The sequence below is a fragment of the Ascidiella aspersa genome, chromosome 9 (assembly GCF_963924565.1).
Source record: "Ascidiella aspersa chromosome 9, kaAscAspe10.2, whole genome shotgun sequence".
In the NCBI taxonomy this organism is placed as follows: Eukaryota; Metazoa; Chordata; class Ascidiacea; order Phlebobranchia; family Ascidiidae; genus Ascidiella; species Ascidiella aspersa.
Window position 1 is genome coordinate 24,473,965 of NC_139455.1, and position 274,212 is coordinate 24,748,176.

At 36.1% G+C, this 274,212-nt stretch overlaps 14 protein-coding genes, 7 non-coding genes and 1 pseudogene across 24 annotated transcripts; 15 read left to right on the forward strand and 7 right to left on the reverse strand.

Annotated features, from left to right (window-relative positions):
- Positions 1-2,366: 2,366 nt before the first annotated feature.
- LOC146134562 (uncharacterized) lies at positions 2,367-24,025 on the forward strand. The gene is made up of 16 exons (XM_083396798.1): positions 2,367-2,642; positions 3,164-3,365; positions 5,155-5,327; positions 6,511-6,661; positions 7,740-7,903; positions 8,398-8,500; positions 10,366-10,446; positions 11,809-11,905; positions 14,302-14,415; positions 15,419-15,714; positions 16,121-16,255; positions 18,497-18,649; positions 19,288-19,392; positions 20,178-20,357; positions 20,960-21,145; positions 23,331-24,025. The coding sequence occupies exons 1-16, from the start codon at positions 2,419-2,421 to the stop codon at positions 23,658-23,660; spliced, it is 2,694 nt and encodes an 897-aa protein (XP_083252924.1). The 5' UTR covers positions 2,367-2,418; the 3' UTR covers positions 23,661-24,025.
- Positions 24,026-27,019: 2,994 nt separating this feature from the next.
- LOC146134563 (zinc finger and BTB domain-containing protein 41-like) lies at positions 27,020-43,141 on the reverse strand. Its single transcript, XM_083397841.1, has 18 exons — positions 42,996-43,141; positions 42,451-42,609; positions 41,626-41,781; positions 40,838-40,915; positions 40,584-40,632; positions 40,479-40,509; positions 39,934-39,980; positions 39,831-39,867; positions 38,878-38,960; positions 37,609-37,734; positions 36,776-36,887; positions 35,523-35,628; positions 34,992-35,051; positions 34,263-34,353; positions 33,425-33,564; positions 31,629-31,849; positions 29,904-29,933; positions 27,020-29,232 (listed from the first exon to the last, which is right to left on the reverse strand). Exons 1-18 carry the CDS (start codon positions 43,032-43,034, stop codon positions 28,851-28,853), a joined length of 1,947 nt encoding a protein of 648 aa, XP_083253967.1. The 5' UTR covers positions 43,035-43,141; the 3' UTR covers positions 27,020-28,850.
- A 1,741-nt stretch (positions 43,142-44,882) lies between these two features.
- Trnas-aga (transfer RNA serine (anticodon AGA)) lies at positions 44,883-44,964 on the forward strand. The gene has a single exon. It is a non-coding gene; the product is annotated as a tRNA-Ser (tRNA).
- An 88-nt stretch (positions 44,965-45,052) lies between these two features.
- LOC146134565 (inositol hexakisphosphate kinase 1-like) lies at positions 45,053-52,771 on the forward strand. The gene is made up of 6 exons (XM_083396890.1): positions 45,053-45,497; positions 46,707-46,875; positions 47,942-48,185; positions 49,122-49,319; positions 49,802-49,926; positions 50,913-52,771. Exons 1-6 carry the CDS (start codon positions 45,257-45,259, stop codon positions 51,580-51,582), a joined length of 1,647 nt encoding a protein of 548 aa, XP_083253016.1. The 5' UTR covers positions 45,053-45,256; the 3' UTR covers positions 51,583-52,771.
- An 814-nt stretch (positions 52,772-53,585) lies between these two features.
- Positions 53,586-75,433, forward strand: LOC146134566 (far upstream element-binding protein 3-like). Of its 4 annotated transcripts, none has more exons than XM_083396550.1 (20): positions 53,586-53,744; positions 54,230-54,311; positions 57,076-57,123; positions 57,337-57,370; positions 57,637-57,686; positions 58,228-58,357; positions 58,834-59,020; positions 59,488-59,592; positions 59,831-59,911; positions 60,414-60,552; positions 61,307-61,417; positions 61,852-62,055; positions 63,125-63,232; positions 64,101-64,249; positions 65,255-65,432; positions 65,965-66,054; positions 66,271-66,342; positions 68,134-68,231; positions 68,827-68,972; positions 71,579-75,433. In XM_083396550.1, the coding sequence occupies exons 1-19, from the start codon at positions 53,664-53,666 to the stop codon at positions 68,935-68,937; spliced, it is 2,058 nt and encodes a 685-aa protein (XP_083252676.1). In that variant the 5' UTR covers positions 53,586-53,663; the 3' UTR covers positions 68,938-68,972; positions 71,579-75,433. The 4 variants fall into 4 exon arrangements, with proteins under 4 accessions (XP_083252676.1, XP_083252677.1, XP_083252678.1 ...); XM_083396551.1 differs by having other exon boundaries at positions 73,451-75,433; XM_083396552.1 differs by having other exon boundaries at positions 61,885-62,055.
- Positions 59,341-59,418, forward strand: LOC146134567 (small nucleolar RNA SNORD83). Its single transcript, XR_014501721.1, has one exon. It is a non-coding gene; the product is annotated as a small nucleolar RNA SNORD83 (small nucleolar RNA).
- Positions 59,677-59,751, forward strand: LOC146134568 (small nucleolar RNA SNORD83). Its single transcript, XR_014501719.1, has one exon. It is a non-coding gene; the product is annotated as a small nucleolar RNA SNORD83 (small nucleolar RNA).
- LOC146134569 (small nucleolar RNA snR61/Z1/Z11) lies at positions 60,883-60,961 on the forward strand. The gene has a single exon (XR_014501725.1). It is a non-coding gene; the product is annotated as a small nucleolar RNA snR61/Z1/Z11 (small nucleolar RNA).
- Positions 61,683-61,760, forward strand: LOC146134570 (small nucleolar RNA snR61/Z1/Z11). Its single transcript, XR_014501724.1, has one exon. It is a non-coding gene; the product is annotated as a small nucleolar RNA snR61/Z1/Z11 (small nucleolar RNA).
- Positions 62,742-62,820, forward strand: LOC146134571 (small nucleolar RNA snR61/Z1/Z11). The gene has a single exon (XR_014501726.1). It is a non-coding gene; the product is annotated as a small nucleolar RNA snR61/Z1/Z11 (small nucleolar RNA).
- Positions 68,476-68,553, forward strand: LOC146134572 (small nucleolar RNA SNORD83). The gene has a single exon (XR_014501720.1). It is a non-coding gene; the product is annotated as a small nucleolar RNA SNORD83 (small nucleolar RNA).
- A 5,425-nt stretch (positions 75,434-80,858) lies between the features above and the next one.
- On the reverse strand, positions 80,859-87,679 carry LOC146134573 (XK-related protein 4-like). The gene is made up of 8 exons (XM_083397842.1): positions 87,534-87,679; positions 84,958-85,099; positions 83,938-84,010; positions 83,387-83,532; positions 82,490-82,614; positions 81,381-81,450; positions 81,207-81,254; positions 80,859-80,987 (listed from the first exon to the last, which is right to left on the reverse strand). Exons 1-8 carry the CDS (start codon positions 87,677-87,679, stop codon positions 80,859-80,861), a joined length of 879 nt encoding a protein of 292 aa, XP_083253968.1.
- A 295-nt stretch (positions 87,680-87,974) lies between these two features.
- On the reverse strand, positions 87,975-93,326 carry LOC146134574 (XK-related protein 6-like). The gene is made up of 7 exons (XM_083397464.1): positions 93,193-93,326; positions 92,465-92,589; positions 92,055-92,124; positions 91,332-91,455; positions 90,292-90,443; positions 89,678-89,868; positions 87,975-88,825 (listed from the first exon to the last, which is right to left on the reverse strand). The coding sequence occupies exons 1-7, from the start codon at positions 93,247-93,249 to the stop codon at positions 88,321-88,323; spliced, it is 1,224 nt and encodes a 407-aa protein (XP_083253590.1). The 5' UTR covers positions 93,250-93,326; the 3' UTR covers positions 87,975-88,320.
- On the reverse strand, positions 93,302-95,677 carry LOC146134575 (uncharacterized). The gene is made up of 4 exons (XM_083397843.1): positions 95,446-95,677; positions 94,432-94,600; positions 93,453-93,525; positions 93,302-93,360 (listed from the first exon to the last, which is right to left on the reverse strand). The coding sequence occupies exons 1-4, from the start codon at positions 95,589-95,591 to the stop codon at positions 93,302-93,304; spliced, it is 447 nt and encodes a 148-aa protein (XP_083253969.1). The 5' UTR covers positions 95,592-95,677.
- A 1,546-nt stretch (positions 95,678-97,223) lies between these two features.
- LOC146134576 (kynurenine formamidase-like) lies at positions 97,224-103,873 on the reverse strand. The gene is made up of 8 exons (XM_083397844.1): positions 103,784-103,873; positions 102,223-102,415; positions 101,353-101,401; positions 100,577-100,662; positions 99,656-99,914; positions 99,158-99,299; positions 97,419-97,523; positions 97,224-97,235 (listed from the first exon to the last, which is right to left on the reverse strand). Exons 1-8 carry the CDS (start codon positions 103,805-103,807, stop codon positions 97,224-97,226), a joined length of 870 nt encoding a protein of 289 aa, XP_083253970.1. The 5' UTR covers positions 103,808-103,873.
- Positions 103,874-106,178: 2,305 nt separating this feature from the next.
- On the forward strand, positions 106,179-120,349 carry LOC146134577 (beclin-1-like). Its single transcript, XM_083396496.1, has 9 exons — positions 106,179-106,397; positions 106,748-106,972; positions 107,759-107,895; positions 108,344-108,451; positions 108,792-108,884; positions 109,355-109,501; positions 113,450-113,660; positions 117,998-118,137; positions 118,819-120,349. The coding sequence occupies exons 1-9, from the start codon at positions 106,218-106,220 to the stop codon at positions 118,979-118,981; spliced, it is 1,404 nt and encodes a 467-aa protein (XP_083252622.1). The 5' UTR covers positions 106,179-106,217; the 3' UTR covers positions 118,982-120,349.
- Positions 120,350-120,753: 404 nt separating this feature from the next.
- On the reverse strand, positions 120,754-127,787 carry LOC146134578 (uncharacterized). The gene is made up of 6 exons (XM_083397845.1): positions 126,641-127,787; positions 126,246-126,589; positions 124,553-124,764; positions 123,660-123,792; positions 122,646-122,993; positions 120,754-122,190 (listed from the first exon to the last, which is right to left on the reverse strand). Exons 1-6 carry the CDS (start codon positions 127,593-127,595, stop codon positions 121,870-121,872), a joined length of 2,313 nt encoding a protein of 770 aa, XP_083253971.1. The 5' UTR covers positions 127,596-127,787; the 3' UTR covers positions 120,754-121,869.
- Positions 127,788-163,211: 35,424 nt separating this feature from the next.
- On the forward strand, positions 163,212-172,539 carry LOC146134579 (uncharacterized). The gene is made up of 5 exons (XM_083396981.1): positions 163,212-163,888; positions 165,774-166,485; positions 169,193-169,611; positions 170,163-170,342; positions 170,836-172,539. Exons 1-5 carry the CDS (start codon positions 163,212-163,214, stop codon positions 171,347-171,349), a joined length of 2,502 nt encoding a protein of 833 aa, XP_083253107.1. The 3' UTR covers positions 171,350-172,539.
- An 11,081-nt stretch (positions 172,540-183,620) lies between these two features.
- LOC146134580 (guanine nucleotide-binding protein-like 1) lies at positions 183,621-196,662 on the forward strand. The gene is made up of 15 exons (XM_083397846.1): positions 183,621-183,860; positions 184,635-184,754; positions 185,486-185,641; positions 186,671-186,822; positions 187,274-187,345; positions 187,869-187,999; positions 188,500-188,573; positions 189,457-189,555; positions 189,915-190,013; positions 191,099-191,233; positions 192,203-192,381; positions 192,660-192,813; positions 193,191-193,331; positions 194,096-194,268; positions 195,638-196,662. Exons 1-15 carry the CDS (start codon positions 183,791-183,793, stop codon positions 195,794-195,796), a joined length of 1,914 nt encoding a protein of 637 aa, XP_083253972.1. The 5' UTR covers positions 183,621-183,790; the 3' UTR covers positions 195,797-196,662.
- A 22,919-nt stretch (positions 196,663-219,581) lies between these two features.
- Positions 219,582-219,714, forward strand: LOC146134581 (U4 spliceosomal RNA; annotated as a pseudogene).
- Positions 219,715-224,993: 5,279 nt separating this feature from the next.
- Positions 224,994-253,629, reverse strand: LOC146134582 (uncharacterized). The gene is made up of 20 exons (XM_083397847.1): positions 253,388-253,629; positions 252,606-252,833; positions 252,029-252,222; positions 251,031-251,136; positions 247,562-247,714; positions 245,704-245,853; positions 244,847-245,042; positions 243,310-243,540; positions 238,426-238,745; positions 237,258-237,603; positions 235,881-235,982; positions 235,058-235,603; positions 233,751-233,951; positions 232,827-233,083; positions 230,647-231,630; positions 229,777-229,976; positions 228,520-228,656; positions 227,928-228,127; positions 227,079-227,217; positions 224,994-226,069 (listed from the first exon to the last, which is right to left on the reverse strand). The coding sequence occupies exons 1-20, from the start codon at positions 253,499-253,501 to the stop codon at positions 225,885-225,887; spliced, it is 4,989 nt and encodes a 1,662-aa protein (XP_083253973.1). The 5' UTR covers positions 253,502-253,629; the 3' UTR covers positions 224,994-225,884.
- Positions 253,630-258,233: 4,604 nt separating this feature from the next.
- On the forward strand, positions 258,234-273,335 carry LOC146134583 (DBH-like monooxygenase protein 2 homolog). The gene is made up of 15 exons (XM_083397848.1): positions 258,234-258,383; positions 259,478-259,588; positions 260,108-260,257; positions 261,160-261,250; positions 261,677-261,849; positions 262,912-262,989; positions 263,285-263,389; positions 264,122-264,224; positions 265,354-265,523; positions 266,414-266,508; positions 266,951-267,107; positions 267,921-268,057; positions 269,807-269,891; positions 270,773-270,871; positions 272,137-273,335. The coding sequence occupies exons 1-15, from the start codon at positions 258,234-258,236 to the stop codon at positions 272,377-272,379; spliced, it is 1,947 nt and encodes a 648-aa protein (XP_083253974.1). The 3' UTR covers positions 272,380-273,335.
- Positions 273,336-274,212: the final 877 nt, after the last annotated feature.

Below are 274,212 nucleotides of genomic sequence, written 5' to 3' on the forward strand. Positions count from 1 at the left end.
CTAACAAAAAATAAATTTGCATGTTTTCAACTTAAAATATGTTTGACGTGCTTAGCCGTTGGGTATTTAGGGCTTCCAGCGGTTTTAATAGTAACCATTTTTCCGTTTTAAGCGAGATTTTACTTACGTTCGAAGAAGTATGGTACCAGGATTACGTAAAAAGACGCTTACACAGACAACGCACAGCAACGCTAACCGAGTATAAACTACGCAACATTTGGACTGAGTTTGCAAAAAAATGTCGTCTATTGCAGCGATTTGAACACAAATATACTTTTTTTAAAGTAAATCAAGTTTCAATTTAGTGACACGCAGTGCAAACGTTTAGGCATAAGTAAAAATGTTATGCCGTTCAAAAAAATATGTTTGCATTATGTATGCCTCTTACGAAGATCTCACGCTATCCGGAACATTACTTTTGGGGTATATGCTGATTACCACATTATCTTCCATGATCATGGGCTATAACATGAGGCTAGCAGTTTAACATGTAACAGCGTAGTGTGCACTGTGCATGAGTGACCAAGAGCCCATAGTATGGTGGATTGTTTCATTTTGTTAAACCAGACAAAACCCAGGTAGACTTGGCACATTATCGTGGTTATTATAGGTGAAATTAAATTTTAACCAGTTAGAATAACTGGTAAATATTCTACTTAACTTGGGCAACGCCGGGTATTTCGTCTAGTAACTAATAAAAACGCAGAAAAACAAATATCCCTTTATTTTAGGGGTGAGGTCTAGAATCTTTTCACAAATACCGTAAAAGTTCATGTAACATGATGTCAAAAGTTTAGTAATTATTTTTCGGCAAAATGGCAGAATATATTATCAAGTCAAATTCCGTTGATAAACATTTATAAGTATTTTATGAGCCTTGCAACAAATGTCGCGTTTGTTACCATGGCAGCTTTCGGGAATTCCCCATTGATGTTATTGTGATTGCTTTCTTTACAAACTTGATGCAAGATAAAATTTAGTTCTAAATGGCGATTTATTAATCAAGTTTTATGTTGTTTTTGTTGTTGCGCTTTAAATTTCAAGAACAATTCAGCTATTGGCGCTGGTTTATCATCCTACCACAACGCAAATTATTTGGGTTAGGGTGCGGGTTAGCGTTTAGGTTAGGGTGGGTCAAGTATTATTATTAATTAGTGAATATAATAAAACTTGACCGACCCACAACCAAACGCTAACTCGCACCGTAACCTAAATATTGTGCGTTGATCTAATAACTGTTGTAGGATTCTAGACCAGCGCTCAGATATTTACTAAAGCACGAAAAAAAATATGTATGAAATAATTTACAAAATTCAGTTCTGTTTTTTTATCTATTTTAGTCAATTTTATTTTTTTAAATATTTATTTAACCAATGTTCACAAGTAGATTGCTAGAATAGTTCAAAATTTTGACTTTTTTGTAGTCAGAGCAAAGTCACTTTATGCACCAGAAATTATAGTACAGATAGAATGTGACAGTTTATATGTATATATTATGTGTTATGAGGCTGACATGTTACGAAGGTGAAGTTTCAGAGTGCTACAACTAGAAAATAAGCAATGGACACTCCTCCTCAGTCAGACTCGCCTTCAATGAACAAAAGGAAAGTCACTGAATTCAAAATATCAGCTGGAAGGTAAAAGATTAAGTATATATTGAGTTGTGCAAAATAAAGTTCAGGAAGAGAAAGTAAAGTGTTTAATGTTATTTATGACTCAGTAAATAAGAAACCTTAATAAGTAATTTACCTAATAAAGCTTCAGTTAAAAAAAGCCAAGCCCCAGTCTGAAAAGTATAGCAGATCTAGATGAGATCTCGCAGGTGCACGGCCAAAAAAATCTGGGTTACCCTATGCAACAAAGGTAAAAAAGTGCACCTCGGGGACACTTTCAAAATTCCGGGTGCACTTTATGGTTTTCCTATGCACTCTGTATTGCATACATTGCACTGTTAAAGTATGCTGATGCGATAAATAAGGGTGCACAAACGTTTTACATATTTGGGGTGCAGTTTAGATTATTTTCGGGGTGCACTTTTAAAAGTTTGAAAAACCTTGCAGGTTCACTTGCTATACTTCTGCACAGTGGTTTAATAGGAATTTAAAACTTCAAAAAAGGAAAAAATATCCATACACATGCAAGATTTCCTTAAGATCTTCCATACTTTTCAGGAAGAGCATTTATACCCTAAAATATTGCTTGATTAATTTGCAAGACAGTTAAAAATATCAGGATTTAGTGTAAGTTAAGTCAAGTTAGGTATTTGGGCAGAATACATTACCTTGCAAGAAATGTAATCACATGTTTAGTGTTATGTTTTGTCATTATGAATTTTGATTAACTTTTCTTATAATTAATTAGCCAACCTTGCTATGATTGTTAAGTAAGAAAAAAAACACTTTGGTACTTTTGTTTAAAATGGAAGGACTCCAAGCAGCCATTGACATAACGGCTCTTACAAGTTCCCTAGATGACCTTCGCCTGACCCCGGCCACTAAAGGTCAATCAAATTTGCCTTCCAGGAAATACAGAAACCTTAACCTTGGGTCGAAGTTCGACAAGAGGTTGTCTGTTGCTGCAGTAAGACAAGCATCTGAGGGAGGTTACTTGGTGTCACCTACAAGAGCTTTTTTGCTTGAAAGGTAAAATACCACTGTTGTGTTAAGTCAATGACTTGGCATCACTTAATCTGAATAAAAAAATCTTAATAAAGATTTATTTGCTAGTTGTTGAATAATGGGAGGTAAAACACCAATTTGCAGTATTGTATAAATGTTTTATCAGCATATCTTATATTCTATTTGGCCTTGATTATCATTGCAATGCTGTAGTATTTTTATTTCTTGTACTAAATTGGCTGGTTAAAATTTATCCAATTTCATCATACCTGTAGTATTTATTTGAAAAATTCCCATATTTTTAGGTTGTTTAAAAATTTTATTTAAGTTTTTTTTTATTGTTTGTATATATATATTTTTTGGCCCATTGTTGCAATAATATTACCCTAATAAAGATCACCTGAATGGTGGTCAAAACGATGGTAAAATTTTCCAGAAGAACCATTTTACAATTGAAACAGTGCCTGGTAGCAACAGTATATTCATATATGTATAACTTGTGAACCATTGCCTTTTTTAACTTAGAAACTGTTTTTTTTTTTTAGATGCAAAACCTCAAACAAGCCGACTCGATCTTTACGGGAGATAGAATACATCCACTTGTCGTACTTCCACATTCGAAACCTCGGTCATATCCAGTCGTGTCGGCTTCTCAGGGTCTGCATTCTACACAACAATTACCTGACAAGGTTCAGGGCCCTCGAAAACTGCCCCCATCTTATTAGACTTGACCTACACAGTAACCAGGTACTAGTTAATATCTTGGTGGACAACCGTATTTGTCTGCCAACTAAAAACAAGTGGCAATGTATGACTGGAGGTCAGGAGTTTACCCCTCACTACAAGCTAGTTGTTTTAGCTTGACCTTGATTGCACTGGGTGCTGTTATCGTTGGCCAGTACGACTCCAGAAGGGCTTAATCACAGAATTTACATGGTGTATACGCAGGGTTTTTTTAAGGTTTGGTTTGGGTGACCGCTAGTAGTTTTAAGAGACCGCAAGTGTTTCATTTAAATAACAAAAAATATGCACTTCTTTTGTGAATAACTCTTTGATTCAGCTGTTAGCTGTACCTCCACTTATTCTTTTTTCCGGACGTGAACTATTGATCGTAGGCTATATTCGTATTATCGACAAGCAATAGCGAGAAACAACCATTACTTTTCTACTGTAGTTGCAACTCCAAATTTTGGGAAACAGCTGGAGAAATTTGGGGGACCTTTTCGGTCCCAAAAACACCTTAAAAAAACACTGTGTATACGTATGTTTTAGTTGTGAGTGGCACTGTTAGCAAAGTGGAATTTTTTAGTGTGCATATTTTTTAGACAAAACAGTTGACAAATTGTTGAAATGGGTTGTGCGAAAAACTCGGCTACAGTAAATTACTAATTGTCAACAGTGCCACCTTTTTCAGGTGCAAGTTAACAACTGTTGCTTTGAATATTTGTATTTGTTTAGACCAGTGTTTCTTAACTTTTTAATCTCTGTACACCACTAAAAATGGGGTGGCTCACATTTTTTTCCCGGTATGTCTCTTGCATTGCCTTTAGGTTTTTTTTTTTACATAGGTCTTATAGCTATAATATATCTTTAAAGAACTGTATGCTTATATAAATCAGCCAAGCAAGAATGAAAATATGTAAGCAATAGCCGTCAATATGATAATAATTTCAAATTAACAAAAACAACTACAACCATTGAATGAAAAAATATTGGAATTTGACAAAATGACATATATACTATTTAATACAATGAAACATATGTACACACATATATGTGTGCTTACAACTGAGATCTAGCCCTTCTGAAGCTGCTTTTTGACCAACGATAACGGCTTACGTATTATTAGTACACCGAAAAGCCATTGCAGACTCACCGAATCTGTCGATCAATGATGCAAGCAGAGCAGACCAGAAAAACAACTGGCCTGCAGTGAGGTTCGAACTCACGACCTCCGGTCAAGCCGGGACCGTCGCTCTACCAACTGAGCTATGCAGGCTCAGAAGGGAACGAGTCGAGAAACAACCATACGCCATGTTTCATTGTATTATGATATGATACTGGCGATCCCCTTCGTTATGAAGCTGCTTGTACTAACAGATTGAGCAAGCATTGGCGTATGGTTGTTTCTCGACTCGTTCCCTTCTGAGCCTGCATAGCTCAGTTGGTAGAGCGACGGTCCCGGCTTGACCGGAGGTCGTGAGTTCGAACCTCACTGCAGGCCAGTTGTTTTTCTGGTCTGCTCTGCTTGCATCATTGATCGACAGATTCGGTGAGTCTGCAATGGCTTTTCGATATACTATTTAATTACCGTAACTAGTCAGCAATTATGAACCGATTATAAACTGAAAAAAAATATAATAAAGCCGTTGAAATTGTAATAATTTCAATTTAAGAAAACCAAACAAAAGACTAAAAAATCCTAAACCCTGTAATAAACTGACCAACTGAAGAATAACAAACCAGATAGGAATTTTTTTTTTAATTTTTTTTTCATATTGTTTCAGGTGTAGTAACTGTTAAAAATATTTGTTAGATAACCAAGTTACCAGATGAGTTTTTTTGGAAAGAAATGAAAAGCTTGAAGATCCTGAATCTGCATGACAATGGTTTGGGTAAACTGGAAAGTATACAAGCACTGGCTGGATGTTCCAGCTTGATAGCACTGACATTGTACGACACCCCACTCAGTCTTAAGCACAACTACAGGTAACAAAAACCAAGTGTTGGCTAATAAACTGTAGATTTAGATTATTGTAATTTAAATCAAATTAGCCTAATATCGTTTTTAGTTTATTTCATCATCACATCTGACTGCAATTTTTAATTTAGAACATCAGTTAAAATTTATGTTTAGTTAATGCTTTGAAGCTAGTAGAACTTTTATTCTCTAAACCTAACTTTTAGTATTTGGGAAAATAAGCTAATTTTTGTTACAAATATGTTTGCAAGCAACATGTGAGACTTTAATGCATAGTGTTTATTGGAAAATTATGGCATTTACCTATTTGTTGCTATGTATTAGGGGTGAATGTCAGACTGTTAAACTGTTGTTTTGTAAAAAGTGTTTTGCAAATATTTTTTGACTTGTTTCTACTGTGTAAAAACGTTTGTCAACAAACAATTTTGCATTCCAAAAGATACTTTAATCCACCAGTTAACTAAACATTTGTTAAATGATTTTATCTAATTGGCAAAAGACTATTTAAAAGCAGCAACTTAACTCCTGTGTCATTAGATTCATAAATTTAATTGCTGAAACAAACATATGTTTCTATAGCAAGTGTGTTTTAAATTATTATTTTATCTTCGAAATAGCAGTGTTATACAACATACTGTTACCTGTTACTGATCGATAAAAGGTGTTTAGTAACCTGTAGCACAGTGGTCGGAAAACTTTTTTGGTCGAAGCCCAAAGTATTCTTTTCAGAGCTATTGAAGGCCCACTACGAAAACAGTGGTAGATTCAGGATATTTGATTTTAAGGTCAAATATAACACGCCGCCTTGGTGCCCAAAACACTGCCCTATCATAACGTAAAACATACTGTCAAAAAAAATATATATACGCGTATATAATAATTTTAAAATAAAATTTATCAATTACGTACATGTTAAGTTGGCAAAAAATATAGTTTGACAGGCTCTCAGAACCATATTTGGCACGTATGCTTTTCCAAGCTGGGCCAATTTAAAAATTCTATGGCACACCAACTTTTAAAATATAGTGCCATAAATGTGCGGCTATCACGCGGCCCACAACTACATAATAACACTAAGCTATTCAAAACTAACTCGCGGCCCACTAAAAATGGCTCTGCGGCCACATTTGGCCCACAGTTTGCCGACCACTGCCGTAACACATACAAACATTCTTCTTTTGTATTTTCTAGACACCACACTGTGAACACGATATGGTCGTTGAAAGCAATTGATCGACATGTTATTGGTGATGATGAAATCATAGAAGATGCCTCGTTTTCAAAACGCTTTACTGCCCTGAATCCGTGTCTGATGGTGGATCTTTGTCCAAAAGAAATTGAGGTAGTGCTTAGTGCATTATGTGTTCTCTGCAATAATGTTGACTATTTCTTTTTAGATAAGAGCACTCATTTATTCTCTGAGTTGAGTTTAATGTTAGATAAACTTTTTGGTATTAATTCAATTAATCAAAAGTTTTACAAGAAATTAGTCCACAAATAAGATTAAAAAGTCAGTTTAGATTTTTGTAGTTTAATGTTTGTTTATTGTACCCAATTAATGCTTCTTTGGGTTTTGTAGAATCTTTTTTTAAAGTAAACATATATAATAAATAACTTGTCCTGAAGTCACATGTATTTGTGTATCTTTTGTTTAAAACTTGTTTTTTGAAATATTTTAGCAACAGTAGCTGCTTTATATGGCTGTTTTTTCTTGGTTTACTAACTAATGATTAGGCCTTCTGATTCCAGTAAGCCTTTGTAAACCATTCGGTGTACTATAATGTGTTTGATATGGTTGATCAGTAAGGCTTCTGAAGGACTTGACCACAGAATATACACATTGTTTATATAAATGTTTTAATTACTAACTACAACAACACTTAACTTGATATCACTCTCTAGTGTTTAAACAAGTCTTTTCAAAATGACTTAAGCCCCGTCAAATCATATTTAGAGCAAATCAATTTCAGGTCAAGTCCTTGTCGTAAAAATTAAGCTTAAACTATTAAAATTACTCAATTCGGCCGATTTATGGGCAAGAACTCAAAAAAACATAAAACACAACGTATAGCTAGCAAATAGTTTTATATGTAAAACTTACCCAATAAAGTTTTGTAGATACCCAATTTTATAAATTATGCTCAATGAAATCACTTCATTTCAATCGAAGTTATTAGTCCAAAAGAATTAAGTCGAGTCATTTTGATCAAAAGACTTTAGCCAAGTCAATCAAGTCAATTAAAAATAGTGACTTTAGTGCACTTAAGTCCAGTCATTGACAAGCCATTACAACACTCTCACTCTCAATTTCTTTAGGGCAAAGTAGATCAAGTTTGGATTCTAACAGATAAACCTAAAAAGTGATAAAATATGTCATTGAGATTACTGCATTTTGCCAATTATTATTTTTTTTGTTTTAGCCATCACAGACTCGCACCCTTGAGCTTGAGGAAGAAGTCGTGAAGAAGATTTTGACCGACATCAACAAGATCTTGATTCACGGCTCTCCGGTCGTTGTCATTCAGAGATGGGTCAGAGGTCACATCAGCAGGAAAAAGCAAAACATTAGCTACTACGAAGTTATGTCAGTAAAAATTAACTTTTTAAATTAAAAACAGCTATTGCATATACTGAAAAAAGTAAAATATTTTCTATTTTTCAATGCTAACGTTTTTTAATTGCTCTATTATCCCTCTTTTTCAATTTATATTTAGGTTAATACCTCAATTAAGTTCGAGACAGCAATTTATGTCAAAATTTAAATAAACAAAATAAATGTGTTTAAACTAATTGCTGTTTACAGCTATTTGTTTAACACGGTTAATATTTTTTATATTTGTTTAAAATCTAAAATTCGTTTTTAGTCAATTTTAATTATCCATCAATTTAGATTATTACTTGCCATTTGACTGTATATTAGAAAAATAAACAGTTTTAGAGGTTTCTCCCAAATTGACTTAAGTTAAGTGATTAAGTTTATGTTCCGTATTCAAGACCCACAATTTTGTAAGCCATACCTTTAAAACGTGTCTTTTTGTTTTTGGGCTTTTGTTGTTGAATATTATGCTCTCTGTTCAGGCAAAAGATGCGGAAACTGAATCCGATGATGCGCACACACACGACACCTGGTGGCAGCCAAGCTGGCGAATCACTCGGACTCGATTATGACACTTATTTAAAGGTGGGCTTGTTACACTTATTTAAAGGTGGGCTTGTTACACTTATTTAAAGGTGGGCTTGTTACACTTATTTAAAGGTGGGCTTGTTACACTTATTTAAAGGTGGGCTTGTTACACTTATTTAAAGGTGGGCTTGTTACACTTATTTAAAGGTGGGCTTGTTACACTTATTTAAAGGTGGGCTTGTTACACTTATTTAAAGGTTGGTTTGTTACACTTATTTAAAGGTGGGCTTGTTACACTTATTTAAAGGTGGGTTTGTTACACTTATTTAAAGGTGGGCTTTTTACACTTATTTAAAGGTGGGCTTGTTACACTTATTTAAAGGTGGGCTTGTTACACTTATTTAAAGGTGGGCTTGTTACACTTATTTAAAGGTGGGCTTGATACACTTATTTAAAGGTGGGCTTGTTACACTTATTTAAAGGTAGGCTTGTTACACTTATTTAAAGGTGGGTTTGTTACACTTATTTAAAGGTGGGCTTGATACACTTATTTAAAGGTGGGCTTGTTACACTTATTTAAAGGTGGGCTTGTTACACTTATTTAAAGGTGGGTTTGTTACACTTATTTAAAGGTGGGCTTGTTACACTTATTTAAAGGTGGGTTTGTTACACTTATTTAAAGGTGGGCTTGTTACACTTATTTAAAGGTGGGCTTGTTACACTTATTTAAAGGTGGGCTTGATACACTTATTTAAAGGTGGGCTTGATACACTTATTTAAAGGTGGGTTTGTTACACTTATTTAAAGGTGGGCTTGTTACACTTATTTAAAGGTGGGCTTGATACACTTATTTAAAGGTGGGCTTGTTACACTTATTTAAAGGTGGGCTTGTTACACTTATTTAAAGGTGGGTTTGTTACACTTATTTAAAGGTGGGCTTGTTACACTTATTTAAAGGTGGGTTTGTTACACTTATTTAAAGGTGGGCTTGATACACTTATTTAAAGGTGGGTTTGTTACACTTATTTAAAGGTGGGCTTGTTACACTTATTTAAAGGTGGGCTTGTTACACTTATTTAAAGGTGGGCTTGTTACACTTATTTAAAGGTGGGCTTGTTACACTTATTTAAAGGTGGGCTTGTTACACTTATTTAAAGGTGGGCTTGTTACACTTATTTAAAGGTTGGTTTGTTACACTTATTTAAAGGTGGGCTTGTTACACTTATTTAAAGGTGGGCTTGATACACTTATTTAAAGGTGGGCTTGTTACACTTATTTAAAGGTGGGCTTGTTACACTTATTTAAAGGTGGGCTTGTTACACTTATTTAAAGGTTGGTTTGTTACACTTATTTAAAGGTGGGCTTGATACACTTATTTAAAGGTGGGCTTGTTACACTTATTTAAAGGTGGGCTTGTTACACTTATTTAAAGGTGGGCTTGTTACACTTATTTAAAGGTGGGCTTGTTACACTTATTTAAAGGTGGGTTTGTTACACTTATTTAAAGGTGGGCTTAGTATTTTGGTTTTAATGTAGCTGGTAAATTTACTCCAGCAGAATAACCAATACACAGCTCTTTAAGTTTGACGTTACGGTATAGACACGTCAATAAAAAGTTCATTAAAATATATTTGTAGAGTATCTGTCAGGGTTGAAAGTAGAATCATTTTCATGAAAGATTTTCACAAAGTTATGTCATCTAAAACAAGTAACCTATTGAAAACCTGAGATTACCGTTTAAAGTAGTGCATAAATATGCGAACGAAATTACTGTTTAAATGCATTCAGTTGGTTGTATGGCCTGGTAAAAACAACATTATTTACATATTTTATTATTACCTTTCACATACCCCACTGTTCACGGATAGTAATCGTCCTATTCAACATGGCTTTAAGCTTTAATGGTGTTCCGTTTATCACAGAACCGGCGACCTGGATCGAAAACCCCGAGCTCAGTTTTGAGGAGAGAAGAGCCAGCGAAGATTCCGGTCCAGGAACCACAGGTTGGTGGCTTTTACTGATAAATAATCTCGCGAAAACTCCCAGTAAATGTTTATTTTGCGAATTTTGAAGTCCGATTAAACACCTAAAAATTGAGAATTCGTAGGAATCGAGCATATGAATTACTTTGATACTTATATTTTTTTATTTTTTTTTTTATGTATATTTTTTACTTTTTTTTATTTTAAACGATTTAAACACAAAAACTAAAAGTTTAAAAATATGCCCAAGTTCTATGGTAGGACGTGTAAATTAACTTATTAGGTGAAAATTAAAAATTTATTATAACTTTCAATGAACTTGCTGTACTAGTGGTCTCCGTTAGTTTTTGCAATAAAAACAAACTAACATTAACACAAAGAATTACTTAAAAGTTTGAAAAACACAACTGACAAAAGAAAATTGTTTGACAGCTGCAAAAAATCTTATTTATTTAAATAAAAATAGTTTTTTTTTCAGCAGTGTTGTTAAACAGGCGGAACAGCAATCTGTTCATTTATATTTCAATTTTTGGAAAATTATTTTGACAAACTGAAGTGTTTAAGCCAGGGGTTCTTAAACTTTTTTTTACCGCGGACCCCTAACATTTTTTTTGGGCCTTGCGTGGACCACGGTAGGAAAAAAATTCAAAAATGACGTCATAAACTGACGTCCCTTTACAAATTAGCTTAATAAACCTGCTGATTTCGGTCCAAAAATATAAAAGTGAAATAGAATCTAAATACATACAGTGCAAATCCGTTTTATTTTTAATTAAACTGTTTTCTTTGAAAAAACGGAAACTTCTTAAGTATACACTAATATTTAAATAAGGCCTTCATGGACCCCTAAAACGAGTTCACGGACCCCCAAGGGGTCCATGGACCCCAATTTGAGAACCCCTGGTTTAAGCTAACATATCGATGTTATAATTAATCCTAGCCACGTACAAAGCTCACTATCCCTCGTTATAATAATAAAAGTTTAAAACTAAACAGTTTGTCAGAAGAAAACTGTGGCGTTCTGAAAGGTGATCTAATGGAAAGCAGAACGCCATAGTTTTCTTCTGACAACCTGTTTTGTTTTTAAACTTTTACCGTACTGCTTTTATATGTTTTTGACTTTTTAATTTTAATATTACTTTGCTATGTGTATATATTTTACTTTACTTATAGGAAGTAACGATGCCAGTATAGGCGAAATATATATTCCTTTAAAAATGTCTAATCCTGGTTTTACTCAGAGTTTTAAACTATGAGTTTTATTGTCGCGTCAGCGGAACAGTGATCGACAAGCAGAAACCTGCTTCCAATGGTTTTCGATTACGCCCTTTTATATCCCTCGAATTATTTTGACCTGATAAAAACTCACTACTTTGGTTTAAGTTTAAGGAAAAGGAAGACGAAAAGGCTTCAAAGAGCTTTCCATCAGCTTTAAGAATCAACCTGGCTCAGCTCGAGCAAAACGCTCTGCGGTCTTTTGGTAAGTTGCTTGTGAACCACCAATACATCAGCAAAAGTTTCGTTACCAAGTTGAGTTAATGCTGTAAAGACGGTCACTCGTTTCCCATCTATGAATAGTTTCCAGTAATACAGTGCTTCTTAACCCAGTAAACTGTATTAGTTTTGTTCACCCCTAGCATCTATCTCCAGATTTCATTCACCCTTGTCTCATGATATGATAAAACTATCTCGTTTATATATAACAACACAAAATTACTTCGATTTACTGCAGAGCTATCATCCATTTCTGACAGTTCACCCTTATTCACCCCTTTTGGTTGGTTCACCTCTGCATAAATTTTATTCACCCTGGGCTTAACCATTCACCTGATTAAGAAACACTGTCTTAACCTATGGGCCGCGACTCACAATTGGGTGACGTTTGATTTGAATTGGGTCGCCAACTGCTGTAGTTCACATAGGTAGATTTGTTTAGATTGCTCCAGTTTGCAGCTTCTTTAACAAAATTTGTGGATAAAATACAAAAACATGCCCCATGTTAATTAAATATTAAACTAATTATTGCTATTGGTTTACTGCTATCTACTTCTGTATGGGCTTATAGAAACCCATATAGAAGTTAGCATTTGGTGAACGATTTGAATAGATCCTAAGATAATAGCTGGATATTGTAGATAGAACATATTGTAAACGTTCAGAAAATGCTATACCTATATGGTGCGGTGACTTTGATGACCTAACGGTCTTTCGCTGCTCCCTGGGAATCTTCTTCCCAAAAAATAAACATATCTATTTATATCAGTGGTTTTCAACCTTTTTTCTTTCGTGGCCATATTTAGGTTGCAAATAAATTCTGCGGCCCAATAGTTAAAATGTAAAATAGGTTTAGAACAAAACACAGCAGAACGTATTTCAAAACAGATTATTTATTTAACCAACCGTGCATTAGTGAGATACTTGCAGCTGAACAATAAATTTACATTCCTTTTTAATTCCTTTTCAAGATATTTTCCCTGTAAAATTAAATATAGCGTAACAAATGAAACTAAATCTAGGTTTTTTAAATCTGTCTGTGGCCCACGTCAAATGTTCTTATGGCCCACCAGTGAGCCATGGCCCACTGGTTGAGAACCGCTGATTTATATACTTCTGTATGGGTTTTGATCGTTATTTTTTGAACTATTCGAATAAATCAAGATAATGGCTGAAGGTTAAAAGTGAGAGACAGATGTAAAATGGACATGAAAGCCCACTTCGGCGTCACTTATGCCTCGGAGCAGACATTACTTTCACAAGCTTTCGCTTTCTACACCAACGAACAACAAACAACAACAATAACAACAAAACAAGTCACTGTTGTGCCACGCTTGCGTCTGACAAAGCTGTTTAAAGGTCGACCTTTTCGTCCCCGCCTCTATTATGTACCGCGAACAACTTCCAGGTCACACACTGAACGCTCTTGTCTCGTTGTTTGTTCCAAGTATCAACTTTCACCCCTCTCGAAAGAAGCGGCGTGTGAATTGAGATAGGAACGTGACTCGACTAGGAATGGCCGATATTTGATATTATATTCCTAAACCGATACCCGATACAAAATGACGTCATTTTAATTAGGGATGTCCGATACCCGATATTTTGGACAAAAAGTATCGCGATTCAATCCGATACCAAATGACGTCATCATAATTAGTGGAGCGAACATAGCTCACTCCTGGAACTTAGCAAGTGTGGTTGTTATGCCGCTAGGTTAAAGTTCCAACACGGGGATTTTAAACTTTTTAAACGCAGACCCCAGAATATGTTTTGGTTCGCTTGGACGAAGGTCGGCATGAAGTTTTCCAGCGATGACGTCATTAATAACTCAATTTGGAAGCTGTTATTTAATCCAAACCTTAACAAAAAATCACCATTAATAATATGAAGTGATAAGTCGTCAACGTAATTAAAAATAAATTTTAAGCAAGATTTTCTTTAAAATTGCAGGAAATTTGGAAGTAATAGGAAGACCAAACTATACTTAAATACTACGCCAATACAAGCAAAATAGATAAAATCCAAGCATTTTATTTTTTTCAACCTTGAAACCTTAGATTATTATAGTTGTGCACTTTTTATTTCATTTGCTATAAAAGTTAATGTCGGGGTCCTTATAGTTATTTTAAGGAAGATAAAGAAGCTGGCCAGGTTAAATGTTTGAAAATATTTGATACTGGGATGTTATTATTGAATACAAAAAACAATACCTACTATTTACACACGCATGAAAAAAGCACGCATGCATGAAAAAAATGTCAAAATTTAAACGATTTTTTTGAAAAAAAATGTATATCAATCTTTTGCAAATAGTTCACATGCCATTTTCGACCGCCAAAATGCACTTATCCTTAACAACACGGATTGTGTATTATGTTGCAGACAACTCACCTGATGAGGGCATTACGATCCACGTCCACCACGACACCGGGCTCCCAGTCAAGTCGCTCTTCTCCAAACCTCTCCAAGTCACCTTCCTACAGGAACAAACAAGAGGTCAGTAAACCCGGAGCTGTTTTGTTACTACTGTGTACTCTTTGCGATGATTCGATCTATGGCAGTGGTTCCCAACCTTTTTCTTTCGTGGCCCATTTTCGTTGCACAAAAATTCTGTGGCCCAATAAACTGTTATGGAATAACAAACTATAAAATAGGTTTAGAACAAAAACAAGCGGAGCATATATTAATAAATTTACGTTTCATTTACATTCCTTCTTAGTTCCTCCTCAATTCATTATTCCTGTAAAATTAGGTATAGTGACAAAAATGAAACTAAATTCTTCAATAAATCTAGCTTTTTTAAATTGGTCTGTGGCCCATCTAAAAAGTTTCCATGGCCCACTGGTTGAGAACCGCTGATCTATGGTTTAATCGTTAACAGTGGAACCGTTAAAACAGCGGTTCCCAAAACAGTCTCAGAGGGTCCGTAAGGAGAAATACTCTTTACGTTTTTCAACATTAGGCTTTAGCGGGTGTTTTTAAACATTATCTGTTACCATTATTTTCTTTAGTTATGCTTTATTATTCGATCATATGTCGTATTTTATGATATCTCTTGTAACATTACAAAGCATCTATTACGCTGTACTACCTGCTATCAACGAATCGCTCGCTTTAGTTAGAAATATGTTACATTAGAAAGAATCGTGACTGCACTAGTGTACTACAAGAAATTGACCCTTGAATTTTTATAGGGTGGCGATATATCAAAATAATTGCAACGGGTCCAGCAGGCAAATTTTTTAGAAAAGTTTGGGAATCGCTGCATTTGAAGGTTGTCGCTGAAAACGTATTTACACACGCGAGTACAGACTCTCATAGACACATATAAACACACATTTTTTAATCTTTAAGGTTTACCCACCAAACCGTGCGCCTAGAGTGAAAGCACCTTAAAACGTTTATCATTTAGTTCCTGAACTTTGCTAAGATTACTCTAACCTGTTATGCAACTTTCATATTAATTTCTGTTGCATTGTAACCACCCCATTACACCTAGGTTCACCCACAAAACCGTGCGCACCCGTTTCAACCCCAGCCACGGCCCCAATCAAGGGGCGGCGTCGGGACCCGGTCACCGTCCAGCAGATGTTGGGGCCCACCGAGGCCCTGGTGCGCCCGGCGCCGGTCCAACACGCCCACCCGGTGCTGGGAACCCTGGTTGAGAGGTCAAGGGCCGAGAAACGTGAGATTGGGGTGCAGTGTGAGGGGGCAGACGGGGAAATCCCCAACCACGAGTGGCGGGTGCACGCGCGAAAGTTCGAGATGGCCGGAGGAAAGCCTGCCTTTGCTGAGGTGAGTGGACTTTTGAAACAAAATATATAATATAAACTGCAACTATACCAGATGCTGACACGATTTTATTGGTCCCTAAATAATAGAAAAGTGTATAAATTTTTAATTTTTATTTCAAAATCTTAGAAGTTAAGAAAAATGCCTTTGCTGAGGTGAGTGGATTTTTGACACAAAATATATGAACTGTAATTATACTAGGTATAGATGTACGACACGAAATTTGATTTCATTGTATACCAAAGTTTGATTCGACTTCTCACTAATAACAGTTGTAATTGTCAGGTCGATTTCCAGATTTTATCGAAATGGAAAGACTTACCAAGGCAAACTAATACATTTTAAGGGGCGTGGCCTCGTTCCCCTCTCTGAATCCGCCCACTGAATTAAGACCTACAATCTTTTTTAGATCGAGCCTACCCAGGAGCACCTTCTAATGAACAGAGAGGCTGGTAGAGATGTTAGGGAGGCGGTCGAGTATTGGCACGACCAAGAGTTCTCCAAACCCAAGCCCCAGCTCAAGAAAAGTACCCCTCCACCCAGGGTAAGTGGAACTGGACGTGTTGTTGTTGTAGCTGGCCATGTTCAGAGGCGCCCGCAGAAAATTTTCCAGGTGGAGGGCAATATGATGAATCTATCTACATAATTTACCTTCAGTACTTATGATATTATTATGTACATACGATTTTATATCACCAGAAATTTACACACAAATCAATATTGTTCCATTAGTCAAACTGAGTTACTTAATATGAAGTAATATACGTAATAAGAATATCAAAGCCCATACAGAAGATATAATGCATTATATATACACTTACCATCTGTGACTTCTCTCTATGTTGAAAATGCATAAAGAGTTATTCGAAACGTTCAAAATGCTGCCTACTTCTGTATGGGCTTTGATATTCTTATTACGTCTTACTACAACCTCCAACCATTATGCTCTGAAGTAATATAGTTATAAACAATAATAATGATCGCATTTAGAAATTCCAGAGGAGGGAAAGTCCCCCCCCCCCTTTAAACCCCGGTGGGGGCCCATGGCCATGTTGTTGATATCGTTGTCGGCAATGTTAACGGTTCGATGTTGTGATTGCTTTCGCTTTCGCTTCTTTGTCTTTATTTTTTAAACACTATGCTTTAAACCGCATTGACAAGAATATCTTTCTAGAGCAGGGTTCTTGAACTTTTTTAACACCAACCAATGATAAATATTTATAGTTAACGTGGACCGGGTTGAGCATTAGTTTTTTTAAAGATGCCTTCATATATTGATGTTTTAAAACAAGTAGACCAGGGGTGCATAACCTTTTCGCTGTTAACGGTCGCATTGACAGTGTCTATTTTTCTCACGGCCGCCAGTGCTTTTTTTTGAAATGACGTGAGAAAGTTAAGCCATAACGTGACGTCATAAAACAGTTATTCCTAAAAAGGAATGTTGTTCTCAAACAATCTCGTGCAAAAACGTGCAATTGAAATCCAGTCTTAATTGCGTATGGCAGACCATTGTCATTTCGGCGAAATAATTTTTTTTCATGGTTAGTATAATAAATTATCAGCTATTCTTACCTAACGAGTTGTTTAGATTTTGCCTTACATTTCAATTCATAGCATATTTATTATGTGGCAAACAGCAAAAAATTATTAAAAAAAAAAATTACAAAAAATTATTTCGCCGAAATGACAATGGTTATGGCAGTATCTTGCTCATAAACATTAATAGTCTTTACACGGATTTAGCTTACAAAGCTACGTCGTGGGAAAAAATTATAGTTCACCACAGTTTATGCGTTTCTGTTGCCAACCTTCAGTTGCAATTTGTTACACGCTGATTGCCATCAGCTATGCGCTGCTGCTTCTTCCGCCGCACGTGCTGATTACTTAATTGAGCCAACACCTGTCGCTATTCAAGCAGTCCTGTTGTGCCATTCTTAGCAACTTCTTTTGTGGGTTTGGTAACTACAGTGTTGCAGTACTTGCTTTTGGTTAAGTTCTGCATAGTTCAAAAGGTGAAATGTACTTAAACTAAACAGCAATGCATCTGCAGCGAAAAAAAGAGTGATGACTTTGTAAGTATTTGTGTTATGCGTTTTTAAGTATTGCCCAACAATATCAAGTATTTGTTTTGCTGCTAAGTTTAAAGTATGCCGCAGCCGATAAAGCGTTGTTTAATGTCGGTAAGACATTTATGAGTGTAAAATATAGAATTTGGGCGATATAACCAGACTTTGACAACCAGATAATTGTAGCTTGATAATGAATTGCCAAGTCAAAAATGTCGAGTAGATCATCTTTGATTAAGACGTTTCGACCCGAACTTATATTACACTCACCTAATGTGATACTGTGTAACTGTATTTTATTAATTTAAAGAATAAAAGCAAAATGGAACTTATTCTAATTCTAACTAATCTGTTAGTTCATAGTGTGCTCTAATTCTACTTGCATTTTAATTTGGGTTTCACCAAAGTTGCCTATTTAGTCCAACGGCATTTTTGGTCTGTCTTTTTTTATATACACGTAGGTGAATTTTATAGGCTATGCTAAAAAAGATTTGTTATTCACATTCCTATGTAAGTAAATTGCGATTTACCTAATTTCTTGTGAATTAATTAACTTTAGTAATTAGAGTTTAAATTATATCTTGTTGACATTAAATCACTAAGTAGCGTAAAGGCACTTCCTGGGGATATTTACCCGGCTAGCAAAGTGGGAATATTTACCTGGCTATTAAATAGCCACTTCCTTTTTTGTTGCCGCCTTCACTCTGTTTTTCTTTCAGCTTCGTGACAACGTGAGCTTAGCGACCTTGATGGCAGTGTCCAAAGCTTACAGGGACAGGGACAGAAGTGACCTCGTGGGGTTAAAGGTCGACAGGGTCATGAGGATTCAGCAGGAAAGAGCTCAAGCAAAGCAGATCGTGTCCGCCTACAAGGTAACCTATGTAGTTAACCTACTTAACGGCTATTTGGAAAATACCTAGATCCTAGATTAAAAAAGCTTAAGGCAAGTTAATCGTATCTACCTACAAAGTAACCTATGTAGTTAATCTATCAGATGGAAACTTAACGGTTAATTGGAAAAACCTAAATCCTCAAGCCACGTTAATCGTATCTGCTTACAATGTAAACTGGGTCAATTATGTAGTTGATTTATTCAAATTGGGAAATTTTACCGGCTATGTAAAAAAATCAGTCTTAAATCTCTGTGGTTCCCAAATATTGGTACACTGGTCGTAAAAGGAAAAAAAATGGGTCGCGCAGGTATTATTCAAAGCTGCGTATATTTGGAATGTTGTAGAGAAAATATAGCTTCTATGTGAAAAATTCAAATCCTAGATTGAAAAAACTGTAAGACAGTACAAGGTTGTGTGGCAAACTTTTTAAAACTACAATGCTTGAAAGACGTTCCAGGTCTATTTTAAACAATACTAGTTATTTTATAGATAACCAAAGGGGCGTACGTGCTAGTAATCGCACGAGGTGTGTGGGTCACAAACTCAACATTAAGAAACATTGCAACGCCATTTAACGTTTTTCAACAAATTTTCCTTTTTCAACCATTTTTTTATAGGAAGAGAAACGAACCCAGGCTCTGAACCAACGCCAGGAAGATCAGATGAAGCTGGCCGAAGCTCTCCAACAACACGAGATTACGAAGAACGCTTACGTCGAATTTGTGAGTGGTTGTAACTTAAACTCAAGTCAAGTCAATTCATTTGAGATTCAAGTTAAAGTCTAGTCAAATCATTGTTCCAAATAACTTAAAAGTCAAGCCATTTGTCCAAAAGACTTAAAAGTCAAGTCAAGTCATTTGAAAACAGTGACTTAGTGATTGACTGACCCAAGTAATTACAACACTGCCAAAATATTAAGGATAAGCAATATAACGAATCTAATCTACTGGTCCTAGCAATAATAAATAAATCAACTGTCGTAAGCCTCTAGTATGGACCCACGTGTTCTTAAACTGGGGTCCGTTCATTCCTTGGGGCCGTGAACAACTTTTAGGGGGTCCGTGAAGGTCTACTTAAAATGTAGTGTATATTTAAGAATTAGTTAATTTTCCAAAGAAAATAGCTTAATTGAAAACAAAACGGTTTTGCGCTGAATGTATTTAGACTCCATTTCACTTCCACATTATTTTGGCCGAAATCACTGGATTTCTGAAGTCTATTTGTATTGTGATTGTTAATTTATGACGTCATCTCTGAAGTTTTCTTGCCTACAGTGGTGCACAAAAATAAATTCCGGGTCCGCCGTAAAGAAAGATTAAGAACCTCTGTAACAACCTGCATCACATGGCATTTGTCCAAAAGACTAAAGGTAGTTGAAGTCAATTCATTTTCCCCAAAGACTAAGTCAAGTCAAGTAATTTGAAAATAGTGACTTTTGTACACTTAAGTCTAATTTGTTGATTAACTCAAGTCATTACAACACTGCAACTAATAACTTACATCACAGGCCCAGGAACGCAAGGAGCGAGCTATTCAACGTCATAGGGCTCGCTATTCCGAACTTATGTTCGCTTCGGACTTCGGCAACCAGCAAACTTCAGTATCCAACGCACTAATACGTCACGATCGACAGGCAGCCAAGGATGACGTCAAAGCTGACAAGGAGGAAATCGTCAGTGGCATAAAGGTAAGGACCGAAGTTACAATAAAGCGAATATTAAACAACAAATGTTATGTTCACAAATCTGACGTAGAACGAATATGTACAAGTACAGAAGTTCGAAGCATTTTGTTGACGTTTCCAATATTTCTTAAGATAATGGATGGAGGTTGTAGTTAGACGTAGAATGAATAACGAAGTCCATACAGAAGTATAGGTAGCCTTTTGTGAAGTTTCAAATATTCATTCATTCGACGACTATCTTATTAAAATGAATAAATAAATCAATAATTATACCAAAATGATACATACTTGGGCTTAGATATTTATTCTACGTGTAACTACAAACTCTCGCCTTTGTGCTTTACAAATCTCTAACTTCGAAGTTGTAAAACCTTTACCATCCTTGTTAACTTCGGGCTGTAGGTGGTAATGGTGAAATAGTTTTTTAAGTGCTCGTTTAAAACACTAGCCTTTATTGCAGTGTTTCTTAACATTTTTCGTGGCGACCCAATTTCTATAAGCGTAAGTATAACACCGAAGTATTGGCGGTCAAGTCATTTTGCTCAAATTACTTAAGTCAAGTCATTTCTCCCGTGATCGTGATAAACCTTTCATCTCACGCGCAGGTGCAACTCACGGAGCAGGCGGACCTCGTGAGACGGTACATGGAGCACAAGCAGATCACGAGACAAATGAGAAGTGCACAGGAGAAGTCCAACTTGGACGGAAGAGTCCTCCAAGAAGCGAATGATCGGATCCTTGCGGCTCGACAGAGAGTGGCCGGGATTAAAGCGCGGAAGGCAGCTGTTCAGGTGAGAGCTTTTTGCAACATTTTTGTGCAGCGAAAACCAAGAGTACCTATGGGCAAGGGTACTATGGTTGTTTTTCGACTTGTTCCCCTCTGAGCCTGCAGCTGTTCAGGTGAGAGCTTTTTCCGCATCACGCCAATATTGATTATCATTTAAAGCCGGGTTCACCAAACTTTTTCATAAAGGGCCGGGTAAATGTAAAGGAATTTACATTTTTTTTTTATCCGAACTTAATTATTGTTAAATGAAGTAAATATAAATAACTATTGTACGAAAACTGTAGTCAGATTTAATAAGTTGTCTTACTGTTTAAAATTTCATCAAAATTTAAAGCGCCTGCGTGTGTTCCACCGAAAATTGAACGTTGTTTGAAATGCATTTTCACCCATTTAAAGTCAAAAAAGTTATTTAGTGTTCAGTAGGTAAAAAGTCAGTGACTTAAACTGCTAAAAACTGCGAAGCGGCACAGAATAAGACACAAAAATGATTTAGTAATTCTTTTATATTAGCAACTGAAACAAAAAAAAAAAGATCGAGCCAATAAACATTAATACTGACGTTTCGTTACGCACTTGTGTTATCATCAGTAAATGTGTGTCGCGTTTTGGCTTCGAGATTCATTGTCAAGCTACATTACAGACCCGTGCATAGTGTAGCTTTAACTGAACGTTTTAAGTTGTATGTACGAAGTAAGTTCAAAATCCACCGCAGGCTAGTTTTACGCACAGAGGTCACATGTATGAAGCTATTCCTGCCAGGCATAATATATAACGGAGTGTTGCTCTTCCAGCAGAATATATAATAGATCGACGTTTCGACGTACTATACAGAACGTCTTCATCCGGATACTGACGTATCATGTAAAACAGATTCCTTATAAATCAAAAAGTAACAATTCGTGCGATTGCAAACTCGCACCAACGCTCATTGGTGTAAGAGGTCACATGTATGAATGTTCGATATTATCGGATCGGAGCCGATACCCGATACCCGATACCAGGTGGTCATACGATAGTAGGGTAGTATCGGTGCCCTACCGATACCAAATAAATATATTTTTGTCATGATTTACGGTTAATCGCAGCAAATCAACCTTGAAAGAAAAATTTATCAAAAAAGTAGGTTAACATCTGGATGTAACTAAACTTCTTCACACTGAAGAAATTTGATCCTGAAAACCTGAAAAAATACTTTTTTTGTTTTGCTGTTTTCTATTTGCTTGTTTTTGCATTGTAAGGATTTCATTGGATCGAATCGCATTTTTTTTGTCAATTTTTCTGGCAACGGTATCAGATTAAAATATCTTGTGTCGGACATCCCTGGTCTCCTGTAATGAAAGACAAACTGAGTTACACAAACATTTTTGCAAATACTCTATTCAACACAGTGGTCGGTTATTTTAAAATCCTTAACAGATGGACTGTTCAATGGCATTACTCTCAAGATTTAGAACGGATAATTAGGATTCCAAAATAATTCTTTTCCAAAAAAGTCATCCGACTTCTCCAGTTAGTTTTCCGCAGTGTTGCAAGCAAGTAAAAAATGCAAGTCCCAGTCGTCAGATTTAAATAAAGTGCAATTTGTGTTCAACTTCAAGTCCAGTGATTGACATAAAAATATAACGTTAAACTATTAAAACTGGTTAACTTATCTAAATCTAAGCAATAACTGAACTAAAAATTTAACAAAACTCAACGCTTATTAGCTGTTTTACGTGTAAAAACTATTAAGTAGCCGAGTTTTATAAAATAACATTACCAGATTATCTGTGGCAGGGGTGTCCAACTCAAACATGCCGACGTGCCAATTTTTATCTTTTAACTTCTTCCCATGCCAAAGTTTAGAAACTATTTTTTTTTTTCTAATATTAAAAGCGCTTTTATACAAAAAATAAAAACAGTATGGTGTTATAGTATTAGAAGTAATTGTTTATTGTCGTAATTGCTGGGATTGTTTTGTATTGTGAATAAACAATGACAATTGGCTGTATAACAAATTTAGCTTTTTTGACTATTATTGGCTGAATTTTTGGGGGGGTTGCAGGCCACATTTGGCACGCGTGCCTCATGTTGGACACCCCTGGTCTATGGTAATGAAAACTCAAACAATCGTCAATTACAAACAGTAAAAAACTACCAACTGCATTAGCAAACCTCGCTAAAACTTGCGTTTTCCAATTTGCTCGCAGGCTTACCAGCACAGCCTACCCGTGACCGCTAACGCCTCCTCGTGGCCACTCAACGTGTCGCGCAACCAACCGCATGGTGATGCTGTGGAGCACAGCGGCTATTCCCAACAACAACAACAACAACATCAGGCCAAAGTTAAAACCGCACCAAATGCCCCGGTGCTCCGGATTCACGAAGCCGACCACTCGACCTTGCGCGCTCAAGGTCACCAGCCGGGGGCGCTAGAGCTGCTGCCGGTCCCGCCCTTTCCCTCAGCCAATCAGGAGCTGGCAGCTTCTGCGTCACAGTATTTGCCCAACACTCCATCCAGCCTGGCCATGCAAGGTTGATTTTTATCGCCAGGGATGTCCGATAGTTTTGTGTTTATTCTTTACCCGATATTTTTTTTGGCAAAAAGTTTTTGATTCGATATCGATTACGTCATTGTCGGATCAAAAAAGCAAAAAAAGTATAAAACCAAATTCTACTAACATCATTAACAGTATATAAACTATTGGGACCTGACAAAATATAAATCAAAAAATGCTTTTTCGATATTTATGTTTCTTATCTACACTTCAGAGGATCTGTTTTACGATTACCATGTTTGCAAGTTTTTTAAGACAACTTGCTTTAGCCCAAGGATGTCCAACCTGTGACCCGCAGGAAATGTGTGTGCGGCCCACTAGTCATTTTCACTCCAAGCAGTATTTCAAACTTTTGAAATCTTACGTCAGCTTTTAGGAGGCAGTACTAAACTATGAAGGCCCGCTTACGCTACTAACCAATTTTTGTGAAACATATTTTAATATGTTATGCGGCCCATAAAATATTTCAAGTTGCAATGCACCCTTTGCAAAAAAGGTTGGACATCCCTGCTTTAGCCTCCAGTTTTAGCTTTTACCAGCCTATTTCTGACGATTTTACCATCCAATGTAAAAAAACCCTGGTTTGGATCATAAACCATGACTAAAACTTTTACAACTACCTATCGTACTAAGTATCGGGTATCGGTTTTGACACGATAACATCGGACATTCTGAACTTTCAGCCATTTCTGTTTTCGCCTTTTACACTCGGAAGAGTCGTGTCTTGCTTCTTTGTAATAAAAGTGTTATTACGATACGACGGTAGTGGCCAGAACTTTTAGTGCGGTCTAGTTGGATACGGTTACTCCCTATTGTTGGGATCGTGTTTTTGACTAGAACTTGACATAAACTTGTTTTTACTTTTGTATTGATAACTGTCTCACTTGCGAGTTCTAAATGCAAATATTACTATTGATTATTGAATCGTCGTCACAAACAAAAAGCGGACAAATAAACCTCTTTCTGTAATGTGCAGGTTTAAATTTACCTCCTATCTGCACCTGCACTAAAATATAAAATATTTGATAACGGGCTGGCTTAAAAGCATGAATACTAAAACCGTCAAAAAAAAAAAGTTGAAAAGCGTCTCCGTATAATATAAAATCTAAGAAAAAAGATTCTTGCTTCCAATCAGTTGATGTTTTAGTAAAAGCAGGTATGAAACATTAAAATCGTCGAAATTGAAACATATATGATGTCTATTTTAAGCGACCTAGTACATAAAATCGTTCCAAGTTTTTGTCTCACAATTAACTTGTTTTGGTACTCAGTAGGTTAATATTCCAAAACGAGATTAATCTGTCGAAAATGTAAAAAAAACGCCCTTACGACCCCAACAGAAGGCTGTTTACAAAACGGTCGACCTAAATGCAACAAAACACTCCTCCTTCCGTTCGCAGAACTAAATCAAAACTCTTGGTTAACCTTTTTCGTTTCCAATATACTGCTTTAAATTACAAGACAAAAAACTTCTGAAGGGTCACTATGTAGCGTCTTGATTTAGCAGTGTTTCTTAACCTTCTTAGTGCTCGTACCCTTTGAGCTCCTGAAATTTTCTCGTACCCCTGTCTACAATGGTCGACCGAAGTAAATAAATTTGTAACAATACGAAGCGCAGAGAACTAACAACTTACGTGTTGAATGCATGCATGAAAAACAGTCTTCTAAATTCAACAATATTTACAACACAAACAATCAGTCAATTTAATAATGGCTTTTTTGTTTTAGCTTTTCGTAAATCACGCATTCTTCACAATATGCCTAAATAGCGCTTTCGCACTGCATGTCATACCCCTGCTTTGGTGCTTCGTACCACCAAGGGGTACACGGACCCCTGGTTAAGAACCCATTGTCTAAGTTTTTTTACTACTGGCCTTTCGACCTCTAGGATGGGGGATACAGAGAAGTATTAGGGGCAACGAGACGATATTATTGAATTGAGTCAGTAAAACAGCAATTTGACGCTTTCAATCTGAATTCCGTGTACTTCCTTCGATGATACATTTTTTTCAAAACGTGAACAGGGGGTCACCACTTTTTAAATCCCTAGATCCTAACTTGTTGAGTTATGGGAAACCGGTTTATTTAATAGTCTAATTTAAAAAAATGTTGTTTATTATTATTTTTTTTATTTTTTTTTTCACTGAAGTTGGCATAAGCCAGTGCTTTTCAACCTTTAAAATTTTCATCCGCCCTCTTTTTATTTCGGAAAATTTCCATCCGCACGAAACAAGCACAGTAGCCTAAGTTTGAATCCTTTAGTTTTATTTGTGAAATAACAATGAACGGTTTTGTAAATTAAAGCCGTATGCCTAAGTCTTGACCGATATAAAATAAATAGCTTAAATGTAGGCTACCTGTAATGAATAAGTGGGCGCACCATCTTATTTGATTACTGTATTACACATAATGACAGAAAATATTATGCACCATTTTCGTCCGCACATTCATCCGCACGTACTTTGTCATCCGCACTACAATCTTTTTTTGAGCCGAGTTTTATTGTCAAAACAGCAATGCAAATTATATATTACAAACTCGCATGGTCTAACCCAGAGGCTTTCAACCGCCGGTCCGCGTCAACTTTCCTGCCGGTCCGCCAAATATATTACAATTTTATCTCAATTGCAAAAATGCAAGATGTTGAAGGCGGCTTGTCCATCAAATTTACTTAAGCCAGTTCCGTAGTTTGCAGAATTGTGACATAACGTAGAGTTTTGGTCTACTTTGGACTTTATCAAACGTCACAATGCTGCAAGTGTTGTGCCCAAGTGTTTAAAAGTGAGCTACAGCTCGTTTAAGTTTTAAAATTTAAGACCAGTTGTATGTAAAAGCTAAGAAGGCTTTTAATTGAATAGTTTTGCCGTAATTACATTTTGGTTAGATTTTTTTGATGGTCCACCGGTCCGCAAAATTTGTTTTGAAATTTTACCGGTCCGTAAGATAGAAAAAGTTGAGAACCACTGGTCAACCCGAAAAATGTAAACCTAACCGAACAATTTAAACATGCTCCTCGTAATTACTTAATTAATTTTGTCAAACCTCGAACGTTACGCTTTGCAATAATTTAACAATGAACGCTGGCAACAAACATTGATGTCTTGAGCAAAATGTGACCCGCGGGCCAGGGCTCGGACCACCATGCTTAAAATATGCCAACCACTGGTCTAATAGGTGTTCTAAAAACTATAAACGCAATAACTGGATGCCACTTTTATTTTTTTGCTGATGCCGCCAAGTAACGACCACACACCACAAACGTTAGCCACGCTAAAACGCGATCGCATAACAACTTTTACCTAACAAGGAACATTCAACAACACATACATCTGATTCGCGTTTCTCAGAATGAACAATTTATCTACAAGACATTGTGACATCGGGCTTACACTTTGGCAACGGTAATCGTTAAATAGGTCTCTTATATATGGTTTAAATCAAGGTGTTCTTAAACTTTTGTTACGCGAACCCCTAAAAAATAATGGTTTGTGTGGACCAGTCGGCATAAAATGTTTAGAGATGTCGTCATAAATAGACGTCAATCACGTCATACACATGCATTGACGTCACAAAACCAGTAGACTTCGAAATCGAATACTTTAGGTTCAACAAATGTGAAATTGAAATCAGCTTTAACTACATTCAAGGCGAAACGCGCTAAAGCGTTTTTTTAAACTCAATTATTTTTTTATCGTTTTCTTCAGTTTTCAAATATAAACTAAGATTTTAATTATACACCTCAGGCGACCCTCTACACTGTCCCATGTACTCCGGTTCGATAACCCTTGGTGTAAATGTAACTTTAAGATGACGTGTTTAGTATGTCGCATGTAAAACAGCTAGTAACCACTGTAGGCAATGCTAAGATAATGTCCGCTGTTATATGCTGTCCAATCGTTGGCTTATTAAAGCAGCGTTTACACCAAAAATATGCGATTTTTGTTACATGTTTAACGCTGTTGCGATTTCTTTGTCCATTCTATGAAACGACTGGTGACATTTTCACGAAAAGGCGTGTTTTTGTACAAGGGTAAATATCGTGCGAAGGCAGTCGGTAAAGCTAGCGCTCAGCGAATATACTCAAACAATCGACGGCAATATATCTTAACAAGGAACATGAAAAACGCATTAAAACAGTGAAAAGCAAACGGCGCTAAAAACAACGTCGTCTATGCCAAATTTCCGATAAAATTGGGTACACTATGCACGGATCTGTAATGTGGCTTGATAATGAATTGCAAAGCCAAAAAGGTCGAGTAGATTTGGCTTTGCAATGCCATAAAATCAACTTACATTTTCCGTGTTGAAGCAGTTTAAAAAAAAACAAAACAAAAACTAGAACAGAACTGAACAACATCAACACAACGGTCAAGATACGAACACGAAATACAAAAAAAATAGGAATTGGCATTGCGAGAACCTACAGCCGTTTGCGTTTACAAATGTCGCGACAATTTTTGTCGGAACGCTTCGATTTTTTCTGGTGTGATCCTATTTCAGGCACATTGTGCAAAAAATCCATTATCGCCACAAAAACGACAAGTTTGGTCGATAAACTTGAACTTGGCAGATGACAAAACAAGAACCAAAACACAGAGACGGGCTCGGCGTCGATAACACGAACTCAAGGTCAAAGAACTTTTCTTAAAACGTCGGCACGAATTGGCCTGTCAGTATAAAATAGGGGAAAGAGTTCATTAAATGCTTTCTAGTAGGTGTTCTAATTCTGAACGCTCAACAAGAAGGTCAGATTTAGGTTTGGAAGTTTGGAACACAAAACATGGATTTTCATAGTAATTTCACCGAAAAAATACAAATAATATTCCATAATATTGACATTTCCTTGTTTGCAAACGTTTTGGAAAAAGTCTCATTCCATTATCAGTGTACACTATCGAAAGCTATGGCTCGGAAATTTTCATTAGGATTATAAAAAAATCGCGACAAAATAGAAAAATAGTTTGGTGTCCAGAGCGGTTAAAAAAGCCTTGAACATCGAAACAGAACAGCTGTATATTTTTTTTAATTGCAACTAGCGATTAACAGGCACAAGAGTACACAGACGTACCCTTCATTACACAGTTTGAACTTCATTTTTTCACGACTGGAACTCTGGGCTCCCAAAATCCAACGGACAATAAAAATGACGTCATCAACAAAATGGTGACGTCGTTACTCCATACTGGGCGGCGCCATCCCCATAACCTGTGGCGGCGGCGGGGGAAGCGAAAGCGGCTGCTGCGTTGTTACCATGGCATCCATGACGGGTGGGGGCGGCGGATGGGGGTGTGACGTCATCATTTCCATGCCCGGTGACGTCATGAGTTCGGCGTTGGGCTGCGGCGGCAGTTCCATCCCGGGCAGGCCGGTTTCTTCGTTCTTGCCGCCGTGGACCCAGAGGTGGCCGTTGAGGGATTCCTTTTGTGCGAAGCGGCGCCCGCAGACCGGGCAATCGTACCGGGAAACCCCCTCGTTCTGGCTCTGGTGCGACTCCAAGTGGCCGCGCAGGTTGCGGTTCCGCTTGAAGCCGCGCCCGCAGATCGAGCACCAAAACCTAAACAAAAGCGTGTTTTTATGTGGGGAAATTATTTGGATACACTTTTATTATTATTTTTATTTCGAAATACTTTTGGCGGCCGAAAATCGTTTGGATTTCACAATCAGAATTAGTTAACGCTTTTCAAACCAGCAACTTTTTTCAATAGAAAAATACCTTCAACCATTTCGTTTTTATACTAATCCAAATAAGGGAAATGACCTAATGGTGTTTTCGCAAATATTGGTCACATAAGCAACAGACACATTTATAAATAGGAATTATCAAACTTTTTGTTTAATTTCTGCAAGCGATTTAAAATCATTATTAAACCTGATAGCCTAAACGAGAAAAATGCCTGAATTAAAATACTTTAAAATTGGTAAAGCAAACTGTTAAAATTGTTTTAAACGGAGCCTGACAATTTAGAATTGGTCTTCTATACTGGCAACTAGTAAAAAGGCAAAAAAGCACGACTGAAATAGGGATTAAAGTACTTAGCGCCACACCTTGCAACACAGCATGTTTGCAAGCAGCAAAGGGCGGTGTTGTGTGTTTTTGAACTTAAAAAAAAGAAAAACTTCCAAGAAGACTTCCTTTTTAGAAGGCGGATACGGTAGATTTTTATTGTTATTGCACGAAACAGTCACAAATGTCGATCACAAAAAAATACAACTTTCGGATCTTACTTGAAGTCTTCTTGACTTGGCTCGAATTTCCTGAAAAACAGGAAGAAAGCAATTAGTAAGCGGCCTGAAGTACCAGGCATAGAACTTCAATGCAATGTTTAAGCTTAATCTAGAGTTATTTTTGAATTATGCCGAACCGTAAATATTTCTCAATGACTTTGTCTAATTCTTTGTTGTGGAAGACTTAAAAAAAGTAGGTTTTTGTTAAATTAATTGTTGTTAGCAAGTGTTTTTTTTTCACAAATTTCTAAGAAAAAAAATGTCACTATTAAATGTGTCCGTTTTAATACAACATTTATAGATAGATAAACAAAAGTGCTGCTCAGCTTGATAGATGGAGAACTTTGAACGGAAAAATTTCAGAAAAAACCCTACTAGGGTACACTATGCACAGAAAAAAGGCGAGTAAATTGTCATCATCTTGAATAAGACGTTTCGATACGAACTTGTATCATCTTGAGTTAATGTAACTGAAACTTTTATGAGTGAGGTTGGATATATTTCAGTTAACGGATGATGATACAAGCAGGTTTCTTAATCAAAATAACGTCAATCTACTCGACCTTTTAGGCTTTAAAACTCATTACCAAAACCGGGTAACACTAATTTACGGAATGATGAATGGTCGAAATGGCCGGAACGCTCACAGTATTATTATTAAATATAATAACACTTGACCCACCTTCACCCAAACGCTAACCCCCACCCTAACCAAAATATTGTGCGTTGGTTTAATAATTGTTTTAACGGGGTAACACTTAAATTAGTGAGCGTTCCGACCATTTCGACCATTCATCATTCCGTAAATTAGTATTACCCCCAAAACCTCACTACATGCGTTCTGTTAGTTAGTTTGAAAAAATATTGTTTCCGTCATATGTAAAAAAAAAAACGTTTCACTATTGAGATAAAGTAAAGAATCTTTCGGCGAATAACAATAGGCATGATAACACGCGCAAAAATCCCCGGAATTTGCGCGCGGTCGGCATTGTTGACAACAATCGGGCTCCCCTAGTCGAACAATTTGCTTGAAACTAAAGCGCAACCAAAACAGTGATGTTGAAACAAAAACAAAATCGCGCAAGTCAATCTGCTGGAGACTATTTTGCTACTCATAGCAAAAAAAACGGTAAATATGTAACCTTAAAACGATAAATAAATTTATCACCTAAGCTAAACGATCCTTACGTGAATTGACCACACAAGATTAAAATGCGGACAAAAAAAACATAAAAAAGCGCTAAAATGGGCTGAGAATATTTAGGGAAAAAAACATGATGTTTAACTAATCCAAAAAAAATACAGCAATCACCTTGCTAAGCTAAACGGCCTTTAAGACGATTCACCCAATTGAACCATAAAAATGCGCGAAGTTGGGTTGGGACTATTTAACGTAAAGAGCATACAACGCTAAAAAAACAAGATGCAACCAAAACAAGATAAAAAGCGATCATCTAAACTAAAAAGCCCTGAAGTCAATTGACCACAACATAAGATTATGCCGATAATACAAAAACCATAAAAATAGAGTTAACTTGGTCTGGGACTATTAAGCGTACTCAAGAGCAAACATTTACAACAATAAAAAAAAAACAAGATGCAACCAAAAAAAAGATAAAGCAAAAAAAAACAAACAGCGAAAACAAATAAACTAAACGGCCCTGAATTCTATTAACTACAAAACATCAAAACACAGATAAAATTAAACCATAAAAAAGCGCTAACTTGGGCTGCTGGGCTCTTGGTTTCCGCTGTTGAGCTCCGGCGTATTCCTGTCGATTTCCGGGGTCGCTAGCTTCAGCCAGGTCGCTTGCATTCATCCCATGCATCGATGACGCGTGTCTTCTCAAGTTGTGCAAGTTCCGGAACGGCTTGCCGCACTCCGGGCAGGTAAATCCCCCTTCCAGATACCGGTAGTCACCCACGCTTGAAGGGCCTTTCTTTTGCTGTGAGAAAATTGGGCTAAAGTTATTCCTTTCTTTTTCCGCGAAAAAAATCAGGATTGGATAGGTCATTGAACATATGAAAAAAGCTGACTTTTGGGTATAATGGTTGGAGGTAGTAGTAAGAATATCAAAGCCCATACAGAAGTAGGTAGCATTTTGTGAACGTTTCGAAAATCTATTAATTCATATTAACACAGGATGTTAAAAAACGACTTGCGTTGGGCATTTGTAAGGCAATATATATTATTAAACGTGACTATATAGTTCAAATTCTGGCTGAATCGGGCTATGGTTAATCCTTATATTCAACGTAGGGGAAAAATGACTTATTTGTATTTTAAACGCAATAAGAATATCAGAAATCAAAAATCAAAAATCAAAGTAGGTATTTTTTGGAACGTTTCGAAAAGTCTCTATGGGCTTTGGTAAAAGCATAATGGTTGGAGGTCGTAGTGAGACGTAATACGAATATCAAAGCCCATACATAATAGGTACCACTTTGAACGTTTCGAATAACTCTTTATTCAATTTCAACATCTGTGTTTTAAAGTTTATCGATTTTTTTTTTTTTTTTTTTAAATTTCGTGACACATTTGGTCCTGAGAGCCTGTCGAACTATGTTTTTGTTAACTTTAACTATATGTAAACACAAAAATTTTCGCGCTTCGCGTGTACCGTATTGTTTTCGTTTTATTGTATGTTTTACATTATGACATGATAGCGTTTTGCCCATCAAGTCGCCATGTAATATTTCAACTTTAAATCAAATATCCTGTATGTATCCGCCACTGTTTTCGTAGTAGTTTTACGTAGTGGGCTTTCAATAGCCCTGAAAGGATTACTTTGGGTCGCGACAATAAAAGTTTGCCGCTAGCCAGAAGTTTCGGTACATGTACCCCTTGGTGGTACGAAGCACCAAATCAGGGGGTACGACATGCAGTGTGAAATTATGCGCTATTTAGGCATATTTTTTAAGAATGCGTAATTTACGAAAAACAGCAACAAAAAGTCATTAGTAAACTGACTGATTGTTTGTGTATTGTAAATATTGTTCACAAAACTCACAAGACTGTTTTTAATGCATGCATTCAACACGTATGTTATAAATACATTGATTTTAATTCCTATTGTTACAATTTTGTACACTTCCGACGGCCATTGTAGGCAGGGGGTGCGAGAAAATTTTATGAAAACTCAACGGGTACGAGCGCTAATACGGGGAGGGAAGCACTGCTCTAAGCGAAACGTCGATAAACAAATAAATGCCAGTCCTACCAGAAGAACTTATTTCCAGTACAAACATTGTAGTTGATTAGAAGCTCCAAACTAATGTTTCTTTATTTTTTATACCGTATCTATTTAACTTCTACTTACGGCTGCAGTATGGGCAAATGTTCCGACCACTTTCTAATAAAAGACCATAAAGCTTAAATTAATTTATAAAGTTGTTCATGGAATTGTTTTTGCACCCCTTCTCCAATTACCCAGCGCCTAGATACCTAAATTAGGGTCGCGACCCCCTTTTTGCGGACCCCCTTTTTGCGGACCCCTACGGTCTATATATCTCCTACTTACGGCTGCAGTATGGATGAGCACGTGGCACTTCAGGTTCCACCTTCGGTCGAATCCCCGCTCACACAGAGGACATTGGTACTTGCCATTCTCCCCACGCATAATGTCGTTCACCACAACTGGACTGATCAGCGCCTCGCAAGCTGAACACGATAAACAGGGGCTATGGTTAATTTGGAAACACACATTAAAACCTGGGCAAACTAATCAGTAATATAGCTTGATAATGAACTGCAAAGCCAAAAAGGTCGAGTAGATCGACATCATCTTGATAAAGACTTTGCGATACGTTTATTTAACCATTACCGATGCTGTATGTCGGTCTAAAATAACTTATTTTGTGCCAAACTATATGCTGATCTGAGAAATTAATAGTTAATCATATGCAATTAGAAAATTCGTAATCTAAATTCAGGTTTTCCGGTAATTTTTTTTTAACTTTTAGTAACAAAGCAAAATGTAGAGAAGACTCAATCGCAAACCACCGACCAGATTTTGACAACTCGATTTATTTTAGTTTTTTTTAATAAGATTAGAATTAAATTAAAATTAAAATCACAGCATTTCAGATTTTCCAATAGTGATAAGAATTAGAATCGTCTTAATTAAGATGATGTTGATCTACTCGACCTTTTAGGCTTTGCAATTCATTATCAAGCTACAACAAAAACCTGTAAAGCTGCAATCAACTTATTTCCATCACCTAACTTGCTCTGCCGAAAGTTTTTATTTTCGATAAACTTAACTTTAAGTCATCTAAAAAAAATTCTAGTTCATGACTTTTTAAACAAATTGTGGCCAGATGATTTACGAAGACACGAGAAAAACGATTTGTCCTTACCCGAAGTTTTATTCCGTTCCATCGACGGGGTAATGCCGCTTTTTTTCCTTGCATAGCGATTTCCCTTCAAATTGGCGGCATCTGTCGCATACTACAACAAATACAACAAAAGCATAACATACGGAGACATTGGAAACGTCATTCAATACGCAAATGATTTGCAATCACGACCAGACGCCACAAATAATTTGGCGGAGTTTTGCATTTATGCTTTGAAAGAAAAGCGACTGACAAAAATTTCTTTCGCAAAACCACAACATAAAGCAGAGTTGGATTAACACTTAAAAGTTATATCAAAGAACACATTTAATGTTATTTTTTTGGGGGGCATGAAATTTTTCAGAGATGATGTAATAAGCCACGTCATACCGTAACCGCATAAAATAATTAATCTGATAAAAAACGCTGTTTTCGAGCAAACTCAACACAATCTGCAAGTGAACTAGAGGTAATTGCGCAAAGGCCGATAAAAATGCTTTTAATATGTTGGAAACAGCAAAACTTTGAATGCAAAAGAATACGTTGCGCGTTGGGCACCAAAAAAAGTTTGCATATATTTAGATATGGCGCTAATAAAGTAATTTGGGAGAAATTGCCCTTCGTAGAGTTTACCCACACGTCGTTTACACGGCGTAACTTGCCATGATATACACGGCGCTTTTGCGGTGAGAAGATCCGTAAAAAGTTAGAATCTCCTAAAAATATAGAACTTGGACTTAATTAACTCACCTGTGGGCCCAACAGTTCTGGGTGAACTTCTTGTATGTGGTTTTGCAGCGCTTTGGGAACCTGTAAATCACAAACACGACCAATTCAAAATTTAAACTTGAAAATCTCAGGCGGTCATTTTGTCAATTGTGTGCTGGGAGATTTCGACAAAAAAAATTCACAAAAAGGCACAAATTCGCATGTAACCTTTATTCGCCTTTTAAGTTATGTGTTGGAATTAAAAACATTCTTAGTATAAACACTTTTTTGGCAATCGTAAACTTATTTTTTAAAGAGCACTAAACCAATTGCATAGAGTGCAATTAAAAACTATTTGGTCATATAACACCTCTATGGGTGGATTTCTGTATTTCCACCCTATTTCGGTTACGGAATGGGTGAAGTACAGGGTCGTGGGGTCGAAGCCGGACACGGGACTAGACCTGGTCAGTTAGTTTGGCTGGAGTCGAATTCGAGTTAATTTACTAAACCGGAGTCGGACTGGTGGTTTTAAAACGACTGCGCATCCCTGATTAAAACTACGTCGTCTACCTTTAAATCTTCACCGCACACAGCGCAAGTTGTTTCCGTTTTGTGGGTCTCCTTGTGTTTCCACAAGTTGGCTTGGAACTTGAAGTGTAAACCGCAAATCTCACACCTAAAAACAGAAACATATGTATTTAAATCAATTTTTCCCAACCTTTTTGCGGCAACCCAAACGCTCAGCGTTAATAAAACAACGAATCTTCAGAGACCAATCTCTTCATTAAACGGTTGAACCTATTGTAAAGAAACAAACGTATGACATTGCAAAAATCGTATTTAATTAACACGAGTCATGGCTACTTTAGACTTCGGCAATTTTCTCAAATTATGGTTACATCTTGCTCAGAGCCAATCTCAGTAAAATCCAATCATATAAGATAAGAAGAAAGCATAAAAAAATCAGAAATCTTTCAATTTGAGACAAAGCTGCGTATTTCTCCAACAGTTTTCTTAAATTTAGAAGAAATGTTGCCCAGAACAAATCGCAATAACTCTAACAACGAGAACTTTTTTGTTCGGCGCCCAAGTTTTCGACCGCGATGGGAAACACTGTCTAACCTTGGAGCATGATGGTTGGAGGTTGTAGTAAGGCGTATTAAGAATGCCAAAGCCCATACAGAAGTAAGTAGCATTTTAAAATTTTTGAAACGTTCAAAATGCTTCCTACTTGTGTATGATGTCCAATTGTTCATTCTATGTCAAACTACAATCTCCAGCCATTATCTTAAGATTTCTTCGAAACTTTCAAAATACTAACTGAATGGGCTTTGCTATTCTTACTACTGTCTGTCTAACCCAGCCGTGTCCAACTCAAACATGCCGGCGTGCCAATTTTTATCCTATAACATCTTCCCGTGCCAAAGTTTAGTAATATATTTCTTTCTAATAATAAAAGCGTTTTTTTTTTTACAAATAATAAAAACGTGTAGTTAGCAGTGCGCATTACCGCATCTAGGTGTCCGTCGGTGAGCTGACTTTTGCTTTTTGTTTCTTCACACCAAACTTAATAGTTATGTGAATGCTAGCCTCCATTACAATATAATGTTATAGTACTAAAAGTAATTGCTAGTTGTCGTGGTTGCAGCGATTGTTTTATATTGTTAATAAACAATGGCAATTTACTGTATAAAAAATTAAGTATTTTTTACAATTGGCTGAATAGCAAATTAGGTAATTTAGGGGGGCTTGCGTGCCATTTTTTATTTGGTCGCGTGACACATTTGGCACGCGTGCCGCTTGTTGGACACCCCTGGTCTAACCTGAACAACTTGTCTCCAACATGAGTGTGCATGTGAGTCTTCAGGTCTGCAGTGTTTAGGAATGAAGCGGTGCACACTCGGCATGTTAGTGATGTCTCCGAGTCATAGTCGTCTGAAATTACAAAAATATAATTTGATAATAATCTAATCACATGTATCTAAAAATTAATATCATTCCTTAAGACTAAAAACTATATATTTTTTTTTCAAGAAAAAAAAATTGGGGTTTTCAAAGAATTTTCAATACGCAAATCAATTCAAAAACTTTTCTAGATTCAAAGAATTTCTGGCAAGCCAGTAGATATAGACAAGAATTGCTTTTAATATACCCGTCGCTTATAAGAACTGCACTACTCTAGTATGCCATATAAAAAAAAAACATTTAAAATCCGTGCTTAAAGCCAGACATTGTGAAACTCACACCAACAAATTATTTTTAGCCCATCTTCATTTCTATCCAGATGCAATTGCCATAAAATCAATAAAAGCAGGGTCTTACTCTTAGTAAAGTTTAACATTATTTTTAGACAACTTTGGAGCATAATGGTTGGAGGTTATAGTAAGACGTAATAGTCTTTTTTCCTACGTTGAATATAATGATTAACCTTAGCCCGAATTAGAGAATTTAAACTAGAATTTGAACTATATAATGACGTTTAACAATATATATTGCCTTACAAATGCCCAACGCAAGTCGTTTTTTAACATCCTGTGTTAATTTGAATTAATAGATTTTCGAAACGTTCACAAAATGCTACCTACTTCTGTATGGGCTTTGATATTCTTTCTTATTATGTTTTTTGACAACTTTACCAACAACTGCTGTTCAATACCTTCTTCATCCTCCTCATATTCTTCTGGATTTACATTTCCTCCCCCGTATTGAGAACTTTGCACAAAGTTTTCCGTTGCAGGATTTCCCGACGTATCTTTCTTTAGATGATCGCTTTGCATTTGAGCTTTATAGAAACAAGTTTGGTGTCAAATTAGAGAGTATCAACAAATGATAAGTGTAGGGCTTTTAAGTGAAGGTTGCTGCACAATTTTATTCTTTTTAAGTTATTTCAAGTCTAAAAAATGACCTAAAATTGCATCGCTCAACAAATCACAATAATTGTCAAGTTCAACTCAATTAAAAAAATTTTAATTGTTTTTTAAAAGCACTTTCAGATACATAACAGATTATTTTTTTTTAGAAGGTCAACACAATTTAAAAAAATGTTAACTGTTTTTTGACAGCACTTTCTAAAACATAGCTGGATATCAAATCAATTCAAAGATTATTCAAAGGCTTTTTAATATGTAAATCAATTCTAAGACATTCAAAGGTTTTGCGGCAATTAGAGAGTAACAACAAATCATAAGTGTAGGGCTTTCAAGCCAGGGTTGCTGCATAATTTCATGCTTTTTCACAACAAAAAAATTCAACATTTTAAAGACCAAGTAAATTTGTAGATTTTTAAAGACCTAAAATTGCATCGCCCGATAAAACATTAAACAAGTCATAATCAACACAGTTTGACTATTTTTTATTGTTTTTTAACAACACTTCGGAAAAAAAGATGACTTAAGCTGGGCATAGAATTAATTCCAAAAATTATTCAAAGACATTCAAAGGTTTCACGGCAATTCTGTAAGTTAAAAGATTCATTCTTTTATTAGCAAACGTTTCGGCAATTTATTTTGCCATTACTGCAATTCTGTAAGTTTGTGATAAATAAATATGTGGCCGAAATATTAGAATTGAATGAGTTGGCCCAAGTTAATCCATTTATTGTTATCAAGCTAGCTATACAACGGACAACGGTATTATTAACAGTTGACATTTTTAACGCAATTTTGCAAAAAAAATTGTGTGTTTTAAATATTAGGACATTTAGTAACAGCCCAAAAAAAAATTATTTTCACTTTTTGTTTAAAATAAAACAAAAAATCCGAAATAAAATAAAATGTTTCAAATTACTTTTTTAAAATAAAAACTAACGGCTACTTAGTTGAATAAAACTGTTTTACTTGCTTTAAAAAAAACATTTTCTTCTGAATATAAGCTCACACACAAATGTGAATGCTAGATGAGGACAATATTAGTCACAAAATCTCACCTTCAGTTTGCTGTGCGTGGAAACTTCCCACCTCAACTTCTGCGGCTACCGGTGCTTCCCCGTATTCTTGCTCCATGCCAGGCCTAGAATGTTGACAAAAGTCAGTTTGGGTATAGTTTAGGGTTGCCGTAGGACAAACAAGAATTATTTGGGGGGCACAAAAAAGTCGGAAACGTCAAACATTTCTGAATTGAAAAAAAAACGTGCTGTTCTTACGCGAAGCGGTGCACAAATAAGTAAATTAAGTTGAGTGTTATCTGTGCTACTTCTCATAATATCTAACACTAACTAAAGACATAAATTTTGCCATATTTCAACATTCAAAAACAAAGGAAACAATTTAATGGTGAAAATAACGGCCCAAATAGACGTAAAAAGCAACATGCTTTATTTGTCAATAAAGTATGTCGCTTTTTACGTCTATTTGGGCCGTTATTTTCACTATTAAACTTAACAGAACCATAAATAGTGTTCAAAAGGAAACAATATTACGAAATTATTTTTTTGTCGATAAATTTAAAATCCTGGACTTGCAAGGACATTTTACCGGTTCTCTCTGGTGCGGATTTCAACCATAATTTCGTGAAAAAACTGACCTAAGGCAACCCTAGTATAGTTTACAAAGATCTGCTTACTTGATTATATGGACGAACCTTGGTGAAACTAATTTAGCATAACATTTATGCTTTCTGTGCAAACAATGAGCTAGCATTTTTGAGTTAGGAGAAATACTTATGTTTTATAGGAGTAACATGATTTTTGGGGGGGTAAAAATTACAAGAAATTTTTTGTGTTTGAAGATTGACAACTGAAAAAAATAAGGATGATTTAACTTTGTTTTCTTAAATTTTGATTTGCTACAAGTTGTTAGTTTTGTAGCTCATCAAATAGTGGGCAATATCAGAGTTAGCATAATTTAATACTAGAAAAAGAATAAAATACGACTGATTTACCTCATTGTGGAATGAACATCACCAACACTTCCATGATCTGATTATGTAAAAGTTTTAATTAAATAATCATCAGCTAGATAAAACAAAAAGCAGTGTTTCATACCTCGTTGATGGGAATGAGGGTCCTGAAACTCTGTTTTAATTGGAATGCTGAAAAATAAATAAGTGAAACTTTAAACATTGCAGCGGATTTGGCAAATTTTTTCTTGTGATGCTTAAAAATAATTAGACAAAAAAAATAGAAGTTTTTATTTTTATTGGTTCCTCACATTATTAGATGCATTTGCTGAGCCAAAAAACTCTTACTTTCTAGTAGTTTAGGTAATAGATATGAATGTTTACAATTTTATAATAAAGACGGTTGTTTGTTTAAACAAAACGGACTGGGTCACTAAGGCCATTCCTAAAATGCAAGAAGAATTCTTTTGTGCATGTAGCAAGCAATGAATGTGAGCAATACCAAGAGACTTCCTTCGCAAATAAATTCATCTGTTTAGTGCGCATTCAGTGACGTCATGTTTAGCGGGAAAAAAACTTAAAGCACCCCTGTGAAAAAACAAAGTCAGCACCTATGGTGTTGCGGAATGCTTGGAAAAATAGTTTAAACTTTAACCAAACAGTTGCATAGGAGCAAGTAAAAATACTTACCCAGATTGTTTCTCTGCAGAAGTATCAGCAACTGAAAAGTAAACGTTTTTTATCAATTTTTGGAAATTTAGATATAAATTCACATTTTTTAACACAAAAACTTACTTTCACTTTGGCTGCCATTAGGGGTCTGCCCCGTGCTTTGCTGCGAAACCTAAATTATTAATGTAATTATGCATTGAGTACTCCTATGCAGAATAAATATAGTGATAAGCGATGGTATGCAACAATGTATAAAATTCAGTGTATTATTTGTGCAAAAAAATTTAATAAGTTAAAAACCCAGTTAAAAATAGTTTGTTGCTTTTAAGTCACTTAAACTAACATATATATAATAATATTTAATCTAAGATTATTACTTCATTATTAGCAGCAGCACTTCTCTGAAGAAGAATTGTCATTAGGTCACCGCGCTCACGGGTGCAATATTCCATGACCTGACAAAATATAAAAATGTAGATAATTTTTGCTTTTGTAAATTTTGTTTTTTTGTTAAGCATAGGCCGGAATCATAATAAATTTTTAAACAAAATTTCGTAAAAAATGTTTTTTCATTGAATGCAATAAATTTTCACTGAAATTTAACTGCGTAAAAGTTATGTAGGCATAAATTTAATTGACAGCTCAAGGTTAATGCTGAACTAAATATGCACTCGCCAGTCATGTGGATTTCTACCAATTCGCACTTGCCAAGGCGAAATTCAACTTGCAAAAGAGTGTTGGCTTGGCATGTCACCGTCTGTGAATTTCTGTCTGACCTAATTGTCTTTCACATGATTTACCCTGCCTTTCTCATTCTGTGTAATTAAATAGTTCTCGTTCAGCCAGATTGTTCACCAGTTCATACACACAACATTTCAGGATGGCATTTTTTTTTAGTCAATTCACCAATCACCAGCATGTGTTTTTAGTGATTTATGCATTATTTGGCCCTAAAGGGTAGGCAGTTAGAATAAATTGTCCTAAGTTGACAATTTGATTCTACGACTAATTTTTGCTGAGGGCATGATCACCAATCAACCGAGTGGGTGAAAACAGGCACTCATACCAAGCACATTGCACTTGTATTGGTGAGCAGGCGGGTGCAAAACCTCAACAATGAAGCTATATTTAAAAAAATAACCAAAGTTATTTTGCAAGCACTTACAGTTTCAGCATTGAGGGCATCGGCCGCACTAACGATCTGTTGAAACTTGGCATCACTGAGTGAAGCGATGTCACGTAGTTTACCCGAATACAAAACCTCCAGCAAACATTCAAAACCATAGTAGGTGACACCGACAAGCTGTATAGTGTCCAAACCCTGCAACAATAGTTAAATTAGGTGCCAACTATCTTCATTATAGAAGACATACATAAATAGGTATATAATAAAAATTATGTACAATATTTTTAATGAAGATTATGTACACTTTCTTTTAACAATGATTATGTAGGCCTCCGTTTTCTACAGAATATGCAATATTACATTTTGTTTTTTAAAGTGTAAATTTAATAAAAACAAGGCAACAAGAGTTGTTTAAAAGTAAAACACTTTTATTTTGAATATGTGGTACTGATATTAAAAAATTAAATTAGCATTTGGTTAAACAATATAATTTTTAGATAATTCTTACAAAATGAAAATGTATATCGCAACATAACCCCTTAAAATATGCAAGTTTCCAACGTTTACGATAACTAACACTCTTTTAGTAGCTCTACAAATAGGGTTGTGCTTGATAGCAAAGGAATTATTCGTAAACACAATAAAACAAATTTTTAGGCATGGATTTTCAAACTTTGACCACCTTCAGGGACCAAAATTCATATTGAAAATAAAATTATATGATGTAAAAAATTTATATAGGAAAGTTTTAAATTTCAAGAATTTTCTAAAAATCTACCAGTTTAATAAATTGCATTATTATTTTATGGTGTTTTAACAAATGTCTAAACATAAAAATTAGAGCAGTAATGTTTTTTTACTAACATTTATCTGTGAATCCAGCTGGGCAGATGCAGCCGCTAAAATGCATCTGTGCACAAAATACTGTTTTTCGCCAACCAGAACTTTCAAGTCGCAGTACTTGCCCAACTTCTGCTGCTGGTAAAGGGTGCTGACAATGTAGGCCGAGTGAATGAGATCAATCTAAAAAAAATGTAATAATTAAAAGTATAAACGTTTAGAACAACCTTGTGGGATCTGCATTTCATGGCACTCCATAGCGAAATCTCAAGTGCTAAATTTTGTGCAAGGGTGTAATCAAAGTTTTATGCACACCTGAGATTAGCAAATCTAGCACAGCTTAACCTTTTTCTGGAATTTAGGTGTGCAAAACTGCTTTAAAATAAATATTGGGTGTACACCTGTCACAGAATGCAGACCGGTATGTTTATACAGGAGTCCTTGATTAAATTTGACATAATACAACTGATAAAGTTGATTGTGGATACATTCTAACATGCGCAAAAATGTCAAAGATGAATTAAAATCATGGGAACCTTAAATGTCACTAACTATTGTTTGAAGATTACCTTTCTTTGGCCAAATATTTCTTCAAGCCTTTGCCTCATGCTTTTTGTCTCTGATTTATTGATATACTAAATTTTATAAATTTATTGATTTAAAGTTAAACAATTCCAGTAATTTTACCACCCATTAATTAAAATGGAGTTAACAATTTGTAAACCCTAAATTCATGCCAAATTTAAAAAAAGAAAAAAGTTAAAAATATGGACTGGCTGAAAATAATTTAAATATATATTTTCTGACTTTCAGTAGCACCAACATTTTTTGTTGTTCAACATAAATGCACGTCCTTAAAATAATAGGTTTTTAATATGTTATTTTGCCATAAACATGAAAAAATGTACAATAATAATAAAAAAATAAAAAAAAACAGTTAAAAATGGACGAACCAGACTGCCGACTGCCTGAAACATGGATTCTCGATACGAGGGTTACTAGCCATGTGTTACCACAGTAAATGTTAAGTTTGTAGTTACAAAAGGTAAAGTGACTGACAACTGCAATCAATCTCGGCCAAATCGTTCAAAACTGTACGGAAATTTACTAGTTTTGTACGGTTCTACCAGTCGCGGCGACAATCAGCAACCAGCAGGGCCGCCCAGTTAAGTCGAAAAGTGCTGGCAGAAGTGCTTTTTTCCCTCGCTTGACTTGCTGTTTGCGTCAGCCTACTGCTGGCTGCTGAATGGCTGATTCGATCGCTCAGCGAACTACGTTGTTACGACAGATCGCGTTGTTGGAAAAGGGCGTAACGTTGCCAACCATTTCTTCTTACTTTTTTTAGGTTTCGCCCCAAATAAAATGGCGTTATTATTACCACTCAAAGTTTTAAGGATGAATTATTAGACAAAAAATAAAATAAGTCATCACAAGTTGTTTCTAGAATAAAACACCATCCATATTTAATTCGTATTGCGATCGCAAAATTAAGCGTTCGATGAATATTATTATGCGAAACAATATAAAACGAATATTTACCTGTACTTATTTTCACCATACTTTTCATGGCCTACGATTCAAGCAGTCAATTCCAGTGGAAAATAGAGCCCTTCGTGAGTAAAATAACGTCCTTCGAAAGCTTTTTCCGGTCCCTTAGAGTTCTTTTAAATGGCTTCCATGCAAAGTTGTATTCGGCTTTCAGCAACGCACGCTCTGAGGTGTGTTATGTTCTTTTCGAAGTCTCGTTTTGCAACCGCTAGTGTGGCCTGTGCACATGAACTGCCGATGCTAAGCCATACTAAGCGTCGACGACCGAAGAAAAAAGCGCCCAGCCAGTGGTGCATTTCAGCACTTAGTAGCTTGCTTTCAAAGCAAAAGAACGAAGGCGCAAGGTAGCAAATCGATATGATGATTAATGGCCTACAATGTTTGTAGCGGTGGTTTGTTATTGCCAAAGGGCTCCTCTAACTTATGCGGCGAAGTTTGCTTTGAAAAGGCTGTCAGATTGCGCTCATTTTTCTGCTGAATAGTCTGTTTGTTGTTATCGCGGCAGTTTGTACAACGGAAGTTTAAAAGAAGCATATGTTCGCTTTTCACGTGGTTTTATAGTTTGTTCGTAGATAATAGAACATGTTTTTTAGGCCAGCTACCAGAGCGAATATAAAGGTACAACAAGTTACCTATTTATGTTCATACTGATACAGTTTTATTAGAGTCAATGTTATTACAGTGTGGTTAATATAAACATAACGATATAACATATTACAGACTTTTTATCATAACATTTACTGTGTATAAGTTGGGTAACTTCGTTAAAATAACGGAATAAACGCTTGTTGCCATAGCGGTATAGTGTTACAAAAATAGTAGCAGGCCCACTGTAGAGCTGAGAATGAAAACAACTGTCGCTGATTGATTTTGGAATATATCGAGTGATTCGCAGACGTTGTAGTGTGGTCGTCGTGGCCGAGTGGTTAAGGCGACAGACTAGAAATCTGTTGGGCTCTGCCCGCGTAGGTTCGAATCCTGCCGACGACGCTCTTTTTACATTTTTCAAGGAAACTTGGACAGTTTTATGGACGTATTTTATAGTATTTCACAACACTATCATTTATTTTGCAGATAAATTAGCTTGGTGTTACTTTTCTTTGATACTCTAGTAGTGCTGGAAGCCTGATCTATGACGAGCTAAAATTAAGATGGATGTTTTTAATTTTGAACACCGTCTATTTGGATTAGACCCCAAAACGAAGCAACAGACAAGAAAAGTGCCCAAATGGACTATGTCAAATTTTAGTTGACTGTTTGGAAAAAAAATCGTTCAAAGGAAATGCAGTCTTCAAACAAAATCATCAGGCGCTCTGTTGAAATTTCGCCCGAAAAATCGCCAAGTTCTTGTAGTAAAACTGAAAAAGTAATCCTTTTAAAACCGTTCGGAAACCAAGTTAGTGGACGTGCCAATATTCTTACTTACAATTCGACGACAATATGCAAACCCTACGTGTCAAGAGAGCTGTTTTTTTACTACTATTTACCACCGGCTTTCAGAAAGTTCGTGCCAGGATTTAAAGGTATGCCAAATCGCATTTGTTCCACTGTAAAGTTTCATTTCTAAAGCCTCACGTTTAGACACCTTCCTTTACAAATGCTTCAGTGCAATAATACTTTTATTTTTTCTCGAATCTGTTGTGTAAGTGGTCAAATATTTTTGCCATATTTGGGTTATTAATTAAGTATCCGCTAGGAGTCGCTGTAGAACAGGGGCGGATAAAAAGAGGGGACTTCAGAATTTTATTTATAGTCTGCCAGTCTGCCAAAGGCTCTAAGCCCCATTTTTTAAATCGTGTTAGCCCAAGGCGTTTTATTACAACCTCAAAATATAAGTTTTTGCAACATTAGCAATATTGAGGCGTTTATGTAGCTTTTATATTTAAAGAAACACCTCTCCATCCTGAAAACTTGAAAAAAAAACTGTGTGACGTTCTTAAGGTTACTTTCTTATGACGCCGCGTTTAGATGTATTAATACCTTTGTGACGTAATGTTTTGACGTAACTTCGTGACGTCATCTTTGAAAGGTTTTCACCCGCCCAAAAACGACTTTTCAACGGTTGAGGCACAATGTCGTAAAGTTATTTATTTTAAATCACTTTTAAATATAGCCAAGAGTAATTTACCCTTATAACATGTTTGACATTTATAGGCACACCCTAAACCCAAATAATATGCTATAAACGTATTGAATCTTAACTCTAAAGAGTGTAAAAACCTTCTCTCAGTAGACTATGAGAAAAAAAAAGTGCTTAGATCATTTTTAGATCATTTCCCACTCGTTTGTGCAAAAAAATGACTTAGGAACTTTTTCTATGAATGAGGATTGCAACAAGGAGTGACTTAGGCAAAAACTCTGAAAATCATAAAAAAATGACTTAGGCAATTTGGTTATAAGCGTGACGATATATACGATTATAACTTCACAATTTAGATTTGACTTGATTAGATTTCAATGAAAGGGTGAAGTTTGAACAAATTTTTTACCGGAACGATAAAAAAAACGTCACAAAGGTACGTCATAGCGAGACGAAAACCTGAAGTTATCGTTAGACGCCGTGCACAAATATGCTACTTGAAACCTAGTTTAAGGGCATTCAAAGGATTTGGCGAAATAGCCTGGGGGAAAAGAACATTTTTACCGGCACGGCGTATCGGAAATACTGATTTTACTGTAACATCGTTTCTAACCGTTCCGGCTTACTTTTACCACAGTTGCAATGTGTTCAGGGCTAATCGGCGTTTCTTACTTGGACTCTGGGTCGGACGACGCAGTTGTCGCCTTCACGAACCCAAAGTCTCTTTTAAAGAAGAATTCGCAAGCGATCCGAAGCTTGGTGGAAGTACCACGACCCCATTCAAAGCGATGTGTGCAAGATTACGGCAAGACCCACGTTATGTGAGTATGGGGGATGTTCGTAGTAACATATCGGATCCTTTCGTATCCAACTTTGCCGTTAATGTCGAGTAATTGGAACCGATATAGTTTATATGCTTTTAACAGTGCTTTTTAAACTTTTTTAGTTTTGTTCACCCCTAGCATATATCTCCAGATTTCATTCACCCTTGTCTCATGATAAAACTATCTCGTCTTTGTCTATGATAAAACTATCTCGTCTATATATAACAGCACAAAATAAACACCCGGAATATCCTCCCTACTCACAAGCTATCATCCATTTCTGACGGTTCACCCTTATTCACCCATTTTGGTTGGTTCACCCCTGCAAAAATTTTATTCACCCGTGGGTAACCCATTCACCTGATTAAGAAACACTGTTTTATAAAACCGCGCCTAATATACATATACCGGTACGCGAGGGACACGTTTAGGTAAACGCCTGCGCTTCGGCGATACATTTATAGTGCTTGCTTTCAACAACAGTTTGAAAAACAGGAGTTTTTGTCGTTTCGAGGAGAGGCTATATAATTCTTTCTTAGTAAAATATCAAAAAACATCGATCAAAATTCACCAAATAACAGAATACGCTCACAAGGGAACAATTATTATTTTCTTTAGCGGGCCTTCCAGCCCAGTATTAGCCCAATACCTGGTAACAAAATAATACAAAACAAATAAAAACTGCGACTTCCACTGTTAAATTCACACAAAAAATAACGGTAAAACTCAAAGTTAATAAAACGAGTAAAACCAGGATAACATTTTTCTACGGTTTTTTTAACTTGTAATTTTGTTAATACATGCGTCAGCGGAACAGTGATCAACAAGCAGAAATCTGCTGCCAATGGTTTTGGATCCATAAAGTTAAATTATAAAAACGAGTGTTTAAAACGCCAGTGAAATTTCTTTTTGAATATGAGTTTTCGAAGCTTGTGGCTATTTTGTGTTTGTAGCACCATCGAACCTTCGGGAAACGCGTCATATTTAGTTGAATGCATCCAAAACAAATTGATACTTTTTCTAGTGCGGTGTAGGCTCACAAGTGACCGTATTCTCTCTTTAGCGGACCGTCCAGCCCAGTAATAGCCGGACTCCGACCGAAACCAGGTTCAGGAGTTGAGTTTTCAAGCGCCCCAGACAGCGAGGTTGACCGTTTGAGCCAGGGCTTCGACGCCAGCGTTTCAATCCAGACTTTTGACGGACGTGAATGCCGTGTAGAGTGGAGATCTGTGAAAAGCGAAGATCCGCGAAGTCAGGCCAACCCCTGGAACACGAAAATCATGGCGGACGTGTGGACCAAAATCAAGGTAAAAACATTGAGGTTTTTTATCAGTGCTGTAAGATAGCTTTTTTAAATACTAATAGTGAGAAATTGGGGCTGTTCGGTACTTGGCATTTTATTCTATGATAGCTACCAGTGTTTGTAAACAAGTCATTTGGAAATACTGTAAGCAGTGACGTAGCCAGCTGAAAATTGTGGGGGAGGGGCAAAAAGTTTGAACTTTTTTGTTTAGCTTTTGTCATTTTATTAACTGCCGTAACGAACACAAATAACAATGTTAGCAAACCGTACTCAAAAACCATTCAAAGAGCACAAACTGTCTAAAGGTAGATAAATTACATTATTGTATGTATAGCAAACGTAATGTTAACTATATCGTTTGTGACGTAACAGTGCATGACAATTGAAGGTGTGACATGCCTATGATCGAATGTTGTGGCACTGCTTATAAATGCAAAAAAAAAATTAAAAAAAATGTATTCATAAAATTTGAGGGGCCTGGCTCCTCAATTGTTTTATGAATTTTGTTTTATGTGAAAACATAGATCAATGAAATACAATATTAAAATAAATAACACCTTTTTATATAAAAAAAAACTTGCTTAATTAGAACAACTTATTTTCAGCCCAAGCCATTTGTCCGAAATACTTTACGCTAGTCCTTTCGCCCATAAGATTTAAGCCAAGTCAAGTCTTTGAAAACAATAACTTAAGGGCCCTAAAGTCAAGTCATTCATTACAACACTGGTGACTACAAAAAATGTAGCACTTATTTCATCTAAGTTTGTAAAAAACAAACATACCCATAGTCACAGCCAGTAATAAACTTATATCCTAAATAACCGTTGGAGAAATTTCCACGTTGTTTCTATCCCTCGACTTTGAATAACACTAATTGTGCGAATCGCTGTCTCCGGTTCATAATTGTTAAAAAAAAACACTAAAGAATTCGTTTCTTTAGAACGTTCAGAAAGAAAACGGTGGTTTTGCCTCAAAAACCAAGCGTTTCATGTTGCTCGAGAACGTGAGCGCCTCCTACCGACGACCTTGCATCCTCGACCTCAAGGTCGGCACACGTGTCAGGGAAACCGCCTCATTGGCCAAGCTCGCGCGTCACGTGACCGCAATCGATGTCGGAGTTCGGATGAGCGGAATGCAGGTATACGGAACTTTGGTTTTATTTTTGTTTTTAAACATGTTTAGACAAATTTAATTACAAAATTTTAATAAAAACAGCAAAGTCAGGATATTCGATAAAATCGTTATGACGGCATGTGGTGTTGCCGAACCGTTTTTAAACAGAGAAATATGTCGATTTTATCGAATATTATGGCTTTGTTATTTTTATTGTAAGAAAAAACGTGTGTTGCGTTCAAATGTTAACATACCGACTTTTCATATATTTGTTTATCACGTAAAATTTTCAAGATTTATCAATATTTTAAGATAACAAATCGGGGCCAGTCTACGCTTTATTTAAAAGAAAAGCCATACTTAATCCAGGCTGATGCACCCTTTGCGCTAAACCATAAGATAAGCTATGATTGGTGCTACAAAAGCAATGAAGTGTTGCGCCTTGTCTTATGTTGTTTTTTTGGCATTTATGTTGTTATATTTTACTACTAAAAAACGTGAAAACAGATCTACAACGCCGATCGCAAGGAGTTCGTGTATGTGAACAAGTACTACGGCCACAACCTTTCTGTTGAAGGACTTGTCTCAAACTTGGTCGACTTCTTTTCGAGAGGACGTTCGTCGTTAGTAAGGTATCACAGCTCTTTTCATCGGAGAATAGCTACTCTGGTAATACCAGTGTTGTAAACAAGTCAAGTCCCAGCCAAGTTTTTTTTCTAAAATAACTTTAGTCCAAGTCAAGTCTTCCTAAACAAATAACAAGACAAATCCCAGTCCAAGTCATCAGTTTCCCACTGCCCAGGTCAAATCTCAGCAGTCAAGTTCTAATTAGAGCAAGTCAACTTCAAGTCAAGTCTTTGTCATGAAATAAACGTTCAACTATTAAACTGATAAACTCGTTCCATTTATTTATAAGCAATAACTCACTTAAAAATAACGAAAACACGACATATAGCAAGTACATTGGTTTATATTTCCACATAACCCGATAAGAGCTTTTATCCGTTCCTCCTTGATGCTGAAGATGATACCGGTTCGTATCGGAACTTCTCGATCAAGATGATGTCGATTTACGCGACCTTTTTGGCTTTGAGACTCATTATCAAACAAGCATTGATTTCATAAAGTTGCTTGTACTAACAAAATGTGCAAGTATTGGCGCATGCAAGTATTTGGCGCAGAGCGACGGTCCCGGCTTGACCGGAGGTCGTGAGTTCGAACCTCACTGCAGGCCAATTGCTTTTCTAGCCTGCTCTGCTTGCATCATAGATCGACAGATTCGGCGAGTCTGCGATGGCTTTTCGGTGTACTATTGATACGGAAGCCGTAATCGTTGGTCATAAAGCAACTTCCGAGGGGCTAGATCACAGATGTTATTAAACACATATGTTTGTGTGTGCCTTTCATTGATTTCATAAAGTTATAGATTTCATTCATAGTGGACCAGTGGTCTTTAACCTTTTATTAACCGACCCCAATTAAAATAATACTAAACCTTTTTAACTTTGCAATTTATTATCAAGCTACATTACAGATCCGTGCATAGTGTACCAAATTTTTTTATATGCCGTCTAATGCTCGTCAAGATTGTTTGTAAATCCGATGATTTTTCACACAGGTTGGCGGGGGGCGTTCCCGCGGGCGGCGAAGGCGAGGGCGGCGTCAAACCGGCCCTCACCTCGACACTTGGTCACTTAGACCTGGGTCTTCTCGACTCAGCAGTCGTCCAACTGAAGGCGTTGCGTCGTGCTGTAAGCGGACTGACTTCCTACCGCTTCTACTCTGGCTCTTTGCTGCTCATTTACGAAGGCGAGAATTTGGTTGCTCTAAAAGCGAAAACCATCGATCAAGGCAAAGCTGCGGAAGGCGTCGCTAACGCAAAGAAGTGTGAAAATCGCGCGCGCAGCGGCGAGCGGAAACAGACAGCGCCGCGTCCCAGCAGTTGTCCGTCCGCTCCAGGTTTAAGCACTTGCGACGCGCCGCTTACCACATCGGTGTTTCCGCAACGGCCGCATACCACCGTCAGTGTTTCTCAAAAGAAACCGAACATCGTAGCCAGCGAGACGCCTGGACGCCGCCGGCAGCGGACCAAGTCATGCGGAAGCTTCTCGAATTCCCACGAACCCGGAAGTGTAGCGCCACCGTGCGAGAGTTCGATAGACGTTCGATTGATCGATTTTGCTCATTTTTGCTACAACGACTCGGCCATCCACCCCGGGCCGGACGGGGGATTTTTGTTTGGAATCGACAATCTAGTTGATATTTTGGAGAAAATGGTCGCCAAGTGAGTTTGATGCTTTCACCCTACACACCGTTGCTTTGTTATTTTAAGAGATTTTTGTATTATGCTTGATTGATCATAAGTCTTTGTTTTTTCTATTTTCGTTTTAATTTCACGTGACATTGCATGATGATTTTACACAATATCCGCCCATTTCTTACTGCGCAAGAAGCAAATTTTACCAGCAGTGTATTGCATAGGCCAAATGCAGGTTGTGTTGATTGAGCAATTTTGTGGGAACAACTTATGTTTGTATACAATTACGTCCAAAAATGTGATAAGTTTCGTTACCATGTTCTGTTTACGTAGAATATCAAAGCCCATACAGAAGTAGGTATCATTTTGAATGTTTCCAATAACTCTTTATTCCATTTCAACGTTCCAAATGCTCCCATCTTCTGTATGGGCTTTGACATCCTTGCTATGTCTTGCTATACAATCTCAAACCATTATGCTCCAATGTTCTGTTGGCTTTAAAGGTATTCTTTCCGTTCCATTTTATCGTTTTTATTGTTTCTATGTTTTACTGATTATTATTCTAGAGAGCACAAGGTATCAAATGTTAAATAATGTGTTTAAATATTCATATAGCACAGTGCCTATATGATACGTTTAAAGAAGTATTGCTTGTACAATCCTAGTGGAGTTTCTTGTTTCATACACAGTGTTATATGTCCATAACGCTCTGGTGTGGTACACCGCGTATACATAAATAAAGCAGTACAAATTGTTTATTGTGACAATTTTTATATATGTTTGCCAAAAAACATGCGGTATGATGTTTTGTTTTTCTTTTTTTCCCGCTGTTTGTGCAACGTTTTCAAACTTGACAGTTTCCAACACTACTTACTTTTTTGTATCTTATTCGGAATTACATGCTTTTAAGCAATAATTCACAACTGTACATGATCTAAGGCTTTTTGTGTACATGTATTCCTATTTACAAATTACTTTTTTTTTGTTTACTGTTACTTTTTTCTCTTTTTGTACGGTAACTTGATCTTTATTCGCCAAACCCTTTCCTTTTGGACATTATGCACCTTTTTAAGAAGCACTCTTTAATCATGTTAAGCTATGGCTTTTTTTATTTGCCAATAGCATTCTCTTTTGTTCCACTTGTATAAGTTGGCGATAAATTAAAAATCCCCTGTTTAGCCAAACGTCGTATATTCCACAGAATACAATTATTTGATCTATGTATTGTGTGTAGTGTGTCATACCACATTTCGATCACATGTTTTCCCTGATTTTAGCTCCATAGGTTATAAAAAGAAAACTTAATATAAAATATTGCATTTTATGCCTATTGCATTCTTAATGTTAGCTTTCTTTAAAATGAGAAGTGTTCTCTCTAAAGACTAGTGCCCCTTCTTTATGGTATTAAACTAGTCTCGTTATGTTCCGAAGAATATCCACTGCATTTTAAAATCATTTTATGTGGATGTAGCGGTTTGGGGTTCTGTTTTATTTTAGAAAACGTGTAATAGACACTTTTGATAAAAATAATTCCAGCCAACTGTTTGAGTGTTAAAATGAAGTCTATATTTGTTTCTAAGGGTCATTTCGAACATATCAGTTTCACATTTAGTGCAAACAAGTTAAACAATTCGCGCTCAGTACGACATAAGATTAATTTTCATTTTAAAACTTTAGAATTATTAATGGGTTACGAAAAAATAGGTGGTTATTTTCTCACTATACGATTTTTATGCATGTCATTGCTAGGCTATGTGGCTTTTATTTACTACTACACGTAAACAACTACAAAAAAAACTTAAATCGATATCAAGTTTCACATTCGGTATTATTCGCCACATTTTTTAGTTATCACCTGCTTTTCTTAACTCCCTAACATTTCAAACAAAATTAAATGCAAATCCCCACACCCCAGTTGCAATAAGTGCTGTTCAGCGAAGCGGAGCGAAACAGTTAGCCGGCCCACAATGCACCGCTTCGCACGTGGTCACGCGACGCCATTTTTTCTCGCTCGTGTTCTTTTGTGAACTTCCTGAAACCGCGTTGCAGCCCCGCTGGTATTTTCGCTCGCAAAAAAAAGTAATTCACTCAGCGCGTCCGCTTTTTTGGTAAATGGCCGACGGGATTGCGAATGCAGTTGGAGAACCGCAAGTTGGAATTAGCGCTGCCGGCAACACCCACCTAGAACCTGAGGTAAGTGCTGCAAATTTATCGCGACCTGTTGGTCGGCACTTTCGTTTGAAAGTTACTTTCATTTTGGGCATTCTGTCACATTTTCTTCCGGGGATTTAAATTGCTAACTTTTGGTAAGGGTGCAAGTTTGGGTGGATAAAGTAATAGTATTGCATTTATTCTTGAATATATTTATTTGTTACTTGCAATTTCGATTTTGACACCTCGTTTCGTTGCTGAGAAAAAAGTAGGACGATTCGAAACCAGCGCCCATTCCTAATTAATAAAAGAAATTAAAATTGATTTATAGTCATTGTTATTGCCTTTTAGCAAATATGCGTTTTACTAACTTGTGAATTTCCTATATTGGTTAAAAAATATTTAAAAATGCAAAGTAGATTTTAAAACTTTAGCCCTAACATGCCCTGAAGTTCTCCTTTATGTTCCATTGTTATTCTAAGTGGTCAATAACTGTCTTTAGTTAAAACATTGTTGGTTTATTTTAGAATTTGCTAGTACAGCAATCCATTCTGCAAGCCCCTGGGCCTATGGGAGACGCTCCACAAAAAAGATCTTTAGAAGATGCTGGTAAGAAACAGTTTAATGTTAATCCTATTACTTTTGTTAATTGGATTTCCTTATAAAAACGTTATTTAGAAGAAGCTTGTAAGAAGCATATAAATATTTTATAATTTTAATTGATTTTCTCAGAAAAAAAGATTATTGAAAGATTCTTGTATAATGCATCTTGATGTTCTTACTTCCTTCAGCCTGTTGTACATTTAAAAAGTCATGTTTTGTAACTGTATAATTTATATAATCAGGCCTGAAAAATCAACTAAGGTCTAAAGTGCACCCAGCTATTATATCATGTATATATTGGAAAACCGTGTACTTATTCATTTTCTAGGGGTGCAGGTCTAGTCTGTGTAAAAAAATGTGCACTTATTAGTTTAATAATTAATAAAGGTATATATCTAAAACATTATTAGGATTTAATTTTCGATTAATTCAAATTTTGAACATTTGTTAGGTATATAAAAAAATCGGTAGCGGTTTAAAAAAATGATATCGGCCGATCCCTATTTAGGACCATTGTAGGCTTGAAAAGTTCTGATTTGACCCTATAATTTTTCTAATTGGCACCCAGGTAATGTATATTATTTTAAATTTACTTTTCACAACCCCCACAGCAGTTTAGTTTATTTACAACCCTGCTGATTTTTATTCTTTGTAGTTTTAGTTCATTCCTGCGCAATTTTTGGACATACAAACTCACTTTAGGGATGCTTGAAGCATCGTGACCTAAATTATACCCCTAAAAGTTTTCCAAGTTTGATCAGAATACAGTTCCTGTTATTTACAGTGGATCTAAATATGTGGCTTAGCAAACTCAATAATTTATAACAATAAAATTTTTCATTTTTTATCTGAAAGTGTAACCCCTGTTTGTTGAATGCTTACTTGTATTTGTCTTCCTAGATTTAAAACCATTTAACCTACCCACTTTTCTTTGAACAGATTTTTTGGCATAGTGTACCCAAAAAAAACTGTCCTCCGCTGCAAAGATATACTAAAATCCATTAGTTATTTAAAAAAATTCACCTAAACAATTAATAGTCAAAAATTCTGTTTTAGGGTATGCAATTGGAACCTGTTTTGAGTCTATCTTTTACATTAATTCTGATTGAAAAAATGCCCTTAATTGTGGCCTTGTAGCCCCGATACCATTCCTTAATTTATGGCCACTACAAATTTACTCAAAATTTATTTAATAAATGATATGTAGTTGATACTCCAAAAGTGGGGCTAATTTTAAATTGTAAATTCACTGGGTCTGCAATAGTTTATGCACTGGCCTGTTTTTGGACAAGCATTTAGTTGTAAAACTGGCATAGAGAACAACTCTAGTAGAAAGCTTTTTTTATGAAATTTTTTCTAATGCTGAACAATTAGGACACCTTGTATCTTTTAAGTGTTCAAATAGTAAACTAAAACCCTGCTTAATTAATACTTTTTTTGTTTAATTATATAGACAACTGGTTCTCACCCATTTGCCACAGAAGGAATAATAAAATGAAAAAACATTTAATACAAGATTAAATTCTGCACAAATACCTAAAATAAAACCACTTTGGAAACCTTAGTGAAAACAAAATTTTATAAATTATGCAATGCTGATTAGTGATTACTATTGGTTTGGTTTCCCAATTTGGTCTTTCCAAATTTTGTGATATTGGTGACTATAAATGTCTAAAGGTCAAAAGGATGATTGAATACATGTTAGGATTGTATTGAAAAGGTAATTTACCACCTAACCGTAATAATATATAGTTTTCAATATTTGTTAAGATAATGACAAAGCAAATGTGCTTTCAACTATTAGCGAAGTCATCTGGTTAATAATATATTTTTAAATAAAATGGTAATGTGCCAACTATTACAATGGTTATTTATTGTTTTTCGTTACACTACCTCGCACCCCCTTTAGAAGAATAACTAATTGCACAACCCACCCAATGTTGTAATTTGGTTATTGCTTTTTAAGTGACTCATGTGCTTTTGCATGAACACATAGCATACTTAAAAACTTTCCCTAAATTTTGTAGCAGAAATAGTGTTCTGTAATCTTCATAAACACATTGTATAGTTACAATGAACTCATCAATATAAAATTTAAAACTATTTAAACTGTCAGTATCAATTAGGTTTTACTGAAAAGTTTAAACAGCATTAATTTCTAGCACAATTTTTTCCGTTTGTTTGTTGACTGTTGTTTAAAAACTAAATTCCACATAACACCACTTCAAGCTTTTTTAGGAAGTTCCAGCCATATGTCGTTTGTTAGTGCTGGCGTGTATGTGCTTAATAAACGGTGGCTACAATATAATGAAACTATGTGCTAAAGCAAGCTTTGGCGTTCTATAGTAGATCCTATTACAGGATGTGGGCCGTTCAGGCAGGAAGTACCGTATCTCTTATGGGCCTACATAGTTCCATCCATTATTTGCCAGTGCTTTGTAGTTGCAGCCTGCTCACTTAGTCAAGTCCTTCTGTTGCTTGCTTGTTTCTGCTTTGTGGCTTAAAGTGATAAATTGTCACCTCAAATAAAAAGGTAATCTTGTGGCCACTGTTGGCTTTTCACACATTGGTGTGTCTTTCCTGTATAGCAGTTTGGTCCACTTCTATGTATTTTTAGTTTGTTAAATCAGTCGCAGGAAGAGGATACAATAGAAACTGATTTGCTCTTAATGGTTTAAAAATAGCGATTTATGATGATGTTTGTTGTAGTTTAGTTGTATAGATACTTTTTTTATATTATTGGTAAAATGTGATTATTTTTTGTTCACAGAAGAGCCTGGCCCAAAGAAACTAGCTTCTCTACCACTTGGCACTAATTGTAAGTTTGTGTTTTATGTTTATGTTGTATGTAAAAAGCTTAAAACAATTTTTACCTAAATATAATTTTACTCCAAAAGTTTTACTTTTAAGTAGGAAGCAGCAGAAACCTTAAAAATTGTACGCTAACTTTTGTTAAATGTACATGCTTCCTTTGGGTTAGGGCAATCTCATAAGGAAGTTAAAGGTTTTAATTAATGTATATTTTTCTCAGCCTTTGATCTTGCTTCTGGAATGCAACAAGAACCGTAAGTGTTTTTATATTAAAACTGTGTTTATTTTGTAAATTCTCTTTTTTATATTACAAAACTTAGATATTATTAATTTGTCATTTCTGTTTCATTTCCTATGCAAGTTTTTCTACAATATCTATCAAAAGCGGACATGTACTTAAAACTAACATTTGTAATGTTTTGAAAGCTTGTTTTTCAAGATTCATATCACTTCTAAAAATGTTAGTTTTCAAGTAGAATTTGTAAACAAGCATGAATGTAATTTAAACTTTATATTTCAGCGGAGTCATGTCAGAAACGATCAGTCTGCCAGATGACCTTGTCGGTTTAAGTAAGTATAATATTCTGTCTAGATTGTCCGCCAAAAAATTTAGCTGTTATATTATTTACAAAATTTGATCAAAAATTTGTTTGCTTGTCTCGTGTCTATTGAAAAATAGCTTTTCAAAAAACGGACAGCCAAAAATATGTCATATGTACTGTATTGTCTGTTGCAAGAATTAGTGGTTATATTGTTTACAAAAAAACATCAAAAATTTGTGTGCAGTACTGCAGTCCCTGTGTCTATAGAAAAAATATTAAATAAAAAAGGAGCAAAAAGTAGGTTATATGTACTGTATCGTCTTGTTGCAAGAAATAGCGGTTAATTGTATCAAAAACTTGTTTGCAGTCCCTGTGTCTATAGAAAAAATATTAAATAAAGGAGCAAAAAGTAGGTTATAATGATGAACTTGTAACTTGCCAGTCTTGCTTCTGACTCAGATGAAGCTAAAGGTTACACACAATTCTGAATACCTTACATTTAAATGAACTTTATTTAGTTTCTTTGTTAATATTGTTTCACCTAACATTCAACTTTTAAAACTTCACAGTCATTGGCCGAGGCGGCGAAAACATTATGAGGATGCAAAGAGAAACTGGATGCAGAATCCAAATTACACAGAGCATGCCTGGAACTAAAGAAAGACCGTGTACTTTGTCTGGAACTGTTGAACAAATTGAGTAAGGCACTTTCGGTTTTAAAGTAGAGAAAGATAAATCTAACAGTTTACTGATAATATTGCCCTATATTCCGCTTCTAACCATAGGCGCTGAACTTTAAAAATAGTGGGGTGTGGTTTTAAGCCACTGCAAAAATGCTTACTAATTGTATAAATCACCAACAGCTTTGGCGCTGTCGCACATTTACAAACAAATTATTTTGTCTTTTGTAATTTTTTAACAGCGCTTTTAGGCTGGAAATACTTCTTACAAATTGGCATAACACTAAACAAGTTTTGCCGAAGGGTAATTGAAGTACTGCCTTGCTAGCCAGTGTAACCAGCGCTACTTCTTACCAACTCCAATACCACGTGTAAGAGGTCCTTGGGTCAGGATCTTACCCTTTAGATTTAATGTCTTACAGTTATGTAACGCTACAGCTCTACATATTGACATGGACAGTTGATTAAACCTCTTTATTTCTTCACTTCACACAGAGTATGCAGAAACATGCTAAATGAGATTGTGTCACGCTCGCAAGCTGGAACACTAGGAAGCAACTTCAACCTTGGCTCTGGAGCCTTGGGTGGAATGGGAGATGGTTTGGAGAAATCTGTCACCATCGACATTCCTCCAGACAAGTGTGGCCTTATCATTGGAAAAGGAGGCGAAACAATTAAAATGGTATGAGTTTACAAGCTTTCGTGAACACTTGCTGTTTAATCTTTTGTTATTTTTATCTACTAAAATATTTGGAGTATGCATATTGCATAATTTCCTGAAACTTTTGTTTAAAAAGCCACTGTTATCTGATATTTTTAAGAAGTTTGTTATTACTTTAGTTTTGAAAATTATATACTTAACTTGCTATCATACGGTTTAAAATAAGTACAAGACCTAAAAAAAAAAGAACATTTTGTTTGGATTTTATGTGATAAATATACAAATCCGTATCTACACGCATTTTAATATAATGGTATTTTTTTGCGTTTTCGAAAACTGCTGCCACATGATGCTTTTAGCGTTAACAAAGTGCATGTCACTGTGATGACCAAAAGTCTATCACCCATTGACTGATGGCGGCTTATAAAAACCTTTCTACTGTTGATTTAATGCTAGACTAGGAAATTACGCACTTTTTTATCTTCCAGCTTCAACAGACGCTAGGAGTTAAGATGCTGCTTATTCAGGAAAGCACAGAAAACCTTGGAATGGCAAAGCCTTTGAAGATAACAGGGCCACAGATCAACATTGATGTAAGAATTTAATCTCATCATAATACATAAAACAGGAGTAGAGTTAATCGCTACTTGCAACTATTGGGGAAAAAGTTAGTTCATGCCACGTGATGTGTTTTGGTTCAAAGTAACTTTTACAATGATGACTTACTACCTATCACCCATTAACTGATGGCATAACACACTTATAAGATATAGAATCGAAGCTCACTTGACTTTAATTAGGTTTTACACCACTTTTTTGTTTTTATTGCAGAATGCTGTGAATACAATTCACCAAATGATGGCCACTAGAGATGCACAGATTGCTCAACAGAAAATGGATGGAAATATTGATGTGAGTGATGTTTTAAATCTTGATTATATTTTATGTGTACTGAGATCAAAACGTCTTACAGCTATGATGTTAAACCTGTGGTTAAGACGGCCTCAAAGCCAATGAAGAAAATCTTTTTCTGACATTTTACTGAGCTGTAAAGATGATTTATGTCAGTGTTTCTCAACCTTTTGTAGCGGTGACCTGATAGCAGAAATATAACAGTGCAGCCTTGGCAACCTGTTTATCAACACAGAACATTTTATAAGAAAAATAGCCTATTAAATTTTTAATTACTTTAAGCAATTCTTTTGTATATCTCCCACAGTTTTCTGTAACTTTGAAGAAATCAAATCTTGCTGTGGACCGATCTAAATAAATCTAGCCATGTAAACTACTGCAGTCGGCAGCCCAAACAAAATAAATGGTTTTGCGTCACCACCCATATGTTGAGAAACGCTGATCTATGTAAACTTGTGTGCTTCCAATTTCTACATCTAACATTTCTCCAAAAACTCTACAGCCGTCTATGTATGGAGATGATGCAAACAGGTCTTACATCCCAGTTCCAAAAGCAGCTGTTGGTGTTGTGATTGGCAAAGCAGGTGATATGATCAACCAGATACAGGATGAAACCGGCACAAGAATACAGTTTAAGCCAGGTAATTGTTAAAACTTTATTTATTAGTGTGGATTTATTCACTCAACCTACTGTTAGGTTAAACATTGCCACCAGATTTCTTGTATTTAGTACGACTCTCTAAATGTTCTTTGTGGTTTTTGAAGAGAACATTACATTTCCTCTTGATTTTTAAGAACATATATAATTATGTATGTATTGTAAGATCACCTATATTTCAGTCAATATTTTTTAAATCAAAACAAAATAGTTACATAACTGCACTGGAGTCTTTTAACTCTTAAAACAAGAATTGTCATACATACAGAACCCTCACTTTATAAAAATCTTTCAGAAGTTTTATTTTATTGATGTGAAATGATGATCTTGTAACTTACCAGTTCTGCTTCTGATTTTTCATGAAGCTAAACAGTTACACAAATATCTGATACACATTGATAAACTTCTGTCTTTGCAACGAAAACTGCTACATAAATAAATTAAAAAAGTATAGAAGAAGCGTACAACATTACCAAACATTTCTGATAGTTTACGCTGCAAATAAAGTTTGTCAAAAATATTTCCAAAAAACTCATCGAAAAAAATGACACTGTAATTTCTGAAAACGTTTTAATGGATTGTTCTGTTTTTTACATCTTTAAAGCCCCAAATCATATTTCTTATAATGGAAAACACCATAAACGACCGGTCAGTAAAATTGAGGTGCACACAGAACGACTCAATACATAATAAAGTAGTTGTGTGTTCTAGTTTAACGAAGTTTTTTTTTTATACAGAGGATCCAACTTTACCCGAGCGAATGTGCAGCGTAACCGGTCGCAAAGACGGAGTAGACGCAGCTATCAAGAAGATACATCAGATAATACAGAATGTTCAGGAGAGAGATGGTAATTTATTTATTTTGTAACCACAAGTAGTTAATAAGTCTAATAAATCAACATCATCTTATTGAAGACAATTTGATATCAACTTATTATTTTTTTACTTATTTATTACTTTGTATGCAAATATACTATTTTTACCTTCAGCAGTAAGTTATATAAAAACCTATTAGTTAGTTAACAATGTTAAGTGCTTGTCCATATTCTTAAGTGACATAATAATTTAAAAAATATATTCAGTAGTTACGTAGTTGCTTTTTATTTGTTTAATATTGAATGATGATTTGTAACTTGCCAGTTCTGCTTCTGAATTTATCTGAAGAGAAAACGTTACAAAAAAATCTGACAAAAAAATCTTCAAAAACTTTTTCTCAAGCAACACTTTTAATGTGAAATGTATTTTGTTGCTGTCGTCCAAAAATCTCACCCTTAACTTTCAGCCAACGGCAACCCTGGTCATATTTATCCTGCAGGACAGCGCATGGGCGGCGGTGGAATGGGGGGAGCATTTGGCGGCGGAGGGGGTGGTCCGGGCTTCGGCCAGTGGGAGGGTACTAACTCCCGAGGTGGGCGTAATATGGGCGGCCAGACCACTGAGGAACATTTGGTTCCGGCCAACAGAACCGGATTGGTAATTGGCAAAGGTAGGTTAATCTTTCGTGTGTGTTTAACTTGAATTTATTTTTATTTTTTTAGGGCTTTATTGACCTGTTAAATTTTTTAATTCAAGTTACTTTTATTTTATGGCTTTTTATTGACATGTTAGATGCACCATTTCATGAATTTCTGTGACTATTTTCAATGCCTATAAAAAAAAAAAAGTTAAACCTTATAAATGAGAATGTATAATATATTTTGTTTATCAAATAGTTGCATTTGAATGTGCCACGCATACTGTTTGATTATAGCGTAATGGTTTCAGGTTTTAGTAGACGTGTTAGGAATTTCAAAGCCCATATAAAAGTAGGTATCATTTTGACTGTTTCGAATATCTCATTTTCAACATCAAAATGATACCTACTTCTCTATGGCACTTGATATATTCCTATTTTTGGAGTTATTTTAAACCAAGAGCTTTTAAACTTATGGTGTACTTTTTTTGATTCCCTAAGTGTTCTTGTGATTTTAAAGAGAACATTGTATTATTGTATTTTTAATTTTTTTTCAATGTACATATGTTCATATTGTTAAATCACATTTTCGGTGAATATTGTCAAAATAAAACAAAATAATTAATAACTACCCTTGAATATCTCTTAAAACGAAGAATTTGTCCTACAAACAGAACCCTCACTTTATAAAAATATTTCGCGAGTTGTATTTTATTGATGTGAAATGATGATCTTGTAACTTGCCAGTTCTGCTTCTGATTTTTCATGAAGCTAAACAGTTACACAAATATCTGATACACATTGATAAACTCCTGTCTTTGCAAAGATAAGGCTACTTAAAACAATTAAAAAAAATATAGCGAAAATGTACAACATTAAAAAATATGAGAAATTTTACGCTACCAGTATATCAAAAATATTTTCCAAAAACTTGTCATCAAAAAATAAAACCTTAATTTTCAAAAACATTTTAGGTGATTTTTTCTGGTTTTTAAATCTTTTTACTTATGTTTGTGATTAAAGTTTTTTGACAGTTTTTAAAACACTTAGCTTTATGTAATATTGAAAGTCAAGTGTTTTACACCAAGTATTCTTCCAACAGGTGGGGAAACCATCAAGCAGATTAACATGCAATCTGGCGCCCACGCTGAGATCCAGCGCAATCCACCACCTGGCTCCGACCTCAACTACAAGACTTTCCTCATTAAAGGTACCAGAAGAAGTGTTTTTATTTGTTTGTAGAGATTGTGTTAAGGTGGTTGCAACCATAATTGCGTACCAATTGGATGAAAATGTGATCTTTCCGATATATTATCAAAGAAACAAAACTATTTCCTATTTTAAAAGTTTCTTATTGGCAAAACAGAACATTAAATTGAAAAAAAAAAATTGTATTTACTTTTTTCAGGAAAGTTTTATACACTTTTGGTGAACCAAACTTGTGTTACAGGAATTAATTATGCACTTTTATTGGTCAGTTTGTCAATTTCCAGCCCTATCAGAAATTCAGGCTGTCCAAAACTGCTCTACACACCAAAGTTTGGCACCTATTGTTGCAACTGTTAGTTTTTTTATACACTTTGTAGAACAGCAATGATGTTAAACCTGTGGTTAAGATGGTTTTCAGCCAATGAAGAAAACATATTTCTGACAAAACAACTGAGCTGTTTAATAATAATAATATATAATGTTTTTTTTACACTGATGATGGCATGAATATTGCCGAAACATTTGTAAACAGCGAAAGGCGATTTTATTGAATATATATAATGGCTTAAGTATTTTTTGTCAATATAACATTAATTGAAAGAACAACAACATACTTTTAGCTAAATGCAATACAAAATAATTAAACTCGGAAAACTGTTTTTTACATTAAAAAAAAACATTTCTTCTAAAAAAATTGTGTTTTTATAGTAATAACAAAAAAATAAAAACTAATTTTGAGAAAGCAATAGAATGCAAATACTTTCAGGTGGGTGAAAAAAAAATACTTTTCTTGAAAAATCTCCTATTTCTTTTCTCAAGGTACACCAGGAAAAAAATCTTTTTTTAAGTTACTTAATTTTTTTTCCAAGGTACACCAGAGCAGATCAAGATTGCTCGGCAACTGATTCAAGAAAAGGTTGACGCTGGCCCCGGTGGACCCCAGACAACCCCCCAATATGGCCGGCCGATGGGGGCACCACCAGGCCAACCCCCTCCATTTAGTCACCCCCCACCACAGGTAAATTTCATTGCCATTGCCAATATGTTGGCTCGCCATAATTTTACAATAGCAATGAATGATATTTGTAAAACATGTTGGCTGGCTATAAATTTTCAAGCCTATAAAAATTGTAGGGTCTTGACTACTTAAGATTTTGATATATTTTCACATTTATTAGTTTATGTATAGTTTTAAACTAAAATTGAAGCATTTTAGTTATGAATGTTTAAACGTTACTTCAAACAAAACGGATTGCACTTTTATGTGGCATTCCTTAAAATATGAGTCTTTATCTTTTTCGCATTTATCAAAGAAACACGCATGACAGAGTAAAGGCCAATTGTTACTTAAATCACAAATGATCCACACTTTCTTAACTTCAGGATTTAACAAGCGTATCGCATGTTGTAAAATGTTTTATGCATTTTAATAGCCTGTTGAGCAATTAAAGTCGGCCATACAAGAAATATGTTAACTTTAAATATGAAGCACTGAAATAAAAGGACAGGGTAAATTATTTGAAAACAATTTGGTAGCACGAAAATTCACAGATGGCGTGCCAACATTTTCGTCAGTGTAATTTCGTTTGGGCGAGTAAGGACTGGATTTTTTATCCCTGTTGTTGTAAGAAAAATATACTGCTAGTAATTTGTCAGAACAGAAAATACTACACAATGAGTTAATTCATTACCAACCGTTGTCATTTACATACACAGCAGTTTGGTTTTACTTTTTTAAGTTGTCTTCAAAGCTTTGTAAAATCAACAAAAGTGAACTCTACAAACTTGTTTATGCAGATTTTAACCAAGCTTGTATCTTTTAATTAGCTACAATTGTCATATAGCATCTGTCAAAAAAAAAAAAAAAAAACAGAAGTAAGTAGCATTTTGAACGTTTTGAATAACTTTTTATCATTTTCGACCTGAAAAAACTTTTGTATGGGCTTTGATATTTTTATCATGTCTTACTACAACTTCCAACCATTATTCTCCAATCATTAAAAAATGTTTATTTTATTCACAGCAACAGCAATTCGGTGCTCTCCCATCTGTGAGTTACCCCACTCAGAGCCCCCTACAGGTTCAACCCCAGGCACAGCCTGCACCCCAGTCGTTCCCACCCCAAGCGTGGGGTGGAAACCAGTTCCAACAGTGGAATCCACCCGCAGCTACGACTCCACAACAGAATGGTACTGATCTAAGTAAGTAAAATTAAAGGGATGCAGTAAACTAATTGTATCTGATTTCTCATGAGAAACAATTCTGATATCAATGTTTTCGGTCAAATAATTTTGCAAAATACAAACTAGTGCTTATTATGGTAATGTCCACTTGTGTAAGTTTAAACTATGAGTAATTGCTAGAAATTTGTGGTTATTTGCTGAAATGATGAAGCCTAATATACTGATATTGACAATGTTGGCGTTTTATGTCATTTAGTATGGTTTGTATATAAATATATGATCTATGTGTAAATTTGAAGATATTCTGTCAAAATTAACTGGGTTATAATTTGAATTTAATGCTTGTGATAAATGGTATTTATTAAAATTAGCGAAACGCTTTATTTATTGCAAAATAATCTGTGGGGCTGCATGCTACAGAAAAAACAACCCTATGTTCTTAAAACAGAGCAATTTTTCTTTTATCACTGCATTGCAGTAGCGTCTAGTTTTAGGGCAAAAAAACTTCATTAAATCACTGGCACAATCGATTTTGTTTTGCCTTTAACAGCTAAATCAGTGGGCGACACCAATGCAGCAGCCTGGCAGTCTTACCTGCAATTGTATGGTGGTCAGGCACAAGCCATTCAACAGCCCACAGGTGTGTAATAGCAATGCTCTGGGTACATTCTCCCCTATTTTCCACAACATAGTTTCCATTTACGTGGCTAGCGATGGTGTAGGTCCAAATTAATGCAAAATTTTTGTTCTTTTTTGCAATTAGTTTTTTATTTTTATATTGTCATGGCTGTGTTGTTGGTCTGTTGGCATGCTTTATTAATAGAAATCCTTGTGCAAAGAGTTACGTTTTGTTTAGTTTCTGCAGCTGCAGCAGTGGCAAGTCAACCTGATTACACCAAACAGTGGGATGAATACCTGAAGCAAACTGGTAAGTCTGTCTGTAAACTACCTAAAACAAAATTAACTCGGACATATTAGACCAGGGGTGTCCAACATGAGGTTGGCCCCCGACCTAATAAAAGATGGCATGCAAATCCTAAAAAAATACAGCCAATTATCAAAAAAGCTTATTTTTTGTTTATTCACAATACAAAATAATCCCAGCAATTACGACAACAAACAATTACTTCTGATATTATAACACTTTACTGTTTATTTTTTGCATAAAAGCGCTTTTAATATGAGAAAAAAAATATTTGCTAAACTTTGGCACGGGAAGAAGTTTTAAGATAAAAATTTGCACACAGGCATGTTGGAGTTGCACATCCCTGTATTAGACTATTGCTCATACATAATACCTGGTATCAATAAAATTGTAGTATCGATAGGCTAGTTATTATTAATGCCACTGAGTTAAACAGTCTAACACCGTTTTTATAAAACATGATTTTCTGTTTAATTAAGTTTACAATTGACAATTTGCTTAATATCAAGCATTTTCGATAAACAAAACTACTCGTATTCATATAGCATTTACATGTCTCAATTCTGTAAATAAAGTTTATTTTTAATAGGATCATAAGATGCTACTTGTCCAAAATATAGTATCTCTGTTAATTTGATTTGATCTGCAACACTAAAGGCCCGTTTACACTACAGCTGCACTGAGCTGAGCAAAGCGTAATTTGCATTTAAATTCTATTGTGGCGAGCGTTTCAAGCTTTGCTAAACTCAAGCCCAGTGCAGCAGCTAGCTTAAAGTTACGCTTTGCTAAACTCAAGCCCCGTGCAGCAGCTGCAGCTAGCTTAAAAATACGCTTTGGAGCGATTTTCACGCTTTGCTAAACTCCTCAAGCCCAGTGCAGCTATAGAAACACGTTACGTTTGGAGCAATTTTTACGCCCAGCGCAGCTCACTGCAGCTGTAGTGTAAACTGGCCTTACATGATCTGGCTTTACATGATCAGTAACTTGTAAAACTAGGACCCTTTCAAATCTCATACTAGCCCAGCGGTTCCAAAACTGGGGACCGCGGACCAACTGGGTCCGTATAACAGTTTCAGAGGGTCCGCAAAGAGAATTAGTCTTTAAAGTTTTTCAACATTAGGCTTTAGAGAATATTTGTAAACATGTTTTAAACTTTATCTGTCATCATTCTTAGTCTTTAGTTATGCTTTATTGTTCAATCACATGAGCGTGTTTTATGATGTCTCTTGTGACATCATCAAGCTTCTATTATGCTGTACTACCTGCTATAAGCGAATCGTTCGCTTTCGTTAGAAAGTTGTTACATTATAAATAATTATGGTTGCACTAGTGTACTACAATAAACATGGGCCAACTGAACCTTGAATTTATATAGGGCAGCGAAATATCAAAATAATTGCAACGGGTCCACCAGGCAAAAGTTTTAGAAAAGCTTGGGAACTACCGAACTAGCCCCTTTGTATCAGCAATACTTTGACACATGTTAATAGACATTAACTCACAACTGACAATAATTTCAATGCTTTAAGTCCAAATTATTTGCAGATAAATAAGGTTCTTTTGCACCATATACTGTCTTGAATATTTAAAGTACTGGGATAAGATTGGTACTTTTTGTCCGAACTGCTAAAAGCCAAACTACTCAAAATGATGATCTTGTAACTTGCCAGTTCTGCTTCTGACTCTAATGAAGCTAAACGTTACAATTTATCTGATCCTAGAAAAAAAAACCTGTCAGTTTTGATTTAAAAAAATTTAAAGAGCTTTTTTGTTAAACGAAGCTTTGTCTTTCAGGTGCTGCGGCTGCGGCAGCAGCTGCTGTTGCAGCTCCAAATGCACAAGCCATTCAACAGTCAGTTGCTGCTTCACCAGCTGCCACTGCCACTAGTCAGGTAGGCACAAGCATATCTACTTAAATTTCTATCAGTTAAAAAAACAATTTTCCTAAGTTGGTTAAAATAAATTCTGTTAACTTTTAGAATCTGTCTAATGCTACTTCTATTTAAATTAAAATACTTTGATAAAAATGTGAAGATAAGATTCAAAAACGTTTTGCCAACTTTAAAATGCAAACAATTTAAATGCCTTTGATTTAATATTTTCTAAAAAGAACCTATTTATGAGCAACAGACTGCTGCCACATGATGCTTTTAGCGTTAACAAAGTGCATGTCACTGTGATGACCAAAAGTCTATCACCCATTGACTGATGGCAGTTTCCAACTCTTGTCACAATTTCTCTATAAATAATGTTTTTTGTAGCTTGATAATGAATTGCTTGATTAAGACATTTCGATAAGAACTTCTATTATCTCCAGTTAATGTTATATTGATACTTCAGTTGATGTGATTCAAGTTCGCATCGAAATGTTGATCTACTCGACTTATTAGGCTTTGACATTCATTATTATCAAGCAACAGACCCATGCATAGTGTACAGTATTTTGTTTGTGGTAGAAGCAATTATGAAAACTTCACTTTTGTTCAGGCACCCACCGATTATTCTGCAGCATGGGCTGAATACTACAGACAATATTATGCGATGCAAGGCCAACAATATGCCCACGCAGCTGCCGGTCAGGCCCCTGCTCAAACTTAAACTGAATCGATTCCCCCCTTGTAAATATCTCCCCGGTAAGTTGTTAAGTTTTTCTATCGGCTATGTCTACTTAGATTGGATTAATACATTTGTGCGACAGTATTTAACCAACTAATTGTTCTTGCAACAAAATTATAGTGGTAATTTAAATTATATGAAATATAGATATTTTAAAAATTGATTAGCTAGAAAGTATTTGCGACGAATAAACAGGGTTTCAACCACAATTGCAAACTCGATATACTAGAAAGGTGGATTTTAATACCTAATTTTACTCCAAATCATGCCAAGCTCTCCCGGGGTTTACCCATTCATATTTGTTTCCATTTTGAGTAGGCCTTTTTAAAACTTTGCGGTAAGCCTAGAAATATTTCGTAATCCCTTTCGCAAAGCATTTTCCATATTTGGTGCTTAGCTGTCATTAATAGTTTTGTTATTGTTTTTTCTGGTTAAGTGTATTGAATGTAATTAAAATGCCAGTGACTAAACACTAACATGCCTATTAAAGATCGGTACTATGTTTCATTGTTTTTTAAACTGTCTTGCCTGTGGTTTAGTTACAATATATTTGCAAAATTATTGATCTGAACTATTCTGAACATTGCAAATACCGGTTTTGCTTTCGTTTGAAAACTTCTTGTGACATTATTGCTTCCAAAGTCTTTGGTGATGTCAATTTACTACAAATGTCTTAATTGTCAATACTTTTGTTTGTGTCTTTGTGGTTCATCTCCTACAATTTGTTTGTGATACATGCAAACTCAAGTTTCTCGTGATTCTGTGATACTGATGCATTTTATGTCACACTATTTTGTGCTCCTGCTACAAAATGTTATTTAAAGGACTAGACTGGACTAAACAAAACAAATAACAGAATACATGTTAACTTTCACTCACAATTCATTAATGCAGGAATTGGGAAGCTTTTTTGAAAGGAATTTTCAGGGCTCTTAGCCCGTGCCTGTTTAAAGAAATTTAGATTTATCATCCCTGTTTGCGCCATGAAACTGAGTAATCAAAATTTTTCAAACTTAGCTTATCAAAAATTATTTGGGTCTTAAAGTAAAACCAAAAATATTCGGCGTTGAATCGTTTATAAGTTTCCAACTCTTGCATTAATTAATCACTCATGAAATATACAACACTGCTTCTATCTGTATATCTAGGTTTATTCAAATATGGATTTTTAGACAGCAATTTTTATGATCATTCTTTTTGTAGGTTAGCAATACTATTGTTATACTGAAAACAAACAAAAAATCCTTACATTCAACTTATTACTGTACAGTAAACAGTTGCAAAATAATCACACACTTTACACAGCTACTGTTACCCATGTCTATGTAGACGGACACACTAATAATACAATTTTATCACTCACACTTTTACACACATTTTTGTTTTGTCAATACTGTAATACAATTCAATCATTCCATGTTCAATAAGTGTGTTTTAAATACTGAACACTTTATTTGTTTGTCGTGAATTTCAAGACAAAACTAAATTATAGTTTTGCAGTTACTTATATATGTATTTTCATTTGTCTTTGTTTAAACCAAATGTGGTATTCCAAAATATGGCAGTTTTGTCACTTGACTCTAAAATAATTCAACACTCACCCTATTTGAAGAACACCGGCATTTAAAAACCTTTTGAATACAGGGATTAAACTCATAGAATGATGCATTATGACATTTTATGTAACATATCTGTGTGCAATTTATTCCATTAATGCAAAAGTGTGCAGTTGTTTTAAGCATGTCACTTTAACGTTTAATCTTATTAATGAATATGCTGTTGCTGCCAGGCATTGCTTCAATCCTACAAATGTTCTTCCGACAAAAAAATTTTAAAATGCCAACGTTTTTGACCACCTATTTCGGGCAATCTTTTATATACTAGACAAACAATAAAATTGAAAGTAAAAAACAAAATTAAAAATAAATAAAATTTTGTTGTTTATCTGATATATATGTTTTCGACTTTAGTTGCAATTATATTGCCTTAAAGAAGATTGCCCGAATAGGTGGTCAAAAACGTTGGCACTTTATTAAAATTTTGCCGGAAGAACGTTTGTGCAATTGTTTAATCTTATTGTGACTGTACAATAAAATCAATATTTCAAATGAACCTAAGGTTATTTAACTGTTTCAAGAGTTTTGTTAGGAAGACTTTTTACCAGTGATACTTTTTTATTTATGTGTATTTCTAATTTATACCAATTTGACCCGGTTTGTTCTATTTAAATTAATGTTAAAAGGGCCATTAATTATGCCAATTTCTGGCATTTTCTGATTGCCTTGTTAAAGACTGAAATGATGTTTAAAAACCCCCCCGAAAAAACTGCAAAAATACACATGTTGTACAATCTGTTATCACATTTTAATGCAACTGAAATGCAATTTTGTGTTTAACTGTTCAACTTTTGCAATCTGACGATCAACGATGCTTTTCCATGAAGAATTTATTGTAAATTTCTTGTCTTTTGCTGTGCTTTAATGGATTTTGTAAATGTCTATTTGCCTGTCCGCTCTGTTTTGACGATGCCAATTTCTGCTGTTTCGGTGCATTTCGAGATATTTTTGGTTGTGGTGGTTTAAAAAAACTGGTGTTTTACGTAATCTTGTCTGTTTGTGTCCAGATCCTCTTGAACTAGCGGACTCGGATGTACATAGCCTCTCTCTTTTGTACATACTCAACTTCCATAAAATGCTGGCGTGGAACCAGCACAAGCTCAATAGCAGCTGCGACGGCAGATGGCGATGATTCAAAATCCAACTGGGCTCGAAACGATTTTTGTGCCAAACCAACTTCTTTATGTCGTCTTCAAACCGCACTCAACTCCAATCTTGACCTCAAAAATGCGTAGATTTTGCTCCAGCTAGCGCCTTGCCAGTTAATCACGACGACAGCCCTCACGCCTCAAGTCTATGCGCTTACTTGTGCATAGTGAGTGTCCCTTTACATGCCCAGCAACCTGGCTCTTTACCATATGGTGGCCAAAGACGATTAAAGAACGCTCATTAAGTGGCTTGCTTTGCTCGCCTTTTTGGTTTGAGTTGGCGATGAGGTTCGATGTATTTTGTGGCTACGAACACTCGCGTGTCTAGTTTGTATCTTGCGTCGTTACCTTGTCCGCTGTTGCATTAAAAGTGTGACCTTTCGCTCCAATATTGTAGCGATGGCGGCAAATTTGGTGTGTAGCGTTGGTAAGCTGTTGTGAACAAAGCGCGATAATCTATTGCCTTGCTCGCCCAAACAAAATTCCTAAGGCTGTCTTTTGACCGTGTCTATCAAACTTATTTATACCGATGGTGGAATTCTTGTTTTATAATTGCCCAAACGCGATTCAATTGCTTTGCGGCGCTCAAAATGCACGTCAAGACTTTCGTTCAGCTTTTCACCGTTTATTTATTAACCGAAGTTTTTACCATTTTTTCCGAGCCCGGTTATAAAGTGCCTGCATAGATGTTCGAAAACTTCGATGATATCCCACCTGTTTCGTCGCGCGTGTTCGTGTTTTGCACCCTGGTGCGTTGAAGAACCTCGCAATCATGTGTCGCATACGTATCGCTTGAAACTAACGAAATCCACTGTCCGAACCTTTTGAATAATGGTGTTGCTCACCACTTGACAAAACTATACTTTGTGTGCTTTGAATAAGACCAGCAAAGCTATATGTGCGTCCTAGTCCTGTTGTGTCAATGATGAATGTCGTAGTTTACTGTTGTTGCCCCTTTTCGAATGAGTTGGCTTATCCCGCGGCGGCGTTTTTAGTAAGATATCGTAGCACTTCCCCGGATTATTACCATTTTGCTTTTTCGTTACCGAAGCGCTCGTTTTCAATCTTCGCCCAAAAGGTGTGCTAACATTTTAGTTCGTATAAGCTGACTTACCTTAACTTTAATCGACTTATTTTTTTCGACGATTCGCTTCAGTTCAGTTCGCTGCTTCACATTTTTTTCTCACTTTGGTGTCTTTTCGCTCCAGTTTCGCGTTTCGGTTTAGTGACTATTTTTTATCCTGGCATTTTTTTATTACCTTAATTTCTCGCGCCGTTCTTGACCGCAAATTGGAAAAGTGATTGTGAACTTTTTTGTGTCTCGCGACAGTGATTTGCAATCCCATGAATTGCCCCGTTTTAATCCACGATCGAGTTTTTGTGTCGCGCGCAAAGTAATAATCGATGAGAGCAATGTATCGTTGTTGTAGATCACCTCGCTGTGCGATAGATACGAAGTTGTCGAAATGAATGTCTCCGTGGTATACTGTGGTGTTTTTTGTGCGTAGAATTAAGCCTCCATCCAAAAGTATCTATATTTTTTCATCAGGGCACCTCTAACATTTTTATTCAAGCAGCGAACTACATTTTTGTTAAATTACCCGTCAGTGGTAGTTTCAGACGGTTGTTATGTGATGCTGAAACCTGTAGCTTACCTGCTCGATGCATATCCCTTTCATTCTTGGCGTGCTGCCTTTTTATTTCCACGTTGTATATTGTGTTTAAACCCAGATGCTCCAAAACAGTCAGCGACCGCGACTCAGAGGCCAATGTGCCAGATGGTGTAGTTATCACACAAGGCTTCACCCCGCATATGGTTTGTATATAAAATCACCTCTGGTGCTAGCCTGAAACGGCTCCACTTGTATATAGGACCTCCAAGCCAGCATTGTATACCCAAGAGAACTATGTATTCGTCCCCCATATAAAAAGTGTGCCTGTGTTTGTTGTGCTTTTGAACGAACGACGAAGAGGTAGCGTGTAAAAATCGTCTTTCAATTCTCTTAACCAAGTTATGTTACGCGTGTGCTTGTTATTTTGCCAGCTTTTAATTTTTCGCTCGCATCTAAACCGTTTATCCTTCCACCACACATTACATTATTACCCCGCGATAGATTTACCATTTCCCTGAACGCCAATTTTCTACTTGCGACCTTTTCTTCTGGCGAATATCGACGATTGTCTGAGCGGCGGTTTGCCTTACAAAAGGTCTCTTCAAATAGTGAACCGTCAAAACATCTTCTTCCGGGCTAAACCTTGTGTGCGACGCTGAAAATCTGTTCCAACTTAGTTTACGGATTTCTTTTTAAGCTATTTGTTAAACAAAACTTTTCCGTTTGTGGCGCGTGTAACTGTTGCGAAACGTCGAGGTGCGTTTAACTTTGCTGCTGCTGCGTTAGTGACTGTAAGTGATGCGATAAATCGTCTACCGAGCGCCCTCTTTTAACGCCTGAACGCGAACGCCCGTATTCTATCTATTTTTTCCCAGTGTTCCGCCAGTCTCTTCTATTATTTTTACTCTTAACGATGATGTTACGTTCTTAGCACAAACCGCGAATTGTCACCTTTCTTTCAATCATCGCGTAACGAACTGTGTTCGAGAAAAATCGCCGTCGACGTAATAACGCCCCTTTTTCGTGAAAACCGCGTCATATGCAAGGAAATAACAATCGCGCAACTTTTACATCGCGTCTTATTCGCGCTGTAGTTTTTGTGTCGCCCCAGTTTTTTTCTTTACCCCGTTTCTAGCGATCTTGCACGAAGCTCTATTAAATGAACCGCGCGCCACCACTAATACCTTTTACGCCTCCCTATTATTTATTGTCTTAACATCGCTTTATCTCGTCCCAGTTGCAAAGCCTATATTTTACAGTTGAAAACCCCAACTTATATTTTTTCGCGATTTTTCTTCCCTAAAAAACCGTTTCGCGTCGCCGCCTTCAATGCGCCTCTTATCGTTCCGCGATCCTAAACCAAACAATTGTCGCCGATCGTGGCTTTGAGTGACTATTAGCGTGCCACTGTGAAACGCCCGCAACCCTTTTTTCCACAAAAATATAATTTAACGAATGATTTTGCGTCGTCGCCAGTTCGTTTTTCTCCGATCTTTCGTAGTTACTTTTTATTAACGTCGCCGTTTCACCTTTTTTACCGGTAATAATTTGTTTTGCGCTGCGCTCAGTCGATTGCGACACGTATTAATGTGTAGCCGCCAGTTTTTTTTTCGTAAAGCCGCCAATCCGAGCTTTTAAGTTAAGACGCGCCTCGACTTTCGCATTTCGTTTCGCTCCACGCGGATACAAAATGTCGCCCAACTGTTTCGAAGCCATAACCGCCCGGTTGAACAATGAAGGCAAACCGTCGCTCTGACAAACCCGAGTTTTCTTGCGTTAAATTTTTAACCTTTCTTTCGCATCGCATTGGTTTTTGAACGTTTTGTCGAATGTTACTCGCTTTGAGCGAAATTCACATAAGATTTCCATTATTGTTTCGTCATATTACGTCACTAGTGGACTGCCAACCTGTAAAACTAACCGTTTACCCCCCTCTAAGTGTCGCACATTATCAATAAAGCCAACTTGGGTAACTGTCCACACCTGCTACTCATTCTGTATCGATTTGAAAATTCCCGCGCATTTTTTAAAGTAACGACGTCGAGCTGTTGATCAGGTGAATCCCCCCGTTAATGAAAGTGTACAAATAAAAAAGCTGTGCTTATAATGACGCTTGATTTGTTAAAGGTGCCAAGGTTTAGAGCAGAGATCCTGCTATTTTTTTGTGATGATCAAAACAATACATTGATAAAGTACTGGACAAGGGGTTGTCAAACTTTTTTAGAAAAATTGCTCAACGGTCCCTTAAAAAATATACACAAAATAACATTTGTTTTTAATGATATCAATTGGATGGGTGCACTTGCTTCTTTGCTATCAGCTCGGCTATGTTAACCTCTAACGAATCACTTTTTTGTGTGAAGCAATCACGAACAGTTTTTAAAACCATGACCGTACAGCTCACGTGTAACTCTCATTAGCACAATGCAATACTGTGACGTCACAATGGACAATTCAACTCCAAGTGTACAATAAGTGAATGTGCAACTAATCGTCTTGCTTTGGAAAAGTAAGTTTCCTGAATTTTTTTTGCACAAGAGGTTTTCTTCAAGATGGTCGTTTTGATTTTTTGTTAGGTGCTTCGCGGTCCCAGAAAATTGTCTCGCGGACTCCAGTTTGAGAACCACTGGGATAAGCGATTTGGCCTCGTTTACTGACGACGGTAGTTCACAATTCGGTTGCTTTTCGGGATCATGCAGCACCCCTAAATTCTTAGTTGATATTTTTTGCATAACAGAAAGACAAACCACTTTAAAGCCAAAGAAAACCAGAATATTTTAGAAAATTGTTTAGCAAACCGTTTGGTCGAAATAAAAGGTAAAGATAGTTGCAAAAAACCAAGCATATTTATCGAAATACGTAATCATTACAAACTACCACCGAAAAAAGACCTGAAATACTGTTCAAAACGTCGAAATCAGAGATCTACTAATGTGACAAACCAGCCATGCAAGGTTAATTTTGTCGGCTCCCGCATAACGTGTATTACTCTACGATTATCTTCACTGACTTTTTAAAGGTTCAAGTGAAGAAAACACAAATAAGATAAACTTAAATAATGTCAAATTTAAATACGACCCATGTCTTAGTATTGCTTCCGATTTTTCGAAGATGTTTGACAAATCTTGGTCGGGACCAATCTCAATGAATCGAACCATGTGAACTGCTGCAGTCGGAGACGCACATTCAATTTTCCGATATTCTACGAAACTCTGATTAAAGCGGAATTAAATAGAATAGCCTACTGTAGTAGTAACGGCTCAATAAAACCAAAATACAACATTAGACCTTGAACTAAACCTATAGGAATATGTAAATTGCCTTTGACATAGAAAACTGTCGGGGAGTACACCAGTGGTGTGTAGCCTTCTCTGTTCGTCAAAACCAAACTCAGAATAGTCTCTTTAAGCAATTAACTTTAACGCATCCTTTTATGACCACCGTAACGACTGTTAATCAGAGATAAAACTAGAGTATTTGTAATTGAAAATGGGTTTAACTACATCTTACATTCCATGCAAGGACAAGATTTGTGCAAAGCCCAAAACATTTTTGTTTTTACTTTGTTGAAATAGCCAACATAACATGAGGGATGGCCTTGTGCTTAGTTTGTAAAATGAGTCACAGGCCGGATAATTTGCGTTGGCGAGCCGGATCTGGCCTTAGGTGGCCTATCCCTGGTTAAACGATATGATGTCGCCTTTTCAGCATCAACGTTAGGACGCCGCTGTTTTGGCACCAGACTGTTTGTCCTTTTGAGGGGTTATGGGTAGAATTTGGTTGGACTTATTGTTGGGGTTTGGGGTTAGGTAAAAGGTTATTTAGATATTATTCTGACGAGGTAAGGTGTTTTTCGACTACTAAATATAAGTCTTATTTTGGCCTTATTCCTAATTTGTTAATTTCTACCGTTGATGTTATTCTACTTTCGGTCTCATTGCTAGAGTCCTAGCAAGGTAATTAATAGAAAGCGTTTATTGGCGTTACAATTAGCGTTACTTTGATTTTGAACTTTTAGAAAACACAAAGGTGACAAACCTCACTATTAATACTGATACTGTATAATAAATGTCCCAAAACTTGCTGTAGGCTAATCAAAACGTGTTATGACAATTTCTCGTCCACATACCACCCACTAACCTTAGCATTGGTCTGATTGGAGTCGGGACTCGAGTCGATTAATTCTAAAGTCGAACTCGGATTGCTTTGAACAGACTACGCAGCCCTGCTTTAAAGTATAACTATGGGTGGTTGACGTTTGAAAGCTCACGGTCGTACTGGCAACATTTCTCGACTGCCACCATTTCTGCCGCTAGCGCTTTTTCGTTCCTCTTTCGCATAACGTTAAGAACGAAGCCGCAAATTATTCCGAGTATGAAAAAAATCGGCACCATGATCACGATGACGGTCGCAATGTTGCTCGGGACTCCGCATTCAAACGGCAAGTCTGTCGTGTTGTTGCTGAAGGTTGGCATCAGTTGTGTAAAGCCAACGTTTTGACTTTCAGTTGTCGTCCGCTCAAAGGCGGAACTTGATTTGTGGAACTTCGAGAGCATGGAGATGCGGCTCCCGGTCTACCTTTCAACCAAAAAAAGATGGTGACCAAGTTCTCAATAGAATATACAGCTTGTAAGATGACCAAACAGTCCATGACGTTCGATTTGAGAACGCTGAGGTGTCGTTCCAGACCTCGGAGACCGTAAAATGGGAAACTAAACTTCAGAACGGCCCTAAAACAAATGTAGACTTCATTAAAAGATCATTTCGGCTACTTATGCAGGATGCCTTCATCAAAACGACAAAAAAGGAGATAAAAAACAACGAAAAAAATCGAAAAGATTTTTTATACTATGCCAGGTAGCAGCAGAATATTGATAGAAGTATCTTATACGGATGCTAAGACAAATAATATCGCATTAAACTGTGTTAATAAGTTTTAACTTTAGACTACTTAGTTCGCACTACCTTCCCAGTGTTGTAATAACTTATGTCGCCCCATTTTTTTACTCAAGTCTTTTGGAGAAATGACTTGACCTGACCTAAGTCTTTTGAGATAAATGTTTGGGTTAAAATAAAGTGTTTTCATTGAGCAATTTCATCAACCAAGCACTATTTTTGTATAATTCGGTTATTTATTCTAATTTTCGCACAATTAGTTTGCTATTTGTTGTGATTTTGTTAACTTTTATGAGTTATTTCTTATATCTTGACAAGTTGACTAATTTTAATTTTTATGACAAGCACTTGGCGTGGAGTTTCCTTGCTTTAATAACGTCTTAACGTGTGCAACTGTGATTTGTTATTTCTTGAAAATACTTGTCTTAAACTTTAGAAATTCTACAAAAGACTTAACTTGGAACTTTTTGTTATTCTTCAAAGAACTTGACTGGAATTTGTACCATTATGTAATTACGTCATTACAACACTGCACCTACCTGATCATCATGTGGACAAGGGTATTCCTTTCCTTTACCGTTGTTCTTCTCACAACTCCTTGGATATTTCTATCGCCGGTGCAACATGTGCCAGCCAGGCATACGAGGCATACAATGAACGCGTGCAACAGAAAACCAATAAGCCAGGCCGAAAAACCAAGATTAAGCAAAAGGGAGTAGGTCAGCACCTTTAAACAAACAAAATGACATTTTTTCTGACAATATCAACACTTAATCGCTAATAGTGTGCCGACTGCTGATCTATTATTGGGACATATAAACAGAGTTTATGCCGTGAAGTAGGGTTGTAATGACATGAAGTCAATGACTTGCTTGATTGCACTCAAGTCACCGAAATTGACTGACCGAAGTCCTTTAGTCAAATGACTTGACTTAAAATTAAGTCATTTACAAAAACGACTATTCGTGGTATTAGTTTATAAATTTTGTATAAAACTCGTTTTCGTCCCTATAGACCAGGGGTTCTTAAACTAGGGTCAAATGGAGGGGATTAGGTCCGTTAACTAATTTCAGGGGGTCCATAAATCCAAATGAAAATACTAGTGTTTATTTAAAAAGTAATAAAATTAAAAAAAAGAGTTTTAATTAAAAATAAAACGTTTTACCACTGAGTGTTAGACTCCATTTTACTTAAATAATCAGCATATTTCTAAAAGGCTATTTGATTGTGACGTCAATTTATGACGTCATGTTTGAACATTTCTTGCATACCGGGGTTCACGAGAACCACGGAATATGTTTAGGGGTCCGCGGTGAAAAAAGTTTAAGAATAATAGACAAACATAATTTTTTAAATATAGGTCCTATACTACAAAACACAAATACGTGTGATCAAATATATCAGATCATAAAAAGCAGACTAAGTCATATCTACTTCATAGTTCTTTAAACTAAAAAAAAAACTTGACCACCGCTAAACAAAACAAATGTTACTTCAATAGAAAGTTAATTATGTGGCCACTTTAATACCTTACACTGAACCCCAATTAAGAAACACTTTCCTTGGAGATAAATGCACATGAAAAGTTTCTATAGCGTAAAACCCCCCACAGGCACCAAAAAATACTTTTCCATGTTCTTGCTTACGGCATTAACCATCGCAGTCGCACCCTGGATAGTATAGTGAAGGACTGGTAAAGTATGTAGAAGAGAGTTTCAACTTTGGATAGATCCTCAGGTTCTTCTGCCTTCACATCAACAAACACGTCAAAACTGCGAAGCGACATCGACAGTCCGCCCACAGATCCGAAGCAAGCAAGCACTGGAAACACAATTTGTTACCGATTCCAGCAACCGGTGATTGTAACAAGTCATTGTTTATTAACCAAGTCAGGTGTTTTAAAGGATGACAAGTCAAGTCCGAAGTTACCGGAACTTATTATTACAAAATCAAAAAAAAAATTGCCACCCGCCATTTCTGTCAAGAGCCAATTTTAAGTTTTCTTTCTTTACAGTGTTTATTCTTCAGTCTACTGTGTTGTGTTTACCCGTGATAATGTATCTTGTATGCTTGAATATATCGGCCCAATTAAGTCATTTACATCAACAAAAAATGTTAAACTGAGCGATATTTCGAAAAGCCAACATCAAAAAAGCTTTTATTGTAAGCAAATTATACTTTACGTCAGTGTCTCTCAACCTTTTTTCGCTGCGTCCCACAAGCAAATCGTAATTATAACAGAGAGGCGTTGGCCACCCATTTTTCTTCACTTAACTTTATGTAAGCGAACAAAACATAAGACATTACAATTAACAAGTTTCGACATAAATTAAGCCTGTAATAAAGATATTAAACTCGATTTAAAGCATTTTCTTACAACCAAATATTGTTATTTTTAGAAAAAAAAAAATTAAGATTAGCCATCTGTTCGTGTTGCTTTCCCAGTCAAATTTTCTTACATATCTTGTTCAGAAACAACTTCAGTATATTTAAACCGTGATCAACTGCAGCCAAATCAAACAGCGACGCAAACACTGCTTTAAATGAATCACAAATCCGTTACGTTCCAGTTTGAGCCAATAAAAACTGTTAAGCGTGCCATAGGGCAGGTAAATTTATATAAATATCCACTAACCTGTTATGGCTGACGCATGTCCAGTGGTTAGCATGATATATATTTGTAAGGTAAGTTGCGGTATTGCTTCAAAGTAGGTTTCAAATGAACGCATTGCCGTGATTCGCTTTTCTTCGTGTATCCACTGAGTAAAAAAATTACCGGCATAACATAATACGGCTCGCGGCTCATTTTTCACAACAAAGTAGAAATATCCCTCAATTGGATATTAGAATATGTTATTAAATAAATAACACTTGTAACTTGTAGGGCAATTTTATCCTGGCCCACTTTTACCAGCCTGTCTACTTTTACCAGCCTGTCTATTTAAACAATGATAGCCACAATTAATTGCCCGCCTTACCTCGTAAAGTTTAGTAGCACGCTTCAAGTGTATTGTTGTGAAGGTGAACTACAATACAAATTTACGCATAGGCCTAGGTATATTTCGAAATTTGAAAAAATGTGTATTTTACCCACTTTTAACCATAGGAGTTTGGCTTTTGTTAAGACCTAAACATTGATCTAAAAGTCGCACCTTTTTGTGGTAATATTTCTTTTTCTCTCCTTCTTTATCTTTTCTTCCAAAATAAATCATCCGCACAATTCTGTGGAAGAATAAAAGCTAAACGATGAAACAACGAACATGTCAAGGCGCACTAAATATATATTAGTATGTTTCAGAACATAGTTATGATTCGTGAAGACTACTCCATTGATATATGCCAGGCGTGGGCAAACTTTTTGGCTCGAGAGCCGCACCGTAGCACAATTGAGATTATAAGCCAAAACATAAAATCTAAAATAGTAAAAACAAAAGCGTTTTATCAATTTTAAAGTAGGCCTAGCATATATGTCCTCTTTTAGGAGGATTTGTCCTCTTTTCTCAAGAAAACTGAATGGTCCTCCGAGGACGCTCAAAACTGCCCAAACGTCCTTTTTTTAAGAATTTCAAATTAACAAGTTTTACGATCGTTAAAAATGATCATTCCTTGTTGGTAAAAGTTAAGGGAACCGCAAAAATTGATTTGTTGCATTTTTGTCTGTTTTTGTAACTTTCGCTTTGTTTTTGTAAACAAGTTTTTTTTTACTTGCCAAAAATGTCCTCTTTTTCCTGAAAATATGGTAGCCCTATTTTAAAGTGGCCAAAGAAACTGAGTTTTTATATATTGCATAAAAGATATGCAAAACGTAAAATATAGACCATAGAGTCTGCTCGCAAATGTACGTTGATGCAAATATCACAAACAACTTTCTTGCAAAACTTGTGGGTTTTTGGAATATTTGAATTAAGAGTTGCATAAAATTGAATCAGTGATTTGACTTCACTCATTTTCTTCATAGAGTCATAGGCGTGCAATTCTAAACTTGTAATGCGAGAGGCAGAAATCAGAAATTTCCATTGTAACGTAAAAGGCAGTTTAGCAACCTAAACCTGGCGCAGAAATGTGTTGTAGGGCAGCAACTACACTGCCGCGAGAAATTGAAAATTACTTGACCGCGAAGCCGGCAGGGCTGGTATGTAATTCAACTATGTAAATGTATGTATTCAACTATGTAAGCAATTTTATTATTATTTTTTATATTATTGCTTCAGGCTTCCGCGGGCAGTAGTTTGCCCACCTCTGATATATGCAATGCTCTCACCTGTAAATTATGCCAACTTGTAGCACATGAGCCACGATAAAAGCGTGGAAATGTAAGTTGTTCTGGCGAGTGTTGAGCCTTCTGTGTTTCCGCAAGGACTTTGATTCTTTCACTACTGAGTAAATCTACGTAAATCACAACCAAGCGAATTACATTGGATGAGGTCGGTGTCACTGTCATTAAACATTATAGCAAACAAGTAATTTTGAAATAACCTAAGGCCAAGTCGAGTCATTTTTAACAAACACCAAGTGAATTCCTATCCATATCCAGCAAGTGAATTGTAATACACGTAAACACCACAATATGCTCAAAATAGAGCTTATATAGGCCTACAACGTCTAATTTAACCAAAGGCCATTTGCCTAAACAAATTAGGCATGAATCATTTGTAGAGATAGATCGATATATCGGTTTACCGATAATATCGGCCGATATTTGACTTCTACCGATATATCGGTATCGGTAAATGTAGGCCGATACTTTGGCCGATATTTTAGTACGAAAATATGACATAATTTTTCCTGTACAACAAACAACTTTGTCAATTTTACATTTTGATTTTAGCATCCTGCCAAGTTAATATGCAAAATAATAGTTTAATAATTAATAAAGGTAAATAAACTAAAACATTATTTGGATTTTATTTTCTATGAGTTCAAGTTTTGAACATTTCCCAGGTATATAAAAAAATCGTTATCGGTATCGGGTATCGGTTGAAAAAATTGTAAAAAATCGGGTATCGGTCGATCTCTTGTCATTTGCCCAAAAGACTTAAGTCAAGCCATTTTACCAAAACGACCTAAGTCGAATCCAGTATTTAAAAAGAGTTCTGACTTGAATGCATTTAAATCTTGTGGAAGACCAAATTGGAAGCCAATGTTTTCAATTAGTTACCTGCATCATCAGAGACGGTGCCGCAGTAAAAAATAGAGTCAGTCCAAAATAGATCATGTTGTTTTCAAGATTGTTTGGGTTTCTGTAATAAGAGTACGCATTGAGAAGGTCGCTGCCCACGTCGAATATGTACATTCCTATGGAGACTGAAATAAAACACGCGGTTTCAATAAAACATGAAAAACATTGGTTTTTATAAAAGTGAATTATTTTTTAAACTTTTCGAGTTTGTTTAAAAACTCGCAGCGGTAATATTTTAGCAGTATTTGCAATGAGTCTTTTAGTAAAACACATGTACACAAATATGTGTGTTAACAACTGAAATCTAGCCCTTTTGAAGTTGCTTTTTCACCAACGATTGGCTTACATATCATTAGTATACTGAAAGCCATTGCAGACTCACCGAATCTGTCGATCAAGGATGCAAGCAGGGCAGAACACAACCAGCCTACAGTGAGGTTCGAACTCACGACCTCCGGTCAAGCCGGGACCGTCGCTCTACCAAGAGGAGCTAGTCGAGAAACAAGCTTTTACTATTAATAAAAACTTACCCAATGCTAAAAAGAGGTTGAAACTAGAAAACTCTCGTTTCTGCCGCTGAAAAAGCTTTTGATAAAGCCATTTCTAAAAAATAAAAACAAATCGAAGGGACACTTAAGTTTTGTGATTTATCAACGCAAAGTATTGCGTAGCGGCAAATCAAGGAAACTTTAATATTGAAATCCTATTTAAAACCTCTTGCTGTTTTGCAATTAATTATTTATAATCGGAATCCGACATTTTTAGCAGCGGTCTTGTGCCCAGTGTTGTAATGACTTAAGTCATTGACTTGACTTAAGTCACTGTTTTCTAATGCCTTGACTTGACTTAAGTATTTTGGGTAAATAACTTGACTTGGACTGATGTCAGTTTGTCAAATAAATTTTCAAGTTTTGCACATGAAACGCTTTTATAGCTCTATAATGAGTTTGTTTTATTTTTTAGTTGAGTTACTGCTCATACTCAAACGTATTTACCAATTTTAACAATTTAACAGTTTACTTTTATGTCAATGACTTGACTTGAAATTGACTTGCTCCCACAATGACTCGATTTGGGCAACCGGTGACTTGAACCGGCATTTGACTTGCAGACTTGACTTGGACTTAAGTTATGTTTCGATTAAGTGACTGTGCGTTAAGTCATTTTAAAATTACTTGTTTGCAACATTGCTTGTGTCTATCCCTAGCTGCTTTATTAAGTGAAACAAAAGTTAAAAAAACAGTAAATCGCTGTATTTCTTGTTCAAACTGATGAAGGCGAATCGTGGCTAATTATTCAATTAAAAATTGCTTATCTCGTGTTTTACAACAATTTTGTCTTCCTGTTTTACAAATTGCAAAATTACTTTCTGCCTGCGATACATGGCAAACATATGTTCGTTTATTAAACAAACATTTAATTTAGTATTTAACTACACTTTTTTAACTCTTATGTTTTAATGACCAAATTTTAGAATTTATCAAGCTCGATTAGACATTAGCCTATATAACACAAACTGAACTGAATCAAAGTTGTCCTTCGTTACATACCTTTCGACCTTTCTTTGATTTATTTTCTTCAACTTTAATGTTAGTGATCTCCACTGATTCGAGCTGGGGAGCCGGAGTCACCAAATCTGATGTGCATTCACGAACCAGCTCGCAAGATGAATTAGAGGTTAAGGCTGGATTCCTGATCGACGTTGAGTTGTCAATTATGCTACACAATCAAATGCTTTAAATAGTATTTTGAGACAAACCAAATATATCTCAATATTTAATTTTTAAATCCAAAAAGTCGACATCATCTTTATTAAGACGTTTTAATACCTGCTCATATCATCATCAGTTAACGTCTTTATCAAAATAATGTCGATCTACTCGACCTTTATGACTTTAAAACTCATTATTAAGCTACATCACAAATCCGTGCATAGTGTACCCAACACAATTATGTTTTGAAAGAAATTACAAGGCTATGTTAATTAGTAATATTGCAGGCATATTGAGTTGCCCAACGATTCAGTTGTAGCTCAAACGATCAATAGAATATTGTTTGTCATGGTAGTAGCCTAAATGAGAATAAAAATTAGCGATGCCTGGTATTTATCAAATCTTCCGATATTTAAAAGGTAGTATCGGTGCCGATCCGATATGAAATTTATATAAGCATATCAGCCATGGTTTTCCAGCTAACGTAACGCTTTCTACATAGAAAGGTTTGTCAAGAAATACTTTACAAAAACTGAAAGGTTTTAACAATAAAACAAGAAAATGGAAAAAACAACCAATTTTGCTGTAAAACATGTTTGACATTTAAGCGGAATGTTTGTAGTGCTGTAATTTTGTTTTTTGACTTTAGCAATAACTTGTAGTTGGTATCGTTTCAGACGGCGGTTAGTAGATTAAGGAACTGTTTTATAAATTCATTCTTACCTACATAGGCTCCGTTTGGTTTGGTCATTTTTAATTAGCACTGGCCAAATATAACGGAGAAAATCTAGAGCGTCGGCCGTAAATTAACCGATCAGGCCAAAGTAAGGCAAACAGTTTGATGAGAGGATTCATGTGATTGACGGTTACGCAAATAAAACACATTCGTTGCGGTCAAAGTGTGGCACTATAATAAGCGTTACAAATTACACGGTTGCAGGAAAACAAACGCAAGACAGACAAATAAATACTTCAGTCCGATATTGAAGTCTTTTAACTGTACAGTAATGGATTAGTAACGCAAAGTTATACAAGTAGATTCCTATCTTATTCAAACAAAATAAAAAACAACGTTGTTGAAACAGAAATAGCATCAGTTTAAGTTAAAGGCCAAACACTTAAAAAAGAACTTAAAAGGCAAGCTCCTAACGCGACAAGGTAGTAACATTAACTTAAGTAAGGACAACAACAATGTCATCTTGTGCTCAGTGACCTTTGACCGCAAGTAATAGAATGCATACCTGTTTTATCCGCGGCGAGGGTAAATGGTTTGTTTAAAGGTTGTTTCCACTTTATAAGACGCTAACGCGAGGCACAAACGCTAACATCAGCCAATTCCAACACATTCGTCACGCTCAAAGTGTGGCAATAAACTAAGCTTTACAAAGTTACAGTAGCAGAAAAACACATGAAAACCAGTTCGACCGCGACGAGCGTAAGGAACTGACGACCTCGACCAAACCACGAAACACTCTTTACGCACCTAATTAGCAGACTAAAGGTTGTCCACACTAGAAGTAGACCCCAGGCACAAAGTGTTACTAGCATAAGCCAGTGAATAAACAACGCGTCGGCTGCCTTACGACAAATTTCTCACTTCTAACAGTTAACGTTCACGTTAAAATATTTCAACATTCCGATACGGGTTGCTTTTCCGCGACGGAATGAGTGAAAGCGTTATTTACACTTTAGATGCCGACGTTTTCTGTTAACGCATAACGTGTCTATTGTGTACCAACCTATGGTGTAGTAAGTTCTGGCTGACATTGATTTAGGCCTTAGGGCAGGGATGTCCAACCCGCGGCCCGCCTGATGTTTACGTGCGGCCCACCACTTATTCTCAATTTCAGTAGCCTTTATTTAAAACAACTGTTTATACTATTACTAAAATGTGCAAAAAGCGCTATATTTGATGTAGACATAATTTAAGAATTTCTGAGACTATAATCGAGTCTAATGTCGCATTTCAACATCTATCGAACACTTGAGGACGCATCATTGTTAAGCAACATGTTGTGTGTTTTATAAATGGTGTCGTACCATGGCATGGTACGGCATGTTAACTCAATCTTTCGCTTTTCGTGCAATTAGAACTTCACTTTCCCGGGGTTAATTCTTGCGTATTTGCGCAAAAGTTCTATCTGGAAAAGCGGGTGTTTACAAGTAAAGTTGTTTAAGGACGTCACGCAATGACGTAACTTATGACGTCACCCCTTTAATTTTATGGGATTTGCGGCCCATCGAAAATTTTAAAGTGGCAATGCGGCCCATTTTGCTACAAGGTTGGACATCCCTGCCTTAGGGCCTTGTCTTGCTTACACTATCCCTGACAAAGTTTGCCAAATGTGTACTTGAAATTCTGCTAGCCTACCTGAAAACTCTGGGGCGTTTTATTTGTTTGGAAAATCGCTAACCTCAATTCTGAACATGAGATTTTAATTCCATCATTGCTAACTTCAGACGATGTTGGTCCGCATTTTGTTTCCTCCGCTAAAAGCAATCGGGATTCCTTTGCACTTGTTTCAGGTTCTGAGTTGTTTTGATCAACGATTTGCGACATATTTGAAAAGCCGAACCTTGAGAAAGCGCTTAACTTAGCGTTTTACTGGCTATTTAAGCCATTTTTGCAGTCTTGACTGTACACCTAGCTAGCTTAAAACTAGACCCACTGTCTCTATGTACTTAGTTTTTATCTGAACGCTCGCCCACCATATATTGTTGACACAAAATCCACTATGTTGACTGAGTACGGGACTTTTAAGACAGGGCTCGAAATTAAATTTTGTGTCGTTTTTGCAAAGCAAATGGAACGCTTCGTTTGATGTAATTTAACCACGAAAACCTCAATGAAGAAAATAAAACGTTGTTTGCTGTTTAGCAAAAGTATGTATAAGGACATTATTGTTTTGTAGAAAGTGTTAAGTGCGATTTTTTATTTTATATGCCGCAAACTTAAAACTCTAAGAACCACTGCGATATTTGTTCAGCCATGACAAAGTGTTTTCAAAATACATGTAGCGTTCTTGGTGCGACGCTAGAACAAGTACATTTACCAATGAATGACACAATGCTACAAAAATCAATAGTAAACAGTTTCTGTCAAGATGTCAAATAAGTACTGTCAAGTACTATATTTAGCAGTGTTGTAATGACCCGACTTAAGTGGACCTAAGTCACTATTTTTATAAGACTTTACAAGACTTAAGTCTTTTGGGAAAAATAAGTGGACTTGTTTACATTTGAAAGCTCGCAGTCGCACTGGCAACATTTCTCGACTGCCACCATCTTTGCCGCCAGCGCTTTTTCGTTCCTCTTTCGCATAACGTTAAGAACGAAGCCGCAAATTATTCCGAGTATGAAAAAAATCGGCACCATGATCGCGATGACGGTCGCAATGTTGCTCGGGACTCCGCATTCAAACGGCAAGTCTGTCGTGTTGTTGCTGAAGGTTGGCATCAGTTGTGTAAAGCCAACGTTTTGACTTTCAGTTGTCGTGCCGCTCAAAGGCGGAACTTTTGTTGAGTTGCCAGCGCACGAGTTTGCGGCTCCCGGTCTATTTCCAAACCAAATCGTTGCGATGACGCAGTTCTCCAGGAAATAGACAGCTTGTAAGGCGGCCAAGCAGCCCAGGATGTTTTCGTTGAGCTCACGAAGGTCTTCCCGACCTCGAAGTCCGAAAAATGGAAAGCTGAATTTCAGAACGACCCTAAAAAGAAATGGCCCAGGTTAAAATGCTCCTGTACAAATGGTTGGTTATAGTACAATATTCATTCAACTTTTTCTATATATACTTTTTTATATATATATATAATCAATAATCATCTATTTTGTCTAACGCTTTCGTTGTACACATAACTTCATATTTAAGGGGATACGCAGTGCCATATCTTTGATTAAAAGACACAAATGTATTTGGCACCTGTGATCTATAGCCCATTTGATTTCGTTTTTCGGTCAGCGAAATGTTACAGTGTGTTGTACCTCACAAAACTCAGGCAGAATTAAAAAAAGAAAAAATATCGCGTCGCGGCGGTTGAACAGTAACCAATTTCATTTTCGGCTATAACATGCGGCTTCAGCAAACTTAAGGTACAACACATATTAGTGATTTGCAGGTGACAGCTTGATGGCTTGAATTAAAATTAGACCGTTGCGTCTTCCCTGTTTATAATGGCATAAGTTCATGCTGGTCATTTGGTCGATTAAGTTCAGACACAACACACTACATTGCTTTTTAGGTTGTAAATTAATTTTGCATTGTACACTGTTTAAACTTAACCGAACCATTTGTGGGAATTTTAGTTTAAGAATACGTGGACGTTAGTTTGATTTTTCAGAGTCATAAAGACAATTTCGATAATTTGTACAACGTCTGTCGATAAAATGCCGCTTCCACATCCTTTTATAGTTTTACCCTTTTTTGGGAAAGGTATTTAGTGCCCCTATTTAACCTGAGCGACGCCGGATATTTCGTAACATTTAAAATATTTAAGTGACGTATTAGGTTTTTGATCAAACAGCCGTACTTTTGGCCCAAAATATCGGTAAATTGACGAACCCGATCGTCATTTCGGCGATTACTTCTTGCTCCTCTTTCGGCGCATGCATTTCTTTCATTTTTATTCCCTTGTAACTTCTTGGGTCGCCGATGCAACATTTACCGGCCATACTTAGCAACGCGGCGTGCACCAACAAACCCAGGAAGCAGGCCGCAAAACCAAGATCAAGCAGAAGGGAATAAATCAGAACCTTCACACAAACAAAAAGACGGTTTATTTGGTTGAAATAAACGGTTATTCATATAGCTGAAAACCACGCATATCTTTGGACACCAAAAAAGTTTGGGTGACGTGATGTTCTTGAAAAATGTGTCGTTAGTGCAGTGCAGTTCAAAAAAAAAATTTCGTTAAATGTTTGCACGTTGCTCCATGTAATTAAATGGTTAAGAATCATTAAAAAATGCATTTACGTATTTCCAATAGATAAGAACATATAGTTTGTTAAGCATGACTTTATCACCTCCCGAACCGCGGCTCTACTCCCTTTCATGCCCTGCCTCTGCCATAAAGCATTTCACCATAGTAAAGGAGTAGTGAAGTAAAGGTAAGCATGTAGTTTCTATAGCATGCGAACTTTATCCCATGTTCTTGCTTACGGCATTAACCATCGCACCCTGGATAGTATAGTGAAGGACTGGTAAAGCATGTAGAAGAGAGTTTCAGCTTTGGATAGATCTTCAGGTTCTTCTGCCTTCACATCAACAAACACGTCAAAACTGCGAAGTGACATCGACAGCCCGCCCACAGAACCGAAGCAAGCCAGCACTGGAAACACAATTTATAAAGTAATGCCACGAACAGCATAACCAGCATTCTAAACAAATCAATATGAAACAACCTATGTACCAGAACAGTCATTTAAAAAATAACTTAAGTTAAGTCAAGTTGTAAGATAAAAAGTCAAGTTCCAAATCCAAATAATTAGTGGTCCAAGTCAAAGTAATTTACATCAACATAAAATGGGTTAACCCAAGCAATATTTCGATGTGCATATAGTAACAAATTCCTTATCGTGCAAAAAAAAAATTGGCCAAATAACTTTTTATAAAATTATTTATCTTAATTTTTGCACCTTAAACAATTCAATTGATATGGTGCGTTTTTGTTATGTAGGCTATAGTTGAGTTATTGCCCATAATCGGCAGATTTAACAATTTGAAATATATTTTATTTAAAACAGGTTCCTCTGGCAATATATATTATTTTCTACCAACGTTTCGGCTTACTATCCGGCAAGCCTTCGTCAGGGACGGACACACAAAGCCAACAAGACACAAATTGCGCGTTGTCTTATCGCTTTATATTTTGAACGTTGTTTTATTGCTGTGAATTTTGAACGCGTCTCGCACATTTTTATCACCTTTTTTCTTATTGTGATTTTACTTTGTGTCTTGTTGGCTTTGTGTGTCAGTCCCTGACGAAGGCTTGCCGGATAGTAAGCCGAAACGTTGGTAGAAAATAATATATATTGCCAGAGGAACCTGTTTTAAATATACTATGCCTGGTAGCAACAGCATATTTATTGAAATATATTTAATGTTTAATATTTTATGTTGACTTGCTTTAAATTCGACTTGATTCGGACTTGAACTTAAGTCATTTTGAAATTACTTGTTTACAACACTGTTTAATATATTATAAATATCCACTTACCTGTTATGGCTGACGCTTGTCCAGTCGTTAGCATGATATATATTTGTAAGGTAAGTTGCGGTATTGCTTCAAAGTAGGTTTCAAATAAACGCATTGCCGTGATTCGTTTCTCTTCGTTTATCCACTGAGTAAAAAGTAAAACGGCAATAATACACATGGGCAAAATACGGCTTGCTAAGCAATTTAATCCGGCACGCGTAATTTTCTATAACAATACTTTAAGTAAAAATAACCCTTTTCATTTCTTTTCTTTAGGAATGTTTCAAAAATGTTCAATAAGTTACACTTGTTAAGCGCCATCTAATTTTTATTACTCTTACCAGCTTTTCGAAAAATGCTTTTTTTAAAACCACTTACTATATTGCATATTTCAAATCCTATTTTTGACCCGACCCTCCAAGAAGATTGCACAAAGTTGCGTCATACCGTGACGTCATAAAGTTACATCAAAGTTGTGACGTCACAAAGTTGTATCAAAACGAAACGTCATAAAAAGTGGGGTCGATGGGACTAGATGAGAGGCACGACGCCTTTGGGCCCAAACCATTTTACAAAATAGGCTCAAACATACTAGAAACATTATTAAATTCGCGCAATATTTTACATTTAAATAGTTAAATAAAGCTAATGATACACATATATATATATATATAATATATAGCCTGCTAATAAGACATTTTGGTGTTATAAAATAGAAGTAAAATATTGACTCAAAAGTCGCACCTTCTTGTGGTAATATTTCTTTTTCTCTCCTTCTTTATCTTTTCTTCCTAAATAAATCATCCGCACAATTCTGTGGAAGAGTAAAAAACTTCATGATTAGGAAGGCTTATAAAACTCAAGAATTGCAATCTTTTGCATTTCATGGGCTAAGCACTTGTTTTTCACGTTTAGGCTATATGAAGCAAAAGAGGATTTAATGCTTATTTAAAGACACTTTTTGAAATAAAGTCTTTTTTTTTCATAGAATTGCGAAAATATATTTTCCATAGGACTGCATATATTGTTTTCATTAAAATATTTTCCAGTAAGTGACTTATAATTTGCCATTAATATACGGCTAAAAAGCTTAAGATTTTACAGAGATTATGAACTCTCTAATCAATTTACAGGTGGCCTACTGTTTTTCTTACCTGTAAATTATGCCAACTTGTAGCACATGAGCCACGATAAAAGCGTGGAAATGCAAGTTGTTCTTGCGAGTGTTGCGCCTTTTATGTTTCCGCAGAGACTTTGATTCTTTCACTACTGAGTAAATCTACGTAAACACAACCAAATAAGTTACATTGGGTAGGGTTGATAAACCGTTTAGCACGTCTCACGTGGCATACCAGAGGAAAATGTGCTGGCACAGTAGTTAAATCAAAACTTTATTTTGTGCTCAGTTCGGTTAGGCTTGATAACCGCTGAGAAAAAAAAAACGAAACTTTATTTAGAAATAACATAAAAAACTGTTGCTTTTAGAGGCCCGTTTACACTACAGCTGCACTGAGCAGAGCAAAGCGTTATTTGCATTTAAATTCAATTGTGGCGAGCTATTCACGCTTTGCTAAACTCAAGCCCAGTGCAGCTATAGAAAAACGTTACGTTTAGAGCGATTTTTACGCCCAGCGCAGCTCAGTGCAGCTGTAGTGTAAACGGGCCTTAAGAGTCTGTTCAAAAATAATGATGATCGTTCTCATCCTATAAAATACCTTAAAAAATACTTGTTGTCATAGATTGAATGACTAAGATTGATTGCCATTCTTTGTACTACGAAAGTAACTAGCTCGTTTTACCTTAATTTGAGCGAGTGATGAAGTTATATTGCGTTTATGTTCTGTGCCTAAAAAATTGTTTTACGAACGCTTTCAACTAATACCTGCATCATCAGAGACGGTGCCGCAGTAAAAAATAGAGTCAGTCCAAAATAGATCATGTTGTTTTCAAGATTGTTTGAGTTTCGGTAATAAGAGTAAGCATTGAGAAGGTCACTGCCGACGTCGAATATGTACATTCCTATGGAGACTGCAAAACAAGACAACAAAAGCTTTTTAGGTAAACCGTTTGCAGTTTGGGGAAAACTTGCTTGCCATAATTTTGTGATAGTATTCAAAGTTAGCATATTACAAATAAACTTACCCAGTCCTAAAAACAGGTTAAATCCAGAAAACTCTCTTTTCTGTCGTTCAAAAAGTTTTTGATAAAGCCAGTTCTAAAAAATATAAATACATTATGGGTTACTTGAAAAAATGGAATTTTCAACACAAGGCATTCCGTATCAACAAAAGCAAGTATCTTCCTTTTTGGAACCTTAATTAAAGCTTTGTGCAGTCTTCAAGTAAGTCAAGTTCCAGCCCAAGTCATCATTTGCCCAAGTCAACTCCAAATCAAGTCATTAATATAAAAATAAAATGTTAAAATATTAAAATAGGTGAACTCTTTCGATTACGACAACAATTCAACTTAAAAAATAACCAAAACCAATACATAAAAAGGTAATTGGGTCTAAGTGTAAAAAATTGCAAAAATTACCCTATTCCATATAATAAATCGTAATAGAAAACACTTAATTTGAACCTGACTCGAGAGTCCAAGTCGAGTCATCTGCCATAAATATTTAGGTCGAGTAAAGTCATATTCAGGGACTCCGGAGAGGGAGGAGGGGCGCGGGAGGGCAAGCGCCCCTCCTGCCCTTTGCTAAGGGGCGCAAGCGGGGTGGCAAAAGTTCCCTTTTTATGAAAAAAGAGCTACGGAAATATGCAAAGAAATTCGTAAAATGACATGGTTGACATTTGTTAAAACATTTTTGGTACCATTTAAAGCCAACCGCTACGCTCGCCTAAGGTCTATGTTGCCCTTACCCAAAAAGTCGCCCCCCTTGCCCTGAAATCGCTCCGGCGTCCCTGGCCATATTTCCGAGTCAAGTCAATGCATATCTGTTTAATGATGCCTGGCAAAAAATACGTTCTTAAAGTTTAAACAATGATCTAGTATTTTTATTTCAAAACTCAAAGTTTTAACTAAAGATGTTTTGTGATTATGTTATGCTCATTGGACCTTACAAATGCCAAACTAACACGAATTCGGCGAAAAAACAAGGGCATGTCTTTAGAAATACCTTTCGATCTTTCTTTGATTTATTTTCGTCAACTTTAATGTTAGTGATCTCCACTGATTGGAGCTGGGGCGCCGGGGTCACTAAATCCAATGTGCATTCACGAACCAGCTCGCAAGATGAATTAGAGGTTAAAGCTGGATTCCCATTTGACATGGAGTTGTCCACTACACTACACAATCAATGGCTTTAAATAGTTTGTATTACCATGATGGTTGGAAGTTGTAGTTGAACGCAGTAAGAATATCAAAGTCTGTGACATACTTTTATTGTAATCACATCTTTAAGGTTATTCCGTATGCAGTACTATTTTTGATAAACTAATTTCAATCGTTAAATTTCGTGGAATAGATAGGCTAACTGTTTAGAAATATTAGGATTATCTTTTCTACAAAAACTATTAACTACATCCATTAACTGATGTGTCTTTATACCAATAATAAAATATGTATATGTTTTAAAATATCGATAAAAATATATCTTAAAGATAACTGTATGTGATGAGTATATGAAAATTTGCTTAGCGCGCTTAGCAAGTGGCTGCTATACCTCTTACGAGCGTGCTAGACCTAGCAATAAAAACCTAGTGGGTCATTTTAAGTTTTTCAGACAAATGCGCTTGCTCACTTAGGATTAATACGGGTTTATGGTTACGAAAATAAAACACATTAATTACGATCAAGCGTGGCGAAACACACAGTTGCTATTGCAGGAAAAGCAAGGCAAGTTCTGTGATATTTTAGAAACTAACGACCTTGGTGAAAGCTTTACAACTAAGATATTTCATTACTTTGCGATAAATTGCGTTAATGTATGCCTTAGGTGTCGACTATTTCCGTTAACGCATAACGTGTCTATTCTGTACCAACCTATGGTGTAGTAAGTTGTCGCTAACATTGATTTAAAGGCCGTCTGGCTTGCATTTTTCTTGACGAAATTGCCTGAAATTGCGCCCAAATTCGGGTTAGTTCACCAAAAATCTTTTGTTGTATTTTATTTTTTTAGAAAATCACTCACCTGATTTCTAAACAGCATTTCTTATTTCCATCATTGCTAATTTCACACGACGTTGAATCGCACTTTGTTTCCTCATGTAAAAGCATTCGGGATTCGTTTGCACTTGTTTCAGTTCCTGAGTCGTTTTGCTCAAATATTTGCGACATATTTGCAAATAAACCTTGAAATAGCGGATATCTTATCGCTTATTGACGTTCTAAGCCATTTTTGCACTCGCAACTGTACTGGTGACTCTGGTCTAGTGGTTACTGCTCAAAACTAAAAGTTAGCAACTGACTATGTTTGCCTTTTTTCCGTCTCAACGCCCGCCCGACGCGATTGTTGACACACAATCCTTATTGTTGACCGAGTAGCCTATATAAGGGACTTTCCAGACAGTGCTCGAAATAGAATTTAGAATGATTTTTGCACCCTTCCAAAAGCAATTGTATTATTACCTTTCATGCCATATTGTAACCGAGCAAAACTTTAACATGAATGTGCGCGGTGCACAGTATGACCGCAGTTGTGTTGAAATTACTTCTTTTGTCAAGTCTTTGTCAAGTCATTTGAGAAATAACTTAAATCCAAGTCAAATCCAAATAAATAACAAGTCAAATACCAGTCTTTAGTTACCCAACTCAAGTCCCCTACTTCCAATATGAAGAATTTACCAAAAGTACTGCTTTAGCCTTTTCGCTCCAGTGCACACCGATATAAAGCTGGAACGCCATTTATGCGTTATATGTGACTTCCCGAGACCGAAAGTAACTTCAGCTAGTAAGCACTTCTCAGCATCAGTATACGGCACGCAGTTCCTGCCATTGTAAGAATTCCTAGATGACTTGTGGTTCCTCTTTTCAGCACCTTATAGTTTTAACATAGCACGCTCAAAATACCCTTGGCGCGCCGAGATTTTTTATAGGACAATATTTCCTAAAGTTGTGCCGCTAATAAGCTGAAATTTTTATGCACTCCTTGTATTGGCTTTAGCAACCCAGCAAAAGCGAAAAATATTAAAAAAATATTATTATTCATAGGCCTACAAAAAAATGATTATTACCATTTTTCGCCAAATGTGTGATTGCTGGATTGTTAAAGACAATACAAGGAGTGTATCAAACTAAAGTTTTAGTTTCAGTTCATTTTTCATTGATGACGTTGCCAAAGGTAACCAATTTAAAATTAAAAACAACTTTAAAAAGCATAATAATAAAAGGTTTTTTTAATTTACAAGATGAAGGGGAAATTAATATAGGTTGGGACTAGACATGTTTTACTTCGAGGTCCCAAGTAAACTACAAACGAAACGAATTGTTGCAACTCGTTACTTTACTCTTGACTCGGATAGAATTCATTGCTTTTTGTGCATATTTTGTGACTCACACGTTCAACATGTTTTGAACTGAACTGTAACCTTTTTCGCATTCTAGGACCTTTTTCGGTATGGCCCGAGGTCGTGAGTTCGAACCTCACTGCAGACTAGTTGGTTTTCTAGCCTGCCTTGCTTGCATCATTTACCGACCGATTCGGTAAGTCTGCGATGGCTTTCGGTGTTCTTTTCCGCATTTTAACTTTTGCATATACACTTGTGCAGTTTATAAACAATAACAAGGTCGAAGAAATACATTTTGTATCATGCTTCCAGTTACACAAAAGTACGTTTTTCAGCAAAAAATAGCAAAGACGTAAATTAGTCGTCATTCTTGCCCAGCACAAGATGTTGCAAATTGTAGTCCTGTGTTATTTCGGTCTTGTTTATCCACTTTATCGTTGAGTACTTAATGTGCATTTTGATGTCACAGCATCAACTGCAAAACAAGGACACATGACGTTATAGTTACGAAATAAACTAAAACAAAAATTACATTTTACACCAACAAAATATGACTTTTATCACGAAAATAATTATAACCTTTGACATAATTATAAAGGGGAAATAATATTTAAAAAAACTAACCCATTTTTAGGACTTTTAAATAATTGTACCTCACCTTGATTGCTTGAAAATTTGCATCGAATATGTTCAGCATAAGGGTAAAATGGTCTTCTCCAGAAATCTGGGTCCAGGTAAACTTCACCCCGTTTTCCTTTAATTTCTGTAAAGATACAAGGAAATTATCCACTTTAACATTTTAAGCTAGGCAAAAATTGGTACCCCTAAAAAACTAAACCGTACGCAAAATGGAAAAGAGCACTGAAGCTGTTGAGCCGTTAGCTTTATTTGTTATCTATTGAAAGCAATACTGCGACGTTGGAGTCGGATTCGGGACTCGGGACTATACGGAGTTAGTTTACTTTGGGGGTTATTCTGTAGGTAAATAGTTATATTGTTCTTGCAGGCCATTAAGGTCTTTTTCCGGCGGGTTTAGGTGTTATTCTGATTTAGAGGTTTACGACTATTAGGTATTTTGGTATTATTCCCAACTGTGTTTTATTCCGATGTTGATGTTGTTTCAATTTCGGTTTTGTGGCAGGAGCTCCTTTAGTTTGCTCTTAGACGAGTCATGTCAAAAACATCTTTTTAACACAGTCAAGCCTTTACCAAAAACAACTTTTACCAAATAAGAATAGCAAAGCCCAGGTTTTTTTTTAATGTTTGGTTGGGGTGACCGGTAAGTAGTTTTAAGAGACCGCAAGTGTTTCATTTAAATACCAAAAAATAGCCATATTTGCTTAAACGAATTATTTATTAGGCTACTGGCAGTGCACAATCACAGAACAGATTTTTTAGGTTATACTTCATGCAACTGCAAGTCCAAATTTTAGTTGCAAGTCCAAATTTTGGGAAACCGCTTGAGAAATGGACCGTTTCGGTCCCCCAAAACACCTTAAAAAAACACTGGTAAAGCCCATAAAAAATAGGTAGGTGAACCTTTCAAATACTCTTTTCGAAACGTTCAAAATACTTCCTACTTTTGTATGGGCTTTGATATTCTTATTACGTCTCACTACAACCTCCAACCATTATGCTTTAAAGCTTAAACCTTTACTTTTTTAAACAGTCAAGTATTTACTTGGGTACACTATGTACGGATCTGTAAGCTAATGTAGCTTAATAATGAATTGCAAAGCCAAAAAGTTGTCAAATTCCCACCTTTTATAATTGATGCTTGAAAAAACCTTCTCAGTCACACTTACTGAAGATAATACAAGTTTGCACCGAAACGTCTTAATCATAAGATGATGTCTATCTACTCGACATTTTTGGTTCTGTAATTCATTATCAAACCTTTAAGTTTTTGACACAGTCAAACATCTTTTACAGAAGCCCATACAGAATTAGACCATTTTGACCATTTCAAATAACTCTTTTTCGAAACGTTAAAAAGGGAAGGGGGGATGTTGCGTAATTTATTATTTGGTTTTGGCATTCCTTTGTTTGCAAGGCAAACCGTGCGAGAGCACGAGGGCAGTCTGGTTTCAGTTCGGTGTTGGTTGGTTACCTTTTTTGGAGTAGGCGAGCTATAGCGTTCGCGCTAGCCGCCTTGTCTCAAGAAAGAGCCAGCGTTGGCGTTGGCGTTCGCGCCACGCGGTATTTCTATACAGTAATAAATAGGTATGTAATAATTAAGTTGTGTGCGTGGTTAGGCCTTCAAACAGGAACAGTATTTTTGGCGTAACACTTCTCTATGGGGTTTGAAATTCCTATTACGCCTTACTACAACCTCCAACCATATGCTCAGCCATAATGTTATAAACCTTTAAATTTTAACCACAGGTAAACCTTTACCTCTCGGAACGCCTTGTTCCAATCGGTGATGGTCGGTGCGTCATGCTCTGACGTCATAAGGTGTAACATGCAGCCCCACCTAGCGGTGTTATCTCGCAGTGTTGCGACGAGTTCGATTGGGCTGTTGGCAATGGCGTCGTTCCTGGGGAAAACACGATTTAAAGTTTTCTAAGATTTGTTTGTTTGATCAGAGCAGTGGTTCTCAACCTTATTGTCGTCGTCGCGGTCCATGTTTTTTTTATTTTTTTTATTATTCAGTTATACTTATATCAGTTTTTAAACCACACACGTTGCCCAAATTCTTGTCAATTACCCATAAATTTGATTACAATAATTTACAATTTGGCACAAGCGTTCTCATTTTAACACTAAAGATTGTATAAATGCTTCTTTTTTGGTTAATCACAGTTCCCAGAACTAGCTTTATAGGCTAAGGAAACCCTGACCTAGTTTTGTAGCCAGTAAAACATTTTGCGAACTTAGCGGTGACTCGCTTACTTGGTCAGTTGCAGCGGTTCCCCGACATACGTTCCGACCAAGTGTAGCATCTCGAAAACGCCGCACAGTAGAACGACAGACTTGAGCTTGGAGGTCAGATAGCGCTCCATTGCCTCATCCCAGCGGTAAGCGAGCATCATCGCACATTCCTGGCCTCCGCTGGAATGTCCACTCAGCACAAGACGTTTCGTATCCGTGAATTTCTGAGCGATGAATACAAGGGCAGCCCGACACTGCTCGATGATTTCTGTGATGTTTGCTGCCGATTTGAGAACAACGAAATGTAAATATAGATAATTAGAAATATGCAACAATAGTTTTATATATCATAAGAAAATAGTTTGTAAATAGCTTTCGTTGACGCTTCAAAAATTGGCAGCTGGTTTTTGTGGCGACTTTAAACACATGGTTTGGCGTTTGTTGTTAAAATTTCCAAGTCATTTTCAAGAAACCTCAGTCCCGGTTAAGCCATTAATAACGAAGTCAAGGTCAAATATCACAGTTTAGGTTAAAAAAGTTAAAGTCAAACAACGTAAGTCAAGGTCAAATACCGTGAGTAAAGGTCAAATTCCGTAAGTAAAGGTCAAATACCTTAAGTCAAGGTCAACTTTACTGGGGCGTTATATTTATTTTGTTTACAAACTGACTTTTTGAAATATTAAGTCAAGTCAAAGTCCTTGGTGTCACAAAAAAAGTTGGTCATATTACTTAATTCTGGGCATTTTTTGCACAGCAAACACTAAAAACGGTAAATTAAAGTGTGTAAACTTAAAAAGAATAATACAATTTTCCCGAAAAAATAAATTTTATACATATCTTGTCCAGGTTATTTCACTTTGTTTAACCAAACAGAGTGGGGCAAATTAAAAGACAGTTCAAAAGTCGTTACAACACGTATTTTTTTTTAAGTATAACTTTTACCTTTAGGCGAAAGAACCTTTCCAACAATTACGCAAATGTTTCCATTCTTGATTTGCGGACTGGCCACAAAGCTGTACAACGCTGTGCTAAAAAAGCAAAACAGCAGTGTTATGCTGGGTCTAAATAGATCTAAAACAACTGTATTTGATTTGTTTTTTGGTCTTATGGAATTGTATTGCAAACACGATCAAGAATTAGAACGGATATATATCCTAAAATTAAGAATGTGATTTAAAAAAGCATTACATAAATATATACGTTTATACCACTGCATTTGCCGTCAAATTAGAATGTAAAGAAATGGAAATATAAAACTGTCTTATAGTCAGCAGTTAAAGGATTTTACGCACTCATGCGAGGGACACAATTAAATGACAGATCCTCATATATGGTGGCCGGCTCGTTAGTAAGATTACCTCAGTGGGTGCTGGGCGTATGCTTATTTCCGTCATTACATTTATAACGTGCTTAAAAGGTTTAAAACGCACAAGTCAACTGCGAACGCATATACCTTCCGTTGAAGCATAATGGTTGGAGGTATTGTAGTGAGAGTTGTTGGAAACGTTCAAAATGCTTCCTACTTAAGTATGGGCTTTCATATCCATTTTCCGACATCCAACAGTATTGCTTCAAAGCCACAATGAAGAAAATTTATTGAAAATGAATAATGAGATTCATTGTATGTCTTACTAAAACCTCCAGCCATTATCTTAAGATTCATTCGAAAAGTTCAATATGCTACCTATATTCTGTATGGGCTTTGATATTCTTATTACCTTCCGTGGTTCCAATATCCGCCGTGGAAATACACAGCAACGGTCGTTTCTGCACAAATAAAATAGATTGAATTACCTTTATAAGGCTTTTAAGACTCGTGTGTTGACTAGACACAGATTGCTAAATGTCTGAACATGTTTATTGGGGTAACGAGCGTTGTTTTATCCCTAAACAGTGGTTAAAGTAAGTCATGGCGGTCCGGAACTACATGCCGGTAAAAAATGATATGTTCTATTTACATATATAAACTGTTGCTATACCAGATAATAATAATGATAAAAACAGCTCCTTTGGTAATGGTGATTGTTAACCAACGTTTCAGCAACCTATTCATATCGCTTTTTCCAGGGTGAATGACCCAAAACGCTCGTATAGTGTTTCGTGTTATACACGCGCTCGTTGTCATTTCCCCTAAAGAAGGCGATTTGAATAGTTTTCTATTTACGTCTTTAAATCATTTTATTCCCAATTGCTATTCCACGGTCTGCTGGAATATATTTTACACAAGATTTCAGTTGCGTATTCGCGCACGAGATCGAACGATAACTTGGTTTCTTAATGATACTGGTTTTATGATGTTTCGAATTTCTCTAAAAATGTGTTCCGGTAGGAAAGAAAATTTTTATCGTTCAGTCACCAAAATTGTTTTACTCTCGCTTCAGCGGCTCGTAAGCCGTAATAAGAATATTAAACCCCATACAAAAGTAGGTATCATTTTGATTGATTTGAAACGTTCAAACTGCTACTTACTTCTGTGTGGGCTTTGATATTCTTATAACGTCTTATTAAAACTTGAAACCATTGCGGTTTTAACACAGGCAAACCTTCAAGTTTTTAACGCAGGCAATTAAGCAATCTGTCTGCCTTACCGCATGAATATTTCTCCGGGTAAAACACGTCGATATGCTGGCCTTGCTTGTCGCCGTACACCAGTCCCAGCTCTGTTTCGAAACACGACGCGAGAGTTGCTTGTGATTGGCTCTCTGCTGTTGCAACGAAGTCATCCATGACTTCAGCGCTGCTAAGTTCGCGGTGCGAGAAATAAGAAGGCGAGCATTGCCGCTGCAAATAAAGAAGCTAGGTCGTTAATGGAAGGCAAGTTCTCGGAATAATACAATATAGGCTTTTTACGCTCAGCGTGCAATGCTGTACCGACCTTTGTATTTGTCGACCTTTTTGAGTTTTATTTTATCGCTTGGCCTGTGTTGATAAAACCATTTGGCAACTCAGCTAATATCCAACATAGTCGGGTTTGCCCATGGGTTATTGATTTTTGATTTGGACGCTTTGAAAAAAAAATTTTTTTGTAAAAAATGTCATCAGATATAGCATTTCTGTTCATTTAAGTATGACGTCACTAAATGCGTCTTAGCGCGATGTCACCAAAAATGTAACTTAAAAATATTTTTGTTGCCAGTAAAATTCTTGCGTGAGTGTACATTCGAAAACAGGACTAAATATAGTACGGTCGTTACATTAATAAGTCGAATAATTCACGCGAGGACATTGCCTTTATTTTTATTATTATTTTTTCGGCACATCGTTTATACAGACAGCTTGTATCTCTTGATTGATATACATTGCAAAAACGAATAACTTCTCCTCCTAGACTACCAAGGAAACACACAATAAGACGTATAAAGCAACAATATCTACATCGTGATTATCTATCATTTGACATGTAGTATATATAATACTATTTTGAATTCTCATAGCCAGGGACACATACACTTAATACTAGCATACAAACACTAAACTAGTTACTTCGTTATCAGCCACCAGACCATTGCTTTTCAACCTTTTGGCTGAAGTGGAACCCTATGGAAACATTCCACTGGCTCGAGGAACCCCAGTGCAATAATTCCACTGGCTCGAGGAACCCCAGTGTAATAAACACACCTCAATTAGCTAAAGAATTTATAAATTGCGGAACCTCTGGACTGTACAAGGAGCCCTGGTTGAAAACCACTGCACTAGACCAATTACACGCTATAGTGAGCTATATCACCTAACGTAATATCAGTAGAAAATACTTAACTCTTTACTGCCATGCATGCGAGACAGCGTTGCGTTGCGCTGTGAGCTTCATTCATTGAAAGTGAAGCAATGCCTATTTTTTTAAATGTTTATTATATCCTTAAAATAACGATATGCACGTTGAGTTGTCGAGGTAGCTGTTCAGTTCGATTTAATAAATTTTACAGTACGGTGATAATAATACGATCATATTCCTTGCTTTTAGTAAAGTTCTGTAAATTAACTTGTACATATTGCAATCAACGTTCGTAGTAAAATACAATTGCTTAAACAGATTATTACCAGCAGTTGTATTTCGCCAGCACTACAGGTCTACTTATAGCATTGTTTGCACATCGCAACTCGCTCTTTAAGCCGAATCCTGAACAATAAAACACACACTGGGGTACTTACACTCCTTTCCTGTATGTCAGTCATTTTTCAGAAAACTCTGTCAGCTGTAGAACTGGTAGAACTGCAGCAAAAGGCAGTACAGTCAACCAGACAGCTTGCAATAGCTTGCGTTTACAACAGACGAATGGCAAACAGTATTGGGTAGCCACTGCTCAGTAACGTCAACTAAACTAACAAGTTCACACAGCCGTCTGTAAAGTAGAAACGCTAGATTGTATTTTGCTGTTAAAACTGTCATACGGCTGATAGGAAACTGCGTTAATGACAATGGTGTATGGGGATTTTTGGCCTGAGAAACATGCATGTCTTTACAAGTCAAGTCAACCCTAAATTAGGCCCTCTAATGCAAGTCTCGCACGCTAACTGAGTTTTGTGTAGCAACTCCCGCCAGAATGTAACAACATTTTACAACAACATTTTTTTAGTATCACAACTACGCTTTCACGAATGCACTAAAAACACCCGTATAAGAAGGCGGCAGTATACCACTTTTTTCGAATATATAATGTACTTATAAGTTATCCAAATAGATTTAAGTAATACTAATAAAGTTTGCTTTTTTAACTCTGCAAAGTCGCCTTTGTAGGGCCGAGACTTTTTCATTTTCACGGTTGGGTCTGAATGCAAACGGGAAAAGGGAAATTGCCAGAACTATTTTAAACAGACGTTTCAAATGCGCACACAAAACAAACACGTTAAATAACATATACAGATGCTCGCTCTATCTATACAATCTACACGACCAAGCATTACATGAGTTTTTTAAGTTTTGAGTTGTTTGATTTGGCAATAGTGAATTCCAGTCTTACTTCCCAGCAATACAAAAATACAACGAAGTCCTAGACTTATTATGCTATATTAGAGTGTTTCATTCAAACGAATGGTTGGTCTTTCTTTTCTATTGTATTTCATGTTACTATTTGAACGTCGTAGCTCTGATTTTATCAACTGTAAAACATTATCAACAACTTCTGGCTACTTCGGCTAAAATCCTGTTCCTTTTACTCTTTTGGATTGAGATCACATAATATTGCTTATCGTTGCAATGGGTGGTCATGCGTTATAAATTTTAACATTTCCGCTTTAATTATTTCCAACAAACAGGTTTATATTTTTCTTAAACAATTTTTACAAAAAGAGCCAGGAAACGATACGGTTCAATAACTATAGTACTAAATGTGCGGTTAACCGTATCAAACAACTCTAATGTTTAGCGTTTTTGTACTATTAATTTACAAACAAATAACAAATCTTTTTTGTACTTTTACGATAAAGTTTTTTGGTGGTTTTAAAGTAACTTTTTTGTGTAATTATAATTACAAACATTTATCTCCATTATGTTTCTTTACTTTAGTCTTAGTTTGAAGTTTGGCGCCTCACAACTGAGATCTGAGTAAAAAAGTGCCATGAAATGCAGACAGACTATCTGATACTTGACATTTTTGACAAAAAGTAGCGCTATCTGATCCAAAATTACGTCATTACTATAGTTAAACAAGTAAATAGAAGAGGTTAAAAAATTCAAAACTCAAAAGTTTTTTTTTCGTTTTCACGCCAAAGTTGCTACCTAAGAGCGTTAGAGACCAAAGGGAAGTACGCAGCTCGAAATTCTTTGCGTAATATCTCCGGAAGTAAACAAAATATCGGTCAGAGATAAAATATTAATATTAATATTTTAATGTTTTTTTTTCAAGTCTGATTGCTGGCTAACTTAGGTTGCTTTAAGTAATGTGTAAAAATTTCTGATCTATATCTTGTTTACTTCCGGAGATATTACGCAAAAAATGGCGAGCTGCATAACTTCCCTTTGGTGAGAATTAGTTACAACCAGTACTATTTTTTTGATAATCTTACCTTGCAAAGGTAAATTCTAAAATCCTATCACAGCTTTCAAACAATTATTAAAGTAACACACAATATTTAAGTTAGGATGCAGGTTAGGGTTTGGGTGAGGGTGGGTGGGTCCAGTCCAGGTTGGAAAGTAAGGCCTGCGCGGGGGATAAATCCAATTTCCCGCTCAGCCGCGGTCATAGCCACGTATTTCATGTAAAATCAACGTAAAATGCAGTCAGCCATGAAAAATTGCTCAAACGTGCAAAACTTTTGTCGCGCTAACGGTTTTCAGTAAATGTACGCAATTTTTAGCGTGGAAATTTTACAAATAACGTTATTACAGCCGCGCAAGTTTGGGCAAAAATGTTATTACAGGCGCTCAATTTCAAGCTGTAAAATCATCTCCCCCGCGGAAAATCCAAAGTTTTCAATCTGGTGTCCAGTATTATTATATTTATCATTTAGTGAAATTACTTGTTTGAAAAAAATACAACCCTAGTATTATACAAGTGAACACCACTTGGCACAGTATAAAGTAAAAAATATTGGCGTTTCAGCTTTTTATACTGGCAAAGTTTTGATTTTATCCGAATTGATAGCCATGGCTGACGAAAACGTCTGCTTTATGTGCTCAAAGTGCAACCAGCTTATTAAGTTGGACCCCTCCTTTGATTCCGTCGACCAGGGCACTTTGCAAGAGCTAACTAATGCGTCACAAAACCTCAATGCAGTCGAGAGGTTGTCGTCCGTTGCACCAGGAAGTAACGAAGCAGAAATTTCGGTATGAACACATTTAAGTTAAAATATTGTGATTTTTTTGTTCTGCCCAAAAACTTTTTGGTTTTCAAATTTTTAAATGTTATATTATTTAACTGTAACCTAGCACTTTTTATGTGAAAGGAAATACTTATTTACACTTTGTTTTTATTTAAAAATTTGATACTTTGTAAAAATTAATTCAATGCAGTTTCCACTTCGAATTTAAAAAAATTAAACTTTAATATCTATGTGTTATTGTTTATGACATACTAGACAACATAATGGGGTAATTTTAGGCAATAATACTTAATAAAGCTACAATAAGTTTCCATGGACACAAATTGACTAAAACTTTTAATTTATTGTTGATAGGAATCCAGTTCATCAGACGACAAACCTCCACAAGAACATGATGTGATGTCATCCGGAAGCGATAAGACAAATCCCCCGGCTGAGTCCGTTCACTCAATTTACGACCAAAATACTGTTTCTGCTGTCACCGAGAATACTATTACCTTTCAAGAGAGCACCAATAGTTTCACCTTCATCGGGGAAACAAACGGGACAACAGTTGAAACTCTTGGTCACAATATAAAGGTTAATTCTCATAATTTTACACCTAAAGTCTAGAAACAATAAAGAGAGTCATTAAAGTTTATTAAGTGATGACGACATTCACAAGATATAGTTGTTACTAGAGAATAGGATGTCTGATAATATCAGATATGGACCCATTCCCAATGCCAAGCGGCGGTATTAAGCCTCGTCCAATACTAGAGCACAATGCAAATTGATGTAGGAATTTCAGACATGAAGAAGTGGTGGTAGATAAACATAAAAAGGAGCATATTTTGTCAAAATAACAAGGAAAGAAATACCTCATATATATATTAGAGACAGACCGATATATCGGCCGATATTTGGCTTCTACCGATATATTGGTATCATTAAATGTAGGCCGATATTTAGTACAAAAATATAATATAATTTTCCTGTACAACAAATGACTTACCCATTTAAAAAAATTTGGGTTTTAACATCAAGCCAAGTTAATTTGCAAAATAATAGTTAAATAATTAATAAAGGTATATAGACTAAAACGATATTTGGGTTTTATTTTGAATTAATTCAATTTTTGAACATTTCCCAGGTATAAAAAAAATCGGTATCGGTTGATAAAATTGTAAAAAATGGGGTATTAGTATCGGTAAAAAAAAGTGATTGCAGTTGATCTCTAATATATATAGCATGTTTTGTTTTAATCAAGATGATGTCGATCTACTTCACCTTTTTGGTTTGGAAACTTTCATTATCAAGCTGCATTACAGATCCGTGCATAGTGTACCTTTGCCAATTTAAATTAACCCACTTGTGTTTTTGCAGACAATGGTTAGTTTGTTTGACATTGTTTCCGGGAACACACCATTGGAACATCCCCTTTGTGAAGAATGCACCGAAAATTTAATGGATCAGTTAAAACGAGAATCTGATCAATGCACAGAAGAATGCGAACAATACAAGTAAGACAATTGTCTATTCAATCAAAACCAGTTTTTCTTGTTTTACAAAAAATGTAACATTTTGTTAACTAATTTACTGGTTGTTTTACAATTTACCAGCTTTGTTTATCACTAAACATGACAAGGTTGATACATTACTTGGGCGAATACATAATTTAGGTTTAGGAGCGGAACCAAAAAACAAAGAATTTAGGCCAAAAATGATTGTCACCAGAAGGATGGAATGTTTCGGCTTTTTTTTTAAATTTTCTTTCAAAAGTTTTGATGAAAATTGCCTTGACCCTTGCAAAATAAAAATTTGATCTTAACTCCTTAAAGGTAAAACAGAAGAAATATTTTTTTGCACCAATTTTCTTTCGCCTGATATATAAACCGCCAGCATACTGCCCAAGATATTGCCATTGCTTTACCCATCAAAAAAAAAACTTTAACAAAAATTACGTTCCAGGAATTTTCTCAGCTCACTTGAGAGCAACGATCCTAACAACAATTCAATCGATGAACTTACTGAGAAGTTGAAAAGTTTAAAAGCAGAAGAAGAATCATTGCTTAGCCAGTACGTTACAATTAACTGATGAGACTATTTTACTGATAAAGTTTTTGGTGAAAAATGCTGTTACATTGGAGCATAATGATTAAATTTTTTTTTGCACAAAAGCTAGTCCTGTTTTGAACGTTTCAGATTTTTTTTTATTTACATTCTCCTCTTACATCAGTTTTACTCATTATAATTATGACAATGACAAACTAAACGTCTATCAGCAAGATATCTCCTTGTACTTGCAATTAAAGACAACAATGATTTCAAATTCAAGCGAATATTAAACAATGATTTTAATGGTTTGCTTTTATAAATGACACTGCGACATGCAAAGCGTTCTCTTTATTAAATTCAGGCTTGATGAGACGGAAAAAGAAAGGCAAGATGTCCAAACTGAAATATCGGAAATCGAAAAACAAAGACTAAGTCTCAACAAAGAAGAAGAGAGGTTTGTAATTCTAGGGCACCTAAAAAGCCAAAAATATATTGTAAAATGGTTGAATATAATGAAAAAAATATTTGTATGTAAGTTAACATTTTTCACTCTAAATAAAATTTGCCACACCATGCAGCATATCAAAACATAAAAATCAAAGTTCTTCCGTTACAAATTTATTAAAAAAAATAACTACAGTTATGCTTGCTGTTAATTTTCATAATTTGTTTTAAGATAGTTGTTCATTAATTATACGCAACAAAAATAGTGAAATTTTGACCTTTATCATGACCCCGTGTAAAAACAAAAAATTGAAAACCCCGCGTACACGACAAAATGTGAAAATTTTGGACGACGAAAAATAAAAAGTTTATAATAAGTTATTTTTTATAGTAAATTAGTTTGACTGATGCTTGATAGGTATAAAGCTTTGTGAACTGTTTTTTATTTTCTGAACTCATCCGAATCCACTTTTTGTCCAGACATTTGCAGGAATACGCCGAACTTCGTGCCCAGCAACTTGAATTAGAGGAAGAGCAATGCAGCGCCGACAAGCAACTCACTCATGTCGACAACTTGCTCAAAAAACTCACCAAAACCAACGTTTTCAACGCAACATTTCATATTTGGTAATTTTTATTTCAATCTGATATTGAATCTTAAATTTATTTAGCAATCATTTCATATTGTCTCTGCCTAAGGCCCATGTCAAAAGTCCTAAAGTTGAAATGTTTAGCAAATCCTAAGTGGCAGAAGTCTTAAAAAATTATGAATTGACTGTATATTTTAGGTACACTATGTACGGATCTAATGAATCTCAATGCAAAAAAGGGTCGAGTAGATCGACATCATCTTGTTAAAGATGATACGATTTGAACTTGTATCATCATCATTTAATGCAGGCCACAAAGTCTTTGAGTCTTTAAATGTCTTTAAATTGATTTGTGGATTGAAAAACACTTGTTTTTTCAAAAGTCTTTTAAAAGTCTTTACATTTATTTTATATGAAACTTTACCTCAAGACATTTAGGACATGCTTCAGGTGTCAATTTGTTGGAAAAATTTAATTCGGCTTTGGTGCAAATAAAATCAGAGCTTGTCCATTTATCAAAGGATGGTCTCAATGTAAACTGGGCATCTTTCTGACTATTGTCAGAACATAAGGAAATTTCTGATAAGTCGACACTCATTAATAATATTGGTAGTTGCAAGTTGCAACCTTCATATTATGCATGCTGCTTGTGAGACACTGTACGTGATTGGAACATAAAATCATTTTGAAAGCTTTTTACACGGTTCTAAAGGACACCCCAGCAAGAAGAGAGAACTACTTCAGTGTTACGAACAGCACAGTGTTCCCTTAACTATTTTGTGGGACTAGGTGGGTGGAAGACCAATGTGTTGCCGATAGGGCCATTCAAATTTGGACACACATTTGCTCGACAGTAACTTTTGTATGACTTTATCCATCAAGCAGACAGCCAAAGTCTAACCGTTTTCATTTGGTTTTATAAAGCAGTTCAAGACAAGTTAATCTTTGTAAAATTTCATGCATTCAGCTTTATAGCTGGGTTTTTTCAGCCATTTTTGAAAACCTACCAAACAAATTGGCCAATAGTCCCATATATTTATACGGACAACATGCTTTTAATAAAATCTTTTATGAAGTTGGTAGCTGTTGCTGACAAAGTAAGCAGTTGTCACACAACCTCGCAATGCGAAAGCTTTAACTTCATAAAAAAGAAAATCTTCTTAAATCACCCTGAATAAATGTTGGATTCGGTGCAGCCAACTTTAGATTCTCAGATTTAAAAAAAAGGATGAAGTTTTGTTGCAAGAGTCACTCACTTTTACAAACAATATAGAAAAATTGTGTTTCATATAATAGAAAAATTATTAAAAAAATGGTCTCTGGATTGGGGTTTCTTAAGTATACAACAAGCATTAACCCTGACCAGATTAGAGTCTGTACAGCTGAAGCATCGACTGAAAAAGTTTAGGGCACTGCTCTCCAGGATAAGCCGAGCTAGTATACTTTCAACAAGTCAATGTGACTTAGCTGCAACTTAATTTTGCTCATTTCTTTCATTTCTAACAACTGAGAAATTACATGTCTTAAGGCGGTTTGATTTCAAGCAAGCCAGGTTGGTTTTTATTTTTAGGAGTAACATTGCAAAGCCATATCCACATTTGGTCAAGGTATAAAGTTGTGTGTTGAAGTCATGGTTAAGCGGATTTTGAGAGAGGATTTAGTGAAAATAAGTCAATTCTTCCAGATAAGTTGCAGGAACAGTCACTGGTATCTTGAATACTAATTAAGGACCACATTCTTGCATCAAAAAACGAACACCACAATTTTGAAATACCAGCAGACCTTATCAAATCTGTAAGACATGCCAGACAAAAATATTCTACATACCTTGACTCAAAAAAAAGAAAAAAAACTTCACTATCTGCAGAAATTGAAATAAGATCATCAAACTGAAAAGAATATTTTGCGAAGTGTCATAGAAGTATTAAACAAATACTTCATAAGTTATACAAAAAAAGCAGAAATTGAGTCAGATTTATTAAAGGTTAAGTCTCAAACGCAAGCAGAAAAAAATGAAAATGCCCTAATTGAAATCAGTTAAGCCAGCGCTTCTCAACCTTTTTTTGCGGCGACCTAAATATTAAGCGTTTAGTATGACGACTAAGCTTTGGGCGACCCAATTGATTTTTCTTGTAAGCGAAATAAAAACTAGCTTCTTGTAAGCGAACAAAAATTAAGCACAAAAATTTCCAATTTTAATAATTATTATAAGACATTATTTGTATTGCTTCCTTAATTTTCCTAATTGAAAAATCTTGCTCAGAACCAATCTCAATTAGTAAAAACATGTGAACTACTGCGGTCGGCGACCCAACCAAATCAAACAGCGACCCAATTTCAGGTCGCGACCCATACGTTGAGAAGCATTGAGTTAAGCAAATAATCACTTAAATGAAAAAAAGAGAAACTTACAGTGTTTAGTTGTCTAAAATAACACTCAGTTGATGTCCATTATGTATATTAGTGTTTCTATTTCTGGTGTGTCTTTTATGTTTTTAAAAGTCCTTTTACTTGAAAGTTGGATTGCTGCTGGATGTATATTGTGTGACAATAATGTAAAATTGGTAATGGCCGTGTGACAGACTGTAAGTTCATCCTTAGTTGAGTTGTTTCTTAAGTCAAACATTTATCTTTCGATTAAACCTTTCTACTATACGTTTGCAGAGTTTCGGAATACATTCAGTAACACCAATTTAAAGACAAGAAAATAGCTATGCCCAGTCTGAAAAAATTGAAAAAGCATTATATGTCAATACTTGCAAGTTGCAAGGTACAACAATACTTTAGGTGGAAATGTTTTTTTTTTGCTTTACATGGCAATTCCTCCTCAATTTGTTTGAATAGTTATATTTTGCAACCTTTATTTATTCCCCATTTGCTAAATCCATGCTATAAATTTATTGAATTGAAATAGCCAACCATGATAATTGAAAAATTGTGTCACTCAATATATATGTTGCAAATAATTCTTTACCAAAATGGCAGAAAAGTGCCATACTTTTCTAACATAGTATTGCGGAATCTCGTTTTTAATTACTTTTTAAACTCCTTTTTTGTTTTTTTTAGTTGTGATGAATTTAATATAACTGTGACAGTCCATTTTTCTCATTTATTTTTTTCATTATAGTGGATTCTTTCTAATAAGTAAAAATCCAGTCAAACTTAAATTGTGTGCCTAAGACTGCCAGAAAACACTATTTGGTGTTGTATTTCCTCATTTATACTGTTTTGATTTTAAAATCTCCCCCGACTCGTTCCGAGTGTTTCAATTTTCGATCTTTAATTATTTAAAAATATGTCTTTGAATGTCTGAAAAATGTAATTCTTAGAAATATGTGGCAACCCAGTAATGTGACAGAAATTTGTTCCAAAGCTTACTTATAAAAGGTGGAGCGCAATGCTTTGCAATTCAGTATCAAGCTACATTACAGATATGTGCATAGTGTACCTAATATCTTTTTTTTGAGAAACAAGCATCTTAAACAGCCAGGTTTGTGACTATGAGCTTCGCGCGACCTTTTTTGTGGTGAATTTTTTTTACTGTAAAGGAACGGAAGCGTTAACATCCCCTGCTTAAACTTAAACAACATAAAGGTTTTCTCTTAAGCAGCAAAACAACAATTACATAACTTTATGGTATTTGGAATGAAATTTTTTTTTATCTTTTTATTTTCGAAACTTTTGGCATAGATTTGTGCAAATTTTCGATATATATTTATAACAGTTTACCATATGTCCTGACTTACCAAGCCGACAATCACTCTTGAAGAGTGAAGTCACAACTTTATTTATTTATTTTCCTTTCCCAGGCGCTATATGATATTATCAGACATCCCTAGTCCCAACGTTGCCTTATTGTTAAAACTAGCTTAAAACGTGTTTTTTTTTCTGGAAAGATATACAGTTAGAAAAAATATACAGTTTGACAATCTCGCTCAAAGAGTGACGTCACAACTTTATATAATTTACTTATTTCCTCTCCCAGGCACCAGGGCCACTTCGGAACCATCAACGGGTTCCGGCTGGGCCGTCTGCCCGGGACCCACGTGGAGTGGAACGAGATTAACTCGGCCTGGGGCCAAGTGGTCCTACTTTTGGCCTCTCTGGCCAGGAAGATGGGCCTGGATATGAAGCGATATAAGCTGGTACCTTTTGGGAACCATTCCTACCTTGAATCGCTCGAAGATAAGTCAAAGGTTCGTTTGTTTTTTTGTGTATCTTTGCTGTTTGTTTGAAAGGGGTGAGGTTACATGTTAGAACAGATGTAGAAGGCAGTTGTACCATGGTCGTTTCTCGACGTGTAATATAAGCTGGTGTCTTTCGGTGTATCTTTGCTTGGGTTTGAAGGGATGAGGGTGTATGTAATAAATTGTGAAAAATTTGGTTATTTTTTATCGATTTTTGTTTGTTTTTTCATCGATTTTCACCTATTTTTCATCGACCTATTTTTTCATCGAACAGACTTTTGGCTAAATACAAGTCCTCGTACCTTTTTTCAACAACAACTTTTTACCCAAATATGGCGCAAGTACAGCAGCGCAGCTTGGTGATTCAATTCTCGACACTAAACTTTAACCACGTAAAACAGGATGTAGCAGGCAATTGTGCCATGGTTGTTTCTCGACTTGCGCTATAAGCTGGTGCCTTTGGGAAACTATTCATAGCTGTAATCGCTGAAAGATAAGTCAAAAATTTGTTTGTTTCGACAGAGATAAATCAACATTTGCGAAATACTTCTCATAGGTGAAATTAAAAGTAATAACCCCCATCCCCCAATATCTTGTGTGTAATTTTACAACTTATTAGTAGTTTTTAAGCTATGTTTGACATTAAATATCTATTTTTTATAACTTTTGACTGATGATTTTTGTTTTATAAAACCTGGTTTAACACAACAGAATAGGATTACCTTACTAAACATAATGCCTATAAACTGGACTAATGGTCACTAAACTCTTTTCATAAATTGCCAATAAATGTAAGTCTTTGTTTGATTTTAAAAGCGGTAAGGTTCTATGTAAGAAGTAGCAGGCAGCGGTTCTATGATTGTTTCTCGACTTGCTCTCCTCTGAACCTGTGTAGCTCAGTCGTTAGGGCGATGGTCCGTTACCTAATGTAAAAGTTCCCGTATGGCCGGGGTCGTGAGTTCGAATCCCATCAAAGCAAGTTTTACGATCAAGATGTCGGTTAAAAACTACCCAAGTCCAACTCCGGCCAAATGTGGCGATTTCGTCGAGCTATTGTAATAAGTATTCTATGGTTTGGGGGTTATTTTTGTCCCCCATTTTTTAGATTATTTGTTTAAAAGCATATTTTGTGGCTTTATTAATTTTAGGATAGAACCGTAACAAATGTTTAACTGATAATATACAAAAATCTATTATAACGTCTTACATGCCTGACTGTGTGCAAAAAAAGCCCTTCAGCAAAAGTTTCAGATTGGAACTAGAATGTTGTGCTTGGTAAAAAGTTTGCCTTTACGTGTTAAATGTAATTAAAAAACAGAAAAATTAAAAGAATTAAAAGAAAATGAGCGTGTTAAGTTAGAAAAAAAGTCTAAGAAAACTACCCAAATTCCTTGGGTATAGTGTAAACACCATTTTACCCAAACAGTTTTGGGAAAACAACTTTTTGCCCAATATATTTGGGTAAATAGCTTTGGGCATCTTTATTTTGGGTAAAAACCAATGGGCATCAAACCACTTTACTCAAAATACTTGGGTATATTGCCCTTGAACCCAAAATTTCATAGGACGTTTTACCCAAAATGGTTTACAGTGTACGCATGCGCACGTCAGACTCGGGACTCGAGTCCGACTGCGACTTCGCAGCCCTTATGGTGCTGTGGTTGTTTCTCGATTTGCTCCCCTCTGAGCCTGTGTAGTTTGTTAAAGCGACGCTCCCGGTATGACAGAGGTCGTGAGTTCGAACCTCGCCACAGGCTATAGTTGTTTTTCTAGCCTGCCGTTGCTTGTTCGATAAAAGCTATTCCGAAGGTATCCGTTTTTGACATGTCGTGTTTCAATATGTTTTTTTCAGCATAGCTTTATTAAGGTACTACATGCCAATAAAAACAACTTAATGTCCGAATAAAAAATAATTTGAACAACCGAGGCATTGTTTGAGGGTCAATACTTCTCGCGAAAACCTTGCTTAAAATAACAAATCCTACACTTGCCTATATCTTAGTTTTCTATGCAGTAGACTCACTTTAAACCAGTGATTCTTAACCAGGGTTGCTGCTTTAAGGGTTCGACGAGAACGTCCTCTGAAACATAAATGCTGTTATTTCAAGCTAAATTCGAATCTACTTTGTGTTCCAAGGCGTCAACTAACCCTGTTAAATTGAAAGTTTGAGCAATCAAACTATTTGATTAAGTCCAGTTTCAGTATTAGCGCACGGGTTGGCTACAGAACAACAGGTGTTTTAAGACGACATGTTTTATGACGTCATGTTTGAGTCATCCATGACAACTTTCATGTTACCTTGAAACGAAAATCCTGGATCCGCACAATTTGATGACAAACATAGGACGAAAAAAGAAATACTGAACGAAAATTTGGGGTTCAACGAAAGCTTGCAAACTAACATAGGGGTTCGACAGGTTAACAAAGGTTAACAACTGCTCTAAAGTGTAAACAAATGGTGAAAAGTAAGCTGGAATCGTCCGAAACGGGGTTATGGTAAAATATTTACTGCAGGCCGGCCGAACCGGTAAAAAGTCATTTCTAAAACTTTTTCGTACGTTCCAGTGAGAAAGTTTTTCATCGTGTGGGTATAATTTTACTTTTACCCGGCGCCCAAACTCAAGCCCACCCCATAAGTATAAAGGCTAAGGGAAATATTATTACGCTATTTATAATTTGTGATATAAGCTACAGTTTTTTTTAGTGATACATGAATAATAACACAGACGTGTTAAATAATTTGTATAACACAAACAATGAGGTTGGTATGACGGATCGGTTGAACTATATTTAATTTCTGTTTGCTAATTTTTATTTGTTTTCTTGTGTATTGCAACACAAAAAGCATCGGCGAAGATTGATCGAAGTTATTCAGCCAAAAATGATTTACGTGCGAGCTTGTTCACAGTTGCACGGTGAAATTACTGTAGCTTTGAAACCACAGCGATTAATATTAATCTCCTTCGAAATATGCGCACGGTAATTCTCTGTTTTGTCGGTGCTGAATTAATAACTTTCAAAAGTTTTCCCCATAGCTTTTCAAAGTGTTTTTTTTTCGTAATCTTTATGTTTGTGTTGTGTATTCAGGCGAGTGAAGAGTAATTGGTGCTGAATATGCGGCAATAAGCGTAAAGTTTACAAAACACCGTTTTCCTTGAGTGTAATTTCCAACCAGGGATACGCAAAAAAATTGCAGAGGTCTTCCAGTTAAAATTGACCGAATGGTTTTGAAAGTGAGCAAGAGTTCTTAAATGTAATATATTACGTTTAGGTTTTTTTGTAACTTAATTCGACTGCGATATAACCTTTAAAGTACTATAAATAGACTATAGTTTAAAAAAATATTGTGTAAAATCTGAAGTGTTAGGCTTAGTCCTTTTATAACATAATTGTTGGGACTAACTGCAATAGCCAATAACAATCCCCAAGGACTAATCTTAATAACCGAATTTAAAAAAAAAACGGTTAAAAAATTAGGATTAAAAATCGCAAAAAAATAAAAAAATTGTCGGTTTTAAAAAAAATTTACCGTAGTTCAAACGATCGGCTTAAATTTAACGATACCGATATATCGGAAGGAGCGGAATATCGGATATATCATTCTCTCTAGTTTGAACAAATAGCCAAGTTTACACCCTTAATATCGTCATTTATTACTATTTTCGTTTATTTTGTTAAAACTTTAGGTTACGGAGTTTTTGCTTTTCATACAAAAGTTATATATTACAAAAATGGTATCGATTCGCGCAGAGCGAAAAAGCTCCATATTTAGGTTCCAGAAAGTATAACACAGGGGTCGGCAACCTTTTTACACTGCGGACCGGCTTAAAACTGAATTTCTGTCGCGGACCGGCCTTAAAAAACAACAAATGTTCAGTAGAGGAAATTTATAACAACTTTTTTTCAATGTCCTAATTAAAATGCATGTTTTTTTTGAAATTTCCTATCTGAACATCAACATTGTTTATGAAAATTTTGCATGATTCGACTCTATTGCACTTTGGGGTGAGCACGCTTGAACATCAAAAAAACATTATATATGGCCCGTTTTCGATATATTGTACGTACGAGGAGTTAAATTTTACAATAAAAAAATCGGGCTTTGATCAAAATATCATCTGGAAACCCTGCTACGGGCCGGTAATGAACTCCTCGCGGACCGGCGATTGTCGACCACTGGTATAACACACAGCAACATTAGAAAACCGGAATATATCAACTTATAATTTTCTGTTTACTGTGGCTTACTTAGTAACACGTTTAAAGTTTTGAAAAAAAAGTACACACATCCGTACGTTTGAACATACAGCCAAGTTTGCAACCCATGTTGTTATGTTGCTTATAGGAGCTGCCCTTATACGGCTCGGGTGGTCTTCGCTTCCTCTGGGACACAAAGTTCGACCAAGCGATGGTCGCCTTCCTCGACTGTTTGCAGCAATTTAAGGAGGAGGTCGAGGGAAATAGCGGGTTCGCGCTCCCTTACAGGTTCTGTGCTCTTTCTTAGATCCTGTTTATACCAGCTGATGTATAGCTTTAGATTCTTGACTTCATATTCGATAAAAAGTTTTCTTTACACTGATGGTGACATGAGGTATTGCCGAAACGTTTGTAAACAACGAAATAACGGTTTTTATATAAGGGCTTTGGCATTTTTATTGAAGTACCATATTGTTAAAGAAATGTCTGCCTTTTTAAAATATGTAAGCATATTTAAAAATATGAAGGTCACTATAAAAATTCTTTACTGACCTACTAACAACTACTTGCTTTATTAAAAAACGTAAATTTGTTAAAAAATCATAGCTTCACTATAAAATGCCATATATTGCCAAAAATATGAGAACTACTAAAAAAACTGATTTTCTAAAGTATTGTAAGCCATTGACTAAAGTCATTACAACACTAAACCTAATGACTTGACTAAAGTCATTACAGCACTAGAGCTAACCTTGTAACTTCTAGCATAGTATCTACTTCATACAGATTTCAAACTCGCCACTGTTTTTGTTTGCTGCTAAATTGTAACTGTCGAGGTTATGTGTGCACACTGAACCTAATCTTGTAACTTCTAGTAGGGTAGCTACTTTGAACAGATTCCAACCCTTGGAAAATACACTTTTTTTACTTCCTTCTGTGTTGTAACTGTTGAGGTTATGTGCTGCGCAGAATGGAAAAGGGAAAAATCGAAGACACTGGCGGATCTGGCGCATCTTACTCCATCAAGATGCAGTTCAACTCTGAGGAGCAATGGACAAAAGCGCTCAAGTTCATGCTCACCAACCTTAAGTGGGGGTTGGCCTGGGTTTCCACACAATTTGCAGCAAGCTGATGGAATTCGATTCCTCGAACATGATAGTTTTTCGTTTTTAGGCCCCGTTTGCAGCAAGCCGATGAAGTTTGTTTGCTCCAAAGTTTGTTTTTGTTTTTAGGCCCAATTTGCAGCAAGCCGATGAAGTTTGTTTGCTCCAAAGTTTGTTTTTGTTTTTAGGCCCAATTTGCAGCAAACGGATAGAATTCGTTCGCTGGAAAGTTGATTTTTTCTTTTTTTGGCCTAGTTTGTAGCAAGCTGATGACAATTGTTGGCTGGAAAGTTGTTTTTCTTTTTAGGCGCGTCTTTTTTCGATTAGACTTTGTAGAATTGGCGATGATTTGCTCGATTTGGGGTGATTTTACATTCGTGGAATCACCCACATCTGTCTGTCTAACCCCGGAACTTTTTTTACCGCGGACCCCTAAAAAATTTTTTGCTTTGCATGGACCAGCGTTGGCAAGAAATTTTTAGAGATGACGTCATACATTTACGTCATAATACAAACAGACTCAAGAAATTTGCTGTTTCCTGTCCTAAATATGGGAAATGAAATGAAGTCCCCAGGGTCCATGGACCTCAGTTTAATAACCCCTGGTCTAACCAGAAGGCGCGCAATCAAGTAATTTTTAAGTCAGAGAGGCTGAACAACTGGGCATATAACGAACGCTCACAATCAATAACTGTTCAAAATCAATCTCAGGCCAGGGGTCAACGTAAATCATCCAGAACTGGGCTTCAACACGAGGTCTTACAACTAACGAAAAAAGATTGTTTTGGTTTAATAATAATTGACATGAACCATGTGCTTAAGATGCCTACCGAAAGGCCAACCGAATCTGTCGATCAATGATGCAAGGCAGGCTAGAAAAAACAACTAGCCTTTGGTGAGGTTCGAACTTACGACCTCTGGTTATACGGGGACCGGTAAGGTTGTATGTAGTGAAGCGAGTCGAGAAACAACCATAGCTAAATTGCCTGCTGCATCCTGTTTGTAAAACTAGCAAATATGAGGTTCGAACTCACAACCTTATTTATCTTTTTTTCGCATTTTTTATTCAAATTACGGAGAAATCTTCCGATGAACCAATATTAAGAAACCTAACGATAAAAACCTTTAAAGGAGGCGTCCTAATTTTTACGAATACCGTAATAATGTTTCCGATTACCAATTATTGTAACCCAAGACTGTTTTGCGAACATCGCCTGTTTTTAATTCTTTAGTCCATTGGTCAACCATTGCCAGTGGTTCTACTGTAAGTTGATATCGGCTTTTTATTTATAAACTGGCGAATGATCCTTCTTCGAGATTTTACTTTGTAGCTGTTTTGTGTTTTGTTTTCTTGTGTGCAATATATGTTTGAACAATCTATAAAACTAAAACAAAGCACCAATGTTTATCAACTGTTTTTTTTTCGAAGATTTATTTCTTTTTGCGGTAAAACACTTAAAAATGGCGTTTCCAGAAAATTAAAAAAAAAATACAAAGTTTTCGTTACTCATGGGAAAACAAACGATACACGTATGGCTTTCTGCTTGTAAGTAGAAATACTTGGGCATACAGTTATGAATAGGCAATCATTTGGCTAACACGACTGATAAGCTAAACAAATAAAGCTGGCGTTCTTAACCTTTTTCGCGGCTACCCAAAATACTGATAATAATAAATATGCTGTTGCTACAAGGCATAGTATGTTTAAAATAGGTTCCTCTGGCATATATTTCTTTAACCAACGTTTCTCCCCTGACGAAGGCTTGCCGGATAGTAAGCCGAAACGCTGGTTAAAGAAATATATGATAGAAGAACCTATTTTAAATATACTGATAATAAATCTAACAGCGGAGCATTGACGTTCCAAATCTCTTCACTGAACATTTCGAAGCAAAGAAAACAAACGACAATAGCATAACTAATTTTTCTGCGTTAAACCTTTAAAATGTGGGTCAATGAATGTGGAAACCAATCTTTGAATTTTAAGTCATTTAATCTAAGTTACGTGACGTATTAGAAAAAAACAGCAACTCATTATTGAAATATCTAAAAAATAAAAATATCAACGTTGTTTTAATCAATATGTATAATTTTTGTCATAAAATTTCGAACATGTCCTAACTTAAATCTGTAAAAAGAGGTTGTGACGCCATGCTGGAGCGAACCGCTTTTATTTACAGGTTCGGGTTCGGTTAAGGTTCAGGTACTTTCAAAATATTCGGTTCAGTTCCGGTTCGGCTCTTTAAAATCTAAAAAAGTTCGGTTCCGGTTCGGATAAAATTGACCCAAAACCGGTTCATAAAGTTCCGGTTCGGTTCCGGTTCGACTCCCTGTTATAATCTAAAAAAATGACTTTCGCACATTTAATTTGTTAAATTTTTTTTTCGAGTTTGAGCATGGAAATGATGTCGTGTGGTTTCGGAACTTATCGCGTTACTTATGGTCCAAAATATCTGGATCGGACTAAAACGTCTAGTATTGGACATCCCTGTCGGCAACCCATGCAAATTAAACGGCGAAGCAAATTAGTGAAGCGACCCATGCGTTTAAAAACACCTCTACATCGTTTACCCCAGTTGATAGGTTGAACCCCTAATTTTAATCGTTCTATAAACCCCCACTAACCACATGTTTACTCCAGTTGATGGTTTAAACCCCTACTTTCACCCTTTAACAAGCCCCACGAACGGGGTAAAGTATTAGAAGCCCCACTAACCCATTGTTCACCCAGTTAATGGGTTAAATCCCTACTTTAAACGCTTCTACAAACCCCACATGTGGGGTAAAGCATTGAAAGCCCCACTAACCCATTAATTACCACCAGTTGATGAGTTGAACCCCAACCCTGTTGCAAGCGGGTAAATATTAAACAACCCATTAACATTTAATGGGTGGCACCCCTATTTTTAACCTTAACTCAGAAAGTCACTTTGTCGTCGGCATAGTTCGATAGATATGCTTCATTATTCGCGCCGACCCCCGCGTACTCATCCCCGTAGAAAGTCGAATCGGAGCCGTGGTCGTAGTAGATCATCCACTCTCGTCGCAAGTCAATCCTTTGGAGAAGTTGCCGGAAATCTTTGCCGCGTTTCGAGCCCAGAATCCCCGCCACGACCTCCTCAAATTTCCCGATGTCCTGTTGCCCGCCTTCGCCCGACATTTCGCCGCCGTTTTCGCTGCGTTCCTGGCCCTCGTACTGGTGAACAGTGTTCATGCCTTCCTCCAGTAAAGCCTGGACCTTTGTCAGAGTTGTAATGAATTAAGTTAATGATTTTAACGAAGTCACGGTTTTCAAAAAAACTGATTTGACTTTACGCAAGTCTTTTGAGCAAAATTACTTGACGTAAGTATTTTGGCAGAATGTCTTGACTTAAGTCTTTTGGGAAAATTCCTTGGTTGAAATAAAGCATTTTTCCTGCTACATCTTGCTCTTTTTTTTTTTTTTTATTAGATCTTTTGCTCGTAGGAAGAGTTTGCCAATTTCAATACCGTTTAATTTTTCGGGACTTGACTTGTTTTAATTATTACTTCACTTGAAACATAGGCCTAAAGGTTAGAGGTTGTAGTAAGAATATTAAGGCCCATCTAGAAGTTAGTGGCATTTTGACGTTTCGAATATCTCTTAATTTTCAACATAGTCCAAGTTACTGCGTTAGTATAGTCAATTCAAAATTACCTATTTACAACACTCACCTTCGTGTCTTTGTCGCTCTGCGATCCGTTGGCAGTGCTCTGGTATTCTGGCTGGTGGATTTCGCTGGACATTGGGATCTCAATGACCCACCTAGACTCGGTTTTCACATCAGCTTTATCACCAGCCGCGTTTTCAAGGTTCGTGGCGTTGTCCTTGTCATTTTGCGACGTCGAAATGTTGCTTGACTCTTTTTTGGGATCTCCGCCGGCTTTCGAGTCCTCATTTCCCGCAGAATCATCGAGGGATGTCCCGTAGTCGAAGAGCTGGTAGGTCGAGTCGTCATCGCCCTGGTAGAACGAGTACTCGGCGTCGCCAAGTCTTCTGTTGATTGTAACTCGCATCCATTCCTAGAAGGAACCAGACGTTGCCGGAAAAAAACGAAAGTTTTGAATCAATGTTAGAGACTCTGCCGTTAAGCCAAAACATATTTATCTTTTTTGGAACACAGACAACAACTTTTTGAGTAATTTCAATAAACCTAAATCGACATTAACCTGTTTACAAACATTTCGGCAGTTCCAAAACCATCATCAGTGTAAAAATTGATGTGAAGTTAAAAGATCAAACACACAACAGAACAAAAGTAATAGTAAAATAAGTTAGTACAAACGTTTGATGTTTGAAAACACCAAAATGTCGATATTTTTTAATACTAGCTCGGATACTTTTGTTGTATTAATTTTTAAAATTACACATTCATGTCAGAGAACCAAAACTGTAGATGCATTGAGATCACTAAAGGGTAGTCAGGTCCCTGTGTAATCCTTTTAAGACAAGATAGTCCTAATGACGAATAATGTTTATAAGCTAAGGATAAAAGCTTATATATTATTGCTCATGTTTTGTTCGCTAACAAAATATCCAGTGAAAAGATTTGGGTCGCGCAAGCTCAACTTTTAATGGTACACTTAGCATTTGGGTTTGCCACAATAAAAGGTTGCCTAACACTGTTTAAACACAACAAGATAGTCATAATGGCGAATAAAGTTTATAAACTAAGGACAGAAGCTTACCGAAACAGCGCACGTCAGTTCCCTCAACCTTATGTTCTTCACTTTGTATCCCTTCATTGTGGGGGGACTGGCGCAGTGGCTCGGCTCGGCACTCTGGTCGTTCCAAGTGTCCCCGTCGTCCCAAATGTGGTTCCTAAAGTCCCCAAAATAATACTTTAACGCAGCTTCATCTGGTATTTGAATGACGTTTGTATAATTCTACACAGTTTAAAACAATAGTACACCGAAAGACATCGTTGATTCACCGAATCTGTTAATCAACGATGCAAGCAAGGCAAGCTAGAAAAACAACTAGCCTGTAGTGAGGTTCGAACTCACGACCGATGGCTTAATGATACGTAAGCCGTAATCTTGTCAAAAAGCAGCCTTATTGTAATGTTGCTTGACAGGGTATTTTAATGCACTGTAAAAACAAGCTAAGATTTAAAAAAATCGCTCGAAAAAGTTTTTTAAAACTAGAAAATACTAGAAAATTCACCTTATGTTTTCAAAATTTCAGCTCTAGGCCGCTTCATAGATTTTAAAAGCAACTTAAAATACTAATATTTGATTTTGTCCAGTGTATCAAATAAATACAAAGTGGTAATTTAACAATATGTTACTTTTACACAACGTAAAGCCTCTTAACCGGGGTCCATGGACCCTTTGGGTTAGTTTGACTTCATTTTATTTTTTCACGTTTGTCGGATCGGAAACAGCAGGTTTCTTAACTCTGCTTGTTGTATGACATCTGGTTATTACGTCAGCTCTAAAACTTTATGTAGAGAATGCTCTATGCAAACAAAAAAATTGTAACGGAATCTGCATTAAAAACATTTTAAGAACCAGTGTACTACCGACACTATACTGCAGTTCTCAATCAGTAGGTCTTATCTTTTTTACACCCAATATACCTAAATGGGTCGAGCTGCAAATTATTTCTTCTTGGGCGTTTCGGATGACGTAGCTTGGTCACCAGGGGCGCTATGTTGTAGCAGCTGCAGTTTAGGGGATTCCCCGTGAGCCAGATGCCCCTCAAACGATGGATCCAGGGTCCCTTGGGAAGATTCTGAAGGCCGCAATCTTGCAAGTAAAGCAGACGCAGTAGACGGGTCTTTGAGAAAATCTGTAAAATTATTGGATTGTAAGAATGTTTGAAAATATTCAATTATTATCAAAAGTCTGACAACTGAAACCTGTAACTGATAAAGGTAGTGTGGAAATACACAATAAGACTTACAAATCAACAACATCTAAAGCAGACCAATCTATAATATCATACTACGACGACCAACGACATAATAAAACAAAATAGGCCTACGCAGTAATAACCAGACAAAAATAAGATCTAAAATTTTAACTGTCGAAATAAGTCCTATATTTAACAGAATAAGGTTAACTTATCTATCAAATGAAGTTACTAAGACAGAAGACTTGGATTTATGTTTGTTAATTTTACTTAAGTGTGTAGACCAAATGGCTTGTTGTTCGGATAATTGACTTGACTGGACTTAAGTTGTTCGGAGAAATGACTTGAATTGACTTAGTTTTTAGCAAGTCTATCCGCATTGCAGAAGCATTTACATTGTAGTGTCAAGCCTGCACGATACGCGGCTTGTGAAACTTATTATTGCGGCTAATATAACATAAAAAACAGATTTAAATACTTTTATTATGAAAGTGTGGAGTTGCTTGTGTATAGCGTAAATACAACAAGAGAAAATGGCAGTACGTTCCTTTTGAAAGCGATAACTGAGCAAGCTGGTTTAATTTTTTCCGTCTCGACGGTATATTATTATTCGACTAAATGGCATTTTACGTTAGCCTATACCATAACTACAACAATTTTATGACGCGGTTTGTGTAAAATGTTTTCTAATTTAGTCTTTTGTACCGAGTCGGTACCTTTTTCATGAGTTTTGCGATTCGACAATTGTAAGCTTGTAATAATATTGAACGACTGATATGAACGCAACACAATTTTAACACTTTGTTCCTAAGAATTGCAGGTAGGCTATTATCTCTATCGGCTATTCCATCGATCAATATATAGGCCTTTAAACCGATTTAGCAGATTAAGCTCTAGGTAGGTGAAGGTTTAAATCCCATCCTACTAAATTACTTTGCACGTAGCAACTCTTGAAACGGTACAATTACCTTACTATTCGACTACATCTAAAGAGATAAATCATATGTTTTAATTTTTAAGGCTACCTTTTTTAGTCGCGGACTCCTTTAAATAAATTTCAAGCCTAACTTTTCCATGATTTAACCAATAACTTATATGCTTACATATTTATACTAGCGATTGTTTAATCCTACATTTTTTGTCAGATTAAGTAAATGTTTCTTTAAATTAAAATAAAGTGATTCGGTGTTCCAAAACCGCTTCAAACACAATAACTCAGAAAACAATTGAATAGTCAATTCAGTAAATTAGGAAATTTAATGGTACATTTTTACTGGTATATTATTTTCATGACATGTGATTACAACGTTTGTGAAAATTCCTAAAAAAAATTCCATCATTACAACGTTTGTGAAATTCCAAATCATTTGTTAAATATTCGGAAACTGCTGCAGTATAATATATCGTAATGCTCTTACCTTTTCTGGCAAAACCCTAAGCGTCGGATTCTGGTACAAACGTAAGGACTGCAGGGTCATGAGGCCGCAGAAGGACTGGAGCGTCAAGTGTTCGAGGCGGTTCTTGGACAAGTCCAACAGCCTGAGCTGGTAGCTGTAGCGAAACGCTCCTTCAGGAATTTCGCGAAGATTGTTGCCGGAAAGATGCAAAAGCTGGAGCTGTCGGACGTTCTTGAATGTCCAGGGAGCAATCTCTGAGATATTGTTCCCGTCAAGCATCAACACCTGGAGCGAGTTTGGAAGGTAAAGGGGCACGCTTTGGAGTCCCAACCTCCCAAGGTTAAGGATCTGCAAGCTGTCAGCTCCTGGCACTTGTCTCCTATTCCTCCTCATCAATTCGTCTTCCAACGGCGCACTCCTAACTGAAATACTCAGCTCCTCTCCACCAGGACACTGGGAATAGTGATCTTCCCACATTGGATCGGCCTTGGTGGCCAGCCAGCCGATGACCAGGTCCATTTTGGCCAATGTGGCCACCCCTAGGGGGTTTCCCATGAGGGTGAGCACCCTTAGATTGAACAAATCGGCGAAGACTCGCTCCCCAATCCAAGTGATGCGATTGTCACTGAGACTTAGCACCTTGAGCCTTGAAAATCCGGAAAATGAGGATTCGGGCAAGGAACTGATCCGATTGGATGACAACTGTAGAGATAAAAGTGTTTGATTAAGAGGCGCGAAAAGTGATCGCTGATTTCTGACGCGGGCGCTTTGGTTTTCCGGAGACTGTGAGGCAAAAACGCCCACCAAGGTCTCGATTAAATTGTACGACAAGTCCAAGTACTTGAGCCTGTTTAATCCGACGAAAGCTCGCGACTGAATAACCGCGATCGAATTGTTTTGCAGGAATAGGGCCGTAAGCTTCCCACCATACTCTCGTAAACAGCCATCAGGCAGCGACGTTATGTTGTTAAAGCCTAGGTAGAGCTGCTGTAGTGAGCTGGAGAAAATATCGCCCCCAGATGCGTTGCCTGATCCTTCTTGATAAGCAGAGTACCGGTTTTGGTTTGAAGGTAAATGTGTGAAGTTAGCATTCGTACAGTCAGCCACTGCAAAGCCGAAACAGTTGCATTTCAATGGACAGGGCTCGTTTAAATGCGCCGGCGAGTTTGGTTTGTATCTTGAAGATCCAACATCCGATTCGACTTGGATTTCCTTCGAGTCTACTCTCGCAGTTTCGTCCAATAAATCACTGAGGTCCGCCACAGGCCATTCGAGAGGTTTAGATATTGTTGTTTCAGCCCATATTAGAATGATTAAAATTGTTAGAGTACGATTTGCAAACTTTGAACAGCTGATGTTTGTATTCCGCATTGTTGGTGTTTTGTGTTTAATTCCTCAAAGATATAATATCCCGGTTTAGGTTCAAGTTTCAGCCTTGTTTCACATGGTTGATTTACAAACCTTATAGTTTCTTGACGCCAAAGCAGCTTTTGAAAGCTATTGCAAATTTAAACAACGACTTTAAAATAAGTAAAACAAATTGTAATACTCTGTGTTACTTGTAAAAAGCCTTTACAATGCTGTCGAAAAATTATACAATTTTTTATAGAAAATGTTATGTCCCTTTACTACATGAAGCAAAGGCTCTATTTACTGATTATAGAGATGATAATACGAATTTTCGATTTTTTCCCTAATTAATACAATTTGAATATCTAAATATCAATGTCAATATCAAGTTGCAATTAAGTTTCGTAACGTACTTATACAGTGGCAAGTGGCATAAAAAACATTGTATCATTCGAACAATATTGGCTCTTTAAAAAAGTGATGATTCACAGAAAGTTATTCTATTTCAAACCTCAAATTTCCTTAAAAATCGACAATACCTTAAAAATTACACAATGTTGCAAAAAGCAAAATACCTATTTCTTGTTGCATTGCAATTACCAACTAATAAAGTTAACCGAAACTCCAAAACGCTAACCACCGTTTCAAGTGACTGCCACTCGCATTTGTGTCCACAACTAAACCTTTCGTCTTTCGCTTGAAGTCGATTAAAATTGCAGCCGGGACAGCGCAAAAAACCCGGACGCCTCGCGCGGTCCCTAGGCACCACAGTGACGTCATAAACAGCGACACGCGAAGGCAATTGTTTCCTGCGAGATTTTACGACAACATTGGGCAAGCTGGAAGTGGCGCAATTGTGAGATTCCCAGCGAACTAGGAAGTCTAGGTAAATAAAAACTATTTACACGCTAAAATTTTGGTTAACATTCATGTTAAGAATAATTTCCAGGTTAAAAAAGGAAATAAATTGATGTTATTTAAAACGTCCAAAATGATACCTATCTTTTTTGATATTCCTGCTACAACCTCCAACCATTATGCTCTGAAACAACAGAACGATTAACATAAATTGAAAATATCAATTTTTTAAATGAAGGCGCCAGAAAATAATAAACGTTGTATTTTTCTTGTTTTGTAATATGTATTGTTGTACAATTCGCTTTTTTCCCTTGAACGAAGACAGTTAAACTATAAGCATCGCCGTAAAACTGCGACGTTTGTAAATTAAAGCATGGGATTAAAATTTTCGTAAAACGAAAGTGTTTTTTTCACCTAAGGATTGCATCAAACTTTCATTTAAAATTAAAATATTAATATTAATTTGTCATGTCAAACATATTTTTCCCTGTTACTAGAATATGTTGCCGTTTTTGTATTCTTTTGACCTAATGTATACGACGCCATTCATATTGCTACATCAGTAATTAGGCCTTTACCGATTTTCAGATATCGCCTATAGTCCTATACATTCGCGGGGTTGTTCTCTTGTTTTTTAACTGTTCCACAATCAACGAGCAATCGAGCTCACGGCTTTGGCGCCTTTGTGACGCGATGCGTGCGTCTTGGCATTCGAACCCACGTCAGTCCGCGACAATTTGCGTGACCCAAACAACCCTTAATCACCTCGTATTTTTAACCTCATCGGTTTTTGATGGTATTTTTTACACACTTCATATTTTTTGTTTTATTTCTTTTTCTCTATTTCTCTTTTTCGCTTTTTTTTCTCTCTCTCTTTCTTCGTCTTCCTTTCTTTCTTTCGTTTCTCTCTCTCTTTTTCTCTCTCTTTTCTCTCTGACCTTTGATCTCTTATTGGTCTTCATTATACCACGGGCTACCATAGCCCTATAACCCAAAAGAGGACATCTTGAACAAGTAAAACTTTTTATAAATAAATCCTTGACATTGAGGACAATTTAAATGGGCTATACTTGCAACTGTTACTTCTTTAAAATTTACAAATGAAGGACGTAGGTCACATTTCTTAGAAGTAAGAAATATATCTTTCCTAGATGCAGAACTTAGAAATAAAAACATGGTATACAACTGCTCTTATTTAACCCTCAATGGCATATTATAGGTGCTTATATAGGGTATTTTTTCTTGAAAAGAGACGAAATATGTCCATGAAAGTTACACTTATTGGTTTATAACGCTATTTTCGTCTTAAGTTAACAATTTGCTGCGCTTTTTAGGTAAAAAAATCGTTTTCAAGTAACACCAAATTCACTTTGATGCATTTGTTGTACACATGAATGTTAAATAACCCCAAAATTAAAAAAAAAACGCGCTTTCAATGCAAACTGTAGATTTTAGATTACACGTTGATTCAACGCAAAGAAATTAAAACAAAAACGAAAAAAAACAACCTTCGCCTATCAATAGTTTTTGCGTGCTGCGTGTTAAGAACCACTTGACTTATTGTCATCTCTTGCTACTAACAACCAGTAGTAGTTGCCTCGTAAGTACTCCAGTGGCGTTATGACATTAAAAGATGATATAACGCAACAGGTTTTTTCTTTAGCGGGGCAATGACATTTTTAGAATGACGTCACAAAGTTCGCCATAAATTAAGATCGAAAAAACCTGTTGATCTAGAGCAGTGTTTCTTAACCTTCTTAGTGCTCGTACCCTTTGAGCTTTCATGAAATTTTCTCGTAGCCCCTGTCTAGAATGGCCGACGGAAGTAAATAAAATTGTAATAATAGGAATTAAACTCAGTGTATTTATAACTTACGTGTTAAATATTTTCAACACACAAACAATAGGTCAATTTACGAATGGTTTTTGTTGTTGCTTTTCGTACTTACGCATTCTTTGTTAAGCATTCTTCACAAATATGCCTAAATAGCGCATACTTTCACACTGCATGTCGTACCCCCTGCTATGGTGCTTCGTACCACCAAGGGGGGCATGTACCCCTGGTTAAGAACCCCTGCTCTAGAGTGAATTCGTGCGCATGCATGCAGCCGAAATTAAGACCAATCGTGAAATTAAGACCAAATGAACAAAATTGCGTTTGTTCGTTTTAAATACGATTCAAATTTCTGCTGAGCAACTGTCAATTACCGCTTATAACTTGACCTACAACAGCAACCTCTTGTAACTGAGAACTAGTAGTATAAGTACTTGGGTTAGCGCGGTAACGTCGAAAGATGGTTTGCCACCAACGGGGCTTGCTTCAGAACAGTGGCAGTTTTGTACAACACAGAACGTTCGTTCAAAGTTAACCACATACACCTTATGCTGGAATCATTGGAACTTTTTAACAAAAACCTCATTGAATTGCACTTAGTGAGTTTGATTCTCACAAAATAAAACAGCGAATTTGAAATAATGTTCGGGTTTATTTTTGACTGATTGTAGACATTTAAGTTAGGCGGGATTAAGAATGTCCGATGTCTGACACTTTATTCCGATACCGATATTGAAACAAAAACTATCGAATCCGATCCGACACCAATGACGACACAATTATGCTCAAACAAACAAAAAAGTGTAACTTGAAAAACGCACAAGGATATTTTTCTTAACTAGTTAGGGTAATTTTTTGTAGTTTTAAGAAATTTAATTACCACCAGTTGTTAACCTGCTAAATACCTATAATAATTTAGCTTTAGAACGGCACCCATACCATACTAGTATCCCTAGGTGGGATGATGCCTCCCCCCAAAATGCCGAAATGTTAAATTTGTCGGCCTACCAACAATTCCATATCTTTAACCTATAAATATCGCAGCCTTTTAATAAAATTCCATCCATTAACAATCCAACATGTGTCTATCTAACATCGGACCTTTGCTAACCAGAAATAACTGCTCAGAATAAACACATATTCCGTAACCTAGATACCTCAGATTGGCAAAGCTACAGTCATTAGACTACAGCAACCTTTCACAACTAACAACCAGTAGTAGTTGCCTCTTTTTTTATAAGTACTCCGGTTAGCGTGGTAACGTTGAAAGATTATTTCCAGGCGACGGAGCTTGCTTTAAAACAGTGGCAGTATTGTACACCTCTTCGACATGCCGGATTTAGCAGAAGTAACCGCGCTAAGACAAATGTCCCGGTGGCCGTCTGTGAAAATTTCCTGCGGTCGGTGCTTGTTTAGCCTAATGCATTATGATGCCAGTTGAATTGTTTTCTTCTCCACATATTTAGGCCAAAAGCTGGCCGAACAGCGAACACCCATATCGAGGCGCGTAGCATTTAATCATGGAGGGATTTTCAATCATTTTAAATCAGGGTATAGGGAAACATTTTTTTTCTAAACTCAGAAGATCTCCGCGGTCCGTTAAATATTGTCTGTGTAGACTTTACGAATCAATGGTTTTTGAGTATTGCGTTAACACTTAGTCAGTTGCTGCTCGAAACGGTTTGCTAGCATTGTTATTTGTGTTCGTTACGGCAGTTTATACAATGACAAAAGCTAAACAAAAAAGTTCAAACTTTTTGGCCCCCCCAAAAATGTTCGTCTGGCTACGCCACTGGAAGGCATCCTGTGCATATATAGCCGAAGCGATGGGGAAAATAAATAAGTACCAGAAGAGCTTTTTTTTTGCAAGTTGTTGCTTGTCATTGACAACCTATGAACGCTGGTGATTAATTAAGCAAGTAAGCATATAACGGCGTTAATAGATGATTGTATAGTTTGTACCACCCACGTTGTGACCGCAAATCTTAGTGTTGTGAAACTCTGCACCTGGTGTCGTCTGCAAAGCTGTAGGTAATTGCCAAACTACGATTGGATAATCGTCGGCTTTGCAATAAATATAACTGGCGTTTGACGGGCAGCCTTAAACACTGAAGCGTTGTAGTCTGTAACAGTGGTCTTCAACCCATGAGTCGCGAACCAATGTGGGGTCGCCTAAACCTAATCTTGGGTCCTTATCACCAATTTCTTCAGAGTTTAGTGATTTAATTGCGCTCGAGGTTTAAACGAGAGCAGTAAGTATATCAAATGTTAAAACAAATTAAAAATTCGTGTTTATGTGTTCTTCTATTTTGGTACATATGTGTAGCCAAAGTTGTCTGGAATTGTATATATCTTAAGCGTAATATTTAATCGCTTGTGTAATGAGTTTAAAAATTACTTATCGGAAAATAAACTGGGGTCGCTGATTTCATTTAAGTTATATTTAATTTTAGGTCGGTTAATAAAATGAATACCACTGGCCTATAACGTTCTTCGAAGGCACCATAAATAGCTTGGTTGAGGCAGTGGCGGATCCAGGGGGTGACAAGAAACCATGCCCCACTAAAGTATATTTTTGCTAATATAAAAAAAAAGAACAAAAAAAACGATTATTTGTAACTCATAAACTAACACTACCAAGTTAAACTTAATGCGTTACGCACCAGACCATGCCCCCCCCCCCCCTAAAGTTCATTTTTCCAACTTTACCTTGTTAATGCAAACAAATGTGAACTTCCCTCCATTATTTGTAACTCATAAATCCTACAAAGTAAATTTTCTGTTAAATTTGACAATTTCGCTTACGTCCCCATTATAATTAAAAGTTGCTCCACTTGAAACCGAATACGCGCATTTTATTTCCCTATATAAACAGACTTGATTACAGCTGTATATTTGCGCACGAGTTCGCACGACATAGCATGTGTTTTTAAGACCACCAAAAACTTGTTTTTAAAGCCACTAAATACTTTTTTTTAAAACCACCAAATACATGACGGAACATTTTGACCAACTTTGTTACGTCATATCCGAAAAATTTTTGCCCCTTACCCCACACAGAAAATTCTAGGTCCGCCCCTGGGTTGATGTATGGGCTTTAGAAACCTCAAAAGCCGCAACTTTTGGTACGTGACTTGCCGCATGGGAACTGTCGGTGAACATTGAGCCTCGTTAAAGCGAACCTTTGTATAATTAAGTGGTTTACACGTTAGCGCTCGACTTGGATTCTTGTCTCGTTGAATTAACATCGAATATTAAAATAGCAGAGTTGTAATGACTTGAATTAATGTTCACTTGAGTCTCTGCTTTTGAATGACGTGAATTGACTTAGGTGGTTTTGGAAAAAAAATATCTTAACTTATAATTTTATATCTTAAATATTTTGGTCAAAATGACTTGACTTGGCTTAAGTTTACTTAAGTTAGCGTGTTCAGTTTATTGAGTCAAATGACTTGGGCTGAAAATTAAGTGTTTTCAGTTAACATTTTGTTATAATTATAAAAACATTTTTTTTGAGACATATTTTAAAGATCCCCAATGCCTTTTCAAATGATCATTCATGTTTTGTTGCCAAATATATATGTTTAATGAATTTGGAGTATATTTGTGTATCTAATAGGGGGAAGCATCATGTTTGCCCCTTTGATCTGTAGGCAGACTGCCGTAAAGATCAATATAGCAACGAACGTATATTGACTTGCTACAGCCTTATACACGCTAATTACTTTCAAGAGCAGCGGTTTTAATAAAACCATTAAAGCGTAATTTAATACCGAGTGGATTTCCTTACAAGGGCACCATTGACGTTATTAACCACCGGGTGTTTAAATAATTAAACGTACAAGGTTATAGTTATAATTTGATTGCTATAGACTTTTTTCAGCTAAGGCTTACAAGGCGGGCTCGGAAGATTGGTCGCTGTTTTCCAGTGTTGTAAACAAAGCATTTTGATTGATTTAGGTCTCAGTAATGTAATTTACAAAACAACTTAAGTTTAAGTCAAGTCATTTTTATCGAATAACAAGTCGCAGCCAAGTCATTTAAAAAACAATTTGATTCTATACCAAATAAATCAAGTCCTTGTGAAGTCATTTACAAAATAATTGACGTACAAGTTAAGTCATTTACAAAATAAGTCAAGTCATTGTCAAGTCATTTACAAAATAAGTCAAGTCCTTGTCAAGTCATTTACAAAATAAGTCAAGTCCTGGTCAAGTCATTTACAAAATAAGTCAAGTCCTTGTCAAGTCATTTGCAAAACAACTTCAAGTCACTGTCCAAGAAAAAAACAAGTTAAGTCAAGTCTGTACATAAAAACTAGAATCCACACAAATGTAAGTCCAATTCAAGGCAACATATAAGTCCCCGTCCAAGTTTTCAGGCCCACAAGCCAATTTTCAGTCCAGGTCATTACCATAACACAGTGGTTCTTAGCCGGGGTACCGCGGCACCCTGGGATGCCATTTCTAATGCTCAATAGTTCCGAGAGATATTTGCGAATCTTTAACAATCTGATTTTTGCTTAACATTTACAAATTTTGGTGTAAGATTAGAGTGGAATAAATCCAATTATAACTTCCTACGTTGTGTAGAGTTGATGTGTGTTGTTCCAGCTCCGCTTATTGTGACATTAAGTGGATTACCTACGGAAAAATATTATAGGGGTGCCACAATCTATTTATGATTTCTGAAGGCTGCCGCTAGCCATATAAGGTTGAGAAACACTGCCACAACATGCCATGTTAGGTCCAAGTCAAGTCATTCAAACAAAATACAAAAGACTTAAGTCAAGTCATTTTAAAACAGCGACTTGTGTTTGCTTATGGGGATTTTCCACTGTGTAATCTGCCAAGGTGTGGTAACGCTTTATTTGTGTGTTGATATCTGTGTAGGCGCGAGAATTCACTTCTCTCCCTTGTATGTCAAGACGGAGATTTAGCCTGGCTGACAGCTGACGCAATGTGCTTTGAAAGGCTCCAGCGGGAAACTATAAAAAAAACGACAATGGAAAACGTGATTTTGAGTAATTTCCGCGCACTTAATAGGTATAGCTTAAGCCGCTTAAGCTCATTATAAGAACGCTGAAAGTATAGCTTGTCCCGTTTTTATGATGTACTTGCGTCTAACTTTAGGGATCTTTGTGGAAGCTTTTCAAGTCATTTTTGCTTCACAGTGGAAAAAATAGTAAACTAAGATGGCTGAAGAAGTAGAAGTATTTTTAGGCAGTTTATTAAAGCTGTTAAAACATAAAAGTCACAGGCGTGGAGGTTAAGAAGAAAGTCAAATGCTTTTTGGTGGAAAAGAAAAACTCACAACAGTACAAATTAAAACGAAGACCGGGTGCTTGCGGAACGTCAAACTTAAACGCCCCAACGTTGTAAAATGTATTATTTTTAAATGACTTAATCCAAGTCAAGTCATTTGTTCATAGGACTTAAGTCAAGTCAAGTCATTCGTCCATAGGACTTAAGTCAAGTCAATTCATTTGTTCATAGGACTTAAGTCAAGTCAATTCATTTGTACATAGGACTTAAGTCAAGTCAATTCATTTGTTCATAGAACTTAAGTCAAGTCAAGTGAATTTGAAAAAGTAAAAAAAGTAAAACAGTAACCCATCGTAGTTTTTGGTCGGAGTTTATTGTTAACCACTGTATAGATTATTACCGGCGGCCATTTTCACCCGGCCCTATTGTTATGCTTGGAAACACTGCTCGTAAACCGCGCGCTTATTTCTATAAATGTCTCGCGGTTTGGAGCTGCATTGCGTAACCACGCATGTTTGAATATGCTGACTTGAAGCTTAAAATATTGTTGCAAAAATTAATGTTTTAGAAGGGAATTAGTAGACGATGCGACTAATGTTTTAGTTGTTTTGTTAAGTACTTTTACTGTTTTTCTGTTTTTTATATACACTACCGGGATTAAAAAGAGCGTTTAGGAAGTCACTTTATTGGCTTATTACTGTTTTTCTGTTTTTTATATACACTACCGGGATTAAAAAGAGCGTTTAGGAAGTCACTTTATTGGCTTATTCATTCCTTCTGTAAGTAACGTATTGCTTAGAAATCTGTGATTAAACCAGGGTATCTTAGCCAGGGGGTACAAAAAGTGTTCCAAGGGGGTGCGGGGATGCTGAATTAGCACAGAAAAATACATTACTGTATTTTTTTCCTTTGCTCAGTTAAATGTAAAACTTACTCACATTTCGGTTTTGTGTTACTATTGTTATCAGTTGGCCTACTCGTTTAAAAATAAAATTACGATGGTTTTGTTATGCGATTCGAGAAGGCGAGAATAAGTTGGTGATTTGAAAGAGGTGCAGCAAAGAAAAAAGTTTAAGAACCAATGGAAGAAACGACTTGAAGCAAAACAGGTTGCCAATACTATAATTTATATTCTTTAGAGTTTCCTGTCTTAATAAAAGTCAGTCATTTATAAGTTCTTGAGATAAATATATTTTCACAGAGAGTAAAATACGGTCGGAGAAACCTACAGTTGTAACAGACATTTCAAGTCGTGACACATTTTTCCGAAACATGTCTTAGTGCATTTCCGGTGTGCAAAAAATGAAAACCCGAACATATTTTGTATAACTGCGCGTGGTTGCGGTAATAGTTCATTTTCTCAGTTGATTTAATCCAGTGGTTTGTATGTTGTAAAGAATGGGTTAAAGTAGCATACTGTTCTCACTGGAACGCATAAAAGTTTTCGGTCATGACGTCACAAAGTTACGTTATAACTGGACGTCTGAAGCCAGTGACCTTAGGAAACCTGAGGTCATCGTTCGATGTAGTGCACAAGTGTGTAACTAATATCTTAGTTTAAATGCTTAAAGGAGATTACGGGATGACCTGGTGAAATCATGGGTTCTTGAACTTTTTTTACCGCGGACCCCTAAAGTTTGTTTTGCCTGACGTGGACCACGGTAGCGAGAAATTTTCAAAAATGACGTCATAACTTGACGTCACAATACAAATAGACTTCAGAAATCTGACGATTTCGGTCCAAAAATGTGTAACTGTAATGGAGCCAACATTCAGTGCAAATCGTTTCAATTTTAATTAAAGTTATTTTAAAAATAGATTACTTCCTAAACATAGACTACTATTTCCACTAGGCCTTCATGGACCCCTAAGGGATCCATGGACCCTAGTTTAAGAACCCCTGCGTTAGATAGACCGCACCTGCAAAAATGATTTTACTAGAACGTTTTAGTGAAAATATGTCCTTTTTCATAGGGTTGTTTCCCCAAACTATGCTTGCCTCTTTAACTTGCATATTTGTGCGCGACATCCAACGCTAAGTCCAGGATTTCAAGTCGTGACACGATTTTTCCGAAACATGTCTTAGTGCATTTCCGGTGTGCAAAAAAAAAATATAAGCCCTAACATTTTTCCACCACTTGGCGCGGTTGCGAAAATAGTTCATTTTCTCATTTGATTTAATCCAGTGGTTTGTATGTTGTAAAGAAGGGGTGAAATTGGAATAGTTTTCTAACGGAGTGCATGAAAGTTTTCAGTCATGACGTCACAAAGTTACGTCATAACTTGACGTCTGAGGCAAGTGACCTTAAAAAGCCTGAGGTTATTATTCTAGTTAGTGCACAAGTATGTAACTGATATCTTAGTTTAAATGCATTTAATGAAATAATGGGATGGCCTGCTAAAAAGTAACTCTTTTGGTTTAGTAGAGGGTATACCTTGAAACGTTTTGTAAAAATATGTCCTTCTTCATAGGGTCGTTTCCCCAAACTATGTTTGCCTCTTTAACTTGCATATTTGTGCACGACATCCAACGCTAAGCCTAGGATTTTGAAGGTAGGTGACGTATAAGCTCCGTTCATGACGTAATGTTATGACGTAGTCCGGTAAATTTTTTTTATCGACTCAGGAAGGAATTTATTTCAGTAAAAAAGTAATTTACTTTCTTCGTATTTTCTACCGCGGTTAGGAATATCTTCCCCAGAACCAACCTTAAGAAATTTACCTATATAAACTACGATTGCACTCGGCGACCCAGCCAAAACAGACAGTGAGAAAAATCTAGTCGGCTTTGAGGTAACAACAGGTTGTTAATTGATATGGTTTAATACTAGGAGATCTTGAATGTTGTGGTTTGTCAATTAGAACAATATGCCCCCCCCCCCCGCACTTTTTGTCCTACCACTATAGCACCTTTTTTTTAACCCTTTCAAATCACCAACCAATTCTCGCACCTTCTTCTAGAAATGCTTAAATAACAAAACCGTTGTAATTTTTTTTGTACAAGTAGCTGATAAACAGTAACACGTTAACTAAAAAGTAAGAAAAAATTACAGAAATACATTTTCAGTATCATGTTAAGCATCCCCGCGACCCTGGTTAAGAAACCCTGCACTATTTAATCTTTTACAGTGGTTTTCAACCGGGATGCCGCGGCGGACTGGTGTGTCGTTTCTAATGCTCAAGGTTGTTGATAGGTATTTGAAAATTTTTAAGAGTCTGACTTTTGAGATTTCTTTAAGATTTCTTAATACAACTATTTGTGTACGATTAGAGACCATTATATCAAATGACATTTTCCTACATGTTTTAAGTTGATTGTGTTGTTCTAGTTATTTATTGTGACATTTCAGTAAAATACTCAACGAAAATTCCAGTCGGTATTCCGAAAATCTATTTATTATTTTGAGGGGTGCCGTAATCCACGAAAGGTTAAAAATCACTGCACTACGGTAACAATGCTAATGTTTGAGAAGCCTGTTTTAATCGAGGCAGGGTTTTATGAGCAGCCAATACGTGACAGTGGTTTTGGCGTGTCGATGTTGTTCTTACAAGTGCGATACCCGGAGATCTATTGTGAAAAGCTGGCTGTTGTGATAACAGCATGCCACCTTGAAGAATGGAAAGGCAAAAATCCCAGCAGGGCCGTGACAACAACGCGACCGTTTTCCTTATTTCTTTGCCGTTTAATGATTGAAAACAGCGGCAGGCTTTACTGCTTGATCGTGCAGCAATTTGGATGCGTTAAAACAACTGGTAAATTGTTGTCGTGCTTGTAAATGCTTTTGGTAAACAGTCAAAGCTTAGTGCTGGAGACGTGGAGAAAACGCGCATTACCTTCAAGGAGTTGTCTATTTAAGGTAAGTAGACGTTCACCTTCGTTTCAACTTTTGTAAAAGGATAGGCCTCCCTTGGAAATTGAAGAGGCCCGGTTTGTTTTGACTTTACACACGAATCGCATTATGTGACGTTCGAACGTTCGTTCTGCGGTGAATGTGGGTTGTGTTGCAGAGAAGTGTAATGCTATTTGAAGTATGAGTGATCGAAACTAGACGTAAATTGTATTGGACAGTTAAATGCAGTGAGTTTCGAACTGTGATCAACACAATTTTGGAGATTAGATGAAACCGCCAACAGGGCTTCGGCCGAATTCTACTTAAAACCATCGTTTTCTTTTCTGTTTAAACCTGGCTACTTAAAATGCTGGTTTAACCTAACTTGCTTAAAGGTTGTACACTTTTGCTGTTTTGTATATCTTAACATTAATCAGTATAAACGAAAACAGTCATGTAAAAAACGTGACGCTTGGGTCTCAAATAATTTCATGTTTTTTATTATCTTGCCTTTCTTTTACGAGTCAAGTCTTATGGTTAGGTCGCCCAAATAAACATTAAATGTGGTATTTAAGTGTTAATCAGGCGTGTATAATCTAAACTTCCTGTGGCAGCAATAGATCACTTATTACGTTCTTTGAAATTAGTTACACTGAGCCTGTGTTTTCACCTAAAAGCCTAGAGCACTGTAGATGAATCAACCCATTTTACACACATATATAAACCTGTAATGAACCGCGCAGTAGCAGACGCATAAATTCGAATCTCAAGTTCGACTGTATTGTTTAAGCCTTATCTTCCGCAAGCAAAATCCTTAATAACCACCGACTTAATTCTATATTAAGCTTTTCGGAGGCCACTATTGTTCAGTTAACTGTAGTTGTACTGGTCCATTCATACAGAAGTGTATACCTGCTTCATACAGAAGTGTATACCTGCTTGACTAACAGTACATGAAAGATTTTAAAAGGACCGATGTTTAGCTACAACTTTTTTGGCTTGGAGATGTTAAAAAGTGTTTTAAGTTTTCCGTCATTTCGAAAGGTTGTTGAACATTTCAATCTTAATAATGCAGCGAGGTCTAAACATTTTGCCATTACAAAGTCCCCAGGGAAAGCTGTGTTTTCCGCACATAGCTTAAACTGCGCTACCGTTGCAATTTTATAGTGGCAGTAAAATGGACTTTAGCAGCAATTTGTAAAGTTAGTTTAACTTTTCACAAAAGGGTTGACTGCTTTGAATAGCAAAAACCGAAATGGTCCTAGAAACAGTGTTACAACGCGTTTAGCAGCCATTTGGATACCAATTAAATTTTCACCGCAAAATTCAAACTGAAGACGGCTGTTCGTCAGCCATCAATAAACCAGTGACGTAAGCACCCCAGTCGTCAATTGTTATCCTATGATGCAGTAGCATTGATTTGCCCGCATAGCGAAGTCCCAATTAGCGTCGATTTGATAATTCGGAGAAATGTCTTGCTGTACGTCATGAAAGACCAGGTGCATAATCCCAGGCCGAAACGGCAGTTAGCGCAATAGACTTGCCAGATTACACGCGGGACTCTGGTCAAAATTACCGGTTAGACTCTCCAAGCCGCAATCCAAGTAGCTTTTGCCTGCTGGAGCTAGCGGACTTACCCCGTCGACTAGTCACTCATTAACGGATTCCTGTACACGCGAGTTGCTAGTTCCTCGGGTGTGTGTGTGTGTTCGAAACTGTCGTGTTTGGCTTGTGTGTTTGCGTTGGCAGTGTGTTATAAGTGCAGTAAATACAGTGGCGCCGATCGAAATATATCGCAACTGTAGAAAACAAGTCATTTTGAAATGAATTCAGTCCAAGTCAAGACCTTTGAAAAATAACTTGGTCAAGTTAAGTTTGAAAATATTAGTGTACATTTAGGAAGTAATCAATTTATCAAACAAAACAGTTTATTTAAAAATAAAACGGTTTTGCACTGAATGTATTAAGACTCATTTCATTTTCACATTTTTTGGACCGAAATCAGCAGATTTAAGAAGTCTATTTGTATTGTGACGTAAATTAATAACGTCATTTTGCCTACCATGGTCTACGCGAGTCCCCCAAAACTTTTAGGGGTCCGCGGTAAAAACAGTTTAAGAACCCCTGACTTAAGTCATAGCAACACTGGTGATCGGAAATGTTTCTTTTCGCGATTGAAACGAGATCAAGCATGCTGTAGTGATATCACTTGGGGTGTAGCTTAATGAAATCCTATTTAATTTGGAATAAGTTTGTGCCTGTCAATCAGTGCTACATCGACGCGTGTTTAACTTAGCAGGAGAACCAAGATTGGATTTGTAAAGTTGTGAAGATATTTGTAAAATCAAGCAGAAAGCTACAGTTTTGATTTAACTTTATAAGTGCAAAGTTGTGTTTAGTTTGTTTCACATCTTTTTTAGCAAAATAAATATGAATTTGTTGTATGCAGCTTAGTCCATAATCCAGGGGTTGCCAACCATTAGTTCAGATGTGCCGACATTTTTACGTTTTTTTAAGATGCGTGACATAAACTTTTATTATATGAAAGATTACTAGTAAATAAACATTATACAAAAATCAATTAAGTCACTAAAAATGAGTGACTAAAAAAAATGAATAATAATTCCCAATGCTGGATGCGTCGCAAGCTAGTAAAGTATAATATGCGCCATACCCCTGCCTTAAGCAAAGTGTTTACCATTATAGAATAGCAATAGGTCTTCCTTCAGATTTCGCGAAGCTGTGATTAATTAGCGAATTTCCGGGGGTATTAAGCGGTTGCTTCACAGGACGATTACTGCAATACAACAGAGCCGGATAAATCATATTTAAGCGCATGTTATTCAGGTGCTTTTTGTTGCTAATTTTGTCTTTTTTTCGACAATACTTTTAGCTAAAACTTGATTTTTAATGCCTTTTGGGGTATTGTATCATACTATTTTGCTATAGCGCAGCCATGTGGTATATGTGGAGTGTACTCTATACTCTTTTCAAAAAATTACTTTAACATAACCTTCTACCAGTATTAAAATAATGCATTTTCGGCGGTAACCTGGTATTCTAACGACAAATAATTAAATATTACATATTTTTTTTGTTTTTTTGCCGAAGCTTTAACGTAATCAAACACAAAAGTTTCTTAAAATTGTAAACAACAACATTAAATAATTTTGTGCAGTAACATTATATTTTACCGACAGATAATTACACGTTTTTTTGTTTTATTTTTTCGACAAAAGCCTAACGCAATAAAAACAAAAATCGTTTCTTCAAGTTGTAAACAACGACAGTGTACAGTTTCTCCGAGTCTTTAATCGAATTAACTCGACTGGGATGCCTATGTTAGACGGAGCGTCTGTGCCTGTGATTAACTTTATCTCCGCGGGTCGGTTAAGTTTGGCGTGTCGTGGTGTGTGCTCTGTGCATCAATAATGCACGATACGAGCACAAATTAGCCGGAAAATTATTTAGCGGCACGGCGCAGTAGTAACCAGCGGCCGGGTAATTGTTCACGTCGGTTTATGCGTGGTGCCGCTCGAATGCCCAGTTAAGGAACCCTATGGAAAGTCAATAAACAGAAATCGCTCTTCTGATGTCAACGAAGTTATGAACCGACGTTTCGGCACCAAATACCATAGCTATCAGAAAAAAGACAAAATCAAAATGAGACTTTAATCGGTCGGAATAAAACTTGAACCCGTCGGAATAAGGCCCAATTCACCAAAAAGGTCTATACAATCTTTATCCTAACTCCAAACCCCAGCCCAAACTTTATTGCATTTTCCCTAAATATTCATAATATAATTATTGACGTCAGTTTATGCTTGATACCGTTCGTATGACCAGTTTACGAACCTTGAATAGGAAGTCAATAGATAGAAATCGCTCTTCTGGTGTAAACGAAACTATAAACCGACGTTTTGGCAACACATACCATAGCTATCAGAAATAAGACTAAATCAAAATGAGCCCAGCCCTAACTTTATTGTACTTTCCCTAAAAATTTATAATATAAAAGACGTTTCGGCAGCAGATACCAGCCGACCTCATCAGGGCTAATAATTAAACGAGAATGCGTTAATCAGCTTTCTAAAGCAATTGGAATTGTTTTTCACGTTATTTTATCATTTTTCACTGCCATAATAAAAATAAACATCGTAAGAAACATAGGAGGCTTGTAATCGCGCTTACTCAAATTTCGTTTTTATATTTTTTTTTAGTTTTTGTAACCACTGAATAACTGCACACAATAATAGCACACCACTGTAGCTTCGAAAAAGCTTCACCCCCGAAAAAATATGGTAACGAAACAACAGGCTCTTCTTGTAGATTCCTTGTTGACATGCCCAAGCATAAATTATAGCAGAAAGCAAACGCTTTTGTTTTACTATAGATAGAAATGTGATTTTCTGATTAAATAACAAATAATATCTGTTTTTTACCTGATTATAGAAGTTTACCTTTTCTTAACAAGCCAATGTTTAAATAGTAACGAAATTGTACCCCAGTCAAATGAAAGATCCCAGCATCATTTAAAACTTTCCCCTACGGATTAGTGGATTACCGGGAGGATTTACGCACCTATTCTACTGTCGCACACTTTCACGCTCCTCATCGCGTGTGTGGCCTTCACGCTTTGCCGCGCTCGACGCAGATTTTTACGTCAACAAGTGCGTCGCGGGTGGCGTCGCCTTGAAACACATTGATTTATAAAGATGGTTGTTTTTACCGCCAAGAAATTAGTAGACTTTGTAAAGGATTGTTTTGGTGACGATAGTTTAAGGTTAAATTCGCAGAATCCTTAATAAATTTAAGTCTTGAATTAGTGATACTAATAGACAGTTTTATCAAATCGAAATGCCTAGTAGTTTAAAATCCAGTATCGTTTTCTTCTTGTGATGCTTTCCCCATTCAAGTTTCATGGGTTTATTCCTTAATCTTGGTAGCTTAATTTACGGCGCAAACGGTCCGGTTGGTGCCACGTACTAGCAAATGCGCTCCTAAAATGTTTTTTTTGTAAATTTAAGTAAAATTTAATGTGTTTTCTGGTTGTCAGCTCTACCCATCTTCTATAATTTATCAGCAACTGTACATATTGGATTATAAAGAAGCATCACCACTAGAATAAATTTTATAAAAATTACAATTAAAAGCACAAAACTGGAAAACTGTTAACAAAATGGTAACCACTTTGGCCATATTCCTACCAGTTTTGTTTATAGCTTATTTGGTGACTGTCAGGCCATTTTTCGATCATATCAAGTTTATTTGGTGATTATCTGGCAAGTGCTTTACGTTTATTCTGCGTATTTCACTGCCTTTTTGACTTGTTTTGTCCTTATTTTCCCTAAAAGCCCGGACCCTAATTTAGGGAGAGACGCGTAAACCGCGGCACGTAGCAAGGCCAAAGTTCGCGCAAATTGGCGTGAAGTGCGTCACAATAGGCTTCGAGAGGAAAAACTACACATTCGCGGCGAGTTTTTCAAGTTTTTCGAATTCGCCAATGTTGTGTTACGCCTTTTTGACGCACAAAACCATCATTTTCGCTTCGAGTGAATAAACCTTCAAGCAATGCTGTGAAAACAATGGCCTTATTCTACCGGTTGTCTGTAAACAATGGCGTTTGTTTCGAAACCGTTGCTGCAATTTTTATTGTCGAATGCCACCCGTTTGTTCGCTTGTGTGTGTTATTCTCACGGTTTTGGGCATAACTGTCATCGTCTACTGCTAACCGTGTGCCCGCCTTGTGTGCAATTACAAGTGTAGCGTGCCATAACAATCGCCACCCGGTTATAAAACTATTTTTGTCGACCTACTCTAACCCTGCATTAGCTAGGTAATGAGAAAATATGGCGAAGCCAGAGGGACCCATTCTCATCGGTGTACACTGAAAGTTAAGCGTGAAATTCGGCGCAGTTATTAAAGGTATGTTGACTTCTTGTACCTTTATATTTAGTCCTATGTCGGAAAACTGTGAGTTAAATAAGGGTCTGGCTAGACTTATGCTGGAAGTTACAGTTCACCATTTTTGAAAAGCGTAGCAATGACCACGAGAGTAAAACGTAACACCTTATTTTGAATAGAAAAATTTCAGAAAATTGTGGGCCGTTAAGTTATTTAGCAAAGAGACGTTTGTAAAGAAAAGACGAAAGATAATTTAAGGGGTATTGGTGACTTTGCAAGTTCTTAAGTTTAATTTGGAAAGATATTTAGCGACATAAAGCGTGGAGAAACGAACATGCCAGTCTTAAAATAAGGCTAACTGAATTGTATCAACCTAAAAGAGTAGCTCTGTTACATAACGCCATCAACAAAATCACGTTTTTATCTTCTGCTCCATTACAGATAGTTGTTTTATATCCGTGTCCGGTTTGTGGTAAATGCAGAGTGCGTTTCAACAGAAGCTGTGAGCCTCTTTGATTTTTTGCACGTAGAAAGCAACGGAAAAATTACAAAATTAAACGGTATCCAAAGTATATTATCGAAGAGCGCCGAAATAAGTATGGGAGAATAAATGGCGCTGGTCTAGAGTCCTACAAAATTTTCGTCCGTTTATGTTGCTACCATTATTTGGTTTAGGGTGCGAGTTAGCGTTTGGGATTGGGTATAGGTCACGTATTATTATTATTATATTTATTTGGCGCTGGTCTAGAATCCTACCACTTTTGTTTACAATAGGCCTAACGAAACGATTTTTTTCAAAATTTTATCGCTAGGAGAATTAAATATGGGAGGATAAAAACAATAATCATTATACTTCACCCACCTAAGCGCTAACCACCCTAACTCAAATAATGTTAGCAATATAAACCCTCGGACAAAAATGTGGTAGGTATCTAGACAAGCACTTTTTATTCTCCTATACTTACTACGGATCTCCTTGATAATATACTTTGGATATCTTTTGTAATTTTGTATTTTTGTGTTGTTTACTACGCGAAAAGCGCCGAAGCTGAAACTTTTTCACTTAGTCAGTTTTCCAGCAACTGAGATGAGGCCTCGTTTTGCTGATTCGGTTACGGGCTGCTTATAGTGTTTGTTTTCGCAACTTGGCGCGGTTCAATTTCCAAAGGTGTGGCTGTGTTTCGGGCAATTCCACAAACAGTTGTATACGTAAGGTACCTTTTGCAACAACAGAAGCAGACATTACGAGCGCCAGGTAGCAGTGTTTTAAGTTAGGTGAAGATGTTTTGACTTAGGAATTCCAATTGGCCAAAATCTCAACATTTCAAATAGCATTATATTCGGACGTATTAAATTGTCTTCTTTGTGTTTTGTGTAGTTTAGGCTTTTTTGAGAATTTGATCGCTAAACCTTTGTACTTGCTTTTGAGCCGCCACACAAACTAGTCGAGAAGCGCTATCTCATCCAGTTTTCAATGCAGCTACAAAACTACCCATAAAAAATCGAAACGACATCGTGCGTATATACGTATGCTGTACATTAGAACGCACGTCATTGCGATTTCATGCTTACAGCAGTCGTTTCATTAAATCTAATGCGCATTGAGACAGCAAAATGTAATTTCTTGCCCAACTAACGTCAGTAGAGCACCTGAACTACGCTCTTAGGGGAGCATCTGCCTCTATTATTCGGCGAATAGATTAGTACAGGCCTGCATTGTGGTTAAAAGAGACGCTTCGCTGTACGTAGACATTTAAACACAGGGCAGGTTTTTTTGACGAGTAATTGCATTGCACAGGCGAAATGCGTCATAGACAGCTGGTAGAATGAAAATATAAATCGTTTTACCGTGCAGTAAATGTTGGTGCAGTGGTTTCCAACCGGTGTACCGGTGCACCCTGGGATGCTATTTGTAATGCTTAAGGGCGCCGCGAGATATTTGAGAATCTTTAGTAATGTGATTTTTTGTTATTATTGGTCAGCCTTTTGATACAATTATTTGTGTACGGCTAGAGTACGATTAATCAAAATATATTTTCCTATATATTGTTCAGAGTGTACTTGTATTGCTCCAGTTGTGAGTATTGTGGCATTACAGTTACTATAAAAGTCTAGAATGGGTACCGCAATCTATTTATTTTTTTCTGGGGTTGCTGTTAGCCTAAAAACGTTGAGAATTACTGTGTTAGTGTACAGACAGCCCGGCCAGTTATTTTAAAAATACGAACCGTACGAGAGTGTGGCGCGATTTGATGTTGTAATTTTGAAAATCAATTGTTTGACATTACAAATAAGCCTATAGGTAAGCGTGTGATACCTGAATGCACTTTATAGATAAGTATACTTACAATGTTATGGCATTTACGATGTACCTACCGCCTTGCCATGTACATAAAAGGCATAACTGAAATCCTAGTGGTTTATTTAAAAACGAATTTTACAAAACAAATAGTTTAAATAAGAAATGCACATTAGAATACGAATCAGCAGCAAGAATTTGTGTAAACAGTTAATTTAAAAAAAAGAAAGACAAATAAAGCTTACTACGAAATTATGTTTAGCGGTTGATTTTTATAAGAAGACAGTCTCCGAAATCTTTTATTTCGTTTGTCGTGTTTTGTCGTTCAACAAACTTTAAACGGATGCTAAAAGCGACAAGAAAAAGCTTACCGAACCCTGAACTATGCAGTCGGTGCTTAATTTCGCTTCTGGTGAACGCGCCGTTTCAAATATTCGGCCGGCGTGACATCCGACTGGCATTTTGGCGCAAGCATCGCGTATGAACGCTTTTAGCGCCGAGTTTGAGGTGAAAACGCGAGTGTAGGGGGGGAGGGGAGGGAGGGGAGGGGTGGTTTACGCCGAAATGCCGCCGGAAAAAAACGGACGGCTATATACGAATATGACGAACCGACTCCATTAGCGAAGTCTATATAGGCAACTTTTTTTTTTTTAAGTCTATATAGGCAACTTTTTTGGCGTTCGCGCTTAGCTGTAATGCAATATGACATTTTGTTAAAGGGTACTGTAAGCGGTGTGATTTGGAGGCAATTAGGACACAGTTTGGATATTGATGGACTGTTTTTTCTGATACTATTGTTTATTTGTGGACCAATTAGGCCATTTTGATGTTTTCAATTGGACTATTGGATCCATAAAAACTGAGCCATTGACGATTGTTGAGCCATGAAGATCAGTTTTTAGGTATTTATTTAGACAAGTGTATCTACAAAATTATGCGCTATGGCCTAGTAGTGGACTACTTAAACAATTTTCAGCCATTTATTTGGACAAGAATATCTTAAAATATTGGTCATTGCCCGATAGTTGGCTTTAGAGACAATTTCCAGGTTTTAGGTTTTCTCCAGTGGCCCCAAAACTGTGGACCATGTCCTATTATAGTGGACTTATTGGACCATTTCCTTGTTTTTGTTTAGGTCATTGATTTCAAAATTCTAAATAATGGCCATGCAGGGCCATTTAGCCGTTTTATGGTTTTACTTTTGGTCAGCTGCTCAAAAGTGTGGACAATGTCCCATTAGTGGTCTAATAAGACCATTTTATGTTAGGCTATTCGTTTAGGTCGTTGATTTAGAAATTGTTAACTAGAACTAAGTAGTTGGCCATTTAGGCCGTTTTCAGGTGTTAATTATGGCCGGCGGATCACAAACTATGGGCCATGGCCAGTGTTTTTTAAGGTGTTTTGGGGGACCGAAACTGTCCACCAAATTTCTCCAGCGGTTTCCCAAATTTTGGACTTGCAACTTTTTAGGATTTAAATGAAACACTTGCGGTCTCTTAAAACTACTTAGCGGTCACCTAAACCAAACCTTTAAAAAAACCTGGCCATGGCAAGGTAGTGGGCCACTAAGACCGTTTTCATGTGATTGTTAAAGTAAATATAAACTGTGGGTAGCAAAATAGGTAGGGGCCAGATAAAATATTTTCATTTCCACAAGCCAGAAGCTCCAAACTAACCACATTGGACCGTTACTTGGCTACAAAACTGGACTATATCGCTCTATTGCCAGGTTTTTTATTAGGATCGTTGCTCCCCGAAATGGGCCATGGCCGAATGTTTCGGTTAAATCTTAAGATAATGTCTGGAGTTTATAGTTAGGCGTGAATAATGAATATCAAAGCCCATACACAATTATAGGTAGCATTTTGTTAACGTTTTAAATACATCTTCAGAGTTCAGTTAATGGCTTGAGGTTATATTTTTAGACGTATTAGAATAAATTGTAAAGCTCATGTAAGGTAGCATTTTGTTAACGTTTTGGACAATTCTTTACCAATTTTAAAAGATGTTCCTAACTATTCAATGAAATATTCACACATATGTGTGTTAATAGCTGAGATCTAATGAGGTTGATTGAGCAAGCATTGGCGTATGGTTGTTTCTCGACTCGTTCCCTTCTGAGCCTGCATAGCTCAGTTGGTAGAGCGACGGTCCCGGCTTGACCGGAAGTCGTGAGTTCGAACCTCACTGCAGGCTAGTTGTTTTTCTAGCCTGCTCTGATTGCATCATTGATCAACAGACTCGGTGAGTCTGCGATGGCCTTCGGTGTACATGTTCCTAACTACTTCTTATATGAGCTATGCAATTTATATAACGCATAGTGATAATGTACTTTAAAGCGGCATGAATATATCCAGCGAATATTTATTATTCTTTCATAAGGAGCATATTGACGGGAATCGCTGGTCTATAGCGCTCACTTATTGCCCAGCAATGCACATCATTCGGTTGCTGCAATAAATAATTAAGCCCGATGTCGCGTAATAGCGGTTCAAGGAAATCGCGTGCCTCCTTCTATCGACGTATTTCGCGTCGCGGAGTCGTCTTGTAATCAATTATCGGCGCCCGAAGTTCGACTCCGGGGCCAAACTGAGAAAAATAAGCGGTCCCTTGCGAATAGCCAAAGGAAATAATTCTGCTCGGACGTTTGCTTTAATGTCTTTTAATGAAAATTAGAAATTTTCGCACATTGAGCTCAATAAGCAAGCAATCAGACTCAAAACATATTATTGAAATACATATTTTCGTGAATATTAATACTCACTCATATTCGGCCTTAAAAATCGAGCGTGCAGAAAATGGCTAAAAAGAAACATTCCTTTGCGAATTGCCTGGCGCGGATAGCCAAAGGAAAGAATGCTGCTGGAATGTTCGCCGTTTAATATCTCCAGAACAAGAAGATACTGATAAGAATATTTCACACATTACTTAAAGCAACCTAGCTTTTTATAAAAAAACTATTGCTGAAATATTAATTTTTATATAAATAAATATTCTACTATTCAGTCATATTTTAGCGTAAAAATCAAGCGTGCAGAAAGTGGCTAACATATAGGGTAAAACCTACAAGTAAACCCTTTTAAAAAATAACTATGCTCAAACGCCAGTTATTCATGGAGTGCTGGGATATTAATATTCGTTTAAAAATTCATAAACGTCAGAAAATTCAAATAGGTTGACATAAATGTCCATAAACTAACTCGAGTATCAACAAAGCTTTTTGGTCGAAATTTCCGTTTATTTTAAGTAGAAGTGCCCAATATTGTGGGGTCGGCTTTACCCGATGCTAAGCCCTAATACTACCGTTATACTGGTCATATATACTCGTGCTATCGTTCTCGATCTAAAAGCAATTAATTTTTTTGGGCAGGTTGTAGCTAAATGAGTCTTAAAAAAGGCAACATTTTTTTATCGTTTTCGATTTGTCCGAAAATAGCAAATTACATAATATTTAAAACGTATCCAGATTTTTTTGATGCTCAAGCCACTTTTTTGCGTAACTCGAAAACATTACTTTCGTATAGGTTTTAACATTTGCTCGTTTTAGCTTATTTGACAATGACTTAATTTGGAATCAGACCGAACGATTGTACTTCTTTTAAATTGCCGTTTTTAGTATCGTAAGCAAATACAAATTGAAATATAGTTTTAATCAACGGAATTAGCATTAAACGTAAGACCCGTGAATTTTCCAATTTTATTCAATGTCCGTTTATGGGATTATGAGGGTTCTTGTGATATTTATGTTGGCCTCCGAACGTTTTTTTTGGTTTACCAGCCTACCCAAAAATCCTTATCAGAAAAATTAGTTATCTTCTAGGAGGCGCAATATGTGAACTATCGAAAATAGTTATTTCAAAGATAAGGATTTTTGCTTAATTTCTATATATGATGATATATAATGTTATTTCAAGATAAATGATTTTTGCTTAATTGGTAAGCTTCTTGATACAACTATTTATGTACGATTAGAGAACATTATATTAAATGACATTTTCATACATGTTTTAAGTTGATTTTGTTGTTCCAGTTACATTTATAGTGACAGTTTAGTAAAATATTCAACGAAAATTCCAGTCGGGGTGCCGAAAATCTTTTTATTATTTTTGAGGGATGCCGTAAGCCATAAAAGTTTGAAAATCTCTGCCTTAAGAATTATTTTGGACCAACTATCAGTCAGCTCAAATGACTGAAAAAATTACCCAGGGGTCGAAACCAGTTTTCCCACCGCGGATTTTCTAATTGCTCCGGGTTATCTGTCAAGTTTGTTTTAATCTGGCTGCCAACCAAACCTGTCCCGCCATAGAAATCCAATCGATGCCAAATCGAGTCGAAATTACGAGCTGTATCACAACCTGCCTCCACTAAGCCCATTGCGTTGCATTTCACCAGACGATAATCAATTATTCAAGTGGACATTTGTGCTGTGCTATAGTCAACTACCATGGATTATATGTGATAGCGGTGCTTTGGATTAGCCCAACCATTAAGTATATGTGGTTTTGGTGATTAGCCTAGCACGGTGTCTCAAGGTTAATCTATGACTTTCACGAATAAATAATTAACCCTTCCTTAATTTTCTCGTGACAGAATAACCCAGCCGAACGAGTTCGTGATGTTATTAGTTTTAGGAATTTGTGATTAATAAACCTATAGTTTCACGGATTTTTTGGCGTCTTGCCGTTACATTATAACGGAAATTCGATATAAATTGCCTCGGTGTCTTTCTGTGTTTCCCTCTTTTCCTTTAATCCCTAAATTGGTTCGAAAACAGGAAAATTTCCCGTCGTAAACCGATTTTTTAGTTTAAGTAAAGCCGCCAACGTTAAATGGATTTATCTTAACTTTTAATTTACACATGTAGTGTAACTGTTTTGTCAACAGCAAATATGCGTAATTTCCAACAAAAAATCCTCATTTTGTACAAACCTTATTCAAGTTTTATCGTACAAAGGCTATGTAAAGCGGCAGATTATAAAATCAATTGACATACGTAACTGAAAACGTGGCTTTAAAGTAGACCGTAGCAAGCGCGAATCTACAATTTTTGTTCGGGGTGGGGATCATAAAGTTACACCTAAACGTGATGTCATAAAGAAGTAACCTTAAGAACACAACACAGTTCTATAGGTTGGAGAGGTTTTACTTTTAGTGCAAAGATCCATTACAACGATGTTGATTCGCTTTTATTATTTTTAAGTTTCCAAAAGTTGTACTTTCGAGAGATCAAAATGGAACATACTAGAAAACAAAATTTTTGCATTAAAATAGTTAAAATAGGCAGAAAATACCGTTTAGGAGAGTTAATGGACACGTACCCCTACTAGATCCGCCCCTGGGCCTTAGACGCTTTCTTAGGCACGCAAGGTTTAATGTAGTTGCGTAATCGCACGACGTCGTGCATTCGAGATGCTCTCCATTAAAGTCCATCAAGCCTCGTGCCTCTACCTGGCTTGCGTGGCTTACGCACTAGAGCTCCACTGTCGAACTTGTCTGGGCTGCGTGGCCAAGTCGTCCTGCTTAATTATTAAACAGGCGTAGAACGTAGATTATAATACCCACGCAATGGGGGATCTGAGCCTGTTGGATTAATCGCGAATTGACGTTTTTATTGCGATTCTTACGTTTTGAGCGATTTTGACTTTTAAATGATTTTGACTTCTTAGCGATTTTAGAGTTTTAAGCGATTTTTACTTTTGAACGATTTTGAGTTTTTTAGTGATTTTGACTTTTTAGGCAATTTTTACTTGAAAATTTTAGCTGGTTTACAATTTCGTTCAAATCTGTACAGAGCCTTTTGACAACTTTGGTTTTTAGTGTTCTGACCTAAATCGGTGATTCTCAAACTGTGTGACCACTGTCGAACTTGTCTATAGGTTGCGTGGCCGCGCCGTCCTGCTTAATTATTGAATAGGCGTTGAACGTGGGTGGCTTGCAACGCGGAATATAATGCACCCACGCAATACTTGAATTTGAGCTTGTTGGTCAAAGCGCGAATTGACTTTTTTATTGCGTTTTTTACGTTTTGAGCGATTTTGACTTTTAAATGATTTTGACTTTTTTACTTTGAACGATTTTTACTTGAAAATTTAAGCTGGTTTACAATTTCGTGCAAATATATACAGAGTCTTTCAACAACTTTGTTTTTTAGTGTTTTGACCTAAATCAGTGATTCTCAAACTGTGTGCTTCAAGAGATTTGCTGAAGCTCCACTGCCGAACTTGTCTGGGCTGCGTGGCCGCGTCTTCCTGCTTAATTATTAAACAGGCGTAGAACGTAGGGTGGCTTGCAGCGTGGATTATAATGCACCCACGCAATGGGGCTCTGAGCCTGTTGGATTATTCGCGAATTTCCGTTTCTAGTGCGTTTTTTTACGTTTTTAGCTATTTTGACTTTTTTGTGTGATTTCGAATTTTTAGACGATCATTACGTTTTGAGGGATTTTTCAGCGCTGAAGAAAATTTTAAATATGAACCTGTTGAATACATCTAAGCTTTTCAATTTCATATATTTTGTTTGTTTAAATATACTTATGACGTCATAATGTATCAGATCGGATCGCGATACTTTCTGCCTAAAATATCGGGTATCGGACATAAATGTTTTATAAAAAAAAATGTGTTTTTATCGATTTCGCGCAAAGCGCACATAACTTTATATTGTTTAAGTTGCAAAAACGTTCATTTTCGAGGGTGCGATGAGACGCTCAGTAGTGTATGTGTTGCGCGAAGTGTGCCGCAACTATTACCTCTGCGCCTTAACCGTTCAATTTATATCTTGGTTTGTCCAATCTGCGACTTGTATGTAGGATTAGCGGCAATCCTTTACACGTTATACAAATTGATTGGGGGTTTTCGCTATTTGCTGATCTAGCATCATTGTTCAATGCATTTAGCAAAATGGCCTAAACCTTTCAAAGAAATATTGAGTTTCAAGCTAGTTGTAGGATTCCTAGTATACCTGTGTCGCGTAGAACAAGCTAATTTGGTTGGGGGAGTGTGAATTTAAACGAAGTCTAGGCTGCAATGAATGCTTTGTACTGTGAAAAATGGTGCACAATTTACACTTGTCTAATATTTTTGCACCGGTAACATTTTGCGCCTAATTTAAGTGTTCTATTTTTTGTTTTTAGCTACACATTTCTAAGCTTTTACTGCTTCGTAAGGATCGGAAATATTACATTTTATGTGTGAACGAATTTTAATCTTTAAAGCCCTGTATTAAACATAAAAAGCCTGCGGAGATTTTTTTCTTAGTTGATAGTTAAAAGCTATTTTATTTTATCTTATTTTTTCAAAAGGACGGTTATTTTGAAAAAAAGAAACAGTGAATTAAAGCAACGTAATTATAGATGTCAATATTGTATAAGCTATCTTTATTTACCCTCAATAGATTCCTCCTAACGGTTTATGGGTGACGATCGACACAGCGTAACAGGATATTAGAAAAAAAGCTAGTGTATCCTTCTGTTTGTGTGAAGTCTGCTATAGTGAATGGACGCTTTACCTTAATTTTGTTTAGTCAACTGGCAGTATTACAGAAATTGGCGTTTTGTTTTCAGCGTCTGGCTATTGATTAACACTTGTGCCATTAGGTCGAAACCCCAGGAAACTAGTTTTTCACCTGCTGCCAGTTTGTCTGGCGTCTTAAAATTAACTCTGGTCCTATAAATAGCTTTCTGTGACTCTCACTGAGAATTGAATTTCAACGAAGGGTAGTGAATTTTGTTTATTGTCGTTTTTGTCAAATTTTGTTTATTGCCGTTTTTTACCTGCGCTGATTTGCATTGTAAATTTTTAGTTTTGCAGGCTACAGTGTGGTATAACAAATAATGTATGACAACTACAGAATTTCCATTTACGAGCGTTTTGCAGTGTTGTAGAGACTTAAGTCAATGACTTGTGCACTTAACTGACTGTTTTTAGATTACTTGCCTTTAATCTTTAAAGACAAAATGACTCGCCTTGACTCAAGTCTGTCGGACAAATGACTTAACTTGGACTTAAGGACTTGTATTTTAATAAGTAATTTGTTTTTTTTACTATTTTTTCGGCTTGTGAAATAGTTTGCTCGCAATTTTCTACGCTTTTATCAAAATATCGCACATAAATAAGTGGACCAACTTTACTAAAATTTAACATTTTATTTTGATGCTAATGACGTGACGTAGATTTGACGTGATATTTTGGCAAATGACTTAAATGGAATTCAGTTAGTTTGCAAAAGACTTGACTGGGAATTTTAAAATTACTGTTACATCACTGACATTTCTTTTTGTTAAATATATCACTGAGATCACGACACAATTGAAGCAAATAGCAATGTACGACCCAGTTAGTTTGTAGATCAGGGATTTTAGCCAATTCTGTTGGTGATTTATTGCCTGTCAAATACAATTGGTTGCCGGTTCTATAATTAGAGCTGCAATGGCATTACTTCAATGCGTAAACGAGTAATATAAACGGTCAAGTATCCCTTTGGGATTATCCCGGCTTTAGTAATTATGTCTAGCCTTAACCGCATCCTATTCCGGCTAGTTACTAAGCGAGTTACGTTTGGTTTTAGTTTGAACAGTGAATGTTTTGTGCCCTGTGACGAAGAAAGTTTGTTTTCGCCGAGTGTTCATCACACAGTCACAACTATTGTATCCGAGGTAGCAGCTAAGGTGATTTGCAGATTAAATTTAGAGGATTGATGACAGAATACTGGGAAGGTTATTTTTTATTTTTTATAAAGGGTATTTTAAGGCACATTCGTTGCATAAATCAAAGTATAAGCAACTGAGCATTTATTGCATAATGTTGGCTTTAAACGCTATAATTTGATTCGCACTTTTTGGTCAGGGGACTTCGCGTGCTTTCCAAGAACCGTTTCGTTTTCCACCAAGGTTTAAAATGTGTCACTTTTTCTTTCAGGGATTTTAGAAGGAGTAATATTTTTGTAATTGCTCGAAGAATAGATGAGTAGGGTAGCCTGAAATCAGAGAATCTTTCCGTGTGTTTTTAGAGTGTTTTATTAAACCTCCAACGGTCTGTTAAACTTATCAAATTCTCAAAATAAGTGTATGGCCTACTTCTGTAACAACCGAAGAAAATTAGCAGTTTACAAATTTGTACGAGAAATATCTTTGAAATAACAGTTAGATATAGTATAAGATAAAATAGTTGAGTTTTTCTAATTTGGTAAAGTGTTTACCAAAGCCCAACCTTAAGCAAAATATATCTTTTTACTTCATTTTCCAAAAGATTTTAGACATTCTGAATTATCGTGTTTAATATATTGTTTTTGGCGTCACGCTCGCTAAAATACGAACTGATTGACACAGCTGAATTACGCTGTTTAATATATTGTTACGACCATTTCTACGACTAGCAACTTCAATCATTATTGTTTGGAAGATTTATAAGAAAATTATAATTTTTTGAAAAAAGTTTGCTTTGTTACCCTGTTTTAATTTATTGTTTTTCGCGTCACGCTCCTAAAATACGACCAGTTCTCCGGCCACGCGACAAAAACGAAAGTCTTCAAAACAAAACTTCCTTAAGCCGTGCCCTCGCCACACCCCAGCGCTATGACGTCACGCGCAAATCGCCCAGGGATCGTGTCGCATGTCGCTCGCTGGGAAAGGATTAGCGCGACGCGACAGGTTGCGGCAAACCGCGTTCTATTGAGGCCGACGTCGCGTGCGCAAAATGACGCGAACGTGTGTAAAACGCGCTGCTGGTGATTTGCAGGTGAGAAGCCTGGTGCTGCTGGTAATTTGCTTTCGCGGGCGTTTCGATTCGCGGCTGAGAGAAGTGAACCGTTTGACTGTATAGGTAGGTGTTTGTGTGTGTTGTGTATTTTTGTCTATGTGTGTTGCGCGCCTGTTTTTTGAACTTTTGTTATTTTGTTTGTGTTATTGTTATTTTGCTGGTGTTTGCTTTCGCGAACATTTTCGATTTGATGAAAAGAAATGTGCGGGGACTCTGCCTGTTTGACTGTACAGGTGTTTGTGTGTGTGTGTAGGGGTTGTGTGTGTGTGTGTGTGTGTATGTGTGTGTATGTGTGTTGCGTAATAAAGGCAGGCCTTTAACATCTTTAGTTAATACAATCGTGAAAGGTATTATGTTTCACCTGAAGCGGAAACAAATATATTTTATTTAAATGTTTTGCAGTTTGTTTCGCAAGTGCGAATTCTGCCATTTAACACAACAAAAGCAAGTTAATTAGATATCTAGCTCTTTAAGTCAATAAGTTATTGTAGTTTATTTAGAAAAGGATATAATAACACATGTCACGACCCGAATGTAATGATGGTCTTATGAACGAGAGCGCTATTAACCGTAAAATACTGACCTGGTGTTGTCCATAGGCAAGCAGATATAGTAAGCTTTGGTGATATAGGCCCACTGCAATATGATTAACATTTCACAGTAGACAACTATGCATATGATTGTTTCTTGTCGTTAAAACGTATAATCGAAAATACAGGGAAGGTTCTCAAGTCGCCCCGGTTTTAGATAAAAAGCGTAATTATGCTAATGTATTTTACCGGCTTTGGCACGAATTTTGTGGGAAATCCCCGCTGAAATATGAGGGAAGTCTCGCTATCACCGCCATTATCTGCCAGCCAAGCTCAAGTCGGTATTGAGAAAAGGTCGACAGTGCTAAATCATCTGCATTTAACTTGAACTCTTCTCGGTCGACCTGCTTTCAACCTTGGCCGCTCGGTAGACAAACATTTTCGACTAATTCGCGGAGTTAGTGAACCGTGAAATTGGTAAAGAGAGTTTTAGCTTCTTAGCTGACAAATCGTTGCAAATAACCGTATTTCTCTGATTCTAAATAGATGAATCAAGTGGCACCATATAAAGACAATTTGTATTGAATTCTTAACAAGCTTTCGCACAACCGTGCTTCATCAGGCCAAAGCACTTTTATATTTGTCTTTATATAGTGCCACCTGATTCATCTATTTAGCTGACAAAAACTTTGAATTGTAGATATGCTGTTGCTACCAGACATAGTATATATTGATAAGAAACTCTTCCGGAGCTCCGGTACTTATTTGTTTTATCTAAACTTTTAGGTATATATATGTAGGTTTCCATCAAGTATATATGTAGGCCTTTCCATCAGGAAATGTAACAGCACTACGTTAAACACCAAACGTTTGCTGACCGTATCCTCCCTTTATGAAGCTAAGATGACGAAAAATATGCTGTTACTACCAGACATAGTTTACAAAAAACAAGTTACTGCGGCACTTGTTTATTTTATTCGACGTTTCGGCTAACTATATGCAGGACGCCTTCTGTTTTGATCGTTAGTAATCGCATGTATTCATTTTTGTGTCGTTTTACTTTGCATGGTGTAGACCAGCGGTTCCCAAACTAGGGTCCGCGGACCAACTGGGGTCCGTACAGCAGTTTCTAAGGGGCCGCAAGGAGACTTAGTATTCAAGTTTTTCAAGATTAGGCTTTAGCAAATATTTTTAAACATTAGTCTATACTATTATGCTTTAAACATCATCTGTCATCGTTCATCTTAATTGTCTTTAGTTATGCTGTATTGTTTCGATCAAATGAGTTTGTTGATGTCTCTTTTGTTACATTAGAACAGTGGTTCTCAACCTTTTTTTCACCGCGTACCACCTCGAGGTTCTATGATCTCGTTGCGTACCAACAAATTATCGAAAAACTCAACTTTACTCAAAATGTATATAGGATTATTACCAGGGGCGGATTATCTAATTAGTTAGCCCGGAAATTTCGAAACAAATTCGGCCCACTTATCTTGAAAAAGTTCAATTTTTTTAACTTTGCAAGATACCGGTAGTCAAATTTTGTGATTCTTTGTTGTTTATCTATGATGTCATAAAATAAATTTGCATAGATGCTCTGGAAAGATAATAATAATTCCTATCATTTATGAAGCATAAACTATTTAACTATACAATCATAACGATGAATGTATAGTTTATTACAATAGAAAAAAATGCTAAACTTTTTCGTAAAACTGTAATTTTACTTAAAGACATACTGCGTACCACCCAAAATGACTTCGCGTACCACTAGTGGTACGTGTACCACAGGTTGAGAACCACTGCATTAGAAAGAATTGTGACTGCACTACACAAAACATGGGCCAACATTGGAAGAGGTTTTATTTAGTAGGCTATACTATGCTTGGTAGCAACACCATATTTACGGTAAAAATTTCTAGTAATTAAAGTGAAGTGTAGCGTATGCAAACTTTTTCGTAGCATAACAAGGTGTCAATTAAAGCGTTAGAAACCACATTTTTTTTCTTTTGACGCAAAAGCTGATAAACGTTTTCATTACGAGTATCATACTTCAAAAAATATTGTGTCCTGTTAGACTCAGAATGAATATAAAAACGCATATAGAACAGGTTGCATGTTTGGTTGTATCTCGCCATTAAACACTAGATATACAACAGAAAAAAGAATAATAATTGTATTGCTGTTTTTGTTGTAATAATTAAGTGCACGTAAGTCACGGTTTTAAAATTACTTGGCTTGGTCTTAAGTCAGTGAGTCAAATAACTTGGGTTAAAATTAAGTGTTTTTCTTTTTACAGTTTATTTTAAAATTGGGTTATTTATTTAATTTTTTGCACGCAAAAGATTAGTTTGCCATTAGTAATAATAATTGTATTGCTGTTTTTGGAGTGTATTTTACTTTCGTGACAACGTGATCGGTTAAAAATTGGCGCTTTACAGCTCACAGGAGTGAAAGTTGGACAGCAACTGTAGCAAGGTTTGTTTGAACTTTGGTGTGCGTGTCTCTGGTGATTGATATGGTGCTCGAGGTTTTGTTGTTGACATTAGAGCTCTTGATCTCAGGGGCGCGAGGATTGATGGAGTCAGTCGTTAACGTGATTCACTTCCCCGCAAAAAAATTGAAATGAGTGCACTTACTTACTGGAGAACAGTCTTTTGCAATTTATTTTGAAAATTCCTGCAAAATCTGGAATTAATGAATGTTCAGCTGTAATGTTGGCACAATTTCTCAAACAATATTTGCAGGACATCTAGCAGTAATCAGGCAATTTTACAAACCTGTATGCCTGATAATTATTTGCATTTGAATTGGGCTGTTTATTCAAATTACACAAATAATTACCAAAATGGACACAATCTATAAGCAAAACCAGTGGTGAAATGCTCGCAATGCCTTACATTAGGGAGATTAAGGGGAGTATATACTTTACATGATATAACCTGGCTATAGTGGCATCTTAATTTTGGCCAAGTTGCTAAAGTTAAGGCCTCCAACACTAAGAAATTAGCATTTTTGATCACTTTTTTTTCAATATAAAGCGAATGTTGAAAGTATGCCGGAACGGTTTGGGATGACGTTACGGTAAAATAATTTTTGAGATAGGTCGTACAGGTAAAAAGTTCTTTTTGTAACCAGTCGAACTCGCCATCTCCTTGAGTGTATTTAAAACCAAGATTTCAGTTTTTTCAACGATAAGCCCAGGTTTCAAAGATTACTTGTTTTAAACGTCCAGTTATGACGCACCTTTGTGACGTCATCTCAAAAACTTTCATGCGTTCTGGTAAGAAAATGTTTCATCGTTATATTACAAAAAAATATTGTTTTGCTTCCACCCCCGGTGTGGACATTACGTGAAAGGAAGAGCAGCCGGCTAATTTATATAATTTATAAGAGGATAGTTACAGATAAAAGACTAGGTTTTTAGGCGGGAATAATTTCCTAAAACAGCTGTTTTGTGGTTTCTGGTCTCTAACGGAGACCATGTGCTTCCTCGTTAAAAAATCTTAAATCGTTTCAATGTTTTTTTACTCCTGTTGTTTTATTCGCCAGGTTAGCAGGAAAGCGAAAACAAGCCGGGCAAAATAGCAGTTAAAGATGTTAAACAGATAAACTAATTTCGAAGTTTGGAAAACGAAGTTTTTTTAGTTGGCTGTGTTCTTTCGCTCGAAAAATTTGTTGCTTTGTTAGATCTAGAGGGCTTCTGGTTATTTTAAACCTTGTCTTTAAATGCAAAAAAAGAGTTATGTTACTTTGCCGATATAGGTATAAGTTATCGGCAATGTCTTACTCCATCCTAAATGCGATTATACCTAAAAAAACACTGTCATTTCGCCCCACTTAAAACACCTAAAGTCATAAAATCATCGGAGGATATGAATTTTTTAATTTCTCAACACGCAGAGCATGAAAGTTTTATATTCTGGGTTTTTCCTTTGGAAGTTACACGCGTATAGCGATCTTATTGAAAATCACAAACCATGACTGCTTTATATCAACATCGTAAGATAAACACACTTTCCAATTGTTTCGTTTGAACCCTGAAGAAAGTGAAGGTTTCCGTAATGTTTGAAGGTGTGTTGGAATTGTGCTTGGGAGTTTTTTTTTATAATTTCCTGAATAACGTGTGTGAGATAATGTTTTGGATATTTAAGTGCACAGTTAAGACCTAAACATTGTTACTCAGCAATTACAATTAGAACATTCCAGTTTTTCCAAATTAGATTAGAATTAGAATTAGTTGATTTTAGTTTTTTCTTTTCAGACTGTAAAATTGTAAAAATGTCATACAAGTCGTTTCAAGCATTACGTTTTAATTCAAATACTTTGTTTTGACTGACAGAATAATAATGCCGTTGGAGAAAGTAGCATTTTTGGTAAAACCCAAATCAAATTAGAAATAGAATAAGTCGCATTTCGTTGTCTGTTCTCAACCCATGGGTTCGTCGTTTGATTTGATTGGATGACCGACTGCAGTAGTTCACCAGGTTAGATTTATTGATTGGTTCTGAGCAAGATTGCACATAAAAGTGAGAAAACTTTGAGTGAAGCACCGAGACATGGCGAATATTAATTAAATTCCCATATTTTGAAGTTTTGTTTGCTTACAAAAAGCACAGTGAAGAGAATTGGCTTGCCAAAGCTTTGCTGTTGTACTTATACGCCTAGTATTTGGGTGGCAGAGAATTAAAGTTGAGAAAAACTGTAGTAGATCGTTCGTAACGATTAGAATAGAATAAAGTAAATACTTTCCAACCATGTTGTTAGGGTGGGTGAGTTGTATGATACCGCCTGGCCGCCCAGAAAAACTCGCGCTCCGTTTGTTAGCCTGATATTGCCGCGTATACAAATGGCAGAGATGGGTTTTACTGACAGCCGACACGGCCTGTAGGTGTATAGAAATTGTACTCTTGGAAGATCCACTGTTTTACTTACGCTTAATAATTTTCAGACGCTGTGAAAACAGGTTGAGAAACATTAAGCCAGGGGTTCTTAAACTTTTTGTTATCGCGGACCTCTAACTTTTTTTTGGCTTCGCGTGAACCACGGTAGGCGAGAAATATTCAGAGGTAACGTCATAAATTGACGTCACAATACAAATAGACTTTAGAAATTTGCTGATGATAAAATGAAGTTTAAACACATTGCTAAAACGTATTATTTTTAATTAAACTGAATTATTTGAAAAATTGATTACTTTCTAAATATACACTAGTAATTCAATTTGGCCTTCATGCACCCCCTAAAATTAGTTCACGGACCCGCAAGTGGTCCATGGACCCCAGTTTAAGAACCCCTCCACTAAACTAAACGATTTTATTTTCCAGTGCTTTAAAACGTAGCGTGGATACTTGGCGCCAAAAATGTGCCGCGATTGCGCCAAGCGGGAATACCAAAAGGCGGAAAGGCGGGAAGAAGGGGACACAGACGGACCGCTCCTCATTTCAGCAGCACAAGAAATATTGAATTTCCCTGGACGTAAGGGGTTGATTTTGCCGCTTGGAATCTACAGAAAACAATACAGCACTCCTCTAGCAAGGCACCTATGCATTTTCATCGCCGTTTTTTTCCTCGCAACGTTTGCCCAAGGCCTTTCCGACGCCAAAGGCTCGTGTCCGCACGGATGTACCTGCTCCAACTTGGGACAAAACCTTACAGACGGCCACGGCCTAGCTGGAACGGTGGCCGACTGCACCGGAGCAAACCTTACCACTTGGTCACAGCACTTTCCGCCATCATTGGTTGTTCTCATTCTAAACGACAACAAAATCAAAGCGCTTTCAAATTTGACTGTCAACTCTTCGCGCTATGACCAAGTTCACAAGTTCTCAGCAAGGAGCAACTTGATTTCCTTCGTTCATCCCAGCGCGTTTGAGTCTTTTAGCTCTCTCGTGTCGTTGGATCTTGGAAACAACTTGATTGCTGGGCTTGAGTGGACTTCTGGGCTTGCACATAAGCAAGTCACGTCACTTGATCTTTCTCGTAACTCCTTGAGGGAGATAAGGCCCGGTTCATTGGAGGCCCTGCCTTTCTTGGAAAGGTAGGACACGCTGATTTTATTGACTTAAGATTTTTTTAATATTTTTGTGTGTTTTTTTTAAATGTGTGGTGTCGGTTTTAAAAAGAAAAATGAGCGATTTTTTCCCACTCTTTCATAAGACTGGTGAATGAATAGGAACATTAAAAAATAAAAATAAAATAAGACCCGTAAAGTATGAGAATTTGTCATTTACGTAGTCTCTCTAAAAAACAATTTTGTAAATGCTAAATAAAACGGACCTAAAACCAAACTCGATTAACGTTAGAAGTTCTTTTAGTTCAAATTATGCTCATTCCATATAGTTAAAACAACACACCATGAATAACATACCCTTGGAAGGCCTTCTAATTAGTGTCAATATTTTGCCCGTATGGCGCTATTAATACGCTTTCAAATATAACAATATCTTTTTTAGTAAAAGGCGAAATATTTACACGTTGTGAAATGAAACCAGACTGCAAAACAGAGTATAACGGAATTTTTTTGGTAAAGGGCGAAATACTTTCACGTTGTGAAATGAAACCAGAGTATAACGGTATTTTGTCCAGCTATTTTTGGCGCACGTTCCCGGGTATTAGTTACTCATTGTTTGTTGCGTCAACCTAACACGTGTTTTCCCATTCCTAAACGGTTTCGTTATGAGAGGGATTTACTTCATTACTTAAGCGATTTCGCTGGTTATAAGTTGCGTTTTTTTATTTTAATTGAAATCCTTGAAGTTATTGGATTTTGAGACACACAACAATATAAACATATTTGTGCCATGTCATTATCACTAAAGTATGACTCAAACACTGCAAAATTTGCCGACCGTCATATAAATAACACATAACACACTTGACCTATCAGCGTTAAAATCTTAAAATACGTCATCATGACGTCAAATAATTTCACTATACGCCATGATTTGTTTGTGATAATTTCAATGGCCTTAGTCCCAAGCGCATTTTTTCATGCAAAATACGGTTGACTAATAGTAGAAATGCAATCTTTAAGTTGTGCATGAAAACTAGAGACTTGAGTAAACGCATAAACGTGAAGTCGCTGATTAAAAACTTAAAGTTATAATTAGCCTTAAGTTGTATGTAGCCTCCGGCAATGTAGAACAAAGGTCGTGTCTTGTGAAAATCTGCTCACAGAAAGAATGGCTTACAATTCTGTTAACCTTAGATAGTGTTTAAGCTGAGGTTAACATTTGTTTAAGTTGAAGTTAAACGTAATAAGTTTTAAAAAACACAAATTTAATATCTTTAGAAAAAGAACAAAAACGATTTGCCATTAAACTAGTTTGCTGGGTGTTTTCTCATAAGGATAATTTCAAAGTTGTAAAGCGCTGTAACCTTGTTGGGATATGAAATTATTTGCAAGGGAATGCAGCTGTATATAAAAACGATTGTTTTGTATTTTGATGTAGCCTTCCATACTGGCTACTATGCATTGTGAACCCGTCGGTTATGTATTTCTTAACCCACGCAGCAAGACGTTAAAAACGCGTATCACAGCCACAAAATTTTCTTTGCCAAAATCCTTAAATTGACGTCTATATTATTGATTTATAGCGTTCAATGCGGTTTTGACATGTCCTGTATTTTTTATCTTATCTTTACCGTGTATTTTATCAGATATAATAGTAGAAAATGCATTACGTGAGTAATCAACCAAATAAACCACAAGAAAAGTGAAAAACATTTAAATGCCTAATCAACCTTTTCAAACAGAATACCCCTTGGCAAAAATGGCTAAAATACCCCTATTAATTTTAGTATGTTCCAGCGTCATAATTTTCCACGTTAAAAATATACATTTTGTTCTTTAATTTACCATGTTTTGTCACACCTTTTAAAATTTACATATAATGAAAATAATTAAAAATCTTAATTTTTAGGCTGGATTTGAGTCACAATTACATCACAGCGGTCGAGCATTTGGCGTTCGCCGGATTCATGAGCCTTCGTCACCTCGACTTAAGTTCAAACGCCCTGACTATAAGTGGCCTCCAGGAACACTGCTTTGGCCGGTCCGCAACTCTTGACTTCCTATCCCTGGCCAAAAACAGGCCCCTGGCCCGGGTTCCGGCCTTCACGGACCTTGGCCTGAAATCGGCCGCGGACTTGGACCTACACGGACTCCCACTGTTGGACCACGTAGAGTCCTTTGCCTTCCAAGGTCTCAAAACGCTACGGAAGCTGAATCTAAGCGACTGCGGGATCAAGCATTTAGAGCAGGGTTGGTTGAACGGTGGGCCGCAATCAAGCATTGAAACCCTTGACTTATCACAAAACAGAATCATCGAAGTTGATTCTTACACTTTTGTGTCAATCGCAGTCAATCGCAAACTGACCGACCCGGCCGCCTACAGTGACCTGCAGCCCGGTGTCCCCCCTCCATCCTATGTCGTGTCCCCCTCGGTAGGAGAGTCCGTGCAGCACGTGCAACCTGTGACGTCACACACGTTGAACCAGGTGGCCCTGGGACCGTCCTGGTACCGGCTCCTGGTCACGCTTCAGTGGCTGTCCTTGGCCGACAACCACAACCTGGCCAGGCTGGATAAGGACGCCTTCGCGTTTCTGCCTGAGCTAAAGTTCCTGTTTCTCCAGGTAAGAACATTTAACAGATTTTCATAGCCTCAAAATTCAACTCTCGAGTGTGTTTTGAATATCAAATGGAAATAAAACGTTATAAGTGTCATGGTCAAAACAATGACAAAATTGTGTTACTGTGGTAGATTCAAAACACGTAATTTAAGCTGTACTCAATCTGCCCAAGATAAAGTTCCTGTTCCTTCAGGTGGGAACATGTAGTGTTGTAACTTTAATTTAAGTTAATGAATTTTATTCAGCATGCTTTATCCCATACCTGGGCAAACTACGGCCCGTGGGGAAGTCCAGCCCGCAAAGTTTTTTTTTTTATGTTTTTTGTTTTTTTCGTAATTTTGGAATAATTTATTGAATGAATTATACATGCACACTCATTTTTATATTCTTACCAGCTTTCACACTTTATATTATGTGTATTTTAAATTCTCCTTTGTATCTGACCCGCGAAGACCATTTTCGTATCTCATGCAACCCATTGTCACAAATAATTGCCCACCCCTGCTTTATTCCAAGGGTATCTTAACCGTGGCCATTTGTCCCCCAGGGGTTTTATTCCTTATTATTTGATCATGGGTTTGTCGCACGTTTCATGCAATAAGTTGAAGATGTTTAGAGAGGCTTTCATAATTCCCAAAATTTGATCCTCGAATGTGTTTTGCATATTATTTGAAAACAAAACTTTATAAGTGTCATGGTCAAAACAATAACAAATATTAAAAATTACGTTACTGTGGTGCATTTAAAGCACGTAATTTAAGCTGTAAAAGCTGTACTCAAATTTTTTTAAGACTCTTGGCAAAAACATGGGTTTTTCAAGTACATTTCCGAACGTTAACCAATTTAAAGACATTCAACAACTTTGTGGCAACCCTGGTTAACTATTCTGCTATATCTAGAATCATCTGACACGAAACTAAATTATTGTTCGGCCACAAATGACGTCACAGCAATAGGCGAAACACGAAAGAAGTGGGTTCACACAAAGCCCTTGTTAATTTACTATGGTTTCTCATGTTAGCCTGAAAATCGTATGTCAGGTCACACAAACTGGGCATCGAGGTCAGAGACCTCCCTTCTAAACCGAAATTGCCCTTGCTCTGTGTACCTTGCCTTTATCTCGACATATTTAATTTATTTGGGCTTCGTAATGACTGTTTGCTTTTGATATAACGGCAAATTGAACAGCGGTGGTACTAACAAGCCGTTGACATTTTTGTGTGCCAAACGCTGAATTTACGTCGTAAATAAATGTAGGGTGTTGGCTGCAGGGGCATATCCAGGATATTTTCTTGGGGGGGGGCAAAAATTGGTACCGATGACGTCACAAACGTACGTCATGACGTAATGTCATAAGACAATTAACCTTTAAAACGCTAGTTGTTCTCGTGCGAACTCGTGCAAAATTCCAGTTGAATCCAGTCTAATTGCGCAAAGAGTGAAATCATGCGTTTATTTGTTCAAAATTGGCAAAACTTACCATTTGAATGGTACGTAATTTAAAAGAGATTCTCATATTGCTTCAAATAGCAGCATTTATTGTTTAATTTAACAAAAAAATGCACTCGAGTTTACGAGTTCACATCCCGTAATATGCCTTAGTATGCATAACGTCTTCAGGCTGAATAGACTTCTTTAAAACGGACGAAAAACGCAGTGAAAATGGCTAGAGTTATATAGAAAAAGTTAGCAAAATATACAGTTTGGGGGGACATGACCTGATGCCCCCCTAGATCCACCCCTGATAGTTTGTACGTTGGTCGATATGTTTGCTCAATTGATTGAGGACGTTATGTTTCTCATTCGCCTACGCTCGTTCCTTTGTAGTCTTTTCTCGCGATTGTTTTAATACCGAATGACGTTTCTGGGTGGTTTTAAAATGTATCATTCTGCCTAATGGCAAAAATACATTTTCGCGTTTTGCACAGTTACTGGTTTCGAAAAATAAAATAAGGGCCTGGTGACCTTTATAAACCAGTGAATGTGGGTGCACACAGGTGTGGCTTGTAGAATAAAAATCAAACTTTTGGTGGGAATTCGTTTAAAGAGCCATATACTCAGCAGAGCAATTCAACTTCGCTACTCCTTTTCGTCCCCGGATATCGACCATGTGTTTTATTTCGAATTACTCTAAAACTGTCTATTATTAAAATGTTATAGGCTAGTGGAGAGAGAATGTGTGCATAGCCGACTTCAAAATTGTAAAATAATTCGTTAAGTTCAATGGTGAAAATTACGGCCAAAATAGACATAAAAAGCGACATGCTTTATTATTCAAACGTTTCGGCAAATGCTCATGCCATCATCAGTGATATGCAATTCGTTAAGTGTTTGCTAAACTAGTCTGTTGTTTAACTTTTTGTCGCAAAAACCTCAACTTTTCGAAAGCAAGTCGGCGATATTTGTATTTACATTTCACTTATATCTTTGCATTGAAAACACCTCTTTCTCCGAAACCTACTTTCGCGCCAGGCAGAATAACAGATGTAACAATGCTCAACTTTGGCCAATCACGTTTTTGTATAAAGGTGCACTTTCTGTACTCCTTTTATCGACAATAAGCAACAACCTTTGTCGAAGGCGATTTAAATTGGTTGCCGAAACGTTAGTTAACAATTACAATTACCACAGGAGCTGTTTTTGATTAATATTACTATGCCTAGTAGCAACAGATTATACATGTATATAAACAATATATTATTCTCCGTAGAATTGCAACCTGACTTCTTCCAACATCGCTTCCTCCCAGCACCGATATCACAAGCGGGCAATCCCCCTCACCCTCCCCTCCCTCAGGGGGCTCTGGCTCTCCGGGAACCCCCTATTCTGCGACTGCTACGTGCGTGAGCTTCGTTACGCGTTGGATTCGAGTCAAAACGACTCGTGTGAGTTCGCGAATACTCAGGGGTTCAAGTTGGACCCAGACGAGTATTTCTACAATGGCAAGTGCGTTTCGATCGAGTCCAAGCCTTCAATTTGCTACGAGCCGACCACAGACCAGGGTAGCGAAGTTGGGGAAGTCCCTATGCGGCTCCTGAGGTGCCCTGATGAACCGGTCCACATCCTGGTGGTCGTACTCATCGGTCCTCTCATGTTCGCAGCATCAATCGGGGTTGTGATGATCTGCGGGTGAGTTTGCAAGTTTTTTTTGCATTTAAGGTGTTAAGAGACTTAGGAACGTGTAAGAAAGAGACTTAGGAACGTGTAAGAAAGAGACTTAGGAACGTGTAAGAAAGAGACTTAGGAACGTGTAAGAAAGAGACTTAGGCAGCCGTCAGATCTCGCCTTAAGAGCCAGCGCCTACTTGATCGTAGCAACTACAGCCAAGAATGGCTAAGTTTTAAATTTCAAATTGTAAACAAACAGCAACTTCACCTTGTAAAAGTAACCCCTGTTGACTTGGAAATGTCCGAAACTTCGACTAAGGTTTATCCATTTCTCTGTCTTTGGCTAAGAAAACAAATTACAAAACACAGAAGCATATTCAAAGTGTATTTAGTATCGTTTTTTACCGAAAAATATTATATGTGTCAAATAGTACTTCTGTTTACGTTTTCTTGCGTTGCTTAATTGCTCATATATCCATATATTTCCCTCGAAACCTAATCAACCAACAAAACTTTTACAGGGCCCACACAGGCCGAAAATCGCTTCTAACCTCCCTACAATTACTTTTACAGGGCCATCACGGTGTGCATAACGCGAGTGAGACGCAGAAGGGCGGGAAAGTACTTCGTAATGAACCAGAAGTTGGTTTTGAGCGGCAACCGAACCCCAAGGTCAAACGGACGGCGCATGCGCAGTTCACCCAGCCCCAGTCCTAGCCCCAGCCCGTACCCCTCAGCCGCCTCCATCGACAGGTTTATGTTTTGGAATTCTAGAAAATTTTATTTCATTTGATTTAATAAAATTCTATTTGAATTAAACATTGAACTTTTTAGTTTTTTTTAAATTAAATTTAAATTAAAACTACCAAACTCGGGAAATATAGGATATCCAGTAAATGATAAGACGTCTCGATACAAACTTGTATCATCTTTTTAATGTGACTGAGAAAGTTAATGTGACTGAGAAGTAAATCAAAGCATCACTTATAAAAGGTGGGACGCAATTGTAATAATGTAATCATTCTAAGTTTCTATAGCCGGAGAATTATATTTTTAGTCACTTTGACTGAAGATGATACAAGTTCGTATCGAAACGTCTTAATAAATAAGATGATGTCGATCTACTCAACCTTTTTGACTTTGACAATCACTTATCAAGCTACACTACAGCTCCGTGCATAGTGTAGCTTAGAATTATCTGGTTGTCCAACTAACGTTTCTAACTAACACTCTCTTCAACTCACAGACCTTCCTACGGAACCAACCTGGCTCTTCGCGGTTTCAGCTCTCCACGACAATCCTCCGGCATCAGCTTCCAGATCCCTTCTCCCTTCACGGAGCGACGTCCGAGACCGCGGACTCCGTCACCAACATCATCAAGGTCCTCCAGGCGCGTGGACCCTCCCATGCAGTTCCGGGAGACGCATCTTGGAACTGAAGTCCGCAACATCTCCAGGAGCTGCACGGATGTGTCCGGATGCGAGAAGAACCCAAAGAGCAACAGATTCTGGCAGCATGAGTGGAGGAGAGATCTTCACCGTCTTCCAGGAGCTCCATACGTCACTGTGGATGCGCAGGTCAACGAGAGGAGTCGTACATCCGAGGAGGAGCTGCTTCTTCTTCCGTCTTCCGCTTCAAGCAACAATAACAATGGATCCGGGAGCGAGGCAGCGGTTGATGATGATAAATCGCTCTTCTTTGCTGCCGATAAATCAGGAAATGAAGTTCATCTTCAAGACGCCCGGACTTCGCTCCTTTGATTCTCAAAGTGGGACTAAAATCGTTTTGGGGTCAAAGTGCACCCCTGTGGATGTCCGATAATTTTATATCGAAATTGGCGCCCGCTGCCAAGTAGAAGTATCGTCCGATCCTATAGCGTTGAACCAGTATTTTCTGCAAAACCCCAAAATCCTAATTCTGTCTCACTAAACTCGCTCTTCTGTTGTGCATTGAAAACTTACAGGGTTTATTGCGCTTTCTTAAACATTCCGGCTTGCATATCGCCACGCTGTTCCCAACATCACTGTAATTAAAAAAAAAACTAATTACCAAAGAAATTAGAAAAGGTAACAAAGCTTTTCGTCGATATATATATATTTTTTTTTTGCAATGTAACGCAGACATTGGCACTTGATGAAAATTTCAGCACATTTTTTTCTTGGTGCTGTTACGTAATATCAGTGGGTCTTTCCATGTAGGACAATGTACAAGAAACATAGGAAGAAATATTTAGTATTTTATATTTCAGTTCGAATCGTTTGTGATTTGCTTACATGGTCAATTCGTTTAAATTACGCTTAAAATAGTTTTTTCCGGCTTCTGTTTACAAACTATTGCCCAAAGTATAAGCTGTTTAGAGTTTAGGCATTTATGTTGCAAAATGCTACGCTTCACCAAGTAGGCTAATGGAAGTCATAAACAGTTATTTTATGGAATGTGGAGCAATAAACAGCTAACTTCTCAATCTTATTTCTTCAAAATAAATTTATTAGACGCTTAAACACAGTTAAACACCTCGTTAAAAAATAGAAAAAAGAGTCTGTTTGCCAGTGGGACTAAATTGTGATTTTGCGGGGTATATAGTTTCCTAATTTCTGTTTTTACTGCACACTGTTACAGTATTACGCCATATATAAATTTATGTATACATATATATCCGTTGCATTTGGAACGAATGGCAAACAATATTAAGCATCTTAAAGGTTCATTATAATTCTTGGCACTTTTTGATTTAAGTTTATTGAAGTTTTTCTCTTTAAATATGCTTGAAAATGTTTCCGTTTATTATGAATAATCATTTATGTACAAGTTTGCACTTAATTATATTGTGAGATCTTTTGCTTGTGTGTCCGCAAAATTTTTCGTTCTTCTTTAATTTATTCCTTTTTTTAGCTATTTCGCCTTTTGATGAAAACAAATGCCTGTGCTGTATTTATGAGGTAGGCCTAATTTCTAGCAAAAATGAAATGAAAACAATGTCCGCTGTGTGTGTTTTTTAGAGTTGCCAGCAAGTTTTCCCTGAAGAGGTTTAAAATTAGCTTGATATTGTTGCCGGAAAATTTGATTAACATATTGCAGTTATTACCATAAATCGTTATATAGTAAGTAAGCACAACAAATCTATGTGAACTTTCTTGAATGCTTCATTTCTAGAAGGTGGCAGCTTATCAGTTATTAAAACTTCTAATAGTCATTTAACTTCTAAATCACTACGCCATTTTTGTGTTGCTTTTATCATGAATTAGTAATAGGTCATGTAGGCGTTTTTACTTAATGTTGCATTTGAATCCGTAGTGTTTCTTGGGGATAATGGAATTATATTATGAAAGCCGTGGATTGATTGCGGCAGCTTGGATAACTTTTTCGCACAGACGTACTCGTCAAAAATGGGCGAACAATAGACAACATATCCTACACCTACAGTACACTAAAGCAGTATTGCAATTAAGGTGGATATAGGCCTCCAGCTCAGATAACTTAACAGATACGTTTAGTATCGGCGAAAAATAGACAAAATGAGCATGACGTTGTCCTCAAAATATCAGTCAAAGTTTACAATTCTATTTTAATTGATGTACGAATATCGAAGTGACTAACAACGCTGTAGCCAGAACTTGAAACGTAGTTAGCTAGCTTCAATTATAAGCCCATTAGCGCCATCATGCGTAATACTCATACTAATTTGAAAACCTCAAGACGGTTGTTGAAAGTGTTCTTTAGAACAGTGGTCGGCAAACTGTGGGCCACGGCCCAAATGTGGGCCGCAGAGCCATTTTTCGTGGGCCGCTTACTTTAAGTTACTTTTGAATAACTTAGTGTTGTCATGTAGTTGTGGGCCACGTGATAGCCGTACATTTATTGCACTTTGTTTTAAAACTACATGTGGCTTATAAGTTTTATATTGTCTCAGCGTGGTTCTGGCCCACTTGCTAAAGAAGTGGTCCTGAGTACCCGTCGATCTATATTTTGGGCCAACTTTAACTATACGTAAACCCAAAATTTTTCGTGGTTCGCGCATATAATACACAATTAGAGCTTCACTGTGTTATTAATTTCCGGGTAATTTCCGTTGTTAACACCGTTATTAAAATCGTCGGCGGTATTTGTGAATAGCAATTATATAATAAAGCGTTTATTGAAATTGTGATGTAAAAGTGATTAACTTATAAAAAACAATGGTCTTGTGAAAAAAGGGCGCTGGTCTTAAATCCTAACACTTTTATTTTACAGTAACAAAACGAGCTGTCAAAATTGTACCACCTCCACCACAAACAAAAGGTTTAAACATTTACCTCTTATACCTACCTACTAAATAAACCTACCAGCACATACAAGTTGCGAAACTGTGTAGAATGACGAAACTTGGAATTACCGTCTTAACTATTTGAAGAAAACAGAGGCTGTTTCTGACTGCCTGTTTCACTTTTTAGTGTTTTTAACCTTTTATTTGAAAAAAATTTAGACTCTCACTACCAAAACATATCTATATTGCGTATTACACGAAACGTTGGCTACTTTTCCAAAAATGAAAATTATCGTGAAAAAAATGCCCTACCTTCGTGGTGGCACCTGTTCCCTGCTGGAGACAGGTTTAATAAAGGGCTTGGCCCAGACCATCACTAACCGTGTTGTGCTATTTCCGGCCCTTTTCTTCAGTTGGAAGAATCGAGCCAAAACGATTACTACAACTTACATTCTATCAGCTAAGTTCAGCACTGGCGAAAAAAAAAATTCTTACGGTCTTTAGTTAGTTAAAAAAACGCACTTTGTTTTGCAACAAACTGCAGGTAACTGTATGTTGAGATTTGTTTGTTATTATCTTGGCCTGAATTTTTCAAATGGTTTGCTTTAATAAATTAATCACAATTTACCAAACTCATTAAAGCAAAACATTTTAGTTAATTTTTGCTACACTTTCGACCAACAAACGAAAGTTTTTTCAGACAGTTTATAAACTTAATTTAACATAGAGGTTTTGCATTATAACAAGCTAATAACACCCGACTTGTGGTTTTGGGCGCAGCAAATTGCTCCCGTTAAGAGCTTCACTGGATGGGAATGTATTTGGCAACTCGGTTTAGTGCTGCTTACTGTGAATTGTTGCATTAAGTTTTGGCGGTGAATTAATCTGCACGCAGGAAATCTGATATTGTCAGAATAAGAAATACTAAACTGATAAATATTTCAAAAAAATTCCGCTTTTTTTTTCGGGGGAAATCCCCGGGGATTTTTTTTTCAAAAATTCGCAAAATTGAAAAAAAATCAAAAAAACTTGAAAGTCGTTTTTTGGCTTTATTTTAGGTGTTAGGGGGCTTAAACTTCACCATGTTGTTTCTACGCCCAAGGCGCATCTACACACCAAGTTTCACCCAAATCGGAGAAGGTCGATTTTTAAAAAATGCCCAAAATCGCGTTTTTTTGGATAATTTTTATAAAAAATGTCTATTTTATCGTTAATTATAAAGAATTGGACTATATAAGTATCACCGTTGGATTCATATTGTCCTAGCGCATCTTCTGTGAAAATTTCAGCCAAATCGGAGCAGGTCGAAAAAAATTTGAAAAAAATCGCTGGTATATGAGCGTCGAAATTGGCCAATTTTGCCGGTTTAGCCCTATGTTATAAGATAGGGAATACTGATGATGTGAAATGCGCTATAATTATTAGTCAAGCGTTATATTAAACAGACACATCTCGTTCTTATAACTATTTTTAGGCTGCGATAAGCTTCATGTCGTCAACCTGTTATTTAGAAGTCGTTTTGAGAAAATTGTTGATTTTGAAATCCAACTTAAGATGAACTGTGTATATTCACCAGAAGTATTTTAACCACCAATCTTAAGAATCCACAAACGCTACTGTTTTTGAGAAAATCAGTTCAGAATGAATTAATGATAATTTGCGGTTTCTCCAAGTGCGTTTGGACAAACTGCAAATATTTCGGCTGGCTAAAATTTTTTTTTTTATTTCTTAGTATAAAACAAAATGTTCTTTTTCTAATATTTTTTTTTTAAGTTTTTTTTTAATGTAAGTTTTTTTTTTTTTCGAAGATGTCTTAATTTCCTTAAACGATTTTTTTGGTGAGTTGTTATTTGTAGGCGCGATGTTTGTAACTTTGATATATAGTACTCTCCCACATCCAGATAAACACGTTGTTGGTTTGTGAAACACCCGTACGTATTCAGAGTGCTTTCCACTCGTTCCAATGTAGAGAGTAGTAGTAATTAACAACAATCAACATCCAACCAACTAACTATAATGACGCTTGATTACGAGCAGTCTTCTTCTTCTTCCAATCGCCCAACGAAGTAAAAAGGTTGCTTAACTTCCTAGATCGGACAAGCTCACCAATGGTTTAGGGCTTGCCGATAGGTCAAGCAGTACTTCGCCAACCTTGAAGAAGACCTCTTTAAAACTTAAATTTCGTTTTAAGTAATCCTCGATTAAACTTTCGTTTGTTGGTTGGCGACGAATAGCTTAGTTTCTCAATAAATGGAACTAAACAGTGAGAATGCAAGTTGTTATTTTCGTTTCTATTGTTTTTCACATTTATATTTTTGCAGAAGCCGCTTTTATAGTTTGAAGCAAATGATGTGTCAGTTGACTAAAAAGTTAAAACAAAGACTTTTAATTTTACTTTTAAACGTTACTTTTGAAGTCTATAATGTAATGGGCGTATAACAGCTTATTTTTATCTTTTCTTTTTTTTATTTTAACTAGTAATAATCGCGCCTCGGATAAACCTCCCCAGCTACGATATCGCTACTGCGCAAAGTCAAACTCAATTCGTTTACTTTTTTGTTCTTTTTTAGGCAACAAACTCAGATCAAAATTATTGGTATTAAAAACAACCAAAGGTTTTACCCATTATAATGCTTTTATGGGAGAGCTACAACCTCCGGACAACCGTCTCATCCAACAAGGGAGAGGTACGGAATCCATCTGAAGGAGAGGCGCCGCGCAGGGTTGAATGGGTATAGTGGTTGGTGGGCACCTAATTAGCGGATAAAAAATTATTTTTCGTTAACAAGTAATATGCGTTTAAACTTTCGTTTGTTGGTTGATTCTCGTTAAAATATGAATCAAAATTATAAAAATTACATTATTATGAAAATTACGTTTCACGTAAGCGACGACGTGTTTTTTTTTTTTTTTAAGTTTTTTTTTAACTGCAGAACATGTCTGCAGATGCAAGAAATAATTAAAGACTCATTGCAATGTCCCACTTCACGGTTTAAGTTTAAAAAGTTGGTGTGGCGTATAATTTTTAAATTGGCTCAGCTTAGAAAGGCCCACGTGCTAAATGTGGGAGCCTGTCCAACTATATTGTTGGCCAACTTAAACTGTAAGTAATTGAAAAGATTTTTGCGCTTCGCGCGTATATTATTTGTTTTATAGTATGTTTTACATTATGATATGGCAGTGTTTTGGGCACCAAGGCGCCGTATTATATTTAACCTTCAAATCAAATATCCCGAATCCGCAACTGTTTTCGTAGTGGTTTTACGTAGTGGGCCTTCAGTAGCCTCTAAAAAGAGTACTTTTGACCGCGACAAAAAATGTTTGCCGACCACTGCTTTAGGATAAAGTTGTATATCAAATTTTACCCTTTCCAGTTCCCACGTAGCACAAAACAAAACAATAACCAGCTAATTGAAATGAATTGTGAGGAAAAGTTTTTTTTTCATTTATAAGATTCAAATTACCGGTACACATCTTCCAAATAGGTTTTCCACACCGCTCTAGTTTGCAGTATTTTCTTTTAGGCTTTTAGGCTAGTCTAGAATTCTACCACATTTTTTCCGGTCGTTTATATTGCTAACATTATTTGGGTTAGGGTACGAGTTCGCGTTTAGGTTCGGGTGGGCATATTATAATTAGCCTACTATTCTATTTATTCTCCCATATTTATTTCTTCCTTGCAATTTTAATTTTGACAACTCGTTTCGTTATAGTAACAAAAAATGGTAGGATTCTAGAGTCTAAACCTGCACCAATAATTTGTAGTACTACTGTAGTATATGAAACAGTAGTGTTGTAGTGCACGTCTTTTCTGCTTTATATTGCGTAATGGCAGCGCAATTACGCTACATGGCTACAGTCAAAGAGATTATAACCATGAGGACAAACTGTGACGTAGCCCATTGTTCTACTTTCGACAGCGTTCCGCTGCATAATAGTAAAACGTAAACAACTGGGCTTGACTTGCATGTTGGTTAAGTAAAATTTTGAAGCAACCAGTTTATATATATTAACGTTCGTCATTTCTGACAGGTTAAAAGTTATGTTTGAATTAAGTGTAAACTTTCATTGTCGAGTTTCGTCTAAACACACTTAAAAAAGCCTGTAGGGCATACAATATCAGCTGACCATAAGTACTACCGGTATATAATATGGTAACACACTCGTTGGCGCGCCAACGTCGTCAAGTTAATGACTGCGGCAGCGTACAACGCGTTGCTGTAGAGTAGACCAGTGGTTCCAAACCGGGGTGCCGGAGAGGAATTTACATTTTTTTATTATTACTAGTAAGCCTTTTAGTACAACTTTTTGTGTTCGCTTATATAGTACAATAAACAAAATATTACAATATTGTTTAAAGTTATTTTTATTGCCCCATTTTCGTTTATTTTAGCATTACAGTAAAACACTTAAAGAAAATTAGAGTAGAGATCTTGTAATATATTCAATTATTCTTTAGTTTTGGTGTTAAGAAATATTACCATTACACATTTTGGTACCAGTTTAGTGGATAGGGTTTGGTGAACACAAATTTATTGTGTAATATTGTTCATTTAAAAAAGGAAAGCACCAGATTATACAGCTTTCTAATCTGTTAAAATTAAATGTAATAATAACCTTTATTCTTTTACAACCAGTTATCCAATGAAGTTTAAACTAAATAAAGATGTATATATATTTAAGCTGTTTACAAGATGTCACCTACTTCTATACATGGGCTTTGATATTCATTCAACTACAACCTCCAGCAGTTAAGCTTCAAACTTTTGTTATCAGCTATTAGGGAGAAAAGATGAGAAGCACTCGAGGTAAAAATTACTTTTCGCAAACTTACATTGAAAATGACAAAAAATACCTATTTCAAACAGGACTGCGGAGTCGGTTAAAAATAACCCGAGTCCGACTCCGGGTAAATGTGGCATTTCGTTGAGTCCCGAGTCCGGCCCTGACTAAATAGCCTGTATTCCGCCAATTTACGTACCAAAATAACATGGATATTCAGCTACCACTTACAGGGGTGTCGTATAACTCATTCATAATACATGGTTGGAAAATATTCCACCACATGCTATTCCACCTTTACAATTTTCAGTTGGCGGTCATATTAGTTTACTGCGCATGTCAGACTCGGGACTCTGGTAGTTTTACATGGTCTTACTCGAGTCCCGAGTCCAACTCCAGCAAAACAAACCGACTCCTCAAGGCCGACTCAGCAGTCCTGATATCAAACCTGTACAATATGCCACCTAGTTCTGTATGGATTTTTTTATTTACTCTAAATTAAGCCACTATACTTTTAGAGTCTATTATTTATTTCCTGAAATTTATTCAGAATAAGTAATAACTTAACAACTCTTTTGATGACAAAGTAAAAAATTATAAATATTTCATTCATATAAAACAAAACGTTTACTTTGTAATACACACTTTGAAATTTAAATATACTAAATCAGTGCAAAGAGATAGTTTAATATAATTATAAAAAACATTTGCAATATATTGGTCGATAAATTGTGTTCATACAGACGCTGTTGACCAGGTACTAGACAAACGAAAACAATACTGAAGTGGCCTCTGGAATCTGGTGCCAATAAAGAACTTTATTTATTCTTTAAATTGATTGATTCTTACCATGTTTAACCAAATAAATTTTAAATAAACAGTGTTTTGCTTGCCTGAGTTTGCACATTAGGTATACCAAGAAGTAGGAAAATAATGACTCTTTTAACAATAATTGATTACTTAAGGCAGGGTGGTCCAAAACCCAGAGCCGACATCGTTGTTTGTGGCCCGCGAACCACTGTTGAATTATTGTAATGCGTACAGGGTTTATTTTAAAGAAATATAAGTGACCAACAATCAGCGAGCATCCTGCAATGGATGGTTAGGGTTACATTTTTCCGATTACACCATTAAATAAACCAGTTTACTATGACTTGGCAAAAAAGACCAATTTTTTGTATGTGTCAGACAGGTTTAAAAGTCGCAGTGCATACTATATGGAACTTTCTAAAATGGCTGTTTTGCAAAGTTATATTTGTGTTCACTTAAAAATGCAGTCTTTTTCAAAATTAAGTGTTGTCAAATATTCAATTTTGTGTGTTTGGAGCGCACCATTCTGCCAGTCTGATTAATATCGCTCGATTTTATTTGTGCACAATTTGGTGATAGCAGAAAGTTTGTGCAGTTTATATATCTTTCGACAGTTACTTTTTGACAATGCTTTGTGCCATCATCTTTAAACACTTCATGCCACGACCTAACGAAAATCGTTTATCTGCTCCTGGCACGCATGCATAGTCTGCTTTGTGGCCCGTAAAGAATATGTAAGAAATACTCTGCAACCTTGGACAACCCTGACTTAAGAAATCAAAATCACGGAAAAGCCAAAACAATTCCCAGTAGGAATTTGTGTAAAGCAGTGTCATATGTTATCTACAAGAGAATAAAGTTTCACATTAATTAATAGGCTTCTTACAGCACAACAAATGGTAAAAGGGGGGAAAATTTGAAGGAATTTATTGTGTTTTACTCTTTAAATAATCTGCTCATTCTGTGACCAGAACTTTTTAAGTGGAGGTTCCCAATCAGTTTTCCAACCTGTATAATAGAAAAACAGTGTAACATACTAAATTAAAAAAAAGATTTTAAATAAATAAATACTTAAAATATGCCAGCAAGTCACAAACAAAACATTGGCAAAATTACTCGGAAGTTTTGTATAACTAGACCAGGGCTTTCCAAACTGGGGGTTGCTCATGGAGTTAAATTTTATACAAAGTGCTACATTTATAAAATTGTTATTTTTTCTGTTTGGTATGTTAATGGCAAATTATGTAACGCACATTACTTCAATAAATGCATGCCAAAGCAGTCACCGAGAAATGTTATTTTTTAAACTGTTAAACCTAGTGGGTCAAAAAGTTTAATATAATAAAAGAGGTCACAGCCTGAAAACGTTGGGTAGCCCTAAACTAGATAAACTTTACCCATGGACAGTTAGCAGTTTAAAGTTTTGTTTATAAGTAAAATAAATACTCTATTCTATAATGGTTTGCATTACACTATGATCTCATTGTCACAATAATCTTACCAGAGGTTTGTTGTATCTTTGGGGAATAGACTGACTATTTTTTTTTTTTCCCAGTGTACTGTTGATATGTCTTTAAGCAATGTCCAACATAATCCCAAAATGGCTGAATCACAGTTACAGACGAATAATATGTGTTCTTATTATAGTTCAACTAGTAAATATGAGCAAGTTCTATAAAAATAAACCAAGTGGAGAAGTTTAACATTATAATAACATACTCCAATACTAAGCAATCAAATATAATATAATTTGCAAAATCATTAACTGAATTCAGTGACATCTGGTAACTACTGATTCCAAATGTAACTACCTTACAAATGCTAATTGCTTGCTTCACTTGCACAAACAGCACACCACCATAATATTTGCTAGTTAAATATTACACACAGCAAACCGAGGTGCAAAAAATTTTCGTTTGAAAAATGTTTTCATAGAATTTGGTATTAATTTTTAGTTTATGGTATCAATTTCAATGTGTCTTAATTTGTAACACTGGAACTAGTATATAGAAGACTATTTAGAGCAGCAGTACGGCATAAATTTAATTTGCGCCTGAACACTGGCATACTAAAGAAAAATTAATGTATGGAAAGTATTATTTAGGATAAGGATATATTGTGTAAAGAACATTTCCTAAATGAGCAATGGCTGTTACCATTTACCAAGCACAGCAAATTTGTTTATTTAAATTAAATTGGTATACAACCAAATATTATTCCAACTTACTTTATGTAAGAAAAGCTGGGAAATTACTAAATTTTAAGCTTAATTACCACCAAGGCAGACAAAATTTGCACTTCAAAATTTTTTTCGCAAGCTGCACAGTACCACTGCGCCCAACTTTACATTAAGGAGTTAATTAACACCGCCATATAGTTAAGTTTAATGAGTTTGGCACCTTGAGATTTACAACAAACTAAGTGGTATTACTTTAATTTATAAGGCAATTCCTCACATAAATCTTAACGCCCAGAAGTGGTAACTAAGGCGCTCCATCGATTTGGTACGTTGAAAGTAACGCAAAAAGGTCAACAAATACCGCATACCGCAACGCACATTATTTGGGTTACGGTGCGGGTTTGAGTTTGGGTTGGTCAAGCATTATTATTAATAAAATAATAATGTGCGTGGCGTTATGCGGCATTTGTAGACCGTTTTTTTGCGTTACTTTCTACGTACCAAATGGAAAGAGCCCCGAAATCAACGACATAGCTCAATCGCGTACATTTTAACAGTAATACACCTTTCAAAAATGTACAGTAGGGTCCTAAGAAAGTGTCACGCAACTTGTGATAACCTTGCCTGTCCTACCAAGTCAATTTTGTAAATAGAAAACGGTTTAAATTAGGACTAGGGGTCATTAAACAACAAATTACGGCAAAAGCGTACATTTTTATAACCGGCTTAAATGGAAAAGATGATGTTTTTCTTATTGTGAAACAGACCGTGAAGGATGTCGAAAGTAGAATGCATTGCTTAAAGGCAAAAGTGAGAGTTTGTCCTCATGGTTATAATCTTTTTGAATTAGCCTACTATTATATTTATTCTCCTATATTTATTTCTTCCTTGCAATTTTAATTTTGACAACTCGTTTCGTTATAGTAAAACAAATGGTAGGATTCTAGAGTCTAAACCAGCACCAATGATTTGTAGTACTACTGTAGTATATGAAACAGTAGTGTTGTATTGTACGTCTTTTCTGCTTTATATTGCGTAATGGCAGCGCAATTACGCTACATGGCTACAGTAGATGCGTTTTGGGGGATTTTATATGACGGTCTGTGTGTGCTACGTGAGCTACTGACTGATTTCCTGTGTTGGTTGGCCGACTTCTTATTTAGTTGATATCAACTGCGAGTGCGATGTGCTTTAAATAGGTTGTAAAACAGATTTGCTTTAAAAAAGTTTCTGCTTGAATTTCCGCTTTACGTCTGTACAGTAAATACAGAGGACAGCGTTAAAACATCACGTGAAGTGCCATGAAATGCAGAGTGGCCGTGCACCCTCGAGATTCGTCGAGATCTGCCTTACTTTCCAGACGGGTCTGACACAAATTACACGAAATTTTAGTGTGTAATCAACTTACAAATAGGAGTGATGTGGATACAATAGTCTTTAAAAAATGTATGCTGTACATCTGCCACAGAATGCAGACTTTCAATTTATTAGCATCCCTCCTTGAAAACTTATATTGCGCCTTGCGTTTATTCAGCTTAACTATACGCCTGGCTAAAATATAATATTTTTGCTGAAATTCACGCTGCTGCATTAATGTTATTTCTTGAACAACTAAAAATAAAGTACTACACTGGAAATAGTTAGCGCAAAGAAAGTTTTGAGTGAATTTCCGTAGGGCTTAGCAAATTTTGCGGCCAAGTTGCATGAAATGGGGTAACACTAATTTACAGAATAATGAATGGTCGGAACGCTCACAGTATTATTATTAAATATAATAACACTTGACCCACCTTCACTCAAACGCTAACCCCCAACCTAACCCAAATATTGTGTGTTGGTTTAATAATTGTTTTAACAAGCTAACACTTAAATTAGTGAGCGTTCCGACCATTCCGACCATTCATCATTCCGTAAATTAGTATTACCCATGAAATGCGCAGCTATGACAAAGGTCGAGAGTACAACAGGCCGACCTTTCCAAACATCGAAAATCCAATAATTTAGGTTGTTTTAAACACTAGATAAAATATTTGTTTCACCTTTCTTTGTTCCAGCAATAAAGGATACATTTTCAAGTGCTAAAAAGCTGCTAAAAGTTGCTTTTAATACTTGAAGTTTTGATTTTGAGCGCGGTGTTAATATTAAGCAGGGCGATAATCCTGCTGGTTTTTTGTCGACTTCTGGCCAATGCCGAGAAAGAAACCGTACAGTGGAAAGCAAAAGAAACTACAACTAAAAGATAAACGCACCAAGAAAGGTATGACTGCAGGGCTAAACTGCTCTTGATTCATAGCTTAATTGTATATATTCAACACAATCTGCTAACACAGGGGTTTTTAAACTTGTTTCACCGCGGACCTCTAAAAAAATGTTTGGCTTCGCGTGAATCACCGTAGGCATAAAAATTACGATATAAATTGACGTCACAATACAAATAGACTTCATAAATCTGTTGATTTTTGTACAAAATATATTAAAGTGAAATGGAGTCTAAATACAGTCAGTGTAAAACCGTTTTATTTTTAATTGAACTGTTTTATTAAAAAATTTATTACTTCTTAAATATACTCTAATGTTTCATTTACACCTGTTTAAGAACACCCCAGTTTAAGAACCCCTGTGCTCACATGTTTTATTTTTTTTTTAAATATTATTTTTGGTTTTAATGTTATGTTGTATTTTAACAAAGTGGTTAAAAGTACCGCTTTTTCGTAAAATGTTTCTTTGACTAACTACCATTCTAACCGAACAGTTTGCCAAAAACGTTTATCGACCTGTTTGAAGTTCGTTGAACAATTAGCAAACCTTTTTAGAGTTCTTAGTAATGTTTTATCATTTCTAACAATTTGTTCGGACTTCACGATACAACCTGATGGCATGTTTAACTTTGTTTAAATTTTTAGGTTCCAATATAAATTTCTCGAGCTTATATTGCTATGCTTTATACATAGAAACCTGTTAAATGACTCTTGTTTTTTTTGCCTCGTTATTCTAATGAAAACATAAAGCGTTTACTTTGTTTTTAATGAAGGGTCTTCGGACCTCACCTCTCACTCAAGATGGACAAACAATTCTGAAGATTCACTTGACGAACAAACTGCTCTTAAAAAGGCCGAACTACACGTTCCAGATAAACTAAGCTTTAAAAAAGGTTATTTAACCACAAAAAAAATCAATTACTCTAGTTTGCTTTATATATGTGTTATAAAATTATTTTTATTTATTGTGCTTAACTGCTAAATAATATTACATTTATGTTTACTTTATGGATAAAAGTGTTTTGCGTTTTTTTAGAAACTTACACATGTTTATATAAGGATGGTTTATGAATAAAAATATTTTTTATGCCAAATTTTTTAGTCTGTGATGCTTTTATTTATTGAAACTTTTGGCCTCGGTGTTCTACAGGAACAGAGCGTGTTTCTTGTTGTAGGATTTAGCCTCTGTATGTTAAAGTAATGTACAACTTCAAATAGATTGTTTTTTTTTAATTCAGACAAATGTTTTTCAAGTCAGAAAACAAATTTTGTATTATGCATATCAAAGCCCTACTTCTATAGGGCCTTTGATATTCTTATTACGTCTTACTACAACCTCTACCATTTTGCTCCAAACTTTATAGTAATGAAGTGTAGCTTACTCAAAGCCCATACTACTCTTTGTTCAATGTGTACTCAGGCTTAAGCAATTACTTTGTATTTCAATCTGTTTTCAATAACAACCAAACACATGCAATAAAAAATACCCACACGTGTATGTATTCAACAACTGAGATCTAGCCCTTCTGAAGCTGCTTTTTGGCCAACGATTAACGCTTACGCATCAATAGAACACCAAAAGCTGGCTTTCAATACCAACCAAACACATGTTGTTTTTTTTCAGGTGAACACAACCCGGATCGCTATCGTCTAAACTTCAGCAGTGAAACTAGCGTTGAGATCGAACGGAGAAAACATGAAGCTCAAACCGTTGAAATCAAGTTTGTTCCGGAAAAAGAACTTGAATCGAACATCAAAGATGTTTATCAGCCCGGATCAGGTTTGTGTTGTGTTATTTTGCTTATGGGTGTACTGGATGTAAAAGTAAATGTGTATATAAACATGATCTCCTTAACCCTAAGTGCAGGTTAGTTAAACCTGTGAAATTGTTAAATATTCAGTTTTCAAAGTCAAATCATGTTTTTAGTTTTCTATAATATTTTTAGAAAAATTTGTGCCTTACCTCAAGAAACAGCCTGGTTAATCTATGCATTGTAAATTTATGTAATTATTAACTTTGGTTTGGTACGCATCACTTACAGCTCTATATCATTAATATCCTTTTAAACAATGCCAGTTCCTATTAGTTCCACTGGCTCCAATGACAATGTGCAAACAAAAAACATTGTAATTCGAGATTGTACATTACTTTCACTGTGTAATGTTATTATTCCAGTACATTGATTTATATTTCCCAACCGAATAAAACAAATCTAATTAAAACCATGTGCTTTTGTGTTAAATTAAGCTTTATAGTTGACACAAATTGTTTAAAAGTTAAATATACATTGATTCCGATGTATGTACATTAACTGAAATATACACACACACATGCGTAGCAACTGTCATCTAGCCCTTCTCATGCTGCTTTTTGACCAACAATTACGGTTTACTTATCTGCTTTAGAATGGCTAGATTACAGTTGCTGAACACATATGTGTGTGTATCTTTCATTATATAATATTGCTTGTAGTAGCAGAATGTATCTAGCACTGGTGGATAGTTGTTTTTTGACTCCTCCTCCTTGAGCCTGTGTAGCTCAGTTGGTAAAGAGACGGTTAGGGTATGGTCGAATTCGTGAGTTTGGAACCTCACTGCAGGTTAGTTTTACGAACAGGATGCAGCAGGCCACAGTGCTATGTTGTTTCTTGACTCCTCCTCCTTGAGCCTGTGTAGCTCAGTTGGTAGAGCGACAGTTAGGGTATGGTCGAATTCGTGAGTTCGAACCTCACTGCAGGCAAACATTGATCGACAGATTCGGTTAGTCTGCGATGGCTACGTACATTTACTATACATTTTTTTTTCACAGAATTGGACATGCCAAAACGACCAAGTTGGTCGTACGAAATGTCCAAGGACCAACTGGAACGCAGAGAGGCCGAATACTTCAATAAGTACCTGAAGCAAGTATACAAAACTTTCGGGGACTCAAACCTAAGCTACTTTGAACACAATCTTGAGGTAAGAAAATTGTCTCTGTTGTTTCCAATTACTTGGGTTATGCATTAAAGAGGTTATCAAAATATATTGATTGCATGCCTAAGAAATATATATATATATGTAAAAAAATTTGATTGTCGTCTTTTAAAAATCTATTTTTTTTTTTTTTTTTAATAGTGGTTGTTATAATATGATGCCCTATTACGAAAAGCTACTAGTTGAACAATTAGACTGATTGCAAATTAAAATAATTTATATTAATTGGTGTTTTATATATAGTTATCTTCAAAAATTTAACAGTTTAGTCAAGTTGCTGACTGGATTAACGACTGTAATAATTTATTTTAAATAGTCTAAATATTTTTTATGCTTTTACACTGTTAGTCTTTTAAAAATCCAATGAAGGAAAAACGCTCTTGATTGATTACAAGTAGTAATTTTTACCACACTGAGTTTTATATTTTGTTTGTAGACATGGAGGCAACTATGGCGGGTTTTGGAAATGAGTGATGTGGTGGTTTTGGTCACAGACGTGAGGCATCCTGTGAGTATCAAATTGTAAAGAGTGTGTGGGTGCTTGTTATTTATTTATATAGAGAGCGTGCAATATAATAAGCCAAACATCAATTTTGAAAAATAAATTTAAGGGTGTTTTCTTTTTTACTGTGCTTTTGTAATTTCAAACCTACATTTCAACTTACTGAATTTTTTCATCGAAAAACATTCATAGAAATGTTTCCATGTAGTGCTGTGTATTTCAAGATGTTTGGTCTCGCCTTTCGAGAAATTAAAGTGTTCAAAAAAAATTATAATAATAATAATTTAAAATCGGAAATGAAGGTAACTGCAAATTGGATATAAAAGTAATTAAAAAATGGAAATAAAAGTAATTAAAAAATGGAAATAAAAGTAATTAAAAAATAGAAATTATTGTAATCGAAAAATAAAAATAAAGTAATTTAAAAATGATTAGAAAACACTTTTAACCATAAACAATTTTAAAAGTCCACATCTAGCTTTAGAATGTCACAAACCGGACTTGAGCAATAATTATTGTTTCTTTCTAGATTCTCCACTTCTCCCCTGCCCTGTATGTTTATGTGGTGAAGGAGCTGAAAAAGCCACTGATACTGGTTCTCAACAAAATTGATCTGGTGCCCTCTAGTGTGGTGGCTGCGTGGACTTCCTATTTCAAGCAGTACGTAAAATTCATTAATTTTTTAACATTACATTTTATGTTTGCAAAAAATAATTGCAAATTGTTGTATTTTTTTCGTGGTTTTGAGTTAAGGCCCATTTAAGATATAAAACGGCCTATTAATTATAAACAAAAAATCTCTATGTTGTTGGAACATTATTATCTTCTGAATATTCTTTGTGTGGTATGTTTTCACAGATTATTAAGGTCAGTTATACATTTATCTGCCAACATAATGCACTTTCATTTTGCTTAGTCCAATTGTTTCAAGTCTAACTTAAGCAGCCTTTGTCCAATAATAAAAATAAAAAATCCTCGCTGTACGAAATAAACATTATCCTCTGAACTTAACAAAACTCTATAGATTGTTTTTATTTTTTATAATTAAGTTCATATTCTTAGTGTGGTGTGTATACAGTAACACCAAATAAAGTTTTAGTTCTGTACAGGTTAAGCTGTTTGCATTTGATGTAAAACATGTTTAATTTATTATTATTCAGGCTGTTTCCTCACCTGCACATCGTTTGGTTCACATCATTTCCACAGGACACGAGAAAATTTGACTCTGACAGAAGTAAGTTGTACGATAAATAAATGTTTGTAAATGGCCGTATTTGTCTAGTTCTAATTAAGGTGATTAGGTGAAACTATATAAAGACAAATTGTATTGATTCTCGACAAGCTTTCGCACAACCGTGCTTCATCAGGTCAAGGTATACTTTGACATATACTTTCTGAACCCGATGAAGCACGGTTGTGCGAAAGCTTGTCGAGAATCAATACAATTTGTATTTACATAGTGTAACCTGATTCCTCAAATATAAATTGATGTAAACCTTCAGTTTTCTTACATCAGTGGTTTAAACCTGTTGTTCACCTACCACAAGTAATACGCGACCAACTTTCAGTTCTAATGCGAAGTTTAAGGAAATAAATGCCAGCGTATTATTCCCCTGGTGTAAGTTGTATTCTCTCTTTGCCACATTAAATGGACCGATAATCTGAAAAAGTGGTTCTCAGCCTGATTTGTTTTGTGGCTCATTTTCGTTGCACAAAAATTCTGTGGCTCAACATTTTTTTTATAAAAGAAAAAAAACATAAAATAGGTTTAGAACAAAAAACAGCGGAACATATTTTAAAACTGATTATATTCAAACGAGCATTAGTGAGACACTTGATGCTGAGCAATAAATTTACATTTTATTGACATTGACCTCAATTACTCCCCAAGCCATGATTCCTGTAAAATTAAGTATAGTGACACAAATGAAACTAAATTCTTCAATAAATCTAGGTTTTTTAATTGGTCTGTGGCCCACCTCAAAATGTTTCCATGTCCCACTGGTTGAGAACCGCTGATATAAAGTATTTGGCTAGCGATGGTCAAATTGCATGAACCTTTATCCAACAAAATGCCTATACCCCAATTATGGAAGTTAAAATTTACTTTCCTGCAGAGCACGCTTTACTGTCGAGGCCACGAAAAAGAATCTACAACACACAGATCGGCCCGAAGGAATTGCTGCACGTTTGCCAATCAATTTGCGGAGATAAAGGTTCGTTTTTTTTTAATTCTAATACATAGGTCTAAAACATGCGATACAGATACTCCACACTTTACCCCAAATATACGATCAGAAGCAGTTACTTTATTACCAAAGTCCAACTAACTAAATGGATGAAAAAGATATGTGTAAATAGGATGTAAATTCCACTTTAAACCCTCGTGTTTAAAATTGTATAAGCGTTAAAAATTAAGATAAATTCACGTGTAAAATCGCAGTTTTGCAACAAAAAATTATTTATTATATCGGATGAGCATTGTTACTACATTTCGGGTTAGTTATTACGTCCGTTCTAATATTAACAAAATGTAAACTTCTCTGTTTTGTGTTACATGTTACTTTTATTGCAGTGGATATGTCGTCGTGGCAGAACAAGATTGAATCCGATCTCGGAAAACTTGGATTTTCTAGCAATGAGACTTCACCTGCTCATAACGCCTCTGGTGGCGGTATGTTGGCGTATTGTTTTCTGTAAAATATTTTGAGTAAAAGAGAAGGGCCATACAACCGATGCATACAATTTTTGTTCATAACATGTTTGTGTCGGTTCTAATTTAGTTTTGTATAAGCGATTTATATACGAAACAACTGAAAGCTAATAGTTCCTCTACAGTTTGGTTTTCGGGTTAACAGCCACAAAAAAAATGCTACTGCACTATTAGACTGATCGGGGATCGCCATTAACCTAAACATTCAGACATATTTTTGGTTATTAAATCACTTATTAAGCCCTTCGATGTCTCGAAGATTTACCGGGATCGGTTGACTGTTAAAAAAATAGATTGGAAATTTAAAAAAATTTAATTTAACTGTTTGAAAACAGACGCCATGTAAATAAGTAACAAAATGTAAATAAATGAAAGATCCAACTAGCCACCTTATAAATCTTGTTACAACATATTTCTACTGAGCCCTAGGCGAATCAATGCTAGTGTCTAGGCACCAATGGCCGTTTTTTAACAGATGGTTATTTTGTCCCCAAACCCTTTTTTGACGTTTATTTATGAACGTATTTAGAACAAAGTTTGCAATACTGTGCTACCAGCTTAACAAAATTAACATAACACGTCGCAACACAGAGGTAGCATCGGCACCCATACATTTCGACCTACATAAGTACAACTGTATAACATTGATATATTATGGCAAAACCCTATTTCAAGGGAAAAATGTACGGTCATTACGAAATTAAATGATCATCATAATAAGAAAATTTCCAACCTACACATGTAGTGGTTCCAGGCAATTACCTTGACTGTTTTTTGATTTAAATTTTAAGCTAGAAAACATTGCTAGCTAAATGTTTAATTTTGTTTTGTTGCACCACTGATACCATTCTAGTATCGGACGAGTACCGATACAACCACTTAGTATCGGGAATCAAACACGTTTTGATATTACGGGACATATCTAAATATCTCTCTACAGAAAATCCCAAAACCTATAATTGTTTTTATTTTGGTCAACAGATAACGCAGGCAAAACAATTGTAAAATAATTTATAATCCACCACCTAAATTATTCTTGCATACAGACAACGCAGGTCAGCACATCAAAGTGACCGAACCCTCTGACGCGCTGACTTATCAGGACCTCGGTGATGGTGACGTCATAACGCCCATTGTGAGGGATGCGTTCGAAGATGGAAAGCTGACAATCGGATTTGTTGGTAAATGCTTTAAGGCAGTGTTTCTTAACCTTTTTAGCGTTCGTACCCCAAAAAAAAAATTGTCGTACCCCCTGCCTACAATGGTCGTTGAAGCAAATAATAATAATAAGAATTAAACTCAATGTTTTTATAACTTACGTGAATGCTTGCATTAAAAACAGTCTTGTAACAATATTTACAACCCCAAACAATCGGTCAATTTACTAATGGCTTTTTGTTGTTGCTTTTCGTCAATTACGAATTCTTCACAAATATGCCTAAATAGCGCATAATTTCACACCTCATGTCGTTCCCCCTGCTTTGGTGCTTTGTACCACCAATGGCTACACGTACCCCTGGTTAAGAACCCCTGCTTAAAGGGTTGTATGTATTCTTTGTGTTTATTGCTGGTAGTTTCATTTTTCCAATTAGCTATGCAAAAAACACGGCCTTGTATTATTTGGTAAGAATTAGTTCCTTATACTTAGGGCTAAAAGTACAATAATCTTCTTCCCGTTGAAAACATTTCTTACCGGAACGGATGTAAATTTCTATAGAAGACGCCACAAAGATGCGTCATAACAGACCGTCAGAAACAATAATCTTAGGAAAGCTGAGGTTATCGTTCGATGTCGTGCACAAATATAGAACATTGTTGTCTCTATTAGTACATCAACGTAAACCATCAAATAAAAGTGCAAAGACTAATGTTTAAAAAATTAAATGAACAATATATTACCGGTGTGTCATTTTATATAATGCAAAATAAAAATGTGCTAATTTTAATTTAGAGCACCAAATTGTCCATATATCTTCTCTTATAAACAGCCTGATCGTTCAAAATGAAAATTAAAAAAAAAAAAAAATTCGGAAAAAAGGAAAAAACCTGCAACGTATTAACATTTTTTTTTCAATAAAATATTATTCTTAAAGTCATTAAAAATATAACAACTAGATCCGTATTACCACGGTATTACCTTTGTATTCTAGGCCACCCAAACGTCGGCAAGTCTTCCCTGATGAACGGCTTGATCGGTCGTAAGGTTGTGAGCACCTCAGTAACTCCCGGCCACACAAAGTACTTCCAGACCTACTTCCTCACTCCAACTGTCAGATTGTGCGACTCTCCAGGACTCGTGTTTCCATCTCTCATCGACAAGCAACAACAGGTGCGCATGCGCAGTACGCCGGTTGCTAGGCAGAGTTGTGACGTAGTGTGTCAGGCTAAATCATGCCCGACTTGATAATATCAAAGCCCTTAAAATTATTTCAAAATCAATGAAGAGTTACGTTAAAATGCTACCTACTTAAGTATGGGCTTTGATATTCTTACTATCCAACCATTAGGCTCCATAGATAATTCTAGCTTTCTAATTCAATGAGCAAAATACTGTCAATTCTAGTTGTAATCTAGTTCAGATTTTAACAAAAACGTTTCTTTCCACAGATTCTCTCCGGCATCTACCCAGTATCTCAAGTGCGCGAGCCCTACACACCAGTAGGTTACTTGGCAGCGAGACTTGACTTGGTCAAGATACTTCGTCTTAAGCACCCGGCTCACGTGACTAACAATCAATGGACTCCGTGGGATATTTGCGAAGGTAATCAATCTTTTTTTTCATGGACAATGTTTTAACGTACAGTTTTGAATGAGATCATGTTTATATGGTTAGGGATACGGTAGAACTAGAATTAGAGCACACAAGTAACTCTCAAATTAGATTAGAATTAGAATTAGCCGCGTTTTGCTCTAATTCGTTAAATTAGAAAACTAGAATTATCCAGTTGTCCAAGTCTGGGTATCTAGCGTAAAGCTGTAAAAACTTGTCAAAATGGCTTTAAACTACTTCTCAACTGTTGATTACAGCTTGGTTACTTTTGATGTATAGGTAAATAACCCAGACCAAAACAGGTCTCAATATGTAACCTAAAGCCTTTTAACTTCCGTACAACGTTAATTGACCTCTTATATTTCCAGCTTGGGCAAACCAGCGCAACTACAAGACGGCTAAAGCTGCCCGACCTGACGTCTACAGAGCTGCCAATGCAATCCTCAGAATGGCTGTAGATGGACGTTTGTGCATGTACATTAGGCCGCCGGGATACAGTGAGAAAACAAGTATGCAATCGTAGTATATAGTTGGATCTTTATTCGTTTTTGTGTCGATGGATATTTTTTGTTTTAGAAACCATTGAAAACACACACGTTGTTGTCGGTTTTCTTCTAAATTGTTTTCAAAGGAGTAAATCTTATTATTATTTGCAAGATATTTGAGTATACTTTTCCACAAGTATATGATCTCAATTTTCCTGAACTTATTTTTTTAAATTCGATTTTTTTTCGAGTCTGATAATTGTTTTCTAAAACAAATACTTTTTTAGGAATCTATAACAATTTTTTTCCGACAAATTTAGTTTTCTAACAGTGTTAACCCAATCCAACCAGGCCTAATATTTAACATTTTCAAGAATTTAGCAAACCTAACGAACTTTTAATGAAACTTCTTACCAGTATTTATTTTTCCTATCAGACTTTTAATCAATCTTTGACAACCTTTTGCAATTCTTACCAGTTTTAATCCAACCTAACCAACTTTTAATTAATCTCTTACAACTTATCGCAATTCCTACCAAGGTTTATTTCAAACCTAACCAATTTTTAACCAATCAACCTATTTTAATTTTTATCAGTTCTTTTTTTTAACTGAACCAACTTTTATTCAATTTTTAACAACATATTTTAATTCTACCAAACCAACTTTTATTCAATTTCTAACAACCTATTTCAATTCTACCAAACCAACTTTTATTCAACCTCTTACACCCTATTTCAATTTTACCATTTTTTTACCAAACCAACTTTTTGTCAATCTCCGCCATCAGCTTACTGGGAGCATCACGAGAACACGCTCGGTCTTCTGGCGCTCCGGAGTACCGGGCATTACCATGGCAATGTGAAGTGCGACTCAGAGGGGCGTCCCCTGCATCCGGAGGACTTCGCGGGATACAGCTCGGAGTCGGTTGCCGAAAACTCTGGTTTCTCAGCAGAAGAAGAGGTGAAAAAAACTGTTAAGGCCCGTTTACACAGTTGCGCTGCGCTGATCTGGGCGTGAAATTGTTTTCACTACAGTTGCGCTAAGCTAAGCTGGGCGTTAAATTGTTTTCACTACAGTTGCGCTGAGCTGAGCTGGGCGTGAAATTGTTTTCACTACAGTTGCGCTGAGCTAAGCTGAGCGTAAAATTGTTTTCACTACAGTTCCGCTGAGCTAAGCTGGGCGTGAAATTGTTTTCACTACAGCTGCGTTAAGCTGGGTGTGAAATTGTTTTCACTACCGTTGCGCTGAGCTGAGCTGGGCGTGAAATTGTTTTCAATACAGCTAAGCTGGGCGTGAAATTGTTTTCACTACAGTTGCGCTGAGCTGAGCTGGGCGTAAAAACTGCTCCAAAACGTAACGTTTTTCTATAGTTGCACGGGGCTTTAGGTTAGCAAAGCGTTAAAGCTCGAAACAATAGAATTTAAATGCAAATTACGCTTTGCTTAGCTTAGTGCAGCTGTAGTGTAACGGGCCTTTAGCGGTACAATTTTACGATAATATCGGATCTGAGAAGTAAATTAAAGCATTTATAAAGGTGATACGCAATTGTTGTCATTGAAAACGATGTCTACTCGACCTTTTTGGCTTGCAAAAGGTTGCTTCACACTAGACGAGTTTTGCGTTAACGGAAAATGTCTTCGCCAAAAGCGTAAAAAACGTTTTACGCCAGACGCTAACGCTAGACGTTAACGCGTCTAGGGTGAACCAACCTTAATACTTAGTTAACAAAAATGTGTTTAACATGGCCTAAGTTTAGAATACATACCGGTGCTGGAAACGGGATTTTCGATGCTTTGTATTTCGTCTCCATACTAAGTTTCAGTCGCCCTTTATTGCTGTCCAGTTATGCGACTAATGTTTACTAAATAGTTATACATGTGGTCCAAAATGTAATTTCTTAAGGTGCAAAAAAGTGGTTAATGTAATTTAAGCACCATGCAGATTAATAATGTAAGTAAACACATACAACTTAAGCAAAAATAGTCATGTTACCATCTCTACCAAAACCACCAGGACTACACAGGGAGTCGGACTCTGGACTCGAGTAAGACTTCGTACAACTTCTAGAGTCCCGAGTCTGAAGTATCACATTTCGTATCTGATAAGGCCACCAACTGTAAATTGTAAAGGCGGAGTGGCATATGGTGGAAGACTTGGTTAAATCAAGTCATTTGTCCGAAAGACTTAAGTGTCAAGTTGTTGAATTAAGCCATTACGACACAGTAACATAAGTGGCAAGTGTACAACAGGCTGAGAAACACTTGATAAAAAGTATATCAGGATTTCCTGCATTTAATTCTTGTATCTCGTTTTTGTCATCTTTGAGAAGCAAGAGTACGACGAGTCATCCGACGATGAAGATAGTGATGAAGGGGATCGAACTTTGGAACAAGAGGATTTCGAAGTTGGAGGAAACAAGTTTGCAGCTCTTATGATGGAAGACGATAATACAGATGATGATGATGATGATGATGATGAAGAACAATGAGATATATTTATTTTTCGGTGGTTCGAATCAGAGATAGACCGATATTCAGTTTACCGATAATATCGGCCGACATTATACTTCTACCGATATATCGATAATTTCGCCGCTATTTTGGTAGGAAAATATGAATTATTTTTCCAGGTAAACAAACAAATTACCCATTTTTTGGTCAAAAAAAGTTTGACTTTAACGTCATGCAAAGTTAATATGCAAAATAATACTATAATAAACTGGCTATTTCCACAATTAATGTAGGTATATAAACTATAACGTTATTTGGATTTTATTTCGAACATTTCAAATGAATATTAATAAATAATTATCGATCCAAAATAGTAATATTGATCAATATTTAGTTTAAACCAGTGTTTATCACATAGTTTCCACAATGTATTTGAATTAATTTGCTCAATAAGATGTTTTTTGAAAAAAAAAATGTTTTTTTTGATTTATTTTATTTGCCTCTAAGATGTGTATTTAAGGTTTGTTAACTGTTCGTTATCATCCTATTGCTTCAGTGCAAATCTAATATTTTCATTGAAAAAGATGTTTAGTTGAAATCTGTAGAACCACTGGTATAGGCCTAATCATATGAGCAATGTGGATTTTTTGGCGGTGTTTAGAACGTGTGCTGTGGTTTGTTTTGGTGAACATTTTTCGTCCAGTAGGTTATCATTGTTCAGATTTTTAAAATACGCCAGCGAGGCATCTGATCTAAAAAACAACAAAAATTGTCTAACGTGGAACTTAATCGAATATTTGAACCCAAGCGAGCAAAATGCTGTGATACACAGCGTTTGACTTGAATCCTGTATTCACATTTATGCAACTATAAAAACTGGCAAAATCTTTGTTATGCAATATTTAAAATTTATACAAATAAAACAAATATCGTCCTTTCTTTTACCATCAGAGTTTTTTTACCATCAGAGTTTTACCATACAAATAGGTTTATAGCAAGATTCCCCTGCAATTTTTTGTCAAAACCCATAAATCAAAACCGGCGGATCCGAACCACCAGGGCGCAGCGGAGACATGCCTCGCATCAAATGGCGAAGGTAGATGCGCGCCGTCTTTTCTACTTGTTTTTTTAAAGAACTGCAAGAATGGCAACCGCTGTAGGCCTACCTGTTCAAGACCTGAAGCTGCTAAATAATGCTCCAACTATAGAAAGAGACTGATAACAATTGCGTCCCACCTTTATAAATGCTTTAATTTACTTCTCAGTCACATTAACTGAATATGAGACAAGCTCGTATCGAAACGTCTTAATCAAAATGATGTCGATTTACTCGACCTTTTTGGCTCTGGAATTCATCATCAAAAATGGAAGCACCGCAGTTTTTAAAGGAGATGTGGCGAAGTGCAGGGAAAAAATACAATATTTCGCTCATTGGATACATTTAGTATTAAGAAGGTTCGACCGGCAATAGCGACACATAAAACGGGGACGGATATGCGCATCCTATTTTCTGTTTTCAAAAACTATATATAAATATAAGCAGGGGAATTTACGGCTTACTGTGCGTTGATAGTAAGGGTTACCTATACTAGATGCCGATAACCAAATAATTATATTGCTTTGCAAACTGATACCAAATGACTTCACTTCTGTGGTAAATATACAAAATTACGGTAATGAAATTTTAACTTCAACGTAATGTGTTACAGGTTGTTCAAAAAGTTGCTTTAGCGATTAAAAACATCAAGTAATAATCAAGAAGATTAACCCCAGGTAAGCCTCAATTAAAAAAAACTGTTTATATATGTGCTGGTAAGAAACCCTTTTAATTACCAATTGGAGATCGAATTTTAATCAGAAAATATCATTAATGACAGGGTTCACCCAGGGTGGGGAGGGGTGGAAATTATTTGTCTTTACGTCCCTTTAGGTTACCAAACTTTGTGACGTCATCCCTAAAACATTTATTGTTTTAAAAGTCACTGAGGATATTTCAATATAGAAGCAAAATTCATCTAAAGAAAATTTAAATGACGCAGTAACACGGTCTAAAATTATTTAACTGAAAATATGGAAACTGTAAAATTTCTGCTAAACAATAGTTCAGATGGTTTACACTAAACAAACAGAAAAATTCTGAATGTCTTAGACCAGGGATGTCCAACATTTTATTATAGTGGGCCGCATTGACACTTGACCAATTTTTCTGCATAACAAAAAAGGCAACACAGGCGGTATGCGTATCAATTTCTACATTATATTAACTTAGTTTCATTGCATATCACGTGACAAAGGGCGTCGCCATAAGTCGTTTTTGTTTCACATTTCTGTCATACAAGGGCCTTTATAAAATATTAGGTTAAAACAAGAACTCTGACTACATTTTTACAGTAAACAGTCTGACGGGTACAATTGCAAACATTAAGTGAATTATGTAAACAACACATCTGGTTATCACAACACACTGGCGAATATTTTTATCTGAAACGGAAATGTGTCATAACCCGAAAACATATTTAAATTAACACAATACGAATACAATTATTATTATCTCTGACGCTACATATTCTTTTCCAACGGGACATTTCTTTGAAATACTATTTAGCATGTGAGATATTCTAATCTAAGATAAGGCCAAGCTCCAGAGGTATTGATAGCAACCACGACCAGTCGAAAGTATTGTGCTGTAATTGGAGTTGAAAATCGATTGATCTTGTGACTATCTCCGTCCACATTGCCCTCGAATATCTGTAATTTTTATTGTAAATCGAAATATAGTATATATACCGGTATATAGAATGCTTGATCTGTTGGCTGTTCTGTTGTCCCAAAGAGAATAACCTAGAAAGCAAACTGGCACACAAGCGGTACACATAACTCCAAGAGTCTAATCTAAAGGAAATCATTTAAGAGAGAAAATTGGATATCAGGCTAAGTTATCTAGAATTCGATGATTATTTGGTGGTTTGTCTGCTGTTTGAAAGATAATTACTTTGAGGTTGCAAATAAGGGGCGGCCAGCAGAACTTATAAAGCAAAAAATGATATTTATAGCTTTTCATTTTTTGCTTTATAAGGTCTAGATGTTATCAATTCGCGCAAAGCGAAAAAAAAAAGTTTCTTTGTTTTATTTCTCAAACTTTAATTTTCGGTGGTGCGATGAGACGCAGGACGCGTTTTGGTCGACACAAATTTATCAAAATGGTCAAAGACAAGAAAGTGTTTGCATTTACGCAGGTGAAATTGTCACAAATACAGTTTGCCACGGGCCACCCTTTCTGGACCCACCCCTGGCTATAATTTGACTTTTTTTTAGGTATCCTTAGTATCTTTACCACAGTTTGGGCAAAAGAAATACTTTTTATGTAGGCCTAAATAGCAATTAGTTAAAAAAATAAAATTAATTTATAGCCTATATAGCGATGCACCAACTCGACTATAGAAGACATTAGGATAAGATGAGAAAATGTCGAATTGATAAAAGCGAAGAGAATATATAGAAAATATAAAGAAATAGCAACCTTTGCTGTGGAGCCTTCTTTAATAGGTTGAAAGTTTTTCCCATCGGTGCTGTGCTGTATCTTGAACTTGGTCACCCATCCCATTATTCTATATCCCTGAAATAAATTATTTTTGCTAAGTCAAATTAAGAAGATATCCGAATGCTGGTCATTAAACATGGAACACACAGTAATTAAGACCTATGAAGCAACAACATCTAAGTTTCAAGTTTATTCTTCCCCATCCGATTATCAGTGCAATCCAATTGCAAAAACAGTAAATTACGTCAATGGATTACGGAATGGTCGGCAACCACCGGTCAGCGAGAAGTTGGTTACCGGTCCGTAGATCTACAAATACTTTTCTCCAACAAATATACTGTTGCCATCAGTTATTCCCTGATGAAGGATTCCTGGATAGTCAGCCGACACGTCGGACAAACAAATAAATACCAGAAGAACTTATTTTTAGTAAATGGTTGGCTTGTGTACTTTTCGTATTGCTACTATATTAGGTTTTGATATGACGTAACTTTGTTGTCTTATTAAATTCTTCAGACTTGTTGCAGCAAATCAAGTCCAAGGTTCTCTTTGAATCAAAGCTGTAATGAATTTCGAAAACATTTTTTTTTATTTTATTTTTTTTTTTTTTAACACATTTTCAGTTTTATAGCGGCCCGCGCTGCAAGAAATTATGCTGACCCCTGATCTTTAGTGCTACAATAATAATAATAAGACCAGCGACTTAATAAACCCATATACGCAGTAATACCCCGACGAAATAAGTCCTAAAGTCATCGGGATATAATCTAAATTGCCTACACACCGAAAACTGCAGGATTAGGATTTGGCACAATTTGTTATTTGCCGTTCTGGCATCGAAGTTTTGGTGGCGGACTCTGTGTAAGTGGGGTTACAATTTCGGTTAGGTCTCAGTTAGGTGAAATGGACACAATTTTAATTTATATGGACACGTGACGCATTAAGTACACTTAAAAGATTCGCACATTTCTTGATATACTGACAATTTTCAACCGACTTTAGCTATTAAGTTATTAAGATCATTGACCGATTATAGCTGTATGGCTGAACACGATCCAAGTAAAAAGATGAGGTTATAGATTTGCACAAGTGGGACAAATATAGATTAACTAGATTAGTTTCGCATAATAGACAATTAGGATAGAGTCTTAATAAGAATATCAAAGCCCATATGTATGGATTTTGATATTCTTGTTACGTCCTACTACAACCTCCAACCATTATGCTCCAAAGGATAGAGTCTGAGTTCAAAGTGCCACTAGACATAATTTCGAAACTGTAATTTTTTGTTTCTTCGTCTTTTTAGCTGCTTTGTTACTTTGTTTGAAATTAAATGTTTGAATGTGTGCCGTCGAATGTTTTAAAACTTTTGAGTGTGTCGCAAGCATGGCTGCGGAGTCAGACTCGGGACTCGGAACTCGAGTAAATCCACGTAAAACTACCCGAGTCCCGAGTCCGACATGCGCATGCGCAGTTTCAAATTTTAAAAGTGTTATGGCCGCCAACTTGAAATTGCAAAGGTGGATTAGCATATGGTGGAATATTTTCCAACCATGTATTATGAGTTGATAAACTATTCGACACCCCTATAAGTGGATTGCTGAATATTCACGTTATTTCAGTTACGTAAATCGGCGGAATACAGGCTGTAGAGTCAAGGCCGGACTCGGGACTCGACGAAATCTCACATTTGACCGGAGTCGGACTCGGGACTCGGGTTATTTTTAACCGACTCCGTAGCTCTGGTCGCAAGTGAAAAAAGGTTGCCGGATTTACAACAGGGCTTTTCCCCCAAACACTCCCTCCCGTCGTACATCGCTTAATCAAACGCAATACAATACCTGGGTTATAACTCCATATATTTTTTTGTTTGCAAGAAAATCCACTTGAAGCCAATCACCAACTTGGTTATCTGAAAAATGTAAATAGTTCAAATGGCGCTGAGTAAATGTAGGAACTTAAATGTGGAAGGTTACGCACAGTTTGTCATCCAGGAACCGGGACCGTCAAGTCTGGCCTTGTTTGGAGGGTTGGGAGTGCGGTCGGAAGAGGTTGAAGCTGTCATCTGTGCGTCTTTTACCGTTCCATCCTTGACTCCCGCGTAACAAGCTTAAGACAAATACATAAAGGTTTAGTGGCACTATTGGTTAATATATGTTTACTTTGACATATTTATACTTTGGTAAAAATATATTTTTTCGTTAAGGAAAATACTTCAAGGTATTAGTCGCGCACTTGGAGAATATATGTTTACTGTGATATGACAGCAGAATGGTCTAGCAAAGTAATTCAGGTCAGACGCTATTTATACTTGGTAAAAATATATTTATTTTCCGCCGGCAAAGGCATTATCAGTATGTTTCGAATTAAGATATATTGACAATACCTTAACGATTTTTCTGTTTTTTGACCATATTTTGTGATTTTCATTTAGCAAATTTGGAACCTAAAACTTGATTTCTAGCCGTTATAAAATGTGATACCTTGGCGCAAAATGCATAATTGTGCGATTATTGAAACAGGAAAATAAATAATTATAAGTTTATCACCAATTCTAAGTCAATCTTTTCATTGGTTAATTTGGAACAATAAAAATGAAACTGAAAGTTTAGTTTACTTACCCGTAAATATCTGAACAGTGCAAATCTTTCCATCGCCGCTATAACCAGCATTGCAAGTGCAAATAAACGACCCTTTCGTGTTATAACAAACTGCATTCGCATGACACGAACCAGCCAGACCACACTCGTTAATATCTGAACAAACATAGGTTAAATTAATGTAAAACTGTTGCTTCTGCTATGTCGTGCCTATCTCATGATTTAGCGCTTTTCCAAATTAATGGTAATGTCCTTGGATATATTTATAATATTTAAATAAAATGTTCGTGCTTCTGCAACCTAACAAGTGAAACCCTAGAACAGGGGTTCTTAAACTGGTGTCCATGGACCCCTTGGGGGTCGCCGAACTAATTTCAGGGGGTCCATGAAGGCCAAATTGGAATATTAGTGTAGGCTACGTTTAAAAAGTAATTAAATTAAAAAAAAGAGTTAAGCGTTTTAAAAATAAAACGTTTTACCACTGAATGTTAGACACCATTTTACTTAAATCATGAGCACATTTCTGACAGGTTATTTGATTGTGACATTTATGGCGTAATTTCTTGCCTACATGGGTCCACGTGAGCCAAAAAATCATTTTAGGGGTCAGCGGTGAAACAAGTTTAAGAACCCCTGCCCTAGAACGACTGTCCGACAATATCAGGGCTGCTTGAGGATTTTTTAGAAGAGAAGAATTAATTAAACAAGACGACACAAAATTACGTCCTTAAATTACTTAATGGCAAATTACTTTCTGTTTGATTGCGTCGATTATTGGTCGAAATCAGTTGTGCTTTGTAAAAGTTGTCAAAAACACCTTGTTAGTCGCGAACCTTGCGTCTTTGAATCCATTAAAAACATAATTGTTTAGAAAAATTATTAATTTACCTTAAAATGAAAACTTTATTTTGGGGTGTTTTCAAAGAACGTATGGGAATGAATAGTAAAACAACAATAAAGCTAAATATGTTGCATAAGACGTGAAGGCCAATTTCTGGAGAATAGAAGCTTAACACTTAATGAGTTTATTTTAAAAAATGTTTATCGAATTTTAACGGGTATTTTCTGTTTTCTGAGGGGAGCAGAAAACAGCAAATTTTATTTAGAATTTACAAAAATGTCCGAAAGTAGAATTGTGCAGATTTTATTGGGATTTCATTATCCGCAGTAGGCCCGAAAGTACACGACTGCTTGGTTTATTTTTGATTAGGAATGCTGCGCGCAGTTGTTTTGGGGCGGTTTCCCAACTTCTTTTGATCTGTTTGGTTTTGTTTAAACAATTTGAAAACAATTCATGCTCACCCTAAAAAAAATCGCTATTTTTAGCGAGGTTATATATGAGAAGTGAAACAGTTGTGTCACGGAAACCAGATAGATTGGCATCGGCACGAAACAGGGTGTAAATACAAAAAATAAAGCACAAAATAAAAAAACTACTGAACTATTTTTCTTAATTTACAGTCGAATTTTTTTACAAATATTTTGAATATCAATTATATTTTTATTATCACCTATACGTTATTGCAACCCTATTTATATGGGCCGAAAATTTATTTTCGGGACATATCTTGTTTTTGCCGTTATTATATGGGCCAAAAATTTATTTTCGGGACATATCTTGTTTTTGCCGTTATTCTTTTTTGGTTTCCTATGGTTTCCTATGGTTTCCTATGGTTTCCTATGGTTTGTTTCAGACCGACTTTTGTCCGAAGCTTTATAGAAAAAGTAGACATCGTAGAACCTTCAAATTTTCAGACATGGCGTAGAGTGGTATGTAGGTGCTTTGTAAAAGTTTATGAGGCTGCACTCCCAGGGGCCTTTGCTTGGGGGGTAAAAACGTGAAATATTGCGTTTTAGCACTTTGTAGCTAACGACAGCCATCTAGCAGCAGAAAAACTTTCATACAGAATTCGTTCATATTCGCTTGCTTTGTCCAGCTCGCGTCGCGACGAGGCGGCTGCTGGCATCCCTGCTGCGCCCTATTGTCCCGCGCGTGCAACATTTGTGTTGGAAGTGGCTTGCCTAGTAAAACTATGCACATGCGACTTGCCTTTCATAAAGAGGCCTCTCTAAGTAAAAAAACCTATTGCTCTTACAACACAAAATATTTTACCACCGCAAATTTAAATGCGAATCCTACAGGCAGTGTACACATCTCTGTTAGCACATGTTGTAATTGTTGCACCATTCAAACATATCAACACCAGGTCTAAGCAAATATAATTATACAAGGGCCGCAACAACAAAAAGCTTAAGTTTAACGCATTCTTAACGACGACGTTACAAAGCTACGTCATAACATGGCGTCATAAATAAATAAATCTTGCGTTTATTGGATTTAAATTGGCAAAACTTTCAATATAAAACGTGGCTTATTAGGCACATAAACGTGTTTGCATATTGCTCAAAACTACAGATTTAAACTCTGTTTCAACAGTGATTACTCAGACCAAGGCATGGTAAAAATTTACACAGTAAAAGTTGGAAAAAGTATAGCAAACCATAGACGTTAAATCATTTAGAGAGAATGAAAATATTGACTTTTTAAACATGCTAGCTGACCAAAATGTGATAACATGGCCGTAAGCATTATCTACGTAAATTTTTATTGATCAAATGTATGTTTCGATCATTTGCCAAAATCTACGCCATATTTGAACCCCCTTCGCTTCAAAGCCATAAGTTATTATATTATTATACACAACTTATAATTGTGTGTAGATATGTTGGATTGGAGTAACATACAGAACAGGTGCAAATAGCAAATATTCTCCAAATACGATGTTTCCAATATTCTCCAAATCGTATTTCATCGTATTGTCGCGGTAATACACAAAGAGGTAAGGCCGTGAATAAAGTTTCACCCACCGTACAATTAACGGAGGGAAGCATTTCGAGTAGGGATGTTCAAGGCAGAATATCGGCGACACATTTATAATGCTTGCTTTAAATGCGGCGTCAGCATTTTTTGGGGCGACCAATTACTTCGCGATAAGCTTCGCCTAATAATTAAGTGTCAATAGGGTGTATTTACCGCCGCAAGTTTAAATGCGAAATCTTAAGGCAGTCTACGCCTCTCTGTTAGCACCTGTTGTGCATCTTGCTCCAACCAGCATACCAACATCAGGCCTAAACTTATCTAGCAAAACTTTCGATTTAATAGTTTGCGTATTAGGCACGTAATAGTGTTTTTCATATTGTTTGAAACGACAGATTTAAAGCCTGTTTTAACAGTGATTGCTCGGACCAAGCTATGGTAAAAAATTACCTAGTGAATGTTTGCAAAAGTATAGCAAACCATAGGCGTTAAATCATTTTTAGTCTTTAAGAGATAATAATATTTGCTTATCAAACACGTAAGCTGGTCAAAATTTAATAAAATGACCATACGCATTATCTACGTAAATTCTATTTATCAAATATATGTTTCGATCATTCCCCAAATTCTACGCCATATTTGAACCCCTTTCGCATCAAAGGCATAAGTTAAGTGGGGAAGTTTTCGGCCCATATCTGTTTTTGCTTGCAGAAACAAGTTAAGGAAAAAAAAAACAAAAAATATAATATAAAGTACACAATACAAAATATTAAAAAAAAATTAATAAATAAAAAAAAATAAATAAAATAAAATAAAGTAAAAATTGAAAATAAACACTAAGCCTTGAAAATACACCCCCTGACAAAATATACAACAACCGCACCCCCGTCAAGTTCTTTTTTGGTTTCCTATGGTTTCCTATGGTATGTTTCAGACCGATTTTTGTCCGAAGCTTTATAGAAAAAGTAGACATCGCAGAACCTTCAAATTTTCAGACATGGCGTAGAGTGGTATGTAGGTGCTTTGTAAAAGTTTATGAGGCTTCACCCCCAGGGGCCTTTGCTTGGGGGGTAAAAACCTGAAATATTGCGTTTTAGCACTTTGAAGCTAACGACTGCCATCTAGCAGCAGAAAAACTTTCATACAGAATTCGTTCATATTCGCTTGCTTTGTCCTGCTTGTGAAGTGACGAAGCGACTTACCGCCTGCTGGGCTTTATTGTCCCGCGCGTGAGACTTTCATTGTGCGAAGTGGCACGTCCTAAACTGGGCTCGTGCGACTTGCATTTTAAAACGAGGCTTCTCTTTAGTAAAATTACTTAATGCTGTTATGAAACAACTTATTTTACCTCCGCAAATTTAAATGCGAAATCTGGTGGCAACTCTAATCCAACATATCAACACCAGGCCTACACAACTTAAAATTGTGTGTTGATATGTTGGATTGGAGTAACATACTATACAGGTGCAAATAGCAAATATTCTCCAAATACGATTTTTCCAATATTCTCCAAATCATATTTCATCGTATTGTCGCGGTAATGCACAAAGAGGTAAGGCCGTGAATAAAGTTTCACCCACCGTACAATTAACGGAGGGAAGCATTGCGAGTAGAGATGTTCAAAGCAGAATATCGGCGACTCATTTATAATGTTGGGGGGGACATGGCGTAGAGTGGTATGTAGGTGCTTTGTAAAAGTTTATGAGGCTGCACTCCCAGGGGCCTTTGCTTGGGGGGTAAAAACCTGAAATATTGCGTTTTAGCACTTTGTAGCTAACGACAGCCATCTAGCAGCAGAAAAACTTTCATACAGAATTCGTTCATATTCGCTTGCTTTGTCCAGCTCGCGTCGCGACGAGGCGGCTGCTGGCATCCCTGCTGCGCCCTATTGTCCCGCGCGTGCAACATTTGTGTTGGAAGTGGCTTGCCTAGTAAAACTATGCACATGCGACTTGCCTTTCATAAAGAGGCCTCTCTAAGTAAAAAAACCTATTGCTCTTACAACACAAAATATTTTACTACCGCAAATTTAAATGCGAATCCTACAGGCAGTGTACACATCTCTGTTAGCACATGTTGTAATTGTTGCACCATTCAAACATATCAACACCAGGTCTAAGCAAATATAATTATACAAGGGCCGCAACAACAAAAAGCTTAAGTTTAACGCATTCTTAACGACGACGTTACAAAGCTACGTCATAACATGGCGTCATAAATAAATAAATCTTGCGTTTATTGGATTTAAATTGGCAAAACTTTTAATATAAAACGTGGCTTATTAGGCACATAAACGTGTTTGCATATTGCTCAAAACTACAGATTTAAACTCTGTTTCAACAGTGATTGCTCAGACCAAGGCATGGTAAAAATTTACACAGTAAAAGTTGGAAAAAGTATAGCAAACCATAGACGTTAAATCATTTAGAGAAAATGAAAATATTGACTTTTTAAACATGCTAGCTGACCAAAATGTAATAACATGGCCGTAAGCATTATCTACGTAAATTTTTATTGATCAAATGTATGTTTCGATCATTTGCCAAAATCTACGCCATATTTGAACCCCCTTCGCTTCAAAGCCATAAGTTATTATATTATTATACACAACTTAAAATTGTGTGTAGATATGTTGGATTGGAGTAACATACAGAACAGGTGCAAATAGCAAATATTCTCCAAATACGATGTTTCCAATATTCTCCAAATCGTATTTCATCGTATTGTCGCGGTAATACACAAAGAGGTAAGGCCGTGAATAAAGTTTCACCCACCGTACAATTAACGGAGGGAAGCATTTCGAGTAGGGATGTTCAAGGCAGAATATCGGCGACACATTTATAATGCTTGCTTTAAATGCGGCGTCAGCATTTTTTGGGGCGACCAATTACTTCGCGATAAGCTTCGCCTAATAATTAAGTGTCAATAGGGTGTATTTACCGCCGCAAGTTTAAATGCGAAATCTTAAGGCAGTCTACGCCTCTCTGTTAGCACCTGTTGTGCATCTTGCTCCAACCAGCATACCAACATTAGGCCTAAACTTATCTAGCAAAACTTTCGATTTAATAGTTTGCGTATTAGGCACGTAATAGTGTTTTTCAAATTGTTTGAAACGCCAGATTTAAAGTCTGTTTTAACAGTGATTGCTCGGACCAAGCTATGGTAAAAAATTACCTAGTAAAAGTTTGCAAAAGTATAGCAAACCATAGGCGTTAAACCATTTTTAGTCTTTAAGAGAATGATAATATTTGATTTTCAAACACGTAAACTGGTCAAAATTTAATAAAATAGCCATATGCATTATCTAAGTAAATTCTATTTATCAAATATATGTTTCGATCATTCCCCAAATTCTACGCCATATTTGAACCCCTTTCGCATCAAAGGTATATTTTAAGTGGGGAAGTTTTCGGCCCATATCTGTTTTTGCTTGCAGAAACAAGTTAAGGAAAATGAAAAACAAAATATATAATATAAAGTACACAATACAAAATATTAAAAAAAAAATTAAAAAAAAAAAAATTAATATAAAGTAAAAATTGAAAATAAACACTAAGCCCTGAAAATATATCCCCTGACAAAATATACAACAACCGCACCCCCGTCTAGTTCTTTTTTGGTTTCCTATGGTTTCCTATGGTTTGTTTCAGACCGAGTTTTGTCCGAAGCTTTATAGAAAAAGTAGACATCGTAGAACCTTCAAATTTTCAGACATGGCGTAGAGTGGTATGTAGGTGCTTTGTAAAAGTTTATGAGGCTGCACTCCCAGGGGCCTTTGCTTGGGGGGTAAAAACCTGAAATATTGCGTTTTAGCACCTTGTAGCTAACGACAGCCATCTAGCAGCAGAAAAACTTTCATACAGAATTCGTTCATATTCGCTTGCTTTGTCCAGCTCGCGTCGCGACGAGGCGGCTGCTGGCATCCCTGCTGCGCCCTATTGTCCCGCGCGTGCAACAATTGTGTTGGAAGTGGCTTGCCTAGTAAAACTATGCACATGCGACTTGCCTTTCATAAAGAGGCCTCTCTAAGTAAAAAAACCTATTGCTCTTACAACACAAAATATTTTACCACCGCAAATTTAAATGCGAATCCTACAGGCAGTGTACACATCTCTGTTAGCACATGTTGTAATTGTTGCACCATTCAAACATATCAACACCAGGTCTAAGCAAATATAATTATACAAGGGCCGCAACAACAAAAAGCTTAAGTTTAACGCATTCTTAACGACGACGTTACAAAGCTACGTCATAACATGGCGTCATAAATAAATAAATCTTGCGTTTATTGGATTTAAATTGGCAAAACTTTCAATATAAAACGTGGCTTATTAGGCACATAAACGTGTTTGCATATTGCTCAAAACTACAGATTTAAACTCTGTTTCAACAGTGATTGCTCAGACCAAGGCATGGTAAAAATTTACACAGTAAAAGTTGGAAAAAGTATAGCAAACCATAGACGTTAAATCATTTAGAGCAGTGGTTCCCAAACTGTGGTACGCGTACCACCGGTGGTACGCGAGAGTCTTTCAGGTGGTACGCGACTAACTTCAGCATACGTATAAATTTCGAAAACGTTCAACTTTTTAAACTTTCAGATTGGGTAATTTGCCGTGCTGCGTTTTAGTTACCCTTAACTTGAGGTTTCGCACGTTTATGACGTAACACTTATCTTGTTCAAGATAATAAAACGCTAATTGTTAGCTGGTTTAATATATATGCCCCTAGGGGTGCGCCCAGGAATTCTAAGGGGGGCGCGAGCTCGACTTTATATATTTTTAATTTTTGCAGTGATTTTAATGGTTTCGTTTGGGTTAGGCATAATTCCTACATACAAACTCTGTTTTTTGCCAACTTTAACATTAAAACTGCAAAAATTTTCGCGCTGCGCGCGAATCTTATAGTTCCCTTTTAGAAAATCCATGGTATCACCGTCCTATTAAATTAACTTATAGATAAACGATAAAAGCTATCGCCCTTTCGGACTATTTTTCATCCATATTTTATATATGATAACAGGCTATAGCAACAGGGGGAGTCGAACTTTTTTTGCGCGAAACTATATTGTTTTTGCAATATTGCCGTTGTATTGTGTGTCGTTACATCTTTTGAAACACGATAACGCAATGTTTAATATTTGCGCTTGACATTTTTTGCGCTCGACATAATAACTCTTACAACTGTGGAGTAAATGCCCTCGCAACACGTTTGTCAAAATCAGCTCGATAAAATCAATGTGTCGAGCTCGCGCAATTTGTTGCGTGCCCAATGCGAAACGCCTCTTCGGTTGCAGTTTAGCCAATTCGACCAACTAAAACTCAAAATTTTTCGCGCTTCGCGCGACCAACAATCCCTTCCTTCACTATTTTCCTGTTTTCTCAGTGATATTTAATTGCAAAATGTCGAAATATTAGGGGGGCGCAAGGCATGAGAAAATTACCAAAGGGGGGCGCGGCTGAAAAAAGGTTAAGAACCACTGAGTTAAAGTTTGAGATATTCTGGTAAGGTGTAACTTAGGTGGTACATCAACACTGTACAAAAGCTCAAAATGGTTCGCGAGAAAAAAAGTTTGGGAATCACTGATTTAGAGAGAATGAAAATATTGACTTTTTAAACATGCTAGCTGACCAAAATGTAATAACATGGCCGTAAGCATTATCTACGTAAATTGTGTAGATATGTTGGATTGGAGTAACATACAGAACAGGTGCAAATAGCAAATATTCTCCAAATACGATGTTTCCAATATTCTCCAAATCGTATTTCATCGTATTGTCGCGGTAATACACAAAGAGGTAAGGCCGTGAATAAAGTTTCACCCACCGTACAATTAACGGAGGGAAGCATTTCGAGTAGGGATGTTCAAGGCAGAATATCGGCGACACATTTATAATGCTTGCTTTAAATGCGGCGTCAGCATTTTTTGGGGCGACCAATTACTTCGCGATAAGCTTCGCCTAATAATTAAGTGTCAATAGGGTGTATTTACCGCCGCAAGTTTAAATGCGAAATCTTAAGGCAGTCTACGCCTCTCTGTTAGCACCTGTTGTGCATCTTGCTCCAACCAGCATACCAACATCAGGCCTAAACTTATCTAGCAAAACTTTCGATTTAATAGTTTGCGTATTAGGCACGTAATAGTGTTTTTCATATTGTTTGAAACGACAGATTTAAAGCCTGTTTTAACAGTGATTGCTCGGACCAAGCTATGGTAAAAAATAACCTAGTGAAAGTTTGCAAAAGTATAGCAAACCATAGGCGTTAAACCATTTTTAGTCTTTAAGAGAATGATAATATTTGATTTTCAAACACGTAAGCTGGTCAAAATTTAATAAAATAGCCATATGCATTATCTAAGTAAATTCTATTTATCAAATATATGTTTCGATCATTCCCCAAATTCTACGCCATATTTGAACCCCTTTCGCATCAAAGGCGCCGCAAATTTAAATGCGAAATCTGGTGGCAACTCTAATCCAACATATCAACACCAGGCCTACACAACTTAAAATTGTGTGTAACATACTATACAGGTGCAAATAGCAAATATTCTCCAAATACGATTTTTCCAATATTCTCCAAATCGTATTTCATCGTATTGTTGCGGTAATACACAAAGAGGTAAGGCCGTGAATAAAGTTTCACCCACCGTAAAATTAACGGAGGGAAGCATTGCGAGTAGAGATGTTCAAAGCAGAATATCGGCGACTCATTTATAATGCTTGCTTTAAATGCGGCGTCAGCATTTTTTGGGGCGACCAATTACTTTGCGATAAGCTTCGCCTAATAATCAAGTGTCAATAGGGTGTATTTACCGCCGCAAATTTAAATGCGAAATCTTAAGGCAGTGTATGCCTCTCTGTTAGCACCTGTTGTGCATGTTGCTCCAACCAACATACCAATATCAGGCCTAAACAACTAGCAAAACTTTCGATTTAATAGTTTGCGTATTAGGCACATAATAGTGTGTTTCATATTGTTTAAAACTACAGATTTAAAGTCTGTTTTAACAGTGATTGCTCGGACCAAGCCATGGTAAAAATTTACCGAGTAAAAGTTTGCAAAAGTATTGCAAACCATAGGCGTTAAACCATTTTAAGTCTTGAGGAGAATGATAATATTTGGTTTTCAAACACGTAAGCTCTGGCCAAAATGTAATAAAATGGCCATGTACATTATCTACGCAAATTCTATTTATCAAATATATGTTTCGATCATTCCCCAAATACTACGCCATATTTGAACCCCTTTCGCATCAAAGTGGGGAAGTTTTCGGCCCATATCTGTTTTTGCTTGCAGAAACAAGTTAAGGAAAATGAAAAACAAAATATGAAATATATAATATAAAATACACAATACAAAATACAAAATATTAAAAAATAAAAAGTGTAAAATAAAAAAAATATTAAATAAAAAAAAAAATAAAAAAATAAAAATAAAAAACACACAAAAAAAATAAAAAATAAAAATTAAAAAATGAATATGAAAAATAAAATTGAAAAAAAAAAAAAATAAATAAATAAAATCAATTTCAAAAAAAAATTAAAACTAAATAAAAATAAACACTAAGCCCTGACAATATACCCCCTGACAAAATATACAACAACCGCACCCCCGTCTAGTTTGTTTTTTGTTTCTCCACACTAGGGTGAAAATAATTATAGCGTTTTGACTGGTTGGTTTGTATTTTGCATGACCACACTCGTCAAAATCTGAACAAACATAGGTTAAATTAACGTTCGATAAACCACTAATTGTATTTTCTTTTACTGGCGACGGAAATCACCGCACAGAAAGCTTAACGGGGATCGTTTTGTCACAAGCTTTTATTTGTAATTTGTCTTGATTTATAAATGAAGAAGGTAAACGATGTTTGGTAAACAAAATCTTAATCCTTTTGTTGCTATTTGTAGGGTTTAAAACAAAAGTAAAAAAACAAAAAGTCATGACTGTTTAACTGTGTCAAAAATCCCTTTTAGACAAAATAAGGCGCTTTTTTAAATGTCTAATAATTACTTTTTTCTAATTAAACCTGCCCCACAAAGTCAGGCGATTTATTTAAGCCAAATGCGTTGGATTTGGTTACCCTACCTGTGTCACATATTCTTCCTTGGAAGCCAGGCGTGCAGCTGCAGCCGAATCCGTATTTGATATCATGACATGTAGCGTTGTTCTGACAGACTGGGGTTGAAAGTTTACATTCGTTGAAAACTGAAAACAGGTTATTTATAAATTTGAAGAGTAGACTTAACCACAAAGCAGTTCCCAGTCAGGGGTACCGTTTCTAATGCTCAAGGGTGCTAAAAGCATTTGAGAATCAAGAGTATGATTTTCACCAACAAGTCGTTGTGCACAATTATTAGTTTATTGGAAATGTGGATTGTCTTGTTCCAGTTCCGTTTATAGTGACGTTATAGTAATCAACCTATCGAAATTTATGGTGGGGTTGGGCAATTTATTTAATTTTTACTGGAGGGTACAAGCCATACGAGGTTGGGAACAACTAGGCGATTAAGATTCAATTTATTTTTGTGCATCTTTGCAAACAATAAAGAATTACGGAAACAAGCAAATAACACGACAAAATGTTTTTATTGCACAACTGCCCTGGTTTGAAGCTAGAAACATAACTGCTTAAACTCACACCCGAATGTAAAGATGTTAACAGATGACCTCGAAGAACCAACACTCTTCACTCCGTTCCTCACTGATCCATTCAAGTTTGATCTCACGTCGTTTAATTTGTACAAGGTCACTTCACCTCCATGTTCTAAAGATTGAACAACAGTTTACGCTTGAGGGGAGAGTACGGTTATAGTGATCGCTCCTAACCGCCTTGCTCTGCGTGAAGTGATATTTTATAATTACACAATAAAGTTCAGCCAAAGCCCGGCCCAAGCCCAGCCAAAGCCCAGCCAAAGCCCGGCCAAAGCCCGGCCAAAGCCCGACCAAAGCCCGGCCAAAGCCCGGCCCAAGCCCAGCCAAAGCCCAGCCAAAGCCCAGCCAAAGCCCAGCCAAAGCCCAGCCAAAGCCCGGCCAAAGCCCGGCCAAAGCCCGACCAAAGCCCGGCCAAAGCCCGGCCAAATCCCGGCCAAAGCCAGGCCAAAGCCCGGCCAAAGCCCAGCTAAAGCCCACCCAAAGTGAAACACATACCAGTTCAATTTAACCCATCCCAGTCCAGTTTAAACATTCGATCAAACTTTACCTTTGGTAACCTTCCCGGCGTGCACAGCAGCGCTGCAAACCGACGAATTTACGTGGTAGGGGTCGCTTCCTAGCACCAAATCACCCCCGCATCCAGGGGGGCACCAAGCCTCGTTCAGAGCGTACATCGCATTCCCCTTCGTATTACAGGTTACTGCATTAAGCACAAAATAAAAAACTACTAAACTATTTTCATTTTCATTTCTCTACAGTCTAAATTTTTTACAAATAATTTGAATATCAATGACATTTTAATTTTCACCTATACGTTATTGCAAACCTTTTTCATTTTTTTGGTTCTCCACACTAGTCCGTGATTTACAAAAAAATGTAATTAAAACTGCTTTAGACACCGAGTCTGAAGCTAGACCTGTCTAACATAATACACAAAACACAAAGACGCTTACTGTCGAATGTGTAGCTGACCGCAGAACGTGAGCAGTTGTGGGATGTCACTGCGTATCTTAAACCTCCCACGGGTTTGAAAGAAACTTCAATGTTTTTGTAGACTTTTACGAAGCCACCACTAACATCTGTAAATTAAGGAGATAAACAAGTTCTTTTGAAAGATCTTAAAACAGTTTTTTTTAACAAAAACACAAACAAGTTTTTGAAACAATAACAAAAAAACGTACTACAACCACACAAACAAAGAGTTACTGTACAACAACACAAACAAACTCAAGTGTTTTTGCTGGCCAATTTGTTAAGTTTCTTTACATCTGAAGTTAAAACATGCAGCCTATATTATTACCCACAACACACTAGTTGTAGGAACAGTAGATAAGTTTAGCTCACAAGTTTAAAAGCGTGTAATAGAAAGATCATTTTATTCAAGTGATATAAAAAATACAAAATCAACAAACCTTGCCAGAAATATTAAGTTTGTAGTTGAAACTGTCCAAAAACAAGCAGCAGACCTACTTACCGTCAACTAGGCCGAGCTGCATGGCGGCAAGGCAAATTGATCCGCCCGAATATTTCTCAAGTCCGCAAAGTTGATTTCGAGGATATTGTCTCCAGCAATTTTCAGGGCAAAACACAGGATTTATCGAGTAGGCCAAGTCAGTGAAATCAGTGTCGCAAGTTACTGAGAATAAATATAATGTCAGTTTAGTACAAGTATAATCAATGCTGTTTTCAACAGTATTAAAATATATATTTAAAAACGATTTAAAACGACTTTAAAAGTATGTAAAAAATCTACAAGGCTCCCTGCTAATAAAAATATATTATTTACCAAATTGTAATGTGTCTTTAGAAGCGTTAACAGCTGTGCAACCTAAAAAACTGAACTTACCACCGACCACCTGGGGCGGTAAAGAAGTAATACTAACAACCGTCAGGTGACGCTAAAGAGTAAATGTCTAAATTTTGGAAATATTTTTTTAATTTTTTTGTTAAACTTTTACATCGGTCGCCTGTGGCGCTAAAGAGGTATGCGTTCTCGTAAAAAAGTTTCACATGTTTCGCGATTTTACCATGAACATATCGAGTTTTCTGCGATGTATGCGCAAAATCCACCCAAATGTTAAGGATTTTAAAAAAAAAAAAAAAAAAAAAAGGGTAACCCCCTTGGTTGACTCAAAATAAATACCAAGCGCATGTTCTTGCATCTTCTTAAAAACAAACACATATTTAAAAAGACTTTACAAAGATTTTGTAAAATTTAGAAAAATCGCTCTTCGGGTGTAAACGAAGCTATAAACCGACATTTCGGCAACAGATACGAGCTGACCTCATCAGGGTTAAATAATTAGGATGTAAAAACGTTATGTGACTTTGCCGAAACCTCGGTTTATAACTTTGTTTACACCACAAGAGAGATATGTTGGTACTTTGCCCTGTGTAGTAAATTCTATTTTCGAATGCCTTATTGCTGTAAAACAACACATGTTGCTTTAATTTTGCATCCTATCCTAGTTGACAAGCTTTTATATCATCATTACAAACCACAAACATCAAAATGGAAATAATATTATTTTTGCGTAATACAACGTTTTTCGTATAAAAGTTAAATTCTAAATGAGAGAATAATAATCTTCCATTCAACTGCAAATTAACAACTGGAATTACTTTTTTGCGTTCTAAACTGTTGGTTGTGTTCCTTTAACCAAATCAGAATACTAAAAAGCAATAAAAAACAACGCAGGTACAATGCCTCGTATTCCTTGCAGCAACACATATGGAAGATAACAACAGTTATGACACAAATGTTCAAGGTTTTATTACTCATAAAGACACAGTGTAACACTATTGTACATACCAACGGAAGATGAAAGAGTGTCTGGAATTGCAATCATCAGTCCAAGGAAAAGAACAGAAACAGATGTCAGCGTCATCTCGACAAATTAACAGAAAATACAAACAACTCTAAACAATAATTGCAATGGTAAACGCATGCATGAAGTCGCGTTTTCAAAACTGTTCTTATAATTAAGAGGCGATACCTTAACTTTACAAAAATGTCAAAATTAGCGTCCTAATAATAACAAAACTCAATGCAAAGCGTTGCCTTAAATTATATTTGATCATTTAATTTCTTCCCTCGAATGAACGAATTAAACACTTTTACTGATTGCCCTGATCTAAAAGTCAAATTAATCATAAAATATCGGTTAAAATGCGTTACGTCTCGTTGTGAATGAAGGTCATCATCGAGAACTAATGGCAGGTTGCAGGCGAGTAAAAGTTATTCAGTAAAGCAGCAAAACAGGAAACGTGCATCTTGTCATTTCCTTGCGTCGCGCATCTAAGAACTAAAATGGAAGGCTGCGCACTCGTAACGAGCATTTCCCACTTGGAGCCACTTCATCACTTCGTAATATAGACACGGAGGCAAGTTTATGTGGTTAAGTTGAGCAGGCGCGGGTATTTCGTCTCTTGTCGTGGCAACATCGCAGGAAGCAATTGACGCCACACGCTTTGTGCCGTGTGGGGACCACAGTTTCGAAACCATTTTAAAGTGCTTTAAACCACCCGCTCAAAGTCCCATGACTTGCCTTGGTCACACCTCACGATGGCTGATTTGCGAAATTTAAAGGAATTCTGGCATTAAGAAAACAAAAATAGGCATTGGGAAATGAAGCTCACGAGAGCATTGTATTTCGTCGTAATTTATTGTTCGAATATTTTCTGGAACACCAACCAAGATAAAATTATGGAACAACATTCAAGAGCTAAAATACATCTCAAAATTAGGACAAAATTAAGTTGTAAAACGAAAGATTGGCGCGTGTCGCAAAAAAAATTCCAGTTACTGAGAACCAAAGCCTGGTGTCTAAACTCTATCCACAACTTAGATCCCCGTCAACTGTACCATCTTGTTTCGCCAATGTAAGCCCAAATCCGTCGCAATAAATGCAAGTATGAGTTAAATGAGCCTAGACACTGAGAACTAATCAAAATTAGTAGTTCAAAAAACTCGCCAATCACAAAATCAAGAACCAAATTTCGCTACCACCCACTACCAACTGATCCGTCAGAAATTAGTGTTAAGCAAAATTTGCAGTGCAAACAGAGACTGATGATAATTAAAAAAAGGGTTTGAGTCTATGGATTTCGCCTTTGTACAAAAAAATTGCTGTTTTGTTTAGAATCGTAATTGTGTGGTATTTGATTTTGTTTCAAATTAATTTCAGAATTACGACTTTTTGCGATTAGCTTTCAAAAAAGTTTAAATATAAGGAAAGTAAGTTTACCAGAATTATTGCATACAAACAAAATGCGCGCTTAACTATGCGTTTCGGGTATTATTAGTAAAAAATTTTATACAGTGTAACACAATACACGCTTTTATATTTTTATTGAAATTATACAGTGTCTTTCGAGAAAAAGCGCAAGTAAAAAAGTCTTTTCACACCGCGGCACACCGGTTGCGGAGCACTGACCTAGTGCACCGTTGTTCAACTGTTGCACCGCGTCGCACTGATTGGCCATGGAAAGTTTCCAGGTGCGTAGCACAAATTAAAAGAATGAGTGTATTTAAAAAAATTGCAACAATTTAGAAGAAATACTCTCCCCTGGCTCGCCAAGTACGTCAAAAAATGTCCGTCCTGACTTGTTAAGAAACACTTCCACAAAACGTTTTTCATTTTCGTATCCAGGTTCAGAAGAAAACTGTTTGCTTTACTTGAACCCATTTTCTACCATTTCTATCTCTATATTTTCGAATACAGTAATACGTATGATCAACGTAAATACAAAATAGATATACCTGGAGAGGACGGTATTCACAATGAAATTATTACATTACTGTTAAAATCCATTTTTTGACTTTACAATCGGGCTAAGAACATAGTGCGTTTATGTTTAATTGGCGCTGGTCTAGAAACCTACCACATTGCACATTATTATTTGAACTAGGGTGCGGGTTAGCGTTTGGGTTAGGGAGGGTCAGGCATTACTTAATAATAATACTTGACCCACCCTAAACCAAACGCCAATCAACACCCTAACCCAAATATTCTGTGTTGTGGTAGGTTTCTAGACCAGCGCCGTTTTATTGATTAATGTCTTTGTAAGTTTATCTTATAAGTTAAACTCAATCAGACCAGCAATTAGCTTATATAGCCAATTAAGTTTATTTTCGGCGGCGTTTCAAGCTGCAGCACAATTCCCGCTTTACATCGGACAATTATTACCAAACAATCGTGCTATTGTAATTTTACAACTAGCAGTAATTACAGTTGCAGCAGAATCTCGTGTAGAATATAATTTCAGTTTAGCTGAAGATTTAGTTTACTTAGCTTCAGTTAATTAATATAATTATTATTATAGAATAAAGTGGAATTAAGTGACAGTCTTACGACAGCTTTAGTTGCAGTAAGGAAACTTTTTTGCTTCTAATTGCTCCAAAATCTGGATTAAACCAGTTTAAGGCGGTTCTAACCGGTTTTTGTTGAAAAATCCGGTAAATTCCCATTGAAATTGGATTTTCTGAAAATCGTCAAAAATCGGATAAACACCAAGGGTATATAGCCTTGCCAAATTTTCAAATTCATCGAAAAACTTTTTTGCTTCTAATTGCTCCAAAATCTGGATTAAACAATGAATCCACGACTATCACGCGGCCCACAAATACATTATAAAACTAAGCAATACAAAACTGTCTCACGGCCCAATAAAATTGGCTCTGCGGCCGACAGTTTGCCGACTTTCCCTAAAACTTAAACCGTGAATAGAAAGCAAAAAACCTTAAACCGTGAAGTGGGAAATTGCAATGAGTCTTTAATTATTTCTTGCATCTGCAGACATGTTCTGCAGTTAAAAAAAGCTTAAAAAAACACTTCGTCGTCGCTTACGTGAAACGTAATTTTTATAATTTTGATTCATATCTTAACGAGAATCAACCAACAAACGAAAGTTTAAACGCAGATTACTTGTTAACGAAAAATAATTTTTTGTCCGCTAATTAGGTGCCCAACAGCCACCGTACCCATTCAACCCTGTGCGGCGCCTCCCCTCCACATGGATTCCGTACCTCTCCCTTGTTGGATGAAACGGTTGTCCGGAGGTTGTAGCTCTCCCATTTTCACTCTAATAATCGGTAGCTTAAAGCATTAACATTGGTAAAACTTTTGGTTGTTTTTAATACAAATAATTTTGATCTGAGTTTCTTGCCTAAAAAAGAAAAAAAAAGTAAACGAAGTGAGTTTGACTTTGTACAGTGGCGATATCGTAGCTGATGAGGTTTATCCGAGGCGCGATTATTACTAGTTAAAATAAAAAAAAGATAAAAATAAGCTGTTATACGGCCCATTAATTAAAGATATACGCCCATTACATTGTAGACTTCAAAAGTAACGTTTAAAAGTAAAATTAAAAGTGTTTGTTTTAACTTTTTAGTCAACTGACATCATTTGCTTCAAACTATAAAAGCGGCTTCTGCAAAAATATAAATGTGAAAAACAATAGAAACGAAAATAACAACTTTGAATTCTCACGGTTCAGTTCCATTTATTGAGAAACTAAGCTATTCGTCGCCAACCAACAAACGAAAGTTTAATCGAGGATTACTTAAATCGAAATTTAAGTTTTAAAGAGGTCTTTATCAAGATTGGCGAAGTGCTGCTTGACCTATCGATGAGCTTGTCCGATCTAGGAAGTTAAGCAGCTTTTTTACTTCGTTGGGCAATTGGAAGAAGACTGCTCGTAATCAAGTGTCATTATAGTTAGTTGGTTGCATGTTTATTGTTGTTAGTTACAACTCTGTACGTTGGAAGAGTGGATAGCACTACGGTGATTCACAAATCAACGTGTTTTTCTGGATGTGGGAGAGTACTATAAAGTTACAAACATCGCGCCTACAAATACCAACTCACCAAAAAACTCAGCTAAAGAAATTAAGACACCTTCGAATAAAAAACGATAAAAAACGGACTTAAATTAAAAAAAACTTCAAAAAAATATATTAGAAAAAGAACATTTTGTTATATACTAAGAAATAAAAAAAAAAAATTTTTTAGCCAGCCGAAATATTTGCAGTTTGTCCAAACGCACTTGGAGAAACTGCAAATTATCATTTATTCATTCTGAAGTGATTTTCTCAAAAACAGTAGCGTTTGTGGATTCTTAAGATTGGTGGTTAAAATACTTCTGGTGATACACAGTTCATCTTAAGTTGGATTTCAAAATCAACAATTTTCCCAAAACGACTTCTAAATAACAGGTTGACGACATGAAGCTTATCGCAGCCTAAAATTAGTTATAAGAACGAGATGTGTCTGTTTGATATAACGCTTGACTATTTATTATAGCGCATTTCAAATTATCAGTATCAAATTATCTTCAAATTATCACTATCCTATAACATAGGGCTAAATCGGCAAAATCGGCCAATTTCGACGTGCATATACCAGCGATTTTTTTCAAATTTTTTTCGACCTGCTCCGATTGTGCTGAAATTTTCACAGAAGATGCGCTAGGACAATATGAATCCAACGGTGATACTTATATAGTCCAATTCTTTATAATTAACGAGAAAATAGACATTTTTTATAAAAATTATCCAAAAAAACGCGATTTTTGGCATTTTTTAAATATCGACCTGCCCCGATTTGGGTGAAACTTGGTGCGTAGATGCGCCTTGGGCGTAGAAATAACATGGTAAAGTTTCAGCCCCCTAACACCTAAAATAAAGCCAAAAAACGACTTTAAAGTTTTTTTGATTTTTTTTCAATTTTGCGAATTTTTGAAAAAAAAAATCCCCGGGGATTTCCCCGAAATAAAAATACGGTAATTTTTTTTCAATAATTATCAGCTGTTAATTTTAATCAGTATTTTTTATTCTGACAATGTCAGATATCCTGCGTGCAGATTAATTCACCGCCAAAACTTGATACAACAATTCACAATAAGCACTAAACCGAGTTGCCAAATACATTCCCATCCAGTGAAGCTCTTAACGGGAGCAATTTGCTGCGCCCAAAAGCCACAAGTCGGGTGTTATTAGCTTGTTGTAATGCAAAACCACTATGTTAAATTAAGGATATAAACTGTATGAAAAAACTTTCGTTTGTTGGTCGAAAGTGTAGCAAAAATTAACTAAAATGTTTTGCTTTAATGAGTTTGGTAAATTGTGATTAATTTACTAAAGCAAACCATTTGAAAAATTCAGGCCAAGATAATAACAAACAAATCTCAACATACAGCTACCTGCAGTTTGTTGCAAAACAAAGTGCTGTACTTAGCTGATGGAATGTAAGTTGTAGTAATCGTTTTGGCTCGATTCTTCCAACTGAAGAAAAGGGCCGGAAATAGCACAACACGGTTAGTAATGGTCTGGGCCAAGCCCTTTATTAAACCTGTCTCCACCAGGAAACAGGTGCCACCACGAAGGTAGGGTACGAATTGCGAAGCGGAGTAGGGCATTTATTTCCACGATAATTTTTTTTTGTAACACGCAAAATATAGATATGTTTTGGTACCGAATAAGAAGTTATCTAAATGTAAAAAACACGTTTTTATTATCTTTACACAATAGCGACAGAAAAAAAAAAAAAAAAAAAAAAAAAAAAATGAACAGGTAGTGAGAAACAGCCTCTATTTTCTTCAAATAGTTCGTAATTCCAAGTTTTATTATTCTACGCAGTTTCACATTTTGTATGTGCTGGTAGGTTTATTTAGTAGGTAGGCATAAGAGGTAAATGTTTAAACCTTTTGTTTGTGGTGGAGGTGGTACAATTTTGACAGCTCGTTTGTTGCTTTAAATAAAAGTGGTAGGATTCTAGACCAGCGCCCTTTTTTCACAAGACCATTGTTTTTATAAGTTTAATCACTTTTACATCACAATTTCAATAAACGCTTTATTATATAATTGCTATTTACAAATACCGCCGACGATTATAATAAAGGTGTTAACAACGGAAATTACCCGGAAATTAATAACACAGTCAAGCTCTAATTGTGTATTATATCCGCGAAGCACGAAAAATTTGGGGTTTACGTATAGTTAAAGTTGGCCCAAAATATAGTTCGACGGGTACTCAGGACCACTTCTTTGGCACGTGGGTCAGAACCACGCAGAGACAATATAAAACTTATAAGCCTCATGTAGTTTTAAAACAAAGTGCAATAAATGTACGGCTATCACGCGGCCCTTCAAAATTGCTCCAAAATCTGGATTAAACCGGTTTAGGGCGGTTTTAACCGTTTTTGGTGAAAAATCTGGTAAATTCCCCTTGAAATTGGATTTTCTGAAAATCGTCAAAAATCGGATAAACACCAAGGCTATAAATTGATCGAAAAACTTTTTTGCTTCTAATTGCTCCAAAATCTGGATTAAACCGGTTTAAGGCGGTTCTAACCGGTTTTTGTTAAAAAAATCCGGTAAATTCCCCTTGAAATTGGATTTTCTGAAAATCGTCAAAAATCGCAAAAACACCAAGGCTATAAATTGATCGAAAAACTTTTTTGCTTCTAATTGCTCCAAATTAAAATTAAAATCTTTCAGTAAACATTTTACTGTTGACTCGGGTATAGTCTTACCTTTTTACGATTTTAAATTCTCATTTCATTTGAAATTTAGTTTATTTTTCTGAAGAAACTTGATAGATAATTTTTTCATTGCAATTTTTTTTTTACTTTTGGTACTTTTAACTGGTTGTAATTTATGGCAAAAATATATAGAAAAAAAAACTTTTTTCAACTTCTTCAAACCATAAAATTACTTCTGTTGGTTGTTGCTGAAATATACAAATCAAATGCACTTGTAATAGCTCTTTGTCTTTATTACGTCACAATGCTACAACAAGCGAGCGTAACAATGGAAAGCAAGTGCATGGGCTGACAATTAAACGATGTTGTAAATAATGACAGTTAAGACAAATAAACCGAGGTTCGCATAGCAGAACTTTTTTGAAGCTTAATGTCAAGCCCGCGGAGGAGTAGGTAGCACTTTGTAAAAGTTTCGAATAAATCTTAAGATAATTGTTAGAGGTTGTAGTTACGTAGAAGGAATATCAAAAGTCAATATTGGACCGTTTCGAATTGAAAACCTGTTGAAAATGAATAAAGGAATACTCGAAACATTTAAAATTTGGCGTACTCCCGCATGGGTTTTGACATTCTACTAAACATACAGGTAATATTTTTCCAAAAAACCTTCAAAAATAAACGTGTGTGCGTTATACTAGGGCAGTAGGCGAAGAAAAAAACAAATTCAGTGAGAACTCATAATGCCAACGCTTTAATTGTTTAGATTTATATCTTCATTCAATTATACACTTCGTTAAAACTCGCCGAGAAACACGCACGTCACAGAAACGTCATTAAATTCGTGTGACGTCACACAATATGACGTAAAGGTAGAAAAATAAGCACGCGATTTTTTGCGGATAAAAAACGCCGAAATAAACGACTCCCACACAATTAACGTTCAACCGTAGATATAAGGAGAAAAGAAGTATATTTCCAATATGAACAAGGGGCAACTTTCATGCATTTTATGCGAAATGAAAATATTGGCGTTGTTTCTTATTTCGTGTTTTAAGTATTCAGAAAACAAATTCGGACACTACTTGTGAGATTTCTGTTAGAAAATGATAAAAAAAAAAACTATGTCTTCGAAGTTTAGGAAACCAACCGTTCAGAATGAAAAATCGAGCGAGTTCGCTTTTATAATCCTTAGCTGGAAAAACACAAACACAAAAGTAACAGAAATACTGCCATTAAGTTGCTACGCATGCTAAAGTGAAAAAACAACGTTCTCCAAACAAAAATCCGGTTTCAGAGTTTAGTTTGGGAACTAAGGTTTTTAGGTAACCTTAAGAAATGTGCGCGTACCATAAAAATATCTTGTAAAATTGAAAACAATATTCGAAACATCGGAAAACAGCACCAAAGCAGTGGCGGAGTTTTAACCACAAATTGACGTGTACTATTTTCCAAAAAAATGGTGAATAACACTTTATTTTAAATTGACTTTTAAATTTCAAACACTACCGGGAGTTTTGCGTTTTTAAGAGTGCCTGTTTTTTTTTAAATAAATAGACGAAATGCCCCAAATTTTTAGAACATCAGATTAGAAATTGTTCGCAGTTCAAATAAAAATTAGGTAATGAAAAAAAAATCGATTCTCCTTCCCTTAATATCACCGCAGTATATTACATAAGAATACACGATAATCGCAGAGATTTAGTTTTAAGTTGCACGGTTTTAAGCATAAAAACTCCTGCCGTACTCGGCTTAGCATTACAAAATAGCGATATTGATTTTTATGCACGAGTAGCCGAGTTGGACTCGTCGAATGCCAAGCACAGGGTTGCCACAAAATTTTATGAAAAAAATTAAAGACATTCAAAGAGTTTTTAAAGAAAATTTGTAGGTTTTCAAAGACGTAAAACGAGTCGCTGGACGTTTTTTGTAATAATTCGGAAACAAAACAGTATGAATACCACTGTAAGCACAATTAAAAATGGTTGAAAAATGTTTTAAACACGTAACAAGAAATAAATTTAAAGATTATTCAAAGATTTTTGAAAAAACATAGGGTTTTAAAAGCTTTTCAACACGCAAATCAATTGAAAAACTTTTGTAGATTTTAAAACTTTATGGCAACCCTGCAGCATTAACAGGTTACTTAGAATAGAAATATGGCGGCGACTTAGTACCTACAGCGGTTTAGGCGAAACTTTAGAACCGTGTTAAATAAAACTCTAGTCGGCACCACAAAACGGAAAGATTCGGGTAAATTCGCACCAAAAAATAATCAATTTCAACCAAAAACGAATCACTTGCTTTAAATTCACGATTGACAGCGTAAATGGTTTAAGCATAGACAATACTGCTTGCCAAAATACAAGACAAAGCGATCACGATTCGCGCAAGAAGAAATAATAACAACGCATCGTATTGGGATCGATTGAAGCGGTGGTTCTCGAGCTGTGAAAGATTTTAAATTTTTTTTTGCAAAGCAACCTATGCGTATTACAAACACCCATGGTAGGCAACAATGTGGGACTTAAGTACAGTGTTAATATGCACACTATCCGTTAGATAACTGATAATGTTAAGATATAAAAGGTTACAATAATAATAATTAACATTAACTGAAGATGATACAAGCTCGTATCGAAACGTCTTAATCAAGATGATGTCGATATACTCGACCTTTTTGGCTTTGCAATTTATTAATAATAATTAATAATGTCAAAATGTTCAGAATGGCCAACATCCAAAAATGTACCGCGAAATTTTCATATTTTTGCAAAACTTATGCGTATTACAAATATCCATGGTAGGCAAACACGTTGGCTTCTTTAGAGAAGTTTATAAGCATAATAATAAAGTCAAAACTTTCTTAACGGCCCAAATCTAAAAATGTTCAAGAACCACTGCAATAGCAAAAAAAGAACCTTTTCAAACCCGAAAAGTTGAATAAAAACGCCAAAGCTCCCGCAAAAAAGCAGAACGTCAAGGTCCCACGGCGCAGCGCTTGAAAAGCCAGTGGAGCGAAACGGTCACGCTTTGTCGATCGCACCTCTTCGGCTGTTAACCGTTGGTTTAAAGCGTGACAAGTATGCCTTACAGCTGTCGCAATACCTGCACTGAACTTTCACCAAGCCGCATAACTCGCAATTGTGCGGCTGTTTGTCGCCATCTACCGGTGGTGGGGCGCCGTTGGTGGTCGGTTTAGCGACGTTTTCTGAAAAAAAAGAAGAAAAGGTTGGTTTCACTTAAGCATTGGGTTCAAAATGTTATGATTTCGTTATCAGTCGCTAAAACTTTAGGTAATTGATTAAGAACACAAATCAAACGTAAATAATAATAAATAATTTAGAGCAGGGTTTCTCAACATTTTCTTTTCGGGGCCACGGAGCGGTCTTTATAGGCGCAACCGCACAAGCATATATTATTTGAATTATTATCCAGCTACACTCAAATTTGAGGCTTTAAAATTTGAGCGACGCTTTCTGCAAAAAAAGTAAAAAAATTGGTTTCGTTGAAGATTGTGCTAAAACTGTTACGAAATCAATATCGGAAGCCAGGCTTGACTAATTAATTCGACAAACATAGTTTGGAGAGCGGGTAAGTCGAAGAAAGTGAAAAAATAATTTCACATAAGGTCTTGATCTATATAATTGTGATTTTTTCTTTAAACTTGTAAAATGACAAAGCTACTGAAGAACAATTCCCAAGTGAAATACATATAATTTTACTTTAACAAAATGTGCAGGAGCAGACAACGAATAAATGTTGTTTATAACACTAAAACCTAATTGGTGTCGAGAAGTTTCAAATCTCACTGAACCAAAGACTCGTTATCGTGTTTTTCACAAAATATTGCATTACAGCTGCTTGAATGTGTTCGAAGACGGTTATTATAAAAGTATTACGACAATGCACATGCAACAAGAGAATGTTGAATAAACTGAAACAAGCTACTTTGGTTTATACTTCGTTTACACCAGAAGAACGATTTCTATCTATTGAGATGTTGCCTAGTGGAGCTAACTCTATTTGAAACAAGTTACGTTCAAAAAGGAACCATTAAGGCAAATCCTAGTGATCATAACATCAAATTAAAGCTGGAATTGTTATAAGCTCCCGCTATGACCAAGTGACAAAGAACCGCTGGTTCGAGTCGTATCGTCATTTAAAGCCAAAATCTTAATCTCTTCCCGCTATGACCAAGTGACAAATTCCTAACTCACTTGTTACCGCCGATGTGGACGCGAATTGGGGGTTTCCCCTCCTGGAGCGAAAGTCCTGGATGATCTTGTCCTTGAACTGCGGGGGAATCCCCGGGCCCGGGTTCCGCTTCTTTGCCTCCTCGGCCCATTTCATCATGCCCTGGAGACAAGAAATTTTTATACAGTAACCAACTGGTGTTCATTACAATATATCGGTGTCTTAGAAATGCCTTTTTCGAAATTACATAAAAAAATTTTTTTTCGAAATTACATAAAAAAAAAAAAATTAAACTTAAATTACCCAAGGTTTTTTACATGAACATTTTTTACATTTTTTTATTGTGTTCCAAAACGAGACAAAATGCCCCTGAATCTATTTAAATTCTAAATCGTGAACTGCTCCTTTGCTTAAATTTAAAACTTTCTGTTGGGTAAATACTATAATAGTTAACATATTTGGATTTTTGGAGATTGGTTTGTAAGAAGTTTCCTCCAATACCAGCGAAAAAATTCTACGGAGACATGCCTCATATTAGCATTTTTTTGCACAGTTTTTTATTGCACATTTTATTTTTTACTATGTATGGATCTGTAATGTAGCTTGATAATGAATTTCAAAGCCTAAAAGGTTGAGAAGTTCGACATCATCTCGTTTAAAGGCGCTTGACTTCTCACTTCTGATAAAGCACGCTCGCGACTTGTAAGAAGTTTTCCACAAAAAATTACAGCGCATACTTTTCATTGTTGGCCCTTTTCTGAGCCCGACTTCATTCCATAAAGTTTTTACGACCGGAAAAATGTCAATTTTATCCAATATAATGGCTTTTAGTATTTTTATTGTACAGTTTTTTACACGAAAACTCAATTCACCTGCTGTTGTTGGTGATTTACCCTCTGTCTGTCATCCGGGGGTTGTTTGGTGGGAGGGAGGATCTGAGGGGGCACACTAGCCCCAGGGGAGTCCCCAGGGGGGCGCCGGCGTTCCCGGCCGGGGTCGTGTGGCGCCGGGTGACCCCGGGAGGGTATGACGTCATTGGATCGGCCGAATTTTGAAGCGTCGGGGCGCAAACCTGAAAGAAAAACTTAATTTAACGAAACGATTTTCTGTAAACTTTTTACGATTTGGAAAATTGGACCAAATTTGCAGCAAACGTAATCATTTCACAGAGAAAATAATTTTTAATGCAAAAAAATGTCAAGCGTGTTGGCTATGGATTAGGGATTTCCGATGTGATAGACGCCAACAAGGTAAATCCGTTGGTAACAGGGTTGATATATAATGATTTCTGTGATTAAAACCACTAAATAAGAACTGAAAGTATTTTTTTTAAATCGTATGGCTTCATAAGAATTTCCAATTAATAATTTAAAAGTTAAAAGATTGGGTGGCAAACAACAAGACGATAAATCACAAATTAAAATTTTGCGGTTAAAGTCACTTTTCAAAAATTGGATCACTCACCCATTGGGGGTCTTCTATTCGGCGCCTGTCGGTTTCCGCGGCCTGCCGGGCCGGTTTGTCCAGGGGGGTAACCAGAGCCGTTTGGGCCCGCTCGGCCAGATGGGCCAACTTGACCGGGTGCCACCTCGTTGGACGGACTAAAACATAAAACGCGTCAGATTGGTTTGGGTTCTACGATATGTCTTTAGTGTAATTGTAATAGCTAGGTACACGATTGAAAGTAGCGATAGTGGCTCGCACCATATGCTATTCTACGTTTGACGTTTGTTAATTATTATAGGGGTTCCAGCAGAGGTTTTTGATCTAACAAAGCGATTTCTTCTTTAATATATCGGAGATTGGTATAAAACACCAAATATCGGGCATTCATACTCGTTTGGCTGACATGAGTTTGTTTTGCGTGTGGCTTGATTAAATTTACAAAGACGGGGATCGCACCTCTCTTGTGGTAAATGGGGGGAGGGGCGATAAAAACAAAAATCGAAAACCTGCCGGTGTGCTGGTATTTGTTGGCGTGTGATAAAGTCATAAATACAAGACTCCATGTCGTCCTAATTTAACCAGAATTTTTTGTAGAAATAATATTATCGGACATATCTAATAGTAATGACGTCATCTTGTATCGGGCAGCGATACTTTTTGCCCAAAATATCGGGTGCGGGAATAAATCGCCACATATCGGAACATTCCTACTCGTATAGAATTTCTAACTTGTTTCATAAATATGCAGAAAAGTTTAAAATTCTACCGGGCTTTGTGCAAAAGCGTGTTTGGTGTTTGTCAACAAACTGAAACTATCTAGGCGGCATGTTTAAAATTTCTAACACTTTCCTATCCCGCTAAAACAGGGGTTCCTAAACTGGGGTCAATGGATCCCTTGGGGGTACATGAACTAGTTTTAGGGGGTCCATGAAGCCCTAATTACAATATTAGATTATATATTTAAGCAATCAATTCTTTTAACTAAAAAATAGAATGCAGTTAAAAAGAAAATGTTTATGCACTGAAAATATTCTTTAGACTTTATTTCATTTTAAATTTTCGGGACCGGAAACAGCAAATTTCTGAAGTCTATATGTTTACGATGTTATCTCTAATAATTTGTGGCCCACACTTTTCCGTGTAAGGCAAACAAATAGGGGTCCGCGGTAAAGAAAGTTTAAGAAACCCTGCGTTAAAAGTATGCCAGAAAGTTTCAAGCTTCTCCTTGAATACAACTCACAAACGAACATATCTGACATTTCTACTGAGCCCCACCTGCTTCCCTGGTCGGATTTAGAGATAGGTCTCGGTTTGTTTTGTTCGTATATGTTCGTGTTGACGTTCCTCGATGGAGGAAGCTGGTTCACGTTGTTCGTGAAGTTCGTCAGGTTCCTGCCGAGCTGCAGCTTAAGTGACTCAAGGTAAGCGGCCTTCATTGCTGGTGGGGCGGTCATTGGGGTTGAAACGGGGAAAGTCTGAAAAAAAGGGGTACTTGTGAGTTGAAATGTAGGATGAGTTTTAATACCGGATAATATTGGATCGGGGCCTGTACAATATAATGTGGTAGTATCGGTACTGGTTCGATGCTAAAATAATAACGGGAAAAAACTTGTAAGTGTACATTACCTTAAATTCATGTTCGCTTGCTATATATAAAAAAAAACTTATTCCGATGTCTATTTTTCTATTTTTTAAAGTCGGAAAAATAAGGGCTACTTGTGACTAGGAATGTACGGTAATATATAATATCGGACAAAAAATATACAATATCGGATAATCTCGGACCGGGGTCTATAGTATACGCTATGAAGTTGGCAGTATCAATACTCGTTTGATACTGAAAATAACGGACCGACATTTCTAAGGGTAAATTACGTGAAAATTAAGTTTGCTTGCTTAATAGAAGTATATATAAGTTTTGCGTTGTCTTTGTTGAAATTACTACCTGATGCTATGCTGTCTAATTTTACTTAATTGCGGGTTAAAATTAGTTACTTTTGAAAATGCGGTAAATAAGACTGCAAAAGTTTCCCTCAGAACAACCACACTATAAAAGTTTAAACACAACTGTCCAGAATATAAAGTTAAGAAAATGCGCGAAATATAAATAGCAAAAAGAAAACAGCATTATTAATAACATCTCACCGGCGGCTTGTGGTTCTGCATATTAGCTGCGAAAAGGTTTTTCTGCTCCGGCGTCATGTTGTTGTAATACTGCCACATGTCCATCATATAAGGGTAGAAGTTGGGTGACAACATTGCGGGGTTAAAACCCATCGGCATCATATGATTGGCGGGGGTCCAGCCTGGGTAAGCGTATGGGGCGCCCATCGCCGACGTGGGTCTCTCGGAAGTGGGGCTATTCGTTCCGCTGCTCGATTTATCGGAGAGCTTTCGTGACGAAACTCCACTATCGCTATCTTCTTTGCGCATCTCGCTTGCGGAACCGTAAGCGGACTTGGGTCTGGGTCGGGGTAATTCCCCGTGGCTCCGGGTCCCCATCCGTGCTCGCATCATCTCTTTGTTCGAAATGGGGGTCGGGGTTTTAGAGCGGCGCTGTTGACCCACCGACATCTCACTGGCCCCCTGTGGAGTCGGAGTCTTGGATCGAAAGCGATGCGTCGGATTCATTGAGAGCAACTTCATGTTCTCCTGGATTTCATTGTCGACAGAGGAGCTTGCGGGATGCTGATTCCTCCTTGCATTGTTGTCGTGAACGGAGTGATCTTCACCGGAAGGAGGATTTACTCCGCGCGGTAACGAGCTCGAACTTGAATTTAGCTGCCGTCGTGGCAACGAGTTCGATTTGGAAGCAGGGTTTTCGATTCCGCGTGGTTCCACTGCAGACACAAGAGCGGATCTTTGCGGAGCCATTTCCACAACGTCTTCTTCGTCCTCCGGTCTCTTCCAAACGAAGATCTTGGTTCGCGATTCATCGCTTTCCTCTGCTTGTGATGAAGATGAGGACGCTCGCTTTTCCGGATGCTGCGATTTCGCACTGGAAAGGCTCGTCGAGCTGTTGTTGTTACTGTTGTTTGAGTTGGGGCCGTGCGGGGGCCGCAACCCCGCGTGGGGTTGGTAGTCGGGGTGCTGGCGGACCTGGTTGTGGTGCTCGTAGATCTGGTTTACCTGGAAATGATGGAAGACGATTTAGAAAAGGCTGAAGAACTGTTTTTTATTGAAAAATATTAAGTTTTTGCAGAAAATATTGCCACATTTTTTTTGCGATGTTTGGAGATCTTAAACGATAGTTGTGAGTTGTAGTTGAACTAAACAATAGTTTATTTAGAAGGGATCATATGGGTTTTAAATAAAAAAGTGAATGAATATCGAAACCGTTGATTTGGTCTACTTCGAACGATAAAAATTTGTAATTAAATAAATAGACAATAACCGTTTGTTTATAACATTTGACTCGGTGAGAATCAAACATAAAAATAATATAAATTCAGTAAAAAATTGATAATGGTGTGGAAGTACTATTTAAAAAGATAAGAAAAGTCACTTTTATTTGCTTTTTAGTGCTAATTTGAGACGTACCCATGGCATTCAAAAATATAAAATAAAACTCGTCTTAAAATCGATTTTTTTTAATATTGCCTTTAAACACGTTTAAAAAGATTATTTCGGTTCATTTTTAGCACAGGTGTAAAAATACTCATTTAAGTTTTCATGAGCTTTCAAGTAAATAGACCAGCGGTTCTCAACCGGTGGGCCATGGAAACCTTTTAGTTAGGCAACAGACTAATTGAAAAAAACTATATTTGTTGAAGGATTTAGTTTCATTTGTGTCGCTATACCTAATTTTACAGAAATAACGGCTTAAATAAATTTATTGTTCAGAAGCAAGTACCTCACTAATGCAAGGTTGAATAAATAAATCTGTTTTTGATGGTTTTGTGCAACGAAAATGGGCCACGAAAGAAAAACGGTTGAGAAGCGCTGAAATAGACAGTGACATCGCAGTGAAGCATTATTTACAGGGTTGACATGCGGCGCTTATTTCTAAGATTTTATTTTTGGGTGCAGTGTCTTAGAAAACACATTTGTGCTTATTTCTAAGAAACGTGCTTATTTTAGAGTTGTGTGCTTAGTTTGCCTTATTTTAGTCATACGTGTGTCAGTACTGACAAAATATTATTAAGAGAATGAGCATACAAAAATAAGGGTTTTTAAGCTTTTATTTTTATGACATTATTCCTATAAGCTTGGATTTCACCCCCGCAATCCTGGATCTCCTCCTGGTCTTCAGTAGCCTAGTGCGCTTTTTTTTGAGTAGCGTGCTTATTTTTTGGTTTGAGCAGATGGCAACCCTGGTTATTTACCTGATGTTGCAAGTTCGTCATCCCTGCTTTGTTAAAGTTAATCAAATTTTCATCTTCCTTCTCCAATTCTTTCACGGCCGACATATCTTCCTCTTGAAGCTGGTGACCTTTGACCGATGACGTAACGGATGTGGATGACGTGGCGTCCTCCGATTGGTTCATGTGACGATCGGCCTCGGTCATGCTCGAGCGGTTCCCGCCGGCTTCTTTGCCGCGAGCTTGCATCCTAATATTCTTCCGCCGTTGCAGTATGCGCGCTGCGGAGGGATACATAAAGTTAAGTTTGACTTGAATAAGGTTGAGCTGTTAGAATTTAACCCAGAGGTTCACGGGTTCGATTCCCAGCTAAGGTAACACTCAAAAAAACGCCCTATAACGCGAAGATCTCAATAAAAAATGTTTTGAAAAAAACAACATGCGAATCGCATCCTAATATTCTTCCGCCGTTGCAGAATGCGCGCTGCGGAGGGATACACAAAGTTAAGTTTTAGTGCAATTTGGTTGAGCTGTCGGACTTAAATACCGAGGTCCAGGGCAAATACCTGACTCGGGATGTATGATACTTCACATTTTGTTCCGATACCGATTCCCGATATTTTGGACAGACAGTATCGCGATACTATCCGATAACAGATGACGTCATTGCTAGGCTCAAACAAGCTCCGATCCGATATTATCGGACGGTTACCGATACTATCACTTGGTATCGGTTATCAGCTTCGATCCGATATTTCCGGACGTCCCTATTCAAGACTTCTATAGACAGGACGCTTTTGACTCGTTTTGAAACTACTTTCTCACTTTTCTTTTCTTTGGAGGTTGTAGTTAGACGTAAAATGAATATTGATGCCTATGCAGTTTAGTCATTTTCTTCTGCATGGGCTTTGATAGAAACGTTATTGGTATGTCGTTTAATCTCCTCACCTTTATTAACGCACTCGCCATGTTTGATCCTCGCTTGCACCATGCAATCTGTAGGCACGTCTTCCATGAGGAGAACAACCTCCACCATCTTGGTGGCTTCCAAGCACAACTGTAGAGCCGTGGAGTAATCCAGGAGGTTGTCGGCTTGGCGACTCTGCTCGAATCTTTCTTCTGCTTCTCGGAGCAAGAGCTCGGCTTTTTCTGAAGAAAAATCAAAATTAATTCATAAAAAAAAAAAAAAAAAAAAATTCTAAAAGCCCGGTGTAAGTTTTAGCTCTTTTTCTGTCGACATTTTTGTTTGTTAATTGTAGTGTTTTGGTTAAAAAACTTCGGACGATGAGAGTTTAACGGTCTAGACTTATACTTTTAAGTAATGACTAAATATAACGAAAAAACAATTTACACATTTGTCTTGTTTCGTGTTTGTATTATTAAAGTAGAAACCTAGGCTCGATTCGGCCTTAACAGTATTTTCTCTCGGAGCAAAAGGTCAACTTTTTCTAAAAAAAAATAACTGAAAAAACATTGTTAACCCTCTTTTTGCGCTGTGTATAATAAACCAAACAATTTATATTTGATATCTTAATTCGCGCATTATTTTGATCACAAAAACAAGACTGAAGAAAAAATAATAATTAAAAAAATTAAATGACTTCAAAATACCAAATGTATTGTGACAATGTATAGGTTAACATTGGACCTCAATTTGCGTTTATGTTGAAAAGTTTAGTTATCTTAAATTTAATTTATATTTTCTTTAGCAATTCTTTCTCCAGCTTGTTAGGTTCTTTAATAAAAGATTTCAGAAAATTTATTTTTGATTTGCAAAACCATGACTGTAATGACTTATGAATTTGGTTTAGGATTGGAAAGAATACTATGACTTGGTACAAAAAACTACCTTATCTTCATATTTAAAAAGTTAAGCGTCTACCACTAAATTTCAATAGACAACACAGAAGAGTTTCAATAATTTAATTAAACTGAGATTACCTTTTTGCAGAACATGCTTAATAATAGTAGATATACATTTTTTACTATAATGCACATAATAGCTGGCTGGTGAATTAAAAAAAGTTCAGAAGTACAATTTGGCGCCACCTAAAAAGCAGTATGCAAAAATCTAATTAAAAGCACAAAATTAAGGAATTTAAAATAAATCCTGCTAAATTAAGAACACCCAACTACTGAAGACTGAAAACATCCAGGTATAAACAATTAAAAAAATAAAAACACCCAACACAAACACACACACAAACATCAATCAGTAGGCAATAAAAAAGATGACAAATTGAATTTGCAAATACCTGATTTGGGATTGACTCTTTCGGGTGGGTTAGAGTGAGGGGAATTAGAGGAAACGCCGTTTAGTCGCTGCATTCGGTTAGCTAACGACAAAATTTGGGCGGCGGCATTAGCTTGGGTATTGGGAAATGTTGCAGGGTTTGAATTCAAAGTTTGGGGCGACTGGTTTGGGTGCATAGTTGGGTAAGCGTGTGGCGTTGTTACAGTGGCAAGATTGGGGGTAGGAGGGGTGCTGGCAGAGAAGGGTATGCTTAGAAAGGGGGGTTTTCGGGGTAAGGGGGGTTTTGCTGTTCCTTGCTGGCAATTGGTGGCTGCGGTCGTGGGTAAACAATTAGTGATTTCATGCGCGGCACCTAAGAAAAGAAAAAAAAACATGCTTTGAATTTTTTTGATGGCCATGCATGGATAGATATACAACACATGCATGAAAAATAAAAAAATATGCCTGTCATGAAAAAACACTGCAATGAAACACAACGACGAAATAACTTTATTCATTATGTTTTGCACCATATGAATTTTGAAAAACATTTTGACCATATTTATTTCTTTATTGGTTCTTCAAAAATCTTAATTTAATGTATGTTACGAGAAAATTGATTTGCAAACTTGATTGACTTTTTTGTAGCAATGAAATTGTACACTTGATTTATAATAATGTCACACACAAATTATCCCACTAAAAGCATTATACAACCATGAAGCGTTCCTATTAAAAAAAATAATAATTTTGACAAAACTTTAGTTCTGGTTGTATGTGCTTGTAGCATTTTTTTCTCGCGGTAAGCTTTATTGCCATGCAAAAAACTTTGGCAGTTCTATTACCTTGACATGTGCTGCCTCCTTGTGGTGAAACATGGTTAGTGTTGGTGTTTTGCATGCCGCTAGATTCAGGGCTATCACCTGATGTGGTATTATGTAGCAGGACTGCATACAATGAATAGCAAGCAGTTTGTTAGAAGCATATGATTATGATGTTAGTGATAGTTTAGTATTAAAGCAGTGTTTCTTAACCCCTTGGCCACAACCCAAAATTGGGTGGCCATTTTAATTGGTTGCATCGAAGACAAGTAGTTTACATGGTTGGATTAATTAAGATTGGCTGTGAGCTACATTGCTACAATTTATTTTTTAATTTGGAAAAAAGGAAGACATCGCTCAAATTATTTAAGTTTGAATTTATTAATAAAAAAAAAAAAAAAAAAAAAAAGAAAGAAAGACATGGCTCATATTATTTTTGTTTGATATTAATGCTATTATATTGTTTTTATTTTGTTCACTTGAGCTTACCAAAATTCAGTTCAGTGAAGATAATTAGGTCGCCAAAGCTTCGCTGTTACTACTTACGCTTAGTATTTGGGACTCGAGGAAAAATGGTTGAGAAACACTTGTTTATGGTGATAGAATAAGATACCAAAACAGTTATTTTATTAAAGTGAGCCACACCAAAGGCCTAAATAAAAATAGCTGCAACATTCATTCTGCAAATGAATGTTACCCACAATACTGTGGCATGCATATTTCATTTTTAATATAAAACAATTTTAATCAAATGCAGTGATATGAAATCAACAAAATGTATAATATGATATAACCTTATTCAGGGTTTAAACTCAGTGTTTAATCATTTTGTGTGATTTGCTAAAGAAAGCAGTAATAGTATATGATTTTTTTAATGCTCTAAAATTATGATTTTCTACTCAAGCTATCACCAGTGTTATTAGAAGCAATATAATTTACCTCCGTCACTAATAAGCATCATTAAAAGCAAAATAAGATAAAAACACTGGTTTAAGGTGACAGAATTATATACCAAAACTGTTTTTTCAATATAAGTGTGACCTACCAAAGGCCTAAATAAAAATAGATGTGAATCCAAATATTGTGAAATGCATATTTCATTGTTTTAATATCAAACATTTCAATCAAGTGCAGCAATATGAACATTAATTATATTAAAGTTGAGCTGAAAATCAACGACATGTGCAAATGGATTTCAGCTCAAACTTTAATATAATGAATGTTCAATCAACTTGCGTAATTTGCAAAGCAAAGCTGTAACAGAAATTATTGTTTTGTTGCTCAAAAACCTAAAAGTATGTTTTTTTCTGCTAAACCTACCACCAGTGTTATAACAAGCAATATAATTTACTACAGTCGCTAATAAGCACAATTGAATAGCACACTAAGATGATTTTATACCTGGAGAATTTGAATGCTGCCTGTTTGAAGACAAACTTTCTGGCTGGGAACTCGACATAGAAATCCCACTCATACTGCTATTGTCTGAGTTTTGTGAAGTTCTGCGAAGTTTCGAAACCGGTGATCGTCGAATAGCTCTGTCTCCGGCTTGCGACATCGGCGGTGTTCTTTGCTGCTGCATAGTGGTGGTAGATGAAGCGGAGTCGGTATTGGACGATTTGCGGGCCAACGCAAAAGTGGCCATCCCTTTTGAGTCCATGGATTTAACTTCCAAATCGAGTGGGGTGCTCTGCGGCGACTTTCTTCCATCTGTCACTACAGTGGTTCTTGGACGCCGTTCATTAGCCTGTAATTATATGAGAAACAAGTTGTAAGAAAATTAGGTAAAATTAAAACAAATTATTTTCAACATTGCAGAGTTGATACTGTTCAAAATTGTAAAGTAAAATTACACTTAAAAAAGTGATTTTATCTGTCCTTTTATTTTGTTGAAATAATTTTAAGTGTTTAACCAAACTAGGACCACCTAATGAATCAATTTTTGTTTAGGGCATTCTCTAGTGGGCAGAGTGGGTGTCAAAGAGCACTTGCCTGTAGCATATTATACTCGTTGAGCGTAAAAATTGGCAAGCAGAAAAGTAAAAAATATTAACCCTGTATTGAATATTGGAAATAGCCTGTAATTATGGTTGAATTTCACTTTTTAGCTTTGTATTTGAATGTTTAGTAAATCAAAATAAAAAGCAATGTTGTTTGCCCTTCAGTTAGCCGTGACTTTTTGATGGACCACACAGCTCTGTTCTGGTGTAAGTTTTTTTATCAATGTTAATTATTGACATTTGTAAGTTAACGTGCATTTGTTTTGTTTCATTCTATTTGAATAAGAACTAAGTTATTGTCAATATTAAACCTCTGGTGTAACTGTCTGATAAAGTTCTTTATCTTTCAGTTACAATTGGGTAATTTTATAAGGAATACTAATTCGACAAGGTAACATTATTTGGAAATTCAAATCTTGCAGATTACACCTATAAGTAAAATCATTTTAAAAAAAACTTTTTATTATATAATGCTTAAAATGTAATGCCTTTGAAATTCATTATCAAGCTACATTACAAATAGGTGCATAGTGCACCCTAGTTTACAAAACATTTACAAAAATACCGACCTTGTTTGCTTGTGGGTAAGGCTTGTACTTGGTCCATTGGGCAGGCTGGGGCTCTTTATATTCACCCACCTTAACCCCATTACTAGCCCTGGGTTTCTCCGATGCCATATTCCACTGGAAAGTCGGTTTTCTACTGGAATCCACTGGTTTTTCCTCGAAATTCTTCTTCACAGGAACAGGGGCTGTCTGGTTTGTCACTGGAGCCTTGTGCTTCACTTGACCAACTGTGATTGGCAATGTCTTGGGCTGCTTTTTCGGCTGCTTTTCTTTAACTGGGACAACTTCTGGGGTTAGAGGCTTGTGGGAAACGTTTCGGTTTTCTGGAACAAAAAATACATGTGTGATGTACTTTGATGTAAACTAGTGTTTTCTTTTTTTAATGAAGGGTAACATAACATCGATGCTTTGGCGAATCAACTCTTTTCACTGATTTTTTTGTGAGTTTAAGTGGAATAAACTCAAACAAGGAAAGAGCCCGAAATTTTGCCCAGAACCAATCTTAATAAATCTAACTATACAAAAGCGTTGCAGTCATAGACCTAACCAAATCAGACAGCGTCTCAACTTTGGGGTTGCAACCCATGGGTTGAGAAATACTGATGTAATGGTTTAGTTTTCACCAAAATTTTGCAGAGCAGCTATTACTTGTTAAATAATATAAAACATGTAAGTAGCACTTTTTTGATGCAGTAGTAGGAATTTCTGCAACAAGTCCATGTTAATGTTAAACATTAGACAGTCTTAAGATATGTGTTAAGTGCTTATTCAATATTCCAACATCTAGCAGTTTGAAAACTGCTGTTCTAAAACTAAAAATGTTTGGTTCAGTTCAGTTGAACAAGGTATAAGATTAGCCAATTTGCTTTTTGCAAGTAGTCAAGTTAACCAAACAGTGGTGCATTTAAGGAGAAATTGAGAAGCAAATTTTACAAGCTAGAGCAGACCTGGGCAACATCCGGCCCGCCGAGCAGTTTAATACGGCCCGCGGCGTATTTTCCTTGAAATACATAGGCTAAGCGAAAACAAGGGTGAGTTTCTACATGTTTGATTGAATCATAAACACTTTTTCCAGGGATGAATCTAGTCATGACCCCGCCAAATTAGATTTTTAGCCTGTTTCAAATCCTTAACGAAAATAGTTTTCGCGCTTTCGTCTTTCTCTTATGTACCCCAAGCGATTTTTTGCATCTTTACAGACAAATAGCGTCCTTTGCACTGTGACACTCTTCCTAACGAAAGTTTAACAAACTTAGCCTAATATTGATATATTTCTGCGCTTCGGTTAACAGGATTCCGTCTTTAAGATATGAACGAAATATAGACCGTTTTCTTAACTCTGAAATATACTGATTCACATTTTGTCAACCTAATTTAGTTAATTCCATTTTGTGTGTTTCTTTATATCGTCTTTGCAGTATGGCCGTTTTACCGCAAGTGACACATTGGTAAGTTAAAGCCTTAAAAAAACAAAAAAATCTTTTTTGTGCAAAATTTTTACGTATTTTAATCTTAATTTTTGGGTCAACCAACTTAATAAATGTCAATATATAAAGCAATAGATATTCTTTATCTGTGCTCGATGCGTTTACCTGTTCTCCATGCGCCCGTTAAATCTAAATTAAAGTTTGCATTTTAAAACCAATAAAGTTGCAATTTTCTCACGCTTCGCGCAACGTCATGTGGCCTCCTTTACGTTTGACATAAAATGGCACAATTTTGCACATCTCTAAACGTAATAACAAGTTTGTTAGCTTATTTCTTTTATACCGTCAGAGTATGACGTCATATTGCATGTATTTGAGATTCTATTTTTGATCCGGCCCGCCACATCATTTTGAGTTTCTCATGCGGCCCGCGGTTAAAAATAATTGCTCACCCCTGAGCTAGAGTATACAAATCGAAAATGTTTAAATTGAGAAACAATGTGTAATAATGCTCACATTCTACTAAATTTTGGAGTAATATTTTTGGCAAATATGTACAATAGTCTATGTAGCGGACAACTTCATCACCAAAATGGCTTATGACACCTTTGAAGTTATATCATGTTAAATATCGATCCATTGCATCAGAAATGAATGGATTGCATATTGTAAAGCTAGATTCAACTGAAATTCTAACTGAATCCTTTTAAATAGTAGGTTACTAAAATATCTTAAAAAGTTTCCAAATATTAATAGACCACACAATGTGATTTCTAATGTCTGTTTTCATGCAGAAAAGTGAAATTTGTTTTCATTTGGAAATTATTGCATAATAATAAAAAGCCGGTTTTGTCAATGTATACAGCCACTAGTTTTTCCATGTAATTCCACAATATAAAGAAAGGTGACATATGAGCAGAAAATGGTTGCTGCCATTCAGTAAAAAATGATATCTCAGAGACATGATTCCTTAAAATATGAAAAATGTTTTTAAAGTTGGAAAATGCCACCCAAAAGTTTAACTGCGTGCAGAGTGCTGCACTACCCTCAAACATACCCTGTGTTGCTTTAGTATGTGCATCAGATGTGAGATGTAATACATTTCTAAAATGAGCAAAGTCAAATCCCCAAGGGACGCCGTTGGCAATGTCAATAGAACTTGTTCAATAAAGGTCACTTAAACTCAATGTTTAGCCACATTTTAATCAATAGCGACTTGAAAAGGGATTAGTCAAGTGCTTTGAACTACTGACCAGTGTCCCTTGGGTCAAATGTGGACAAGCAGTGGACATTAGCAACACTTCAATCAATTGAAGGTCACTTTTGACTAATTAACTTTAAACAAATATGGCCAGAGTTCAATACATCTGCAGCTAGGAATGAAATAGTATTTTGCAATAAAGTGCCTAAGAGTTTTGACATTTTTACTGTTGATGGCATTTAATTAATTGGAAATTTGTTTGTTTTTACATTAATTGGCGATTATTTTTACTGCACATGTATTGTAAATTGGAGCATAATAGTTGGAGGTTGTAGTAAGACAAAGTAAGAATATCAAAGCCCATATAGAAGTAGGAAGTATTTTGAAGGTTTTAATTAACTCCTTAAACGATGAGTTATTCAAAATGTTTAAAATGCTCTGTACATCTGTAAGGGCTTTGCTATTCTTACTATGCATTGTGTGTACATCATTTAAAACTACACTATTTTAAACCAAATAGAAAATAAGTTGAGGTATTTAATGTAAACAAAGTGCATAATGCTTTTACGAATTTCTCTTTTTCAAATTAATTTTTGGTGTTTTTATTTTATAGTATTCTAACTATAATATTTCAGACCAATGGCTTTTTTTTATAAATAAATTGGAAAAAAATACTGCAAATCAGTTTATTTTCACAAGCTTAAACTATTGAATACCATTGGAACAATAATATAAGCTAAAATCAGGCAATAACTTGGTTTTGGTTTCACAGGTGACAAAAATTCATTTTTATCCACTTGTTAATCTGTGGGGATTCACTCAACTTAAAGTTTTCACCCACAACCAGGAAAGGAAGATATAAATTCCACTTAACGCCAATTCAAGAGGACTTTATTGTTTTTTGTGGTTTCAAAGAACGCTCAGGTTTTAAAGAAAATGATTAGACGGTTTACAGTGCAGATCAATTTTCAAATTAGTCTCCTTGTTTACTATAGAGCACTCAAGTGTCCGCTGAAGAGCCCATTCAAAATCACCATGCCAGCTTTTATACTATGAGCTTTGGATTAAAGCATCCTCAGACAAGATAAAATGCACCACTTTTTGCATAACAAATGGGTTATAACACATTACACTGTTTTTTTTAACAAAATGTTGATTTTATGAAATATTATGCCTTTAATATTTGTATTGAGATGGATCAGTATTTACAATTAAGATTATAAACATTTTTTACCTGATTTTTAATGTTTAAAATGAGTATGTATTTTTAAACTCTAAGTGATAAAAATACATTTAAAAAAGTCTAAACAACCAACATTTGTTAAAGGACTTATATTAGCAAAATATTAAAAGTAACTTTGATGTACTGCAATGCCTACATACCACTGACAATATTAAATGCTTACTATTTATGTAAGGCATATATACTTTTAGGTAAAGAACTTCTTAAATGACATAATAGGCCGAATTAAAGAATATTTAAGTTTAGCTGTTGATTGTAAAATGCCTCAGGCCTTTATATTGGAAGGTCAATCAAGATTTAAAAGGGAAAACCATGTACAAAACTAAAGTTGTGTGTAAGCCGAAATGATATACATATGTGGTGTGTGTAAGTCTAACTGAAATTTAACATAAAGACAAGTCTACTTACTGTCCGTTAAAAATGTCATTAAAACTTTAAACTGTTAACAACACATGAATTTGTGAAAATTTTGTGTTATTTAAGATTTAGAGCCAAAACCATATTAAAAAAATATTGTTTTAGTGTGCAACTTAGATATGAAGTCACCAGGGATAATTGTACTTTGTATTCGCCAAATTTAGACTGAAACTTTATGAAACCTTTTTACAACACATAACTATTGTGATCAACATTGTATTGTTTAAGAGTTAAAGCCAAAAACATATGCAAAAAAATGTTATTTTAGTGTGCAACTCAGGAATAAAGTAACCAAAAATTTAATTGTACCTAGTTTTCCAAAAAGGTTTACACTTAAACTTTATAAAAATTTACAATACATTAATATTGTAGAAAAAAAAAGATTTTGGATATATTAAAAAAAATAAAATAGACAAGTGGATCTACTGTTTTCCTAAAAGTTTACAACACAAGATATCTGCGGACAGCACTGGATTGCTCACATTTAAACGCATATAAAGTGTGGTGTTATCCAAATACACATAAAAGGAATGACGACAAAAAGCTGCAGAGTAAATACACGAAAAACCAGACAAGTGCAAACATAACAGACAACACACCTGGTTTGACGTTGGTCGTTTTAACGGCCCTGGGTTGTCGCTTCTCTGTTGACACTACAGCTGGCTGTTCGACCGGCAAACGTTGCGTAAAGTCGTCCCGTGATTTCGACTTGGGCTTGGTTCGGGAAGGAGGCGGACTCACGATGGTGGTGGCTTGCATCGACTCCGTTCCGGAACTTTCCTCGTCAGCGAAACTGGTGACTTCGCCCTCGCTGCTCAACGAGTCTGCTTCTGTTCGAGATGTTCAATTTATATTGTGCTATGTTGACACAAATTTAATAATTTAAATTAAAACTGCAGGATTTTTAAATCAACGGTTTAATGTTTTATAATTTTTTGAAATGTGTATTTTTGCTTTACTACACTTAAATTAAATTTATAATTGGGATTTTTCTCCCGCGAAACTGGTGAATCCGCCTTCAACAAGTGTGCTTATGTTAAATTGTGCTTAATGTTGACACTTCAACAGTTTGATTTGCCTTCAAGTGACCACTACTTCGTATTAGAGTGCCTCTTCTACTTAACTCAAAATTAGTTTTTTTTATGATTTTAGTAAATTGGACGTTTAAACTTCCGGATTTTTAAATCTAAAGTTTAATTTTTATTATGGTTTATACTACTTAATAATGTATTTTTGCTTTACTACACAAAATTAAATTATTTCGGCTAGGGATTTTTTGTCGGCGAAACTAGTAACTTTGCCTTCGCTGCTAAGCGAGTCTGCTTCTGTTTCGAATGCTCAATTCATTACAAATTTTGGTTAGGGTTAGGGTTACGTACATTATAAGAAAACTGCTGGATGAGCAACACTTCCTAAAAAATTGGAATTAATAAAATAAACCAAAAAAAAGCTGAAGTATCTGATAAGGCAAAGTTTTATCGCTGTGTGAAGATTGCCACAAGTTGGCTATCGTGTGACGATAAACCAGGAAAGCAAGGTTTTAACTAACTTCCGTCAACAACCTGTCGACGCAATTCTTTCGTCTGTTCCTGTTTAGAATGTTCAATTTATTACACACGTGAGCTGTGTTAAGCAAGTAAACTAAAAATTACCTGTTATTTTAACAAATGACTCGACCTGAACTTCCAGTTAAATGACTTGGGTTGAAATTAGGAGATTAAAAATGAAACATTTAATTTTGTTTAAAACCTTTTTTCAAATGACTTAATCCTAATTTTAAATATTTATCAAAGCAAATGGCATTTAATTTTTTTATTGAGTTCACTACTGCTTAAGAACTAAACGATTGAACCAGGTGAATATTTATTTGCAAAAGTTGTATGCTTTCCTAGCTAAAATCTTTTTTTTACCTCACAATGTAAAAGCTGTTATGTAAGACTCCCAAACAAATTACCACATATATATAAATTGATAAGAAGAAAACAGCTCCTCTGGTATTTGTATATCTTAACCAACATTTTGGCAACCTATTTCACCCATACACCCTGACGAAGGCAACTTACATAGGTTGCCAAAACGTTGGTTAACATATACAATTACCAGAGAAGCTGTTTTTCAACATAAATTACCACATACCTTTGATATTGGACAGAATTACTCGGTCGTACTGCCCAGCTCCATTCACAGGAATGCAGCCAGGCAAGAGGCTGATCTCGTTGGGAGCTGTGGCGTTGTTGATCGGTTTTCCATCAGGGTTTGCATAAAGCAAGAGCAATGGTTGGTGGTGTCCTTTGATGCACTTGGACACAACGTTGCTCCAGCGTTTGCCAACCTTACACATAGAAATAAAAAAAAATATTAATTTTGTACAAAACTAAAGGACACTAAATAATAACACTGGAAACATCTATAGCAACTTTCTTCATTAATATTTGTTAGTTTTACTATTAAAATTTAGATTTAAATATTCTGTTAGCCACAACAATTAAAAACATATATATATAATATATATATATACTTATAGCATTTCAATACCAGGTTGCAAAGTTAGCAAGTACTGCTTGCCAACCTAAATGCATGGAATAAACCGTTATGATGTTGTGTTTGGAAAAACAAAATTTAATTCCGCACGAAAGAAAGGACAATCAATAAAAACACATTTTTTTCGGATTGATTTAGATATGTTAACAATTCCTTTTTTTACTACAGGTTATCTTAACGATTGGATTATGATGAATAAAGTATCGAAAATACTCTTAGAGTTTAGTTAAATTAATATAGAAAACTTGAACGTAAAAAATTAAAATATTTCAGGTTTTTAAGTAGATACAAAATGACTTTATTAAAATATTGGTTGCAAAAAACAAAACAAAAAATGTACTGGACTGGTAAAGCAAGGTATGGAAAGTATAAAACAATGCTAAACCACATCAATTGAAGGATGTTTACAAATTTTGTACTTCCATAACATAAAAATACTGGAAACTTCTTACCTCGGATACTTGGGCGTCATCAAAGTAGACCCACTTCCGCAGTTTGGTGTGAAAGAAGAAGGTTGAATAGTGCTTTCCGTAGTAACAAACCATTCCGACAAGATACAAGTCCATCAGACTTGCCCTCTCATCAACCACAGTGTGAAAAAGCTGCAACAACAGATCAGCTCTTATCTCTCCGGGCTATCGCTTTAATGGTGTTTTTTTAGAGACGTGAATGAGGAATTTGTGCTTTGTTAGCAATCACAAAAGCCTACGTTTAACACAAAAACCTTAAAACCAGGTTGTGTCAAAGAACTGTTGAATTTTATGTTAAATACATCACACAATATTTACTTTATCTATGTTTTTGGGACTTAAAGGTATTTCAAATAGGGACCAAGAAAACTTTTGCTAAATAAGTATGAAAAGCCATTTAAATAATGTTTCAACTTGAGGCTTCAAGTTGAAAAACAATTAGGTGCACATTACATATTTTTAAACCAAAAATGTAAGCCCTAATTTTGTACAATTAAAATTAAACATTTATGGAAACAGTAAAGTCTTGATTGAGTACCAAATCAAAGGGAGGTGACAAATGGATTTTACAATTATGCTGTTTTAAGTAAAAACAACATGCTTGTAAAATCTAGTAGTGCGGATATTTCAACCAAAAGTGTAAGCGCCTTTACACAATCAAAAATGCCAATATACATGTTTAGAAATTGGGAGTGCACTGATTTAGTACCAAGAAAACATAGAGTTTGTTTTAAAAGCAAGGTTGTGGCATTTAGCTTGCAGCGATTTGTGGGAGCATATTGTGCAGCTGGCTTATCAAATTTCCAATCTAAACACAGATACAGTTTCCACAGCTGCTTCAAATGGCAGTTGTTTAAAATGTTAACCTTTAAAAAGCTTATTTATTTATACATATTTATGCTAGAAAAGTTTTTTTTGCAATTAATTGCTGTCACCGTAGGGTATATTATTATGATAAATGTCACTTCCCCTTCAAAAATAGAAATTTAAAAATTATTAAAGAATATATTAGGATTTGATATTCTAAATTGATAATCTAGATTAAAACCTAATATTCTAGAATACCATGGAATTCTACTTTAAACATCCCTAGCTGAGGCATTAAGCTGGTAACGATTTGTGGGAGCATATTGTGGAGCTGGCTTATCAGCTTTCCAATCTGAACACTGATATCAGGCATGAATATTTTATCCAAGGTCGGGCAAGGTTAAAGCTGTGTGGCAGGTAAATCCCTCTCAACCGGCTTAATATGCAATTCAGTTTAAGCCGTGAGTCACAGTGTTATGAGGTGATGATGTAATAAACCAACTATCTATCAAGACCTTGAAATCGGAGATTAAAACTGGGAAACTAATCAGCAATACAGCACATTTAAATATAAAGATCTCAATTATTTGATGCCTTGAACTACCCACAAAACAAATGACAAATTTTTATCAAAATTTAGCGGTAAAAACTTGAAATTCCTTCTATCCTGAATGTATGATAGTCTGTAAAAATGGTAAATTAGTTTCACAAAAATTTAGTAAAACTTTGAACTGTTGAATATGCCCAAATTTGTATGAAAACTGAAAATATTTTAATGGAATATTTAAAAACACAAAATGATAGCTTTAGTTTAAAAAAACGAAATAAAAAATAAGATCCTCTAAACCAGTTGACATAGACCGGACCCCCCATATCATTGTATAAAGACATATCATTGTATAAAAGAATGTCCTGATTATCATGAATAAACACGAAACAAAAGTCAGAAAGTCGTAGAGTCAAAATACTATCTTTTAAAACATTGTGACCAGATGCCCGAAAATAAATATTCAAATATTCCAGAAAAACTTACATCAGACAGACGTAGAGTTGTACCCAGGCTATGTACAAGGTCGCTGATGTTTTGCACCTGGGGTTCCTCACTGTCCCAAATAATCCCAACTGAAACGACGTCTGGACAGTTCATTAGCACTTTGCGCATGTTAACACGTGCCCCACAATCACTCTGGTGAAAATAATGCAAAAATAAGCTCTTAGTTATCACATATTTTAAAGATACCATTATGGAGTCTTGTACTAAATCAGTAATTCTCCTACTTCTTTTAGCTTGCCTTGTAGCACTATAAAAAAAATCAAAAATTATTGGTGGCCAACTTTCTATAAAACAACAATTTTATGATCTGATAATCGCAGTATATATGTCAAGGCACCTAGAATCATATACTAATGTTATGAGTTTTCTAATGGATAGTGTGTATTTGAGTCTCACATGCTTGGCTGCATGCCTAGATTTATACTACACTTTTTTCTTTCAAAATAAAAATGCTTACACGACACACTTGAGAATCTGCCAAGTCACAATAAAGTGCCGTGGCAAACAGTTTGACAATTATATACTCTACTAAATACGTGTACATTTATATACTTTAATGTCTTTAAATGGATTTTAAGCTCATGCCATAGTTGCAATCTACAAACAAATCATTCAAAATGTAGCAAAAGAGTTTAACACAAATTTTAAACTTGTAATTATACTATTTAAGATACTTTATGTACAGATGCAAATTAGTTAACAGAATACTTCCATAAATGTATATTCCATTTCTTAAAAGACAATAATGATTGTTTTGCCATCATTCACAGATTTATCATTTCAAAATATAAAAGAGTGGCAAAGCTTGAATCAAGTGACAAAGCAGTTTATTTTTTATCAAAAAAAAAACATTTAAATACTAATTAGAGGCTAACTTTCTAGTTAAGCTTCTACCCAAAAATCTTGGATCATGGGAAAATAGGAAACAGCAACAAAAAATAATATGCTACCGCTTCACTGCACACAGAGCATTGCCCAAAACAAAAAAGGAGACAAATCGTCTGAGTTTTACGGAGTGGCTGACAGTGAGAAAATATCGGTTAACGTCTGGTCATTAACTTTAAGGTTGCCAATAGATGAAGCCCAGATTTATTAGGTTCATTTTACTACAATTCTCTGCATAAAGTTTTTTGTGAATAAATTAAATGAAACTAAAAAAGTTACATTTATATACCACACAAAAATAGTGGATTAATTTGAAATACCGTTTTAACTTTGCTGTTTGTATCCATTCACAATAAAAAGAAAAGAAAAAAGCTAAAAAAAATATTTATTTAGCTTTTATATTTAACCTACATTTGCATAGAGTTCAGCATAACAAGCAACCGTTCATCTCTGTAGGTGAAAAAATTGCTCAGAATAAAACTTTTACAATTTCATAATTAAAGTTATTAGATTTAATTAGATTTCAATTTTTTTAAGAAAAGATTCAACAAAAAATGGAAGGTGGTTCTTATCACAAAATCCCAACAATATTGCCAGCACTATGTCATGTATTATAAAATTTAAAACATTATAGACATTTTTAACACAACTAAAACGAGTTAGCCAAATGTGAAATTTTAAACATCATTGCTGAGTGCCTTTGTTGCTTTACTATAGCATTGACCCAAGACTGGAGGTTTAAATCAAGCAAATAGAAATACAAAGTGTTGGCTTAAGGCCCCCCAGGGCATATCACTCAGCACAGTTTGAGGTAGACACAACATTAAGATTAAAGGCTGGATTTTGACTAGCTAAGTTATTGGAAGAGACTGAAATTGGAATTAAATAGACTTTAATTTGTTGTTATTGGCTTTGATCTAACAATTTGAACTTTTTTGTGGTTTTAGGTCACATTTTAAAGACAACAATAAGTTTTCACGGATGTGCTTTTTTCCCAATTAGATTGATGAACTTGGGTTATATCCTAGACTGGCATTATATTACAAACTGTTTGTAGCTCTTGTTAAAAGTCAAATTACTTTATTGTGATCTATGACAAAACTAGCTTTTATAAATGACAATTTAATTACGGGAATCTATTTTTTACAACTTTTAAGCACATGGTAATGTGCAATGCCAAACAGATTTAATTATTATTTTTGTAATTCCAAGTCAACTGTCAAAGTGGTTCATTTTGAAGTTTTGATTAGCAAATCTATTGAAATATATATCTATACCCATATTAATAGCATTTATTTTGAACCTTAAGAAAAAAACAGTAATTAGTTTTATAAAACAGTACAGTGAATGTTCCCAATGCTTTCTGTAGGAGTAATAAATTCTAATTTTGAGACTGCATTTAACAGTATTTGCAACTAATAACTTCACTGACCGATACTTTTTTTAAGCCCAGTCTATATTTTGTGTAAATTTCAAAGGTGGGTCAAGCATTGCACCACAATCCTAAACTAATTCTAATTAAAAAATATTAAAGCAAAACATAGTAGTAAAGACAGTAGTTATTCTACTGCTTTCTTTTGGAGAAAAAATTATACTTTTGAAACCGCATTAACAGTAATTGCAACTTATAGTTTAATGCCAGAAACAAGTTCTTAGCCTCCTGTCTATTTTGTGTCAACTTTAAAAGTAGGTCAAGAATTACAATCTTAAATCTAATGCTTAACAAAAGCATTCAAGCGCAACAGAGTAGTAGGGTTTGACAAATTCCGATGACTGTTGTAACATGCCACCTACACAGACGTTATTTGGGCAGTGCACACAAAACCCTGGATCTTGTTTCTAACGTATAAACATCCCTAACAATTACATCACCGGCATACCAATGATGACATCACTGGAAGTGTTATATTCAATAAAAAGTGCTAGGGTGTTAACTAAATACTGATAATCAGCCTTATAAGATCTTGCAGGTACATATACGAAAAAATATAGAAATTCAATTTATTGGGCTGCATGCTTTCTCTTTTGAATATAACATGCTAGTGCCATGCTTGCAACAGTGGCCTGCAATGGACTTAACTAACGATCAATTCTAATAATTGAAAGAATACATAGTTTCTGAGACTTTAAAAAGAAATAGGCAGTCAACATTAATATGTACACATATTAAAACAAAATGACTATGTAAAAAAGGAAAAATTTGTAGTTGTTGAACTCTGAATCTTTCCCATTAAATCACATATGGGCTCCCAGGAGTTTAATAGGCATGTCACAAAAATCCAAACAATTGCCTTAAACCAGTGATTCTCAACTTTTTGGAACCAGGCCTACTGTGCATCATTGAAATCAGTGTTCGGTCTGCTACCATAAAAATATCCATGACCCATCGGTCGGGCACACATAAGTAATTTTACACAATATAAAGTAAATGCACAATGCACATAAGAGATACTAAAAATTTTCATGATAGACATTCTGTTTACCATGCTACCAAAAAAATAATAAATTAATTTGTGAGATTGGCTAGTAAACTTGCTTCTGAAAATGATAAATTTTTACTCACCGGACAGTTTTTTCTTTCCCCCCAGCTTTCCGCATCTCTGATAAGCCTCCCAAAACTGCTGGTTACAGATGGACCGTATTTTCTACGAATAAATTCATCCTCCGCACTGAAACAATGTAAGAGGTATTTGATCAGGTCCAAGCATTATTTATTTGGTTACTAAAAGTTTCAATTTCAAAAATAGTTTTACTACAAACAAAATGTAGCCAGAAAATTAGAACAAATTAGTATAATTCATAATTAGTTATTTAAACAACCCATATGCGCATATTGTCCACTATTTGCAATTAAACATTGATAAACTTACATTAAGATTATAAAAAATTCCTATACAACAGTATAAGTATGTATGTTTATATAACTAAATTGACAGCTCTATATCTAAACTGCTCTTTTTACTAAATTTTTTTAGCGATATGCTGACAATCGGGTAGCAGTCTTGCGGCTTAAGAACACCTTTTTTATTTTTTCATAAATTCTAATATGACATTAAAATCAGCATTTTAGGTAAACTTTTATTTCTAATCATGAGTAAGAGAGCTTAAAATAAACAGAATGTAAATTTGTTTGCGATGCTTCAACATGAGATAAATTAATTGCAAACATAATAACAACGCTTTAATAATACTTCAAACTTTTGCAATGATGATGACTAAAACAATGAAGCCTTTTATCTTAATGTCTATTGTACTGTTTCATAATTTAATTTTTGCCATAATTTTTAAAGCTAAGATTTCACTGTACTGCCATACTGATGAAACATGAATAAAACTGATAATGAATTATAAAGTCAAAAATGTCCAGTAGATCGACATTAACAAAAACGTAATAAAAACGTTTCGATACGAACATGTATGATCTTAAATTAATGAGACTGAGAAGTAAATCAAAGCATCACTTACAAAAGGTGGGAAGCAATAGCTATCACTTTGATTCTCTAGTTAAGGCATTAATTATCACATTCAGGTGTTCACTTAGAAAAAAGAGATAAAACTCACCACAGAGCAGTGGCAGATACATAGTGGACCATTTCGATGAATGGAAGTGGTTCTGAGGTGGCTCCACACTGACAGACACACTGTTCGACCAGCGACAAGCCAAACTTTTGGTGTGAAATACAGTGCTTGGCCGTGCAGACGTCTTCGCGCATGTTGTTGCCCAAGTGCACATGCATTCGCAGCAGAATGTTTTCCTAAAAATGATACAAAATTGTAAAGAAGCTTTACAAATTAAAGTAATATTGGGAATCAACTTGTAAGGGTTTCACATGTTTTTTAAAAACATCAAATGAAATACTCAATGGCGTTTCAAAACTATGTTTTTGTTCAGAGAAAATTCTTTGATTTTAAAAAGGTAAAATTCAATGAACATGAAGTTATTAGGTTAACAAACAAAGAAGCTAAGATTGCAAAGTTTGGTGGACATCAAAGTATATGAGCAATATTTTATAACTTTAAAACATGTATAATGATTTCATTCAAAAATAAGTATACAACTCAACAAAGAACAAATCAATTTCAAAATGAACAATTCACACAAATTTTACCATATTTTTTTCAATTTTTTAAAACTTACAAAGCATTCAGCAGCATCGTCCATATAACCAAGCTGGAATCTGTTTTGTTGCTGAAAGGTTTCTGCAAGTGCGCTACGAAGTACGTTGGGCGGTAAGGCTTGTGCCTTGCTGTGCTGAAACTGCTGGAATATATCCTTCAGGGCACAAAAAATGCATGATGCACCCATGCATGCGTGACCATGAAGGAGTCGAAAACTGCGACGAAATACATCAAGATGCCAAAGAACCTTTGAAATGAAAAAGATTGTATTTATAATGAGGTGTTGTCTTAGCCCAGATTGGAAAAAATATTGAATATACACTCGAAAAAAAAACTAAAACAATGGGTGGCTGTAATAAGTTTAAGTTGTCCAGCAGCCATTCACTATTAAAAATGAAAAAAAATGGATCTGGTTTGGAATTTTTCTTTTCATAGTACTGAAATGAGTTGTCAAAGTTGAAATTTCAGAAATTAATATGGGAAAATAAATGTAATAATAATACTTAATCTACCCAAACTGGTAAAGTAGAATTACTTGTAGGTCATAGTGAAATTCATTAAATAAGATTGATATTATAACAACACTTGGGTATAAGCAAACTACAGTGTAATATTTGTCAAAAATCCCATGGTATTCCAATAGGTTTACAGAGTCTGACATTCTGTATCTTGCTGTTTTCACACAGCAATTTAACTTCAAATTTTATTATATATAAAAACTATATATGCATTGTCGAATAAGCAATCAAGTGTTTTCTATCCTTCAAAAATATAATAAATTAAATTATAAATTATATTAACCTGAATTGCACTATTAAGGAAACAATTGTTTTCTCCAGGTTCGTTTAGTAAGCCTTTATTCGCCGCAATTGACGCAACAGACGCCAAGCGATCTCGCTTTTTGAACATTGGCATCACATGAGAAATAATCCAGGTTTTGTGGAAACGTTTGCCTTTGGCCTTGACTTAAGCTGATTTCAATTCCTCATTTCTTGTCAGTAAAATTAAATTTTGATCCTGAAACCAAGTTAAGTGCTTTACGGTTTTCATCTCCTAAACAAAGGTAGTAAACACAATAATTGTTTGCAATTTATCAATATCAAAACTGATTCCCATAAGTTGTAGCAGAAATCTCGATATTAAGAAAAAATCTAGCATTTTTATTAAAAATTTATATAAAAAAACAAAAGCCTGACAGATTATATTCACACGGGAAAAACACTAAACACATAAATTTTAGTAAACCACAAGATTCGGCGCTGGTCTAGAATTCGGCGCTTTTTCACTATTGTACGTGAAAAGTTTTGCAAAAAAAATAATAATAATACCGCATACCACAACGCATATTGTTTGGGTTAGGGTGCGGGTTAGCGTTTGGGTGAGGGTGGGTCAAGTAATATTATGTTTATTATTAATAATAACTTAACCAACCCTCAACCAAACGCTAACCCGCACCCTAACCCAAACAATATGTGTTGTGGTATGCGGCATTTGAAGAAATTTTTTTTTTTTTACGTACAATAGTGAAAGAGCGCCTAGAATTCTACCACAGGACACAATATTTGGGTTAGGGTACGGGTTAGCGTTTGGGTTAAGGTGGGTCAAGTATTATTATTAAATAAAGAATATAATAACACTTGACCCACCTACACCCAAACGCTAACTCGCACCCTAACCCAAATATTGTGCGTTGATTTAATAACTGTAGTAGGACTCTAGACCAGCGCCGAAAATTGCGGAAGTATAATACGAAGATATATATGACTTATGACTCTCATAGATTGAAATAACTATCCTACAATTAAAATAAAAAAGAAACAGTGCTAAAACAAAATGCCCGAAGTATAGCCCCTATGGTTAAACTTCAGACGAAGTCAAACTACTTTAAAGTTGACAACTTAAAACTAATTTCTTCAACAAATCAAACAAAAAACGTTAAAAATACGTAAGAAGTTGAAGGTTGTTAGTTTACCATGCTTGAGTGATTGCACTGTTAACTTTTAATATAAGCTGAATTTACGTTCATCTTTATTTGATTATTCAACTTCAGTTAATTTATCATGGAAAATTCTACATATGACACCATTTTGCCAAAACCTGAACAAATTAAAACAACTATTTACTAAAAGACAACTACTTGCAACTTGTTTGGCTGTTGTCCTTGGGTGCTTGACGTTATTTATGTAACCCCTTTTTCTTTAAAATAGAAAACATTCCTATTTAGAAGTATTTGTTACAATATTTTTAATATTTTGTTTTTTTATTTTAAAGGTGCATTAATTATAAACGTTGTATTTATGCAAGCCTGTCAGACTGGGAAAAAACACTTTAAGGTTTTTTTCAAATTGTCGTTAAAAGTCTTATCCGCGTGTTGGCGCTAAGCTAGCATCGAAATGTAATGCGAATTTCGGCTTTATTGGTGTTGAATTAAAATGCATTGCAAATCTTCTAAAAAGACAAAAACACACAAAAAAACTTTAACTATAAGACTCGACTAATCATGTTTTGCGCACCAGGGCTGCGGAGTCGGTAACAAAAAACAACAAATCCAACTCCCGAGTCCGTGGTTGAAAAATATCTACCATTTGCTATTCCAGCTTTTGAATTTACATTTGGCAGCAATTTCAGTTTAATAATTTGGTCGGGGATCGAGTAGTTTTACGTCAGTGGTTCTCAAAGTATGGGTCGCGACACAAACATGGGTCGAGCAGGGTAAAAAAATGGGTCGCTCTATGGTGATTCAATCCTGCGCAAACGAACTTGTTTCATTTCATTTTTCAAGTATTTTCAATTCAATCATAACTGAATTATTGCATGATAAGCTTTTCACGTGGCTTCAAGTCTGTAACCTGGATTATTGCTTTTAGTCACTACAACAAGCCACGGTGATATTATAAAGGAAAAAATTCAGTTTCACCAATCACGCTAAAATAAATCAATCATTTGTTTGTAATCAATCATTGTTTCATATAACTGAGTAGGCTATATATCTGGTTGTCGTGTATTTTTCTCTATATATATATATATGCCTGTTTTTTTTCGTTATTTAAACATAGCAAAAAATTGTAGTTTATTTCCTCTAGAATTTACTAATGGCCAACAATTAAAATTAAAACTAATTTTATTTTAATTACGACCGATGCTCATAAAAATCTTATAAAACAGTTATTGTATTTGCTTTCTTAATACGTCTATGTTTGTGTAATTTACACCATGATTGCTAATGCTACGACATTTACATGTAGGTCACAGGGTGAAAGCGGAATATTTTCCTTAAGGAACGTTGAAAGTGTTTCTTACACGAATGCATATCTATGAAAATTTCTATGCATTCCACTACGAAAGTTTTCCTCGTTTCGTCTAGAAAATTATTCTTGATATCACTTATGTGTAAGTTTTAGGTCGATTGGCTGTACATGATTAAATTGTTCTAAATGTACGGCAAGATGTTCTGTCGCTGTATGCTGCAACGTTAATTAAATAATTATTTCGTTATTCGTCCCAGTAAGTGTTTCGTACCATTTGTTCGTGGCGACACCAATATTATAAGATTAAGTACGACAACAAAGCTTTTTAAAATTCCGTCACAAAGTTACGTCATAACGATAAAACAAGTAAACTTCGAAAAACCAAAATTATGGTTTAGTTATCGTTCGATGCACAAATATGCCGCTGAAATTTTAGCCTAAATACATTAATTGAGATGGCAGGGCGGTCTTGTGAAAAAGGGACATGGGCCGGCAAAAAAAATAACTTTTTTCCTGTCCGGCGTACCTGCAAAAAGTATTTTACCGGTCCAAAATTTTTCCGCCCAGTTCTGGCTTCCTTTCACCACTGCTAGTCAAGTTAGGTTATTGTAAATAAAAACAGTTTTAATCAGCCCTATCATCGACAGCATGATCCCTCGGGCTACCGATACGGCCTTTGTGTGTATATATGACAGGCTTTCGATACAAACCAAGACCCTCAATGCGACACGATAAAAAACAAGCATCACGCACCTGATTAGTAATAGCAGGTTACATATATACACCTAATCATACGCAGTGAGTCAGGATATAATGAGAAACGCAATAGTCATGGTGCCAACAGGTAGGAATTACAAGCTGCTGTTCACACAGTTACCTCGTAACCATTGTAACAAGCAACAGGCAGATTAAGATAACTAGATTTTTCTACTTTTCAGTTGGACGATGCTAAGGTTAATTCTTGTTTGGAAAAATTGTTTCGCATACAACTTATTGATGGTGTACGACAAAGGACGCCTATACTTTCGAAACTATTAAGGAGTAAAATATTTTTAGCGGCATAACCTGTTAATTTGTATCATTCGTATACCGTACTCAATTAATGATGGTGTTTTTGTTTTAGAGGTGCATTGCTGTATTACTTTGGCAATATTGTTTAGTTTCGGTGGTAAGCAGGCAGACTATAGGACAGCTAGATTTTTTTCATTTTCAAAGTTCGATAATTGAGAGTTAAACCATTTGCTGCTAATTCTGGCCTATTCAAATTTGTTAAATTTCTTTAGTTAGAATTCTACTCTCCGATTTTACCAAAATTGCTACTTTGTCCAAACGCGTGTTTTAGTTTCGCTGTCGGAATATTTTTTTAGCCATACAGGCGATTTGTCAGGCCTGACAAGAGACATATCGCACCATGGCAATTATTTTAAAGTTATGCTAAAATCCAGGTGTAATATTATGGCATTTCTATAGTATTTCAAACAGTTTTTAAAACTTATGTTACCTTCTTTTATCGAAAATTAAGTATTAAAATAGTTTTTTTGACTGACTCGACTTCCAGGAACTACACCAGGAGTACAGACTTACGACAAATATTTTCAAACATTACGAGAAAAATAAATTAATCAAAAAAATACAAAGCAACAAGGTCAGGTTTTATTTTTCGAATGCTATTAAAAGCCCTCTTCTCTAATCAGGTATTGCAAGGGATACAATTTTCAGAACTTTGACTGGGTTAGAAACTTTAGGAAGTCTGCAAAACCGCAAAATAAGAAATTAAAGGAATGTAATGCATAAAATTTTCGGCGACTTCGGCGCGTTTCATTATAGATCAAGTTGTGTCTTTTTAGATTGGCTGCATATACGACATCGTGATATTGTCATTTGTCGATCGACATACAGTTCGTAGGTGTGCCGCCAATTTGTTTTAACTCTGTTGGTGTGCCGCAAGTGAAAAAAGGGTTGCGGAGCACTGGTCTACAGCAGGCTAGTCATTCAAATCAAACAGGGGCAGGTATTTGGCGAAATACGCACTTCCGAGAAAGGTGCTTACTTTGAACTAACTTTTAGGATGACTTGACAATTTGAAAACCAACAAGTAAAAATTATAATTTCATACAGTTAATGAATTTAATGCAGTGCTATTAACAGTGTTTCCCTGAAATATCTCCAAGCGTTTCGTAACATATTTGAACCATGAGTAAGAGTTTCCGATTACAACGATTTTCATCAAGTAATTTTACGGTCTGGTAACCTAGTATTGAGTCCACAGTATTTTTTGAACGTTTCCGAACGTTTCGCTATTCGTTAAGATTTTAGTATGTAGCCTTACAGAGAATATTTCAGCTGAAAATGATACGAAAAAATACAGTTTTGACTTTATTAAACGCAGTGGTTAAAACATGATGTTGCTTGTAATATTAACTGCACTTTTGACGTGTGGAACTGCTCAACTGGCTCCAAGCCAAACCTACCCTTACAACAGTCAACTGGATTCAACTGGAAATGTTCTGCTCTACTGGAGTTTCGACACTACGCATATAACATTCGAGGTAAATTGATCTTACAATCAGGAGAAAGCTGAAACACTTTAGAAAAGTAAGGATCTCCCGCGGACAATAAAATGTAAAAGAAAGATTCTTGTCATAGTATCCAAAGATCTTAAGACTGTTTATTTATTAAAACGCAGATAAAACATAAAATCATTCTATTTAAATAAGAAACTGACGATGCCTTATAGGCGTAATATATATTTCTGAAAGATTTTAAGGAATGATTTTATGTTTTATCTGTTTTAATAAATAAACAGTTTTAAGATCTACAATCAGGAGATATGCAAAACCAACATAGGTCAATAGACACTTCTTATACAATATTGACTAAAACCAATTTAGGTTTTAGGGGTTTATATTTTACATTAAAACCGCCATGTCCAGTGTCGATTTAGTAAAAAAACAGCAAAAAATCACATAAACTAGTTGCAAATTGGTGTTTGGAATAACTCGATATACAGTAGGAAATTCAGTCACGATTTGCAATTCAACGCAGGGATTCTATTTTGTATCTTCAAATGCAAACTTATTAAAATTACTTAGTTACCAACTATAGAGGTAACCTCACGTTTCAACTTCAAAGTAAAGTTTTTTTAACATTTTTTTAATATCGGGTCTCGGAATAAATGATCAAACATGGGACATTCCTACCCCGAAGTACGTGACGCAATTAACAATCGAAAAGCATAAATAAAAAATAAAATTTAATCAACCATATTATATAATATAGTGATATTTCAATAAAAATACTGAAGCCATTATATTCGATAAAATCGACATTTCAATGTTTACAAACGTTTCAGCAATCCCTAATAACAACATCAGTGTAAATATAGTAATATTTGTAAGTCTTTTGTGTATGTGTTATCGTTTTTATCTTCACTTGTATTTTTACACTGATGGTATTGCCGAAACGTTTGTAAACTGCGATTTTGTCGAACATAATGGCTTTAGTATTTTTATAATAATTACTAAAAAAACGGTGTGCTGTGTTCCATATGAAACTCACATATTTTTTTTCGACCTTAAAGTTTGAGCTTATTTCAATTCAAATCCATGATATTTTTCAGCTTATAAATTGTTTTTGTTTTCAGCTCATAGTAAACACTGTCGGTTGGATCGGTTTGGGGATTTCCCCCGGTGGGGCCATGACCGGGGCCGACCTATATGTGGGATGGGTCAAGGACGGTCAAGGTCATATCACGGTAGGTTTGTGTAGTGCTACAACTTACAATGTTTTTTTCTTAAATAGGCAGAACGCAATGGCTAAAGTAATTGAGTGCAATAAGCGTGTTATTAGTTTAAATAACTGAGTTGTTTGATAATTAAGTGAATTGCAAAGCCAAAAATGTCGAGTAGATCGACAGCATCCTGATCGAGACGTTGCTATACGAACTTGTATAATTTCAGTTAAAGCACTATATACGGCTCGCGGGTGTAAATCAAGTGACCAATGTAAATCATTCGGCCCGCCACCTCTTTTACAAACTGGGCACGAATAATTTTACTTACCTAGAAAAATCGCTTGAATCTAGAATCTAGAATCTAGATATTTGCATTTGAAACAATCCCTTCAGCCTAATGGTGCTGTTTATGTATACTTTTGGACCTATGCTTATATCTACAATCTTCATAATTTAAATAAACCCATTTTCCATTTCTGAAATATCCTAGGTCCGCCTCCGATTAACAGTATTCAATTTTTGCCCTCTGATAAAACACAGGATCGTTATGGCGTGTCGAACAGCTTCCCACCACTCGACACCGAATCCAACGTTCAACTGCTGAGCTCGGCTGAATGCGATGGTTGGACGCGAATCCAGTTCAAACGACAACTGCCTCGTTGTGAAACAGCACATGATCTAGCCATTACTGTAAGTAATTTACTTTAGGCTAGGGCAGTGTTCGGCAAACTTTTGTTGTCGTAAAAGGTCCACTGCGTTAAACGAACGACGTCACAAAGTTACGTCATAAAACACTTAATCTTAAAAAATCTTGCGTGCAGTGCTACTAAAAGTTTATATAAACTCATTTATAACAAAAAATGAAAAAAATGCACCTTTGTAGCGTGTATAAGTCACAGGGCGCAATATGCCATAGCATGCTTAGCGTCTTTGAGCTTAAACGATTTAATAAAGTATATTTTTTTTTTGGGGGGGGGACGGTGGCCTTAGGGTGCAACAATGAGCAAAAGTAAAAACAAAACTCTTTACGAAACAATTTTTAAAACACAGTACAGTGAATGTACTGCTATCACGCGGCCAACAACTACATGACAAAGCTATAACTATTGAGAAACAGCCCGCGCAATTAACTTTTATTGACAAAAACTTAACCAAAATAACTACGAAGAAAAAGCTAAACAAACAATAATAGGACGCTTTGAATCAGGGATGCGAAGTCGGTCAAAAAATACCCCGAACCCAATTGCGTATCCGACTCCGGCCAAAAAAATCAACGAGTCCTACTCCGGTTAAATGTGCGATTTCGTCGAGTCTCGAGTCCGGTCCTGAATCTACAGCCATGTATTCCGCCAATTTACACAACTAAAATAACGTGGATATTCAGCATTCCACTTATAGGAGTGTCATATAACTTATCTGCCCGCAATACATGGTTAAAAATATCAATCACATGCCATTCTGCCTTTAAAAGTTGTACTAATTTAATATCATTGTTGTACTAATTTAATATCATTGTTGTACTAATTTTTAGTTCTCGATTACAGCAATCTAGTTTTTTAATTTTTTACTTTTCTATGTTTCTGTACATCAAGGGCGACACCATGCGGATGATCTGGGCTTTTGGGACAACCGACCCAAGCGGAAGTGACATCACATCTTCAAACTATCATTCGACGAACAGAGGTGAGCATAATGTTCAACAATCTACAGATGTTTTAGACGAAGTGAATAAATAAGATTATTTGTGATTTTAGTAATTTAGTAACTAGCAACCTGTGGTTTAAAAAACTTCTTATGTGGTTCCGATTTTTCCGTTTCACCTTTTTTATACATCGGTTCAATACAGTTTAAACTTTTTGTGTCTATCTCGATTTATAGAGGATATTTTTTAAGCTAATGATTAAAGCTGTTAGTTTAAAAAAATATAAACTTAGCGTTCATTACACACCTTTTGTCATTTTCAAGACACCCTGAAAATTTTTGTAGCGCTAGTTATATCTAAATTAACGGTATACTTGCACGAGGAGGGTTAAAGTGTTTTGCATTCCATGCAATTCGATACTACCCAGCCAGTAAAACCAACCCCTCCAACGCTCTTGTCCACTTTAGGCGGCAAAAGTTTGATTCTGCTTGGCGAGGGTGGCACCACAGCGACACCTAGCGAGACACTGCTGTCCTATGACGTCACAGTTGGCCAGTTCAACATCCCTGCTCAGAAAACCTACTACAGCTGTCACCTCGTACAGCTGCCAAGCTTGAACTCCAAAGTACACGTGGTCAAGGTCAGTACAAGGTCAAATAGATCGACATTAAGTCAACAACAAAAAGTAAATGTGTGTATATCTGTGTATGTATGTATGTATGTATGTGCGTGTGTGCGTGTGTGCGTGTGTGCGTGTGTGCGTGTGTGCGTGGGTGTGTGCGTGTGTGCGTGTATGCGTGTGTGCGTGTGTGCGTGTGTGCGTGTGTGCGTATGTGCGTGTGTGCGTGTGTGTGTGTGTGTGTGTATGTGTGTGTGCCTGTGTCTCTCTCTGTGTTTGTATATGTGTGTCTGTGTGTGTGTGTGTGTGTGCCACTGTGCGATTGTATGTGTGTGTCTGTGTGTGTCTTTGTGCATTTGTGTGTGTCTTTGTGTATGCGTGTGTTTCTCTGTGTGTGTATATATGTGTGTGTCTTTGTATGTGTGTGTGTGTGTGTGTGTGTGTGTGTGTGTGTGTGTGTGTGTGTGTGTGTGTGTGTGTGTGTGTGTGTGTGTGTGTGTGTGTGTGTGTGTATTTGTGTGTGTCTCTATGTATGTGTGTGTGTGTGTGTGTGTGTGTGCCACTGTGCGATTGTATGTGTGTGTCTGTGTGTGTCTTTGTGCATTCGTGTGTGTCTTTGTGTATGCGTGTGTGTCTCTGTGTGTGTATATATGTGTGTGTCTTTGTATGTGTGTGTGTGTGTGTGTGTGTGTGTGTGTGTGTGTGTGTGTGTGTGTGTGTGTGTGTGTGTGTGTGTGTGTGTGTGTGTGTGTGTGTGTGTGTGTGTGTGTGTGTGTGTGTGTGTGTGTGTGTGTGTGTGTGTGTGTGTGTGTGTGTGTGTGTGTGTGTGTGTGTGTGTGTGTGTGTGTGTGTGTGTGTGTGTGTGTGTGTGTGTGTGTGTGTGTGTGTGTGTGTGTGTGTGTGTGTGTGTGTGTGTGTATTTGTGTGTGTCTCTATGTATGTGTGTGTTTATATCTGTATGTGTTTGTGTGTGTGTGTGTGCGTGTATGCGTACGTTGAAGTGTATGTATATGCATCATAGAAGTGTACCTTAAGAATCTCACTTATTTAGATTAGTAGCTAAACTTCTTTAAAACCTCTTAGATATCTCCGATCGTCCAGGCTGGGAACGAGCTTTATGTTCACCACATGTTGGTCTACCAGTGCGCCGACCCATTGCCCGTGAGTATGATTTAAGTTGCCTTACAAAAAGATAAACATATGCCTTACGCGTGTCCGATATTCTATCTGCGAATTTTACCGAGTTCGTAGTTTTAAGACTAGTATCAATTATAATTGAATAAACTAAAAAATATATTAAAAGAGGACAGAAACACTCAAATGTGACCAAGTAAATTTTGTCAAAAACTTGTCCAATTTTTTTAAACCCAAACAAACGAAACAACAAATGCCTGCCTGGCTTTAAATCTTCCCTAACCATTTTTATGTTATGACGTCATCAATAATGACATCACAGGCTGGTGCGAGGGTTGGAGGCAACGGCGAGTGTTACACGTCATCAGCTCCAGTTTCTGGCGGTTCTTGTGAATACGTCATTGCGTCATGGGCCGTTGGCGGCGGGGTGAGTTGAGTTTATGATTAGGGCCAATATTTTTTTTGACTAAGAAAACATCGCAATTTGCACGTTAGGTCCAAACTTATTTTAAAAGAAAATCGATTAAAAATACATATAAATCGCCTATAAAATTAAAAATATATATATTCAGCCTTTAAAATGTGTCTATCGGAAAAAAATGAGTTTTTTGAATTAAATTCATAGACATTTTAAGTGTATTAAATCTTACTAAAGTAATACACGATATAAGCGAGCCAGCAGAATTAACCACGCAGGTCAGGTTCATCGCATTAAGTTCAGCTCGAACTTCGTTTTTGTACATATCCCCTAAAACTAGTCCATGTAGTACCGCGGGGCCATCGACAAAACCTGCCTTTTCTGGAGCAAACTAAGCCAGGACTAACAGTTCGACTGCATATATTTGCTTCACAAAGTTTACCAGGGCTGTTTAACAAAAAAGTAACTTTTCCAATTTATGCAAATGCACAATACACTGATCATTTTACTTTCGATTTAAATGAACCTGCAAAAAATTGCATCTTTTTTTACATTTTTGTTTTGTGCTACGCCTTTCTGGCGTTTTCCAAACGCTGTCAGTTTGCAATTTTATTCCAATTTTGAATACCGCGTACCACATCTCGTTTATCGCAATATTTTATCAAATTATCACAAACTCCCTCCAAAAAAATGTTTAGTTTACCAGGGCCGTTTAACCTCAAACTAACTTCGTCTTTCCAGGACTTTATCTTTCCAAACGACGTAGGCTTCCCACTTGGAGAAGCGGATAGCCCAAAGTATGTTGTGCTGGAAATGCATTACGACAATCCTTCCTCAACAGCTGGTAGGTTTTGCGTTGAGGATATTTTTACGTCCGAGCTCAATGTCATAAACCAGTGCTTCTTAAACTTTTTTAGTTTTGTTCACCCCTAGCATCTATCTCCAGATTTCATTGACCCTTATCTTATAATATGATAAAACTATCTCGTCTGCATTTAACAGAACAAAATGAACAGCCGGAATATCCGCCCTGCTCACAAGATATCATCCATTTCTGACGGTTTACCCTTATTAACCCCTTTTGGTTGGTTCACCTCTGCAAAAATTGTATTCACCCTGGGGTGAACCATTCACCTGATTTTTATTAGGAAGCACTGTCATAAACAGATCATTCGCCTACGATTCCGCAAAGATATTAGGATGCCGCGGTGAAAATATAAAAACGAATTAAACTCCGTGAAAAAAGGGATGTGCTTTAAGTGTGTATTACCTCCCATATACTTATATATAGATAAGAATTGTGAATTCTAATAACTAAAATTAGCGCTTATTGTTTTTTTTTTAAATGGGGCTTAAGGTGGCGAACAAGTTTTTGCTTCTTGGGTGGTAATGATGAACTATTTCATGTTGTAATATTTCCCGTGTTGCAACAATTCCAGTAAGAGCCCGTCAATTTAAATCCAAAACTCCTGAGCTTTCCTTGAATGTAAATTTTATTCGTGTATAAAATTACGTTCGCTGTTTAACCATGTCAATAGGAAATATGTGATTGCTGATTTTTATGTGATTGCTGATCATAAAATAAGGTTTTCAGAGTGTAAAAATCACCGACAAGTCGTTCCGACCATTGAGTGGCAATTCAAATACTTTGTTTCAACTGAGCGACTAAAAATGCCTTTGGAAAAAGTAGCATTTTTAATAAAATAAAATTAGATTAGATTAGAACTAGAAATAGGGAACACATTAGAATAAGAAATAGTCGTATTTTGTTATATTTCACTGAATTAGAAAACTAGAATTATCTAGTTATTCAAGTCTGATTACTTCAAAGCAAAACCTACGTTAAAAGGTTGTTCTTACCAAAAAATATAGAAAAAAACGTTACTTTTCGATGTTGCGATAAGGCGAACGTCGCCTTTGGGGTCTCTTCAAAGTGCAATCAGCAAAATCAGGAATTTTAACCTAATTTACAGGAATCGTGGACTCCTCTGGCCTTCGCTTCCACTATACCTCCAATGTACGAACGTTCGACGCAGGGATAATGCAAGTTGGTGAGGCTGTGAGTCCTTACACTCACGTCATTCCACCTGGAGCTAGCTCGTTCATCACCAACGGAGACTGCACATCGCAATGCCTAAGCACGGTAAATATTGAGCTGCTGTACAGTCTTGAAATATCGATATGTTGCAATGAAGTCGATGAATTGATACAAGTAGACCTAAGTCACTGTTTTCCAGTGATGTAATGCCTTAAGGCTTAAGTCAATGAATTGAAATGACGCAATGAATTAACTTAAGTCACTGTTTTTAAGGTACTTAACTTAACTCCAGTCTTTCTGGCAAATGACTTGGCCTTAAATCCTTTGACTTACACGGGCCCAAACGTAGCCTACGCACCCCTTGACTTGGCGACTGCACATCGCAATGTCTAAGCTCGGTAAATATTAGGCTTAACTGTTTTATTTTAAGTTATGCTATCAGCCGTGCCGAAAGCCGATTTGAAATAATTTTAAATTTTGCTTTTTTAACTATAAGGGCCTATACAACCTTATATAGCCTAATTTCAACCTTACATATTGTTGAGAACTAGTTACGTTATACCGTTAGAGTTAGGGATTTTCGATACTTAACTTTTTATTCCGATACGATACCCCATAATTTCGAAATAAAGTATCGCGATCCGATCCGAAATGACGTCACTAAGTTCAAATAAGCAGAATAAAGGGATTTTTTTCTGATTTATTAGGCCAAAACTTGCTTTTGCGTTAAGAAGTTCAGCCAAATCCTTAAACACAATACATTTTGAGGTAGAATTTTTGTTCTGGATTGCAAACCATGCTGGAGTCCCTTATATTAGTTTGGTATCAGAAGGAAACCGATACCGCCCTGGTATAGAACGATTACCAATACTAGAGCTTGCATCGGGTAGTGGCTCCGATCCGATATTATCGGACATCCTAATTTAAGATAATAGCCCTCAGATAAAAAAAGTCATCTTCTTTGTTTTACCAGCCCATGTTGCACTTGTTTTCAGGCGATGACAACATCAAATGTTACACAGATCAACGTGTTTGGAGTTTTGCTTCATACTCATCTGCTCGGTCGAAAACTGTCGCTCAAGCACATTAGGTCAGTAATTCATATTTAAGCATGTAAGGTTGGCATCATAAAGTCGGAATTAAGAGCCTTATTTTAAAGGTTGTCGGGTTTCTATGGAAACGTTACCACCTAAATTAGGGGCCTAATCAGGATTGTATTGCAAGCAACATCGAGTTTTAAATATTAACTAGGCTGCAGTGAGGTTCGAACTCACGACCTCGGTTATACTGGGACCGTCGTTTTACCAACTGAGCTACACAGGCTCAAAGTGGAGCAAGTAAAGAAACAACCATAAAACTGTTGCCTGACTGAATCCTGTTCGTAAAAGTACCCTGTGGTGAGGTTCGAACTCACGACCTTGGACATACCTGGACTGTCCGTCTGCCATCTGAGCACAGGCGAACGAAAGATTTAGATAAAATCTAACCACTATAGCTTAATAATCTAGTAAACAACTGAGTGTTTATTTCAGGAGCGCCGTAGAGCAGGCACCAGTAGCCAAAGACGACGGCTACGACTTTAACTTCCAGTCGTTCCGCTACCTGAACCCACAACGAGCTGTACAGTCGGGAGATGCTTTGAGGATGACGTGTGATTATAGCTCAGCCGACAAAACAAACATCACATATGTGAGTAACATGGACTACGGGCAGTGTTATAAACTTGTCAGTTTAAGTCAAGTCATTTGTGAAATAAATTAAATCTTTTAATTAACGAGTCCAGTTCAAGTCATTTTACTTAACAAACTTGAGATAATTAGTTTCATTTCATAATAAAAAGTAAAAAAAAACACTGAATTTTAACACAAGTAATTTTACTTAATAACTTAAGTCAAGTCAAGTCACAAAGGTGACTTAAGTCCAGTTAAGTCAAGTCATTCCTTTAAATCAGGGGTGTCCAACTCAAACATGCCGGCGTGCCAATTTTTATCTTATAAATTCTTCCCGTGCCAAAGTTTCATAACCCAACCAATTCTTTTTAATCATAAAAGCGTTTTTGTTGCCAAAAATAAAAACGTTTATTTAAATTTGAAAAAGTAGAAATGCGCATCACTACATCGAAGTGTCTCTCGGTGAGCTGACTTTTGTTTCTTCACACCAAGCTATATGATATTATGTGAATGCTAGCCTCCACACAGTATAATGTTACTATTTCAAAAGTAATTGTTGGTTGTCGTGGTTTGGCGATTGTTTTATATTGTGAACAAACAATGGCATTTGGCTGTATAACAAACTTAGTATTTTTTGACAATTGGCTGAATAGCAAATTGAGCTTTTTTGGCAATTTTTTATTAGGTCGCGTGCCACTTGTTGGACACCCCTGCTTTAAATCTACACCAAGAGAGGAAGTATTCATTCAAGTTGCCATTATTTCCAGGGGCGGGCTTTCCACGGATAAATTTACACCTAGAAAACAAGAATAAAAGTTGCCATTATTTTCAGGGCGGGCTTTCCACGGAGCGAGAAATGTGCCTTGCCTTCATCGTCTATTACCCAAAGATCAAGGTCAGCAACTGCGAGAGCAGTCCACAGTTCAGCCATCTTCTTATCGCATTTGGACTCAACCCTCAACAAATAACGTACGTTTAATACGATAACATTTTATCTCTTATGTCATATTTGAGTTTGTCAGCCCAAACCTTGTTTTTGCTAATAAAGAAATAAAGTAATTAGCTAATTGAGGCCTGTAGTTAGGGTTAGGGGATGCTGGCTCCGAAGAGGAGAGCCGACGGCTTCATAAGTCTCTTACAAGTCCTTAATCTGACTCCAAAGGAGCAGGTCACTAAAATACCTGGCCTTTACTTCTGAACTGTAGACAAAGTCACTTCACTCAGCCCGTTGAGTACATTCACAAATCTCAGAAACACAACGATAAACGGAGCGGAGATTCAAGCCGCTAATCAGTAAGACGCATTTAGTCGAAAGAATAGAATGAATGCGAAACGTTTAAAGCGCACAGTTCGGCGTTAGTCACGCCTCAGTGAACAACGGTCACGTGTATAGTGACGTCAAATTAGGGTAAAATTGTATGGTAAATGCTACAGTACAAAATTTTGAAAAACCGAAAATCAGTTTTTATGAGCACCATCAGTATCCTGAAACGCAACCAAACAAAAAGAGTGTTAAGATCAGCCTTTCTTAACCTGGGGTAAATTTTCTCGCTTTAGGGGGTAAATGAGCTATCAATCAAAGTATCCACATCAGCTAACAGGACAGAAAAAGTGTGCAAGCCGTAGGTATTGGTGGCCTTCTTTCCTAGTTCAGATGCTAATTTGAAGTTAGCCTATGGTAGCCTATTAATTCTTTATCATCTAGTGGCGGTAACATTATTTTTCGCGATGATAGCTATTTTAGTTAATTGGCAACATCCTTATCTCTTAGTAACTTCATTGTTACATCATACCTGATATAATTTGATACTCGTTTTTGAAAAAATAGAACCATTTTATATATTGGTGATAAATATAATATTCATCTTTGTTAAAAGGGTAAAATATACAAAAAAGGTTAAGATCCCCTGATTTAGATATTTTTTAAGAATCGTTTGTTCCCTATTCGAATTCATTTAGTTTAGTTTATCTGAAATTACAAACTCTCTTTTTTGGTAAAATAACTTTAACTAATACTATTAAGTTCAGTTAAGAAGTACAGCCGGCAAATTTCGGCTTAAAAGAACCTAAAAAGGTTTAATTTTTACATTTTTGCTCATAATTTGTTTATAATCAGACTTGGACTAGGTAGTTCTAGTCTATATTACTCCACAAATTGCGTCTTATTGTAATTCTAATCTGATTTGTGAATTGCTTGTTTACTCTAATTCTATTTGTAATTTATGGCTTACCAAAATGCTATGTTGTCCAATGGCACTTTTAGTTTCTAAGTAGCAACAAAGAATTGATATTATACCCTTGTTTAGAATGATTTGCTGGTGATGTTTACAGCCTGAAAACTATAGACTTTTGCTAAAATGTAAAAAAATAAAAATGAAATGGTTTCCAACCAAATGGATTGTGCATTAAATGTAATTCTAGTTTATCTTTGGTTTTCAAGAATTCAGTAATTCTAAATTTAATCTAGTTAAAAAAAAACTAAAATGCTTTAATTCTAATTATAATATTATTTGGAAATGCTATAATTTAATTCTAATCAAATTTTGTAAACTAAAACTAATCTAGTTGTCAAGTCTGCTTAAAATAGCATTATTTATCGGATCGGAGCCGTTCATTACGTTTTGGATCGGAATGAACGACAAAGTACAGCGTATAAAAATGTTTGATGGTCGAGTGGTAGATTGTACTTTGAAAGAAGGTGTTTTTCTTGCTTTGTAGGTATCCAAATTCAACTGGTGCTTACGGTGATTTCAGCAACTTTATTATGAGCGGCGGACAATCCGTTCAAGCTTACTTAAACAATGTAAGACACGTTTTTTGTTGTTCTGGTTGTTTCTCGACTCGCCCTCTCTCTTAATATAGATACAACCTCGGCACCTTTATATCTTTTTAATGCCTAGCTGTACGCATTGACCGATACATCGCCTTTTTTCGCTGATATTTCTTTTTTACGTTTTATCGCTTTTATCTTCACTTGATTTTTACACTGATGATGGCATGAGTTATTTGTGAAACGTCTGTAATTTGCGAAATGTCGCTTTTATCAAATATTATGGCTTTTATATTTTTATTAAAGTTACTAAAAAAACACGTGTATTGTGTTCCAAAGTCCTCTCTCTGATATATAAAAACTAAAGAAAGATATATACACATGCATGATAGGCGACAAAACCCGTGATCTAGCAATTCACAAGTTTCCCTTTTCATCAATGATAACAGCTGAAGTATGAAAGTACTTAGGGAAGCGAATCAGTCGATTAACTAATTATCGCCATTCCAAAATTCTATTTCAAAAAATATTTTTTCCATACCTATAGTTAAATAAATACAAAATGATCACCCTCATCGCACAACACTTGATTTGGTCTATATGCAGAGGATTGCGAACAAAATCTTTTAATTTGAACTTAATCATTTACGACAATTGCACTTGTCCAACCCTTAATTAGCTAAGGTGTCGAGGATGACGATTAATTAACTATTTTCATACTAGAAAAACTACTAGCCTGCCGAGTTCAGCTCCGGCCCTGCCCTAAGCTATAAACGCTGGACGAACTATAATTTGAAATTAGCACAACTGTGTACCACTAAACAGAAAAGGCCTATACTATTGTACAGACCGCTATAAATATCGCCGCAATAACAACATCACCTCTCAGTACAGCTAATTGTGTATATTTACAGAAAACTTGGGACACGTCAGCACTCACTGCTTTGAGTACAAGTCTTTCAACAATGTCAAGGATCCAGAAATGCAACGGAGCGGGTTACTCGCCATCTGTGGTAAGTCGCAGTGCTTTATTGTCTTAAGGTAATACCTTGACTTAAAGGGCACTTAAGTCACTGTTTTTAACTCACTTGACTTCATTTGGCCGCCAAGGTTTGCGCCAACTCGACAAACAAGCTTTGCGTTGACTGTAGGCTGTAAATCAAAGTCTGTCAGCAGCTTTAAAATGTACAATTTATGCCGACAGTCGTAAATTCTCAGCACCAATGACCATTAGCATTGTGAAATTTGCTTCTCCCGGTAATATGTTATTTATCACCATTTAACCAAAAATAAACCAGAATAAAATGTTTATTAACTGGTGTCTTATGAACAAATTTTTTGACTTGACTTAATTCTTTTGGACGTTTAGACATTGTTTTTGGACTGGGACTTGACTTGTTATATATTACAAAAGACTCGTCTATTTTAGTTATTTTTCAAAACAATTTTTTAACACAATGGCTTTGGGATTCGTTTCAACAAAACTGAAAAAAATCGTTTTATGGATTGCATTTTATTCAAGAAGGCACCAATTTATTTTACAAATAAACCTTTTCTTCGGAAAATTTTCCTTTTTAAAATTATACACTACGAATTAAATTAGGCCTTCATTAACCCCCCAAAACTAGTCCCTGTACCCTCCCCCAAAAGGTCGACGGACCCCAGTTGAAGAACCCTGTTACAATGGAAGCTGTCTTTTCTAAATGACTTGTTTACAACACCGGTCGTAATTAAGCCTATATAAAAAAATTACAGTTCAATAAAATAGGGTCAAACCAGTGTTCTTACGTTACCCTTTTATTGATTTTGTAAAAATCTGTGAAATTAACAACAGAATCAACCATCAATAGTTAACGAAAGCATTGCAAAGTGATCTTGATGTCGTGGGTGGTATGATTTTCCTGTTTTTAAACGACATTTTGAAACTTTGTTTTATAAGAATGAACTTCTTTTGAGTGTTGTTGTTAACTAACGACACCCAAATTTCTTAACAAAACGTATAGGCTGCAGATTAAAAAACATATAGCCTGCAGTCTTAGCATCTTTTTAATGTAGCCTTTGCGTTGAAAGTAACAACTCGTTCTGAAACCTAAAACTTTAACAAAATAAACAAACTGCGCATAGTGTTTTTAACATTACTTCTTTAACACGTTACGTTTAGATGTAAATTTAAAATCGCGGGGAATTTTTGTGTCTAATTTTGTAATTTAATACGGTGCATAAAATATAAAAAGCAATTTATCAAAAACCGAAGTGTGATTTTTCTCAAAATTTGCAGACGAACCCGGTCAACCCTATCAACATAACAACGCCTTACGTTGAACCTGTGGTGAACTGTGTAAGTCCAACGACCGGATTCAACCTGAGTTCTGCCTCCCATGCAGTCTGCCCCACCACAACCCCAAGCATAACAACAACAACTGCTGCAATCACAACTACATCAGCTGCGGGGAGCATTGGGTACAACGGGCTGTTGCTCGCATTTGTGATTGTGTTTGTGCTCGAATCTGTGCTGGAATAAGTTTAACTGAGCTGGGTTATTGGCCTCAGTGTTTTTTTAAGGTGTGTTTTGTGACCGAAGTGCACCTCAAAATTAACCCAACTACCTAGAAATAAAGCCTAAATTACCTAGAAATAAAGCCTAAAACGAAATTAAAAAACAACATTTTCATTGGTACGCCGCCCAGGTAAAAAATATTATTTTTGGTATTTTTTGTTATGTTTTTACAAGACATAATGTCCCCTTTTTACCAGGCCCTCGCCTTGAATGTAATTAAACTAATTCCAGTCTCTTATTTGTGCACTACTTACAAATGTTACATCAGGTTTTCTTATGTTATTTGCTATAAAATGCTATGACGAAACTTCGTGACGCAGCCTTTAAACATTTTACATCGCTAAGACAAGAAAAATATTACTTTTAAATATTTTAATTTATTCGCGAAATATTCCAAACTGTTGGCGGCAGGTTTATTGAAACTACATTTTGATCGCAAATAGTTTATTACCATTTTGGGCAATGTGCAAAGATTATTTTTATTTGTTGCACTGAATTTGTGATATTGAAAACCACCTCGACGCTTGCAAAATAAGTGTCGACCTCAATTCCTGATAGTTCACAGCAGAATGACCTAGCATTGCTAGCATAGTAAGATCAGACATTTCAGTATTGTTTTAATTATGATTTTGTTGAGTTTTGAGTATTGTATATTATAGTAAACGACTTAGCATTTATCTGCTCCGTATATGTTTAAGCATCTACTGTATTTAGTGGCCCACTGTATCATTTTTTCCATGTTTAAAAAAAAACTCAACTTTGGTGTTTAGATTTGAGCGATAATTTTTTACACATAAGAAACATAGTACACTGTGCTATGAAGTTTTTAGTTACGCTTTTTTTAATAACACAAAATAACGTTAAAATTGTGTTTTTATTGATTTAACGATTTTAAGATGTTTAAAAAAAAAAGTGAATGATTTTTTGAAAAGCCTGTATTTTATAAACAGCAATAAACAAATTGTGCAATTAAATAAAACGGGTGGCCAATAAAGCAAACACGCGAAGCTGTAACATATGTTGAACACATATATTTCAATGCCAGTGCTTCTTAAACTTTTTTAGGTTCGTTCACCTCTAGCATCATTCTCCAGATTTCATTCACCCTTCTCATGATATAATAAAACTAGCTCGTCTATATAACAGCACAAAATGACTTGGGTTGTTTCGATTTTTGTTTAGATCAACTCAAGCTAAGTTTTACCATTGAAAACCTACTATTTCTCGAGTCAGTCACCAATTTTTGTACTTATACACTCAGTGCAAACCAACTTCACTATTACAATAAGCAAAAATACACACCAAAAAACAACAGTTTTTTTTACTTAAACAGAGTAATCGATTTACTGCAGAGCTATCATCCATTTCTGACGGTTCACCCTTATTCACCCCTTTTCCCCTTTTGGTTGGTTCACCCCTGCAAAATTTTTCTTCACCCTGGGGTGAACCATTCACCTGTTTAAGAAACACTGAGAGAAACATATAAGCAACCGTAATTCAAATCATAGCTAACTTTCGTGTAATAGTTTGGTCTCAGATGGGCAGCGATATCACACTAATATCGGACGAGTAGCGATACTACCGACATTGAAATTGGACTTTAACTCATTTTATCGGTCTTCTCTTTGCATATGAGAAAATCCCAGGTGGTATGGACTGGACAATTTTAACTTTTGACAATGATTGCCGGAAAACCTAATAAGTGCGTTTACTTCTAAAGCAGTGTTTTTCAACCTTATTTCCCGGCGAACCAAATAGTAAGAGTAAGTCTAACAAGCTTTGGCGAACCAATTATTT

What these genes read in the sequence shown, in the direction of transcription:
- LOC146134576 (XM_083397844.1), bottom strand. Translation starts at nt 103,807, where the DNA reads ATGACTGACATACAGGAAAGGAGT. An exon ending in GAACCGCTGCAACTGACCAA is followed by an intron (nt 99,300 to 99,655) that starts GTAAGCGAGTCA and finishes TGTTTTCCCCAG; the next exon opens with GAACGACGCCATTGCCAACA. An exon ending in GGAACAAGGCGTTCCGAGAG is followed by an intron (nt 97,524 to 99,157) that starts GTAAAGGTTTAC and finishes GTATCTTTACAG; the next exon opens with AAATTAAAGGAAAACGGGGT.
- LOC146134578 (XM_083397845.1), bottom strand. Translation starts at nt 127,595, where the DNA reads ATGCGGAATACAAACATCAGCTGTTCAAAGTTTGCAAATCGTACTCTA. An exon ending in GCTGAGTATTTCAGTTAGGA is followed by an intron (nt 126,590 to 126,640) that starts GTGCGCCGTTGG and finishes GACAAGTGCCAG; the next exon opens with GAGCTGACAGCTTGCAGATC. An exon ending in AACTGACGTGCGCTGTTTCG is followed by an intron (nt 122,994 to 123,659) that starts GTAAGCTTCTGT and finishes GGTTCCTTCTAG; the next exon opens with GAATGGATGCGAGTTACAAT.
- LOC146134566 (XM_083396550.1), top strand. Translation starts at nt 53,664, where the DNA reads ATGGCCGACGGGATTGCGAATGCAGTTGGAGAACCGCAAGTTGGAATT. An exon ending in TGAATACCTGAAGCAAACTG is followed by an intron (nt 66,343 to 68,133) that starts GTAAGTCTGTCT and finishes TTTGTCTTTCAG; the next exon opens with GTGCTGCGGCTGCGGCAGCA. An exon ending in CTGCCACTGCCACTAGTCAG is followed by an intron (nt 68,232 to 68,826) that starts GTAGGCACAAGC and finishes ACTTTTGTTCAG; the next exon opens with GCACCCACCGATTATTCTGC.
- LOC146134577 (XM_083396496.1), top strand. Translation starts at nt 106,218, where the DNA reads ATGGCTGACGAAAACGTCTGCTTTATGTGCTCAAAGTGCAACCAGCTT. An exon ending in GTAACGAAGCAGAAATTTCG is followed by an intron (nt 106,398 to 106,747) that starts GTATGAACACAT and finishes TATTGTTGATAG; the next exon opens with GAATCCAGTTCATCAGACGA. An exon ending in CTCTTGGTCACAATATAAAG is followed by an intron (nt 106,973 to 107,758) that starts GTTAATTCTCAT and finishes GTGTTTTTGCAG; the next exon opens with ACAATGGTTAGTTTGTTTGA.
- LOC146134583 (XM_083397848.1), top strand. Translation starts at nt 258,234, where the DNA reads ATGATGTTGCTTGTAATATTAACTGCACTTTTGACGTGTGGAACTGCT. An exon ending in CTACGCATATAACATTCGAG is followed by an intron (nt 258,384 to 259,477) that starts GTAAATTGATCT and finishes TTTTGTTTTCAG; the next exon opens with CTCATAGTAAACACTGTCGG. An exon ending in CTATCATTCGACGAACAGAG is followed by an intron (nt 261,251 to 261,676) that starts GTGAGCATAATG and finishes TGTCCACTTTAG; the next exon opens with GCGGCAAAAGTTTGATTCTG.
- LOC146134563 (XM_083397841.1), bottom strand. Translation starts at nt 43,034, where the DNA reads ATGAGGCAAAGGCTTGAAGAAATATTTGGCCAAAGAAAG. An exon ending in ATGCCCTCAATGCTGAAACT is followed by an intron (nt 40,916 to 41,625) that starts GTAAGTGCTTGC and finishes ATATTTTGTCAG; the next exon opens with GTCATGGAATATTGCACCCG. An exon ending in TCTGCAGAGAAACAATCTGG is followed by an intron (nt 39,981 to 40,478) that starts GTAAGTATTTTT and finishes TTTATTTTTCAG; the next exon opens with CATTCCAATTAAAACAGAGT.
- LOC146134562 (XM_083396798.1), top strand. Translation starts at nt 2,419, where the DNA reads ATGGAAGGACTCCAAGCAGCCATTGACATAACGGCTCTTACAAGTTCC. An exon ending in TTCCGGTCCAGGAACCACAG is followed by an intron (nt 10,447 to 11,808) that starts GTTGGTGGCTTT and finishes CTTTGGTTTAAG; the next exon opens with TTTAAGGAAAAGGAAGACGA. An exon ending in CGCGGAAGGCAGCTGTTCAG is followed by an intron (nt 21,146 to 23,330) that starts GTGAGAGCTTTT and finishes ATTTGCTCGCAG; the next exon opens with GCTTACCAGCACAGCCTACC.
- LOC146134579 (XM_083396981.1), top strand. Translation starts at nt 163,212, where the DNA reads ATGTGCCGCGATTGCGCCAAGCGGGAATACCAAAAGGCGGAAAGGCGG. An exon ending in TAAAGTTCCTGTTTCTCCAG is followed by an intron (nt 166,486 to 169,192) that starts GTAAGAACATTT and finishes TATTCTCCGTAG; the next exon opens with AATTGCAACCTGACTTCTTC. An exon ending in TCAGCCGCCTCCATCGACAG is followed by an intron (nt 170,343 to 170,835) that starts GTTTATGTTTTG and finishes TTCAACTCACAG; the next exon opens with ACCTTCCTACGGAACCAACC.
- LOC146134574 (XM_083397464.1), bottom strand. Translation starts at nt 93,249, where the DNA reads ATGATCTATTTTGGACTGACTCTATTTTTTACTGCGGCACCGTCTCTG. An exon ending in AGAAATATTACCACAAGAAG is followed by an intron (nt 91,456 to 92,054) that starts GTGCGACTTTTG and finishes CTTTTTACTCAG; the next exon opens with TGGATAAACGAAGAGAAACG. An exon ending in CCTTCACTATACTATCCAGG is followed by an intron (nt 89,869 to 90,291) that starts GTGCGATGGTTA and finishes GTTTGTGTGAAG; the next exon opens with GTTCTGATTTATTCCCTTCT.
- LOC146134575 (XM_083397843.1), bottom strand. Translation starts at nt 95,591, where the DNA reads ATGTCGCAAATATTTGAGCAAAACGACTCAGGAACTGAAACAAGTGCA. An exon ending in AAATGCTGTTTAGAAATCAG is followed by an intron (nt 94,601 to 95,445) that starts GTGAGTGATTTT and finishes TTGATTGTGTAG; the next exon opens with TGTAGTGGACAACTCCATGT. An exon ending in TAACCTGTTTTTAGGACTGG is followed by an intron (nt 93,361 to 93,452) that starts GTAAGTTTATTT and finishes TTACCTAAAAAG; the next exon opens with CTTTTGTTGTCTTGTTTTGC.
- LOC146134565 (XM_083396890.1), top strand. Translation starts at nt 45,257, where the DNA reads ATGCAGTCTTCAAACAAAATCATCAGGCGCTCTGTTGAAATTTCGCCC. An exon ending in TACGGCAAGACCCACGTTAT is followed by an intron (nt 46,876 to 47,941) that starts GTGAGTATGGGG and finishes TTCTCTCTTTAG; the next exon opens with CGGACCGTCCAGCCCAGTAA. An exon ending in GGACGTTCGTCGTTAGTAAG is followed by an intron (nt 49,927 to 50,912) that starts GTATCACAGCTC and finishes TTTTTCACACAG; the next exon opens with GTTGGCGGGGGGCGTTCCCG.
- LOC146134573 (XM_083397842.1), bottom strand. Translation starts at nt 87,679, where the DNA reads ATGTCGCAAATCGTTGATCAAAACAACTCAGAACCTGAAACAAGTGCA. An exon ending in AATCAAAGAAAGGTCGAAAG is followed by an intron (nt 84,011 to 84,957) that starts GTATGTAACGAA and finishes TTTATTTTTTAG; the next exon opens with AAATGGCTTTATCAAAAGCT. An exon ending in AGAAATATTACCACAAAAAG is followed by an intron (nt 81,255 to 81,380) that starts GTGCGACTTTTA and finishes TTTGTATTGTAG; the next exon opens with TTCACCTTCACAACAATACA.
- LOC146134580 (XM_083397846.1), top strand. Translation starts at nt 183,791, where the DNA reads ATGCCGAGAAAGAAACCGTACAGTGGAAAGCAAAAGAAACTACAACTA. An exon ending in AGATAAACGCACCAAGAAAG is followed by an intron (nt 183,861 to 184,634) that starts GTATGACTGCAG and finishes TTTTTAATGAAG; the next exon opens with GGTCTTCGGACCTCACCTCT. An exon ending in TCATCGACAAGCAACAACAG is followed by an intron (nt 192,382 to 192,659) that starts GTGCGCATGCGC and finishes TTCTTTCCACAG; the next exon opens with ATTCTCTCCGGCATCTACCC.
- LOC146134582 (XM_083397847.1), bottom strand. Translation starts at nt 253,501, where the DNA reads ATGCCAATGTTCAAAAAGCGAGATCGCTTGGCGTCTGTTGCGTCAATT. An exon ending in CTTACCCACAAGCAAACAAG is followed by an intron (nt 237,604 to 238,425) that starts GTCGGTATTTTT and finishes ATATAATTACAG; the next exon opens with GCTAATGAACGGCGTCCAAG. An exon ending in GTCCACATCGGCGGTAACAA is followed by an intron (nt 226,070 to 227,078) that starts GTGAGTTAGGAA and finishes CTTTTTTTTCAG; the next exon opens with AAAACGTCGCTAAACCGACC.